We start from the raw sequence: 288,358 nt of genomic DNA on the forward strand, positions 1-288,358 counted from the left end.
AAGAGGAAAACAAGGAGGAAGCTAAGACTGCGCAACTGAGGAGACTGTCATTCAGCCCTAGGCACTGTAAGTAGGGCCTTGCTGTGGCCACTTAGCACCTGCGAACTTGAGCTGTGTCTTCACTTTGGACATTCCAGGCAAGCGCAGGTGAGCAATTTTGCTTAGCAAACAGGGCATAGCAGGGAGTTGGCTCCGGCCAGCCCTGTTGGAAGTAAGGTGCTGGCTGGCCCTTCCGTGTTGGAATTCAACTAGCAGCAGCCTCTGGAGGCCGCTTAAGGTCTCCCATCTGCTCCCGAACAAAACAAAGGCAAGGGGATTTCACCTGAGCCTTCAAGCCGCACAAGTACATGGTCATGACACTGGGCGGCAGTCATGTTATCTCTGGGCTTTAAGCTGCTCCCTCGCTGCACTTGAGAATTCCATTACCTAATGCAGCTCTCACAGCAGCTCAGTCAGGCTATCAACGCAGATGGTATTTGTGTTTCCAGCAGAGGAAATAGAGGTTAGGAAGCTAAGGGACTTGCCAGTGTCACTTAGGAGCAGGTCAGGAGTTCACGTCAGTCTCCTGTGGTTGGACCCTCTGCTTCATTGAGAGCATCCCCGGCTCTCACCTATCCCAATGACCAAGCGAGTCCAGGTAGAGAGGTGGGGGACAAGAGGGGAGGAAGCCCTAATTTATACCAGTCACCTGCATACTCCATAAAAAGGAAATCAAATACCCAAATACCCATTTCCTTTGTAAGAACATTCCTCCTCATTTAAGCCCTGCATGTGACTCAATCCCACCGGGCTTGAGCACAAAGTAAAGGCACTCATAACAGGCCACTGTCTGCTCTTCTCCTGGTGAAATTGGCCCACTTCTTCCAGCTCATGCCTCCTTCTCCAAGCACACCACACCAGGAAAACTGTTCCCCCATATTTGGGCTCTGCTGAGTCCCGGCAGAATAGCCTGAGATCACATTCCACCTATAAATCTATTGAGCTAGACTTTCCTCCTCTATTTAAGTGAGGTGAACCATGACCTTCTGACCCAAGTGGCTTTGTCTCCAGCCAACAACGAAAGAATAAAGTGGATGGAGATGTCGTTCCGGCTGGGTTTCAGGGCCCCTCAGCAGTGTTCTCAGCCTTCTTAATAGTGCAGAGTTTTAATACAGTTCCTCATGTGGTGATGACCGTAACCCCCCCAGCCATAAAACTATTTTCATTGTCACTTCATAACTATAATTTTGCAACTGTTATAAATCGTAATGTAAACATCTGTGTTTTCCAATCGTCTTAGTTGACCCTCACCACCACCATGAAAGGTTGTTTGATTCCCCAGAACGGGTTGTGATCCACAGATTGAGAACTGCTGTGGGATAGCTAACTCATCTCAAGATTTGCCTGTCCTTGAATGCAGTCACACTCTATGTAGGAAAGATTAAAAAAGTGGAGTGGGGAAGAAAGGCACATTCTATCGGAAATGTTAACGTTCTTTAAAACAGTGCTTCCACCTGTGAACATTTTTACCTGCAAATCTCCCCCCTCTCTTTCCTGTCTCTCTCCCCCTCCCTTTCCCTCCCTCTCCCTCTCCTTCTCCCCCTCTCTCTCCCCCCTCCAAAAGCAGTTTGCTCTTGGGCCTTGGTCTAGGCAACTTTGGGTTATGTTAAAAAGACATCTTCACCTCATTGTGAATACGGTAGAGCACAGATTTTGTTAAGCGTTTCATTGACTACCAAGCTAAAGGAGAGAGAGTGTCCCAAATTCAATGTAGGACGATAAGAGAATAGCCTCCGGGGTCAGGCAGACCGGGTGAAAAGTCATCATCTGTGTCCCTTAATCTATGTGTCCAGGACAAGTGAGCCACTCTCCACTCATCTTCTTCCTTTTTGAAAGTGGACGTGATAGAATTACCTCCCCATTGCTTCACTGTGGGACCCTTAGCCCCAGCAGCCCCTTGTGCACAGCACCCAGAGTATTTCCTAACCTTCATTAGTTCTCACTGGAGGGTTATTCAGACTAAAAAAGCAGGAGTAGTGATGTGTGTGTGTTATCCGGGGACTGGAGAGGCAGTGGTGGGAGACTTGAGGAAAGGCTTGAGGTCGGCCTAGTTTATATAGTGAGTTTCAGCCAGCCTGGACTTCATAGCCAGGTCCTAGCTCAAAAACAAAATCCAATAGAAGTTGGGTACACCTTCTTAAAACTATATTTTAGTATTAAAAGTTTCTTTTCCAGAAAATGCAGTCTCTTGGCTAACACGTGGCAGAAGTATGGCTGAAGTGAGCGAGTGGGAGCTGCAGTTAAGTAGTGTACTTGCCAGTTTCTTTCAGAAAACCGAACACAAGGTGCCTTGTATTAGACAAAATAGGAAAAAAAAAAAGAGAGAGAGAGAGAGAGAGATTTTTTTCTTTTTTTTCATAAAAAGTGTTACCAAGTTATCTGGGCCTGACAGACAGGAGCTCATGAGTAGCTTTCCTGACTCCCATGTCATTCCATTAAACAGCTGTTCATCAAACTCTGTTCAAGGATATTTTATAATAGATCAATTTTATACACACACACACACACACACACACACACGAAAAAATATCAGTGACTCTTAGTATCCCTTCTATTGGTCAAGAGCACAGAGAACATAAGCCTTACCATCCGTAGATCATAAGAATGAAATTATTAAATGAACAGATTAAGAAGAGAACACATTGGTAGTGTGTTAAGTGGCCATTTGTAGTTTGCTCGCCCAGCTAAAGTTTAGGGGAACAAAATACAGAACACTAGCGCCACCTGCAGGCAGAAGTCCATTTGAACGAGGAGGCTGATGAGCCCTGACAAAGGGTGTTGGTATAGGTGACCCAGCCCTGTATCCTCTGGTAACATCCATGCGGCTGCATTAAGCACCTTTGCTTTGTGTCATTTCATTTTGTTTTGTTTGAGTTAGGATCTTATGAAATGCAGGCTGATGCTCCTGCCTGGAGCTCCTGATCCCCCTGCCTCCACCCCTCTGGCTGTGTAGATTGCAGGTATATGCCTCCATGCCCCTACTAAGAACTGACGTGAGGCAGGTCCAAATCAAGTTGCTCCGCGAACACAAAACACACACCAGATTTACAAGGTTTAAAGTGGAGAAAAAGCCGTAAAATGCCTTGAGTACAGCGCTCATATTGATGTCTTAAAATAATATTTGTGACTAAGGTACAGAAGGCTATTTCAGCATTATTACAAGTATTATTTTTTACCTATTTATTGTGGCTGCTAGATATGTGAAAATTCGCATACACACAAACACACACTAGATAGATAGATAGATAGATAGATAGATAGATAGATAGATAGATACATACATACATACATACATACATACATACATAGTTTTTTAATGAAGGGTTTAGCAAGATAGTTCCGCAAGTAAGTGCATTTGCCACCAAAGCCTGAGTGCTGTGTTCTATCTCTGAGACCCACGTGATAGAAGAAGAAAACTAACTCCTTCAAGTTGTCTTCCGACTACCACATGTACACACACACATATACACACTCACACAGGCACACACTCATTCACACTCACACAGGCACACACTCATTCACACTCACACAGGCACACACTCATTCACACTCACACAGGCACACACTCATTCACACTCACACAGGCACACACTCATTCACACTCACACACACACTCGCTCCTACACATACACTCTCACACAGACACACACACACACACAAATAATAGCTAAAAGACTAACTAATTGTAGAAACGTGAAAGTCAATATAAAACACACACCCCCTGTCTACTAGGCAACATTTCCCTCATCTCTACTCTTCAAAATGAGGGCCATGGACAGTGCTGGCTTCTCATTTGTTACCTGGGAGCTGGTTCGAAACACAGACTCTCAGGCCTCACCCCCCCCCCCCCACTGAGGCAGAATTTACAGGTAAGCCAAATCCTCAGGTGACCGTGTGTATATTAGGCTTGAGACTGGCTAACATAATCCAACCTCCTGGAGACTCAAGAGTGATGATTTGTCTCTGGTACCTTAGCTGATTCCCCAGTGGTCTTTGAGTACTGCATATCTAACCGCGCAATGCCTCACCAGGTGGACTCACTGACCTCTTCAAAGGACACACACACACACACACACACACACACACACGATTGCTACTGTTTCCCTGGGTTGGGGAAGGGCACTGGAAAAGGAAAAGGAAATAAAATATGTTTAGATATGTTAGAAGATAGCATGTCCTTGGGAATTTTCATAGCATACTCTGCATTTGTGCAAACTGGTCTTGGCACATACAGAATGAGCCCGTGCTTCCTCAGCCTATTAGTACAAATAACTTGCTTCAGCCAAGAAAACCCCTGGTGTGTGAGTTTAAAGTAAGGCCTGTGTGTCCTAGGCACTGAGTGAGTGAAGACCTGTAAAACCGATTCTTCCGCACTATGGGGAAAGGAGAAGGAGGGCCTTATGTGTTGAAGGACCAGGTCCTCACAATACCAATTAGCACAGACAAAACACTGAGGCAATTTTTGTCAGATGAAAACATTCATTCCGCTGATGGGTTCTATTCATCGGGAACTATGTGACCCATTACATTGCCAGAAAGTCAAGAAAGCAACTATGCCTACAATTAACACTGCTTTTATGCCCCATTTCCTGTTGCTGGGGATATTGTTAAGAGAGAAGTCAGACACTGTGTTTTATGGTAAAATACAATGTTGCATGGAAAGACCAGGTTTCACTTATAGTAATATTGGCAGATGATTTTAAGGAAGGGAAAGTGCTTGAAAATCATTTCATTCTGTAGAACTCTTTTTATCACCTTGGTTGAGCCTAATCAATTTCCAGTGTACAGTGCATATGACCTGCTGTTTCCTCTCACAAAAGATCACCTTTTTTGCATGGCAAATGGAAAATGAAGAGTTCACTTAGGAAGTGAACCTCTGTGTTATATAAATCAATTATGCCAGAGAGGATAGGAGATGCATTCGCAAAATGCTGTTTAAAATGATGTAAGGCAGCGAGGAAGGAAGGTTTAACTCCCACTCTCTTCCTTGTGATTGTTCCATTTCCTCATGTTTTAACCATTACTCATGTCATGTTTTGTCATTAACCTAAATAAAATAATGCGACTTCGATCCCATTTGCTATATAAAATAACGATAAACTAATGAAAGACGGCAGCCACATAGAATTATTAAAATAATAATAACAAAAGCAATAGACTCAAAGTTTAACTTATATGTCATTAATTTGGAGCAAACACACACTGACAGCATTTCCTCTGTTCACATCTTGGATTTCTATGGACTGATTCGCTCTTTGAGAACCCACATGTTAACACCAGGCACTGTCACAGGTGCCAGAAAACACGGTGGGAATAAAGCAGCTCTTGCCTTGCAGGAGCATTTGTTTTAGTGAGAAAAGACAAGTAGAAAGCACACAGTGATTAAGTGCAAGGTGAATCAGAATGTAAACAGACACTTGAAGAGCAAGGAGAAAAACACAGAGGAGACAGGGATGCCGTTCCGTGGGGACTTTAGGCACAGATCCAGAAACAAAGGAGGAACGCGCGAAGACGCCTTGAATGAGGGCAGCTCAGTGCCCAAGCCAGGAGCACAAAGGCCCTCTCACTTGAAGGTTGGAACGCAGACAGCCAGGGTACCAGAAGCGAAGCAGACACAAGACTAGGAGGCAGTGATGCACATATGTTGCCCTAGCACTAAGGAGACTGAGGCAAGAGGATTGCAAGTTCGAAGCCAGCCTGGGCTACTAAGCTAGACTACCTATTAAATAAATAAGAGGACTAGGAAAATATCAGAGAGGTGCCACCATGAGGATGGTTCTGAGTATGAGAAAAGCCACTGGGAGGGCTCAAAGATACATTTGTGACATCGCTGCTGCTGGGAATCATCTAGACGTTGGAAATCAAAGGGGGAGGGGCATAGCAAGTGGAGATTTTCCGTTGTGCTAATCCTAGCAGTAGACGCTGACGGACTTGAGCAAGGATGTTGGTGATGATGATGGAGAGATAATGAAATAGCAGCAAAGCCAACACATGTTTTTGAGGGTGGAACAAACGGGACTTGCAGGTAGAATGGATGATATGTTTTTAAAGCGGCGGGCAGATTTCAAGCTTTTTAAACGATCTGGCAGATGTTGAGGCCATTGTCTGGGGAAAGGAACCTGGATACACAGGGATAGGAAAAGGATCCGTTTGAGTTTAGATTTTTCTTTGAGTCCTGGGGATCAAACCTGGGCCTTCACACATGCTAGGCAAGCAATCTACCACCAAGCTACATTCCGAGCCCCAGAAGGTGTTTTAAATGTGTTAGCTCTTTTAAATTGGACAGATGATAACAGAGTTCAGAGGGAAGGTTAGGGTGAGAGTCTTCGGTACAATGTCAGTCTCTGGGACTCCACAAGATCATCAAAGGACAAGCACAGATGGGGACAAGCAGAGTTTGGGGGACTGAATTTTAGAAGAGCAGACATTGAAAATGGCTGGGCTTTGTTTAACCACCCGGATATTTACAGTTATCACTCAACTGAAATACTGTCTTTGGCCTATACGCCAAGTGCCTGCACTCCTCACTAGGCAGTTCGTGCTGGTGGGTACCAAATAAATATTTGATGGCTGAGATGCCTGAATGAGTAGCTGAGGTTCCAGGCAATGTGTGGAGTGATTACCAAAATCGAACCAGGAGCGATTGGAGGACCACACCTGGCATCTTCCTCCAGTGCCATCCATAGCTGTTCTATCTACCCCCTTTAAAGAAAGAGCTTGGGATAGGAACGGCCTGTAAGGCTCACCAGATTCTGGGCTCACTCTTTCCCAGGAGAAGCCTGGAGTTGTAGGTAAGACTGCCATGTGCGGCTGGAAAATGGACAGGGGAGTGATTAACCCCTTCAGGCCTCAACATTTTTAATTACATGGTCTTTTATGATTGGTTTCTGCCGGTTGGCATGTAATCAAGCAGGAGTCTCTTGCCTGTGCTATGTCTTGGTCCACCTTTCATGTGGCCGAACATTCCATCATATGCATGTGCTGTTTCTAAGAGCCAGCTGTGCACAGAGGCCCCTGAAGTATGTGGCTATCATGAATACTGCTGCCTCGGGCATCTGTGGCTGCGTTTTTATGGGGATGGATGTTTTCTGTTCTAGCAGGCTAATGCTTGGCAGTGCAAGTGTTAGAGCTAATTGCTTCATTGCTTAATTGTGTGAGGGAGTTTCAGTCTGTTTTTCCAGGCTCATGATGTCCCCACCAGTATGTGTGGTTTTAGACTTTCCCATATTTTGGCTAACACTGGTCTTCGTTTTGTTTTTCTTATTCTAGTCTCCTGGGGGACGATAAAGCAGCACTCCTTTAGGTTTTCTGAGCCACACCTTCAGGAACAGGCTTCTCATTTTGATAGGCCAACAACACTTACTAGTGGTGAGATTTTAAACAACTTAAATCGAGTTCTCTCTCCATTCCTCTCTGAAATAGCCATAACTAGCTCAGGTCTCAGGAGGTCCCAGTTAAGTAAGTCAGTATGTCAGACACTCACAATAGGGCCCGGTGATTAGAAAGCATAGTGTGTGTGTGTGTGTGTGTGTGTGTGTGTGTGTGTGTGTGTGTGTTAGCTATTAAGTTGCAAGCTTCTCTCTACAGGAGCTTTTCATTTCTCTCTGAGTGGTTTCCAGGTCTCAAACCACAGGCCACTGCTCCCCAGCAAGGTTCTGTTTTATCTACTCTGCTCCTATGTACTTACAGGAAAGCTGCCTCAGGGCACATGTGACAATTCCTTGCCTGAGTCATCATGGTTATCTTATCGAAATTGTATGTGTACGTGTGTGTACATGTTCATGCGTGTGTGTATGCACGTGGCGGCTATAGGTCAATGGTAGGAGTTTTCCTCAATCACTCTCCACTTTAGTTTTTATTTATTTGGTTTTTTGTTTATTTTTACAAAGTCCCCCACTGAAGCCTAAACTCATAGAGCTCGCTGATTCAGCTAGACTGGGTGACCAACAGGCCATCCCCAAAGGCAATCCTCATACAAAGCACAGTTCTCCAGTGCTGTGATCACAGCCAATACCGCAGGGCCCAGCCTTCTTACATGAATGCTAAGGATCACACTCAGGCCCTCGGGACTGCACAGCAAGCACTTTACTGACTGAGCTATATCTCCTTGGCCCCATGCTTATCATTTTTACAAAGAGCAGAACTCCTCAGAGAGCAGCCTGGGTTCCATGCCTGTTGTGTATAACCCTCTAGACTGATTCTGGCCATAGCAAAGAAAATGACTTGAAGGAATACGACAATGCATGCAAGAGAAAAAAAAAAAAAACCAGCCAAGAGACCTAGAAGGTGCAACTAGGGGAAGAATTAAGAGAAGGTCACAGTGGGACCTCAGAACATACTGAGATGCATTGTGTGAGTGTGCAGAGCAACGGCATCCATGACAGACCTAGGCCAGAGCTGAGAGCCCATGTAGCTGTAGAGCCTGTCAGGCTGCCTCCTCAGAGAAGTACCATTCTCTCCGTTAGCATCTTTCTGGTGAGGCAGGGTACCCATGAGGCCAGGCCTGGACTTTGAAAGGCAACCTACTCATAGACACCAGCAATCACAACTTCTCCATCCTACTTATGAGCCTTGTTCATTAGATAAGGCTGTCCTCACAAAGTGCCACAACTGGGTTGCTTAACCAATCGGAAACATCTGGTCTGTCCTTGGCTTGGGGCAGGGTAGCAAGAAAGTATCAGATTAAGATTATCTTTTTCTTGGCTGGACAGACGGCCAGAAGCTAAGAGCACTGGACGTTCTTGCAGAGGATCCAGGTTCAGTTCCCAGCACCCTCATGACACAGCTCACTACATCCTGGGGGATGTAATGCCTTCTTCTGATCTCCACAGGCACCACGTATGCATGTGGTACACAGATACACATGCAGGCAAAACACTCATATGCATATAATTAAAAACAAGCAAGGGGCTGGAGAGATGGCTCAGAGGTTAAGAGCACTGACTGCTCTTCCAAAGGTCATGAGTTCAATTTCCAGCAACCACATGGTGGCTCACAACCATCTCTTCTGGCCTGCAGGCAGAATGCTGTATACATAATAAATTAAAAAAAAACAAACAAGCAAATCTTTAATATATACCTTTTCTAGCTCATTTTACTATGAAATAATAAAATATATAACAGTGCGTGAGACATGGTTGTCCAACATCACAGCAATGATAAACTCTCTCTACCCTCCCTTCCCCAACACGGACTTTACTTCCTTGTAAGCATCTGACTCTTGGTGACCGCTTTCTTGCTTTGCTTTAGTCTTTTTAACTTTACATAAGTAAGCGTTTGAAGTGTGCCATGTGTGAGCGACGTGCAGCTGCAGAGCGGATTGTGTGAGCACGCCTCCCTGCGTTTACCCATTCTATTGGAAAGATGCTGGGTTCCTTCCATCTTTAAGGTCAATGGCCATTGAACATTCTTATGTGTACTTCTTGCTGGGTGTTTCTTTGTTTTTGTCTTTAAGATTCTTGTTGCTGTTTCCCAGGACTAGAGATTTTAAGCCTCACCCTGGATCTACAGATTAGGCAAGTACTCTGACACTAAGCTAGATCCCCAACTAGTGTTTGCTCCCCCTCCCCGCCCCCTCCCCCTTTCTCTCTTATTTATTGTGTGCGGTGAGTGTGTTTGCCATGGTTCCTGTATGGAGGTAAACGACCCCTGGCTGGAGTCCATTCCCTCTTCCATCATGTGAATCCCGGAAAATGGTGACTGAAATCAGCTGTCAGGCTTGGCAGCACGCACCACAACCCTCTGAGTCATCTCACTGACCCCTGGCTCTCCTGTAACTTTGTATTTTGAGGCAGTGTCTCACTGACTTGCCCATGTTGCTACTGAAACCACTCCACAGCACAAACAGGCTTAGAAATGTGTGATCCTTCTGCCTCAGCCTCTCAAGTAACGGGGACCAGAGGCTTACAGTGCCAGGCCTGGCATGTGCACACGTCTCTGCCTCACCGTGGAGTGCGCCCACTAGGATATAGAGTTTGATGTCTTCAAACATTGATAGCACTCAATGCTGACCTGTTTTCCCAAGTCGGTTGACAATTCCTTGGGTTCTGCAGTGATCAACAAAACATTTAGGCCGGGCGTGATAGCACACACCTTAAATCCCAGCACTTGGGAGGCAGAGGCAGGTAGATCGATGTGAGTTCGAGGCCAGCCTGGTCTACAAAGCAAGTCTAGGTTAGCCAAGGCTACACAGAGAAACCCTGTTTCAAAAAAAAAAAAAAAAAAAAACTAACCTGGGGATTTACTTAGCACTCAGTTCTACTGATGTACACCTGTAGTTCATCATGGTTTTGATTGGCAATGCCCTGATGGCTAATGCTACAGGTTACCTTCTCATGTGCTTATCAGTAATTTGAATAACTCTTGGCGAAGTGCCTGCTAAGTCTTTTGTCCCTTTTCCTATTGGTCTGTCATTTTAAAAAAGCATTTACAGGATATCGAATTTTTTTTCTTTTTGGATATACTTGTAGCAAATACTTTCCCCCATATTCTATGCCTATATTTTATTCTATAGTGTCTTCTCATACAGAGAATATTATAATTTTAATGATTCAGGATGTTCATATTTTCATTGATTTGATTTCTAAATCTTGAATAAATCTCTCCTGGCCATGAGAATATTCCCCTATATCACTTTCCATAAGATTTTTTTTTCAAGGCTGGGGATTAAGCCTGGGGCTTTAAGAATGCCGGACAAGCCTTCTGCTGACTTATTTTCCCAGACTACCAGTCCTAGCTCAGCAAGTGGCCCAGGCTGGCCTCTAGCTCTGCACCAGCCTGCCTACCTATGCTTCTGGAAATTTGATTTGACTTTTCACACTAGGTCTTTTCTTTGTTTCTGTTTTGTTTTTTGTTTGGTTTGGTTTCTTTATGTAGCCTAGGCTGTCCTGGACTCAATTTGTAGACCTGGTTGGCCTTGAACTCACAGCAATACACCTGCCTTCTGCCTCCCAGAGTGCTGGGATTAAAGAGGTGCACCACTACCCCTGGCTCTCATACTAGGTCTTTAATTCTCCTGGAAATTATTTTTACGAGTGACAAAAGAGAAAGAACCCATTTCTTTGTCCCATCAGCTCTATCTCTATCTCTGCCCCTAGCTCCATTTTCTGTTGAGTTTATCCTTTCTCCCCTGATGAATCATACAGTCTCAGGCATCTGTCAAGTGTTCACTTCTGTGGGGCCTAACTCTGAGTTCTCCACTTTGTCCATTTAGCCATTTCTCTGTGCTTCTGGTTCAGACTAATACAACTAACTACACTCTTTATTGGTCTTGGCATCTCAAGAAGCAAGTCTCCCAAACTCCCTTCATCTTTAAGAGTTTTCTGGCTCCACTTAGCCCTTCCTACTTCTGTATTTTAGCATCAGCTTGTTAAGTTTCGACAAACAGCTGGGGTTCGATTGTATTGGATTTATTTCATAACCCAGTTTGGAAAGAATCATCATCTCAACCATATTGCATCTTCCAATTTATAAGCTTCTAGCTTCTTTTAAATACATTTTTCTTTAATACAAGTAATATTTTATTATGGTTTTAGTGAAATTTTATTAGAGTTATTCCTAGATACATGATATTTTATGACACTATAAATTGTACCACTGAAACATCTGTTTTCTGTTTATTGCTGGGAAATAGAAAAGGCAGTATTTAAAAGTTGGTTTTTATCTTTGGCAATCCCATCGAACTCTTCTCCTAGCCCTAATAGCTCATCTGTAGGCACTGCTGCATTTTCGTTTATTAAGCCTTCATAACATCTTCAAATAACGAAAGTTTTCTGACTTTTCAGTCATCATTCCTTTTCTTTCTTTTCCTGTTTGTTAAGATGTTTTGGGGCCTTCAGTAAAACTCCAGATGAATGGATTGGAATTCATATTTTGACGGTCCAGTAGGCTGGCTGTTTTATGTTAGCAAGACACAGCTATAGAGAGGAGGGAATCTCAACTGAGAAGAGGCATCCATAAGACTGGGCTGTAGGCAACGCTGCAGAACATTTTCTTAATCAGTGACTGACTGGGGAGGGCCCAACCCAAAAATTGTGGGTGGTGCCATCATGGACTGGTGGTCCTGGGTTCTATAAAAGAAAGCTGGCTGAGCAAGCCGTGAGGAGCAAGGCAGGATGGCTTCTGCATCGCCTCCTGCTTCCAGGTTTCTGCCCTGTTTGAGTTCCTGTCTTGACTGTGTAGAGAGCCTTCAATAACAAAGGGCAATATGGAAATGTACGCCAAATGAACCCTTTACTCCCCTGGTGGCTTTAGCCACGGTGTTTCACCGCAGCGACAGTAGCCCTAACTATGACATCAAGATGACAGGATTTGCTGACAGGTTGTATTTAGGATGTGAGAGGAAGTCTGGGATGAAGGCTAAGTTCAATGTTTGCGGCCTGAGGTAACACACCGTTGGCATTAAGCATTGCTACTGGCTGCAGGGCTGGTCAGTGGCTAAACACGGCAGTGCTACTCATAAAGAAAGGCCAAGGTGTTGACCCATACTGACTAGTGATCTTCCCCGAAGATTTCTCAAGCAGAGTAGTTTTTCACTTTTGCAGTCACTCTTTTGTGACGATCTAAACATACACTTATGCTCTTAACAGACTCCATGCCTGGCTTCTTGTTCCATCACTGCCCTCTGCAGGAGGCTTCGATGATCATAGACTTCATTCTCACTAAAGTCCAACTCCAGAACTATATAGGACTTTTCCTCTGGGCTCAACCACACTCTTCCTGTTGCTGCTACACACACATGCGTGCGCGCGCGCGCGCGCGCACACACACACACACACACACACTTTCCCTAGGTCAGATACACACACACCCACTTTCCCCCAGGTTAGATGGCTATAAGAGAAGCTCCCACCCAGGAAAATCAGTCCCTACCACACACTTACAAATGAATTTTCTGGAAGATGCCATGGAAAGGTCAACTGTGTCTGTGTCCCTATTGAGTTAACCTAAGGGCAAACAAAATGAAACAAAAAATACCAAGGGAGTGTGATTACTGCAGACGGGACCATGGTCACAAAGGAGTGTGACTACTACAGACAGGATCATGGTCACAAGGGAGTGTGACTACTACAGACGGGACCATGGTCACAAGGGAGTGTGACTACTACAGACGGGACCATGGTCACAAGGGAGTGTGACTACTACAGACGGGACCATGGTCACAAGGGAGTGTGACTACTACAGACGGGACCATGGTCACAAGGGAATGTGACTACTACAGACAGGATCATGGTCACAAGGGAGTGTGACTACTATAGACGGGACCATGGTCACACAGAAAGGTTTCATTTGTACAAGCTAGATTGGCCATGTGGCCATCCTTTCTCTCCCAGCCCTGAACCCTTAAATGTCCTAGCACAAAGAATCACGATAAAAGCGGTGTTTGTTTAACTAATTTATTTATTTATACCCTTCTCTCCTACAGTACATCCTGACTGCAATCTTTCTTCCCTCCACTCCTCCCAGTTCCCTCTCACCTCCACTCTCTGTTGAAGAATTATTTAATGTTTAATATTGAATTATTGCTTTAGTGAAATCAGCGGTTACTCCTTAACCAGTTTTATACCCAAATAGCCACACAGAGAGACCAAGATCTATATAATTAGCCGATAGCCTATATAATTAGCCTAATTATGCTGCGCAATAATTACTCCATCCTAAACCTCCACGATCACATAGTTTCTTCCCATTCAGACTTCCCACATTATACTTGCTTTTAAATCATCTCCTGGGCCCAGTTCATTTCTCCTGATGTTTTCCAATCTCCGCTCGTGGCTCCACCCTCTTTCCTCCTCTCTTTCTTCCCCATTTTTTACTTGCTTTTTACTCATATCCTAGGTCCTGCTCATTCCTCCTGCTGCTCCCAGGTTTTCTCCACAGGCATTCCTCCACCTCCTTTTCCTGCCCTTTCTCCTCCCCTCACTATGTCAGGATGTCCCACCCCTATTCTCTGTTATTGCTTACTTAGCATTAGCTAGTTGCCTTTTATTGACAACCCAGCGAACAAATGGTAATATGTTTACACAAACTTGAGACAGGATATACTTAGAATAAACATCACAATGCAATGTCTACATCGATCCAGATAGAGAAATCAGCATTTGAATGAACAAGGGTAAACTGTGCACAGTCCACAAGAACATTATGCCAACAACTCCTTCTTCATTTCCCCTCAGAAAAGAGCAGGCCTTGGGACCCTCTCCTCCACTGGGGTCCATGCCTGGCTTTATTGTAATTTTTTATGCCATGTTCAGTTGATATCCCTGATGGGAAGTGGGGGTCTGCTCTTTGTTGAAAAGCTGTGTCTATGAGTTCAAAAGATTGTAGAAGTCACACTAGCCTGCCCTCCAGTTCCTTGACATTTATTTGATGCAGATGCAGCTATTCTGAGGTCAGGCTATCTGTCCCCTCTCCACTCCTTAACCATTACTCCATTTCAAAACTGTAAGATCCAAATTAGCTGAGATACCCACCCTGTACTCAGTGCCTACCTAACAGCACTCATGTTAGAATTAGCTGAGATACCCACCCTATACTCAGTGCCTACCTAACACCACTCATGCACTATTGTTTGTTAGAATTAGCATCTTAAAAGCGTCTTTTAAAATACCTGAAAAAGTTAACTTTCTATCCGTGGTAATGGAAAGGCATATATGGTTAAGACTGATAAGTTGAGAAATAGCATTTGCACCATGTGTAAGGAAGTATCAGAACACAGTGGGTGTTTAAAACCTTACTCCTAGGGGTTAAAACTAGGAGATGGGGGTCTACTGATTTCAAAGTTTTTTTTTAAGATTTTTATTGTGTTATTTTTAATTGCATATATGTGTGGGTCTCTGTGTGAGCAGATGCACGTGGCAGCCAGTGCCTGAGGAGGCCAGAGGCACTGGCTCCTCCTGGGATCAATGCTGGGAATTACACTCAGGTCCTCTGCAAGAACAGTATATGCATTTAACTGCTGAACCATCTCTCCAGCCCTTGAAATTTTTTAAGTGTTTTTCTAAGTATATGTTTTTTCACTTACCTAGCTTTTTATGTAGAATTAATGTTGTTGATTCTCTACTTTGCATGCTTAATTATATACATTCTCAGTATCCTAAGAAAACTATTCATTTGTCTATGTGGTGTGCCATTTTTTTAATCAACACACACACACACATTTATGTTTTCATAGCTGTTTGTTATCTTACTTTAAATCCAGCGTCCCTCTGCCTTTATAAATACTGTTCCGAGACAGATATGAATGGGGCACACCTCACCCTGGGCAGCTGTTAGCATAGTCACAGCTTGCTGGAGTGTGAAGATGGCTGTCAGTATGGATCTGTTTCTATGGTGAGCGTGAGTCCTGATGTTCACTCTTCTGAAATTCAAGGCTGCCTACAATTAGTGCACTGTGACCTCTTTTCATCTGAGAAATTCTATACAACCCCCAGAAAATTGTGTAGATTTAAAAGTAAGTATAAAAGGCCGGGCGTGGTGGCACACACCTTTAATCCCAGCACTCGGGAGGCAGAGGCAGGTGGATTGCTGTGAGTTCGAGGCCAGCCTCGTCTACAAAGTGAGTCCAGGATGGCCAAGACTACACAGAGAAACCCTGTCTTGAAAAAAAAAGAAAAGTTCGAGGCCAGCCTGGTCTACAAAGGGAGTCCAGGACAGCCAAGGCTATATAGAGAAACCCTGTCTCGAAAAACCAAAAAAAAAAAAAAAAAAAAAAAAGAAAGAAAGAAAGAAAGAAAAAAGATGAGCTCAAATGTGGGTATTAACAAGATAGATGTGCTTATTTATTTTTACATAAAGGACCTAACTGTAGTGGGAGAGATGGCTCAGCAGTTAAGATATGCTGTTTCTTTCATTCCCAGCGCTTTAGCATGGCAAACACGGCTCTGGCAGGCCTTGCCCTTTCCCCATTCCCTCTCCCTTGCTAAAACAAACAAACAAACAAACAAACACACAAAAAACAAACACCATTAGATTACAGTCCTAAAGCTAGCCACTGTGGTCTGGTCCCTCATCTGGCCATTCCTTCCCATGGGGCTGCCCACCAAAGTCCAGCAATCAAAAGCCCCGCCTCGGCAGTTGAAATTAAAAGGCTTATCATAACACAGGTTTTTCCTTTTCCCTTTATAAACTGCAACATCTAGGCAACATCTGTCTCTTCTCCATCCTCCAGGACAAATGTCCCTTCGCCATCTCTCTGATTCCCTCCTCCTCTGTCTCCTACCTTTGTCTCTTATTTCCTGCCATTTGTTTCCCTGAGGCAAATAAAGCTCCTCTGTGCTGAGAACTTGGCCTTGGGGTGTCTTCTGCCAACTTCTAGGTCCTTTCAGCATCTGCATGGTGTCTCACAAGCATCTGTAACACCAGTTCCAGGAGATCTGCTGTCTTCCTCTGGTATCCACTGGCAACAGGCATGTGTGTGGTTCACAGACCTATACATGCAGGCAAAACACCCAGACATATAAAATTAAATTAAAATCAGAATTAATCTTGGCTGGTTAGTTGATATTTCAGGCCATAGAGCAACATTTTTTTCCAGAGTTGATAAACAGTTTTATTTATAATTATCAATATTAAAAATTCCGCTTTGCATAAACATAGTAAAAAGTGGCAGAAGCATGCTTAGGGCCATTTAAGAATTGTTGGAAATTTTGTCCTAATCTCAAGCTGAAATTCATTTAATGCTCTTTAAAAATAAAACTCAAGCCAGTAATTTTTAAAAGCAAATATCCTAAAATAATTCAATCCAAAAATATAGGAATTTGCTGTTTACATTCTAAGGAATGACAAATATGAAAAAGTTAAATTTTTAAATGTTGCGTGTGTGTGAGTGTGTGTGTGCTAACGTATGTGCGTACACATATGAGGAGGTTGATGGCAAAGGAGGCAGCAGGCATTCGGTTCCCTTGGCGCTGGAGTCACAGGGCGCTGTGAGCTGCCCTCAGCGGGTGCTGGGAACCAAACTTTGTTCCTCTGAAAGAGCAGGGAGGGCTTCTAACTACTGAGCCAACTCTCCAGCCCCAAGGTCTTTGTTTTCCATAATTAAACCATATGCTTCCATGAGAAAAGCAGATAGCTCCCTGTATTAAAAACACTGCAATTCAGAGCGTGTGCCCGTTTCTGCAGAGCGGTGTTCTAGGCGGCATTCATTAGCACCGGGGAGGAGGCAGCACGAACAGTACAGCGCGTGCGCAGAACCAAGTGACGTCAAACCATACAACATGGGCCAGCGCTGCCAGAAACACCTCAGCGTCATGGAGCATTTGATTTTTTTTTTTTTTTTTTTAATTAATTTTTTGGCCATTGCACATTCAGAACCCTGACAAAGGCCGAGGACCCCAGTCACTCCAGCATCAGCCCTTCACAGCGGGAGTAGCTCACAGTTCAGTAGCAAAGATAAGAAGGGACACGGTGGAGGCAGGAAAGCTGAGGGCTGATAAGCGGCCACAAGGAGCCAGGGAAGAGAAGCCCTGTTCTGTGGCTGGAGAAAGCCGGCAAGTCTTCAGGACCTAGGGTCTCAGACACCGATGAGAGCATTAGCACTGCTATTACGAAGGGCCTAGGGGTCTCCATGGCCAAGGCCTGTACCAGACTGTCATGCAGGATGCCACCTGCCACCGTGTCTGCCTGTCTGCTGCTACCACTCCCTCACGCTAAACACGGAAGGAAACTGGGAGCAGCTAGACATCTGAACTCAAAGGGCTTCTTGCCTGCCCACAGTGCTACCCAGGCCGAGAACAGACCCCTCAGCTAGCTACAGATGGCAATTTTAAATATCTGTTATTTTAACAGTTTTCTCTACCATTAAATATGCCCTCCTCCTTAAACAGGAAGGGGTAAAGGCAGGCGTGGTGGCACACACCTTTAATCCCAGCACTCCGGAGGCAGAAGCAGTCGGATCTCTGTGAGTTCAAGGCCAGCCTGCCTGGTCTACAGAGTAAGTCCAGGACAGCCAGGACTAAAAGAGAACCCTGTCACAAAACAAAACAAAACAAAACAAACAAGCAAAAAGCAGGAACGTAAACAACTCAAAATAGCTTCAGGAAGTCCTTGAAACTGACCAGATTCACCAAGCCCCTCCCTGCCAGAGTAAGCCATGAGAAGCTGAGTCCTGCTCAGACAGAAGCAAGCTGGGCTGTAAGACTCTGAGAAGGGGAAAACTGCGAAGACCACTCTGAGACCAGAGCAGCTGTACGGAAGAAGCAGCCCCTTGGAAAAGGTCAGAACAGTCGAGGCGCCTGGGAAGGACGCTCTCCCACGTCTTGAGCTGCCTGCAGTGTGCTCCAGGGTCCCAGGTTTGTGAGCTGCCCACTGTGCTGGGGTGGACCTTGGTGATACAGCTGCCTGAGTCATTTTCGATCTTGTGACCCTTCACCCACATGCCTGTAAGTAACCCCAATAAAATCTCATTGGTTCACCAAACTGGACTTTGGTGGTACGAGTACTGTGGCCCATCGTGAGTTTCCTATCTGGGGTGGGTTAGGTATGGGTTATGTCTCCCTAGGGAAAGTCCTGTCACACAGCGCTACTACTGACAGCTTTCTGCGTCATAATTAGCATGCTAACAGCGGCATGGCATTCTACTGATAACATGTCAGTGGGGGGCGGGAGAGATGGCGCAAAGGCTAAGGTAAACGCCGCTCTCGCAGAGGATGAAAATTCGACCCTGTATTAGTAATAATACTTTTTGTTGCTGTGGTAAAATACAATGATCAAAAGCAAACTTATGGAAGAAAACATTTGGTTCAGGGTTCCCGGGGGAGAATGTGTATTGCCAGGGGAGGTGTGGTCGTGGGTGGCTGGGGCAGGAAGCTGTATCCTGGTTGGTTTTGTTGACACAAGCCAGAGTCATATAACTGGGAAGAGGAAGCTCAGCTCGGAGAAACCCTCTATCACATTGCCTGTAGGGCATTTTCTTGATTCATGGTTATTGATATGGGTGGGCATGGCCTGCAGGGGGACCCCCAGGGCAGGTGGTCCTGAGCTGAATATGAAAGCAGGCTGAGCAAGCCAAGAAGAGCAAGCCAGTAGGCAGCACTCCCTCATGGCTTCTGCTTTGGCTCCTGCGTCCAGCTTCCCGCCCTGAGTCCACGCCCACACTCCCTTCAGTGATGGACTATGACATGGAAATAGAAGAGAAATAACCTTTTCCTCCCCAGGTTGCTTTTAGTCGTGGCATTTTATCTCAGCAATAGAAAGCGAACTAAGACACTGAGAGACCACATCTTCAACTACAAACACAAAGCAGAAAGTGTGAGCTGGAAATGGGGCAAGTCTATGAACCCCTAAAGTCTGCCTGTAGGGACATACTTCCTCTAGTAAGGCTGAAGGTTCCATAAGCTCTCCCAAACAGCACCACCAAACCAGGGACCAAATCTGCAAATACATGAGCCTGTGAGGAGCATGTTTCATTAAAACCACCAAAAATCCCTGTAACATCAGTTCCAGAGTATCTGGCTTCTTTTGGGAACCCTGAGGATATATGTGCATATACTAAACACACACACACACACACACACACACACACACACACACACACACACACAATCTAAAAATAATAGAAACAATTTTAAGAGAAAAAATTGTGAGTGTGCCATCCTTTGACTAAACACATTGTTAGGGTCTGGAACTCGCTGAAGAAAACACCCCAGACTCAAATAGTATGCAAGCAGCAAAAAGTGTTTATTCGACAGAAAGCCAGCATGCTGGGATGACCACTTAAGACAAAATGTCACCTGCCCCCACCCACCCAGATGAGCTGGTAGGCTTCCATTAAAGGCATTCAAGGGACAAGCAACCACATGGTGGCTCATAACCATCTATCTGTGATCTGATGCCCTCTTCTGACCTGCAGGTGTACATGCAGGCAGAACACTGTATACATAATAAATAAATAAGTAAATCTTTAAAAATAAAAAAGGTATTCAGGGGAATTCCAAGGGGGCATTAGGTAATCTTTAACATGATTGGAGCATTCAAATTTAAAAAGTGCAGGCAAACTGAAAAGGTGCAGGCAACTTCAGTCAGTGGTCATGAATTAATCATAAGACAAGAGACTAGCAGTAAATCATCCTTAAGCAATGAGACTGGGAGTTAATCAATCTTAAGCAATCTAGGCCGTTTCTGATTGGCTGCCCATTTTCCGCTGTATTTCCAGTAACTGCTGAGCTCATTTCTGAGAATTGGAGACTTAAGCCTGTTCTAAGCTAACAAGAAACTGAGGCCTGTCATGGAGTTGGCTTGGCCCCTAGATCAAACTTCTTTGGGGATTTGGGGCTCCTCAGGGGTCTCAAATGGGGCCCCACAACATCAAGGCGTATTCAGGGGCGTTGCCATTTTTTCTATTGGCGATAAGGCTATGTGTGATAAAGGCTTGTATTACGGGGGCGCAGTTGGATCCCAGCTGCTTCCTCCTTTGTGAGTAGCCTTTGTACTCAGGGCCCCAATGGCCTGAAATACCACTAAGCACCTGTCAGTAGAGAACCAGGCCTTCATCCAACGTGATAGTGTTTTCCAATGGTACCAATAGCCACATCCTTGGTTTGTGGAGCTTTGTAGTAACCATCCCCTCGGACTCAGGACGGTGAGTGCATACAGGTCTTCCAAATGTCGCGTTTTCCCTTCCAGCAGCAAAGGCGGCAGACCCCTGCCAACCCTAGTTAGATACTTTGTCCATAGAGCAGAACCGCATCGTGAGCGGATGAGTGGGGAAAAAAAAAAAAAAAACAACCCGCAGAGGGCGTTACCCCATTTTTCCACTCCAAGGTCCAGAGGTAGCTGGAGCAGCTGCAGCTCACAGCCGACAAAGCCTAGATGTCCTTTACCAAGGCTCTTCCAGAGGTCAGCCCTGAATTTCCAGTTACCCGACTCCACCCCCCACCCCCAATCTGGAACACGCTGTCTCCTGGGGGAACCTTCTGGGGGACCCAGCCAAGACTCCAGCCTGGACTTCAACCAAAACTTCTCTTTACACCATTTCGCAGCAGTAATCCCTTCAGTCAAAGTTTACAGAAACTTGGGCTGGTGAGAATCTGGCCACCAGAGTTGGACTCCCACACGCCACCTGGTGAAGGAAGAGACTCAACAACCCCCAAGCTGTCTTAGGCTTCCACCCACACGTCTCGGCATAGTCCTACTCCACTAAATAAATAGGTGTATAACTTATTTATTTTTAAGACTTGTACCGTGGCACGTGTTCTTGCACGCCCCTTGCAGAATTTCAAGCTGGAGCTGCATCTAGAGTTGCCTGTGCGGGATTAGAGGCACTGAGAGAGAGATTCCAACGTGACGCGGCTGGGCACCAGCGCAGCTCGCGAACCGAGAGCCCGGGGGGCGGGGCCGCACGTCCCGCCCGGGAGCCGCGTCACCAGCACGCGCGCCGCCGTCACCAGCACGCGCGCCGCCGCGCCACCCTCCCTCCAGCCTCGGCGGCGCGCGTGCGTAGCCGGCTCCCGGGCCATGGCTGGCTGGGCGGGGGCCGAGCTCTCGGCGCTGAACCCGCTGCGCACGCTGTGGCTGGCGCTGGCCGCCGCCTTCCTGCTCGCGCTGCTGCTGCAGCTGGCGCCCGCCAGGCTGCTGCCGAGCTGCGCGCTCTTCCAGGACCTCCTCCGCTACGGGAAGACCAAACTGTCGGGCCCGCGGCGCCCGGCCGTCTGCAGGGCCTTCGACGTCCCCAAGAGGTAACCGCGGCGACCCGGCGCGCCTGCAGAGGGCAGCAGCGGGTGGCCGCCCGGAGCCGTCCCCGGAAATGACAGCGCATCCCATGGTTGGCCGGGACCTCAGGGACCCGTCCAACCTTCTTTAGCCCAAATTAGGCTTCCCATGCCCAGAACTCTATACTTGAGGTCGTGGACGTGAGGCAGGGCCTTCCTCGACTTCCCCAGTTGTCTCCCTTGTCTGTCACAGTCAGGAAAGAGGCCCAGAGGGTGTCCTCCTGGGCCTGCCCTGACATCCCTAACCTGCATCACAGCAGGTGCGCTGGCAAACTGGCGCATGATGCCCCATCCTGGAAGATTCAGTAGCCAAGTTGTGAAATACTAAAATCGTCTAGGCACGAACAGATAGAATCCGCTCGCAATATGCGAGAGCTGCTACATGTTGTTTCTCGTATTTGCCCCCACGCTGAATTCAGTAGGTAGGTGGCGAAATCAGTTAGTACTGTTCTAGACGGGTAAAGCTGTGTCTTTGAAATTCGTAATACATTTGCATTTTGACCTGAATTTGAAAGAATGTGGTGGGTTCTGATGGGTTCGTCTAGGTTATTTTCAAAGAGTGTAGACACTGCCCCACCTCCGCAGATGGCGCTGGGGCTCTCAAGGAACACTAAAAAGTGGACTGGCCCCAACTCTGCCTTGACTGTTGGGAGAGCAGTCTATCAGAGTGTGAGTGTAAGAGTGGCGACCCGTGTTGTTGTGAAGAATGAATGGTAAAGAGAAAAAGGCCTGAAAGAACGCTTACTTCTTCAGAGGCTCAGTTTTAAAAACATGAGTAAATCCTGCTATCTTATTGTAATCTAGTTTGATTGTCCTGTGTCCCTTTCTGCTATATAGCGATCTATTTTGTGACTTTTGAGAAAAGGTCCCAGTGTCCCTGGATTTCAAATGACACTTAAAAATCATTTCTGTCCTTTCAATCTCTGGATGGAGGCACCTCTGCTGTTACACTCAAGTCTGGCTCAAGTCTGTCTTTATGTAACAGCCAAGAAAGAGGTGGGCCGTGCCTGGAACACTTGGTGCTCTGGGCTTCTTGTAAATCCTACTGTGAAATAATCACAGCTCTAGAGCAGAACCTCCCATGGTGCTCAAGGGCGTTGAGTCCCTAAATATTGGGCTAAGGATGGCCCAACATATCCAGGCCAATAAGGAAAGGAAATTTTAATGTAGACACACACATACCAATAAATAAATAAAATGAGAACATTTGCATCAAAACTGACAAGGTCTTCAGAAGAACAAATGGCAACAAAAATTGTTATCTATTTTTTCTTGCCTATCCCTTTCCTTTTAAATTGCTGTCTCCCCATTTATATGAAAAGGGGGTAACTAGAGATGGGTAAAGTAACATTCTATTGCCATCTTTTCACTTCTCTCTCTTTCCCAAAGCATTTTCAATGACATTGTGCTTAATATTTTTATAATGAGAGAAAGAAAGAGGGGGGGGAAAGTGAGTTAGAGAGCCGGGTGTGGTGGCACACACCTTTAATGCCAGCACTCAGGAGGCAGAGACAGGCGGGTTGATGTGAGTTCAAGGCCAGCCTGGTCTACAGAGATAGTCTAGGACAGCCAAGGCTACATAGACAAACCCTGTCTCGAAAAACCAAAACAACAACAAAAAAAGTGAGTTAGAGCCACCATCACAGCTGAGTTGCCCACGTGTCATGTGCTGATGACTCTCAGCATTAAATGCCTTTTTTTCATTTAGTCTTCATGACAGATCTATGAGGGACATGTCATTGTCATATTTCCCACTGTGAAGGGCCTATTATTGTCATCATACCCATCCAAGTGCAAATGTATGTCCAAATTCAGGCTTATACCAGTGAGTGTGGCGGCTAGGCCTTGAGTTCTGCCTGTTGCTGTAAGATCCCAAACTCTTCTTTTTTTTTTTTTTTAAAGATTTATTTATTATATATGCAGTGCTCTGGCTGCATATACATCTGCAGGCCAGAAGAGGGCATCAGATCTCATTATAGATGGTTGTGAGCCACCATGTGGTTGCTGGGAATTGAACTCAAGACCTCTGAAAGAGTAAACAATGCTCTTAACCTCTGAGCCATCTCTCCAGCACCCCCCAAACTCTTTTTTATTTTCGTTTTGTGTGTGTGTGTGTGTGTGTGTAGCTTTGGCTGTCCTGGACTTGCTTTGTAGATCCCAAACTCTTAACATCCCACATGCCTCATTGGCAAGCTCTTGCACCGTGCAAACCCGAGTGACGTCTGAGAGATCAAAAGGTGGTGGATTTACTCCCAGAGGGCAGCACTTCGTAATATCTTGGTTAATCCAGATTTTATAGTATTTGATAATCTTAGCCAATGTGCTTATTCCTTAAATACTTCGAATAGTTTTTCCCTGGGTAAAATGTAAAGACATCCTTGGGAATGGAAACAGAAAATATGCCTGTGACTACCACACTTACCAACAGGCAGCTCTTAGCCACATTTCCCCACATATGGTAGTATTTAGGTCATTTCATTTGTAATTATTTTCTTCTAAGGAAGCAAGAATAAAAACCTAAGTCAGTTCTTAGAATCTGTTTTCTATTCCCTAGCCTGGTACCCGTTGTTTGTTTGTTTGAGTTTCGAGACTTGTTTGTTGTTTCTTTCTTTCTTTTTAAAATCAGGGCAACAGCTGCTTTTCTTGTTTTGATTCAGCCCCTGGGAAAAGTGCATAAATTAGTGACCAGGACCAAGAGTCTCATTGCTTTTGGCTTCCACGCTTCTGTTTGTAAAATTTCAAAATAGCTTCAAGTTACACGGAAACTGACCCCTGAACTGTTACCACGCAGTGGGTGAGATGCTGCCCAGTTTTCTGCCCTAGCGCCCAGGAGCATCAGCATTAGTCAGGGGCTCTGTGGGTAGGATACAGGCTACATCTTTATCTTCATCAACCTCTTGCTGGAAAGTTAGCATTTCCTTAATTATGAATGTCATCGAGGAACCGCAGGTCAATAGCAGTGTCTCCAAGTTTGTGGTAGAATATATAATGCATTAAATAATGTTGAAGACCCCTTGAAAGAGCATTGTTTCTATAACCACAAAAACATAGCAGTCATTCACCACTAGCTCTCGTTATTCAATACACAAAAAATGCATGGGTTCTTTAGGCCATAAACTTGACTTTTAATAATTGGATTGCCTAGATGTCCATGTAATTGATTTTCTTAGTATCTTCCACATATCTTATACATATGGTGACATTTTGAGAAGGGTCTAGGGACTTTGTCAAGCAGCATTCACATTTGTCCTCAGGTCCAGCCTGGGGTGAGGCAACAAGGCCCCCTCCCCCCCACACCAGAGTGTTTGGAACAAAGGATAGGAGGGCGGATGCCCAGCTGGCTTGGTGGGTAGCCTTGAGTTTGAGTCACCCGGTAAGCTGTTTACCATGTCCTTGATGCATTTAGCTTAGTTTACCAGTCTTCCAGAGGGCCTGCTGTGTACCTCTCAAACCTAGTCTAGGCTCCTTAAAGCTTATAGGGAGACAGAAAAAAATATGCAAACAAATTTCAAAGGAGGGCAGTCTTTTCCCAGGGAGCTAAGTGCTGCAGAGGAGTCCCAGCAAGGTTATTTGAGCAGCAACAAGAGTTGTGAGGAAAGACAACTGCCCTGGAGAGGATGGTGGGGAGAGAGGCTCGAGGCAGAGTCTTGTGGGCCCTGAGGTGGAGGTGGGGTGTGGTGTGGGGGGAGGGGTGGATATGGAAGCTGCTGAGGGCTTTGTGGTGAACATTGCATCACACAATGCTATTGTGTGAGAAGGACTGGGTAAGAGGCTGCTGTGTTTGTCCAGGAGAGAGATAGTGGCACTTGTGTAGATTGCAACTGTAGCATCATGGGATCTGCAAATGTCATAGGCAGGGGTGGCATTCCAGTAGCAGCACAGGCCAGGGCAGCTGGGTAGAACCGACTGAGCAGTAGTCCCCTGCCCTAGTTACCCGCAACTCCCCTGGCTTAACTCTGGGGCCAGTCCCAGCACTCAGCGCACATGTATGTGAAATAAAATTGTTTCCTGGGCTCCAAACCCCAGAGCAGTTCCAACCCTATGCAGTCCCGGCTCAGTCTGACTTTGCACCCTGCAACTTGCTTCTCCTGGACCGCCCCATTGCAGTTCAGCTTTCTTCACTAGCCCTCATCCTACAGGGAGCTTTTGCATTACCTGCTGTTTTCCCTCTCGCCTGGCCCACTGAGGCCATGGACCTGCCTTACTTCTTAAGGTGGTAATTCCACACTCCCCAACAGTCCTTGTCTTTCTTCCTCCTCCCTCCATTCAGACACAGCCCATAATAATCACCCAAGTGGTTGTTCGGATCGCTGTGTCCCTGTTCCCAGGACCTAGAAACCAGCACTTCTAGGAAGTAAGTTACGGAAGGAGGAAAAAAAGAGGAGTGTGTCTTCACCCGGAAGGCGGTGGGGATTGGAGGTGTGCATTGTGGGTCTTAGCTGGCCCTTTAAGAACAAGCAAGAGACAGGCCCTCCTGTAAGGACTAGAAAGGGTGTCCTGTAGAAAGACATTCAGACAGCACAACAAAGTGTGAGGCCGAAAAACAGTATAGTGTATTTAAACCAAAGGTGCCACAGAACAAGTAGAGCTGTGTGTAAGGCATAACCCAGCAACTCATTCGAAACGGCTGATTCACTTCCTTACGGGCTTCACAGAAACTGGCCGTGTGTGATGGGGGCCAGGGAGACAGACTCGAGCAAGCCGCGTTGGCAGGCGGGAGAACAGCAGTGTGATATGAACACCAGTCATTCTCACTGCATCCATAGCCAACTGCTGCCATCGCTGTGGCCTTGGATGAGGACCCTTAGTTTCCCATGTGCCTGCCACGTGAAGGGAGCAGACTGTGGATGAAACTTGATACTCACGCCTCTTCTCCCCATTCTCAGTCTACAACCTTTACGTCACAGCTCAATAGTCTCTGTGTCACCAAGACATGGATGTTGTATTTGGTTTTTCATTATTTTTTGTTTAGGAGTGTTTTGTCTGCGTATCCGCCTGGGCACCATGCCCATGCCTGGTGTCCTGGGAGGCTAGAAGGGGAGTGGTGCCCCTTGGGATTGGGTGATTGTGAGGGTTGTGAACCGCCATGTGATGCTGGGAATCCAACCTTGGGCCTTTGGGAGAACAGCAAGTGCTCCTCACAGCTGAGCCATCTCTCCAGCCCCTCAGATGGATGTTTTGAAACTTTGGAAAGGGATGAATAATGGTTTTCTTTTCAAATGCTTTGTTTTGGTATGCCTGTATGGATCCCCTTTATAAAAGCCTGTGTCCCCACAGGGCCCCGTGTCCTCTGTTCTCCTCTCCTGGTTGTGCCACACAGCCACCAGGGAGCCACAGATGGAGCACACCCAGCATGCACCTCTCTCAGTGCCTCTGCAGCCTTTCCCTCTGCTTGGAAAGTGTACAAGGTGACCTCACCTAATAGTGTACATTCTAAGTCCATCTGTTTCCCTGGAAAATGTTTAACTTCATGTAGAATGTTTAGATTTAGAATGTTAACTGTTAAGTGAGGTCACACAACCTCAGAAAGAAGGAAAACAAGCCGGGTGTGGTGCTGCACACCTTTAATCCCAGCACTCGGGAGGCAGAGGCAGGAGGATCACTGTGAGTTCGAGGTCAGCCTGGTCTACAAAGTGAGTCCAGGACAGCCAAGGCTAACACAGAGAAACCCTGTCTCGAAAAACAAAACAACAACAACAAAAAAGGGAAAACAAATGTTCTCTCTCACATGCAGCCTCTAGCCAATGATACATGTTTATGTAAACACACGTATACGCGGGTAGACTACAACATGAAGAAAGAAAGGAAAAAAGATGAGAGGAAGGGCTGAATATAGGACAGAGCTATGAAAGAGGACATAGAATTAATTGTTTTTCTAGTTCTAATTCTGCCATGAATGTGTTGGGGTTTTGTGGCAGATAAGTGCATAAAATATATTAAATACTGAAAAGTGTACAATCTAAGGCACAAGTCCACAGCTCCCATTCTGAACACCCCTCTAACGCGATAGAAGTATGGTGAGTTGTATAGGCCTTGGGTCTAGCTAATTTGCTGTGTGATGCTTTTATTTATTTGCAAGTTCTTTTTAAATAAAAAGTTTATAATTTTTTAAAGGAAGTGTGCATAAGTTGCATGTACTATGCAGATGTCCCTTTCAGAAAAGCCATCCCCACCACCCGTCCAGAATAGCACACTGCTCTGGTCCCTACCAGGCGCTGCTCTAGGTGCGTACAGCATTGCTGACTCCACTGAAAGGGGACTTGCATTAAGACGGAGACTGGGTCTGTTCGCATCCTTTAAGTTCAGGCTCCTAGAACTTGGCTTAACGCACTTCAAGTAGGCCGTAAGTACATAAGAAAAACCAGGAAGAGCTCCCAGCCCTTGCCTCTGTGCAGAACCTGCAAAGTATATGGTTAGAACTGTCCTTAACCTTCCGCTGCGGCTGCGGTAGTCCTCAGCCCGCACCTGGGATCAGTCTGGACAGCACAACGTAAGGATGACCTGGAACTCAGCAGAGGGCCAGAGCTGTCGTGGCATGTGGCTGCGATGCACAAGCTCATGAGAAAAGAGGCTGCTTTTCAGGTGGGAGCACAGAGGGGCTGCCAGAGGATGCCTGGAGTAGTTCGTCAGACTGTGTTTCTGGGCATGGGCATAGGCTAGAGCTATGGCTTCTTTTTTTTTTTTTTTTGGTTTTCCGAGACAGGGTTTCTCTGTGTAGCCTTGGCCATCCTGGACTCACTTTGTAGACCAGGCTGGCCTCGAACTCACAGCGATCCGCCTGCCTCTGCCTCCCAAGTGCTGGGATTAAAGGCGTGCACCACCACGCCCAGCTGAGCTATGGCTTCTTTTACAAGCATATTCTGGTGTATATTTAGTCCTCGTTGGCTCCAGGTCATCTTTGATTGTCATAGCCAAAGTGAAAAGAAGAAAAGGAATTAATTTATTATTGGTGCATGAAAGACCAGGGGAGGTCACATGATCACCTAATTGATTTGAATATAGGATTTTTCTTTCTTTCTTTTGTTTTTTTGTTTGTTTGTTTGTTCGTTCGAGACAGGGTTTCCTTGTGTAGCCTTGGCTGTCCTGGACTAACTTTGTAGAGCAGGCTGGCCTCAAACTCACAGCGATCCACCTGTCTCTGCCTCCTAAGTGCAGGGATTAAAGGCGTGTGCCACCACCACCCAGCTAGGAAAATTTTTTAATCGAACATCCCGATCTCCAAAAATACGAGCTGCTTTAACATCCAGTACTTTTGCGTGCAGACACAATGCCCCATGTGGAAAAAAGTTCACACCTACCTTCATGAGATCGGTGGTGGTCAAATGGCAGACACACTAAACAGTATCATTCGTGTGAAGTCACCTTTAGCTTATTAGGTACATAAGGTATCGGTTCCTTCAGGTTCTGTGTCGGTGTAAGAGTCCTGGTGTTTCGGAATGGAGTATGCATCTGTGGTAGGAACAGCATAGGAGAGTGGCCTTAGAAGACGCTGGGAGGGAACTGGGCGGTGGCTCAGTAGGTAAGGATGCTTGGTGTTTAAGCGTGAGCGCCTGAGTTACGGCTCCCCAGTACCTGAGTTTAAAAGGCGGCTGTCTTAGTTATGAAGAGATGTCACGACCACTGAACTCTTTTTTGTTTGTTTGTTTGGTTTGGTTTGTTTTTTTGAGACAGGATTTCTCTATGTAGCCTTGGCTGTCCTAGACTCGCTTTGTAGACCAGGCTGGCCTCGAACTCACAGCGATCTGTCTGCCTCTGCCTCCCGAGTGCTGGGATTAATGGCGTGCGCCACCACGCCCAGCTCACGGCCACTGAACTCTTATAAAGGAAGATGTTTAATTGGGGCTGGCTTACAGTTTCAGAGGTTTAGCCCATTATCGCCATGGTGGGAAACATGCAGCCTACAGGCAGGTGTGGTGCTGGAGCTGAGAGTTCTACATATGGGTCCGCGGGCAGCAAGGAGACACTATGTTTCACACATAGCTGCGTGTAGGAGGCCTCAAAGCCCAGGCTCACAGTGCCACACTTCCGCCAACAAGGCCACACCTCCTAACAGTGGCCCACTCCTTATGGGCCAAGCACTGAAACACAAGCCTGTGGGGCCATTCCTAGTCAAACCACAGCAGTGGGTGTGGCCACTTGCTGGCCTGTAAAGTGAGGGCCATGACCAGCCAGCAGAGGCAGGATGGCTAGAGCTGGCCACCACAGGGTGTCCCAGTGATCTTCATAGCACATTATGGCTTAGCAAATCAGCAGCATCTTTCGCATTAAATTAGCACCGCTAATTTCATTTCACTGGTTTTGTGCCTTTATGTTTGTTTACTTTATAAATAATTCACTGTAAAATAGCTTCGTGGTCTTAGTAGTTGGAGAAATAGAATCCCAAGGAATTGCCACCTGGCATTATTGTTGTAATCCTTTTTATACTATAAAAAATTAATTAATTAATTCCAAATTAGGAAGGTTGGATGAGAAAGATAATGGATCAGGCAGTAAAGTGCCTGCCACAGGCCTTGAGTTCGAACCCTAGAACCCACGTGAAAGCCAGACAGACACAGTCCACGCACCTGTAATCCCAGTGCTAGGAAGGCTGGGAATTACTGACCAGCTGGTTTAGCCGATGCCGTAAGCAGTTTTGAGCTGCCTGATGTGGGTACCGGAAATTGAACATGGGACTTCTGCAGCATCAGTGCATACAAACACACACACACACACACACACACACACACACGGTAATAAATTGAAATTTTTTTACAGTAAGGTGCATAAGACGGGAAATGGCTTAGCAGTTAAGAGCCTGCACTGCTGCTTCAGAGGACCAAGCTCCATGACTGTGATCCAGTTTGGGATCTAAAAGACTTTCACAGATCTCATGGTGTTAGCATGATCTACATCTGGGCAGGATGCTGCGGCTCCTTGTGAGAATTCAGGGACCACTCTTGTCACCCAGAGATGGGAGAAGGTTAACTGATCCGCCTTTCACTCCAATATAATGAGTCTCATCATTTGGAAGTACATTTTAATATATTCCCACCTGCAAAATTCAGGATCTGTTTAAACTAGAGCACTGTTTTGGGATGTGGGCCGGGTGGGGTGGAGTGGGGTGGGGAAGGGTGGGGTGGGGTGGGTGGCAGAGGAACTTAGCATCCTGCGGGGACATGCAGACATTTAGGTGGCCATTGCCTGACTCTTCCTCCTGTTACAGGTATTTTTCTCACTTCTACGTCATCTCAGTGGTGTGGAATGGCTTCCTGCTCTGGTTGCTCTCTCAATCTCTGTTCCTGGGTGCGCCTTTTCCAAACTGGCTCTGTGCTTTGCTCAGAACCCTTGGGGCAACGCCATTCAGAGGTAATTTGGCTCCCTAGCCTGTTCCTGGTTCCTGTCCACAGTCTGGCCCCTCTGCAAGGCCTGGGAAGTGGAGGGCAGACAGAGTTGGCATGGCTAATTGGTCCCAAGTCCTCAGCAAGCTGTGGCAGAGCCCACCGTCAGGCCTGTGCCGAATGCAGGACTGTGTGTTCTCCCTCTGAATTTAGTGTGTGATAATCTTATGAAGAGGGCCTCACACATGCTGGGAGGCTTTGGAAAGCCTTCAAGTTTGCATTGAAACTTTTATCATTTATGCAGATGCAGCCAGCATCACGCCTCAGGGCTCATAAAAAATTGATTTAAAAAAGATTACCTTTTGGTAAACTTTATAAAGGGTTTGGGGGCTGGAGAGATGGATCAGTGAGTAAAGGTGTTCGCCACCAGGCATGATGGTGTGACTTCCACCTGTAGGACCTGTAGTGGATGTAAACATGTTTTTGTTTTGATCCCCACATTTTGGAAGGAGAAACTGACTTCTACAAGTTGTCCTCTGGCATGTGCACGCGCGCACACACACACACACACACACACACACACACGCACATGAGTAAATAGTTAAAATTAAGCAAAAGATTTGCTCTATTGTGAATCTTCAGTTAAGTAATGAAACTGTGACTAACAGCGCATAAGGGCTCTGTAGAAGGGGTGGGGGTCCTAATGCATGCGCACCCCTTTGTTGCTTACCGTGTTTATGTGTTTGGAAGGCTAGATTTGAGGAGTTTTCATTATTTGCTTTAGCCTGTTCATAAAGAGTTAAAAACCGGGTTTTAATTTAATTAAAATACAAAGAGCAAAGCAAACCCGGTTAGGAGTCCTTAACCTTGGGGAAGCAGACAGCAGGGTAATGTGTAGAAAGGAACACTAGGAGGCGCTGGTCAAGCGCTAGTCCGTGAGCTGCGTGCCAGCAGGACATGGGAGTAGAAGTTCACAGAGAGGTGTCCTTGTGCTGCGTGGCCCGGTTACTTTACAGTATTTTAGAAATGAGCAATTCTTCATACTTCCTCCGAGAGCACTTAATGATGGGCCTGCAGGATCTTAGGACCCACTGTCACTGTAATTGTGTAATTTCTCTTTGTCCTCTTCTTTTGGCAGCTCTCGGGATGGAGTCTAAGGCCTCCCAAATGCTAGGCAAGTGCTTCACCACTCAACTCCATCTCCTTTTGTTTTTGAAGTCTGGAAAGAAATACTCGCCTGTCCGACCCCTGCCTCTGTCTCTGCCTTGGTGGGTGGGTGTGGCCCCAGGAGCCCATCAGATAGGACTGGCCCAACATCATCACGCGACTCCCTGACCGCAGCTGCTGGCAGAGACCGTGGCCCCTGAGTCCTGAGCATACAGCCCCCCCCCGCCCCGCCCCCTTGAGATGCCCAAGTGGCCTGTAGGCTCTTAAATGATAGAGTCCCGGGTGTCATTCAGCATGGCTGTCATCCAGCCTGCTGTGTCCTCAGGGCTTGAAAGAGGAAGTCACTCCTTTCCTTTCCATAGCCTCCCCAGCCCTTGACTCTGTTTCACAGCGGGTGACCTCACCACTTGGCTCGGCCTGAGGAGAGACTGACCCTGTCGCCTTCCGTGTTGCAGTGGGTGAGCAGGCGCTGTCCTCCTTCTTGGTGTTGCTGTTCCTCTGGGCCCACAGCCTGCGCCGGCTCTTCGAGTGCTTCTACGTCAGCGTCTTCTCTAACGTGGCCATTCACATCCTGCAGTACTGTTTCGGGCTCGTCTACTACGTCCTAGTTGGCCTGACTGTCCTGAGCCAAGTGCCCATGGATGACAAGAACGGTGAGTGGCCCTGATGGTGGGTTCAAAAGTCATCACGTCGGAAGGTCAATACGTTAACTAAAACCTGAGAGAGGCCAGCATAAGCAGCCATGGCAATACTAACGCACAGGCCGTTCCTGGGTGTTTAAGGATAATGAGGTAAAGGTCTGTGGGGTTGCCCTGTAGGGAGGGAGGAAGTATAGCTGAGCTCTGAGCAGGAGGCAGGAAGCTCCAAAGAGGGAGACTCTAAAGAAAGGGGTGCATCAAAGGAAGTGGCCTTACCAGAGCCCAGTTATCTGGGGGTGTGGGGAGGGAGGGGAGAGAAGTCACACTCTATGGGATTAAATCACAGACCGTGAGACAAAGGTGCTTGAGGTGAGTCTTCTATTGAAGAAGGAACCCAACCACTCCCCTGCCATTAATTCTTGGGATGGCTGCCCTCAGAACCAAGCCTTTCTTCTTGTGGGGCAGCCTGAGGGAAGAGGAGAACTGAGTGTGGTGGTAAGCCGAGATTGCCCTGTGGTTTCCAGCGCTCTTTACCCAGGAGGAGGGAAGCAAACCCTTGTGTATGAGAAGGAAGCGAAGCAGGTCCCTGCGTCATGTGGAAGCTAGGGAGCCACGTGACAGCCTCAACATGTGCAGATAATAGAGAACTCGCACCCTTTTGGGTGGCTGGAATGGCTGGTTCAGGGCTGATGTGACTTGATCTGGAAGCTTCGGGCCCAGGTCATCTGGAACCCCTCTCTCCGCGTCCTACATCATAAGCTGAGACAGCTCTGTCCTGCCAGCTCTCGGCAATTGAGCCTCCCCTCTTCTTTGAGTGCTCCTTAAAGTCTGCTCTGCTGCTGTAACACACTCCCCAAGGCTGTAAGAGTTACTGGAAAGGTAGGCTTACTGCCCAGGCAGCTCCCGCTGTGTGAATTATTTACTGCTTCCAGCTGTTCAGTCAGCATCCCTAAATCCCCCAGACTTCGTTGCGTTAGTTACCGTTCTGTTGCTGGGATACAAAGCTATGGCCAAGACTGCCCCCGCAAAGGAAGATCTTACCTGGGCTCACCGTTACAGAGTCCAAGAGTCCGTCACAGTGGGAGACGTGGTGGCAGGAAGCCCAGAGAACACATCTCAGCCATTTGTGTGACACAGAAAAGGGAACTGGAAGCTAAGGAGCCGCTTACATAGTCAGTCTCGCCTGCCTCGAGTGCCGAACTCCCAGCGCACAGCTGCACCTCCTCAGCCTCCACAAGGAGTGTCACCAACGAGAACCAGCTGGTCAGTTCCCTGAGCCTGTAGGGGCCATTTCTCATTCAAACACCACATCCGTCATTAGCCAAGCGAGTCTCTCCTCCCAGGTCTTCCCACTGTGGCAGTAGGATGCTCAGCCAGGTCCACGGCTTTTGCCCAGAGGAACTTCCCACAACTCCTTGCTTTCTCTCTGTGGCCTTCTATTGGCCTTATGTCCCTTTTCTGAACTTTCTTCTGTGGCTGAAGCCTAGCCTCTTCCTTCCATCCCATAAAGATATTCAAAAAAGGCAGCCAAGACATCCACAAAAAGACCTTTCCAAGAATTCCTTTGTGAAACTGTTTCTGTGTCACCTGCTTACCCCTCAAGAGGTCACCTGGAGTCATCCGGGCCATACAGATTGTGTTAGTTACTTTTTACTGTTGACACCAAACACAGGTGAGAAGCGGCTTAGTGGAGGGTTTAAGTGGGAAAACACCTGCCTAGCAGTGGGCCCATGTGTCTTAGCCTGGCATGGTAGGTAACCGACACCTGTAATCCCAGGGGTGTGAAGGCAAGAGGATCACTTCAGATTCAAAGCCAGCTTCGTCCATATACTGAATTCCAGCAAGACCCTATCTCAAAAAGACAACTCAGAATTCACCACCACAGGAGGAAGAGCTGCATTTGCCATCTGTAGCATTGAGCATCTGCTGGGCCTGTGTCCACTTGACTGAGTTTCTCTGTGCTCAGAACCTCAGTGATGAGGGGCACAGGCTGACCTCTCAGTATGCACACGAACAGTGTCTGTAGTTCAGAATGTGAGGTCCAGAAGAACCAGCTTTAGAACTGGACTTGCCACAGGCGAATTTGGCAGGTTCTTGGTAGCCGCTAACTGCCTGCAGGTGGTTTTCACCCGTGGGTTTCTGCAGAGTGTGATCCTTGGTGCTCTTACCTGAGTCAGCTTTTTAGGGCTTTGCCTTCACTTCAGGGCCCAGGCCTTTTCCAGTTTTCAGTGGGCAACATTTGCTTCTTCTTTTTTTTTTTTTTAACATTTGCTTCTTTAGTTAAGACAAAGAAGTCTGTCCTGCTAAATGATATTATGGATTCCGTTGGCTTTTCCAGAGCCAGTGGCTTGCTCTGAAGCCCTTCAGCAGCCTGCCTCCCCTTCTTGCTGCTACACCAAAAGGAAGGTCATGTTTGGGAACAGTACCTCAGACTAGGTTCTCTCCAGCCCAGCAAGGGCTTCATTCTGTCGCTCCTCAGTGTTTACGTTTCTTCTCTTTATGAGAGACCACTCACCCTTTACCTCAGAAAGTCTCTCTACTCTCCAGACCTAGGCAGTGCACACATGGTCCCCGCCCCCTCTTTTTCTCCTCCCCCTCCCTCTCCCTCATTTTTGTAGTCCAAGTTGGCCTCGAAGTCCTATGTACTTGGCTGGCCTTGAACCCACGATCCTCTTGCCTCAGTGTCCTAAGTACTAGGATGGCAGGCATGTAACCACCTGAGTTAGCTCAGCTTTCTGTATCCAGGAACTCTCCAGAAGGGCTCTGGGCAGCAGCTCGGGGAGATGTTTCTTTAGAGAATTTTTCCTTGTTGGGAGAAGGTGAGCAAGATGACTTAAAATGGGACCCAGTGATAGAAGTGCAAAGCAGTCTCGTCACAGCTCAGTCATTCCAGGATGGGCCGAGTTCTGGCCAGAAGCATTTGCAGGCTGTTCGAGAGGTTCCAGCACGGTCTCTGCCTGTGACCACTGGAGCTGTACAGCCTGGGAAGCTGTCCAGAGGTGGTTATGCCAGCATGACATGGCGCCTCAGCAGCCTTGGCTAACAGGACACTCCCTGTCTCCATAGTGTCTGTACTGGGGAAGAATCTCCTGATGCAAGCTCGGTGGTTCCACATCCTGGGGATGCTGATGTTCTTGTGGTCCTCTGTGCACCAGTACAAGTGCCACGTCATCCTCAGCAACCTCAGGAGAAACAAGAAAGGTGAGGTCTCTCCTGGAGCCTCTCGGATGGGTTCCAGCCCTCAGAGGTGGGCTTTCTCTCCTTCCCTTGTCAATATCAAATACTCACTGTTGACAAAACACCTTTGCAAATTGTGATCCTCTTGCTGGTAAAATGAGGCAGCAGATCTCCCAGCCAGATCTAGCTCTGACAGTCTGTGACTCCACCCTGTACCCAGCTGTGGGGACAGCACCTCACACATGCATTTGATTGGAATGTGGACCACTCATATCAGTATGGAGTCATGTTACCCCAGCTGAAGGGAAGAAACTCGGCTTCTGAGTTAGCCTGTGCTGACCTGTCATGGGGACAGTTTGCATTGTTCTTGTTTTATAGATGAGGAAGCCGAGGCACGGAGAGATTATACCCTTGTATGCTTTTGAGATAGATTGAAATCGCAGCAGAGCCCTTTGCAAATGTTTTGTTTTGTTGGTTTTTATTTTTCTTATTGCTATTGCTGTTTTGAGACAAGGTCACTCTAGTATAGCCCTGCCTGTCCTAGAACTCACTAAGTAGACCAGGCTAGCCTCAAACTCCCAGACTTTCTCCTACCTCTGCTTCCCCAGTGCTCTGCCACCTATGATCTAAGGAGTGCACCACCACACCCAGCAGGTCTTTTGTTTTGAGACATGGTCTCACTGGCTGGCCTTACAGAGGCCACCTGCCTGTGCTGGGGTTACAGCCGTGCCACACGCGTGCCTGGCTAAGGTTGGCGGATGGTAGGAATGGGACAGGATGGTGGTTTGCTACATGGGGTGTGGCCCTTGGTAGAGTTGCCGCTGTCTGGTTTCAGAAGTGGACGGGTAAACCACCATTGCTGTTCTGTTTCAGGGGTGATCATTCATTGCCAGCACAGGATCCCCTTTGGAGACTGGTTCGAATATGTGTCTTCGGCTAACTACCTGGCGGAACTGATGATCTACATCGCCATGGCTGTCACCTTTGGGTTCCACAACCTAACCTGGTGGCTGGTAGTGACCTATGTCTTCTTCAGCCAAGCCTTGTCTGCATTCTTCAACCACAAATTCTACAAAAGCACGTTTGTCTCCTACCCAAAGCATCGGAAAGCTTTCCTTCCATTTTTGTTTTAAAGCAGGCTTCGTGGTGAAGAATGCAGGCTGGGGGGCGGGGCCAGATTCTGTTCCTAGAGACACTGGTGGCAGGGACTGAGGTGCACTTTCTGCAGGAGTGTTGGCATTGCCTGTTTTCCTTCAGCACTGAGCAAGGCAGTGCTCCCGAAGAAGACACTCCCGGCAGACAGGGCTTGCGGGATCTGCTTCTGCCAAGCTTTACAGAGCCAACCAACTGCCAGCAAGTAAACGGGCGTCTCCAAAATGCCTTACAGTCACACTAACCAGGAGTGTAAACAGCTTTGCATGCACACACGTGTGCACACACATGCATGGTTGAGTGCACTCGCTCGCTCTTGTTATCTCCCTTGTACATGAAAGAAAAAGATCACCTGTGCTGGGATAGCTTTGGGAACAGTAAACTAGACCGAGTGCTTTGGGAAATCACAGGGTTTTAATAAATGTTGCCTGTCATTAAAAACAGGAACCTCTGGAAACACCATGAATGTACAGACTCATCCCAGCGGGCCCAGGGAGAAGGGAGTCAGTTGGAGTTAGTTAAATGCCTCATTTCACATTTTCTCATCAGTATCTCCAGTTCATAAACCACAGCCTCACCTGTCCTGAAAACCAGCCCAGCAGGAAGTTTGCCAACCTCTTTGATGGGATCCTCTTTTTGACATTTGTACTGAAAACGTGGAGAAATAAAGTATTTTTATACATATGCATATAGACGTGGCCTGGACTGGGGGACACTGACAGAAGCTGTCTTGCTCCAGCCTTACTCAGACTGTGTCCACATACACCTGGGTCTGTTTTGACTAGTAGAGAGAGCTCAAAATATACTAGGAATAAAGCTACCCCTCAAACCGCTTACGTTAAAGGAAATAGCCAGTTGGGTCAAAGGCAAGCGATACCATTGTCCAGGCTACTGGAAAACCTCCACATTCCTGCCGTGGGGCATCTTCTTGGCCTGGGTGTGGCTAGTTAGTCAGTGCTTGCCTAGAGTGTATGAGGCTCTGAATTCAGCTGCCGGCGCTGAGAGAAACGACTTGGGCATTCTGCTCACCAGCTGAGGTACTTGGGAATTTGTTTCATTTTGTTGAGTCAGAGTCTCAGGTAGCCCAGCCTGCCTTGAAGTCATTATGTACCAGAGGGTGATCTTGCACTTTGACCCTCCTGACTCAATCTCCCAACTGCTGGAATTGCAGGTCTGTGCACTCCAGTGCTGTGGATTGAACACATGCATCCTACACACTCTGCCTGTGTCTCCCGCCCCCAGCTTACTCAGTTAATGTGGGTGCTGTACACTCTACTGACTGAGACATTCCTAGATCCATAACTGAGCCCAAGGCCTCACAAATGCTAGGCAGAGCCTCTTGTCACTGAGCTACACCCTAAGCCTTTTAATCTAACTGTAAACACATTATGGTGGGACACTGTACCCAGTGAGAGCTCTTTTGTTGTTGTTTTTGTTGTTTGTTTTGTTTTGTTTGAGACATGGTCTCTCTATGTATCCCTGGCTGTCCTGGACCAGGCTAGCTTCAAACTCAAAAAGATCCATCCATCTCTGCCTCCCAAATGCAGGCATTAAAGGCATGTGCCACCACACCTAGCAACAGATAAAGAATCCCTGATACCTTTAATCCCAGCACTTGGGAGGCAGAGGCAGAAGCAGGCAGATCACTGTGAGTTCGAGGCCAGCCTGGTCTACAAAACGAGTCCAGGAAAAAAAAACTTTGATAGAGTGAAGGAAGGATGGCACCAAAAATCTAACATGGTGAGCTAATCCATTTTATTAGGGTTCCTTACAGGAACATAAATGACTCAAGGCAGGTGCATCACCAAGGCCTACTCCAGTATGGATGACAGCTCACAAAAGCAGGCAAGACTGCAGCACACTGCCCAGCCTGCAGGCAGCTCAGCAGGTTAGACAGTGTCCTCTCCATGTAGCCCAGCTAGTCTCTGCTTCTCCCAGGGAACGTAGCTTGTGTCCTTACACGGGACACATCCTCGCGGAGGAGGAGGGGCCTCGCGAATCTGCTCAGCAGCTCCACTGTGTTGTTTATTTCCTGAGTTTAGTGAGCTTGCCTTCGGGATGGAGTGCTCCAATTCCCCACAGAGCATCAGTTTCTTTCCCCTTCCCTTTAACATCTAGTGCGTAATGAGCTCCCCTTAAAGCAGAAGGTTCAGGCCTAGGAGGGAACTGCCATCTAGCACACAGCTTTCAAACTCCACCCTGAAGCTCCTATGTGAGCCCCTTCCTTGTGTTTTCTCTACTGTCAATTAAATCACCATTTAATCATGATTAACTGTTTGTTCTGTCGGTTCAAATAAACAAGGTTTACTACTTAGAATTTTCTGTCTTTGGGGCCAGGACTCAGGAACTATTCCAACACAGGAGATGGATGCAAATCATACAGCGATTTGTCCTAACGCCCATACAGATGACATGCGTGGTTTTAAATGAAAAGTTTAAAGGAAAGTTGTATTTTACATCAGGATGAAATTTTACACCTAAGTTCAACTGAGGATTTGGACTTAGGAGTAAAATAAGGAACATCTCCTGTGGGGTCTGGTCAGTCTATGAGAAAGCTCCAGTCTCTTGTTCCATCCCCTACTGCCCTTTGCTGTCCCTTGTACACGATCCTCTATTTCTTTCTCTTCTTCCTTGCCCAAACGTGTCACTTCTAGGTGAAGACTAGAGAATAGAGAAGTTCTCAAAAGGGCTCAGCACAGGGCGTGGCTGTAAGTCAGTTCCTAGCGTACCTGCCTAGCATGCATGAGTCTCTACGTTTGATTCCCGATACTGTATAAAACCAAGTGTGGTCACAAATGCCTGTAATCCCAGTACTTAGAAAATAGAGGCAGGAGGATCAGCAGTTACAGGTCACCCTTGGCTAGCTTGGGCTACATGAGACCCTCTCTCAGAAAAGAAAAAAGTGGACATTGGCGCATGTATGTGACTGTGTGAATGAAGTGGCATGAGTGTTGGATGGGGCCTGAGCAGCGCAGCACACCTGAGAACCATGCTGCATCTAAAGGGTTAGTGTTTGTGAAGATATCCCAAGAGGGAGAGTATCATACAGACTTACAAACCCTTCACAAGCCCCTCATGTGCAAAATTTTCACCTCCTGGGATATAATAGCAACACTGCCAAGTTAGGAAGAAATGATAACGCGCTACCTCAGAACAGCATCCTCTACCGCAGTATGCCGAAGGTAACCTGTTTTGGGTTGTAACTCATCCCGCTCACTAACATGGTCTTAAGAGTATGCCGGTGTTACTTGACTCCACAATGCTGTTGTAAGACTCTGATCTGGAGAGTCTATTCCAGAAGTGACTTGAGTGAGAAACAGAGGCCAGTTTGATGCAAATGAAAGAGGAAGTTTATTGGTCCAGCGCAGCAGGGTCCACCTGCACCCGAGGGAGAGGAGACCCCAGGTGACAAAAGCACTGAGTTTTCACACTTTTTCAAAGGCAGATTTGTAACAAGCCTATTGGCTATTTAACATGACCTTTAATTTTATTGGGTGGATCTAAAACTGTGTCTCAGCCCGGAGGTAACTGTCTTGGGGTGGGGGCAAGTGGGGTAAGTTCCAGTTTGTGCAAGCTAAAACTGTCAGCTCTGCAGGGTGGAATTTCTCAGGGGCTGTTAGGTTGGATCTCTCACTGTGTTTTGTGTTACATGTTTAATGCAATGAGCAGTCATTACTGCAATCTGTTACACGTAGAATAGACAAGCATCTCCCAAAGGGTTGTGTGTTAGAGGGTTGGCTGTAGCTGTTGACTCCTTAAGTGATGATTAAGAAAGCTGGAGAAATGACTCAGCAGTTAAGAGCACTTGTTGCTCTTCCAGAGGACCCAGTGTCAGTTTCTAGCACCAACTCGATGGCTCACAACTGTCTATAACAGTTCTGGGGCATCCAACACCCTCTTCTGAACTCCGGATACCAGGCCTGTGCCAGATGCGCAGATAGACCCACACATACATTTTTTTTTTTTTTAATTTAAGAGATGATAGGCTCATAAGTTAATACACTGATTAAATTATTAGCCAAATGGACCTTTAATGGGTGGGACCTTGTTGAAGGAAGTGGCAGTTTCTCAACTCTCTCTGCTCTAAAGTGAGCAGCTCTCCTCTGGCACCCCACACCGTGATGTTTCTGGCTTGCTGTCTTGGGACTTCTAGGAAGATGTAAAGAAGCATTTATTCACCCGATACAGAAGGTGCCATACGATTAAAAAACTTTCATCTCCATCCAGCTTGGTGAACTACTGACTCAAGGACCACTACACCACCAGGAAGTCCCTTAGGCAGCTGGAAGCTATACCACTACCCATGGCATTTGCACTATAGGAAACTCCCTGGACAATTTATAAGTAACTACCCTGTCAAAGGAGTTTGCCTTCCACAAGCAACTGTTTAGCTTTTATATAAACTTGGGGAAGGGATGGCCTTGTGAACCTCATGAGTCTGGGAAACCTCCCATGACTGGCCTCCAGGAGGGATGTCACTAGGCCTAATCGGATAAGCATCTCATGTGGGTGATTACAGTTTTGATTCAGGATGGCAGCAAGCACATCCTTCCCACAGGGTAAAGCATCACAACACCTTTACTTCTCGCTCCGCCCTTCTCTCCACCTCCCTCCGATGCTCAGTGTTCCTTGAGCCCCAGAGAGGCGATGGTAAGATGTATAATTATTTTCTTCCATTGAGGGCTCAGCATTGAACCACTCTACCACAGTAACAGTTATTCTAAGCAATGTGACCTGTTAGGAGTTTTCACAATTGCTGCCCCTACCACGGCCGTAACAGTGATCATCTGTGGCCATAAATGTAATATTTAGAAGGCTACAGACACAACACATCCATGTAACAAAACAATAGTAGTAACTCCCCCACAAGTTTTTACTTTGGCTTAAAATGTCAACCCTGGATTCCCTCTATGGAATGGTCTTAACTCTAACTGGAAAATAGTTGTTTGTGCCCAGAGAGTTGTGCCACCATCGCTCCTAGGGGCTCATCTTGCCTGGCATGCTGTGGCATTGGCATTGGACTGGCATTAACACATGGGGGCCAGTCCACCGCTGAGCAGCACCATTACTTCCCTCAGCAGTTGACAACGTATCTTTTTTTTTTTTTTTTTTTTGGGTTTTTCGAGACAGGGTTTCTCTGTGTAGCCTTGGCCATCCTAGACTCATTTTGTAGACCAGGCTGGCCTCGAACTCACAGCGATCCGCTTACCTCTGCCTCCCGAGTGCTGGGATTAAAGGCGTGCGCCACCACGCCCGGCTCGACAACGTATCTTAAAGCACTCTGAAAGCCAGCCGTCAGTGAGGAGGCTTTCATTTCAGCCCCAGGTGGATTTATCCAGAACCTTCAGACTGTGCAAGGTTTTCAGCAACAGAGACTTACTATCTAGCTCTGGCATGCAAGCCACAGCAGTGGCAATAGCCTGTGTTGTGGAGAAGTGGGTGGCCCTCAGAAGCCTCCCTCGCTAATAACTGTAGTTAAGCAGCCCACACCTGGCACTGTATCTTCGTTCCATAAGCCCACAGTATCTGGGTGGCCCCTGAGTCCCAGCAGAGAGCTTCTGTATTACATCCCTTAGCCGCTGTCCTTCCAAGTGCCTCTGCAAGTCTGTGAGACACTTACCTAGAGTTAGCACTGTAAAATGACGTCTTCTCGTGTTGAGCAGTGTTTCTGAAGGTCCGTGGTCATCTGTTCTAAGGAAGTGTGAATTGGTCTCGGAATTCAGCACCTAAGAGGATACTTACACAATGTTAGCAGGGCCCAACAAACATGGAAATATCCCATTGTGTGCATCTGTTGTTGTTTCAAAAGAGCAATATTGGGCACAGCAGCAAAGATAGGGTCATCACCCCATTTAACCCTCCGCAATCCAGTCAGTGTCCATAAGCTATCTGACTTCACAGGCTACACCTGGCCACTAGGGCCTTAGGTTGGACAGTAAGCTCTCAACTTTATAGGTTCATTTTGCCCAAATGTAACTATCCCTAGAGTTTACACACCAAGGCAAAAGCTCTCTGGTGGATGTTATGGCAAGTATGAAGCATCAAGTTGGCTGTCCTCCTGTTAACCTCCGTCACATAAAGGCTCAGCTTCTCAGGACACCACCACCATCTGGGGGCCAAGTGTTTAAATACTCGAGCCTCCAGCCCTGGCTCAAGTTGTGGTGCACACCTTTAATCCCAGCACTCCGGAGGCAAAGGCAGGCAGATCTCTGAGTCAGAGACCAGTCTGGTCTACAGAGTGAGTTTCAGGACAGCCAAGGCTACACAGAGAAACTCTGCAAAAGCAATACATAAATTAATTCATTAGTGAGTGAGCCTCCAGGGAACACTTCACATAGAAAACATAATGCACCCCAAATTATCTTCTTACAGGGAAGGATTGTGCTCAGTATACTCTCCAGGGAGGGGCACCAGTTGCCTCACCTAGGACAAGTGTGATCGTTTTCACCTGGGCCACTCTACTGTCTCCACATGCATCCACTGACACCCATAGCCCCTGTGCTTTGCAGGGTTGTGCCAGCATCCGTACCCAGGTGCTCTGAACATTAACAGGGAACTAATACATCTGCAGGTCAACTCGGTGTCTCCTGTTGCCCTGCACTTCCTGCTACAGGCAGCCTTGGCCACACTGTTACAGGAGTAGTTCTCAGCCCACAAGATCTCTTGCCTCACTGAGCAGACAGCTTAGTTACATGTCTTTTTGTATATGGGCACACGTGTGTGCATGCACGCACACAGAGGCCAGAGGAAAATCTAGGGAGCCACTCTTGAGGTGTCATCTACCTTGTTTTCTTGAGACAGAATCCCTGACCAGCCTGGAACTTACCTAGCCATGCTAGCTAGTCAGAGGGCCCTGGGTATCTGCCTTTTATTTTATTTTATTTTTTACCTCTATAGCTCTGGGATTACAGGCACACAACACCATACCCACCTTCTTCTTCTTCTTCTTCTTCTTCTTCTTCTTCTTCTTCTTCTTCTTCTTCTTCTTCTTCTTCTTCTTTTTCTTCTTCTTCTTCTTCTTCTTTTCTTCTTCTTCTTCTTCTTCTTCTTCTTCTTCTTCTTCTTCTTCTTCTTCTTCTTCTTCTTCATCTTCTTTGTCTTCTTCTTCTTCAACATGAGTTCTGGTTATCAAACTCAGATCCCTGTGCTTGTAAGGCAGACACTTTACCAACTGAACGAGCTCTCCAATCCCCCAGTGCTATATCTTATCATCAGCCCACACAACTGCTACCCCGGTAAGATGGCAAGCCTTCTCTCCCCAGGAAGGAGCTAGCTGCGCCATTCTCTCTCCCACCCCAGGAAGGAGCTAGCTGCGCCATTCTCTCTCCCACCACCAAGAGACACTTCACTGATCTTGGTTCTGTCAGTCCACGTTGGCACCAGACTTCACAGAGCTTTTCCTAAGGAGATGCAAAGAAACGTGTATCCACCAGCGAGAGGGGACTCCAATGGACAGACCAAAGGAGTAATGTTTTCCACGACTAAATGATAAGTCTCTTAGGGTCACTCACCTGAGCATAAGTGACTGAGTCAAAGGCAGCTATATCACCAGGAAGTCCCTTGGGTAGCGTATACCACAAAAGAGTCTCACTGCTAGTGCAGATGCTCATGAGAAGGGACACTGCTGAAAAGTCCTGGGTAGCATAGATGATTCACAAGAAGTCGCTGATGAGTTTGCTGGGCAGTTGTTAGGAGCCTCCTACAGCTGACTCCAGAAGTTGCTGTAACCACTTCTGTCCCTTAGGGGAGAGAGAGGTCTTACCAGTGGTTTTTTTGTTTGTTTGTTTTTTGTTTTTTTGGTTTTTTGAAACAGGGTTCTCTGTGTAGCCTTGGCTGTCCTAGACTCACTTTGTAGACCAGGCGTGGCCTCGAACTCACAGAGATCCACCTGCCTCTGCCTCCTGAGTGCTGGGATTAAAGGCGTGCGCCACCACGCCTGGCAAGGTCTTAGAAATCTTAAGCCTTGCATGAGCTCCCTGCTTCCTCCACAAGAGAACGTTAGTAGGGCTGATCTTGTGCGCTGCTCTGATTCAGGACAGCAATGGAGGAAACAGCTATGTAACACTTCCTGTAGGCCTGAAAGCCACAAAGCCAGCTCACCATGGACTGAATGCTTTGGAAAGTGTGAGTAGAAATCCTTTCTTCTCTAAGTTGGTCAGCTCAGGTGTTTGGTCACAGCGACAAAACTTGACTGTCATATCTGCCAAGAAAGCTTAACAGATATGTGTAGGCATAAGCTTATTGTGTAATTCAATACTGATTTCTGCACACACACTACACACACACACACACACACACACACACACACACCCAGTATCTGGTTGCAATCATTGTAGTCCTGTCTTGCTGTTGTGTAAATACTGCTCCCTAACTGTGCCCTGATATGCCAATGAAGCAGTTTGTAGCCAATCACTGAGCAGGAGAGAGAATAGGGCTGGACTTCCTGCCAGCCAGGGAAGGAGGAGTTAGAGGAGTTAGACTCAGTCACTGTGAGGCCCAGGAAGCATCAGGACAGAGGAGTAAGATTCAGCTGGAGCAGGGAAAACTACAGAGTGCAGGTATCTCAGGGATGTACACTGGGAGGAAACCAGATTAGTTTAGAGGGTTAAGAATAGAATAATAAGTGCCGAATTCTTGTGCTGTGAAGCTTATTATTAAACAAATATAAGAGAGTCTCAATTTTTTGTGTGTGATAGCTGGGTTAAGAGAGAAACAAACACAGTTTTATATAAAAAAAATAACCTTAGCAGATATGCATTTTAAAGATAAATATTTGCATAATTGCAGGTATCTCTAGAAATTTCAGAGGGGTCACAGGGCCCACAGAATTGGCTTAGCAGGACTCAAGGGAACTTGCATGGAGCTAGTTGTAGGTTCTCTGCACGTGTGTTATGGCTGAGTAGCTTGGTGCTCTGGTGGGAACCCTGTGGGAGCAAGGCTGTCTCTGATTGTTTTGCCAGCTTGTAGGACCCCTTTCCCACTACTGGGTTGCCTTGTCCAGCCTTGATGTGATGGGATGTGCCGGGCCTTATAGTAGCTTGTTAGGCCAGGTGAGGTTGATGTCCCTGGGAGGCCTGCTCTCCTCTGAGGGGAAGCAGAGGTGGGGGTGGATCTGGGCTGAAGAGGGGAGGTATGGGGGAAGAGGCTGGGGGAAGGGAAGGAAGGGGAAATTACAGTCGGAATGAAGGAAGAATGTATTAAATTTTATAAATTAAATATTAAAAGGGGGAAGGGAAGAAGACCTGCTTGGTTTGTGTGCAGAAAATGTCACTCAAATGCTATGGCTGGATGAACTCATTAGTATGGCATTTCCCCCATATAACATTTTTATTGATTCTCTGGGAGTTTCAGATCATACATCATGCTCCCCAATCACAGTCACTCCCCAGTTCTTCCATGCCCAACCCTCTGACTCCCCCCTGCCCCGCAAATAAAGTAAAAATAAAAATAAGGGGGGAAAAAGTCTAATTTGTGTTATCTATATGGTCCAATTCTCAGTGGCCTGCCCCTTCACTAGAAGTGTGTCCTTGCCATCGCGCACCTCGGCCAGAAGCCATCAATTGCAGAGAGCTACTACTCTTCAGCTTTCCCATCACACGCTTTAAGAGTTCTCTTCGCTGGCTTCTTGTCTAGGCTGCTACTTTGCGCGGGAACGGCGCGGGTGGGGAAGGGGGAGATGGTGATGGGGGGTGGGTGTGGAGGGGTGGGAGTGTGTAAGGGTTGTCATAGAGTCTTCCGTGTCCCTTCCTCTCAATGTGTGTCTGCAGTCATCGACACCACAGGAAAAGTAGCCTCCTTCCTGTTTCACAGCCAGTGGGCGCACAGATCATGGGGCCTCGACACGGCTTCCGGCGACAGCACAGACCACAAACACAGCCCCCTGCCATAGTAGGACTGCAGACCCAGAGAAGGCCTTTGGAGGCTGCCTGGACCACGGACATCGACATGTCTTCACGCTGCAGCACAGACATCCACATGGCCTTCGGTGGCAACACGGGCCACAAATTGGCCACAGCAGGACCGTGTACCCAGACATGGCCCTCAGCAGCAGCACGGGCCCAGACATCACCACGGGCTCAGGAAGCAGTGCAGGCCGCTCACTTCGTATGGCCCCAGGCAGCAGCACGACTTACAGACATCTCCATGGCTTCAGGCTGCCGCACAGAACTTGCACATCTGCGTGGCCCGCGGTGCTAACATGTGCCACAGATGTCAATCTGGATCCAAACAGGATGCAGCCCTCCAGGGCGTGCCCCGCCCCCCAGCTTTTATGTGAGATCTGGGGAACTAGACTCTAGGCTTCATGATTACTCGTCAAGTTCTTCAATCTATGAGCCATCTCCCCAGCGTTCAACTTGTTTTTATAATTAGTCAGCCTGAGATTTTCTAAAAAATGGACAAGACACAGTGGAGATGACACACTTGATCATTTTTTTTTTCCTCAAGCAGAAAGACTCTCCTAGGAAGCCATGTATTGGTTTGGGGCAAAGCAAAATTTAGTTATTCAAGTGAAAACTGAATTTTAAAGAGCTGGCATGGGGCCTGGGAAGACAGTTCAGTCAGAAAAGCGCTCGCCACATGAGTGTAAAGACCTGAGTGGGATTCACAGTGCCCGTGTAAGAAGCCAGGTGCACCTGCAATCCCAGGTTTGGTCCCAGGCCCCGTACGGTAGAAAGAGAAAGCTCACTTCCATAAATTGTCCTCGGATATACCCCTCTCCCAAATAAGTAAATTCAAATTTAGTTTTATTTATTGTATCTGAGTACTATAGCTGTAGAAGAGGGCATTAGATCCCATTACAGATGTTTGGGAGCCACCATGTGATTGCTGGGAATTGAACTCAAGACCTCTGGAAGAAGCACTCTTAACCACTGAGCCATCTCTCCAGTCCGCAAATTTATTTTTTTTTTAATTATTAAATGTGGTTTATATTGATATGTGAAAAGCTGTCATTGTTGAGTATTTAGACTACTAAGAACCATGTAATCATTCTGAGAAAGGAATAAAACAAAATAGTCAAAAGAAGTCTTTAGGAGCTGATCAACCTGTGATCCCACTCACATTTTTAAAAACTAGGTTCTCATAAGAGAAATGCAACATTAATGGGAGGTTGGGAGGGATCTCTCAAAAATGTTGACGTCAACTTGAAGGCTGTAACTCTAGTATTTGTTCTCCTATAAAGTAAAGCAGAAGAGGGCAGCACTCAGAGGCTCCCTGGCCCCTGGCCTCCTGCTACACCATGGTCTGCTGGCAACTAACGCTAGGCATGACCTTTTTGCTCTGTAGATTGTATTAAATGTTTGGGGTTTAAAAACAACCCACACTGGAGAAATCACATAACCCAGTAAGCAGGTTGGAATGCAGCTTGTGACTCAGTTACAAGAACAGTTTCTAGTGCAGCTCTGGCTCACTGTAAAGGACTATAAAAGTTGGTTTTTTTAATTGATCAGGATTAGGCACTGTTCCATATATCCTTCTTACCTACTTGTGGCCAAACTTTATCTCCAATTCATCTTTCTCCATTTTCATCTGAGTTTGTCTATAGGGTTTCCTTTTGTGATTTTGCTTTTATGGCTTGGAGCGCTACAAGATGGCTCAGGGTAAAGGTGCTTGCTGCCAAGCCTGATGCCCTGAGGACACACAGGGTGGAAAGATAGAACCATCTCCTGTAAGTTGTCCCTCATGCTATGTGTACACAAGTGCATGGACACGAACGAATGAATGGATGGATGAATAGATGGATGGATGAATGAATGGATGGATGGATGTAGTTTTAAAAAGAAGACATGCAAGAAACTTTAGATAGGTAACCAGAGTGTAAAGCTGTGGGAAAGACTAAGCTTTGTCACAGGTGAAAGCAGTCTTGGTGGGCTTTACCCTTGGGCACCCCATGGATACCCTGTGATAGACTGAGTGGAGCCATCCTGGGCCTGGAATTCAGGAAGCAGACGTGGGAACTCCACCTGGACTATTGTTTTTCTAATCGGCCCTCAATGGGAGAAGGAGACCACCCTTCCCACGTGACACAGGCAGGCGGGGAGGAGAGCAGCAACAGGTTCAGACCAGGCTTGAGCGCATGTGGATCAGCAAACAGGCTGGACCAGCACGCAGGCCAGAGACACCTAAGGACCTGTCCTGTGGAACGGATACTGGAAGGTTCACTCTTTTTTCCCTTTAACCTTTTTTCCCTCTTGTGTAAGCTAGTTGGGTTGTATAATAAAGCTTAATTGTTAAGAAACAGAGCCTACATAAAGCAACTGAGATGAAGAGGCAAAGAGATGGATTTTCCCTTCCCATACCCAAAAAGCTGCAATTCTGGGGTAAGATCAGAAGATACCTTCTGCTAAGAACATCCTGTGAGGTCACCCTGAAAGATGGATAATTGGAGGAAACATCAGAATCTAAGATGTTTTTCTAACTAATTAACCAATCTACTTTGCGCTTCATGACTTCGTGAGCACCTTGTTCGTAATGTTAGTTAGCAGCATCTCTGACGACCTTGTTCTAAAGTCATCGCACAGCTTTGTTCTTTCATCCTCCAGGCATGTTCTCAGTGTGTGCTAGAAGTACAAAGCACACTGAACAAGTGTTTCCTCTGCCATGGTTAGGGCTTAATGTGGGTCAGTAGTTTTCCCTCAAGGAACAGCTTCAGATTGGCAAGCGGCTAAATTTTGTTTGTGTTTTCAAGGAAGACACGAGATTATATGTGTATATATATGTATGTACGTACACACACACACACACACACACACACACACACACACATATTTCATTCCACTTCCTGGGTCGTATCCCCTGCAAGGTCTGTCATAGGATGTGATCATTTAGAAGCGGAAGTGTCTGAGGATGTGTGAGAAGGAATAATTTCGCTTGCTATACGTAATTTTTCTCATTCGTAGAATACACTCTGATTTAAGATCACAAAGGCATTTGAAGGGTGAGGGATATGGCTTAGTGGAACCCCAGAACACACAAAAAACAAGATGGGGTTGGTGTTTCCTGTGACAAGATGGAAATGAGACACGAGAATCCCCAGAAACCCACCGGCCAGCAAGCCCGGCCTACCTGGTGACAAGCAATGAGGGGACCCCTCTCACACATAGGGTGGGGGGTTTGAATATATGGGTATCTTCCTGAGAAATATGGGCTCTTGAGGATCTTGGATCTACGAAAGACTCTTCTTAGGAAACAAAAGGGGGAACTGGAAATTCATCAATGGTCACTTAGTGTAAGGAAAGCCCAGGCTGACTGATTGCTAACACTTTCAGGAAGTTTGCCGTAGGGCACTTTTGTGGAGTGGGAACAGGAAGCGCCAATGACATTCTTCCTCTTGGGTCAGATAAGCAGCTCAGATGGGTTTGTCCCTGTCTTGATCGCTTCACAGTGAAGAAACGCTAGTTCTCAAGTTTACACATTACTGATGTGAAACAAAAGGGCAGTAGTTCACATGACAAATCACATGTACTGACATCTCTAAGATGTAACACGCAAAGACCTATGGGGAAGGCTCCTGGCCCTGAGAAGGTGAACTGAAGTGGGGAAAAGGTGCAGCTTTATCAACAGTCCTGTTGCTTTGAGTTAACATCTAGAATTTGCTGGAATTACATGCAACTATGAGCCACCTGATATGGGTGCTGGCAACCAAACTGAAGTCTTCTGCAAGAGGACTATCTCTTCAACCCCAAGTGCATTATTTTTATACAAAGAACCAACTGTTTACAAAGAAGACAATTTAAAATGTTTCTTTGCAATTGCAGATACAATGGCAGAATACATAAACAGATTCTTTGAGTTACATGCAAGTCATGAGGCCACCTTCAGCTTCCTTTATGATTAACATAATTCTAAAGAAACACTTCTTCATTTTAGCAGAAATATAAAAATGGCATTGTATATATTTTAATAATTAAGATTAAATTCACACTGATATGAAATGAATTTGTATAAAGTTAAATCTGCCTAAAATTTTTTTCCAATGAGAATCAACAACTATAGAAATATTAAAATCTATGTTCGAATTAATTTATCAGAAATTGGAAGTAGGGGCTGGAATTGTCAGGTAGGGTGCTTGTCAGGCATGCATGAGGCTCTGGGTTCTATTCAAAGGAGGGAGGGAGAGAGAGAGAGAGAGAGAGAGAGAGAGAGAGGGCACGAGCACAAGCAAGCTCAGTGTTACTGTAGTCTTTAAATACTCTATCACTTGGGCCAACAGAAAGAGCCTCTTTAGAATGAAAACTTACCAAAACTGATCTTGCATTTGGCTAAGAGTGGCAAGTGTGGCATTTAGTCACATCTGCTGAAAAAAGAAATTTCATGATATGAATTTCATATCTACTGAGGATAGAAAGCATAGTTTTTGATGAAATTTCAGAAAACTGAGCTGTGGTGATTTGAATGAAAATGGCCCTTGTAGTTTTTAGGGAATGGCATTATTTGAAAGGAGTAAGATGTGTGGCCTTATTGGAGTAGGTGTGGCCTTGTTGGAGAAGTGTGCCATTGGGGGTGGGCTTTGAGGTTCCAAATGCTCAAGCCAGTCCCAGTGGCTCTCTCTTCCTGCTGTCTGCTGATCCAGATGTAGAACTCTCAGCTACTTCTCCAGCGCCATGTCGGCCTGGATGCCACCAAGCTTCCCTCCATGATGACAATGGACTGAACCTCTGAACTGTAAGCCGGCCCCAATTAAATGTTTTCCTTTATAAGAGTTGTCCAGGCCATGGTGTTTCTTCATAGCAATAAAACCCTCACTAAGACATGAGCCAAAAAAAAATGTACACCTAATTAAGATTATTTATAAACCATTAATTATATAAAATGATAGCATCAGAATATTATTTTGGCAAGTTTTAAGTGTATGTAGTTTCTCATTAATCAATATTTTGCCTCTTATAGTAGCTTCTTATACTGACCTTCTTTCCTGGTTTTTGAGCTGAGAGCCCATGTTTTCCTTTTGCACTAGGCTCAGCAAATTATACAGCCAGCCCTAACCTCAGACAAGGGTGTAACTGAGTTTTATCAAGTCCTAAAAGAAGACAATGCTCACTATAAATGTTGAGGGGGTGTAGGAAAAGAGCAAGAAATGCAAGACAATGCATACTCTTAAACTGTTCCACATAAAATCATGTTGTAGTGGGCAGTTCATCTATCTTAAGAGGAAAATACTAATGTACTGCTGGGAGTTATAGTAGAGAGTTAGGCATAAGAAAAATAAGTTTTTACATTTGTTCTGAGGTTGTCATCAGGGGGGGAAAAAGCATTTTTGTTGAAGTTATGGCTTTGACATAAAAACCATAAATTTATCTGGATGAAAATCCATTCAGATAAAGATCAAATCAGATACAGCAGGCCTGTTGGGTTATTCATCAATATTCTATGGTTTTTCAAGGATGCAGTCTTATTTTTTTCCAAAGAGCGTATAGATGACTGCAATGGTGTGAGCCATCTTTGTCTTGGTGTCTCTCTGGAAATGTTGACACTCAGGATTAGAAAGATGATCCATCAGTTAGGAGTGCCTGCTGCTCTATCAGAGGACCTGGCCTCCAGTCCCAGTACTCACCATCACACATAACTCCGACTCCAGGGGATTTGACACCCTCTCTGGCTCCATCGCATCAGTACACAGGGCACACAAACATACATAAAAGTGCACACAAATAAAATAAGATAAAAGACTCTAAATGGACTTTACAGTAGAGACAAAAGCACAATAAAGATGGTTTACTTTTGACAATGAGATAGCAGAGAAGAAAACTTCCAGCAGATCAGTTTGCTTCCTGTGGATCTAACATAGATGGACTGAATAGTACTTGCTTTTATGATGGTTATTGTATAAAACCAATTTTTTGTAGGAATTTATATTTACCAAAACTATTGGACATTTGTATAATTTTTAATTAATTAACTTTGCATCCCTGCTGACTTAAGACAACAAGTCAAATATGATTACATAGTGATCGAACAATGTTGTGCTGCGGCCTTTAGAGAATTGGGATAGTTTTGGCTGTTCATTGCTCCACTTCGAGATGCTCCTAGAGAGAACTGCTTGAGGGAAGGCTTTGGGGCTCTGGGCTCCTGCTGAGGTTCCAGGTTCTGGTTACTCTAGGTTCCAGCAGAAGAAATCCTGCTGATTACGCCGGGAGAATCGTTCCTCAGAACTGATATCCTTCCTTTGTTATTCTTTAATCCTCTTTTCCTATTGTTTCGGTTAGTTGGGTTATAAGGGACATACGCTCAGTTAATAAGTTCATAATAAAATATATTGGTGAAGAAAACTGAGCCTACACATCCCAATCACAGCTTTCCCTCCCTCCCCTCCTCTCAATCCCTCCCTCTCACCTCACCTCCCCAGACATCTCCCAGTCTCCCTTTCTTCTCAGAAGAGGCTCAGAAAAAGGGAGGCCTCCCATGGATAGTAACCCACCTGGGCTTATCAAGTTGTAGTAGGAATAGGTGTGTCTTCTGCGGTGGCTAGACAAGGCAGCCCAAGTTGTTCAAGGGATCGCAAAGTAGACCAGAGAGTCAGAAACAGCTCCTGCTCCAGCTCTTAGGAGTCCCACATGAAGACCCAGCTGCACCACCATTACATATGTGCAGAGGCCTAGGTCCATCCCAAGTATGTTCTCTGTTTTGTGGCGTGGGTCCATTTGGGCCCAGGTTAGTTGGCCCTATCTGTTTTCATACAGGAAGTATCCTTGACCTCTTTGGCTCCTTCAATCCTTCTTCTCCATCTTCCACAGAAACTCCATGCTCCACCTAATGTTTGGCTCTGGGTCTCTGGATCTGTTTCCATCAGTTGCTGGGTGAAGCCTCTCAGATGACAGTTATGCTAGGTGCCAGTCTGCAAGTACAGCAGAATACCGTTAATAGTGTCAGGGGTGGGCTCTCTCTTACGGCATGCATATCAAGCTAGGCCAGTCATTGGTTGGCCATTCCCTCAATGTCTGCTCCATCTTTACCCCTGTGTGTCTTGTTTGTAGGAGAAATTGTGGGTCTAAGGTTTTGTGGCTTGGTTGGTGTCCCAGTCCCTCTCTTGGAAGTCTTTTCTGGTTACAGGCGATGGCCATTGCTAGGAGTCTTAGCTAGGGTCACCCTCATAGATTCCTGGGAGTTTTCATTGTCCTAGGTTTCTAGCTAGTCTTGGATAGTGCCACCCCCACCGATTCCAGTTCTCTCTTCCCAAACTGTCTCCCTCTGTTCTCCCTTGACTTGATCCCCCCTAGTCCCCTCCCCACATCCTCTCACATCCTCCCACACCCAGTTTCCTCCTTCCACCCCACCCCACCCCCTGGTGTCTATTCTATTTCCCCTTCTCAGTGAGATCCAAACATTCCCCCTTGGGCCCTCCTTGTTACTTAGCTTTTTTTGGGTCTGTGGATTGTAGCATGGTTATCCAGTACATTATGGCTAATGACCACTTATAAGTGAGTGCATACCATGTTTGTCTTTCTGAGTTTGGGTTACCTCCCTCAGGATGATCTTTTCTAGTTCCATCCATTTACTTGCAGATTTCATGATGCAACTGTTTGTAATAGCTGAGTAATAGCCTATTGTGTAAATGTACCACATTTTCTTTATCCATTCTTTGGCTGAGAGACATCTAGGCTATTTGCAGATTCTGTCTATTACAGATAAAGCTGCTGTGAACATTGTTAAGCAAGTGTTCTTGCAGTACGGTGGAGTCTCTTTTGGGTATGTGCCCAGGGGTGGTATAGCTGGGTCTTGAGGTAGAGCAATTCCCAATTTTCTGAGAAAGCACCAGAGTGATTTCCAAGTTGGTTATACAAGTTTGCACTTCCACCAACAATGGAGGAGCGTTTCCCTTGCTCCTCAGCCTCGCCAGCGTGTGCTATTGCTTGAGTTTTTGATCTTGGCCATTCTGACAGGTATAAGATGAAATCTCATAGTCATTTTGATTTGCATTTCCCTGATGACTAAGGATGTTAACTATTTCTGTAAGTGCTTCTCAGCCACTAGAGATTACTCTGCTGAGAATCCCCTCTATAGATAGGTACCTCATTCTTTAATTGGGTTCTTTGGTTTGTTGATGTCTTGCCTCTTGAGCTCTTTCTGTATTTTGGATCTCAGTCCTCTGTCTGGTGTACAGATCGGGAAGGTCTTTTTCCGTTCTGTAAGCTGCTGCTTGGTCCTTTGGATGGTGCCCTTCACCTTACAGAAACTTTGTTTCATGAAGTCCCACTCATTAGTTGTTGATCCTAGTGTCTAAGCTGTTCGTGTTCTGTTCAGGAAGCTGTCTCCTGTGCCAATACGTTCAAGGCTATTGCCTACTTTCTCTGCTGTCAGATTTAGTGTGTCTGGTTTTATGCTCAGGTCTTTGATCCACTTGGGCTTGAGTTTTGTGCAGAGTGATAGATATGGATCTATTTGCATTCTTCTACATGCAGATATCCAGTTATACAACATTATTTGTTGAGGGTGGTTTCTTTATTCCATTGTATGATTTTGGCTTAGTTGTCGAAAATCAAGTGTCCTTAGGTGTATGGGTTTATTTCTGGGTCTTCAATTTGACTCTATTGTATTTGACTCTATTTTTGTTTTTCCATATGATGTTGAGTATTATACTTTCAAGGTCTGTAAAGAATTGTGTTGGAATTTTGATGGGAATTGCATTGAATCTGTAGATTACTTTTGGTAAGATGGCCCTTTTTTTTTTTTTTTTTTCTTTTTAACGAGACAGGGTTTCTCTGTGTAGTGTTGGCTGTTCTGGACTTGCTTTGTAGACCAGGCTGGCCTCAAACTCACAGTGATCCGCCTGTCTCTGCCTCCCGAGTGCTGGGATTAAAGGCATGTGCCATCACACCCAGCAAGATGGCCATTTTTTCTATGTTAATACTATTGATCCATGAGCATAAAACATCTTTCCATCTTCTGATATCTCCTTCAATTTCTTTCTTCAGATACTTGAAGTTCTTGTCATACAAGTTATTTCAATTGCTTGAGTAGAGTTACACCACAATACTTTATATTGTTTGTGGCTAACTGTCAAGGGTGTAGTTTCCCTACTTTCTTTCTCAACCCATAGATCATTTGTATATAGGAAGGCTACTGATTTTTTTTTTGTAGTTAATTTTGTATCCAGCCACTTTGTCAAAGGTGTTTATAGCCGGGTGTGGTGGCGCACACCTTTAATCCCAGCACTCGGGAGGCAGAGGCAGGCGGATCGCTGTGAGTTCGAGGCCAGCCTGGTCCACAGAGTGAGTGAGTCCAGGACAGCCAGGACTACACAGAGAAACCTTGACTCAAAAAAAATAAACAAACAAACAAACAAACAAACAAAAAAAAGGTGTTTATAGCTGTAGGAGTTCCTTAGTAAAATTTTTGGTGTCACTTATGTTTACTATTATATCATCTGCATATAGCAATACTTTGATGTTTTCCTTTCCAATTTGTATCCCCTTGATGTCCTTTAGTGGGCAGCCTTGTCTTGTCTCTAATTTTAGTGGAATTGCTTTAAAATTTTCTCCATTTAATTTGATGTTGGTTATTGTCTTGCTGTGTATAGCCTTTATTGTGTTTAGGTATGTGCTTTATATCCTTGACCTTGCCAAGACATTTATCATAAGGAGTGTTGGGTTTTCTTAAAGGCTTTTTCAGCAAACCAATGTTTTGTTGATGATCATGTGTTTTTTCTCTTTCAGTTTGTTTATATGGTGGGATACACTGATATATTTTTGTATGTTGAACAATCCCTGAATTTCTCGTATAAAGCCTACTTGATTATGGTGATGGTTTCAACATGTTCTTGGATTCAAGTTTGCAAGTATTTTATTGAATATGTTTGCATCAGTGTTCATGAGGAAGATTGGTATGAAAGTTTCTTTGTTGAATCTTTGTGTGGTTTAGGTGTCCGGGTGACTGGGGCCTCATAGAATGAGCTTGGTAATGTTTCTCCTACTTCTATTTTGTGGAATAATTTGAGGAATATTGGTATTAGCTTTTCTTAGAAAGTCTAGTAGAAATTTCCTCTAAAATCATCTGGCCCTGGGCGCTTTTTTTTTTTTTTTTTTGGTTGTTGTTGTGAGACTTTTAGTGGATGCTTCTATTTCCTTAGGGGTTATAGGCTTATTTAGATTGTTATGTGATTTTGATTTAACTTTGGTAAGTGGTATATATCAAGAGATCCATCTATTTTGTTTAGATTCTCCAATTTTGTGGAGTACAGGTTTTTGAAGTAAGACTTAATGAATCTTTGGATTTCCTTGGTGTCATGTCTCTGCCTTTTTGTTAGCCTGGCTAAGGGTTTGTCTATCTTGTTGGTTGTCTCAAACAATCAACTTTCGGTTTCATTGATTCTAAGTATTGTTTTCTTTGTTTCTATTTTTTGTTTCATCCCAGAGTTTATTCCTGCCATCTATTCCTCTTGGATGTGTTCCCTTGTTTTTGTTCTACAGCAGGTGTGGTTTTAAGTCGCTAGTATGAGATCGCGCTCATTTCTTTATGAAAGCACTTAGTGCTATGAACTTTTCTTCTGAGCACCACTTTCATTGTGTCCTATTAGATTGGGTATGCTGTGCCTTAATTCTCACTGAATTCTAGAAAGTCTTTAATTTCCTTTTTTATTTCTTCCTTGACCCAGTAGTCATTGAGTGGAGAGTTGTTCAATTTCCATGAGTTTGCAGGCTTTCTGTTTTTGTTGAAGTCCAGCATTAATCCATGGTGGTCTGATAAGATATAGGGGGCTATTTCAAATTTCTTGTATTTCTTGAGACTTGCTTTGTATCCAAGTATATGGTCAATTTTGGAGAGAGTTCTGTGAGTTGCTGAGAAGGTATGTTCTTTTGTGTTTGGTTGAAATGTTCTGTAGGCCCATTTGATTCATAACATCTGTTAGTTTCATTATTTCTCTGTTTCTGTCTGGATGTCCTCTGTCCATTGGTCAGAGTGGGGTGTTGAAGTCTCCCATTATTACGGTTTCGGGTTTGATGTGTGATTTAAGCTTTAGTAATGATTCTTTTAAGAATGTGAGTGCCCTTGCATTTGGGGCATAGATAATCAGAATTGAGATGTCATCTTGGTAGATTTTCCTTTCGACAAGTATGAAGTGTCCTTCCCCATGTCTTTTGATTAATTTTGATTGAAAGTCTATTTTATTGGATATTAGAATGGCAGTTTACCACTGTTTTATGTGCTTATAGGGGGAGTTGTCAGGCAAGGGCTTGGAGCAGGTGAGGGCTTACCTGATGTTCCCTGGTGCTGACAAGCCTGGGGGTGGGGGTGGGAAGCAGGCAGAGTTCTGGGGCAGGAAATGGAGTGCTGGATGTAGGGTGCAGTTTACTGCTGTTGAGGGTGCTTTCAGGGGAGTTGGTGAGCAGGGGCTTGGACGGGGGAGGAGCTTACTGATGTCCCTGGGTCTGGCAGGCCTCTGGAAAAGCAGGCCGACTTGGCGGCAGGAAGTCAACTGAGCTTATTTTATCACCACAATTTTTAATGAAATTACAGATTCCTGAACAATATAAAATTGGTGTTGGTGCCCCCCGCGTGGGCCTATTTTAGTCCTTTGTCTGGTACTTAGACTGCGCAAACTGACTCAGGAAGCGTTCGAGCATGTGCAGTGTTACAACAACAGATGTCATCCACAAAGCTTTTACATTAGGGAAGACAATTGCAACACATACAAGAAACAGGCAATGTCTGCCTGCTTGCAGATCTGTGACAAAGCAGCTCTGACCCTGGCTCCAATTTCAGGGTGTTTCAAAGTCAACTTTGCAAGACAGCTGAGAATTGCATAGAAGTCACATTCCTCTGTGGAGTGGGGCAGTGTGTATGCATGACTGGTAATTACAGGCTGAAAAGGCCATGGCTTTTTGTGGGCCCCAGATAATTATCTCCTCCTTCCTTCTACCAATCATTAGACAGCAACGGAAGTTTGGCTTTTACAAAGAAAAGAATTTAGAGCAGGGTCACAGAGAAAGGTTTTTTTGTTGTTGTTGTTGTTGTTTTTTAGATGGTCCCCCATCCATCGGCAGAGTGCTTAGAAATCAAGAACAAACTAACAAAATCCAAACAGAATCAGGGCTGCCTATTTGAGAGCAGACACAGAAAGGGCGTGGGACTTGTCTCATCACTGTGGAGCTCCTGTTCGGGTGTATGAGAGTCCTGGTATATCCTAGCCTATCAGGGGCTAACCTGCTTGGTCAACCAGGTCGAAAACAATTACACACAGGCAGGATGCAAGTCCAACGCAGCCCACAGATGACAGACACTGTTTTACCACAGTGTTTTTTACATTTTGAATTGGGGCTGTAGAGATGGTTGCATGGTTAAGAGACGTGAATTTGGTTGCCAGCACCCACATCCGGCAGTTCACAAGCGCCTATCACTCCCCTTGCAGGGGATCTGATGTGCACCTCTAGCCTCCATAGGCGTGTGCACACACATGGTGCACACACACTCAGGCACACAGATGAGCATAAAATGACTAAACAAATCTCTTTAAAAATTCACAAATTAAACATTTGAACTATTGTGATGATGAATATTTTCTGTCAACCAGGCTTGTTGTTATTGTTGTTTAAACAGGAAACCAGCTTGCTTAAAATATTTTATAGATGTAATTAACATCTGCAGTCAGTGGACTACAACTGAAGGAGACTGTCTTCAGAGGATGGGTTCAAATGGATGACATCATCAAATTGGTTGACTGTCTTGAGAGCAAAATATGAGGTCTTTTTGGAAAAGGAATTCTCCTTCAGGATGGTAATAGAAAAGTCCTGTTTTACTTTCCAGCCTTAAAAAGTTCAGATTTGTTCTAGGTCTACTGTTGTGGAGAATCCTGACTGACACTGTTATTTTGTTATTTCTGGCCACAGTAGGTTTACTCCCTTAGTTTCTATATTAAAAGCTCCTGGCAGAAAGACTACATTTCCCAGCTTCCCTTGCAGCTAACAGTTAGTTTAATATCTAGCCAATAAGACTTAAGCAGATGCTTGTGGAAGCTTCATAAAATGTGCCTGAGGGCTCCCTTGTGTCCCCCTTTACTAGTCAGACATGCATCTTGCAGCCTGAGATTTAGGAGCTAGAGTCCAGGGGACATACGGAGTCATGAAGGTAAGTGCCACACCTCAAGAATGACAGCACAAAGCTAGAACAAACCTTGATCTTTGATCTCCATGGGTCCACTGAATGGTTCTAAGCCACCTTTACCGAAGGAGACCTTTCTAACTGATGCTAATGCTGCTTGGGATTTTATGTTAGGGCTATGTACATGCAGTTCTAGTCTGGTACAATTGCCAGCTTTTTAAACATGGAAATTTTACATGAGAATATGGATCTCTGACTTGTCCCCGGAACATATGGAATGTTTGATAAAGTTGAGGTTGTGTTCCCTATTTATAGCAATCAATCATCACAGAACACGAAAACGTGCATCGGATGGGGCTGAGGGGCCTACCGAGTCTATTCCCTTCCTTTGAGTTCCTGGAAGTGAGACAAAAGTATGTTCTAAAAATAGGAACAGGGAAAAAAAAGGAACAGCAAGCTCAAAGGTCCTGAAGTGGACGCACGTTGGACTGGGCATGGTCCACGAGGACGGAAAAGGTGCAGATGAGCTCATGCAAGGAGGCAGACATTACATAATCTTTCCTCCAGAGGCAGGGACTTTGCTCTTTATTCTAAGCGTATTTAGATGTCATTAGAGGATTTTTCTGTGTGTGTGTGTGTGTGTGTGTGTATGTGTGTGTGTGTGTGTGTGTGTGTGTGTGATGTGGATGAGTCCATGTGTGAGGGTGTGCACTTGTGAAGGTCAAAGGGCAACCTCAGCTGTTCCTTACCTTCCACTTTGTTAGAGAGACAGATGTTTGCTGTTGCTTGTTACTGTGACTCCAAGCTAGATGGCCTGTAACTTCTGAGAGATTCTTCTGTCTTTGCCTCCCATGTCACCGTAGGAGGGCTAAGAGGACAGACCCGGGCTGTGCCCTACCTCTACACTGATTCTAGGGGATCCAAACTCAGGTCATGTTACCAATCACATTTACCAGCTGATCCAACTCCCTAGTCTTTGTTAGAGAGTTTTAAGCAGGTGAAGGAAATGACTTCATCTTTAAAACTCATTCTGGCTCCTCGTTCGACTGCAGAGTTGCAAGAGCTAGGTGTGGTAGCACATACCTGTGATCTTCCCTTGAGAAGGAAAGCAGGCAGATTAGGAGGTTGAGGCCAGCCTGGGCTACATGCAACCCTGTCTCAAAGACAAACCAAAACAGGCAAACAAAACTGCAAAACAACAACAACAACAGCAAAAACAGATGCAAGGACACCAGTTAAGAAGATACTTAACAGTGCCATGAGAAATGTCACCTGATTTTGAAAATGAGATTTAGGATCTGTTCTAGAGGTGTAGACAGCCAGATTTGCTGGCAGATGGGATGTGGGGTTCGGGGACGGGAGAGGTCCTCAGACACATGGCTGCTGGTTGGGCTCACTCATAGTGAAGGCTGAAGGAGAGGAACAGATTTTGACGGGCAAGCAGAAGTGCCCTAAGCTCACACTTCGTGTGAAATGTCTGTGAAACATCCTGAGAGACGACGAGCGTAAGTGAGTGAGCACGGAGCATCCTTTAGCAATCTTCCTGAGAGCTCACCCTACGTTCTTAGGCAGAACCCCAGGAAATTCCATGAATTACTTTGGAATTATACTTAATGCATGAAACGTTTCTAAAGTTATACTCAGTCTCGCTGATGTTTCTCTGGACCAACTACGATCTGCCAACCAACCATCTACTCCGTTCCAGATCTCCACTTCAAGGGCTCAGCATGGCCACCAGGCTTTATCTCTCACAGTAGGTATGTGTGAAAGAGCTGAGGTCAGGCATCTTGCAAAATTGCTATTTGTTATCCACCTAGCCTTCAACTTGTCATGTGCCTCTCTGTTTTTAATTTGGGGTGCTCTCCAGCTGACTTGTGTGACACTTCTAGTTTCTGCTTCCCCTCTCTGCTTTCGCGTCTTCTCTAACCAGTCTTTATTCCACGGAGTGTTTACAGAAGTAAGCAAGCAAAAGGACTTTTAGCTCATTTTTGGGCTGATTCAGGGTTGCGGGTGCAGTGCTCTTTTCCTTACTTCCAGAAATTTCAGCATGAAAACAAGGCATCAGACAGGTAGGAGGCCAGGTTAGAGGGAGTGGCTAGTGTTTTTTTTTTTTTTTTTTTACTACATCTATTTGTGTGTGAGTGTGTGGGTGGGAGGGCAGAGAACAATTTTAGGGGAAGTTAGTTTTTTCCTTTCACTATGTGGATTCTGGAGACCTTTACTGTGACGGATATACATATACATATACGTGTGTGTGTGTGTGTGTGTGTGTGTGTGTGTGTGTGTGTGTGTGTGTGTGTAATATATATTAGGTGTGGAGGCCAGATGGCCTGGAGTGATAAAGGCCTCCAGATTTAAGAGTTTTGCTCATTCAGTAGAAGACAGCCTTGGGTCTGACCCAGCAGAAACCATCTTTCCCTGCAGGCTGCAACTCCAAAGAGGAGCAACACAGTGGGAGGAGTCCAGTGTGCCCAGTTTTCCTGCCCCAGTTAGTCCTACATCAGCAGAGATGCAGATCAGGAGGTGAGGAAATAGCTCTTCCCATGGAGCCTAAGGTGGAGGGAGGCCATCCTCTTGGCAGGTGATGGAGACACTCGCAGTGGATGGATTGGCTGGTGCTATGATTGGATTCTAACAAATGCGTTTCCAGTAAGTAGGGCACCCATGGCAAAATTCTGTCACCTATTAGTTGTGGGACTCGGGGATAGTTCCTTGTTCTAAATCTTCTCATTTGTGAAAACATTAAAAGGAGGTCAGTACCTAAGTCAGGCCTGTTCTGGCTGGGTCAGAATAAACAGCTGATAAGGATTTGCTACCCACAGAATAACAATAGTGCCCCAGTCTCTTTTTAGACAGCGTGCTAGGTGCTGGGCTACACAATTAGAGGTCTAACCTCAGCAGATGGCAGCCTTGAGGGCCTGTTAAGAGGTGTGCTATACAGCTTGGATCTTGAGTGTTGCCCAAAGATCCATGTGCCAAAGGCTTAGTCAGCCTGTTAATGTTGGGAGGGGCTAGTGACTTTAAGAGCTAGAGCCTACACAGAGGTGTCCTGTGACTGGGGGTTTGGAGGTAGGGCATGCTCTCAAAAGGAGTAGTATGGGAAGAGTCTTTCTGTTATCGAATGTCTTCCTTAATATATTTCTTCAGTGTCTTCAAATTTTCATTGTAGAGGTCTTTTATTTCCTTGGTTCGGTGTACTCCTAGGGGTGTATGTGTGTGTGTGTGTGTGTGTGTGTGTGTGTGTGTGTGTGTGTCTATCATCAGTGGGATTGTTTCCCTGATTTCTTTTTCAATATGTTTTTGAAATATATATAAAAAGGCTACTGACGGATGTGCAGTTTGTATCCTGCCACCAAACAGAGACACTCTGAGGTCCACCCCCGCCTCCCAAATGTGTTTCTCTCTCTTGCCTCATTGCTCTAAGACTTCAAGCACTATGTTGACTAGGAGTGGAGAAAGTGGACAGCCTTGTCTTGTGTTGATTTTCACTGGCATGCTCTGAGCTGTTCTCAATAGCATGATACTGGCGACCAGTTTGTCACGTGTGTGTGGCTACTGGCATGTTGTCTCTGCCTCAGTGGATGGCTTTATAACCATGTGCACATAGGCAGCACTAGTTGGACTCAGTGGATTTTATGTAAGAAGAAACAAGAAAGAACATGAAGTTGGGAGGTAGAGGGAGTGGGAGTAGAAGAATGGACAGGGACATTATTAAGATACATTGTATACATTTATAAAATAAACAGAGTAGTTTTTAAAAAGAGATAGAAGAGCCTAGCCTCAGGTCGCCAGACAACAGGACCAACTAGTCATGGTCTGAAATGTCCAAAACTGTGAACAAACATAAACTGCTCCTTTAAAAACCGTCTCCATGTTTGTTACACTAATGGGGAACAAACAAACACGGTATAGGAGTAAAAATCACCTTAGAAGGCCTGGCGAGGAGTGGCCGAGGAATAGAGTCTCTGCTTAGGGCCTGGTCCTAGGCGTCGTCTCCATCCCCCACAGTGCACACACTGCACTGCCCATGCAGTAGTCTTTCTTGCTGTAAGGTGCCTGCTAGTGACTATGTATCAACGAGACCACATCTAAGCAGGACAATTCCAGAAAGCTTGGAATTACTAGGTCTCCTATACCCTTAGTGATGATGGGTCAAGGAAACAGCTTCAGTTGTTCATCAATAAAGGATGTCAGAAGGGCTGGGGATGTAGCTGAGTGGTGGGGCACTTGCCTGGGAGGCACAACATTCACCCCCCCTCTCCACCCCCCCCACCCTCCACCCCATCCCCACACGTCAAAAATAAATGAAAAAGAAATGTTAACCTTTTCTTTTTCTTTTTGGTTTTGTTTTGATTTTGTTTTTGTTTTCAACAGTAGTCACTATTAAGGACTAGAAGGATAGCTGGGCGTGGTGGCGCTCGCCATTCATCCCAGCACTCGGGAGGCAGAGGCAGGCAGATCGCTGTGAGTTCGAGGCCAGCCTGGTCTACAAAGTAAGTAATGGTTCTGAGTCCTCCAGGAGTTAAAGGTTAAATCTATCTTTGATTTGGAGGAAAGCACAGGCTCAGGAGATGTAGCTGTGTGTGTGTGTGTGGGGGGGGAACAAATAGCTACTCACTTTGGAATCTGACACCTGGAGCTCACCTGGCAGAGCCCATGTGAGGCCAGGGAGCTAGCTAGGCAACACCAACACTGAGGGGCTGAGGAAATCCCCTTCTCCTCAGGGTCTGCCCCTGTAACCCTGCCCTCTGGGAACAAAGCTTCCCAGCCCCTTGTCTGACTGTCTTACTCTAGAGCCATTGGGACTTAGCAATCAGCATCTCATCACCCGGGCAGCTTCAGCCCATGAGCCTGTTTGCTCTATCTATTCGGGGTAACTACAATCTAGCCATAAGCCCATCTTCTGAGACAGTCACAGCCTGGGGGAGGCTAACTCTAGAAAACAAAACAAAAACAAACAAACAAAATCCTAGAGAAAAAACCAAAACCAAAACCAAACCAAACCAAAAACCAAAACCAAACCAAACCAAAACAACAACAACAAAAGCCAAACCTAGCCCCTAGCAGGGTTCAAGGACCTGTGGCACTTAACCCTTCCGCCTCCATCTATTGGGGGACTCCTTTTATTCCGTCCACTTGGCCCTCCACGTCTCCTTTGCAGGTCCTTTTGAGCAAGGCAAATCTTTGCAGAAAAAGGAGGCAGCTGAAGGAGCCTGGACTTCTGTTCTCTTACACTGGATTACCGGGGCTCAGAACTTTTGCATTCCAGGAATAAACTTGGAGGTGCAACAGCTGCACTCCAGACTATGTGTGGAGGCATCCTAGTCACCTCACCATACCAGTACCACCGGTCAGCTATGGCTTGAAGGGCCAAGTGGTGCATTCTGTAAGGAACAAAGTTGGGAAGGCTAAGGAGAGGCAACCAGAATGGCTGGTGGAAATAGGGGTAGGATTAGAATAGTGCCTGGCACGTGGTTAGCACTGTGTTGTGTATGTGTGTGTGTTTGTGTAACTCGGGTAATTACGTAGCTTAGCTTTTCTTTAAAAACAAATGCAGTCATATTCTAGAGCCTAAACAACTATTCTTGCCTGTCTTCTAGTCTTGCCTGCCCAAGACCTCCATCCCACAAAAGTCCTAACCACTCAACTACAAAAGCCAAACCTTTTCAGGATCTCCCATAGGGTAAGGCATTCTGATCCAGGGCAGTATTAGATATTTTTGGTTGGCGGCTATTCAACAATGTTTTAAAATAAAGCTTAGACGGTTTCATCTTTTACTTCTGAATACTACTTCTGAGCCTTCAAAAGCCAGCATATGGACCACCGAAGAATATTCAGTGCAGGTGGCACTGGGACTTGGATGAGGGTGGGTGGACCGCCACTTTAAGGTGTGACAGTTCCTGCCAGAAAAGTGCCACGTAAGTAGCGGGGCTGCGACTCACTTGACATTTAATAGAAGTTGAGGTGGGGCGGCTTTGGGTTTAACTGCCTAAGGCTCTTGAGGGAAATGCTAGTGCAAGCCTCGCAGCCTGGCTGCCGCAGGGCCAAGAGGCCAGGGGGTGTCCGGTGGGGCCCGGAGGGATGCGGGGAGCGTCAATCACATAGTGCCCGCTACCTGCCCCGTGCGTCGGGTCCAATGGGAGGAGAGCGCGAGCAGCACCTCAACCTGCCGGAAACGTCATGACGCCGAGGCTGACGTCGGGCCAATGGGAAGCCGTCCTGGCCAGGGGGCGGGGTCGAAGGAGTTGGGCCGCGGAGGCAGTTGGAGGAGAGTGTAGGTTCTTGCTGCCCGGTAGCTGCGGAGTGGCTGCAGCCGGTCTGTCCCGGTCGCCGCGTCCCGCGTGGTGCAAGCTGTCCGCTGAGCCTGGGCGAGGCCCAACGGACGCGCCTCCCTGCACGCCGGGCTCCACGCTTCCCTTCGCTCGCACTTCCTCCTGCCGCGGCGCGGTGCCGGCTGGGCGGGCGGGCGGGCAGGATGGCGGCCGCGGCCCGGGGGGACGGCCGGGCGCGGACGCGACGGCTGCTCCTGGTCCTGCTGCTTCCGCTGCTCTGGGCCCCGACCGGGGTCCGCGCCGGCCCGGAGGAAGACCTGAGCCACCAGAACCAGGAGCCTCCAGCGCCCGCCCAGCAGCTGCAGCCGCAGCCCGCGGCGGTGCAGGGCCTGGAGCCGGCCCGGGCGGAGGTGAGGGCGGCGGCTGGAGGGGATGGGGCGGGCGGAGGCAGCGGTGCGGGCCGCCGGGTACCAGGCTCGGGCGCTGGCGGCGCCGCCCTCTTTCCGAGGCGGCTGGGGGGAGGGGAACCGGACCCTGCAAGCCTCGCTAGGAGGAGGGTGACTGACTGCTTTCCCAGGCGCGGCCTGGCCTCGCCTGCCTGTTTGTATGGGGGGGAAGGGAAAGCGAGAGCTCCAGCCGGGGGTCCCCAGAGGTCCTCTAGATCCCCGGTACTGACAGGCTTGCCCTGGATTCTGCGTCCTGCAGATGAGATATGCCATACTGGAAAGACTGGAACGACTCATCCCAAGTAGAAAGTTTTTAGCACAGGGCAGCTGGGAGGCTGGCGTCTCGACTCATCATCACCTTGGCCTTGTTGAAGCAACCCATCCAGAGATGCTTACCCGAATTCAGCTTGGCACACCCTGTGGTTCTTTGCCAAATACAGTGTCTAGAGATTATGCATCAGCACCTCCCTTTTTTAAAACGTGCTTTGGCTTGAAGGAAGTGTGGCCCTTAAGAACACAGAGACTTGTGTCTGATGGTAGACTGTTTGGAGTGGGGGATTCTAATAGTTCATCTCTAAGCAAACCAGAATCTTGTAGTTGACCTTTTAATCTCTGTCTGTAGAATTTCTCTTTTCTGTCCTACTTAATTCAGACTTGCCTTCTCTCCTTCAAATTTTGACCTCTGCATTCTGGAGTCTTAGTTTCTGTTAGCCCGGCCCATTTGGGCATTCAGTTTACCACCACCATCCCTGTCTGCGCCGCCAACTTCTCCTAAGCATCGAACTCTGCATTCCTCCCAGAAATCTTAAGAGAGTGGCTCTGTTGTGACTTCAGTCATAAGCCCGAAGGCTATTCATGTTTCCCTCACCATCCCGTTCCAGCCGAACTCCAGGGCTTTTAGGGACCCAGCACTCCCTCGCTGTCTCTGAGACCTGACATGTGCTCTCTTGCCAGTCTCTCCTAAACAAAGACCTTACAACAGGACTCAAGCTTGAAGCCTGCGAGTCAGAGCCAGCAGAAATCTCTGGAACTTTTCCCAAGATGTGCTTGTTAGAAGAGTCAACGGGCGTTTTCGTTTCTTCACGGTTCACGTTCCCGTATTTCATTTTTTTTTCTGTGCAGTACCCAAAGATGGTAATTTGTGTGATTCTAAGTTTGGTTTTACACAACAAGTACTTTCTAAGAATCACCTGTGCAGAATATAGTAATGGTCTTGAGAAAAAAGGAAAAAAAAATTCTCCTTACTGGAAGTACCCAAGAAGTTAAATAAATAGCCACCTGTTAGGAGATCTAGTTATTGTGAAGTTAAGATGGGGTGAGCTGATTGCAGCCTCACTTCAGCCCTTTGGCAGGCTGAGCAGGCGACATTTCCTGGTTGTGGATAGGGCAGCCTAGGTGTGAGAAGAGGAGTGCTTTAAAGCCCATGGGCAGAACCTGATTCTTAGGAGAACCAGAGCTGGAAGCCAGGTTGCTGCCTCTCAGCTTGCCAGGTGCTCTTAGCAGTCTTGCATTCTGCTAGAGCCCAAGCCATTTGTTTTGTTCTAATGGGTTTTAGTGGATGATGGATAACACTGGAAAAAACATCTCGACCTCCCTCCCCTGCTTTTGAGGGACTATTGCTTTATCCCTTTCCACACTCTTGCTTCTGACTTGATCCCTAAAACCTGTGTACATAGTCTGTCCGCCTGTCTGTCTGCTCTTCATTGTGTTAATGTCTTGAGAGCTTATTCTTTGCACCTTATTCTTTGCTGTCTCTTTCCTAAGACCTTGTGTGGCATTTGCTAAGTAATTTTCTATGAGAAAAATATAAAACTTTACATTTCACTTCCTGTCAGGTTTTAAATACGTTTATGGAAAGACAATGCACTCAGGCAGGAAAACACTTTTTTAATAGTATATATCCAGCTGTCTTACCTGCTAAAGGATTTACTAGGTGCAGTTAAGAAAAACTCAAGTTTTTCATCTACCTGTGATTTTCTTCATTAATGGATTGGTTTTAGCATAGAAAATTACAACTGATTATATAGTTGTTAATTCTGGGGCTCTTGTAAAGTTTACAACACACATGCACACACTTGGGGGGAGATCAGAAGTGTTTGAATTTAAGAGTAATAAATGCCTCGTGATAGCAGTGGAAATCAGGTGGCAGGTGTAGAAGTGGGAGTCAGTAAGGAAGCCAGGCTCCAGTTGTTGGGCACAGAGGCATTGGGTGGAGGGCTCCCCTGCCCACTCTGCCTCCTTAGGTCAGTAGCATCGCTGCCATTCCCATGACTGCTTGGCAAGGTCGGCCTGATCTGTCCCCACTCTATACATCTGCCTCTGAACAGGCTCTGAAATGCCGAGTCATTAAGCGGCTGGCACTTACTTACTGCAGCATCAGAAGTTTACTTTAAAGCAGTCACCACTATGAGCGAAACAGCCCTAGATACAAGAGCGCAGTTTATGAATGTATACCTTTTTAGGCATTTCATGGAGGTTGTAGTCATGTTACAACTTTTAAGACAGAAATAGTGGCAAGCACAGCTGTAGTTATTACAGTCCTTTTTAGAATGCTGGAGAAAAATCTAACCACTTTAAGTAAAGGTCACAGTGGTAGAGATTATGTGTTGGCTTCATTTAAGTGGTCTATGGGCATTTGGGTTGGAGGGAAGTCTCTGACACTGTTTTTGTTGTTTTGTTTTAATATTTTCATATTTTTGGTGGTTCTTTCCCATTAGGAATTGATGATTTACACATAATAGCAAAGCATTGTCTCAATTATATTTTTGTGTAACTTTTTGCTGTGGCTCAAATATTTCTTATAGTACTCAAGTACATTGAGAATGTTTTTCTTCCGTGTTTCTTTTTTTTTTTTTTTTTTTTTTTTTTTTTTTTTTTTTTTTTTTGAGACAGGGTTTCTCTGTGTAGTCTTGGCTGTTCTGGACTCCCTTTTTAGACCAGGCTGGCCTCGAACTCACAGCGATCCGCCTGCCTCTGCCTCCCGAGTGCTGGGATTAAAGGCGTGCGTCACCACGCCCGGCTCTTCCATGTTTCTTAAATTGTTTAATAAAAGTATCTCTCACTTCCACGCAGTGACATCAATGGTCACTGTACAGGTTAGCACTCAGATAAGCAAGGATTCGGATTTGTTGAGTATCTAGGTTTCACCTGACTTTGCAGCTGTATGCAGTGGTTGTTTTAAAAGGATGGAATATTTAAATTTAACCTTTTGAGGCCACTATATGGAGAGCAGACTAGGAAAACAAAGGGGGGAAATCTGACTTCATTGGTAGGCTTTCGAGTGGATGAGACTATACAAACAAGTTGTTGTATCTTACTGGGTTCAGTGAGGTGGCTGAACTTCCAAACAGGGCTCTCTGTGTGTTGAACAGTTTTTGTCTTTATAATCTGGTTAAAAAGAAGGCCAGTGGTGACACACAGTTGTCCAGCCCTTGGGAGGCTGAGGCAGGAGCAGAGGAGTCCCTTTGAACATAGAGTCATAAGTCTGTTTTATGCTACAGATAGTGACCTTAGTTTGGCCTTGTTTTTGTTTTCCTATTTCTTTCCGGGGCAGAGTATAGATCCTATATTTTCTGACATTGAGGGAAGTATACTGACTGCAGAGCACTGTTGTAGACATACAGAAGCCCGTTATCTGGTCCTGCTCCGGTTCTAGTTTTCACTCTACTTGTTGCTATTCTTTTACTTATTTATTGCGAGAACACTCCATAGGATCCATCATTTTTCTATTTTCATAAAATGGTTAAATGACATTTAAGCTGCATTCTTTCTGCATGTTCTCCGACACACAGATCTCATCCTTTTCATGGCTGTAATTGGTGCTTTTAGCTGTGAAGACTCAGGGGGCCTCTGTATGACCTGCTACTTTTGGAACTCCGTGTCATCAGAAGAACTCGCTCAGAAAAATCAGTAAAACTAAGTAGTTAATATCCTTCAAATATATAAATACACAGTAGAATGGTAATGCTCATAAAACAAAGTTGCTGAATGTTACCAGAAATAAGTTTTATGAGCTGGGCATGGTGGTACACACCTTCAATCCCAGCTCTCAGGGAGGCAAGGGCAGGCAGTTTCTCTGAGTTTGGTCTACAAGGCAAGTCTAGGACAGCCAAGGCTACACAGAGAAACCCTGTCTCGAAAAAAAAAACAAAACATAAATAAATAAATAAATAAGGAAATTTCATGGAAAGTAATTGTTAAGTATATAATAGGAGTCAAATGTAATACTAGTTACAAATAAAATACTATTTTAGGTCTACAAAATCACCCAGAAAGAGCTAAGTTTGTAATAAAATGGCTTTATGAGGTCATGGTGGCACACACCCATGAGTTTTAGGTTAGATGGGGCTCTGTTGGTACTTCGAGCTCTATTACAGACCCAGCTCCGCTCCAGGAGGTACTCCTGACCCAGTCTCTCATCATTGTTATCTTTTAAAACTGGCTTTGTCTGCAGGGCCATTGTTTCAAATCACATGACTTTTTCTTCTGTTTTGTCTTTTTTTGCACATTTTCGTATTTTCTGGAAAGACCTGTTCTGACTTTGTCAGTATTGTTGAGCCTTAGCTAGTCCTAAGTGTTGTCCCACAGCCTGTCATCTCAACATGGTGCCACCTCTTGCTTAATAACTTCTTATTGAGTGATACATAAATTTTGAGGGGGATGGAATCAGTCTTTTGGTGGTAAGCTATAGATTTTGTTTCAAAGCAAGCATCCTTCCTTGTTTCATCATGAATAAAAGAATTCATTAAGTCATGTTTTTGTTAATTAAACTGTATGATTAGAATGAGAATTTTGTCTTTGTCATTATCGCTTGAGGATAATGGTGTGGTGGGTGACACACACTATGAACTCAGCATGTGGGAAGTTACAATAGGAGACTTGAAGTTGAGTGCATCCCATGTTGTAAGACTCCGTCTCCAGGGATCAGAGTTTCCTAAATGAGGGTATTATATGCAGGAGTGTTAGTGTGTGTGTGTGTGTGTGTGTGTGTGTGTGTGTGTGTGTGAGAGAGAGAGAGAGAGAGAGAGAGAGAGAGAGAGAGAGTGCGAGAGCGCGCGCGAGCACCTGTTGTTGGTCCTGCCTTTCCACCGTGTTTGGCACAGGGCTCTTGTTTGTGCTGTGTGTGCCATGCGGGATGTCCTGCAAGCTCCTGGGGATTCCCCGCCTGCCTGTCCGTCCTTCTGTCTTGCTGGAGGAGCTCTGAGGTTCTAGGCCGATGCTGCCCTACCTGGGTTTGCATGCTCCTGGCGTCTAAGCTCAAGTTCCCCTTGTTTTTGGCAGACTATGTACTGAGCCATCTCCCCAGCCCTCTGCTCAGACGTTTGTTTGTTTATTTGTTTAACTGTAGGCTGCTGATCCTGTTGTCAGGATGCAGTTTGTGTTTTCTGTTAGCACACCCACGCAGTGCTGTTTTGGAATACTGTGAGGAACACCGCAGTGTCCACGTCGTCTTGTCTGTGGTGTGATTGAGTAGTGAAGTGCCAGAGCTGAAGCTGCTCTCCCCTCCCTCCCAGCAGATGTCCTGTGGGTCTCCATGACGGCTTCTGGCTTTGTTCCCTGTAGGACCATAGTGTTGTAGACTGACGCCAGGGTTTAGGGTTAGAGGGTGTTCTACCAGCCAGCCACACCCTCAGCCCTCCCCACGCTCTGCTCTCCTCTGAACCTCCAGCTCCATCTTCCTTTGATTCTTTTATTCTCTCCCTTCCGCTGGCTCCTTTAGTTCCTCTTACACAGTTTATCTTATTTTGAGAAAAGAAGAACAAATAATGAGGGACCTTTATTAGCACTGTCTGCCCCATTAGTTTCTGCTCTGCAGCTTAAACACCACTTCTACTGGAGGGTTAGCTGTCAGCTAGTCTTTGCTTTAATCTTTTATTACCTGAATTCCCTCCTTGCTCTTCTGTCCATTTAAGACTTATTTATATGCCAGTGGTGGCGCATGCCTTTAATCCCAGCACTTGGGAGGCAGAGGCAGGCGGATCGCTCTGAGTTGGAGGCCAGCCTGGTCTACAAAGCGAGTCCAGGACAGCCAAGGCTACACAGAGAGACCCTGTCTCTCCAGCACCCCACATCCATCATTTTGAAGCACACTTGTAACCTAGCCAAGTTTTAAGTTTTTTCCCAAGACAGGATTTTTCTGTATAGCCTTGGCTGTCCTGGAATTGCTTTGTAGACCAGGTTGGCCTCAAACTCAGGGATCTGCCTGTCTCTGCCTACCTGGGTGCTTGGATTACAGGTTTCTCTTTTAAAAAGATGTTTTGCAAGGATTTGACAGTTGTCGAGACTGGCCTGGCAAGCAGCTTATCTAGAGATAGGTTAGCCGACAGGCAAGACAATGGCATGTCTCTCAGGCGTGGCCCCAGCAAGCTTTGTCGGAAAGCCTTGGTCTCGTGGCCTTTTAAATGATTGGATATGCTGCACACATTATCCCAGGTAATCTGTTACTTAAAGCAGCACCTGAAAATTGCCTATGTTGCCATACCATACTTAGTGTGCCCAGCTGGGGAGCCCAGAGCCCAGCTAAGGACATCGTAAAACTGACCATGACATGAGCTTTTGAGCTGGACATGAGGAAACCAAAACAGTGGCAATTGGACTACTGAGGGAGAGAGGTATAGCTGCTGCAGGTCAGTTTCCCTGGAGCGGAAACCAGCTTGACTAAGCCAAGCCAAGGCTCGTAGAGCATGGCATGCACGCAGAATGGTCGTCTGTTAGATTCTACAAAGTAACACCCTATGCGTATTTGAGCCCAGAGCATACAGCTAATACTAAGGGGTGAACTTCTGAAAATGTTCTTGTTCTTTAGACTTCAGTGCTAAGGCCGCCCAACCCCAGGGATGTGTAAGGAAGCATATGGCTGTGATTTTACTTTGAACACTAAGGAAACAGCCTTTGTTAGGACAGCAAGGGAAAGCACAGGAGTGAAAAGCTTCTGTTGGATTGCACATAGTGGGTCAAGCATGAAGTCCCAGGTGCCTGAGGGACGAGCTGAGGATTTGGGAAATGAGTTTTGTACTTCCAATATTGTGATTTGGCATGCAGATCTGCAGGTTACTATATCAATATGCTAAGACATCTGTAGGTGGGATGCCTCCTCCTTTTGTGGAATACACAGCAGCATTCCCTTTCAAGTGCTAAAATGTAGCCACTTCCTAGGACCCATTGACTTTTGGTTTTTTTGTTTTTCCCCTCTTTCTGTCATGTGCACATTCTTTTCTCTGGTTAGTTTCACCATTACTGTTAGTCAGCTCACCATTTGGTAGGCCCAGTAGCAGACACTCTGCCTCTGCCCTGATTGTTATTCACAGTGCCGCAGCCATGTCTAGCTTACATTCAGAATCTTTATAGGGGCTTTCCTCTTGCCTCTGAGTTAGGTTATCATTATCAAGTACACTTTTCATTGGGGGTGCAGTTTTTCAGACCGCAAGCATTCCATCCAGTGGTTTACTCTCTTGAGACAAACAAGCTTTATTCTTTCTCCTTGTTTGTCAGGACCAGGCAGAGGACATGGCGTTGCGCTGTATTTTCTGGTTACCCGATCTAGGAGTGTAGTCCTGGATCCTATGGGTCTTGAGAAAGAATCTCACACCCCATATTCCACTTGTTGGTCCGAGGTTACGGGTATGAGCTCCCTGGCCTTTGAGTGCAGAGCAAGGACTTGCTCTTGCCTGCTGGAGCATCAGGTGAGCTTGACAGTCTGTGGAAGGGGCTAGAGCGATGGCTCAGCTGTTAAGATACTGCTCTTGTGAGGGACTCAATCTTGGTTCCAAGTACCCACGTAGGGTGGCTCACAGCCACTTACAATTTTAGTTCCAAGGAATCCAACACCCTCTCATGGGTTCTGTGGGTACCTGCCCTCAGAAGTGCATGTGTGCATGCACACATGGTTAAAAATAAAATTTCAGAGAGATTTTTGAAGTGATGCATACAAACTATCTTTACCTGGGTGCATGATGGCAAAAATCTAGAAGGTCCAGAAGGCTGTGTGGCGAGAAGCATCACTTGCAGACCAGATCACCCCCAGTAGGCTGGTGCTGTAAGTAAGGCTCCTTTGGCACAGAGCCATGCTATTTCATAAAGTATTTGACAGCTGCTTTGAAATTGTAGCAGCAGAGTTGTAATTACCACAGGAGCTGTATGCCCGCAGAGCTGGAAAGGACTTGGTTCTTTAAGGAAAGTGTCTCACCCACCCTGTTCTGCTCTCCTTCTGGAAATGCGCGCTGCTTCTTAGATCTGGGCGCATTCAGAATCGTGTACACAACTCCCTCTCCCATACACAGAGAACACGTCTTTCATCTAAAGCATCTTAATGGATTTTCAATATTAGCATTTGTAGAACAGTTTTATTCTTGTATTTGCATGACTTTAACATTTTTAGATTACATTTATTTATCTGTGTGTGTTTGTGGGCACCTGTGTGCCATAGCACACATGTGGAGATCAGTGGACAACTTGTGGAAGTCAGTTCTCCTGCCACCGTGAGTGTCCCAGGGATGGAGCGCAGGTTGGTAGGTTTGAACGTAAGTGCCTTTACTGCTGAGGTACCTTGCCAGCCAGTATATTTTATATGGATTTCATCAGATTCCTACTGGCCAGACACTTAGCTGCTTTGTCCTTTCTTACCAGCATTTCATTGACACACGTTTCTGCTATAGAAATGGCAGCTCTCCAGTGTTCTGTCCTCACTTTTGCTATTCTCACCTTCTGTGACACATCGTCAGAGTATGCATGCGGCTGGATTTCAGGGACCAGGGGTGAAAAGGGCCGGAGGCCAGATGAGCCGTGCTTCAGATGTTGTCTTTGAGCTGGGTTAGAGCGGTTTGGACGAATGGGGCAGAGGGAAGAGTACTGCGAAGGGAAGTCTGACTGACCGAGGCTGTGCCACAGAGGCCGGAGGAGCTCTCAAGCTGCACTGCACGTCACTGAGCCACCAAAGAGAAGTCAGCATATAACACACCGCTTTAAAGGTGGTACGAAAAGTGTTAGAATACTTCATGGCAATTAAAAAAATAGTGCTTATAAGTTAGTGTTGGCCTAAATTACTTTCTCAAATAATTTTGCCTGGTTTTGTTTTCTTTTTTTTTTTTTTTTTTTTTTTTTTTTTTTTTTTTTAAAGATTTATTATTTATTATTATGTATACAGAGCTCTGCCTGCATGTATACCTGCAGGCCAGAGGAGGGTATCAGATCACATTATAGATGGCTGTGAGCCACCATGTGGTTGCTGGGAATTGAACTCATGACCTCTAGAAGAACAGTCAGTGCTCTTAACCGCTGAGCCATCTCTCCAGCCCCTGGTTTTGTTTTCTTAAATGGGAAACTTAAACCAGAAAATATAAATGTATATACGAGGCAGTTTTTTAGCTTGGGGTGTCTTACATTAAGTGCTGCCCTGCTGGCTGCTGGAGAAAGCAGGTCCATCGTGGGAACTGTGTGAGGAGATGTGATCAGATCATTGAAGTTGAATAGAAACAGCTGAGGGTGTTCATGCTGTATTCTCGGCATAACATCTCTTTAAGCTCAGCAGGGATGTGACATGGAGTAGTTTGTGTCAGGAAGGCCTCTGCGCTGGTCCTGTTGTGTGTTGGAGGACCTGAGTGCTGCTGGATACTGAAAGGCACTATCCTGAGGGCTTGGTTCACCTGAAACTCCGAGCAGTTCAGGGCCATGCCTGCCTCAGCTGGCAGATGATTGAGTCGGGCCATATTGGTAAGGCTTTGGGTGGTGAACCCCAGGCAGTTTGATTCCAGAGCTGTGGATTTAGCCAGGATTTAGTCAGGAAGGCTGACCAGACCAGGAATCCAGGCCTTCCATGCTGAGCAGTAGATAAGTGCTAACAAGCCTGTCTTCTGACCCAGGTAATAATTTCATTTTTTAAAATTGAGAATTTCACACAGGAGTATACTGTATCTGCATAATTTCTACCTCTCCCTCTATCCTTCTGGCTCCACTAGTGTCCCATCTCAAATTCATACATTATTGTGTATATTTTATGTGTATGTGTGTGTACCTCTCTGCATATTTGTATGTATACACACACACACAAAATTAAGTAAATGAAAGAAAAAGAATGTAACAAAGTAAAACAAACACAATCCTTCAAATTCTCAAAATTTTCCATAAAGAAGACAAGTAAACTACATCTATAGCTCTTCCCAGTTATTAAGCCAGTCCTGGTTAGCCAAAAATGAAGTGTCAGGATATTGTGAAGATGGAGATTTTTAAAATCAAGTATCATAATTGTCCCATTTGGGGCTGGGCTACCCACAGTCACTTACTCTTTATATTCTGACCAGTTCAGGTATCTGTAGTGGCCTGTCTGCTGGAAAAAACTTCTTTGATGAGCTTTTCGTCCATTACAGACTGACACCACTAACTGGACACAGTAGGTTGTGTGTGTGTGTGTGTGTGTGTGTGTGTGTGTGTGTGTGTACATGCAAATGTGCAGAGAGGTCAGAAGCTTGGAGGAGTTGGTTCTTTCTGTCCAGCATGAGTCTTGGTAATCAGGTTTGGCAGCAAGCACCTTTACTTGCTAAAGCATCTGCTGGACTTGCCCATAAGAATATTTTCATTGACTTATGTGTGTGTGTGAATGTATGTCCCATGCATGTCTGTGGAAGCCAGGAGAGGGTGTCTAATCCCTTAGAGTTGGAGCTACAGGTGGTTTTGAGATGCCTTAGAATGCTGAGGACCAAATGAATCTCTCGAAGAGCACTGAGCCGTCTCCCCAGCCCCTCCCTTCATTGTATTCTTCAGGCAAACTCGATTCTTTATTTCATACAAGATCAGACTAACTAATCTGTCCAAGGACTTAAGGCTTAAAAAAACCAGGGAAATATAAAGTGTTTATTTATACTGTGATTTGAAATGCAAACTTTTCTCTTTCTGAGCTTTGGAACTAAGTGATCTTAAGTACCATGTATTTACTCCTGAAATTTTCTTGGACTTCAGATCTCGAAATTTTGAGAAGTCTTTTCACATAAATACTTTAGCTATGTGTGGTGGCTGATGCTTAATGCTCATAGGCTATTGGACCAGCTAGAAGCTCGTTTTAAAGGAATATTAGCATACATAGAACTAACGTGATGATGGAGAAAGAACATTTAAAGTGGTACCTGCTTCATTAAGAGCTGGCTACCAGTACTGCAGAGAATTTAGCTCAGAGGTCTAATAGTCTGGGCAGTTCTTACAGTTCTGTTGTACCCTGTAGTATTTGAGTCAAGTTTATGTCACGTGTAAAAGAATAATATACACATGCAAAATATGAAGATTGACATGTGGCATAGGCAGAGCTGCATAACCCCTAGCTACATATGGCATAGACAGAGCTGCATGACCCCTAGCTACTGAGACCTAGACCCCCTGACCTTCAAGTTCCAGCCAGTGAGCTTTCCTAGGAATGAGCCAGGAACTAAGTAGCTTAGATTTCACAGCTCACATCTATCTTGGCTACATAAAATCTCTGCTGTGCAATCTAACTTTATGCTTTTTTCTCTTCACCTCCCCCTTTTCCCTCCCACCCTTCTGTCTCCTTTTGTACTGTTTGTAGTCTCTTTACATTGTGAACAGTGGGGTTACCTCTACTACCTTGCCAATCCCGATTTGTGAATCTCACCATTTCTGATGCTCTTCAGAGCGCAGGGTCTTCGTAAAGGGCAGGGCGTCAGAACTTCGCATCCAGCTTTGGGGCAGGCCATTTAAGTTTTGTCTACTTTTCATGTGAATATCCACCAAGACTGCTTTGCCTTTTTACCAGATGACTTTGCAGGATATTTTTAGAGTTCGTCATAGGAGCGTCTGCATATCCAGCTATATTAAACTTTGTCTTAGCTAGTGCCACCGCTCTCTGTGGCCTCTTGAGAGCTGCCTGGGTTCCTACTTGGTCCTTTACAGTGTCAGTGTCTTGTCAGCTTCATGTCAGGGAATGTTTAAAAACAGACCCGAGTCTCCCACCCAAATGACTGATGGCATTTAGAATTATAAAGCAGTAAACCACTGGAATGACCACCACCAATAACAACTACTACTACTTTTTTCATTACAATAAAAGAATATCAATTAAATGACTTAAAATATCATTTGATCTTTTAATTTTCAGAAAGGACTTACAGCAGCTGCCCCAGTTCATACCAACAGAGAAGATGCAGCTACCCAAACGAACCTGGGATTTATCCATGCATTTGTTGCTGCCATATCAGTCATCATAGTGTCGGAACTCGGCGACAAGACATTTTTCATAGCTGCCATCATGGCCATGCGCTATAACCGCCTGACGGTGCTGGCCGGGGCCATGCTTGCCCTGGCCTTGATGACGTGCCTGTCAGGTAAGGGTGCTTTCCCAGGGAGCAGGGGCTGGAGGGAACGCACGTGTGGGGGTGAGTCCTTCACCCAGCCACACTGGTAGCAACAGATGGCTTCAGTGTACACACTATCATTTATTCACTGGTGGATTTGATCCTTGTTATTATTTATTGTTTCGATAAGTTCATTCTGTGTATATGAGTGTTTTGCCTTCATGTGCATGGTGTGTGCCTGCTACCTGCGGAGTTCAGGAAGAGGGTGTTAGATGGAAGTGAACCTTCATGGAGGGGTGGGCAACTGAATCCGGGTTTCTGTAAGAGCAACAAGCACTCGGCCATCTTAATTTCTTAATTTTATAGTTCAGTTTTTTTGTTTTTGTTTTTGTTTTCTCTTCAGTCCAGATAAGCTTATTTATATTTGCAGTTTTAGAAATGGGATTCAAGAGGCCACAGCAAATTGCATGTTTTCTTCCTGAAGGCCACTGGGTGGCAGCACTGAGAAGCAGCTAAGCTTTTTCTTACCCTGCTTATGTGGAATGAAGTGTTCTTTAGCCTTCTTGTTTGTGTTACTGTTTGGCTTACTGGCTTGTAGGCTCTAATTGTAAGGTGTTGGACCACAAAAAAGTCAGTTTAATACTCAAGTAACTGAGCCCTCGTTAGCTGCTACATCAGCGCTACCCCAAGTGTGTCAGAACAGGCTGTCCCCTTTGAGCCACAGCTGGGTTTGAGACTGACTTCCCATGCCAGACCCTGCTAAGTGAATTAACTGAGCCCTGACCTTTAGCTTCTCCTCTCTGCACATAACAGTTTCCTACGTACCTCATGGTTTCTGTTCTGTAGTGATGAGATAGTTTATCTGGAGGGCTTTGGCATTTATCTCTACCATAATGAAAGTAATTTGATAAAATGCAAAACAAGGTCTATTTCTGACTCTGCTGCCTTTATGCTTAATTAAAGCTTGTGCTTTTATAGACACGAGTACTTCAGATATTTAGTGTAATTTGAATACTATTCACAATTTGAAAATTAGTGTAAGTATTAACATTTTATAGTCACAGCTAATTTTCTCTTCAGAAGTAATATGTCACAGAAGAGGGGGTTAAAGATTGGAAGAGCCCGAGGTCAGAGAGGACCAGAGTGAAGCAGTCTTGTGGACGTGAGGAGCACTGCACTCACGAGCGCACAGCAGCTGTGCCTGTCAGCAGTGCTGGAGAAAACCAGGGCGCGGCTTATGATCTCCATCCCAAACTCAGGAGCTGTGGACAGCTGACGGCTTCTTGGGGAGGGAGCCTCCCCTCCCAGCCCCCTGTTTTTTTTTTTTTTAAAGAGTGTGGCCTCTGGTAGGTCATCCATTTTCCCAGTGGAGGGCTGTGTGCCCAGGAGTATATGGTCTTATGTGCTCTCTAACTTAAAAAAAGGAAGATAGGAAGCAGGGCGTGTAGAGGGTGGGATGGACCTGAGAGCCGTCACGACGACATGAGCTCCCTTGGAATATGTGCTTTATATAAGGATACGCATTTTTATTCATGTCATATGTTTTTTAAGAAGTAATACTGATTACAGGAAATAGATTTGAAACTGGTGCTCCCACTTGGGACGTGCCCTCTGAACACTGTCAGGAGTGTGCTGCTGGTGCTGGCCGCGTCATTACTGCAGCTCCGTCAGTTCTCACAGCGTGGTCCTTTGTCTCAGCACTGCTACATCTTCGTCCTGTCCCTCTCCCACCTCCTGCCCTCCATGATGGCCCTTTTGGGACCTAAACATCTTTTTTTGTACTTCATCTGATGTTATCTAAAATACATAGTTTTTAAAACTTAAATTTAAAGAGTTGCAAAGATCTCATTTCTGATATGTTGCATAAAGCAAAAACAGAGAATTTTAAACGACTCCCAGTGCAGGGCTGGAGAGGAGCTCAAGGGGGAAGAGCACGTGCTGTATAAACATGAGGACCTGGGCTTTCATTCCCAGCACCCACATGGAGAGCCGGGCTTAGCCCCAGCACTGTGGCGTGCAGACAGTGCTCACTGGACAACTGGAACTGTCGAGCTTCAGGCTCAGTGAGAGGCGTGGTGTGTTCTTGTGGCTGCCATGTGCACAGACCTTCATACTCACATATATACGCACTAAAAATACAAGAGCATTACAATGTAAAATCTGAGGCTGGAGAGAGAGTTTAGCAGTTAATAGCACTTGCTGCCCTTGCAGAGACCCAGGTTTGGCTCCCAGCACCCACATGGTGACGCCCAGCCATCCCTAGCTCCAGGTCAGGGCGGCTGCTAGGTATCCTCGTCTGATTTCCTCAAGAGTCAGGCATGCATGCAGACAGAACACTCACACCCATTAGACGTTAGATAGATAGATAGATAGATAGACAGACAGACAGACAGACAGACAGATAAATATAGATAGACAGATAAATGGATGGATGGATAGATGGACGGATGGATGGACGGACAGACAGATGGATAGATAGATGGACAGACAGACAGATAGATAGAGAAAATAAAATCTACCCAGTGGAATCTTAGATACCATTAGCTTCATATGTGCTGTCACTGTCGTTCCTTTGATGAGGAAACACGTAACGTCGACAGTTGGAAGTCTGGAAACTGGATCTTCTGTTCTTCTGTACTGTTGCCTCGTCGAGCTCTACTCCATTAACTGCTTGAACGCTTTGTGTAGCTCATACTAATTTATCTTCCTCTAAGAAAAATATGCATATGATGCTGGATTTTAAAAGTTGTTGAAGGTTCTCTAAACACTTAAATTTATAGATTGAATTATTATGGTTATTATTAGTATATAGTTAATGTAAATACATCACAAATTTAATCATATTTTAAAGTAGGAACTTGAACCCATTGGTTTGTGGATGGATACTTATTGCTAAAATGAACTAAGATACATCACATTGATTTTTTTTTTTTTTTAAGTTTTTTGATGGCTGAGAAATTGTTTTTCACATAAATATAGGAAAAAGTAAGTAAATAGTAAGGAATTTTTGTTACAGTGTGTTACTCAGTTCAGAACACCTGAAATGTTACAAATCATCTGATAAAAAAAAATCACCTTGATTGATTTATGAAGTGGTAGCTAGCTCTGTAATGTTTTTTGTGTTACTTTTGTTAACCATCAAGTACATCAAATAAAGTTTTCCTGAAATGTATCAAATTACTGTTTTTGTACATGGTACTTTTTTATACAGAACTTTTAAGTACCTTGATCATTACATTTAGCAGTAGTGGAGAAAGCTGAATTATTCACTTGAGCGAACTGTTGCCACTGAAGTGTTTGAGTGCCAGTAAAGGTTGGTTGGTTTGTTTAGTATTTATTTTTTGACTTTTTGAGCCGGGGTTGCTCTGTGTGGCTCTGGCTGTCCTGGAACTCCTGCTGGGATTAAAGGCATGTGCCACCACACCCACTCAGCTTAGAGTATTTTTTTAAAAAAAGGAAACAAAGGGAGGGAGAAAAGCCAGGCATACCAAACACCATAGGGGTCTGCTCCCAGTGCGATGGCAGTCAGCAGAGGGGAGCACTGCATGGTCCCCCTGCCCAGGCTCCACTGCTGCAGCTCCAGCCGCCGGCAGCCAGCTGTGTGTAACAGGCTTAGATGGAACACTCCAGGGAAACAGTTCCTGAGTTTACACCACATGACCTTAGTATGGTGAAATCACCCTCATTTCATGTCTCCTGGACACACATTGTCCTTGTCTGGCTGGGCCCACTTATGTGCCACACCGTTGGTGCCTGCCTTGATCTTGGGATCTCTGGCAGGCTAAGGCTTGTGTGTTTGAGAACCCATTGTTACACTTACACTGCCTCTAGAAGACAAGGCCAGTGATGCAGACATGTGGGTCCATCAGGCAGGAGCCTAGCGCACGGGCTAGTGTTGTGGGGCTGTGCGTGTGGGCCGCAGGGCAGCCGTGCAGGAGGGCTGCTGCGAGTCTCCATCCTGAGTTGTGTGTGGTTGCGAGGGTGTTGTGTCTGAAGAGAGAAGAGTGCAGTTGGGAGATTTCAAAAGCTTTTCTATGTTTTACTGCAACACTTAATATTTTTTAAAGGAAACCGTTTTCTTTTCTTTTTCTATCTTGTATGTGTATATACACAGTGCATGTGTGGAGGTCAGAGGACAGTGTTTCTTGGTCTTTGCCTTCCACCTGAGTCAGGGTCTTGTGTTTAACTGTGTATGTGAGCCTACCTGACCCATGAACTTCTGGATTCTTCTGCCTCTGGCTCTCATTCTCTCTTGCCCCATATGAGCACTAAGATTATAGGCGTGTGCAGCTATGTCTAGCTTTATGAGTTAATTTGAACTCAGATCCTCATGCTTGCACAGTAAATACTTTACCTGTTTTAAAAAATAATCTACTTATTTATCTATACACAGGTTTTCCATGTGTAGCCTCGGAGTTCTGGACTCACTCTGTAGACCTGGCTGGCCTCAAGCTCAGAGATCCACCTGCCTCTGCATCCCAGCTGCTGGGATTGCAGGCGTGCTCCACAGCGCGGCAAGCTTCATCCATTCATCTGCGCCATCGCCCCAGACTCTTATGGAAGTAATTATAAATCCGTAAGCGGTACAGATAGACTATAGGGAGTAAAATGAGCACCGCGCACCCTTCCCGCTCACATGCACCTGCTGATACCTTCTCCACTGCTTTAGCATTTGGGTCCAATCTGTGTGAAAAATTGGAGGATGTTTATTTTTGTCTCTCTAGGTAAATAACGTGTACTTATACACTATGGTTTATATGTATAGGTATAGACAGATAGATAGGAGTACTTTAATCTGGCATACATTTCCTTTTTGTTCTTTGTAGCACCTGTTTCCACCTGTACAGTGTCAGGCAAGATTGCATATTTGACTTAGTTGTTCTTTTTTAAAGTCTGGTCCTTCCTCTTTTTGTGTGGAATATGTCCACGTGGCTAAACGTAACTCAGCATATTCTTGGCTAGAAGCAGCAAGGTGTCCTGTCTTCAGAGGAGTGTCCCATAGAAGCACGTGACATCCATTCCCACCCTCGTTGTAGCTGGGCTTACCCAATGCAGGATTTTCTTATGTCGTCTTCTCTTGCAGCTAACATCCAGCCTATGAGGCGACACTGAAACACAGCACATACCTTGCTCTTCACCAAAATTTCTCCAGAGATTTAGTGTAGTTCTTGCATATTTTCCCTTGATGCTTTCAAAATGCTAACTTCCTGGTTCTGGCATCTGCTCCAGACACGACTGACCTCTGGCCTTGTAGACTCCTTCCTCCTGGTCTTATGCTCATGTGCGTTCCCCAGCTGTTTGCTGACTACATTGTCCACACTGGCCTGTGGGATCCTGTCCAGCTGCCTGCCTTGTCCTTGCAGCAGGTCCCTGCTCTTCCTCAGCTTCTATTACACCCCATGGTTACTCTGCCTCAAAAGCTCCTGAAGTGCTTTTTGTTACTGGCATGTCTGAAGATAGAAAGCACGTGCCAGATTGGTGTGTCTACACACACCTATAAGGAATCTTTAGTATTATAAGATATACTAACTTTACATAGTAAAAAAGAGCAGTGTGATTTATGCTATAAGAGAAACTTGTCATGATTCTTCACCTTTTAAAGGTCTTTGACAAAGCCAGGCACAGTGGCATACGCCTGTAATCTCAGGACCTGGGGAGGCAGAGGCAGCCAGATCACTGTTAGTTTGAGGCCAGCCCGGTTTACAAAGCAAATCTAGGACAGCCAAGGCTACACAGAGAAACCTTGTCTCAAAAAAAAAACAAAACAAACAAACAAATCTTTGACAATATGGAGGAGTATGGCTTCTAGTTCATAAAATCTGGAAATTCTAAGAGGTCATCACTGTCAGCCTAACTCTCAAATACAGTGCCTCACACAGATGCAAGGGAAGCAGGGCTGGGGAAGCAGTCAGCATCTTAAGAAATGTCTCTGCCACCATAATGAAGCCAGGCCTGCCCTGGAAAGCCAGTGGGCTTTGGCATTCTAAAGGTTTGGCTGTGGAAAGAAAGAAGCCCAAGTATTCCAGGTCCTTACGTATTCAGTGTCTCATATGAATGGGCCAGTTTTCCTTCAACAGTGTCAATTAGTTGTTCTTGATTTCACTGCTTCTGTGGTCTGCTGTAAAGACACTGTTAACACTACGGCGTTTCCTTACAGTTCTGTTCGGCTATGCCACCACAGTCATCCCCAGGGTGTACACATACTATGTTTCAACTGCGCTCTTTGCCATTTTTGGCATTAGAATGCTTCGGGAAGGGTTGAAGATGAGCCCAGACGAGGGGCAGGAGGAGCTGGAAGAAGTTCAAGCAGAGCTAAAGAAGAAGGATGAGGAAGTAAGTTGTTGCTGGTGCATGCCAACGGCGACACAACTCACAGCACGGTTCGCGGGGGGCACACTGTGTGGGGTGGGGCAGCTTAGTGAGTTTCTACTCTTACTCTAGCTTGGCTCTGATTCTGGCTTACTCTGAATGTGGGGGGAGGGCAATGTTTACCAAATACAGTCAGCGCTTCAGGCTGAAGGCAAGTGCCTGAATCACGGGACTGTTAGTCCCACGTTTCTGAAGCATCCGCATATTGTTTGGTTTTGTTGAGGAATGGGAAAACTGACACTGTGTGAGGCTGGTGGCTAAAGGGCAGTTGGAGGATGGAGACTTGTACTTCTTTTGCAGAGTATACCAGATAAAGTAACCTTATGCTGTTTTGATACGCTTCCTGGGGTTAATGGTAGTTTTTATCTGTTTCAGTTCCAACGAACCAAACTCTTAAATGGACCGGATGTTGAAGCTGGTACAGGCACAACGATACCTCAGAAAAAGTGGTTACATTTTATTTCACCCATTTTTGTTCAAGCTCTTACATTAACGTTCTTGGCCGAATGGGGAGATCGCTCTCAACTCACTACCATTGTTCTGGCAGCTAGAGAGGTGAGTAGAATTTGATGCTTCTGGATCAAGGCCACTGTTTGACATTGCTCTATACCAGTGGACAGTCAGGGGCTACAGGGTGACAACCCTTGCTAAAGGTTTGACACTTTCTCTTCATTTTATGACCTGATAGTAGCCTAAGTTTTTTTTTTTTTTTTTAAATGTCTCTAGTTCTGGAACCCAAATTTAACTATTCTTTTTGTCTTGTCCTTCTACTGTGTTTTGCCAAAATAAAGCTGTGGCTGGTGCCTTTGTTGCTCAGCTTCCTTCTCATGACTTCTCTGTGTGCCTGTTGGGGATATAAATTAGTATATCACATGCCTTTAACCCAGCACTGGGGAGCCCTGGAAATGATGATGATCTTGAATTCAGGGTCAGCCTCGGATAGGTACTAAGACTAACATTAAAACAAACAAATTTTGGCCGGGCATGGTGGCGCACGCCTTTAATCCCAGCACTCGGGAGGCAGAGGCAGGCGGATCGCTGTGAGTTCGAGGCCAGCCTGGTCTACAAAGTGAGTCCAGGATGGCCAAGGCTACACAGAGAAACCCTGTCTCGAAAAACAAAAAACAAACAAACAAACAAAAACAAAATTTAAAAAACAGCAAAATTTGTATAACGGGGGTAGGGGGTGGGGGTGGGGGGAATTTACTCACTCACTGAATTTCTGAGCAGCTCTTTGATTACTCCTTTTTCAACATCACTTTAATGGCTCAGAGAAAATTTCCAAGTTCCTTTATCTGCTGAGTCCTCTCACTGACCTAAGGAGAGTTACTTTTAAAATGCAGAGAGAACAAATAGGCTCTGAGGATATCAGAACGCTCACAGGGCTCATCTTGCAGCTGTTCCATACCTTGGTTTTGTAGAACATTTCTGTGCCACCTCAGCGCTAGAGTGCTGACTGCCGCAGCCTGAGGTGGAAGTCACCTCCATCCCTTGCTGAACAGATAGGAAGCTGAGATGCAGAGAGCTGGGGTGCCTGGAGTAGGGACAAGCTTTTCGTCTGTGTCTGGAACCTATTTGGGGGACTGGGAGGGGGTGGTTAACTGTCATCTCCTGCATGGTCTTGATCTAATTCTGTATCACTTACACTATTGCACACCGAGACATTTACATCCTTGGAGATGTCTGTCACAAAGGATCAAGTTCCTTAACGTAGTCCTACAACTTAAAATACAAAGTATTTCAGGCCAGGGCTGAGATCATAGGGAAAGATTTTATCAGAGAACCCTAAAAATGCTTTAGAGTTTAAAAAAAAAAGGAACTCCCCATTTGATTCTCATAAAACAAACTTTAAAAATTCTCCTTAATGGCTACATCCTGTCTTCATTTCTAGTCTTCCATCAGCTATTAGTATTCCAGAATTGAGCCTTAAAATGAGGTTGTGGTGGAAGAGGTTCTGCCAGGGTCAGCGGGAGGCCCTGCCTGGCAGTTCCCACTGTAGATTCCCAGCTGCAGGAGGAGAGCAGTGCACGGGGCTGCTCAGCACTCGGTGTTAGCGCCCTTCTGTCACCTACCCTGAGCAGTGCTAAAGCTCTCTCTGCAGCTGTCTGCTTTTGCTCCTTTAACCTTATTCTTTGTATGGACCATGCTGTTTTGCTTTTGAAGGTTCCATTAATACAGGTTAACAGCATCTCTTTTCAGTCTTTGTTAAAAATCACTTTATTTAACCCACTGATTTTCTTTTCTCTAGTACCACTTTATTTTCAGGTGAATACAGGACCACAGTCTCTGGTACATGCTCAGGCTCAGACTGTATATACGCTGCCTTTTCATAGCAGCTGGCTGCAGCTCTGCTGCCCAGCTTTCTTCACCCCAACCAACCACCCTCCTTTATAACATAAATCTTTGCCTTTCATTTTCTGCATTATTCCCTCCATGGTGTCTTTGGGGAGGATGAAACCCCTGTATTCCATTCTTACCTTCCAAAGTTCAGAGAGCATTCATTATTGTGGTTGGTTGAGAGGACAGACCTACCGTCCGATTGCTGACCTCACAGGGTAGGACTGTTGATCTGTTATCAACTGGCACTCTTATGTTGACTAGATTAGGGTAGAAGACCCAACTTATGAGTAGGGAGGAGCCATTCCTGGTCTAGGACCTTCAGCTGTACAGCAGTGAGCTGAACATAAGCATTCCTCACTGATTGCTTCCTGACTGGATGCAAGCGACCAGCTGCCGCAAACTCCTGCCTTCATGGCTCAGCTGCGTGATGAGCTAAAGTAAACCCACACCCTTAAGTTGCCTTTTCCAGTTTATCACAGCACCAAGAAAAATAAGACATCAGGGATGTTCACTAGTGCTCACTGAGCGTTGTTGAGGCCAACTGCTGCTCTTGGTTCTGTTGATTACATCATGGTTGACTTGTCTGTACTTTCTCCTATGAATGCTCTCTGGAGTGATGTTATTCACCATCAAATCTGACCTTTTCTAAAGGCAATTTTCTTTCTGTACTTTAGGCTAGTCAGAAACTTGCTTCATCTAACCAAAGCTAGCCTTGAATTTCAGGCACTCCTCCTGCCTAGGCTGTGCTGCGCCTGGCTTTCAAGTGAATACACGTCACTTCTAATTAGCTACCACCTGTACGTAATTCACTCCTCTGCTCCTTTTAAAAGAAAGTATGTATGAGTCTGTATATACCATGTGTATGTGTGTGCTTGCAGAAGCCAGAAGAAGGTATTGAATTCCCTAGAAACAGTTACAGGTAGTGATGAGCCATCTGACATGGGTGCTGGAAAAGAATTCTGATCCTCAAGATGACAAGTACTCGTCAGCATTGAATGGTCCCCCGTCTTTATCACGTCAGCCTTACCGTGTCTGTGCAGCAGCTGTTGGGTGTTAGACCTGCTTTCATAGCATCCCTCGCCTTCCCATTCATCTGCCTTTCTCTTGCCATCGTCTCCTACCTGGATCCCGGCAGCACTATTTCTGACCAGGGTTCATTTCTCCTTGGTCTTACTCCCATCTATTTAATTGTCCCCATTAGCCTTTAGAAGCTGAAATCCATTCGTGTTAAAACCAGCAAGTATCTCAAAACAAAGGCTAATTCAGAGTTCCTAAGGGTTTCTTGTAGCTAGACGCAGAATCTTGGCCTCTGGCACAGTTACGTGGCAATGTACAACCCCACAACCCCCTCCCTGACATACTCTGTAAGAGGCCTTCAGGACGCCTTGACTCTCTGTAGAAACCCTCCAATGCTCTGTTGTTCTTCCTCCACAAAAGGTATGTGTGGTTCTTACCTCGTCTTCTGGGTTTCTAGAAACCCTTCCAGTGTATTCTGGTATTATTTATTCCTTTCCTTAAGCTAAAAGTGCAAGGGTTAAGGTTAATCTCAGGAAGCACAAGGATACCGTTCCATGTAGGAGTTAGACATTCAGGCCATCTAGCCTTGTACTGCCCAGATTTCTTGAAGCAGCCATTTTGTGTTTCATGATTTTCAGAAGTGCTTCTAGTGTTTTGTGGTTCAGAACCCATATCCAGTTCTATTCAATACTGACCTTTTTTTGAGTTAACAAATTAACACTTGTTCCATCTACTCCCAGGATCCCTATGGTGTAGCAGTGGGTGGAACAGTGGGACACTGCTTATGCACTGGATTGGCAGTAATTGGAGGAAGGATGATAGCACAAAAGATCTCTGTCAGAACTGGTAAGATCTCACTCTTTCAATTAAAATGCACACATCATCTGGTCTGTGCTTGAAAATCAGAGCAATAAAGAGTGCAAGCTCTGGTCATCTCTTCCAGAGGCCATGTGGGCTCTGTGCTTCCCACCCAAGCCTGGGCGTCCATTACGCCTTCTGCACACTGACCTCTTTCCCCAGGTGAACACATTACATGGCCAAATTTGTTTTCTGAACCATCAAAAAAACTTCATGGAAGACTTGAACATTTTCAACACTGAATGGGAACTGGGCTCTGAGCTTGTGGGCATCGACGGTCAGGCTTGGCAGCAGCACTTTCACGTCCTATGCCGTCTCACTTCACTCTATACACACATGCGTGTTTAAAAAGCTGGGTGTGGTGGTGCTCACCTTTAATCCCAGCACTCGGGAGGCAGAGGCAGGTGGATCTGTGTGAGTTCCAGGCCAGCCTCATCTGAAATAGAGTTCCAGGACAGCCAGGGCTATTACACAGAGAAAACCTGTCCCCCCCCCCCCCCACCTCAAAAGACGAGTTACTACAGTCCACTGCTGCTTACCAACACTTAGTTTAACTTAACTCTACGCAGTGCCCGCACTGCCATTGTTTTCAAGAGCAGTTAGCAAGATTGGAAAAATAGGGAAACTTGGTTTTGCTTGTAGAGTGTCACAGTGGAAGAAATGTTGCCTCACTCATATTCTCTCTTTTTTTTTCCAGTGACAATCATAGGAGGCATCGTATTTTTGGCGTTTGCATTTTCTGCTCTATTTATAAGTCCAGATTCTGGTTTTTAAAAAGCTGTTCATCTGTATTCAGCCTAAGATATGCAACTCTTTTCTCTCTGTACATAGTGTACGTTACAACTAAAAGTAATGGAAAATACTGTATTTTGTAGCATTGTTTGACACATTTAATTATTATGTCCAAAAGAGGTAATCATTGATTTGATTTGTAAAATTTTTTAAAAAGAAAATCTTTAAAAAGAAAGACTTCTAAGTGTGGGTTTTCTCTAGCCTGATTATGTTGACACTTCAGCCTCCACTTCTGTTTGAGATGTGTGTCCATAGCAGTGGGACTGACCATTTGAGTTTTCTTGTAGCATGACCCCTTTATAAATACATTTTCTCCTTGGTTACTGGGGTGTTTATATGTATACCTTAAACATTTCCTTGGGGGAAAAGAATGAATTATTTCTACTTTTAAAAACGTACTTCTGAGCCGGTCCAGTAATCAGTAGTTTTATCTTGTCTTTTGGGAATTAGGATTAAAGAGAAATAAGATATTGTTGTATCAATTACAAACAATAAGAGCTGTTGGCTAGGTCCATTCTCCCTCTTATATATTTTTTTAATTGGGTAGGACACCCAATATAAAAATAGTCAATATTTGACAACATGGACTTACCAAATTAAAAGAGAATACTATGAATGTATTCATATTTTTTCTATATTGAATAAACAGTGTAACAGATACAATTGCAATAAAAGTGGTATGGCTAGTACTTGTTTTCCTTGTGTGATACAAAATACTTTGTAATTTACCAAAGCAGTAGTATTTTCTATTATTTATTATTACACTGTTATTTCCTACATGAAGGAACTAATACATGAAGTTTCGTGCAGAGCACAGAGTCATCTTTTATGCCAAGGCTGTTTCCTCTGATCACAGCAACCTCAGTGTATTGTGACCATACAGTGTACCCAGACAGCAAAGGCTGTTTTCTCTCAACCTATGTTCTAGCATAACATGGTAGCACTGCCATTAATTATTAGATGTGAAGACTGGTTCCTCTATAGAAATGTCCTGGCCAGTTTACTGAGTGATGACAAGTGTACACAGTGGAATCTAACTTGAAGAGATTGTGAAGAATCCAGTTAGTCTTGTAATGCTCTTGTGGAAACTGTTGAAGTTTACATTTTAGTTAGATCTTCCAAGTATTACTAGGCAGTAGCAAGTATTGATGAAGTTCTTCTGCAAGCTTTTAAGTTTTCCAACTCCATAAGAAATGTAGTGTTAGAAGGCAGAAAAACAATTTCCATGAGGTAGCACAAAACACTTTGAAAAATTCTAAGCCATGCCCCCACACTGTACCTTGTAAACTGGTTAGACACGCTGTAACTAGAAAGCAGCTGGCAGCCTCGGAACCTGATGAACCTCACAGTTTGGGCAGCCTCCCTCCAGCACTGGGTGAGGATGTGGGGACTAAGCAGAACTGTTTGAGGAAGCATTCTTGTAGCCGCAGGACACTTAGAGAAAGTGGAAATTAAAACATAAGCTACAAGGTAAATACTTCCAACACAATTAGGCCCCACTGTTGAAGAAAGAAAGAAAGAAATGTCACTGATGGATAGATTTTAAAACATTTAATAGTCTTTCTATAAATCCAAGTGTGACTCTTATACATTTTGTGCCACATAAAGCAGGTGATACTGAGAGGCAGCACTGAGGTATTCTTTATTTTTAAAATCGAAGGAAACAAAGTCTGGATCTAATTATTTTTACATTTATTAAAAAAAGAAAAAAGAAAAAGAAAACAAAACAGAAAAAAAAAAAAAAAACCCAATACTGCTACTGCTTGGCTCTTTTGTAGTTTTGGGCTCTGAATACATTACAAGAGTCTAAGGAAAAGAGCATTATGATAGCATGAAGATTTTATGTTAAAGCTGTGCACATCCTACAGCAAGAGACCTGAGTGAAGGCATGCTGGTAACACATCATCTCTCAAAAGGATAATTGGGCTCAATTAAAATGGCAATATCGCACTGAATAGAAGAGTCCACATTTTATTCAATGTATTTCCAAATGTAGCTTATGGACACTAGGGAACCTAATGTAGCACCATTGAAACCATTCCTTACCCATCATGTTTCTGATCCTGGCAAAAGGGTAATAATACCTGAAAGAATGCCAGTTTCATTTTTATGATTTGAAATTATTTCAATTAAATGTTTGCTTGGGGAGAGGGAGCATTATCTGAAGATCAGGAGCCATATGCATCTCTCCCTGTGGATCTGGAAGGGATGAGCTCCATTCTTGTTTTTATTTAAACCCAGAACCAAGCAGTAAGGACAACAATGTCGAGAAGAGCAACAGCAAGAACACAGGAGAATCTGGTGCATGTCTGTTCGATTACTAACTGATTTAACAAAGTTTACAAAGATAAAACATACATGTGTATGTGTGCGTGTGCATGTTTTCCGCTAACTGGCTTTAACATAGCACTAATCTGTCTTTGGGTTTCAATCTTTACACAGGGTGACTATGAAAGTGCTATACTGGAGCCTTCCCTAACTTTAAGCCACAGTAAATTAGATTTCAAAATAATTATTCTGGCTGACACATCTATTGCTTAATAAGAGGCTTTTTGAAGGCAGTATCTTTGCCTGAAGGATGACATCAACTTAACAGCTTTTTCTATATTTCAGCCTTGTGGTACTCTCAATAAACGTGAGCCAGTACAGTCCAACTCAAACAAAATATTTGAATGTCATTTCTTAAAGTGATGTCACAGTTTGTTTTCTCATATTTAAAACCATACATCTAAAAATGGTTTATTTTCAATTTACCCCTCAGAGTTAAATACCTTTTAAGTAATTAAATCCAATTGTGCCTGACAGTGTTTAAATCACTGTTCTCCACGGGATCCCCGTGTGTGCTAGACACTGCCTACGGGGAGCCCACAGCTACAGTGAGTACTAATGGAGGACCCTGTCTCAGTTCGTGGGAGCAGGAAGGCCCCGCACACAGCTAGGCTTCCCGTGTTCGAGCACCACTTGATTGGACAGTGCTGGCTACGGAGGATCTAAAGATAGCCAACGTTTCCAAGAGTTTTCAGTGTGCATGCATTGTCCAACTGTATGTAAGGACTTAAGTATATGCATAGGATGACGACGGCCACTAAAAGATAGCATTTTGCTAGCATGTCCCCAAGTGGGCACAAACAGAGATAACATGTGCCCTTGGTTCTGTCATACTGGCCTTTGACTGTGTTGGAGAAATAACTGTATAAAAAGAAATGCCCATGAAACAGAAGGCAACAAGTGACACTAAGAAAGGGTGCAGTGCCGTGAAGCAGGGCTGGACTGAGTTAGCGCTCTACAGTGTTTTCCTAAAGGGAGTTCAGAGCAGGAGGGAAGTGCAGGGAGGTCCGATGAACCCTCCATCCTGATGTTCAGTTCTTGTCAGTGGAGAGTCACTGCAGGGCAGGGTAGCGACTGCCCCGTGAGCCAGTTCTCCAAGGACAAGATAATGAAGTAATAATTTAACCACAGGAGACCAAATCACTAAGTAGGTAATGCAGAGATACAAATAAATACACAGCCATTTTATTTAAGAAACCCAGAGAACTGCTTTGGAACAAGTGTTTCTCCCAGCCACTGCTAAGTCCTATAAAATACTATTGTGATTGTCGCTTAGTTCAGCACCTCAGTGTTTGCTGGTGGTGTTGATAGGATCTTAATAGTTTCCACAAACTATATACAGCTACAAACTATTTCAGTTAGGGATCTTCCTGGGAAAACCCAGGCAGCATAGAAAATATTGTTAAGTACTCTAATCTTTCAAAGTAGCATTTCAGAAAAACAAGGAATGTAGTGTAGGATAAAAAATATGCAAAACAGTCACATGGAAAAAAAGAATTTTAATTTTTAAATATATAAGTTTGCTTAATTTCTGGTGAGCTGTTCAACACTGTTTTAAATATCCTGAATTAGTAACGATACCAACAATTTACCTCCAGTGTTTCCACAGGAGACATTAATATAAGACCAAATTATAGTTTTCTTCAACCAAAGCAGTCTTTCTCAGTCCTTTTTGTGCAAAAATATTACAAGAGCAACTCAAATGGGAACGCTGAAATGACATGCCAACATTTCAGGGCACATTTAAAACACTCAATAATTCTTGAAATTACTGTATCCTAAAATATTACTACCAATCGTTTCTAGATTAGTTCTGTATATCTACTCAGACAGATGCATATTCCTAGACCTCTGAAAATAAACAGGCTCATTGGTCTCTTTTGGTGTCCACACAATAGGCAAGATAGGTTTACAATAGTGTTTAAATCAAACTACACACCTACAATCTCCTGACTCCACCACATTCAAAACAAGTCAGTTTATTTGGCTACCTTGAAATCACTCCCACAAACCTGCTACGGTTCACTGGATCTAAACATTTCTCAGAAATGTGTCATTTATAATCTCACCTAAGTGATGATTAGGGGATCCTTTAAAAATGGTTAATGCCTAAGATACAAACTTTATCTAAATGAATAGTTGCAATAAAGTGCTTATTACCTTTCAAAATGATGCTTTAGACTGTGGTATGTTGTTCTAAGTGTGTGCTAGTCCTCCCGTAAAGGATCCCCAGGCGTGAGAGTCTGATCTCACCTGTCTCAGAAAGCAGCAGCACTATCTTTTGGTAGGTAGGCTGACGATAGGCACGTTACCCATGCGGATGAGGCTGTACTAGGGCTAGGGCAAAAGGGGAGGGGGTTAGAAAAGTGGGCGGCGTGTGGAGGGCTCCTACTACACTCACAGTTATATACAAATATATTAAATATGCTATAAAAATAGTCAACTCTTTTCCTTTGCATTTACTTCAGAAGGTCCTCTTAGAAGAGTGTTCATTCATCCAGACACACCTAAAAGGTCTTTTTCTCCAATTACTACGAAAATGGCAGATGCCTTTGTGCTGTTTCTTCACCACTGAAAAGTTCCAGTCAGTTTACTCCTGGCTGTATGCCCTCAGCAATATTAATATCCAGTGTTTATACCTCCCAATGTGGACTCTGGTGCTTAGAACAGGACCACAGGTACTGGAGAGGTGATAGGCTTGAATGAGCTTTACACAAATGTATACCAACAAACCTTAAATCACTAAAGAAACAGAAAAAAAGAAGTACTAAAAATGCTATCTGCATTCCACTTAAAAAATTGCCTCAATAAAGTGGAAACATTTTAAACACAGTAATACCCAAGTGAAAATACTCTACCTGTGTAGACTACTTTAAGGGTCCTTTCTAAGGCTTGAACAAGGCTCATCTCCCTCACATGATGCCCGTATACTGGACTGCTTCAGTGCTCCAAACTAACTTCAAGAAGACTGCTTTAAGGCAACGACCAACTACACATAGAACTCAAAACACTAGTTTGCACAGAGTTTTCTATCACAGACTATTCAAAAGCATTGGCATCCTTTTGTTACTAGTACATACCTAAGCCATGTCTAGTGACAGAAGAGCACAGCACTCTAAGGCTACCCTCAGTTTAGGACAGAGCTTGGGGAAGAGCCTTAGTGCTCATTTGCAGGCGACCTCACCTACCACATGTGCTGTCCTCCCATAGTTTCTACTCTAAGGAGAAAAGAGGAGTCCTGCAGTGGCCAGGCTCTGGTTTGGCGCCAGCCTCCAGAGCAGCGCTGTGCTTACTGCGCTCATCCTGTGTGGTCAGCAACCTGAGTCACCCATCAGAGGCAGTCCAGACAAGGTACCTGCAGGGCAACTACAACCTATGTGACCTTCACCCTAACAATTTCTTAACTAAAAAACACTGTCCAGAATCAAACTTTTTAAAGGAAAACGAATCCCCATGAAGTAGAGCAGGGGATACTAAGGATTCTAAGAAGCTGGGAAGTGTTTTCTATTTGGTATCTTTCCATGATTTAGATTTGGGGTTTCAGTCAACAACTTTGGCTACAGAAATGAAGGCCAAGCAACACATGAACCTTCATCAGAATGCTGAAGTCTTGTAGGGAGCAGACAGGGACAGTTTGCCATCCAAAGAAACCAAGACGTAAGGAGCTAAGAGGCAGCGAGTGCTGACAAGTGCTGCCCAGCATGACTCTCCATATGGACAGCAAAGTTGGCAGCTGGGAGTTCTTTTATCAACTGCTACTTTCAAGGAGGAAGATGAACTGTGAGGAGTAACAGGAATTACATAATTAGTGCGTTGTATCCCGTTAGCTAAATTCTTATTACTAGGTATTGCCAAAAAATAAAGGAGGCACAACTCAGATGACATGGAATGGCGTAAGATCAGGAAGGCAATTTGGAAGGGGACAAAAGCAATGTGGGTGCTCCATTTCACCATGTGTGTACAAGTTTGCTATACATGTATTCTCACAACTATTCCTGGTATTCGTGGGAATGTCAGCTAGAACTCTGTGATATGTTAGTTACTGACTGGTATCTAGCCACACTTCTTTTGCAGAAGGGTAGGTACCAATTTTCTTTGGTTGTTTTCTTTTTCACCACTAACTTTCTAACTTAACTGCAGTCAGGTAAACAGGAAAACAAAGACACACTGAAGGATGAGAGCAATGCTGAGGACAGAGACCCGAGCAAGTCCTGAGTCCCCTGAGCTCTTATCTAGCAATTCTGCATTAGGTTATTTTCACTGTTGAAAACCTTTACTTGGCAACCTCACACCTGTTACACACTTTTTTCTAAGGTCAATTCTAGTCTGTCTCACTTGTCCTCCCTTTTCTTGGTAATGTTTATATTCTACTTACCTTTTGTTCTATAACTGCAAATTTCATTATTAGTACCATAAAGTCTTCAAAATGCTTTTTAAAATGTATATAATTCTGTTGGAGTTTATGACCTGTAGAGTATGCTATTGCCAAATGAAATCTTAATTCATGTTTAGAAAGCATGTGAGTTACAACATTCTAGTGTTGCGATGAAGGTTAAAGACAGTTTGTACCCTTTCTCTGATCAAGTATTTACTGGTAATTCTTAAAGGACTACTTAGCTTTAAAGGAAGATACTAATTTTGAAACAATTTTGGGGTTACATGAACAACTATGATACTGCTAGGGCAGTCCAGGAGACACAGCAGTCTTCATGGGAACGTGAGAATGACACTGAGACCCACATGCTGCTAAAAATGTACTAAGGTTTCAAAACTGCTACTGAAACCAGACAATGAGTTCAAGATGGTGAGTTATCACCTGATTAAAATCAAGGCACTATGGGTTTTCCCCCCCTCAAATAACCCTGAATCATTTCTGACTAAAAGAAGCATTGAAATTTTTAAGGATAATAAAAAGATTCCAACAAACCCTAAAAGTTAAAATTCCCACCATTGAGAATGTTAAAAAGTGCCTAAAATGTTTTGTGTGCAAATTTTACTCTTATAACTGAAACATTCTTGAAATCACTTTCAGGCTTGTTGAAAACCATTTACATAAATATTCCAACTATGAAATATATCAAAATATGTGATCAAACTCTCAAGCAACCATCTAAAATAAAGCAGTGCAATTCTATTTTCAAACATAATTGAAAAATAATGAAATAAGGGATATTTCTGAATAAATGGAAATGTAGCAATAATTAAACCTGAAAGCACTCCATTCCCAGCAGCACGCTGACCCTCACTAACAAACTGTGACATCATAGCAAAAGCACGAACAGAAGACTGGCACCATGGGAAAAGTGGCCAGAACACTGCTGTGTTGTAAACAAAATAAAAACAAGAGGCTGCTATCAGTTTGTACATGGTGTCAAAATCTAATGAAATGTACTCGTTCCTGTGAGGGACAGACAATGCTTTCATGCCACATACACCAAGTTTGTTTTCTCTCCTTCATCCAGACATACACACATCTATATAGAATCTGTACACAGAGATCTCAAACTTGCGCAAAATTCTGAAATTAAGGGCCATTCCATCATTATCTGAACAAGGCGAGGAGTTCGGGACGAGGACTACTAACTACTGGACTATCTTCATGGCATCTAAGCAAACCCTGGCAGTGGTGCGTCCTCTGTAACATCTGATACCAGGCACAGAACACCAACACTGTTAGTGCTTTTCTGGTTCCGTGAAGGTCATGATTGATAGTTGAGCTTGTTAGCATTTGGCAATATACTCTTTCTCCATCAAAAAATATCTGGTCAAAGAAACTGTCAAAATTGGCTGTGTCCCTCTAATCATCTCCCGCTGGCTGGTATTTAATGTACATCTGTAGCACAGGGCAGCATTTCCCTACCGACTAATCCAGGAACTGGAACACTCAGACTACTCTCACGAAACTGCTGAACTTCAAACCGTATGTCATCCGAGCATCTCCTTCTGGCCATCGCCTTCCTCTGTAGTGCCAGAGAGGACGCGTGTGTGCTACTGTGGCTGGACCTTGGAGGGGTCCGTGAGGCTGTCAGTCCTGTGCCGACCAGGCTGGTGCTGCTGGTGCTGTGAAGGGGGGAAGGTGCTCTGTTGCAGTGGAAAGGCAGCGGAGAGGATGAGCTGTGTGGACGGGTTCCCATGCAGCAACCTAGACGTCTAAAAACACAGAGGATTATGCACCACGGCCTCATGCCTTCGCCCTGTCAGTTCACCCTGTCCACCATCCAGAGCGACAACAACGTTTCTCATCTTATATGCTAATCTAAAAACTATTCTCGGAAAACAGAAGCCTTGCCCTCTTTCTGAAAGCATAACAAAATACAATTTTTCAAAGGAAATCTTGCTGAGAATTTCATGGTGTAAAACACAATTTGTCTGGAGACAAACCACATATTTTTACTCTATTTCCTACAGTACCAAATTTTCAGCAGTAAAACTGGAACAAGCTGTGTCTATAATATATGAACAGTCTCTGGTTAGACAATGCACACAGACCTGCTTGTTGGTAAAGAATCAAATCAGGGTTGAGAAAATAGCTTTGTCCTTGTAATCCCAGTATAGGTGAAGTGAAGATAGGGTCCTTGCCGTTCACTGGCCTGCCAGCCTCACCTAGTAAGTGAACCCCAGGTCCCATGAGACCCTGTTTCAAAACAAAACAAAATAAAACAACCCCCCAAAAACAAGGTAGACTGAGGAACACCATCTGGGATTGACTACTGGCCTCCATACATTTGCACTTGCACACACACGTGTATGGGTACCCTATGTGCCCCCTGCCCCCACCACACAATAAGCACAGGCCTCAAGTGCTAGCTTGAGCTGTTCTACCTGCAGACGTGTGACTCAGCTGTCCACTTCTCCCAGCCTCAGCCTTTTCATTTAGCAAAAGTGACTACTATACTGAGTTTGTACAAACATTAAAGAAAAAGGAGGGCACAGCTGGAGGCTGCAGTTCTGTGTGGCTGTATGAGGTAATAGAATAAAGCAACAAAAACAAGGCGCCACCCCCATCCCCAATGATTTGCCATCACTAGTCCACACTGTGATTTCACTTGCCACATCTGATTATAAGTCTTACTTTTATGAGTCTGTTTCTTTCACATTTTAACTTCTGCCTGTTTGCTACTCTGTAATTCTGATACACAAAGAGGGACTAGCTGAGAGAATGGAAAAATTTTCAAGTAAAGTACACACTTGCTGCAACACTTCTGAACTTAACTGAGGCTAAAGTGGGTGACTGACATTTGCAACTATGTATAGAGAAAACATGCATACAAACACAGGGAGCCTTACACCTTAAGATAAGAAAACCTGTCATGGACTTTTACAATTTTTCTTCTTGATTTGTTACTAGAACAAGTCATTGTTTTCAAGTTTTTAAAAAAAAATATTTTTATTCTATGTGCATTGGTCTAAGGGGGTCAGATCCCTTGGAACTGGAGTTACAGACAGTTGTGAGCTGCCATGTGGGGGCTGGGAATTGAACCCGGGTCCTTTGAGAGAGCAGACAGTGCTCTTAACCACTGAGCCACCTCTCCAGCCCCCCAAGTTTTTAATTTCTTTAAAGATTTATTTATGTATGTATATGAGTGTTCTATTTGAATGTATGCCTTCATGACAGAAGAGGATATCAGATCCCATTATAGATGGTTGTGAGCCATCATGTAGTTGCTGGGAATTGAACTCAGGACTTTTGGAGGAGCAACTAGTAGTCTTTACCACTGAGCCATCTCTCTTGCCCTAGAACAAGTCACTGTAAGACAAAGGGGATTTATAGCATTTGCTTCCCTGATTTATGACACAAATACATTTTCAAAGAGGTCCATTAGAAAAGCCAAAGTATGTATTTACTACCTATATAAATACATTTATAAAAAGCATTACCTAACTAATGATGGCTCTTTGGGGGATGCATGTCTGTGCTGGGGACAAGGAAGAAGAGAATGTCCACTGTATTAAGAGCAATTTTTAAACACTTATCTACTGTGTTTGTATGTGCACAGGCCAGGGTTCACATATGGAGGACCGGGAACAACCTGCAGGATTTAGTTCTCTCCTCCCACCGGGTGGGGTCTGCAGACTGATCTCAGGATGTCAGGCTTGGCAGAGAACACCTTCACTGACTTAAGCATCTCCCTGGCCCCAGATGTCCACTCTTTAAGAGCCTGTCCTCTTTGATAGATTTAGAACTGAGACCTTAAGGCAAATCACATCTTTTAAAACTCTGTCTAATTGTCATAGAATTGTAGCTATATATACCAATATTTATTATATTCACCTAAGTAATAGTCTAAGACTGGTTTTATTATTTGTAATAACAGCTAACCCAGTTATTAATTGTAAAAGTTCAGACTTAAGCCCTATGAATCCTGTGGGTATGGCTTGGTCATATTTCTGTAATGAGGCTGGTTCAGAATTCCTCACTGTCAAAATAAGAATCCATCTAGCTCAGATGGACTCGAGTGGAGAAACCACCAGATTCACCAACTCTCAGTCTGGAAACCAGTTCTGTTGGTTCTTTGCTGAAGATCCCTACCCTGAGGATCTTCTGGATCCTATGGAGAGGCAGACTCTATGATTTATCTACATGAGATCTGTGTGGGTTTTGTCACTAATGTCCTATTACATTTGCCAATATCATGGTTATCAATGACAGCTAGCTTTTTACTTCTCAGTACATTTAGCAGTTTACATGCTTTTTTTTAAAAAGGCATAAAGTATGAGCTATTATTACCTCCAAGGTACCACTGAGGTTTGACATGTGTATGTGGTGCAGCAATGACCAGTTGGGGGCACCCTGACTTTAGAGCCTGAGCTCTAATGATAACCACACTGCTCCTACATGGTAGCTCTCCTCTGACGTTAACATTTAACAAGAAAACTCTGACAAGCTGGCATGGTGGTGGGCGCCTGTAATGCAGAGGCAAGAGCATCTGTGGGTTCCAGGCCGGGCAACAACACCAGGTAACAAAACAAAAGCACAATCTGAGAAAACGTAGTGTGATGAGTCAGGTAACTCCTGGGCTGAGGAGGAGATGCTTCGTTATGCTCCTACCCAATGAAGAGCATGGTTTGATGGTATTATCTAAGAAAGAAGAAATGGGGCTTTTTATTATATTTTGGAAATATTGGCCTGGGAGAGGAAGTAGGTAACCATGGGCAGGAAGAAGGCCTCCTACTCTACCTAGAAGTGCAGAGAACTAAGTGTGGCTAGGCGAGACTTTTAAAAACTTTCCAAGACTGAAGAAGAAAAGATGAACCAGCCAATCACAATGTTTTCATTTTTATGGATATCTAAATCCTACAATAAGCTTTTAAAGGTGTTCCAGATCCACTAAAAAACCATTCATTTAACATCTTATCTGCTTATAAAACAGCCAAGGCAGCTTCCTCAAGGGGAGTTACCTGTAAGAACTGCTGTGGAGGTTGGGTCATCTGAGCCTGAGATGGTTGCTGAACTGAAGGAAGCTGCTGTTCCTGGGAACCCTGCTGCTGCTGCTGCTGCTGCTGCTGCTGCTGCTGCTGCTGCTGCTGTTGCTGCTGCTGCTGTTGAGTTACCGACAATGTCTGTGCCTGCTGCTGTTGTGTGGCAAAGGTAGGATAGGCAGTCACCACCTGGCCCATGAGCATGGTACTTGGTACCATGACGGCCCCACAAGCTACAGGAGCAGTTACTAATTTGGTCACAAGTTGCTGACCTTGAGAAAATCTGTGAGAGAAAACAAAATGGAGTCAAAAGGATGATGCATAACTCAGTCAGCTGAATATTTATCTCAGATAATAACCAATGAAATGGTTCATTTATTCTATAAAAGCCTATGTTCCTAGTTTCTGTTTTCAGAGGATCTCCTTGAAGGCTAGAGGTATAGCTTAGTGGTAGGGTGTTTGCACCGCAGATTGGAAACAATCTCCAGCACCAAAAATAATTTTAATTTTGGCAACCCAAGTACCCACTGACAGAATGGCTAAGCAAAGTGCTATGCACATTTGGCCTTAAAAAGGATCTGATGTGTGAAATACAGATGAAGCCTGAGAAAATTAAGGGAAACAAACTTGTTAGGAAAAAACAAATACCGGGTAATAAATTGATATGATGTACCTTCAGGCAGTCAAGGTTATATAAACAGGAAAGAGAACGGAAGTTGCCAAAAGCAACAGGCAGGAAAGTTAGACACTGTCTAAAGAGTTTGAATTTGGAAAGGTGAAAAGTGTCCTGAAGATGGTTGGGGTGACTGTTGATGTCATGTGGATCAGACACGTGAATGTTGTCTCAAGGCCACTGAACAGCACACTTTAGGTGGTTAACATGGAAATTTTTGTTATATAAAATTTATCAATTGAAAAATTTAAGTTTGTAAAAATGAACTTTTTATAAAACAGCAAAGTACATAGGAGTTAAATATGGTGAACACGGCTCATTTATTACACTAGCACATAATTTGTGAGCAAATTAAAACTACCACAAAATAATGCTTTATAATTTTACATCTATAAGAAAATTTATACTCAAGGAAAAATGACATTTTTAAGGATAAGTTGAAGTGACATTTATCAACCCAGCATATTACTTCCTCTGTGAGAATTTACTGATTTTTCTTCTCTGCCTTTTCCTTTCAACTTTGGTGACAGAATTACTTGTGTGTGCCTTTCCTGTGAGATGAAGTTCAGTCCTAACACTGAACGCAAGGGGATAGACATGGCTAAACAGACACACACACACAGAGACACACACACAGAGACACACACACACACACACACACAGAGAGAGAGAGAGAGAGAGAGAGAGAGAGAGAGAGAGAGAGAGAGAGAGAGAGAGAGAGAGAATATTGCCCAAATGATTTAAAGTTCAAATACTAAGTCTGGTACAGATATGTACTTTGTTATTAACACAGTCCACATGTCATAAACAGTTACCACTTATTTATTATTCCTGCAGTGCCGAGGACTGAACAGCGAGCTGCTTGCACTCTACCACTGAGTCACACTCATCTCTAGTCCATTAAAAAATGGATGCTGAATTTATGGCAGATCTTAAAATTTAAATTTTGTAGTACATACTTCAGGACCAAATGCTTGGGTGCAAAAGAAAAGAAACAAAATAATAAAAAATTTCTACATAAATCAAGTTCAAAGAAATAACAATTGCAGTTTGCTTAGTCAGAGATGTGCTAAGTGCCAGTTTCTCTGCAACAGTAAATAAAGCCCCATGGCACAGCAATAAGCGCATAAACAACACTCTAACCATCTCTGGCACAAACGCATTCTTTAATGTCTACTGGCTTACCGTACACGGACACACAGCTAGCACTCTGCTCTAACAGCTCTCTGAGCCCTCGGGCCATGTTTCTTTATAATATAGGCCGACAAGCTCTTCTGCACAACTTTTCCTGACCACACTTTTCATCTGCTTTCTCCTACCCATAAAACTCATTTGCTCCCCTATAAAGTCCAGCAGATATTTATCATGCCTAATATTCGTGAGCTGGTTATCCTTTTATTTTTATTAATCTAGCACTCCCTGCGGGGGGGAAAAAGCCTTTAAATTTCCTTTGAAATTGTCCATTCCCTCCCCCCAAAAGATATTTACAAATGGCTGATAGACTACATCCTCCAAAATTCATGTCAGCATTCTAGTTTAGTGTCTTTCTTCCTCGACTTTAAACTCATCTTCTGGCTGGGACGGCACATGATAGCAGTGTGTAGTAGGCCTAGCATACAGAAGGCTCTGGGTCCAACCATCAGCAATGAAAACAAAACAAACTCAAATAAAAATCAACCCTCGGAGAGCATTCCTTCGGCACATTCTTAACTTTCCTAAACTATAACTGCTATGCTATGGTTGGATTTTTAAGCTGAGGAAGATGAGCTCCAAGGAACAACAGGTCTCTGCTCTCGCTGCCTATAAAACCTTGCAGCTTCCTTGGTCTGAATATTATCTTAAAAAAAAAATCATATTGTTCAATAAAAAAGCAAAATATGTAAGCAAGCATCATACTTGTAGTGAAGGAAGTAAAAACATAAAACTATTTCATATCAGTATTTAAGACCACAGAGACACTGTAATTAAAACCAGATCCCTGTGAACTGTATTTATCCAGCTAGTCACACTTCTCACTCAAGACACAGTGGCCTGCTGGTCTTCAATGGTTGCATTAATTTAGGCATTTAAGCTTTGAAGCCACATTAGCCATCTCCTCTGCTGTGCACTTGGTCAAACTATTAAAAAACCACACTTTTCTCACCTGACACTTAGGGAAATAAAGGAAGATACTAATACATATTTAACAACTTTTGAGTAGAAAGATGAGCTATGCTACTGTTACTCTTTTAGCACCTTTATGAAGAAGACCTGAGGAGTACTTACTGAGCCTGTTAAAGCCTGTGTGACAGCTACCACTATCTGACAGCGCAGCCAAAGCCCTGTGTCACAGTATGCTACAGCGTGGTTCTCTATCTGACAGCCTAGTTTCAGATGAAAAATAAAATTTGATGTTATTCTGTAAAGTCTTTATAATAGATATGGTATTTATTTGAAATTTTAAAAAACGGCTATAGTAAGCATCAAACTAAAATTGTATGGTAAAAAAAAGAAAATTACTGGTTTTGGGAAAAAAGACAATACTAAGGCCTAAACTGAGTGAGGGCCCTGCCCATGCTAGGCAAGTTCTCTATTCCTGGGTTAGCTAATTAGCCCATGTATATTTATTTTTATGATTTTTACTGTGTTTGCCGCATGCATGCAGGCATGGAGGAGACCAGAAGAGGTCATGAGCCCCCATGCAGCTGGAGTTAAGGTGGCTGTGACCTGCTGGGGATGGGTGCTGGGAACCACACTCATCTTTCTGGAAGAGTAGCAAGTCCTCTCGAATGCTGAGACATTTCCAGACCATAGAGGTTTTTTTCAGTCAATCAATTTACAACTCTGAAAATAATGAATGACATATGACAACTACCTTATCTGTCTGTCCTGAGTGAACGTGGTTACTGTGGCACTCTGGGTACTGTTCTGTGGCATACTAGATGGAATCTGGACCATGCTCCCAGCAGCAGGCTGAGAAATCACCATTGTGTTGTACAGTGGCGCTGTGAGAGTGCTTGGCGTCTGATTGGGAAGAGATGTTTGCTGGCTGTGTCCACTCATTACATTCTGTTGACTCTGCTAGAAAGGAAGATTTTACAGACATTACCTAACAATTATAGAATGCTTATACTATTCGCCATTTAACAATGGTGACAGAGCAGCAAAGGACTGGCAAAATATAATTACTCTAGGAGAAACCTAGACTGACTTGTAGTAACCGACAGTCTGGATTCTTCAATGGAAGGTAAGCTGGCACTTTACAAGAACAGCAGTTGTCTGTTAAAAGCAAGTCAGTGATGGTCACACCCTTGTCTGTTTTTCAAATAAAGTAACAGATATACACTAATTAACTGCCAGAAGTCTACAGAACCATTAAACTACTCCTGCTTCCCCAGCTGCCCATACATAAAGTCTGCAAGATATAAGAACCTGGTATAATTATTAAGCTAGGTCCTTAAACAAATCACAAAATGATTAAATATTAAAAATATTTAACAGTACCATTTTCTACAAAATATTTTAATGAACACTATGAATATTTTACACTCTAAATTTTATTAAAATTTAAAAGCTAGTGCAACAAAGCTTTTTTAAATAGATAGTTTAGTGAATTACCTGAGTTGAAGTACTCTGTAAAGTCTGTTGTTGCATCATGTGCTGGTTGGTGCTGATATGTCCAGGGTTCATCCCACTTTGGATCTGGTTAGCGGGGACAACTTGGCCTTGCATATTTACAGGTGTAAGTTGATGGATATTAGAATTTCCAGAGGAAAGTTGAACAGAACCAAAATTCAATCCAGGGTTTGATTGTTGCAAAAACATCTTTGAAAATAAAGATGGCATTTCAATGAACTTCTTTGGCAGCAGAAGGCTCAGCAGGCACAAGTGCTCGAGTGCCTGCGCCACAAGCCTGACAGCCCGAGTCGGTCCCTTCAGTCCATGGTGGAAGGAAAGACCAGACTCCAAAGAGGTATCTTTTGACCTCCAGACATACTCTGTGGCACATATATGCTCTCATACACACAGACACACACACACAGAGACATAGACACACACATACACACACAGACACACACTGATTTCTAGTTACGTATTTCTGGGGGTGCTGGGAATCAAACTTAGGGCCTCAAACATTTTAGGGTAAACTCTGTACCAGTGAGCTACATTCCCAGCTTAAATAAGCTTTATAGGTTTAAAAAAAAAAAAAAAAAAGACCAAGGAGAACACTAAAAGAAATCAAGCAGAATATAGTTAATAGTCAAATAATCAGTCGTGAGGACATTTTGTGTGAAAAATGATTATAGCAATAATAACAATATAGTATGAGGCTACACATTCTTTCACTCACACACAACAACTGTGTTACTCAGAGCTCCTCACAGGATGCTGCTGACAGCCTGGGACCATCCATCACCAAAGTCTGACTGTATACAGAAGTAGTGTTCTCCTAGTTTCATAGCAAACCTCAGTCCCCCAGACTGTCCTGTTAGCTTAGTAATAAGTATCTTAGTCAGGTAATAGGAGTCATATTTATTGGTATTTTATTTAAACTATTATAAACTCTCTACCTCAAAGGTTCTATAATATATAGCTATTATGGATTTGAACTTACTAGAATTTAGAGATTATTAGTTTAAAAAATAACGACGCTGACAGAAATGACCTGAGGGATGATGTTTACTGAACTGGGAAAAATATCCTCCTTGCATCTGACTCTTCATGAAAACCATGTGAATGAGGTTCTCTGTGCTCAGACAGAATAACTGACCTGCAGCCCTTGACCATGGACCATCTGAAGTTGTTCTTGAATTTTCCTTAGTTCTTCTTGTTGCCGATGAATATTTGCCTCGATCATCCGTGTCCGCTGCTCCAGTTGGTCTTTTAGATGCTGCATGGCTCCTAACTGAGCTGAAAACTGAAACTGAAGCAGCACATGTAAAGAAAGTATAGCATATTTTAGAATTCCCTGGTTCCTAATAGCTGTGCAATGTGAAAAGTAAGCAGTGCCATGAGTCAAGAACGTTAGCTACCAAGCTCCCGTCTGTACTCTGCTTTGTGGAGCTGGACCTCAGCATCAGTCTCTTTCCTATAGACCCACAGGAGCCTGCGGCAAATGCCACTGAAGGAAGCTGCAAAGGAAGGCGCTTGTCTTTTGGGTGCTGGTGTTGGTCCTTCTCTTCTGTCAGGTGCCAGTGGGTAGCTTCCCCTGAATTTCATCCAGAAAGCTTCAGTATGTCAGCAGACGCGTCCCGTCTTCCAGCCCCTCGGTCAACCTCTCTACCCAATGACTAAGTCCATATAAGCCCCTGTGGTGCAGGGTGAAGCGTTTAGGGGGCTGCATCAGTGTGTCCCTCCCCACTGCTCTCCCCTGACTGTTAGTGGTGGTTCTCGTGTCTCCTCCCCCTCCCTCCTCCTCTTCTTCTTTTTCCTCCTCCTCCTCTTCTTCTTTTAAAGTTACAATTTACTACCTGGAAAGAGGCACATGCCACAGAATGTGTGTGCCAGTGGTCCAACTGACAACTTGGAAGAGTCAGTTTTCTCTTTTGGGGTACAGAACTCAGGCTGCCAGGCTTGACAGCAGGGGCCTTTCCTTACCCACTTCTCCATCTGGCTTGCCCTCCTATTATTATTTTTTTTTAGAGATTCTTCTTTTACTTACTAGCTAACACATTTTTACATTACTCCTGCTTGAATTCCAGCATGCTTTTGATTTATCTTGAATGATGACAAGAACAAGCTACAGTCAGATGATGTGAGTGCTTCCAAGTGTGGCGGTACAAACCTTTAAATCTTAACATTTGGAAGGCAGAGGCAGATAAGTCCCTATGAGGTTAAAACCAAAATGTTCTAGGCCAGCCAGAGCTATGCTGTGATTCCTCACCTTCAAAAAATAAAAATAAAATAAAGCAAAGCAGGAAGGAAGGAAGAAAGAAAGGGAGGGAGGGAGGGAAAAGAAGAGGGAAAGGACAACCTGAGCTCATACTGTAGCTCAACAACTTAGTACAACAAGCTCTTCAGTTGCTCACTTCACGTCTACATTTTACCATATGAGAATGTACCCCGCACCTGGATGAATCCATAGCAAATTCTGTCATCTCTAGAGTCCCCTCTGTGTGTACATCAGCAGAATTATCCAAAGTTAGGCAGGAGGATCACAAGTTCAAGACCTACCTGGGATACAGAGTGAGTTCGAGGTTAGCCTGGGCAACACTGTAAGGCCCTGTCTTAAAATAAAAAGTGAAAAGAAAGGGCTCGAGGGCTCAGATATAGAGAGCATCTGTCTAGAATGGTCAGGCTCCCAAGTTCGGTTCCCAGTGCTCTCCTTCCTCCCACATTTCAGTCACACATCTTTGTGACAAATAACCAATATTTCATTCTAATGCTATTTAAAAATATATATAATATTTTTCAACTGACCAGTTTAAACCATAGTGTTTTAAAGGCTAAGGAATTCTAAGAAATTATGAATGTGTGCACACATGAATGAAAATGGTCACTCTACATTCAAGGTTTTCAATCTTCTGGTTTCTATGTGCAATTAATAAGCAATTAATCAGACACACCCGATGACTCACTACTCATTTAATTATTTCCATGAATATTGTATACTATATAATACCAGAGCATTTCACTTTATGGGAAATCTATCTTCAAAGTTTCCTGCAGTGAACTGCAGCTAAAAGTAAGAAATATCCATCTTACCCTTTCTTATTTTATCTCCAAAAAAGATGAGTTTGTGCTAAAGACACTGAAGACTACTTTTCTTTATTTTCTTGAAAGGATATATATATAAAGATCTTGGCTGGACTAGAACTCTCGTTCATAACACCAGGTTGGTTTCAAACTTCTGGTAATCCTCCTGCCTCGGCCTCCCAGGTATTGCACCATTAGGCCTGACTTCTGCATGAAACACTGACTTTGAAGATGGCAATGACAAACTATACTATGTATTAAATTCTGCTGGGCTTGAGAAACATTACAAATTTAGTACTTCAACTTCTTTTTTAACATGCTTTTTTAACATGTTATATAGTCATACATATTTTTATTGTAACTAAGTTACTTTTTTCCTACAGGTAAATATCATGTTGTCACATTGAAAGCATTTCTACTAAATACAAACCAAAAAATAGAAGCAAGCACAGAATACAAGATAACAGGAACAAACGGCAAAACACTTAGTTTTACTTAGTGAATGAAAACATGAGACCAAATGCTTAGTAGTATTTTTGACATAGTATATATTACTTATATATTTCATGAAAACACCTCTATAAAGATGTTAACAATGATTAACTGATAACCTGAAATTAAAGAACAAACAAAATTAAAAGTGTATCTTTCAATTCTTCAAAATAAATAAGATCTGAAGATTCAATTTAATATTTAATAATATAGTACTGTTGGGCTGGAGAGATGGCTCAGTGGTTAAGAGCACCACCTGCTCTTCTAGAGGTCCTGAGTTCAATTCCCAGCAACCACATGGTGGCTCACACCATCTATAATGTGACCTGATGCCCTCTTCTGCAGATAAAGCACTCATATACAATAAAGAAATTTTTAAAAATTAAAAAAAAATATATAGTACTGTTATAGAGCTCATAACAGGATTTAGTGCCAAATAAAATAGTCAGAAGATTACCCACTGTGTTTATTACTATTCAGTAGAGTTCTCAATGCTTCTGAATTGTTGGATGAGCTATAAATCAGAAGAAGCTACTCAGTAGTGCACTGGGGACTCCTTTTCTCTTGCTTATTGCAGCACTCATGCCTCCTCTGCACTCAGGCCATCTCACTTTTCTAATCATCTTTCCTTTTGTTGTTTGTTGTTTTCCTTTTCTTTCTTTTGAGTCACTGTACTCATGTAGTTCAGGCTGGCTGTAAATTCACTATGTAGCTAAGGATAAACTTGAACTCCTTTTTTTTCCTACTTCCATCCCCCACATTAGGATGCAGGCATGTACCACCACACTTGGCTTCTTCCACTTATTTAAGCTGCATTAAGGAACCGAGTCATACGTGTAAACTAAATAAACATGGCATTTAGTTTTATGTTATTCCTTCTAGATCAAGCAGCTTGTTAATACAGACATCACAAATATTGTCAGCATCTCTGATACATATAACTCAATACATACACAGAACTCAATAAATATCTCATATGCAAATAAATGAATTAATATGTAAATATAATCACTCAAGTCTTCCAATATCCATAGGAAGAACAAAATGAACTAAGCATATTTCATGTTTAAGATTATCATACTTGTAGACTGTTGCTATATGTAAGATGCTAAGCACCGTGAGCACTAAGATTCTCTGTTGTATAATACCATCATGAATCTTCTAAGATACATGTGCCCGTGATGCTGTCTAGTGAAAGTCCAGTGATACCCCAAAACACTGTAAATAACAAAAATGTCCCTACATATTGTAAATACTTTTAATTAATATTCACTACATTTATAACTATATATATTTATATATACATATGTATAAAACTGCTTTAGCTTAAATGCAATTATCATTTGTAAATGCTCAACCAAAACAAACAAAAATACCTGTGACATGCCTTGTGGAATTGGTAAATTTGTAGCTTGAGACATCACTGGCTGTGTTAATGATGGACCAACAGACTGGGAATTTATGGACTAGAAGCAAAACAGAAAATGAAAATGAAGTGATGCCCATATTCACCTGAGTTCTTCCACCACAACCAATACAGTGTGCACACCGCTCAGGGACAGCCTTGTCCTTTGTTGAGTATGAAGTATGTTGCCCCTTCTACTCTTTTAACTTTTCTGTGGCGCACAGCACAGGCCCTTGGATGTGCACTCCACTGAAAGGTGAGTGGACTGAACTGAAGGCAACTGAAACTGTATTAAGACTGTATTAGGGGGCTGGAGAGATGGCTCAGAGGTTAAGAGCACTGACTGCTCTTCCAGAGGTCCTGAGTTCAATTCCCAACAACCACATAGTGGCTCACAGCCATCTATAATGTGATCTGATGCCCTCTTCTGGCCTGCAGGTGTACATGTAGGCAGAGCACTGTATACATAATAATAAATAAATATTAAAAAAAAAAAAAAGACTGTATTAGAACTTTTTCACAATTAAAAACAGAAACCTAGCGGTTTACCTGAAATATGGGAAAGATTTTGAGTGTTCTTTATCAGCAAAAATTCTGATCCTTAAAGAAAGTGTATTTGGACATCTGTGACCACCTCAGTGAACTCCTGAAGGGCTATGAGGTTAAGTCAAGAGCTCACCTGACTGCTGAAGGATGACCTCCGCTGTGCCATCTTCTCATGAGCTGGCAACTGCTGTCTGGGAGGAGTGCTAGTATCAGTAGGGATCTTTGTCGGAGTTGCTGAAGTTAGTCAACAGAGAACCGAATTAATACCTATGTCAGTTTTGAATGGTAATCTCAAAATATACTCAATGAATAGAAACAGCTGCTAGTTTCCTGTTATTAGATAAAAGTGAAAACCATGCCTATAAGATTAATTTTAATTTCTTCCTTTTTTAAGAACAAAGAAAACATGCAAAATAGAAAAACTTTAACAATAGTTCCTCCCATCACGCTCAACACCCTGAAAAAGCAGGCTTCAGTCTCCCTGCAGATATAAACATCCACGCACACTGAGCCCTTCCATCAAATAACACAGTATTCACTGAGCATGTAGGCACATCCTTCTGTGAAACTCAAATCCACTCCACATTACTTCCAATACTTAGCATAATGCATACTTGAGAACACTGCTGTAGTATTGCTTAGAAAATAACGCCAAGGAAAGAAGCCTGCACATACTCATTGCAGGCACAATGGAGGAAGTGTTTTCTACCATATGCTGTAGATGCAGAGCACTCACTATAATTTAAAATCAGTTATGCAAGTCTTCATAAAGCGAAGACTAGGGCTGGACTCTAGCCATTGAAGTAACGGCTCAGTGGCTGATAGCATTTGCTATTGCAGAAGACCAGGGCTCTGTTCTCTTCACCCATGTGGTGGGTGGCTGGAAACCACCCAAACTCCAGACTCAGGGATCTGATAGCCTCATTTGACTTGCAGGGAGACCAGGCATAACAGTGATACATGCAGACTAAGCACTCATACAGCCTTAATTATTTGCCTTTATAACAAAATACAATAGTTTTTCTCTTGTTATAACTTGAAAGTTAAGTGGAACATCACCACCTACATATTATTACTTGATGGCCTTAACTCTTTTCTAAAGACAAATAATTTGCTTCTTACTGAAAGCCTCTACTTCAAAACTAAAAACACTAGAATTGAAAGACACACTTGACAAAAGTCCTGATGTCAGCAACACAAATAATTTAGAATAAAAGTTTGAAGCACGCTTGTTTTCAGGTGAAAGCACCTACAGGAAGGGTCTGAGACTGCTGTGTGAGATGACTTTCTTGAGCTTCTAGAGGAGGCAGAAGGAGTTGGGCTGTGCTCAAACCTTTCCAGGGCTTCCTTGAGACTGACTGTATTTATACGATTGTCAGATCCAGAATCTTGGCTCTAAGGAGACAAGAGAAAAAGAAATGTTTTCTTATTGCTCAAAGCAGAGGTCCTAAGACAGTTTTATCAGGGGCTGGAGAGACAGCTAGTGTACAAAAGCACTTGCCATGTAAGCATGGGGACCTGAACTTGAATACCCAGAGCCCACCTAATGCTGGGCACAGCAGAACTCCTCGGTGATGCCAGCACTCTTGTGGTAAGATGGACAGGGACGGGTGAGAGTCCCAAAGTACAAGGCACAACTAGACTGGTGTGCACAGCAAAAATCAAGAGACTGTTTAACATAAGGCACTGTGAGAAATGACATTCTGTTCTCACACACACAAAATGAAAATTTAAAAAATCAAATCACATGTAGTTTTTGTTTAAAATAAGTTTAAAAGTGTGCATATGTGTATGTGTGTGTACGTGCGCGTGTGCTAAGTAAGAAAAAAAATCTCATTTTAATACTGTTAAAGTTTGGCTTCATTCTCTATTTAGAAAAATAGCAGGACTTAGATTAGACAGCTGTATTATGTTAAAAAATTAACTAAAAATGGGCCGAAGATATAATGATATTATGACCTAAAACTGTAAAATCCTTTAAGAAAACATAATGAAATAGATTTACCAGTAAATTGGAACTCACAAAATTAAAAAACCTGTATGCATCAAGAAACACCACCAACAGAATAAAAATAATTCACAAGAGAGGAGGTATTTATACATAATTATCTGATCAGTACTTAATATCTAGAATATAGAACTCCTTAGAATTCAGCAATGACAACTCATTTATTAAAAACAGAAACAGAACACATCATGTGTGATGAGATACACTTGTGTTTGTTGTTCAGACAAGGTCTCACACTACAGGCCACAAACCTGTGGCAATCTTCCTGCCTCAGTTTCCTAAAAACTAAGATTACAGGAGTGAGCAACTGTACCTAGCTGGTATGCACCTTTAAACAGCATTTTCAAAGGCTAATAAGAGATCATCTGATCTCAGCTGGGCAACAGCAAGATGCCCTGTCCAAAAACAAACAAAATTCCCAAACAAAAGGAGACCATCTTGGACATGGTGCACAGCCCTGTAGTTGAAATACTTGGGATGGAGAGGCAGGACGATCAGAAGTCCCAAACCCTCCTTGGCTACATACATAACCAGTCCACGGCCAGCCTGGGCTGTATAAGACCCTCCTTCCAAAACATAAACCAAAACAAAACACCCAGACCAACCAAACACACAGAAGCCAAAAACAACCACCACCGCCACCACCACCACCAACAACAACAACAAAAACCCAAAGACAAACCAACAAACAAAATAGATAATTGAATGAATAGATAAAGAAAAAAGGGGGGACATACATACTTCTCCAGAGAGGACGTAAAACAATCACCAGATAAATTGCTCAAACTTACTCATCAGTGAAATACACATCAAAACCAATCATGCTCTCTCATGTCTTATTAGAAAGACGAGAATCCAAAAGCCCAAGCCAGACACTTGGTGGATCTCTGTGAGTTTGAGGCTAGCCTAATCTATATAGTGGGTTCCTGGCCAGTCAGGGCTACACCCACACACACACACGCACGCGCGCACACACACACTCACACACACCCTGGCCAGTCAGGGCTACACACACACACACACCTACTACCTTAACACAAAAGCGTCTCCAAACCCCACCATATGGTAAAGCTGTGAAGAAGCCTGGGCTCTTACAGCTTGGTGGTGAGACGGTAAAAACGGTATGGCCTCTATGAAAAATGGTACAGTAGTTTCACTCAAATTTCAACAAAGAGCTACCTACCATATGATCCAGTATTCTACGTCTCAGTATACACCCAAGAAAAGCAGCAGGGATTCTGACAGGTATCTGTACCCCTACCTATAATCACAGTATTATGACAAATAAAAGGTGAAGGCAACCTAGGATTCCACTGACTAATAAGAGGATACACACATGATGGAATACCACCCAGCCCCAAAACAAAGGGAAATCTGATACATGCTGCAACATAAATGAACCCTGAGAACATCAGACCAAATAAAATTAGCCAGTTACAAAGGGACGAATACTGTGAGTCTACTTATATAAGGTGCTCCAAGTAGCCAAATTAAAAATAGAAAACCACAGTTGAAAAGAGTTGGAAGGGGGCTGGAGAGGTGGCTCAGTGTAAGAGCACAGGATGCCCTTCCAGAGGTACTGAGTTCGGTTCCTAGCAACCACATGGTGGGTCACAACCATCTATAAAGGGATCTGACAGCCTGCCTCTTCTGTGCATATAGACTCTATATGCAGATACAGCAGCTCATATACCTCAAATAAAGTTAAAAAAAAAAAAAAAAAAGAAGAAGAAGAAGGGAGGGAACGGGTGGAAAGCTATGTAACAACCACAGGGTTTATGGTCAGTAAGATGAAAAGGTTCTATGCATGAATGGTGGTGACAACTGTACTTATTAACAGTGGGAATATTAGAATGCTCAAGTGTGCCTTTAAAATCACTTAAGCCGGGCGTGGTGGCACACGCCTTTAAGAGAGGCAGAGGCAGGCGGATCGCTGTGAGTTCGAGGCCAGCCTGGTCTACAAAGTGAGTCCGGGACAGTCAAGGCTACACAGAGAAACCCTGTCTCAAAAAACCATAAAAATAAAATAAAATAAAATAAAATCACTTAAATAACAAAGAGAAGATGATGCTTTACTTTACATACAAAGTACCGTAAAGTCTTTGGAATTCAGCATTCACTCTGAATCTTCCATTCTGACCACTGGGGTTTTGCTATGTGGATGGACTACCCACTGCCCTATCCTCTTATCTTCCCACGACCTTGTTCCTAACCTTAGCTAGTCCTTCTGTCACCGCCTTGTCATGGCGAACACTGCAGCACGTAGAAGCAGCGCAGACTAAAAGGCCAACTTACACCATGCCTCCTGTCCCGGGAGCGCACAGGCTCAAAGGTCTGTGGAAACAACTGCAGGGGGCCTAGGATGGTCACTAACTTCAAGTGTATGCTCAACTCTAGTCAGCAGAAGGGCCAAAGTGTACTAAAGGCTTATTTTCTTATTCTTAAGAATTATCCCAAGCCTTTCCCACTGTTCATAAATCTGTCTCTCTCTCTTAACCAACAGCCTTGCCCTATGCAGATAAGAACACTTATCTCACCAGCACCAAAAGCAGAAACACTAGCAGATATTCCATTTGTACTAGTGCTTCCTTCCCCAACCACACTGAAAACAGAGCCAGTGTCCCCCTACAGCCCTTCTACACGCAGGGGTGAACAGGGAACAAGTGCACATCCTCATTTCAGAGCGTACATAAATGCCAATATGTGTAAATGCCAACTATTTGATCTCAAAGTTGGTGGGATGGAGGGCATGTCACCTAACGCCTTTCCTCTTCCTTTGTTACTTGCAGCTCTTCCCAGCTTGCAAGTGAGTCCACTTCTCACTGCTTCCCAGCCTCTCAGCGCGTCTACCCATCTTCAACGTCCATAAGAAGTGACTCTGCGCTTTCTACCTTAGCTCTTCCTAGTTCTTTACTCATCTGCTCTAAACACCAGACCTCACCAGCTTCCTATAGGTCCCATCAGAAGTGGGAGTTTCCTGCCTTCTTAAGACGCTGGGACCACAGCTCCATAGGATAAAGAAGCCTTTCTATTAACTCGGCCACACTTTCCTGCCTTCCATCCTTAAGCTCAGGGGTGTGGAATGCTCATGCTATGTCACATGGTTTCCTGTGGTCGTGTATTAGTCTTGTGGTGACACTCTAACTTCTGGCTCAGTGTTCCTCCCTAAATTAGTAATCCCACTCACCTCTGCTCAAGCCCAGGACCATGAGTTCTTTTCCTTGGTGTCCCCGTCAAAACCCCCACTAGCCTTCAGCCACTAATCCCTGGTCATACCTCACAGCCAGTGACCTCAGTCCAGCAGCCTCATTTTTGATCAAAACCTGCCACATTTCCTACTCATGCCCATCAGCACCCTAACTCCAACAATCTCCTGCCTAATTAAGTTTTATTTAGCAAGACCTTCAATTCCTTTTTAGAAGCAAATGAAATTTTAAAATGGTAAATTCAAAATAAAAATTATAAATTGCAATAAAATATCTCTCACAAATTATTAGGAAATGAGATATTTTAAAAAGAGACTGTAAGAAACATACTTTGTCAGCAGCTGCCTCAGGAAGAGACTCTTCAATGCCAAGTTCTCGCCGTCTTTCAGCCCTAACTTCTGCATAACTACAAATGAAAGAATCAAATTTTAATATGTTGCCATTTATCCAAAATACTGCAAAGATGCAACCAATTGGCGTTTGTTATGTATCTCACTTGACCATCTGTAATTCTGTACACTATTCTATGTGCTAAGCAAACCTAATACCTATTTGCAGTGTACTGCCTAAATTCAATCTGTATGCTGTAGGGACCTACAGGTGGTCTGTAGGAGCAAAGCATGCAAACTAAGAGGCACTAAGTACAGGAAGGATGCTGGCACCGCTGCCCTGGCTTTTGCTTTGTGTGCAGTACACTGGCACTTGAACGCTGGTACAGCTTTTGCTACATAACGCAATACTACCTTTATCATATTCCTACCTCCTAAGTTAAGCTTAACATTAAAAAATATTAAGTATTAAACTGGGAAAAGATCACTACCTTTCACTAACAAATCATATACAAAACTATATTTGGCTATTATTACACCTTAAAATTTTTCTAAAAGAGTTATTACCTTACTACAGTGTGAGTGCAAACAATGAACTCTGGCCTTGAATTCCACTGATGGTAAGTGATATAATAATGAGTTTGAAGCCAAATCCACTGCTGTCCTTTGGTCAGGAACCTATAATAACATGATTTGCCTTTTCCATACTGCATTACTAAAAAGAAAAGAAACAAGTATTTTTTTTCCTTTGATCTGTACTTAACTATGAAGAATCTAGAATTTAAAAACAAAAGTCATTTACATTTAACTCTTTATATGGACATAATTACTTTCTAGCTTTCAGAAATATGTATCAACTATAAAGATTTTTTTTTTAAAGATTGAAGGTTCTCCCACATAACAAGAAGTCCTAGATCCCAAGGCTACCATCAGTTACTGTGGATCTTACACATTTTCATTCACAATAAATTCCATACACTGAAAGACTCATAATGTTAACTTGTACTTGACTAGATGTATAACTTAGGAAACAGCAGTTACTAATCATACTGTTTTTCCCAAAGGTACTGTCACATATGATATGTCTGAAGTATTTAATTTTAAAGCTTTAACAAACTAAAATCAGAATAATATCATGGTTTGAAATAATTGTTAAGTAAAATTTCCCAAACTAGTTAATATGTTAGGTTCTAAACTCTTTTAACTGATGTTAAAGAAAAATTGGGTTTTGTGATTAAATTGATTTGGGAAAATTTATTTAATTCTTTAATATACTACTAAGATTTTCCTTTTTATCTAAAAACAAGGTCAAGTATAAACTTGTCCCTTCTGTATATATTAATAAAAATAGTTCTAAATCTCTCTCTCTCTCTCTCTCTCTCTCTCTCTCTCTCTCTCTCTCTCTCTCTCTCTCTCGCACAATAGAGTGTCTACTTGTGTGTTTTAAAATAGTTCTCAGTGGAAAGAGTAAGATCTACTTACAGTGCTCATGACATTTTGCCAGATTTTCTAGGTCATCCACATGATAGTAATCATAGCCTGATGTTCCCAACACTTCAAATGGCAAATAGCCTATTATAGGTGGTGCCCTAAATTATATTATGATAATAAAAAAAAAATCAGTATTACAACTTTTCCAAAAGTGATACTACAGCCAGAAACTAATTTGGGGAGTGGGTTTTTTTTTCAAAAATAGATAATGAATTTCAAAATCCTGATTAGACAATTTGTACCTGAAAGTCCATACAATGTAAAAGTCATGTTACCTGTGATCTAGAAATAGAAACTTCCATTCTAAACTGTGTCTAGACGTAAACTCTTCATTGGGTTCTTCAACAGTACACATTTCCTATAAACAAATTAACAAGTATAATTTAGAAGTAATTTTCTGTGTCCTTGAAAATATTAAATGTTGTTAATATAAGTCATTAAAGAACTTTCATCTAGACAAACTTTAATACATTTTAGTTTTTAAACACAAGTTTAAAATACTTAACTTAGTATTTTACTAATATTAAACATAAGTGTGACAGGCTGGAGATACAAAGTGCTAGTCTAGAGTTTGCAAAGCCCTCAGTTTGATCCCTAACAATTTTTACAATCATTTGAGACAACAGATAAAATACAGCAACTAACAGATGCCAGCCTCAGGTCAATTGTTAAAGTCTAGTGCATTCTCACTCACTCACACCCCTAAGATCCTACTTCTTAATCTGGATCTTTCTTCTGATTTATATTTCTCATTTCTCAGTGTCTAGAAATGGCCAGAGACAGCCAACTGCTTTACTCTTCATATACAATTCACAATTTTCCATCTTATCAATAGTCTCACTTCTGTACAGTGACAGAGTCTAGAATCAACACACTGTTCCATAATCTAAATGGCCAAACTGTGTTTTCTTTTAATAAAGATTTGCTTTTATTTAGGTATACATGTGTGTGTCTCTCTGCGTGTATGTCACATGTACACCTGTGAAGGACAGATGAGGGCACTGGATCTGAGAACCAAACTGTAGTTCTAAGAGTAGTGCTCTGAACCACTGAGCCATCTCTCCAGCTCCTAAGTACTTACAATTTTACCTTGTAGGTATTTTAAAGTCCACTCCCTCTCACTTGCCTTCTGTGACCCTCCATGACGCACCTCACTGCAACAGCATCTCATAAGTCTCCCCATCCTTCAATCTGTCTTCTATTTGGAGGTCAGCCGTTACCATTACCTTAGTCATGCTCAAATGTGAGTATATAATTTCTCTGCGTAAAATTCGCCTATGGTTTCTTACAGTGAACTCTCTCTATGGAGAAAAACCACAGACAGAAGGAATTTCCTGCCTGACCTCTGCTTACTTTTCTGATATGAGTTCTAATACACTGACTATTCCTCCCTTCACATACATGAAACCTAGCTTCTGTTGTACAAAGGAACGTTGGACCGTCTTCCTCTGCATCCTGACATGATCTTCTGTAACAGTTAAAAACTGGGGCTTTGAAAGAAAAATAGCTACAATCAGGTCACATTTATTAGACGAGACTTCGGCAGGTAACTTCCCCACACCTGAGTTTCCTCCAATATAAAATACTATGATGGCATTTGTCTCCAAGTGTAAGAATTAAATGAGACACAGCATGCACCTGCCCTCCAGCTAACAGGCAGAGCTAGTCTAGCTGAAGACCTTCTGTACCTCAGTATTTCATATTATATTATATTATATTATATCATATCATATCATATCATATCATATTGTATTGTATTATATTATATTATATTGTATTGTATTGTATTGTATTATATTATATTATATTATATTATATTGTATTGTATTGTATTGTATTGTATTGTATTGTATTGTATTGTATTGTATTATATTGTATTATAGCGTCACTCTGGCTTCTTTCCTGTCTCTAAGCACTGAAATATTACACTTTTCTACATGCCTTCACCTGCTTATGGGATGCAAGAAATAAAAATGGATAATTTAAAATTCAAAGAGCAGGGATTGGAGTGACAGCTCAGCAGTTAAGGACGCTGGCTGCTCAGAGGACTCTCATTCAACTTTCAGCACTGACATGGTAACTCACAACTGTATGTAACTCCAGTTTCAGGGCATTCGATGCCCTCTGTGGCCTCCCTGGGCACCAGGCATGCACGTGGTACACAATCATATATGCAGACAAAACACCCATATACATTTGAAAAATTAATTTTAAAAAAAATCAAAAAGCAAATTATATCCAATAAAACCATTCTTTTAAAAATGTCTAGATTTTTATTTTTCTGGACTTTCTTCTTTAAGGATCATAGTGAATGACACACACTAAGTTCTGTACAAAAGCAAGGAAATGGTAACACACTACCATGGGACACCTGCAAAGAAACACTACAAAGGAGTTACATACTTAATGAGTGCTTATATCCTTCACTGTGGTAAGATAAAAGACTCATTCATGCCTAATGAAGAACTCACTGGCCACTACTACTTCAATGTTGGTAGAAGTTCAGCCTTCTGAAGACAACAAAAATCTCACAAGAACTCTCATATTATGAAATAATATGCATATTAATTGCACTAGAGCAACTAAAATCAGAAACATACCTTGATGAACTGAGGTGTAGCTAGCCTGACAGTAGCTACAAAACAAACTCTATCTTCATAAGAAGGCCTATGTGTGCGCTGTATAGTTCCTTCAAAGCCATTGTGCACTGAAGTGGACACTAAAACAGCAAGGAGACATGCATCATTGGTTAAGCTGGTAACAGACAGTCGTTCCTGATATTTAAGTGTCTAAAAGCTTGGAAAAATAAAAAGAGCTAGTTAAAATACATAAACTTACCACTGTTTAATGATTTAAAATTTCCTATAAATCTCACATATTCATAGGTGGATGGCTCCTTGGGGTCTATTGTTCCTCGAAGCATGTGACAACAGAATTCTAACTGATTTTTTGCTGAAATAAGTGATAAAAAGTTGGGTAAGTGCACAGTCATTTTCTCCATCACAAGTGTTGCATGGCACTTACGTGCCTGCAGGAGAGGACTGCAGCCAGCACAGGTGACAGCTAATCCTCTGCTCTCCCCCGGGACTTTTCAATCAATGTCACAAAAACATTTTGTTCTCCATTTAAAGCTAACGGCCTCCCTTTCTTTTTTGTTACTGTCACTTTTTGGTAGGGTCTCATCCAGCAACACACTCTAGAATTTGTAATCCCTTGCTTCAGGCTCAGGCTTAGTGTTTCTCCCTTTACCTTAGAGAGTCTCTCTCATCTTCTCTAAGGCCAGGCCATGCACTTGCTATTTATCCCTTAGCAACTGCAAGTTTTCTTTGGTCCCTGACTTCCTACAGTTTTACATCTAATCCGGTCTCCCGTGATTTCAACAGTGTTTTTCATGCTAACCTATTTGTAAACTCAGAGAACTCACTCCATTTTCAACGGGCTCTGGTTCCATGGACTCACTTCTCTAACTTCCTCAAGAGCAGTAATCCTTCCAAATATTCCTGACACTCATACTGTCAGCCTCAGGCGGATGTCCTCATTCCTTCCGGCCTGTCTGAAAACTTGCTCTTGCACATTCCCAGCATGAGCTTGCCTTCCTACGTTACTGTACTCTGCTGGCTGGCTGACACTAGACACTTACACAGAGACTTTTTGGGCTTAACCCTTTAAAACCCTTTCTACACTCACTGATGCTGGGTGGCTCCTTAACTCCTATAGCCTTCTCACCCACTAGACATTTACGCATGACAGTCTCGTATCCCAAGTGTGACGCCCTTTCTTCTTTTCCTCACTACATTACACTTATGGTCTTCCGAATCTGGCTTTATCACGAACTCAACAGGTCCAAATTCTATTTATTATTTTTTCAAAACCTTTTCAGATTTAGTCATACTGGATCTACCAACCTCTCAGTCATGGTTTTCCTCCACCCTTACTTCTTTTGTGAATTATACATTTCCCCTTTTTCGTCCCTAGTGTGGTTTGTTTGTTTGTTTCTTTCTTTTTCAAAATTCTCTACCTTGATTTTTCCCCTTCCAACTACAAACCACCCAAATGGTCTTCACTGGTTCTCTTATTGTGTAAAGAATAAACATTAAGCAGTACAGGATAAATACTAAGTCCTTGATAACCCTGCCTCAGCTCCTGCACAAACATCCCATTGTTTGTACCAGCTTCATCATCATTACAGCTAAAACAGCCTGCTAATAGTCTAGGCCAAGCAGCTTCCCTTTTAACTCACTGGCTTTTCCTTCCTGAGGAGGGAACTCTGCTGTGCACCAACTCTTTCAGAGGCCTTCAGCAAGCCACTGAGCTAAGACAGCTCTGATCTTGAAAGCAGGAGGTCTATCTTCTGAGCAGAGCGCTTTTTATACAGTTTTCTGAGCAGCTCTGCTCCTCTGAAGGCCCCTGAAACCAGCTCCTGCTCCTTGTCCTGTTGGCATCTCCAAACGCCACCGTTCTACCTCTCCTTTCTCTATGCATTTCCCTCAACTAACACCATTTATTCTGTGGCATCAAATAACTGCTTAAAGCCACATAATTGATTTCTATATTAAGTCCAGCCCAAATCTTTCTTCTAAGTACCAGATCAGAATGGTCTAAGGACTAACGTAATGCAAATCCGACTATAAACAATTATATACAAGCTCCCAGTCAGTTTCCACTTCCAATCCCTTCTGATAGAATACCCATTCTTAACATGGCTACACATACACACATGTGTATGTACACAAGTTCATGCATCTAAAGAAACAAATGGAAGGAATCGTTTAAGTTGATTAAAAACTAATAGCTAATGGTCACACAAATAGAATGATATACTAAGTTTAGATGCCCACACATTTCTTTTGTTTGTTTTGTAGTTTGGGGGTACTGAGCTCAGGATCATGTGCATTCTAAGCAAGCACTTCACCACTGAGTTATATCCCTTCATCAACAATTCTTGCTTTTCCTCAGGGCAACTATATGGTTTGGACATGCACTGTCTGCACAAAGGGCCGCAGGTGCTCAAGGGCTACCGCGGGAGGCTCTAGAAACGGTAGGAGGAGGGCAGCCTGGAGGAAGCAGGCCCCGGCAGGGCTCTTCTCTCCTTTCTCTGTTTTCCCAGCTGTCATGCTGTGAGCATCTGTGCTCCACCAAGTTCTCCCCAGCATGTTAGACATGCTAAACAATGAATTCAAAGAAATATGTCCCCTGTCACAGTGGCTGGTATGTAAGAGTCCGAGTGAAGGGAACCAGCACACCAAGAGTGAAAGCAGTGAGAGTTCCACTCAATCTACAGAAACGCCTCACTACACCAAAATATCCTGTGCTACTTGATGGCAGGGACTAGCAAAGAGTAGTTCATTAAATATAGCAAGATTTCATTTAAAAATTAAAAACATGTGACCAATTTCCATCTTTATATACTACAGTTTTGTGGCATAATTGTGATCAATTACAACAAGATGAGACTTCACTGTACACTGGAATAGATCTGGTATTTTTTTATTTGTGTATATACCTCTATCTTTTAAAAGCACTTAAGAGAGTTCATAAAACGCAGCTACTTGACTTTAGTTAAGCATGTCATGGTCTTCATAAGCTTACAGAGGTAAAGGAGGGAATCTGCTGAGGAGGACCTACTTACATTTTAAGTACTCGGGGGTTAATGAGTCACTTTCCAGCAGATGAGTAGAGAGTATCTTATAAACCTCTGAATGTTCTCCCTCTGGGATAAAATTAAATATACTTTGATCCACAAGATCAGACTGAAAAATAAAAAAGTAAAAAATTATCTAACAGCACTTTGAGAGGCATTTATCTCTAACACATCTAATAGCTATTAAATAACAAAGCACATATGAATAATCTCCAATTATATATAAAAACCAATAATGTCAAGCTATAAACTCCGTATTTAAAACAAAAAACAAGAAACAACTGACACTGAGAAGACTAACGTACCAGAATCATCAGATCCATGATTGACGTGGTCCTGAGCGGCAGCTACACTATTCAAAAACCTTAGTTTCACCAACTTGAACTGAACCGAGAAATTTGAGAGAATTATTGGTTCTAAGACAAATGCCTGCACTTTACTTAAGCACCTATTAAATGGGATGTCATCATGAGTATACAGAAACAGTGACAAGCTAAATGAAAAGGAGGTCTGACACTACTATACTGCCATAGTCTAGCATGTCCTTTCACTGTTATTTTGCCTTTTCTGGCATTTATTCTTTATCGCATTGCCAAAAGCCTTGTCTAAAATGGACAGCCAGCATTCTAATTCTTTCTTGCTAATATGCAACTTTATTTTATTTATTTATTATTTTGTATACAGTGCTCTGCCTGCATGTACACCTGCAGGCCAGAAGAGGGCATCCAATCCCATTACAGATGGTTGTGAGCCACCATATGGTTGCTGGGAATTGAACTCAGGACCTCTGGAAGAACAGTCAAGTGTTCTTAACCTCTGAGCCATCTCTCCAGCCCATAATATGCAACTTTAATTATTATCCAATAACCAAACAGCAGTCTGACAAATGCCAGGAAAGCTACAACAGGTGATGGCTGTGGACTCAAGGATGAGTATGACAGCTCCTCTCGTTAAGTACCAATGATAAAGAAACCTCGGCAACTTCACCTTTCCTACGGAGTCCAGCCCATCTTATTGGATTTCTTACTTCCCAAACTATTCTAATTCTAGAAATAGCTATTGATAGCTCAAGGACCCATAGGAAGTAGAAGTAGATAAAGCTGTGATTGCAAAGCAGTTGCACTTTCATTTTGTTTATATTTTATACACCCATAAAGACTGTACCTATCAGCTCCACTGCATAAAAGAAAAATTTTTAAAAAGCAAATCATGGGAGAAAGGGTGATTTACCACTCCCCATAGATGTACATGACTTCTGGCTTATCTCTAGAGATCAAAGTCTTCTATATTCGATGAAGTGCAATAGCTTTGGTGAACTCCACATCTTTATCTCACATTTTTCAAAGAACAATTCAAACTACTTCCATCAAGAAAGCATGCCTGGTACTAGAACCCTAGCCGAGTATTCCTAGCTAGTGAGGCCATGGCTCTTACAGAAGAACCTCCTTCAGCCCCGTTACTAGACCAGCATAATTCCTAACTGCACCCTAAACGTTATCCTTATATACCCAGAAATGTGTAGCTCTCACTCCTCACCAAAAAAAAGTGTCTCTTTACAGCAGCAGACAGAGACCACTGCAGAAAACGACGGTGACGTGCAGAGAACGACCCACTGTGGTGAGCCGACCTGAGTGGACACGCCTACAGCACAGTCCCGACACCTAAGGCTCAGGAACCATCTCAGTAGAAGGGACTGAAAGACTAAGAACCAGAGTCTGTGTGAAATTGTATCTCCTAGAAATGACAAGAAAGCTACATCAATGACACCTCAACATTACGGCTGCCTGCACAAGACCTGTACAATGACACCACCAACAGAGATGCTAATATGAAAGGGGGAAATCCCAAAGAACCTACCTCAAACAATGAACTATAAGCTACCAACGGCTACTAGAGAGTGAGAACTAGTCTTTCACAGGGGTGAGCCCATTGGCTGGTATTCAATACCAAACAGCTAGCCCTAAAACCATATACACACAAGCAACATCAAGGTGAATTGTCAAGTTGTATTTATATGTGTGTGTATGTCCATGTGTGCAACAATAATAAAGAAAAAGAAGTCATCAGTGTGAGATGGGATGACTGGGGACATGGAGGGATTCAAAGGAGAAAGAGGAGGCAGAAATGATGTATTTATCTTTTAAGTAAAAGTTTTAAAAAATTTTAAAAATCACTTCCTTCAAAACAGTATACTGTTAACACCTAAAACCACAAATACAAATCAATTCCTTTAGAACTCATAGCTCATACTTATGTCCAAAAGGGGCATTTGTTCTTTTACTGTCTATATCTTGTTGCCCACAATGAACAAAAAGGTCCTATCTTTCATCCCTTTTTATTCTTCCCTGCCAATCAAGGCACATTAAACTCTGTGCCTTACATACAACAGTCAGAAAATGATTTGGCACCAAGCATTTATTTGATAATAGCTTAAGAGGTAACCACACTAAAACCACATCTGTATTTTAATGAGGAGTTCTTCTGGAACTGAAAAACTACTAAAAGAATAATGGAAATGTGAGGCATGAATAGCAAGATGCTAGAAAACTGCCTTTCACTGACAACGTATAAAATGTACGCACTGATCAGAAGGCACAGAGTAGTCTTGATAAAAAAGATGAATTTGAAATAAAAACGAAGTGTTAACTGATAATTAGTTTTGTTTGTTCTTAACCAATAACTTTTCCTAGTATTATTTACTGCGTCAGCTGCTTCCTACTCAGAGGTAAGACTATAATTAAGTGCCGAGAGGAGTACCACAGGCAGCACTTCCCCACCGCCTCACGCACAGCTGCCAACGTCCCATCAACCACTATTCTTCGTGCTCCCTTAATCACTTGAGACTTAAGTTGCCATCAAGCTCTGACACAGCAAGTACCCACATCATGTACACTTAGTACACACATGCACCACACCCAATTCGTTACCAAGTACAACGCAAACGAAGAAAAGAAAATGCAAGCTCTCTGGATTCTTTCACCCCCTCAATTATTTTCGTGAGAAAGAGATACCTGCTGCCTTTCTCTGTAAATCTAAAAATGGTTCTAAAATATAAAATTGGAAAAAAAAAACCACGAGGCAATCGAAAAGTGAGGTTTGTATTGAGGGATTATTATTAAAGATCAAATACTTGGTATCAATTAGCCCTGTCGGGTTGTCCATTTCAAACTGTGATTAAACTATTCCACACAAAAAGATCCACCAGCTGTGGATCAGAGATAGTTCATGGGTTAGGAGCACTGGCTATTCCTCTAGAAGATCCAGGTTCAATTCCCAGCACCCACATGGCAGCTCACAACTACCTATAACTCAAGTGCCGGGGGATCTGATGCCCTCTTCTTAAATTAGGAAGTGTTTTTAAAGTTCTATTTATTATTTAGTTAACGGGTATGTGCGTGCACATAAGTATACATATGAGCGCTATGTGCACTTCCAGATCCTGGAACTGTGAGCTGCTTGACACAAACGCTGGGAACCCTGGGTCCTCTGCAAGAGCAGCAAGTGCTCTTAAGTAGCCATCTCTCAAGGCCCCTGGGAACATTTTAAAAGGAGTCATTAAGATAGCCAACTACTTAATTCATTTTTATTCACTCATTAAATAATTACGGAGTGGTTCTAAAACACCAGCCAGTATTCTTATGAATAAAGAGATAAGAATTCCTGGCTTTAGCATTGTACAACTATACTAACTGTAAAACAAAACAAAACAACAAAAATAATGTGGTTAAAAGCATAGTAACTACCCTCATTTTCCATTAGTCCTATCTTAATCTTACAGAAGGATTAATTACTTGGGTTTTCTTGTTCTCTTGTTATAGTGCATTTTACTGTTGCTGTGACTGAAGAGCTGCGGAGGGGACACAGGGCTATGTGCATGCTAGGCAAGCGCTCTACCAATTAAGCTCCAGCCCAGGCTCCAGTCCCCACTTCCCCACTGGATCTCATCTTCTCTCCGCACATGCCAATGAGCTTATGTGTTACTGCAGTCTCGGGCTTCACTGTCCAATCATTCTTTAGATTTGGGCTTTATCTGAACTTTTCAGAAGACGAAAGTCCATAAAGTCAAGCCACTTCTAGAAACTGGTACTTGGGGCTAAAGAGATGTCTCAACAGTTACTGCTTACTGCACTTACTGCTGCTCTTCCAGAGTCCAGATCTGAGTTCAGTTCCCAGCACCCACATCAGGCAGCTCACAACCACTGTAACTCCAGCTCCAGGGATCCGACACCCTCTTCTGCCTCTGTGGCACCCACAGGCCAATGGTATATAAGCACAAAGACATACATACACATCAATCAAAGTTAATAAAAATTAAAAAGAAGTGAATACCATGTTTACTAACTGCCTTTCAGTAAAAAATTGTCCTTGTACGAAGTGCAGAGCCCATTCTTCATATAAGGTACTGAGTAGCCCAGAAACCAGAGGAAAAGAAATGTTTTGTTTTTTAAATATTTTAAAATATTAAAAAAATTTTTTAAAGAAATCTTTACAGAATGGTTTGCTTTGCACTGTTGTAAATTTTCAAACAATAAAAAATTCAAGAGTAATTTTAAAATATTACAATTTTTGTATCACAAGCCCATCTTATAAAACACATTATATAAAAATTTCAAATACATTTCAAAAACCTTTAATTGCAGGTAGCATTTAACCTAGTGTTCAATATAGAATGAATATTCAATAACACAGGTTGAGTAAAAAAGCAAACACAATTAAGGTATTCATCATGCCAATCAAAATTATTCAATGTACTTCTAATTCTTCTCTTCTTTCCCCCAGTTTCTGGAGAAGCAGGAAAGCCCTTAGTGAGTGAAACCCTAGTCAATGTGTATTTTGACACGGACACAACCTATAGGGGACTCCAGGAGCAACTAGGCCACAGGGAATTGGCAAATCTGCTATTCTCAAAAGGGATGGCAAAGCTTTCCTATGGAGTCTGAGTGTTTATAAAGGATCGATCCATGTGTACAAAAACTAGCACCGTCAGCTCCCTCGTCCTGACCCTCTACAGCCTGAGGCTGAGGTTCTACAGATTTAGCTGACCACTCCCACTGCACTGTTCCCGAGGTTCCAAGTCATAGAGGTAGAGTAGCAGAGCCCCACAGGATCCCGTATTCACTGCACATGTTTGTGTCTCCTCTTTCTTTAGTAACACACTGCTGCTCCTAGTCAGGGCTCCAGCACATGCTAAATACCACTGCACTACATCTCCAGCCCAGCGCTCCTTTTGTTGACCTGTTTTAGAATGCAATGTCCATTATTACACTACCAGTCCAGCGCACGCTGCACATAGTGCTACATCTACTATTTTTAGTCTTTGTAAGTCACTCTTTTGAGAAAATTATTTATGGGTTCTCCTAACAGCAATAAGTATCTCAGCAAACATCTGGTTAGGAGGTTTCATTGCTGTTGTTTTGGTATTTTGGCACGATGCTTTCATCACACTAAAAAGAAACACTGCAAAACTAGCACTGGGATGCAAGGGGAGAAGAGCAGAGGCTAAAGCGCTGGGTGCTATGGCTGAGGCCTAGGGCGGCTTGAGAGAAGGGCAATGCTAACACAAAGACACACCTGGAGCCTGTATTCCAACTCTTCAACCACTGCTCATATCACCCTCAATGTCTGCTTCCTACTATTTCTAATATTTAACATAGACATTAAGTAAGAGATTACAGGATTTCCATACTTACTGGTAAATGTTCAAGTAATGAAGTTACACTCTCAGACACATATATTATACTTCCATCTGTCATGATCGCTAAAAAAAAACCATCAAGAGCCTGAAATTAAACATAATGATCAGTTAAGCGTAACAAAAAAGCATTTTATTTAAGTGTCATTAAGCTAAATGACAAAAGACTTATTGTTAAACTATTTGAGTATAATCAAAATGGCAGCTATTTTGCTTTCAGTACCTTAATATACTAATTTTGTGCATCTTTAGATGTTTCAGAGGGGAAAAATTACTCTGGCTACCTATGAAGCTGGTTTCTAAAGGTAAGACATCATGTTCTGCCTTTACAGCTGCACATACGTCCTGTATGACACACTCTCTACAGCTTACCTGGAGACGCTCCAACACAGACAAGCGTGACCTTGAAGGGTAGAAACAGAACGGGAGGAACAGAGTGCTGGCCTAAGAAGAAATGGAGCCCTAGCCTGAGCTGAGGCTGAACCATGTGAGGCCCAAACTCTTGGTACAGCTATCGGTTTCTGTATGCCAAGGGAAGCGTTACGTTTATGTAGGCTGTGTTCCAATACTAGAGGTCTGGAAGAAATATATAAAACAGAGAACTGAATCAAGAAAACCTGCCTTGGGATAATCAGAAAAGTAAGGATATTGAATGAAATTAGTAGCAATAAGAAAAGAGGATTAACCATGTGCTAAGAAATACAAACACCTTCAGGAGAGATGTTAGAGAAAACTACAGAGGATGCCATGTGCTTTCATTTGGTAACCACAGGCACAGGAGTGACAGCTCAAGAGCTGAACCCTCCAATCAACAAGCCAAAGGGAAGCTCGGAAGATCTACTGAAATAGGAACACGAAGAGTAAGAAAAGAGCCAGAGAAATGACAAAGGCAGGAAAAGCTGTGGAAGAGAGCTTGGCAGGGAAGAGGGATGGTACGGTGGCACCAGATAGGACAAGAAACAAGAAAATGAGCAAATTTGGTGATTTTCAAAGAGCGATGCCAACAGGAAGGCAGGTCAGTGACAATGAACTCAGAATGTGTGGACAGGGAGGGGCTAGCATAACTCCTTCCTCACCTGACAGGAAAACAAGGCAGGAACAAGAGTTACTTTAAAGGGCTCATGTACCAAAAGAACACAGTGAAAATAAAAAAAACTACAGCAAAGATGACAAGGGCTTAAGGAGAAAGATCACATGGGGAAGTAATTTATTTCGGTAAGTAGCTCTCTCAAAGGGTCACCACTGCTGCTAAGAACTGTGTGTGTCGCAGTCATCCTTGTGCTTGGGCACAGATGAACGCACAGTGCAAATGAAAAGACTGACACCTGCAGGAGAGGAACAGGAGGGAAAGCAACCACTCCAAGCTGGGCTTTATTTCTGTTGTTTTGGTGTATGTCTGTATGTGAGGGGGAGGGGGAGAGGGTGCTCTTGAAACAGGCTCTGTATCTCACACTGGCCTTGAAATCAGGCGAGCCACCATGCCCAGCTCCAATTTATTACTATTACAGCTGTTTACAGGGCTAGGGAGTAACTGCAGGGCCTCAAACCTGCAAACAGGCTAATGTCTTGTTACAAAGTTATATCCCTAGTCTCTAACTGTTGAATGTATAGTGAAAGTTAGCAATCCCCACCTAGTCTCTCCTATTAAGGGAGACATAGGGTTCAAGAGAATACTTATTTTAAATAGCTGTTTACTTTCTAGAACGAATCAAACAAATCTGTTTTTAGATAATCAGGGGTTTGAAACTTGTAATTTAAGTCAACTCTTCCAGTATAATCCCCATTATGATTTAATCAGTAATTATTTGGTTGCTACTGTTAAGAGTCACACTGGTGTACAGGAAGGGGAAAAATAACTATGCTTTCTCATGTGGACACTGTCAATTTTTAAAGCAAATACTTTTTCACTGTGATGGTGTATCCTTGCTGCTAACTCACCGCTAGGAGCCACAGGGCATCTCTCTTCTCTGAAGACAGTGACTGAAATGGAAACGAAAACGCTGTAGTATTTAGCCCCACGTCTAGAGGAAAAGCCTGCTCCTTCCTCTTGTATAGAAAAGCATCAACAGCTTGCAAGCCAGGAAGTCTTCAAGTAGAGGAACAGAACTTCCTTGAGAAGGGTGAGTAGAGAAACGTGGCAGAGCAGACTCCGCGCCACGATGGACAGCTGTGAATTGTCCCTGCCTTCCTACTGTGTGCATAAAGGAAACTGTTCGTTTCTTTGAACACCCTGTCTTTCTCCTTGGTAACAGTGATTATTTAGTCTGTGCGGAGTAGAAGGTCAGTTCTAGAGAAGGGGGCAGAAGCTCACTGCGGATCTTTAGTAAAGATGAGGCTGACATGGAGTGTGAGCCCTTTGTCCTGCAGACTGTGAGGAAGCCGTCAGCTGCCAAGGGGAAGGAAGCATGTAACCAGAGGTGACTTAAACAAGATGACTGCTGTCCTGCCATGCGTACTCCCAGTGCTCCAGCACATTACTCCTCAGACAATAGAGATAAGAGTGCAAGAGGGCACAGTTGCGCTGCAAGGACAGAGGGAGGCAACACAAGTGAAGATTAAGACCTCACCTCTAGCTATGACATTAGTTAGCTTTTTGAGGTAAACAAGCTTGGACTTCTCTGCGATAGTCAGTAACGAACAAGATGAGCTAAATAATCTAAGCTCCTGTAACAACAGCACTAACATACTAAGTAGATGGTCTAAGCTCTCGTCCCAGCCATGCTAACATATTAAGATAAAGCCTGCATGAGAAATGTAGCTGAAAACTGTCCAGGGCCTGCTTCCTCATCTACCATCTAACCAACATGACTACCTAAGAATAACACAACTACATCACAGTCCTGCCAGGCAGTGTCTAACTTGATCCCCATGCCCCCAAATACCCAGAGTATTTTATGAACAAATCCAGTTCTAAGCTATGATTACAATTTTCATATTCAATCAGAAAACAGCAAAGACTTGAAGCATGTAAAATCATATGTGTGCAAACATTTGGATTAAGGATATAAAATATGTACCTATATACATATCTTTCATCTTGGCCTATTACTGTTAAAAAATACATTTACTTAGTACATACAAAAACTTTAAAATATTTGGACTACCAAGATAGCCCAATGGGTAAAGTGCTTGCTGCCACGCCAGGCAGCTTGACCTCAATCTTCAGAACCCACACGGTGAAAGGAGAAAACCAACCCCACAAGTTGTCCTCTGCCCTCCACACATGTGCTGGGGCAAGAAATTAAAAACATTCTTTATATATCAAAAGTAAACATTGTTCAGTTATGTGAACTTAAAAATCTGAGAACATTCATCAAAGAATTAACTTCCATTTCAAACTCTGATTATACTTTCTGTTCTTATAATGCATCACCAGAAGTTTTGGTTTCCCTTTCTTTAATATATATCTGTGTATACATGTAATACATGGACCTTGGCAATTAATACAAAAGCTTCCTATTAGAAAAAAAACCTGAAGATAACAGTTTCCTATTTAACCTAGTAGTAAAACAGGAGCATGAACAATATAAATAAAATACATATTTTTAATCTGCAAGAAACATCTGATGTCAATGAAGAAAGGTAAGTAGTTTATAATGAACACAGAAAATCTTACTGAATGAACAATTGTACTGGGATTATAAAATAAAGATGAATTTTCTTTCTTATTATAGAGACTGGCTTGTGTGTATCCTTTCACAAACAATACATTTAAAGAGATACTTGTACACAATGTCAAACTTCTTTTAAGAGGAAAAAAAACCTAGCGAGATTACGACTGTTCCTTAAGTTGTATATCAACTGTACATTGACTTAATGAGCTAGTTGCTCACTTCAGAGCTAGTGCATGAAATGGTGGCTGGGACACGGCATCCTTGCAATACAGTGCAGGAGAGCCACTGCCTAGACTATGGGACACGGGCAAGCTTTCTGACTCTGCCCCTGGATTTCCCTTTCTCAAACATCTTCTTAAAGAGGTTATGAGAATTCCATGAGCTAACAGGAAAAAAGTATTTATCCTTCAGTCTTAAAGCGTAAGTTTAAATGCTTACATATATCTAGACTCTTAACAAATTTTAATAATTTCAAATGAACATACAAACAAAATTCACTAATTGTTACACCCCAGAATATAAACAAATAAACAAAAAGCACTCTTCTGATGAAAATGTCTTATCTTGCTTCAGACCCTGGTAAATGTAAACATCCATCTATACATACATGATACAGATATATTCTTTACCTAACAGTTTCACTTCTTATACCTACGCATTTCTCCACATGCTGCCCAGGCTACCCACAACACCCCTGGCCTGCCCCAAACCACTCTCCCTTACCCTCTTCAGTACCAGGATTAGTACATTTACAATTTTTTAAAAATCATTGTTATCTACAAAGCAAAGCACCTGTTTGCTATTGTAAGTTTTTGTGAAAACTGATACTGAATTCTGACTAGTTTCTGTACAATAAATGGTAACTACCCAGGAAAAGACAAAAAAGTAAAAAAGTACAGCCAAAAGTTTGCTGGGAGATGTTACATTCCACATACAAGCAAAAACTGCTCTGACTTATTTTAAAAGCAATTCTGTCACAGAAGAACATCGCTCACTTCCTTTTAAAAGTTTCTACTTACGGAATAATTACCTTTCAATACATATTTTCATTTCAAAACACCATCGATTGCTACCATCTGTATGCATCTTAGGCAGCTGTCCAGTAGGGTGCTGCTAAACACTAAACGCTGTGTCCTACAAATTTTATACTGAAACCTAACTTCCTATTTTCCTGTACTGGGGGAAGGTGGGTAGGAGGTGATTATGTGAGGAAGCCTCCAAAATGAAATTAGTGTCCCCATAAGAGTTCCTGAGAGCCCAGACACAGAAGAAGACCATCTCTAAACTAGACTCAAGCACTCTCACTGCATACCAAGCCCACTGGGGCCTCCTTGCTGGGCTCTCGGCCTCCAGCATTATGAAAAGTATCTGTAGTTCACAAGCTCTACAATCCATGCTATTATTACACAGTAGCTCGGCTGGAGTAGAGCAGGCACAACTCATCACAGGGTTTGATGTGATAACACGTGCTATGCTCTGTTAAGAGGGTAGTGGCGGTCTCAGGCTGAAGACTCAGCAACCATGTTTCTGAATTATATGAAAGCACCTCAAATTTTCAAGTAACAAAAATAGAAAAACTTGGTATTATTGTACCACATGGTATTAGCTGCTTACAATACTCTGATCAATTGTAATCACACACAAACAGAGCTTATTACATTAGACTGAATTAAGACTTATTAATAACACTGCTAAAACTATACTAAAATTAACCACTGTTAAAATTTTAGAAAAATAAACTTTCAAAAATTAAATCTGGACATACCTCTAACATTAATTGTGTAAACTCTTCATTACTAAGGAATGTAGGTTTCCAGTCCTGTCGAATTTCACTAGCATCTGACTGTGCAGTGATTTCTGTGAACAGATTGATACATTAGTGGCATACTCCAACCACCAGGAAAGCACAAAACCCTACAAAGCCGCCTCTTCTTCCTACTCAGTGACAACCAGGTTCTGAAAATATGAAATGTTATCTTCTAAAACTTGGCCTGGGTAATAACAATTTCTTTGGCGTTTTTGTTGCGGGAAGAAGGGAGGGCTTTGATATATTCTATGGTTGTTGATAGGCCTAAGTCGGCTTTTAGCTTGACATAATTAGCAAATAAAAACAAGCAGTTTACAACAAGATATTCCAAACCTTTAGAAGAAACCTTTTACTTTGCCTTGCCATTCAAATAGTACTATCTGGAGTACAGATAAAAAAAAAAAATAAAAAAAAAAATCAGCTCAGTCCACGGGAGGACCAAGAGAGCCAATTAACCAGGGTCTTGAGGGGGGACAACTGTAGAGACTGGAGCTCCTATCAGGGACCATGCATGGACTGGACCTGGGCCCCCTGCACAGATGTAGCAGCTCAGCTGTCACGTGGGTACCCTAGTGAGGGAAGGAGGGGTGGCTGATGTTTGGAATCTGCTATCTGTTTTTTTGTAGCTTTCCCCTGGTGAGGCTGCCTCGCTGGGCCACAGAGGAAGGGGATGGCCTCAGTCCTGATGGGGCTTGCTATGCTGGGGTGGGTGTGGGATTCCCCTTCTCTGGGGAGTAGGGGAGTGGGGATGAGGAAAACAGGAGGGAAGGTGAACCAGGGTGAGAGGGAGGGGGAGCGGAAGGGAGGGAGAGAGAGAGAGAGAGAGAGAGAGAGAGAGAGGGAGGGAGGGAGGGAGGGAGAGAGAGAGAGAGAGAGAGCGCGCGTGCGAGCGAGAGCGCGCGCGCGCGCGCGCGCACACGAGAACTCAAATGAAAGTTGCCAATGGGGACAGCAAGTCTGTTTTCAACAAAAAAGGCCCCTTTTTTTGTCAGGCAAAAAGAGTCCTCCCAATTTTAGCTCCTTTATGTTAGTTAATCCAGAAGACTAAATTAAGATTTGGGGCAGAAACGTCTCAGTAATATCATTTGTAGTGACTTTGGTCAGTGTCTTCTTTCTTAACGTTCTTAATGATATGGAGCTTGCCAAAGCCTCAAGGGTCACATTAGAATTTCATTTTACTACAGCAAATAGATTTAGTTATAAGAATGTTATCATGAACAGTGACATCTGAACTCTTTGCTTAACAATTTTTTTCTTTTCTTTTAAAAACAAGGTCTTACTATGTATCTCAAGCTGCCTTCAAACTTATGGTCCTCCTGCCTCAGCTTCTAAGGGCTAGGATTAGAGATGAGCACCACCACACCTCAACACTGGTTTTCCATTTTAAATGTAGACACATAAAACCACCAGACAAGTTAAAGATCAGTATGGCAGGCTGGACTCTACTACTTTGCAGTGAAAAGTTTGGATTACACCATTTTAATGTTTTGTTACCAGAAGTTAAATGTATCATATTTACATACCAAATCTAGTATCTTAAAACATATTACAACAGGTAACTAAAAAAGTATAGATAGTAATTCTGTGAAATGCAGTTATGCTCTTCAAATTGCTGTCAATTATATATAAAGTTATATGTACAAATTCACTAATATTTAGTTAATATAGGTTTATTTAAAAGTTTCTCTGGAATTTACCACAAATTTCATTTTTTTGTGACAAATATACATTCAATTTTGGGGCCAAAACCTAGTTAATGCCAAAATTAATATTCTATTGCCAGGTGGTGGAAATGTATGCATTTCATCTTATTTCATTCAAGGATCACTTACTGAGCTCCTACAATGTTTAAGGAACTGATTTCATTGACCATGCTATGTAAATAAGGGAGCTCGAGACAGTGAGGACACTAGCTATAAAGACGCTCACTGTAAGTGGCCGACACACTTACACAAGAATCAGCAGACGAGAACGTGGGATGTGTGACATGATGCTAACGTAAATGAAAACACTCCCAAAGCATTTTCCTGTTTAGCTCAGGGAATATAATCAAATGGTGTAAAAATACAAAAAGCCTGTTTAGGAGAAACTGACTTGACAAAATGAGTATCATTTTAGAGGAACTGAGTTTGGAGACATGGAAAGTGGTATTTCTAAGTTAACTAGAAACACAAGGATGAAAATTTTGCATCTGAAAATAAAGATCCATTAGTAGCTTCATACAGGTACACAGCAGCTATAGTTATACAAGGAGTTGTCCACAGGAAAGAGGGCTGAGAAGGTAAGAACACAGAGAGAAGTCCCAAGAACCATCCCATTTAGAGAGCAGAAAAGGGAAGAGGAGACTGCCAGACAGGAAGGGGAAGAGGAGACTGCCAGACAGGAAGGGGAAGAGGAGACTGCCAGACAGGAAGGGGAAGAGGAGACTGCCAGACGGAGAGGGGAAGAGGAGACTGCCCAAGCAGAAGGAAAGGGCAGAGGAGACTGCCAGACAGGAAGGGGGGACGCGGAGAACTGCCAGACAGGAAGGGGAAGAGGAGACTGCCAGACAGGAAGGGGAAGAGGAGACTGCCAGACAGGAAGGGGAAGAGGAGACTGCCAGACAGGAAGTGGGAGAGGAGACTGCAGACTGCCAGACAGGAAGGGGAAGAGGAGACTGCCAGACAGGAAGGGGAAGAGGAGACTGCCAGACAGGAAGGGGAAGAGGAGACTGCCAGACAGGAAGGGGAAGAGGAGACTGCCAGACAGGAAGGGGAAGAGGAGACTGCCAGACAGGAAGGGGAAGAGGAGACTGTCAGACAGGAAGGGGAAGAGGAGACTGCCAGACAGGAAGGGGAAGAGGAGACTGTCAGACAGGAAGGGGAAGCAGCAACAGACTATGGAAGCCAGGGGAAAAGAAGGCCAGTAGAGGGCAGATCATGGCCACCAGTTCTAACTCTAGAGTGAAGAAGAAGAAAAGGCTTCTTCTGTACTGGGGATGGGTGGGTAATATCAGTAATGAAATTAATGAAAACATTTCAGAGTAGTGGCGCACAGAGCAGTCTAGCAGTGAATTACAAGGGGCGGTGAGGAGAGCCGGACTAGAGGCAGCAGTTAGCACCTGCCTCCCTAAGACCTGCACTTCACTTCATCTGAAAGGCGCACATCCCTTTCTAGTTCTTCCAGCTTAGTCTCTCCCCTACCAGGCGTAGTGGCTCACCCTTTAATCTCAGTACTTAGGAGCAGAGGCAGGAGGATCGCTATGAGTTTGAGGCTAGCCTGGTCTACAAAGTGAGTCTAGGACAGGTAAGGTTACACAGAGAGACCCTGTCTCGAAAAACCAAAAACAAAAAAAGTTTCTTTTGTGACTTATTTAGTCAGGGTTAGTTTCTTCAATTAACAAATCTTTTTAGGTGTAGTGCTTATTTCTAGATATATACTGAAATGAGCTTTTAAATTAACCTGGAACAACCTTACATGACCCGACTCTGAAATGTACCTACAGCCTCCCACACACGGTGCTCAGCTACAGACACACGTTCCTGCTGCTCTGCATTTGCACGGTATCTCCTTTGTGTAAAACACTGTCTCATTTACTTGTCCTAAAAGACTCAGGATAAAAAGAAATTTACCTATTTGTACACCTTAAAACATTATTTCCTTTATGATAAAAGATCAGGATAAAATGTGCTCTCAAGCTTACAGTTTACAAACACAGTTTATTTGTATTTTAATTGTGTTTACACATTCATCTACCCTGGCTTAAGCTGAGAGCCAAGAAAGTTGTCCTAACTTCATAAGAACACAAATACAGGACCCACTAAATGTTTGTTGAATGAAAGAAGAAAACACACTAGGGATTTTTTTCCCTATCTTAACCATTATATAAATCATTATGTTTTGAGGGGGAGGCTCACTTTACAAAGTCAGTACTTTACCTTTATGTTTTCGTAAAAAGTCAATGCTCTTCTGCAGAACAGTGGACTTGTCCATCTTCCTCGCGTTACCAGGCAGCATAGAGCCCAGCTCCTTAATGAGAACATTGAACTGATCTCTACGCTTCTTTTCTGACTTGTTTCTAGACACTCTATAAAAAAATAAAATACATAGTTTTAAAAGAATCCATTTAATTACACAAATAGTTTCATACAGTGTTTAATTTGGAAATGATATAATTTATTTAAGCTTACTTTTCAAAAGGTCAGAAGATAATTTGTAACCTGCATACTGACAGTCTAAGCTTTTCTACTTCACCACTGTGTCTAGTACATGGAGGTCTTATACATTTATTTACTGTTTTCTACTTCACAGCACTACCTTTTTGCTTTGTCCTTGTCATCTTCTTCCACCAATCCATCAAAAATACTACTGTCATCTCTACAGAAGAAAACAAGTGAAAGCACTAAGTAAGAGGAACACATAAGCATCACCACCAACAAAACAACAGGCATACTGACTCAGACTGACCTGCTCCTTAGGTGAGCAAATAAACGCAGGCTCAGGAAGCATTAGCTTATTTTCTAATACGGTTTAATTACAGTTAGTTATATTTTAATTTCACATGTGAGTTTTAAAGGCAGTTGTACTCAGCTAAACAAGACTTTATTTAATTTAAATCTTATTTCAAATTTTTATAACTACTGAAAAATCTATCTATAGCCAGTATGAAATTATGTCACTGTATTAAACTACTCACTTGGAATTACATTAACCATTACTCTAAAAGTGAATTTTAAGAACATACCTGTCAACAATTGAGCTCATTTTACTACAGCTTATGGTAAACAACATAACACATTATGTTTTCGTCTTGTGGTAGACATTTGTACTTCTCCTTGGGAGAAATGAAAAAAGAAAGAGTTATTAGTTTTCTAAAACACTTCTACAAAGTTATCTTGAGAATATTACAGGTTATTCTGAAGACTTCAAATGAAGCTGGTACATTATTTTCAAGCAAATATCCTTGGATGGCAAATATTTTGGGCCTTTTCCCTCTAAAAGTAATATAGAAAAACTCATTCATGTATTTCTATAGAGTAATACAATGTCATTTTTAATATTCAGCATATACTTTGCTATATAACTATAAGCTGGGCCACATTAACACAATCTAATAAATATTGATAAGAGTCTATTTTCTGCTAAACAACATGGTAGTCCAAAGCTCAGATGAAAAGGCAAAAATCTGATTTTCTTGATACATACCACTTACCAAATTTAAATCAAGCAAACAATTTAAATAATTCTATAACCCCTAAGGAAATATATGGGCACTGACTCTGACATGAACTCTGTGCCCCCTATTTGACCACTTCCCCTTGGTGGGGAGGCCTCGTGGCACTCAGAGGAAAGAGAAGCAGGCTGTCTGGATGAGACCTGATAGGTTATGATCATATGGTGGGGGAGGAGGTCACCTTTTGTCACAGGCCTAGGGGAGGGGAATAGGGTGAAAGAGAGAGGGAGGGGGAACAGGAAGATACAAGTGAGGGGATAACAATCAGGATGTAATCCGAATAATAAAACTTAATAAAAAATAAAAATAAAATTTAAAATTAAATTAAATTTTAAAAAAGAAAGAAACAGAAGCAATCATCAAGTGTCCCAACCAAAATAAGCCCAGGGCCAAATGGTTTTAGTGAAGAATTCTACCAGACTTTCAAAGAAGAGCTAATACCAATACTCTTTAAATTATTCCACAAAATAGAGATAGGGGAACACTGCCAAAATCATTTTATGAGGCCACAGTCACCCTGACACCTAAACCACACAAAGACTCAACCAAGAAAGAGATTTGCCCACCAGTCTCCTTTATTAACATTGATGCAAATATACTCAATAAAATGCTCATAAACCAAATCCAAGAACACATCAAAAACATAATCCACCATGATCAAATAGGCTTCATCCCAGGGATGCAGGGATAGCTCAACATGCAAAAAAATCCATCAATATAATCCACCATATAAACAAACTGAAAGAAAAATACATGATCATCTCATTAGATGCTAAAAATGCCTTTGATGAAATCCAACATCCCTTTAAAAGTCCTATCAGGGACATGGATATCAGGACCAGGGATATAAGGCCTATACCTAAACACAATAAAGGCAATCTACAGGAAGCCGATAGCCAACATCAAATTAAACAGAGAGAAACTTAAAACAATTTCACTAACATCAGGGACAAAACAAGGCTGCTTACTCTCCCTGTGTCTATTCAATACAGTACCTGAAGTTCTAGCTAGAGCAATAAGACAATTAAAGGAGATCAAGGGAATACAAAGTGAAAAGAAAGAAGGCAAAGTGTTGCTAATTGCAGAAAATAATATACATATGTGACACCAAAAATTCTACCAGGGAACTCCTACAGCTGATAAACACCTTCAGAAAAGTGGCTAGATACAAACTTAACTCAAAAAATCAATAGCCTTCCTATATACAAATGATATATGGGCTGAGAAAGAAATTAGGGAAACAACACCCTTCACAATAGCCACAAATAATATAAAAGGTCTCAGTGTAACTCTAACCAAGCAAATGAAAAATCTGTATGAAAAGAAATCCAAGTCTTTGAAGAAAGAAGTTGAAGAAGATACCAAAAGATGGAAAGACCACCCATGTTCATGGATTGGTAGGATTAATATAGTAATAATAGCCATCCTATAAAAGTAATCTACAGGTTCAATGTAATTCCCATCAAAATTCCAACACAGTTCTTTACATACTTTAGAAAAACAACTCTCAACTTCATACAGAAAACCAAACAACCCAGAATAGCTGAAACAATCCTGTACTGTAAAAGAGCTTCTCAAGGTATCACCATCCCTGATTTCAAGCTACACTACAGAGTAATAGTAATAAAAAAAAAATGCACAGAATTGGCATAAGAAACAGACAGATTGATCAATAGAAATAAGCTAAAGATTCAGAAGTAAATCCATACAGCTATGGACACCTGTTGACAAAGAATCCAAAACCATACAATAAAAAAAAAGAAAAGAAAGAAAAGAAAGAAAGCATTTTCAATCAACAGTGCTGGGCTAACTGGATGTCCGTATGCAGAAGAACACAAATAGGCCCGTGTCTATCACCCTGCACAAAATCCACGTCCAAAGACCTCAACATAACACCAAATATACTCAATCTAATAGACGAGAAAGTGGGGAATAGACTTGAACACATTGACACAGGAGACAACTTCCTGAACAGAATAACAACAGCTCAGGCACTGACATCAATATATAACAAATAGGACCCCATGAAACTGAAAAGCTTCTGTGTGGCAAAAGGCACTGTCCATAGAAAAAAAATGGCAGTCTACAGATTGGGAAAAGATCTTCATCAACCCTACATCTGACACAGAGCTGATAACCAAAATATATAAAGAACTTAAGAAACTAGACACCAACAGACTAAATAACCCAACTAAAAAAATGGGGCACAGAAGGGGAAATAAAATAGATATCTGAAGAAGATGGAGGGAGGGATGTGGGTGGGAGGGGGGTGGGGAGGGGAACAGAGATGTGGAGTAGATCAGGTGTGGGGAAGGGGGAAAGAGGGAGGGGAAGGACTAGGAGAGAAGATAGAAATCAGTGAGGGGGCCATCTCTGGAATGGGGGAGGCTCCAGGGAGGCTATGGCAGGTGACCCTAGCAGCAGGGGCTATGGAGCGTGAAGCTGCCACCTCCTGTACTCAGGTGAAACTTCCAGTGGAGGGAGGAGGACTCCATTTCACCCATAAAACCTTAAACCCAAAATGTGTCCTGCCTACAACTATGAACTCTTAACACCCGTCAGAGTGGCTAAGATCACAACTTAAGTGACAGTACATGTTGGCAAGGATGTGGAGAAAAGGGAACACTCCTCCATTGCTGGTAGGAGTGCAAACTTGTACAACCACTTTGGAAATCAATTTGGCGGTTTCTTAGAAACTTGGGAATAGTTTTAGCCCAAGATTCAGTTATACAGTTCCTGGGCATATCCCCAAAAGAGGCTCCACCATATAACAAGGACATTTGCTCAGTTTTGTTCATAGCAGCTTCACTCGTGTAATAGCCAGAACTCGGAAACAACCTAGATATCGCTTGACTGAAGAAAGGATAAAGAGAACGTGGTACATTTATATGGTGGACTATTACTCAGCTATTAAAAACAATAACATCATAAAGATTATCCTGAGTGAGATGACCCGGAGCCAGAAAGATAAGCATGGTATGTTCTAATTTATAAATGGATATTAGCCATGAAACACAGGATAACCATGCTATAATACACAGACCCAAAGAAGCTAAGTAACAAGGAGGCCCAAGGGAGCACACTTGAATCTCTCCGAGATGGGAAATATAACAGACATCAGGAGGTGGAGGGAGGGAGGAAACTGGATAGGGGAGGAGGTGGGAGGGGGAACAGGATGGACCAAGGGGCAGGGGTAGTAGGGAGAGAGAAAACTGGAATGGAGGGGCAGTCTCCAGGATAAGCTAGAAACCTAGGATGATGGAAACCCCCAGGAATCTATGAGAGCGACCCTAGCTAAGACTCCTAGCAATGAGGGCTATGGAATCTGAAATGGCCATCTCCTGTTACCAGGAAAGACATCCAAGGGAAAGACTGGGACACCAACCCAGGCACAAAGCCTTACACCCACAATTTCTCCTGCCAACAATACATTCAGGGTAAAGATGAAGCAGAAACTGAGGGGGTGTCCAACCAACGACTGGCCTGGCTTGAGACCTATGCCATGAAAGACAGCCCATCCCTGACCCTACTGATATTCTGCTATACTTACAGACAGGCACCTAGCATAACAGTCATCTGAGAGGCTTCACCCAGCAACTGATGGAAACACATGCACAGACTCACAGCCAAACATTAGGCAGAGCTTAGGGAACTCTATGGAAGACAGGGAGGAAGGACTGAAGGAGCCAGAGGGGTCCAGGACACCACAAGAAAACACACAGAACTGACGAACCATGGGGTCCACACAGATTGAACCACCAAACAGAAAGCACGCATGGAACAGACCTAGGCCCCCTGCACATGTGGGACTCCTGACGTGTGGCGCAGGAGCTGTACCTGACTCTTGCCTGCCTCGGGATCCCTTTCCCCTAGCTGAGCTGCCTGGCTAACCACAACAGGAGAAGCAGCACCTAGTCCTCCCACAGCTTAATATACCAAGGTGGGTTAATATCCAGGCTTCCTCTTTTCTGAGGAGAAATGGAGACCATGAGAAGGTGGGAGGTGAAATGAGAGGGAGGGACTTGGAAGAGAAGGGGGATGTAAAATAAATTAATTAATTAAAAAGAAAGAAAGTCTGTAACGAACAAGGAGACAGATATCTGAAAAACTATAAACTATACAATGAAGGCTATACTGTGCAGTGGCATCATCTAGAACAGAAAAAATCAAGTGTGTCTGTGAGAGTTACAAGGGGGAAGCCTGAAGCAAGGAGTCTTGAAACAGAAGAAGATGACTGAAATCATGGTGCAGAGGCAGGAAGCACCCTCCCCATCAGAGGAGGGCCGCTCTCCTGGCTGACTCAGGGCCCACACTTGCCTAAGAATGCTCACTGATCTATGACTATGAGGTCTGAGCAGCAATGTGCTAGATAACACAGAGACAGAGGCTGAGAGGATTCTAAGCAGCAGAGGAACAGTAACTGCACAGGCCATGAAATAGAGCAACACTCCATCTGAGAAAATCAAGGGCTTATTTTCTTCATAGGCATGTTATAGTTTAGGGTTTTAATTTTTAGCACATAAAGGGACCACAGGAATGTCAAAGAGAAGGCAAATCAAGCAGAGAAAATAAATGTCATAAAATGTTTCATACCATTTCTACACTTAAGTAATTAAAATGTACTGCTTTCTGAGTCATAAGCCTAAAATTCCTTCACAAAGCAATTTTACCAAGCTATGAGTTAAATACTGAATAACAAATGACCTTATTTATAAACAACCTAAGTTTTGAGGTTTAAGAAGTTTTATATTGTTTCCTATATTTAGAATTTAGAAAATAATATACATTAACATGCAACTCTATTGCTAAAAGTATTTTATCAGGAGATTCTAAGAAACTCTATCACTATTTTCATATGTACCTTCCTAAGAGCAGGAGAAACTAGCCCTTGAAAATGACACTGCATTGCCTATGTACTTAGGCTAACAAAATGGGTCTTGGGATTAAGAATTCTTATGAGATAATGACAAAAACAATATCATGACAGACCACCGTGACTAAGTGCCTGGGTTAATATCGTAACAGGGAACACACAGTTCCATAACCTTCAAGTTTACCTAACTCAACCTTTTAGATGAGGAGAAAGAGCAATGGTGATACAGATGTTGGTTCTATCACTAGAGTAAAAACAGTGGGAAAGGTACCAGGGCCTAAAGCTGTGCCTTACGTGTCACCATCATGCTTAACTGTCCAAAAGAAGAACGGATAAACAAAGGGTGGGGGATAAATCTATCTAGGAAGACACCGCTGACGATGTGTAAAATGAATGACTCAAAGTGGCTCAGGACTGACTATTAAGCTATTTTCTACCATCAACAATAATTTTCAAAAAAAAATTGCTGCTTAGCTCATGACTCCACTCAGAGCCATGCATGCAACTTATGACTACACTTGGCCACAGGGCAGCTCGAGACCTTTATTCCTCTTTTCCAGCCGATTGGTAGATTTTTGGAAGAAAAAGGTGTAGGTCTAAATTTCTCCAGGGCAAAACTTTTCAAGAGTGTCAAACTAACAATATGGTAATAGAGACACACACAAAATACCCAATAACACAGGTTTTCAATCCAAAATGATAAGCTGTGTCCCACTTGCTCATCAGAAAGGCTCCATTTTAGACATTACACCTTGTCCCTCTCCAAGCTCAAGAGAAATTCTAAGTATATACCCTACTCATATGGAATAAAGTTTATTTATTTTTATAAAGTATTAATATTAATAGGCCAGAGTGATAGGCAGTGTGCCTTTAAAGGGATCAGCTGCAATTACTTAAAGGCACAGCTCACCAGTTCACCAAAATGCGAAAGGATCAAGGTAAGCTAGGAATTAAATGTTCCTTTACATAAGCCACTTGAACTCCAAGTCACAGACTTAGCAGGTGAGCCTATATCACATTACTATGCTATGATGACAGGGTAGTGAGGCACAAGCACTGGTGTGTAAACACTACTCTAAAACCAGCATTAAATGCAAACTTACCAGAGAATGGGCAGACAGTATTAAACCAAGAAATTCTATGAACAGTTTAGATATGGCAAGAACAGAAGTAGCTCTTCTTCAACTTCAGCACACATCCTTCACATAAGAAGGATTCCGTGTTAAAATCAATTGTGCAGTGTGTTATTAATGGCATCATACTACTGTCTTTTTAAATCCTAATTGCTGTCGCCCATCACGGGCTTTCTTTTCCAACTGCTGATCAATACATTGGCACAGCTCATCAATTAGTACTTCTTGGCTTTAAAAGACCAATAAAATAAAATAAAACCCACTTCTCTTGGCCCACCAAACCTTCTCTAGCTACTGCCAAGTTTTCCTTCTTTCCCCAGGAAAACTACAATATCCTTACTGCCACTCTTTTATTTTAAGGTTTAGTTTTCCGCATGTAAGAGCACGTATGAAGTTTACAGTCAAATGGTTTGAGGAACCTTACCATAAATCAGAGCCCTTCATGCTCTGACTCACTGCCCACTCCCAGTAACAAACTCTGCTACTGTGAACATTTTTGGTTACTTTTGATTCTTTTGTTTTCAGATACAGTGCCTAGATAGTTATAATTTACTATGTATTTATTAATGTATTTAAATTAGCCTTTTTGGATCTCAAAAAACATCTAGATTTTTAGGCATATTTTAGTTAACTCTACTAAGAGAATGTCATTGTTTTGGGGGAGCAGGGGGATTTTTAAAAATAGCTTTTTAAAAATTTATTTAAATAATTTATTCAGATTACATCTCAATTGTCATCCCCTCACTTGTATCTTCTTGTTCCCTCCTCCCTCCCTCTTTCACCCTATTCCCCTCCCCTAGGCCTGTGACAGAAGGGGACCTCCTCCCCCACCATATGACCACAACCTATCAGGTCTCATCCAGACAGCCTGCCTCCCCTTCCCCTGAGAGCCACCAGGCCTCCCCACCAAAGGGAAGTGGTCAAATAGGGGGCACCAGAGTTCATGTTAGAGTCAGTCTCTGCTCTCCACACAACTGTGGAGAGTGCATCGTCCATTTCTAGGTTCACTGCATCCATTGTCCTTGGCTGGTGCAGTAGTTTGGGCAGATCCCCCTCCCCCACCCAGATCTGCCAGCATTGATGGTCTTCAAGCAGGGGGATTTTTAAACCTTCAATTAATTCATTCATTTTTATGTGCATGGGCCTTCTGCCTTGTATGTTTGTGCACCACGTAAGTTAAGTGCCCACAAGGCCAAAGAGAGCACAAAATCTCTTGGGACTGGGGTTACAGGTCAAGCCATCAGCCAATGCTGAGTACTGAATCTGGATTCTCTGGAAGAGCAGCCAATGATCTAACTTGCTTTCCTGGCTGTTTTTTTTTGTTTGCTTGTTTTTGTTTTTTGTTTTTTGTTTTTTTTTTTGTTACTTAAACGGGAGCTACAGTTATCTAGGAAGAAGGAACCATAATTGAGAAAATGCTACTATTAGATTGGTCTGTATGTAAGTGTATGGGTGTACTTTCTTAATTAATGTGGAATGGCCCAGCCGATGCCACCCGTGGGCAGGCAGCCCTGGAGTGTGTAAGAAAGCAGTCAGAGGAAGCCATGAGGAGCAAACCAGTAAGCAGCATCCCTCCACAGCCTCTGCATCAGCTCCTGCCCTCAGGCTCCTGTCTTGATTTCCCTCAGTGAGTGGCTTAAGAGTTCTATGCTGAAATAAATCCTTTCCTGTCCAAGTTGCTTTTGGTCATGTTTTTAATCACAGCAATACATACCCAAGGCAATTGCTAAGCAATCTTTCCAACCCTGAGGATGTGTTTTCTTTTTCTTTTTTACATTATAAACACTCACCCCTCCCAACTTTCCAATACTAAAATTCTAAGTTTTTATAACTGTAAATGCAATTCAAAGTTAAGCCTCAGCCTTTTATCATATTACATTTGACTTCCCAGAGCTAGTAGCTATGGCAGTTTGAAAAAGAATGTCTGCCACAAGCACACGTGTTTGAATATTTGGTCCCCAGTTAGTACAAACATTTGAGAAGATGAGGAGGTGTGGCCTTGGAGGAGGGTGTGTCATAGGAGTCAAGATTTGTGTCTTAAAGAGCTTCCTGCCATGCCCAGTGTGCTGTCTCCTGCTGTGGTTTGAGATATGAGCTCTCAGGTATTCTTGCAGCCATTATGGACTCCAATTCTCCTGAATTATAAACCCAGTAAAACACTGTAACAAGTTACCTTGGTCACGTGTTTTACCACAGCATGAGAAAAGCAACTGATAGCTGTTCTTTTCTCTGTAGTTAACCTAGTTTTGTACATACTTTGTACATACTACAAACTCATAAATATCTAAATGTACCTTCTGTACCTTCTTATACACGACACATCCTACCACTTTCCAGTGATCTCCCCTAGAACCCTCTAATCTTTTCCCATGATGCCTATTTGTTATTTACACCCGCAAACAGTACTGTCATCTTGGGACTGGGTTCACGACCACCTGATGATTCCCTAGGTCCCTAGTTAAGCTGCATATCTTGGGTATTTTGTCAGGGTGACTAAAAGCTGACTAACATATCATGACTTCATCGTTTTTATTTACTTGATTTTTGCTTGCCAAAAGAGAATTATCAAAAGTTCAGCACCTCTTATTATTAATCCTTTGTATGTGACTGACTTCTTTCACCATGGCAGCAATCTCTCTGTTCTAAAACTTAATGGTAATGTATCCTATTTTCCATTTATTTTTCTAGCTGTATCAGTCATTCTGGAGGCTATAATGTATGCTCTCTCATTCAAGCAAGGTTTCTTAAATCATTCACTATTTATTGTTTTCCTCCTTTGTTTCCCTGACTAAAAATTTTATTATCTGAATATGGAGGATACTAGACAGTTTTATCTAATTTTTACTTTTCTCTCTACTTTCAACACATTACTTTTATTTTCAACCCTTCCATTTAGCTCTTACTTATTTTATACTTGCTAAAGAACAGTAAGACGTGAATATCAGGAGCAATTGCAGAAGTCTTTGCCACTTTCTGGGGGGTTCTTTTCCCCACCCTTTATCCCCATCAGCTCACCCCTAACACTAGACAGCAGAGAAGCAAGCATAGCGGGGAGAAAGCACTTAGGAAAATCCCTGAATCTAATTTCTTTCCTTTTGTTCTTTGACCACAGCTACTTGCAAACTGCAACCAATCTCCCTAAACAACCAGCAACCACCTACCTCTCTTCTAGGGGCCCTAGCATTTATAGGGCCCCAAATCATAGCTGCTGCAGAAAATCTGAAGCAGCCCCGTATCCCCATACCTGGGATTAAAACAAAACCATATTCTTGTATTTCTGTGTTTCTAAGATTGTCACTACAGTTTCAGAGTCAGAAAAAAAATCTCTTCAGTATATTTGCAACAAATTACTGTTTTAGTACCACCATCACTTTCATTTCCAGATATAAAAAGTTGGCCTCAATTCATGACAATTTCAGAGGCTCTCTGATGACAGAAGTTTCTCAGACCTCCCACTGCTAGCTTAAGAAACTTACTAGACTTTCTTCTGCTTTTCAAGGTGCAAAAGTTTGTTGCTATTATTTTTTCTCCTATTCTTTCTGTCTCCTTTTCTCCTTTCTGTCCTTGTGAAGAAGTTATATTATTTGCAAAACTTATTTTTTATTTAGCTGTGACTGGTTAATCTTGGTCAACCTTCCTAATACTGTAACACTTTAATACAGTCCCTTACATGTGATGATCCCCACCCATAAAATTATTTCAATACTACCCTTAATTGTAATTTTGCTTCTGTTATGAATCATTATGTAAATATCTGATATGGAGGATGGTCTTAGGCGACCCCTGTAATTGGCTGAGAGCATCTGACCTAAAAGATTAATGACACAAACCTTTGGAGTACCTACAGGGTAGTGCCAGAGTCACATGTATCCTAAGGGCTCTGACATAATGAACAGATTAGTCCTTTGCTGGACACATATATTAAGGTATTATTGGAAGATGGTAAAAGTTAGACAGTGAGGCCTAGTGACAGAAGCAGGTCACTGGTAGCCAGATCCTAGGCTGTGTCTTGTCCTGGCTTCTTCCTGTATCTTGTTCCTTCCTCTGCTTCCTGTTCCTGCTAATGATCAACCTCACAATGAGCCCAGAAACCCAAAAGCAAATAACCATGGTCTACTAAAACCAGAATCCAAAATGGTCGTCGAGAAGTCTGTCTTTAGGAAGCTTGTGTGAGGCACTCCATCAGTCACGAGGGAGCTAATACACTGGCTATAGGGGATTTCAGGAATGAGACCCAGCCACGGTGTTTGCCCTCTGAGCCTAAGTGTCCTCCTCCTCTCTCATCACTCTTAAGTTTGCACTCATAAACTCCACTAAGACTGCTCATTTCTAACCACGAATACTGCCCTGCTATGCAAGGCCTGCTTTCCTGATTCTCTAGATGATTCCTTGGTGCATGTGATGTACGTGACCACTTCTGTACTGATGTAATGGTCTCCTTTCTTGACAACATATTCCAGCTTATCTACTCATTTTAGTGACCACTGCTTCTCCTATAATAAATCTTAGTCTGTACTAGGGATGAATACATGTCCTAGGTAAATGACTACAAACTTTTAAGCACTTCTTTAAGCCAACAACTCCTAAATCTATTGTCTTAGTCCAGATTTCCAACTGCAGAGCCTTAAATACAGACTGCCTTATCACATGGCCCAGGCTAGCCTCAAGTTTTGGATCCTCCATCTCTGCCTCCCCAAAAGGCATCTGGACCATAATACCCTTTTCACATATCCATAGTCTGTATGGGGTATGTAGTATATGTATGTTAGACATACACACATGTACGTACAGGTATGTGCATGTGTGTAAACCAGAGATTGACAATCGATGTCTTCTTCTATTTTTCTCCATCTATCTTTTTGAAACAGAAGCCCTGACTGCACCTGAAGCTCACCAATTTAGCTAATCAGGCCAGGGAGTTCTGGGGACCCATCTGCCTCTGCCCCTTAGTGCTGGGATTATAGGCTCACAATGCCACAATCTCTTTTTCTTGCAGGAGCTAGGGATGTGAACTCAGGCTGGTCCTTATGTTTACAATAGCAAGCACTGCCCAGTGAGCCATCTCTCCAGCCACTGTATTCTACAGGTTTTCAAGGTATCCAAAATACAATACAGTTTAATCAGAGCACCTGACTTTCTTCTAGCCATCTGTTTTACTCTGCGTTTTCTTTTGCAAGCTGATCTTCATGAATGCTGTGTACTGCACAGGACACACTCCAGCCACTTTATACTCTGCTCTTCAAAGTTCCCAGTCATTTCTGTGTCAGCGCAGCTTCTTTTCTCTTTCAGAGGCACACATGGCTTAGGGCCATCAGAGGCACACATGGCTCAGGGCCATCAGAGGCACACATGGCTTAGGGCCATCAGAGGCACACATGGCTTAGGGCCATCAGAGGCACACATGGCTCAGGGCCATCAGAGGCACACATGGCTTAGGGCCATCAGAGGCACACATGGCTTAGGGCCATCAGAGGCACACATGGCTTAGGGCCATCAGAGGCACACATGCTTAGGGCCATCAGAGGCACACATGGCTTAGGGCCATCAGAGGCACACATGGCTTAGGGCCATCAGAGGCACACATGGCTTAGGGCCATCAGAGGCATACATGGCTTAGGGCCAGTCATTTCACTTCAACAAATGACTTTTTCAGCACGGCCTTCTCCAATCACTTTAGGAAAGCCATCATTGATCTCTGGTATCTATTTTAATTCTCTTGGCAATACTGACACTTGGTTTATTGCTTGCCTTCCTTGAAAATGTAATCTTCATGAGACAGGGATCATCGTGCAGTCATTTATTGAAGTAATGCATAAACTATAACTTCCGAATGGCAAATGTTCTGAGTTGGGATTAACATAGAAGAAAACTTTTTAAGTAATGCTTTCTTCAAATAAGTATGCCAATTTCTAAGTTCTTTTACATATTTTTTCTCTGGGAAAAATCAGTTCAATGGAGCATTATGGGATGCCTTTACCTTTTTCACCTTTTAGATCTTTAGAACGGAATCTCCAAAAGCCACGGGTTCAAGGCCTTCCTCTGTAGAACTGACCATCGGAACTCTGTTTAAACAAAGCAGAAATGTTAAATTTATCCAACTTACATACAATTATCATGAAAACATTTTAATAAATTCTTAAACATAGTAAAATTTAGAACTTTGTTACAAAAATGTACAATAAAATTTAAATTCTAAAAAAAAGTTTTAAAACTACAAACGAGGTCAGAGACCTAGGAGAAAACCAAATACTACTGTTCTACAATAGGAATGTGGCCATAAAATGATTACTAGTAGCATTCTGCTATGCTCACTGATCAGCGTTTGCTTAGTCATCATCACAGAAGCTTCCCCTACAGTAGATGAGAACAAATACAGAGACCCACAGGTGGGCAATGTGAAGAGACAGACCTTGGAACACTCAGTCCTAAGTGTAATGTCTCCATGAATCCGGGGGAGAGGAGGTACAAAGAGTGTAAGGACCAAAGGGGATAAAGAGCACCAAGGAAACAAAGCCTTTCAAACGCAGGCCTGATGCACAGACGACCTCATAGAGACTGTGGTAGCACACACAGGGCCTGTACAAGTCTGAACCAGGTGGGGTCCCAGAGATGAGAGGAAAAGTGGAAACAAGCCTCACCAATCCCAGAAGCTATGTCCAATCAAAAACCACTTGCAAATGAAAAAAAAAAAAAAAATCAGTTCTATCCAGTGGAGTCCGGGTATATAAGCCACTCTTTAAGGGTAGGCCCAAAGCCCAGCGGAGGATGGCCAACAGAGAATGACCTCATGGCAGTTTGAAGGTTCTCTGTCTCGTAAGGTTTAATAAGATATATATTTTTTAAACTAAGAGTCTTTTGAAAATATATTATGGCTTCTAGTTTTGGTGTTTTTAAGAGATTCTTATCTGCATCTTCGTGTGTATTTGTGTTTTTTCTTTGGCTATTTATCTTCTGTTTGTTTTATCTTTTTTTTTTTTAATCTTTCTTTACTCTTAATTTATTATTATTGTTTAGATGCCTGTTTGCAAAAGGGTGTGGATTCTGACGGGAAGGAAGGCGGGGGGGATCCTGGTGGAGCTGGAGGGGGGGATCCTGGTGGAGCTGAGGGGGGGATCCTGGTGGAGCTGAGGGGGGAACCCTGGTGGAGCTGAGGGGGGATCCTGGTGGAGCTGAGGGGGGGTCCTGGTGGAGCTGAGGGGGGGGATCCTGGTAGAGCTGAGGGGGCATCCTGGTGGAGCTGAGGGGGGGACCCTGGTGGAGCTGACGGGGGACCCTGGTGGAGCTGGGAGGGACCCTGGTGGAGCTGAGGGGGGGACCCTGGTGGAGCTGAGGGGGGGACCCTGGTGGAGCTGAGGGGGGATCCTGGTAGAGCTGAGGGGGGATCCTGGTAGAGCTGAGGGGGGGACCCTGGTGGAGCTGAGGGGGGGATCCTGGTGGAGCTGAAGGGGGGGATCCTGGTGGAGCTGAGGGGGGATCCTGGTGGAGCTGAGGGGGAAATCCTGGTGGAGCTGAGGGGGAAATCCTGGTAGAGCTGAGGGGGGGGATCCTGGTGGAGCTGGGGGGGGATCCTGGTGGAGCTGGGTGGGGGATCCTGGTGGAGCTGAGGGGGGGATCCTGGTGGAGCTGAGGGGGGATCCTGGTGGAGCTGAGGGGGAAATCCTGGTGGAGCTGAGGGGGGGGGATCCTGGTGGAGCTGAGGGGAGGTCCTGGTGAAGCTGAGGGGGGATCCTGGTGGAGCTGAGGGGGGGGATCCTGGTGGAGCTGAGGGGGGATCCTGGTGGAGCTGAGGGACAGGAATCAGAATCAGAATGTATTAGATGAAAAAAAATATTTTTTTTTGTTTTTGAGTTTTTTTATTTTTTGAAAAATCTATTTTTAATAAAAGGAGAAAAAAGAACACAGAAAACATAAACAAGATAAATCACTTTTAATTCTCTATGGAAACTGAACTACAAGTATTTTTAAAAACGATAGAAGTATTCTAATGAACATGCAATGTAAATGTAAGGGATGACATCAGTAACATAAAGTAGAAGAGTAAATGGCTCGAGTTTCTGCATGCAATTCAAGTTTTCAGCTTAAAGAGATGGTTACATTTTATGCAATACCCATTGCAACAACAAATATTTCTACAGATGCACAGAAAACAGTAAAAGCACAATAATGTAAAAAGAAAATAAATGCAGAGGAACCCAGCAAGGAAAGAGGAAGATGAGCGCTAGTGAGCTGGAAAGCAGGAAGTTATAGCAATGTAAAGGATTACGTCCTCAAGTGAAATAAGTAAGATCCAACCCTACAGCATCTGTAAGACTCACTTGACACTTAGAAGTACACAGGCTAGAAGTGAAAGGGCAGAGCGAGAGACCTTCCTCATAGGTCAGGGAGCAAACAAGGAAGGCGCTCATGTAACCATACTTAAACTACACAATAGACTTTAAGTAAAAAAGTGTCATGAGGTGAGGACACACACACACACACACACACACCCCATGTCACTCAAAAGCTACAATTACAAATATATACTCGCACCAACAAAGCATCCAGATCTAACAAGCAGAGTAAAGGGAGGTAAAACAATGGACAATGAAACAAAAATAAAAGCAGACTTGCATTACAGACCAAACATATATAACAATATTTCATGCAACAGCCACAGAATGTACACTCTTCTCAAGTGCGCTGAGAAAATCTGTAGAACAGGTCATATGTTAGATCATAAAACAAGCTTTCACAAGTCTAAGTCTGAAGTATGCTTTCTCACCACAATAGAATAAAAACAGATTCACAAACATGCAGACTTAACAGCACACTATTACAAAGCCAGAGGGCTGAAGACTAAATCAAGAAGGAACTACCTAACATTCTGAGGCACAAAACCCATCAACATGCATGGACACAGCCGTTACAGAGCAGCACTGAAGCCATGCATGGACACAGCCGTTACAGAGCAGCACTGAAGCCATGCATGGACACAGCCGTTACAGAGCAGCACTGAAGCCATGCATGGACACAGCCGTTACAGAGCAGCACTGAAGCCATGCATGGACACAGCCGTTACAGAGCAGCACTGAAGCCATGCATGGACACAGCCGTTACAGAGCAGCACTGAAGCCATGCATGGACACAGCCGTTACAGAGCAGCACTGAAGCCATGCATAAACACAGCCGTTACAGAGCAGCACTGAAGCCATGCATAAACACAGCCGTTACAGAGCAGCACTGAAGCCATGCATGACACAGCCGTTACAGAGCAGCACTGAAGCCATGCATAAACACAGCCGTTACAGAGCAGCACTGAAGCCATGCATGGACACAGCCGTTACAGAGCAGCACTGAAGCCATGCATGGACACAGCCGTTACAGAGCAGCACTGAAGCCATGCATAAACACAGCCGTTACAGAGCAGCACTGAAGCCATGCATAAACACAGCCGTTACAGAGCAGCACTGAAGCCATGCATGGACACAGCCGTTACAGAGCAGCACTGAAGTGCCCTCAGTGAAACTACACACCCAGGCGCAGCCCTGTGACAAGCACTCGCCTCGATACACTCACAGCCTTGGGTCCAACATCAAACTCTGAAAAATGAAAAGTAAGAAACCTCAAAGAACTAGAAAGAAAAGCAACCAAGTGCACAGTCTGCAGAGGGAAGGGAATAAAGAACAGCATAAGACCCAAACCATACAAACAGACAGAATACGCCTTCAATTTTATAATGTAGATTCAGAGAAATCAAATGAGAACTAGACAATCCAACTGAAGTCACAGAAACAGGACTGTACGACATTATAATGACAGATGAGACAAACAAAAACTGCATAAACTCCCACAAATGCACAACCTGTCAAGACTTAAACATGAGTAAAATCTGAATAGATAAATATACTGACCCAATAATCAAACACTTCTCACAAAGAAAAGCAAAGAACCAAACTGGTTTCATTGATTCTATCAAACCTTGAAGAGTGAACGTCTTTTCTCCTCAAACTCTTCCAAAGAACTTAAAGAGAATGTTACAAAGTGAGCCTACAAAGCTAGTATGATCCTAACAAAAATCTACAGGGAAACAGTAAGGAAAACTAAGGAGTCTAATATGGCTGTGCCATGATGGCTAACCCTGACGGTCAACTTGAGGGGATGCAGACTCACCTAGGAGGTAAGTCTGGGTATCCCTGGAAGGAATCTTGAGATCTGGTTGACTGCCAAGACCTACCCTGGTGTGAGCAGCACCACTCCCTGGGCTGGGGTACAGGACTGCACACAAAGAAGAAAGGTAGGTGAGCAAAAGTGCGTTCCTCCCCTCTCCCCGCTGCCTGTGCATGCGGTGCGACCAGCTGCCTCAAGCTCCAGATGACTGGTGTGCTTCCTCACTAAGCACTGTATTAAGATACAACCACAGCCAGGAATTTGCTCGTCTTAAAGGAAAACTGAAAAACACAATAAAATAAATTTTAAAAAAGGAAAACTATGGTTCAGTGGGTACAGTACTTGCCTATCAAGCATGAAGCCCTGGTTTAATGACACGCCAAGTAATCCAGGCACGATAATGCAAGTCTGTAATCCTAGCACTCAGGAAGTGAAGGCAGGAGGATTCCAAGTTCAAAAGTCATCCTCCCTCAGCTATATAGCACTTTCAAGGTTAGCCTGGGCTGTAACAGACTCTGACTTTTAAAAGTGTGTGTGTGTGTGCGTGTGTGTGCGCGCGCACACGTGTGCATGTGTGGGTGTGCGCGTGTGCGTGCATGTGTGCGTGCATAGCTTGAGACACATAAATAGTTTGAAAATATACAGATCTTTTGATCCACTAAAATCATTTTTGGAAATAAGCAAACAGAGGCATCCTAAGTTTTATAACCATTGCAATACTACTTAAAGTAAAACTAGAAAAAAATTTATGTCCAATTATATTTATATTGGCATCAAAATATAAAAGCAAAGTTACAGCACTGATGGCTTCTGGGATAGTTTATAAATATGATTTTCACATTTTCTCCAGTACATTCTAAAATTTCCTCCATAAACATGTATTCTTCTTATAATCAGAAAACTGAAGTTTCTTTTTATCCTTTTATAAATCAGGTGTCTAATACTACACGTAAGAAGGAAGATAAAAATAAATATTATTTATTCCAAAAAACAAAAACAAGCAAAAATTAGTTTTCTATCTGCCATTCACATTGTTTAAAGGGGGAGACAGTTTTTTAACTTAATTTAATTATTGCTAATTATCAAAGAACTCAAAAACTTAAGTTAAAGACCAAAACTATAAACTTCCTATAATAATTTATAGATTAAAGCTGTAATTTTTTCTAACAGCCTACTGATTCACTGGCCTACTTTAGAATTCAGTTTGTTAAATTTAGTACCACAATCCTTGCTTATTTGTACAAACGTAGATCAAAAATAGTGCTAAAACTGGTATGATATGAAACTCAAGCATTACTCTTTTAAAATATTTATTAAGTTATAAATTCCACAGCCCCCCTCCTCTCCTCTCAATCCCTTCCTTATCCCCCCCCCCAGTCACCACTCTTTCTTCTTGGAGATGGAGGCCTCCCGTGGGTATCAACCCAACATAGCCTATGCTGGGTAGAAGCAGGCGCATCTCCTATGGAGGCTGGACAAAGCTCTCCACTTAGAGGAGAGGGAGCCAAAGGCAGGCCACTGAGTCAGAGACAGACCCCACTCCTGTGTTAGGGGTCTCACAGGCCACTGAGTCAGAGACAGACCCTGCTCCTGTGTTAGGGGTCTCACAGGCCACTGAGTCAGAGACAGACCCCGCTCCTGTGTTAGGGGTCTCACAGGCCACTGAGTCAGAGACAGACCCCGCTCCTGTGTTAGGGGTCTCACAGGCCACTGAGTCAGAGACAGACCCCGCTCCTGTGTTAGGGGTCTCACAGGCCACTGAGTCAGAGACAGACCCTGCATGAATCAAGTGCTGTAGTGACTTAATGACACTACAACTCTAACTTATCGACTGTTGAAGAATGAATACTTTCTGAAGCATTATTAAACAAAACAAAAACTAGTAGCAAGTTCTCTTAGCAAAACATAAGACCATTTCAAAAATTCAATTAATAGATTCCTACAAATATCATCTAAACTGTTGGCATAGTGCCCAAATAAATACAAGATCCTATTTTCTCTTCTATAAAACTACTTCATTGTTATACCTTGTTTAAAGTATGACATAATTCCTAAATGCACACTAAAAATGATGTGATGTGATTTCAAAGTATGAAACAGACATGCAAACATAACTAAGCCACAGACTGTGTAAAAGAGTCCATTAACTTAGAAAGCCCAATGTGTGTAGATCTCTTAGATGGGTCCCCAAAAGTGAAAGAGAAAATTGTACCAATTAAAAAATATAGCCTTTCATTAGTGCCACAAATCTTTAGTGGGTCTGTCAGGAAATCTGAATTTGTAGCAATATTACCAAGATTTAGAGCTTGTTCATGAGAGACTCAGACAAGTATAAGGCTGTGTGTGTGTGTGTGTGTGTGTGTGTGTGCGCGCGCGCGCGCTCAATATATGTATTTGCTCAAAATACATTATATACATGTATGAAAATGGCCTTATGTAACTGTGTAAGAAAAGAAACACATACACACACATATCTCTATGTTGCTAGTAAAAATTAAAGAGGCACCACACCATTTATCATTTTCACACAGCTGCTAAAACAAATTAACACAGACTTAACTTAATAATAAATTTATATTCCAATATATATTTATGCCTATCCCTTCAATGAACTATACTTAAAATATCACCCAAAGTATAAATAAAGCCTTTTTTTAAGACTTGACTAGTCCTTGAATTTTTTGCGGTATAATTACTTCATTAAAAAGATAGTTGTGATGGAAACAGATACAGAGACCCACAGCCAAACACACTAGGCAGAATTTGGGGAATCCTGTGGAAGAGGGGAGGAAGGATTCTAGGAGCTACAGTGGCCAAGGACAGCACAAGAAAACCCACACAACCAGCTACCCTGGGCTTCTAGGGGCTCACAGTGACTCAACCGCCAACCAGGGTGCCTACTTGGGACTGGTACCAACTAGGCCCTCTGCCCATAGGTCACAGCTTGGGAGCATGCGCTGTCTCTAACTCTGGTGTCTGCCTTTGGGACCCTTTCCCCGTACTGCACTGCTTCACCTAGCCTTAATAGGAGAGGAGATGTCTAGTCCTACTGTAAAGTGATATGCCATGGCTCATCAACATCCAGGAGAGGCCTGACCTTTTTTGAAGAGAAGTAGTGGCTGGGGGTGGCAAGGAAGAAGGGGAGGGGAGGGACTGGGAGAAGAGATGGAAATGGCAGTAGGGTTATAACACAAATAAATATTTATTTATTTTTAAAAAGACAGTTGTTTCTAATTATTAAAACTTAGGTTAATTGTCAATCACTTTTGTACAACCAAATAGGCCAAGCAAGTTTACACACATCTGACTAACTCAAATAAACATTCTGAAACACAGATTATTTAGAAAACAAAGGCCATAAATATCCTCTTCATAAAATAATTACTACTTAGTTGTACTTAAGACAAAATTAATACTCATTAAGATATAAGATTTACAATCTGACTTACAGATTACATATATATCTCCTAACTTTCTTTCAAATGTTTCAAATGAAATATACAAAGGTAGACTTAGTCTCTCAGATGACTATTATTTCAATCAGCTGACTGATTACTTTGTCTTTAGTCAAAGTGAGAAAGTAAGAGACAATGGCATGTCAAGGCTACCTCTGTCTGTAGTGTGCCAAAGCATATCACTGTGCAGGCACTAAAAAGCAACTGTGTGAGGACCATGCAGACGTGCAGACAGCACACTGCTCCACCAGCAGAAAGCCGTGGAGGACTTCAGCTCTTAGCGTGAATCGATGCTAGAAAGCAGACCTTGATGCAGGGGACGGAGCAGATGTCCACTGATTTATCTTCAAGTTCTTACTCTTTCCTGTCATCTCCATTGCGCTCAACCCATACAGTCAACCCATACAGTAAATTTGTACTTCATATATTACATTTGCAGTCCTGAAATTCTATTTGGATCATATTCTAATTTTCATGAAATTTTAAAACATTTGATGCAAACTTTAAACCCTACTTTCCACTCACACTCGCTTTGCTTTAACTCAGGGCTTGTTTAAGGTCTTTCTTGTAATTCTATTTTCCGGCTCTTCTCATGGTTTCCTTAAGAAGAGTCACAATTTCCTTTTGCTTTGTATATCAAGAAAATCTGCACTGTATTCTAGACACTCCGAATACTGCCACGCAACAATTTTAAGGTCCCCTGGGGAATACAGCTTTAAGTTTAGATCGCAGGCTCTAAGTAGCCTTGTGTGGATGGTGGTCCCCATGCCAGTTCCATTTTCAAAGCTTCTGCTTTACTGTTTAGGGCCACCAACTCCATCCCTACCTTGAGCTGTGGTGCATCTTGTAGGTCACTTCTCTGGGCTCTGCTTTTGGGGATCTGTTCTGAACTCAAGTAGCTTGAATGTGCTTAAACCTTGTGGGTTTAGAGACACAAACAGAGCTGCCTTCTCTTAGGATTTCTGAACCCTGCTTGCTCCGGATTCCAGGGAGCTTTTATACTTCTTTAGGCCATAGACATTTTTTTCTTCAGCATTAGGAATGTTTATGCCACCATGGCAAAGAAACTGTAACTCCAAGTGTTTCAGGGTAGGCAGGAAAAACAGAGGAAAGCCCCCTCTGTGTCCTCACTGTGTCCTCATTATCCGTGCTGCGTCCCTCCACACACCACTATTCAGCTTTGATTTCCTCCCTGCCCGACTCCTAGGATTCTCATGCTTGGTTTTTGCCTCCTAACCAGAGTTCTTGACGCCTGTCAGTGAGAAAGGTTTATGTATTCTGCTTTAGCCATTGTATTTTATGCATTTCACAATTAATTTTTACATAGCATCTTCAGAGTCACTGATCATTAAGTCCACTAGGCCTGTCATTTCCCAGTATTTAATAGCTGTAATTCCTTTAAAAATAAAATTTCCCTCTTAATTGATGATTATATTCATTTTAATCCCGGGATATAATCTATATAGAGGATGAACAAATGTTGTTTTGTTTTGTTTTGTTTTTAACTTTCACTTGCCAATCATTTTCAGAATCTGGAACAATTTCCCTTCACTAAAAATCCTGGACATTGTTTTTAAATACTATAAAATAAGATTTTATAACTTGAACTGTTGAGGAATCTATGTAGACAAGTTCTCTTATAAAATAAGGTTTGGTGGAGAGTTAGAGAAAATTCAGAAAACTTAAATGAATATATACATATTTGCCTATCAAGAAGTAGCTCTTCATGTGTATGTGGTATACACTAAAGTTTTACAATGAAATAGCTTCTATGTTTCTTAGATGCTAATTCTTAGAAAAGCAGTTCACCTCGCCTTTTAAAGCTTTCAGAAAATACTGTTATATCTTTAACTATACCAATAAGTCCAGTCAGTGAATTGACAGTGCTCTATAATGAGATTTTTAAAAACTTTATTTTCATAAAAATACTATTATAGTTTAACACAAGCACTTCAAATCCTCCAAAGCAACCCCTTGAAGAAGTTGGCAATACTGTGATTGTGCCTACCTGACAGACATGAGACTCTAACCGTCTTCTCTTTCATTCAACTAACACTCCATCCAATCATGTGCCAAGTCATTGCTCATCGTGAGAGACCAAGCAGTGGTGACCAAAGCATGCACCGTGGGTACTGTAGCCAACCTCAACACCTGGTGCCACACACAAAACAATTACCGTGTTTTCTGTTTCTCACAAGGGAACTGGATTGGAGGGATGAGTGTGCCCACTGTTGCTGTCAAGTGTCCCAGAGGAACAACAGAGGCCAACACTAAAACCCTGGTCTTCCTTCCTAACGGCGTAAAACTGCCTGCGTCTACAAGCAACTAATGCAGAGTCACCTGACTACTCTGTAAGGGACAGTCCAGAGGAGTCCTAAAGTCTCTGCTGTCACTTGAAAGCAGCCACATAGAGTTCACACAAAACAAGAGTGGCTACATCTTAGTCAAATCAACACTGAAATCTGAATCTCATCTTTTTATGTGTCATACTTAGGATTCTTAGAGGTTTTTTTTTTTTTAAAGCAAACATGGCTCTTAGCTTATGTATCACAGAGAAATGGATAGCCAGCATGCTGAACCTGGCAGTGTGCAGACCTCTGACGTAAACTGAAGCTGCAGCAGGTAACTGGTTTACCTCACAAAGGAAAGCCATTACATGTACAATGTTAAGGCAATCTTAGAGCATGACAACTGCTCATCTCTAAGTCTAAAACCTGACAAGTAATTCTTATTCTACTACTACACAGTCATTTGCAAATAAACCCCTTTGTCACTGGAAATTGAAAGCTATACCTTTCATTTTTGAGAGGGAATTGGGAAATTGTTAGAAATTGATAAAAAAAAATTGATTATAAAAACACTTGGATTTCAATTTCTTTTTATTGTCATAGTGTGTATGCAATGGTTCCTAAGGCTCATGTATTAAGGCTTAGTCCCAGTGAGTGGAGCTATTGACAGGCTAGCTTCATGAGGACGCTAACCTCACCAGTAAGTCCACAGCTAATGGGCTATGCGAGGAGATGGGACTGCTGAGAGCACACAGGTCACTGGGAGTGTGCCTTTGAAAGCCATGTCCTCCAGACCTCTCACTGTCTGTTATGAAGTTAGCCACCTTCTCCACACAAGCCTGACACCAAGGTGCTCTGCTTCCCACAGATCTGTAGAAACACAACAAGCTGACCATCAACTAAAAGCTCTGAAAACTCTAAGCCAAATAAAACTTTCCTCCTTTAAAAATTAGTATCAGTTTGTTACAGCAACTGGGAGCTGATACTACACACTCCCTATAAACATAAACATAAGCAATTATAATGATTTTTAAATAAAAGCTACAAAGAAAAGTAACAGACCATGACCCAAATATGTTTATAATTCCCTGGTCACTGCTTACCAAGACACTGAAATGCCATCATATTACAATTTTAAAAAAAAATGAGAAAGAGTATGCCTCTGAACTCAGAGAAGACTGAAGGCATCAAGTGAAACTCATCAAGTTCAACGACTGGTCTAGAAGGAATGCAGAGTTTCCCACAGGCGTGTATCTTACACTGTGACAAAATCAGCCTCTGGGGGTTACCCCAAAGTGAAAACTAGCGAGCAGTTGCTAACCAAACCCCAAGTATAGCACCAAGTCCACTATTACTATTTTCAATTACATTTGTAGGGGTACTCCTATCTGTCAGAAATAGAGAATGTGGCAATGAATATCCCAGATCTTATCAGTATCTAGATTTCGGTGTAGGGAAACTTCAAATGGATTAAAGCTTGAAGGGCCATCACAGTGTAGAAAGAAAGCAAGACAGCAGTACAAATGAAGAATACAAAGTATCCTTGAGAAAGGCATTCAATGTGCACACGGAGATGAACTAAAACTCAGTAAAGGAAAATATGGTTTTGTCCAGAGAGGAACAGTACATTCAAAAGCCAGTCATCAGTGCACCCGCGTGCGCGCGCGCGCACACACACACACACACACACACACACGAGGGATGGGAGAGAAAATAAAGTGAAAAGTGAGGTAAATAGAAGAAAACAGAATACGAAGCAAATGCCCTCAGTCACATGGAGCTTAAAAGCCAAAGTTTCCTGCCCCCGCTCTCAACTACAGTACACTAGCTATGCACTGGGACGGAGGCTCTGAGCAGAGTCCCTGAGAGGAATTTCAGGGAGATTCTACCTTGGCTGACTAGAGGACTGCCCTGGATGAATAGCTAGCCTTGCTGCAAATGGGTAAGCCCATCAGGGGCTCATCATGCAGAAGATGGGGGAGGGGAGTGCCACATTTCTAACTACTAAATCGTAACTACCAAGGACTATGTTCCAAGCACTGTTTTAGTAGGTTTACACATTAATTCATCCTTTATAGCATCCCTGTGTGGTGTCTATTAAGTACTATTTTAATGACTATATACACACACAAATAATTTTTTAAGACTACACAGAAAGCAAATAAAAATTACATCATTTACAAATACCTTAAAACACCAAATACTTAGTTATAATTAGTAAAATATGAGACTTCTATATTAAAAGTTTATTACCTTCTAAATTCATTTTTTATTTCTATACGTATATTTTGCCTGCATATATATGAATCACATGTATGCAGTGCCCACGGAGACCAGAGAGGGTGCCATATACCCTGGAACTGAAGTTAAAAATCCACCATGGCCACACTGGGAACCTAACCTGGGTCTTCTAAAAGATAAATAAGTGCTAGGAACCACTGAGCCATCTTTCCGGCCCCGTATTTTAAAAATTTTACAAAATATATGTAAAGAAAAAAGATCTGAGTAGAATGCAATCCTATCCAAATGCCAATTAAGATTTTTTTTTTTTTTTTTTTTTTTTTTTTTTTTTTTTTTTTTTTTTTTTTTTTTTTTTAGATAGGCATAGGATGATCCAAACCTTAAATGGAAAGGTACAGAATAGCTAAATTCAGTTTTGGAAAAAAAAAAAAAAGTATCAGGAGTTGCTCCAACTTGATTTCAAGATTATGTTACTGCAGTAATCAAGACTGTGTGGGATTACCAGAGGGACAGATACAGTAAGCAAACAGATTAAGCCTAACACAAAAGCAGGCAAAAGTACTCGGGGCTGGGGGGAAGCAGCCTACTGGAGAAAGGATAACCTTTCAACAATTATACTAAGGCAAATTTGATATAAAATGCTAGGCAAATAAAGGACACCTGATCAAGAGACCCCTGGCCTGATCTTCAAACTTAATACAAAAAACTCAAAATACATCTACATTTAAAAGTGTGTTGTGTGTGTGTGGGGGGGGGGGGGTTGGGGGGGGTAAGGCATGCACATGCAGCAAGGAGAACCGCCACTGGAGCTGCACAGGGGGTTCCAAGCCACTCAGAGTAAGAGCTGGGAACTGAACTCTAGTCACCTAATCATCTGGAAGAGCAAAGAGTTCACCACTGAACCATCTCTCCAGCCCCCGGATAGGTCACGCATTGAAGTTCAGACCACTGATCTACAAAAGGGAAAATCACAGGGACCTAGAACTTGGCTCAGTTCTTTAACATGACTTCAAATACACGACCCACAAGCAAACAAAAACTAGTAAATTAGGCTTTATCAAAACTGAACGCTTTTGTTCCACAAAATACTGTTAGGAGTATGCAGGAAAGTGCCTGTAGCAGTCTGGAAGGCAGAGGCAGGTAGGTCTCTGTGAGCTCCAGGTCTAAGTGGACTACAAAGGGAGTCCACTACAGAACCAAGAACAAAGGAAAGGGGGAAAGAGTATGGAGGAAAAGCTACGGACTTGGGAAAATCACTTATCTAAAAAGGATTCATATGCAGGATATATTAAGAACTCTCAAAATCATTTAGAAAGTGGATAAAAGAGATAAACAGAAGAAGATAATGAAATAAGCATATGAAAAACATATGCTAAGGCAATCATTAGGGGAGTGCAAATTAAAGACTACCTGGAGACAAAGATAACAGTGTACCTTTATACCAGTTAAGGAGACTAAGACAAGAGAATTTCAAGTTTTAAAGCCAGCCTGGGAAATCTGGCGAGGTCTCAAAATTAAAGAGGGCCGTCCTTGCATATGACAAGGGCCTGGGTTTAATCCCCAAAACCAAAGGAAAAAGCAAGAAAGCGCCTGCCTGCCAACAAAAGCTACCATCACCACACACCTATTAGAAATGCAAAAATACGTAACAGTGACAATACCAAATGTAATGGAAGTTTTGGGTTCTTTGTAAACTTAGCTATGTGATATAAATATGTTTTGTTTTAATCCCAAGTGTGAGATTTTAGTTTGGGCTTTAGTATGTCCACAGCTGATAACAGCCTCATGTGGGTGTGGTCTTTGCCAGCTGGGGAAGGGGTGACTTCAGGGTGGTTACACTAATCTATACATTTGGTAAACTATAATTAGAATAGAAGCATACAGTAAACCAATGACAATTTTTTGAACTTTATATCATACTATGGCTATGTAAGATGTCAACAATAAGGAAACCAGGTAAGGGATTCAATGGCTCTTTCCAACATTTTATGAATTCACAATAACATCCAAATAAAATGTTTAAAAATATATGTGTAAGAATATAGAGATTTTTTCAAAATTCTTTTGGGGGGCATTAAACAAGATTGTTTAATATAAAATTTAAAAGGCAGATACTAAAATGATGTAAGCCTCTAGGGAAAGCTCAAGGCTTCTTTTACTCTCTCCCTGTTCTACATAAAGCATAAGATAGTTATCCCCAGGTAGACTGGTTTGAAAGCATGGATCAACATTCAAAATACTTAAAGTGGCTCCTTAGGCATTAATGTTCTACATGGACACTAAGAGGGGAAACTGAAACAAACCTTATGAAGAACAGTTTATCAATATCCTAACAAAAGGTGTCTTTACTTTTGGCCCAGCAACACAGAGTCACAATCAGACTGCTAAATGAAATAAAATGCCATCTAGTAACGGTAAGGGCTTATTTCCTGAGTTCAAGGAAGGGTGTTTTCCTAAACACAAATACATGTTTGTATATGTGAGTACTAGGGTCATACCATTAAACATAACTCTTGCCATAGACTGCGATCAAAGAAGTCTGGAAGCTAGTTTCAACGTTAAAAGAGGAAACCTGCGGCACAGGCACCATGCTGGTAACATGTGAAAGACAAGGAAGGCAGACAACAGTGAAGAGGTAAGAGCATGTCACTAAGTTATGGGGTAGCCTGAGGGAGAGATCTTTGTGGTGGTAATAGACTAGTTTTTTCACATCGACTGCAGGATAGTTACACAAACCTATACCATGATAGAGCCATGAGAAAAGGTGAGCTGTTTTGGACAAATGTGGGAATAAAGAAAGGGATAGAATTTCTCATACCAGTGTCAAGAAAGAGAAAAAAATACCAAAGTTTTTCTTTATGGGTTTTTAAGAGTTCTAAATATTTCTTTTGAGTCTTTCCTCATAACATGCTTAAGTTGGTCTGCAGGAAGCAGACACGGTGCACATTTATAATCCCAGCACCTGGGAGGCTAAGCCACAACAATAACAAGTTCAAGGCCAGCCAAAACAGCAGACAAGTAAGAGGAAAGGCTGCTGTACTCTGTTTCAGACTTCAAAGACTTATACCAGTACTATGATCTAAACAGATCCCCACAAAATTCTATGTGGAAATTTAATCCCCAATGTGACAGTATTACAATGTGGGCCTTTGGGAAGTGAGCCATGAAATGGGATTACTATCCTTTTAAGAAGTGCTAAAGGAGCCTGGGCCCCCCTTTTCTTTATGTGGATAGAAGCTAAGAGGTAACCATCTTTGAAGCAGAAAACAAGGCCTCAACAGACACTGACTCTGCTAACACACTGGTCTTGGACATGCCAGACATCTGTAAACTACTAAGATGATGATGATGATGATGATGATGATGATGATGATGCTTCTTCTTCTTCTTCTTCATCATCATCATTTTGCTACGGCTAAAGAGACTACAATAAAGAGCTGGGCTGTGGGGATGGCTCAATGAGTAATTTGCTAGCCCCACAAGTATAAGGACCTGAGTTTGAATCCCCAGAGCCACATCCAGTTGAGTGCAATAGCATACCTGCGCTTTGAATCCCAGTGCTCCTATTGCCAAATGGGAGATGGAGACAAGAGAATCTCTGGAAGCTCAAGGGCCAGCTGGCCTGCAGCAAACAAGACAGAGGGCAAGGACCAACAGCCGCAGTTCTTGTCTGACCTCCACATGTGTGCCATAGCACATGTACAACTCCACACATGCATTACATAACACACACACACACACACACACAGAGAGAGAGAGAGAGAGAGAGAGAGAGAGAGAGAGAGAGAGAGAGAGAGAGCGAGCTCAGAGAACCAGCTCCAGTGCTCTTGAAAGACACTGAGGCCCTGGTCATAATAAGTAACCTCATATCGATGAACTGCCCTTTTTCCAGGTTTTTGTTCAGCTCAACATTTTAAAAAACATTCCCACACCTGATTCTCTAGTTTCTCCTCATATTATTTAAGTCTTACAAATCATTTTGCAAGTCAGATGGGTCTTGCCAGAAGAGGACTTGCAAATCTCTTAGGCTCCGCAAAGCTCCTGATTATAGCTGTTAGGCATAACACAATGAGAAGCAAACGGGAAGAGATCTTGAGCGCAGACCCCTTCTTGATTGGGGCCCCAGCAGTCACTAGCCGATAGCCTGGATGCTAGCCTCTGCCCAAGCAAAGGAAATGCTTCTCTAGGCTGGACAAAGGCTTCAGCAAGAACTGCAGGTTCCAAATTCTTAGGTCATAACTCTCTCCTCATTACAGCCCCAGCAGACACAGGAGGACAAACACTTAGTCTCCTCTCCAGTCTGTTACAATAATAAACAGAGTCAGGGCCAGCGTCCCAGCACTAACTTTCTGAAGCCAATTGGACAAATGTCTTCTGTAAAACTGTTCCGGAAGCCCTCTGACTTTGATGAGTAAATCTTTAAGTGGCAACTGACTAACTTAAGTCTAATTGTTTTCAAAGTCATACTTATCAAAAGCAACCAATATAAATCTTAAATGTAAAATGTGTGTGTGTGTGTGTGTGTGTATGTATGTATGTATGTATGTATGTATATATTTGTGTGTACATAGTCTTTTTTTCTTACAAAAAGCACTAGAAATTCTAAACAAAAGGAAACAATCCAGAATATTGGGAGAGGACTCTGGGGGAGGAGCTGGAGGATGGAAATGGGGATTAAGTGAAAGTAACTGTGTTCAGCTTTTAGAGTTAACTTAGCAATGTCTGAAAGCTTTCATTCTTAAGAAATAAAAATAAAAATAAAATAAAATAAGATAAAAATAAACTGGATTTAAGTGTTATCAACTTGGTCAAAAACAAAAGGTAGAAACTGAGGTGGAGAAGGAAAAGTGGTAAGATGGAGAACTGCAAAGAAGTCCTGCTACTTCCTCTTATGAAATAGAGGACTTAAAATATAATGTCTAAGAAATGTTGAGTATGTCCTTATTGCATAGGCATCACTCAAAGAATGAAAAAGATTGTTACATGGCAGATGGTGACAACAGGAACAGAGAATGACAGCATATGAGATGAAGTCTCAGCCTTCTTAGTAGGTATAGACATAATTCAAAATTATTAAATTAAGAAGTGAAAGAGGACTACAACAAGGCCCAATGCCATTTCACTTCACTTCTAAGAATTATCTACCAGTTCTCCACAAATTTTCAAAACCCTGAAGAGAGACAGACACTTAAAAATTCATTCTAGAAAATCAAAATTACCCTATTAAAACCAAAGGCATTAAAAAACCTGACAAGCCAATAAATTTATTATTAATCAAAAATTAATATGGATAATTACTTATATATAAAATTATTATCAAATATATCCTATGGCCAGGTACTATTTTAGTAATAGGCAATGGTGGTGCACTCCTTTCATCCCAGCACTTGGGAGGCAGAAGCTGGCGGATCTCTGTGAGTTCAAGGCCAGCCTGGTCTACAGAATGAGTTCCAGGACACCCAGAGCTATTACACAGAGAAATCCTGTCTCAAAAAACAAAAACACAAACAACAACAACAACAACAAGCCCTATGACTGGCACCTCAGTTTAGTTTTATAGCTACAGTAAGCACTCTAGTAACATCTTTAGGAAAGAATCTCAAGAAAAACAGAAAGGACCTAAAGACCAACCAGTGGCCTCTGACATACAAGTAGCAGGTGGTGAGAGCAAGAGGCAAGCCCTCGTACCCATCAAGTATGACGCCGTTTCAATTATGCTTCATTGGACTCCTCAAGTATTAAACCATAATCATTCAAGTGACAGTTTCAGTGCTGCTAATCACAGATATAACTTGGACTAAATTTCAAACAAATACTGTTAGGCTTTTAGACCGTGTACTAATCCTTAGAGACACAAGCAAGCAACAAAGCATCAAGGGTTTATTGAAAAAACAAGTTTGTAATATGTAACAAGCTAAATAAGTACTAAATTTCTGTACCTTCAGTAAGCATTCTGTGCTTGATTTAAGAATAAGATCTTTAGTCTGTACAATGACTAATTTTACTTTCCAAGGTAGTATACCCCAAATTCCAAATAGGAGATCAAAGCAAACCAGAGCTCAGGAATTGCAGACCAGCTTGGGAAACATAGTAAGACTTGCCTCAAAAATTAACAAAAACTGAGCTGAAAAGATTGAATAAGTGTTTTCTACAAGGGCATCAGGACCTGAGTTAAATCTCTAGAAACCACATAAAAAGCCAGGCATGGAGGCACACACTTCTAACTCTACAGCTGCGGAAGCAGGAGGATCCCTGGGACTGATGGCTCCCCGGCTAGCCAAACCAGGGAGTTCCAGGCACCCCAAAAAGCAAAGTAGCAAGAAAAGCTTCTTGCTGTAGTTGGTAATTAACACAGAAACCCATGCTGAATGATGAGCAGCCCATGAGACTGCCAACACTCAGTCCTGAGTGCAATGTCTTTATCAAGCCCCTCCCCCCTCGGTGCTCAATGAGCTATGGGGAAGAGAAGGCAGAAAGACTTTAAGGGCCAGAGACATGGATGACTCCATGGAAACAGTATGTTCCAGATGCAATAGGACTGACAAGCATATGAACTTATCCAGACTGGCAGCAGCACACATAAGACTTGCACCAGGTGTAAGCCACATGGGGTGCCAGCGTTGAGAGCAATGTGGTGGCAGGGTCCTACCCCTACCCAAGAATCTATCTGCAGTAGATATCCACAGGGAAATCCGTTTTCTCAGATGGAGTCTCGCTGGGTGTATCAACAACACTTCAGGGCGAGCCCCATGATCTTTTGTTTGTTTATTCTGCGGGGTTACTGTATTTTATGTTCTGTTTTTGAAAGAAGAAAAAAGTAACATAAAGTTGGGTGAGTAGAGTTGGGAAGGATCTAAAAGGAACTATGAGGGAATATGGTCAAAATATAGTGCATGACGAGTTTCAGTTAGAACACACAGGAAAAGGAGCAAGGGGGCAAGTAAGTGAGGCAGACGCTCAGGGTCAGCCTTTGGGTTCAGCACGCACACCCTCAACACACCAAGCAGACATTTCTCAAAAGAAGCTGTAAGAGAGCTAAGGGCGTGGCTCGATGATAGAGCACTCACCTCTTATGTATGGGCTCTAGGTTCAATCTGCAGGCAGACAAGCAAGCGCGCGCGCACACACACACACACACACACACACACACACACGGTCAAGGAGGAGAGAGAGGAGAAAAAAGTAGCAAAGCCACACGAATGATCAAGTGCACAGGAATAATGCTCTACATCACTACTCACTAGGGAATGCAAATCAAAACCACAGTGAAATAGCTCCTAACTCTATCACAAAATGTTTTAATGTTTAAAAAGTATCAAAAAAGAAAGTAACAAGTGCTGTCAGGAACTCTCATATACTGTTGGTAGGAATGTAAATTAATATAGCCATTATAGAAAACAGCATGAATGTTCCTCAGCAACATTAACAACAATCCACCAACTCCACAATTGTATATAAAGGAACTGTAACCAGTATGCCCAAGAGAAACCGACATCTATGCTCATTATATGTGTGTGTGTGTGTACATTATATATGCATTATATGTACATAAGGTATATACACATTACATACACATTATCAATATATATAGTGTATATATACGTATGCTCCATATTAACCAATAAAATGAAAATAATTATGTCCACCAGCAGGCAGATTTTTACAAGGAAGGGGGTATGCACGTATGATAGACTACTTCTCAGCCATAACAAAAGAATTCATCTGTTGCAACACAGGTGGTCCTGGGTGTAGCAGGCACAGAAAGGCACGTACTACATGATTTCACACATACATGAACTCTTCAAGAGCTGATCTCATAGTTCAGACTACAAGAGTAGTTACCAAAGGCTGGGGTCAGCTGAGGAGACAATGACTGAAGAGACGCTGATTTACAGGGCATCAATTTACAGTGCAGACAGGAAGAAGCTCTGGGGTACTCCCGGACAGTATTCATCACTACAGACAGCAATTCCAAAAGCTACAAGAAAGATTTATCAAGCTTCCACCATAAAAAAAAGTTAAGAATTGAAGGCACGATATGTACACTTTGATAGAAGTACCATGTAATAAACACATATATTGAACACCGCACAGCACCCTCTTATTATGTACAACTTTGAGGTTTCTCCATCGACTCTGAGCTACAAAAAATAAGGACTCAGCTGATTCAGTCTTCAATTTGCTTCTTCATCCCTATGCCAAGGGCGCTCGATCTCAGTGAACATCTGAATGTGGCTAATAAGAGAAATGCTGAGTGCTAAATGTTACTTTAAACTTACACACACCACTAACAGCTACCACATTAACACAGACAAGTGCATATTATTACCACTTTTAGAATACACTGGAGCTTTATTATCTAGTATGATGGCCAATTTTTAATATTTTCCCACAAATTCTGAAAATAACTATAACAATCTCTCTTTTCAAAGCAGAGTTAAAACTACCCACCCAATTATGATTATAAATGGTATATTTAGCTACTATATATAGCTTTGCTTTTTGTTCATCTGTTACAGTGTCATCTGATAGAAGTCCATGAAAATCTTCTACTAAAATTCCTAAAAACTTCTTTGCCTCTTGTGTAGTAATGCTTTCTCATTTTTGTTTATTAACTGTAAATTTAAACTTCATAATCCTGAAGTAGAATCATAGTAACAGAATGGTGTAACCGTGAAAAGTTTTTTAAATCAATCTTTTCCTCATATTTTATATAAAAATTAAATTAAGTCAGACTTAAATATAAAAACAAGACCCTTAAAACTTCTGTGGCAAACATGAGATAAAATAGTTCTTAGCTAAGATATCAAAATAAATAAATAAATAAATAAATAAATAAATGAAAGAAAGAAAGTAAAAACCATGAAGCATAAAAGAAATTGCCGGGCACAGTGGTGGCTTTTAATCCTGGCACTTGGAAGACAGAGAGAAGCAGGTCTCAGTGACTCTGAGGCCAGCCTGGCCTACTTATTTAGCAAGTGTCAGGCCAGTCAGACCCTGTCTCAAAACAAACAAACAAACAAACAAACACAACAACAACAACGAGAGGGAGAGGGGGGGGAGAAAAAAGAAAGAGAAAGGGAAAGAGAAGGAAAACAAGTATCATCATAGTTAAACTCTCTTCAAGAACGCCAATAAACATAAAAAGGCAAGCAAATTATTGGTCAACCTCAATAATAAGCAAATTACCAATTTTTTAAGTGCACAAAGATCTGGGCATACACTTCACAAAGGAAAAATACACCAATGACACAGTTGAAGATACATTTAATATCATTAATTATAGAATGCAAATGAAAGTCATAACAAGACTCCTAATCACACACATGCATTAAAATGGCTAAAATGCGAATATCCTGGCATTACTGAGTGTAGGCCACCAAAAACCTGAAGCACATGAAACTGCCAAGGAGTAGAGCAAGGACTGTAGAGCCGCACACCCACTGTAGAAAACAATGCGTCAGGATCTCATGTAGCCTGGTACTGCGAAGCCTGGCAATACCAGGTGTTTGCTCAAGTGAAGCCAAAGTTTGTATGATAGTCCCATCCTAGAAGCAACCCAAGGTCTATTAACCCAAAACTGGATAAACAAGTTATGTGCATACCCCACACAACCTAACAACACAGCATAAAGAGAGGTGAGCTACTGTCATGAGAGTGCTGTGACAGGCAGGCCTGCAAGACAGACTGCACAGGCTCCACATCTGCATCACAGAAAAGGGAAACATGCAAACAGAAAATAAACCAGTGGCTGCCAGAGAACAGAAAACTTGAATGTGAAGAGAATGTTGTTTCTTGGTATTGGACATAACTCTATTTGTATACGTTTATTACAACTTGACCTGTATACTTAAATCAGTAACTTTTAAGACATAAATTACACTTCTAAAAACAATGCTTTTTAAAAGTATTAAAGCTAAAATCTAAATATTAATATCTAAGCACCAAGTAGTATAAAATTATTTCCCCAAATCAAAAATTCTAGGCATTTTTATAAGTAACAGGAAGATACTCATGTCTAAGTACAAAAGGGAGCTTGCAGTAGACCACTTCTTTCGGAGAACTAGAAAAAGCAACTGAATTCTACAAACTGTATTCCCAGGACAGCAGAGGACAAGACTCCGGAGGAGGGTGAGGTCCTTTGAAGGTTTTCATCTCTCAGACTTATTCTTAACTAGGGTATTTTCCAATCTAGACGCAGACCAGAGGCTAAGCTTCAGCCTGGTCTATGCAGAACATTGTTGAAGAACAAGAGAAGCCAGGAGAGCACTTTGGGTGTTCATGGCCGGCTAAAGTAACAAACCTTTTGTCAGCCTGCAGGACTTCAGAGCTCCTAGCTTTCATCTCCAGCACGGTACTCACTAGGTGTGTGACCTGCACAGGGGCCAGGAGTCGGTGTGTACCTGCAACTCATCTTCTCAGGAGGCTAAGGCTGAGGGATCACAACTCCAACAGCAACCTAGCAAGAGCCTGCCTCTTAGCCTCCCCTTAGCTTAAGATGCTTTGCTCCCAATTCCACCTGCCTACATGAAAAGGTGAGCATTCTGTTATGGTCTGGATATGATGTGCCTACCAAAAGGCTGCAGTGTTGAAGGCATGGTCCCTAGCTAGTGGATCCAACCACAGAGAGGTGAACAGGATAGCAGAGCTTTGGCCAAATCAATCGATTAATCAATCCACTGTCAGATTCCTAATTTGATGGCATTATTGGAAGAAACTTTCAGAGGTCCCTGGAGAGGACAATGATCTGTTCAGACTTCTGTCTCTGCTGTCCTCGCTGAGTCCCCTGTCCTATGACGCCCTCTCCCACCAAGTTCTGTCTCACCTCAGAACCTACACCATGGAGCCAGCCAAGCACTGACTAAGGCTCCAAAACTACAAGATCAAGTAAGTAAGTCCTTCCTCAAGTTGTTTCCTTCAGATACTTTGTCACAGCAATGACAAAGATAGCATGCTCTCTGGCAGAAAATACCAGCTCTGACATTCACCCCAAAATATTAAGGCATAAATAAAACAATAAACCAATTTCATGTAACTGGTATTTACAGAACACTGTACCCAACAATATTCTTTTCAAATTCATATAAGACATTTACCAAGATCATATTTGGAGCTATAAAACAAATCTCAATAAAGTTAAAATCTCACCACATTGGAATTAGATTAACAGAAATATCTCTGGGAAAAACAACAACAACAAATATTTGGAAACTAACAAACTTGGCAATAATCCCAGATCTAAGAGATATCAGAAGCCAGACACAGTTGTTTGTCTACTGTCCCAGATACTCCAAAGAGTGACAAAAAGGATCCCCTCAGCCAGGGATTAGAGGCTAACCTGAAAAGCAACAGAATTCCAGCGCTCTAAAATAGAAAAATCTAGAAGTAAACCTTTCAAACAGTCAGAATTTTTAGTATGCTTACAAGGAGAAAGCAAATAACTTCACTTCTACTCTGAGAGATTAGGGAAAGCAAATTATATCCAAAGAAAGCAAATGATAATCTGCATAGAAGAAAGAAGGTCGTTAAGACAGGTTAGAGGAAGTCAGTGAACCTGGAGGCTGGCTATGAGAAGCCCAGTAAATTAATAAATATGTAGCTAGGCTGCTAAAGAAAAAATACACAAATTACTAGATCAAGACTGATGTGGATGATATTAAACCTACAGAACAGTGGTTCTGAACCTGGGGGTCTCAACTCCTTTGGGGACCAAATGACCCTTTCACAGGGTTCATCGAAGACCACCGGAAAACACAGATATTTACATTACAGCTCGTAACAGTAGCAAATCACAGTTACATAGCAGCCATGAGACTGTCATGGTGGGGGCCACATTATGAGGACTGTACTGAAGGCTGCAGCATCAGGACGGCTGAGGTCCTCCGCTCTAGAGGCTACATGATATAGACTCACTGTCTTTTCTACAGATACTAAAAGAATAAAAATAATATTACAACCAATATTCTGCCAGTGAGTGATGTCAAGGAAACTTTTTTAAAAAGCATGGCAGAATCATATAGCCACCTGGCCAAATCTAATAGAAAAACAAAGCATAAGCACACCAGCGGAGGCCGGTTAGCAAAGCAGCTCGGCAGCCCACACACCCAGCATGTGAACGGCCCTCGCTTCCATCCTCAGCACCAAAGGTAAAACCAATCCCTAATTGATTGATGCTCATGTAATGTATTGTGAAATGTATTCCAAAGCGAAACATAAGTTTAGAGAAAAATGCACTACAAAAATCTTGGATTTACTTCATTACTGATCATTATTGTTAACTGACTATATAGACTGGCACATATTTTCAACAAAAAACAAAACCTGCTGAATTTGGTTATCAACACAAATTCAGTGTTGTTCTACTTGCATTCTACTACTTCTGCAGACTATCAAAAATTTCAAGTTTAATTCCCCTTATTCTTAAAAAATGAAAACTTACGTGTCCAACAGTGAAAGTAGTTAAGTAAATTATATGGAAAACATGGGTGAGAATAAACATGTTAATACAGTAACATGCCAAGCCTGGTGGCACACGCCTTTAATCTCTCAGCACTCAGGGAGGCAGAGGCAGGTGGATCTCTGTGAGTTCAAGGCCAGCCTACTCTACAAATCAAGTCCAGGACTACCAATGGTACACAGAGATACTCTGCCTCTCCCCTCAAAAAAAAAAAAAAAAAAAAAAAAAAAAAAAAAAAAAAATCCAGTAACACTCATTGCAGAAAAATACTGACATGAAAATAAGCTGATGCGTCACTACTAACGAAGAGAAGCACCTGCGCTGTAGTGGATGCTCCAGGTCTACACAGTCACGGGTCTGTTCGTCTGCATCAACTCCCAAATGCTTAAGCATAAGGGAGGAGCAGGTACCCAGAAGACTGACAGTGGTTTCTCTGGGTGACATGATTTTCAGTAGTATTTTAAATTCTTAATCTTCTTTGTTGTCTTTGATTTCCCATATTCCCATTTTGGGATATGCTACATTTAGAAGTGAAGGTTGAAAATGAAGAAAGTAAGTCAACTACTTCACATTAAACTGTACTTCAATACAAATGATAAATTCTTGGCCAGGCAGATAGCTTAGCCTACAGGTACAACTTTATTTGTGCTTCTCATTCCTAAGTACAAAGCCTGGGACCAGGTGTGACGGACTCTGTATTCCCAAGGCTAGAGAGGCTGGAGCAGGCGGCAGCCTGCTCTACATAGCAAGACTGTCTCAAAATCCAAACACCACCACTAATAAAAAAAGGAATCAACTTTTGCTTCTTTTCTCTTCTATTTATAATAAAAACTTAAAATTAAGTATCATATTAAATAAAAACTGTTTTAAAAGCAGAGAATTCAATGGGCACAGTAGTGTCCATCTTTGATTCCAGCACTCACGGTATAAAAATAAGTGATTTTTGTCCAAAAAATTAATTAAATATTTAAAATAGGTTTTTTGTTTTTTTTTTTTAATTAAAAAAGAATCCCTTGGGGTCTGGAGAGATGACTCACTGGTTATGAGCACTGGATGCTCTTTCAGAGGACCCAAATGTAATTGCCAACACTTACATGGCAGCTTACAGCTATCTGCAACTCCAGTCCCAGGGGCTTCTGGCCTCCTTCTGGCCTCCAGGGAACCCAAATACACACGGTGCACACACACACACATGCAGGCAAAATGTGCGTACACACAAAATAAAAAGTGTTAAGTAAATAGTCCTTTTTAAAAAAACAAAAGCAAGCCAAGAAGAGACTTGATACCCTATGAGCATATACAGGGGGAGGAGGTCCCCCTCAGTCACAGTCATAGGGGAAGGGAGTAGGGGGAAAGCAGGAGGGAGAGAGGAATGGGAGGATACAAGGGATGGGATAACAATTGAGATGTAATATGAATGAATTAATAAATAATAAAAAAGGAAAAAACAAAAAAAGCAATAATAAAAGTTCATTCTTTATCAATCGCTCTTTGTAGAATACGACAGATTAAAAATAATAAGTAGATCATTTATTCATGAATTTTACAATTTAAGTAATAACTCAGAATTAAAATTGTGAGAATAAGGTAATTTAACATTTGCAGAGTAAATCATAGAGAAAACAGAATTTCTTTATCCACTCTATTAATGAAAATTATATATATCGGGGATATTTTTTAAAATCGTTGTAAAGCAACTTATAAATGCCATTATGTAGTTAAGCCAAATAGTAAGAATTAAAATGTTCTTGCACTTGAAAGTGTTGGGACAATAGCTTTTTCAATGCTACCAACAATGTAGCGGTCAGAGAAGGAAAAAAAACGAGTGCTAGTTGTACTATCTGTAAGGAAATTATACTTCAAAAAAGAGGCCTCATGCACCTGCAAGTACTAAAATAGCCACAAAAATAGTTTTGCTATAAAATGTGGGACTTTTAAAAACAATTTGGTCTCTACAATGTTTTATTAAAAGATTCAAAGCAAATAAATAATTTACCTGACAAAGGAAGCAACATAAGGAAAGATAAGGAGAGCGAGCCCTTACTGTGGTGCTGAAGAAGAAGCCACCTTCTTTAATGATGATCAGTATTATCAACACCTGCCTAATATGTTTACAATGGGCAGCTGTAATTTGTCACTGACAAATTATACTGTTTCCTATTTCTAACAACGCTGAAATCAATGCATAATTTATAATAAATAAAGCAGCAAGAGGTTCCATCCAGTGGAAAAGCTTAAATATGCAATTTACACAGCTAAAGAGCATTCGTCTCAGGGGTGCCTGCCATCAGGTTGCAGTTGGCTTCTTACATGAAGAAGTGAGCAAAGCTTTATGGTTCTTCTGACCGGTCCTTTCTTAACGAGCTATAGAAGCTGAAATACCTAGTCACCCTCGTGGACCTATACTTGACACCCTACAATTTGGGCCTTTGAGAATCTATATAAAAATGTTAAAATTTTAAGCCTCTATGCTGAGTTCACATCAGTTTGACCTCCCTCCAAACTGCAAATACCTCCATATCAACTGGTCTCTCAACAGCTGGGGGGAGGGGGTGATGTCCTAAGATTTATACCACATGTTGAAACTTTGGCACATTTTAAGACATGGGGGAGTGGGAAGGGCTTACAGTAGAGGCAATACCCCAATACTCTAAAGGATCTCTACCTCCACACCAGTCTGGACTACATGATAAGACGCCCCCACCCCCCAACACATACACAAAACTATCATAAAAAGGCGGTAATTCAGTTAAGGCTAAAATGGACATCTTTATAAATTCACAGAAGAAGATGTGGACAGTTGCACACCCCATTGCTAATACATATCTCTGGAGGAAGAGGTAGAAATGTGTATCCTGTGGGTGGCACACACCTGTTATCCCAGTATCCAGGAAGCTGAGGCAGGGGATTTATCATGTGTTAAGGCCAGTTCAGACTACATCTAAGCCCCAAGGCAGCCCTGGGTTAGATACATGAGAGGTTCTATCTCAACAACAACTAACAGGGAAGACAGCCTTCGCTTACACATGTGAGTCATCTGTTAGAGAGACTGGAGAGAGCTACATGAAATTCAAGTGACAAATAAAATGCCATTTTGGACTAGACTGACTGACTATCATACACCCGCATCCAACAGAAACAGATTACCTGGCCCACAAAATAAACAAAAATAGTAATAGTAATGAAAATGCCTACAGAACTAGTTCCCATAAAATGTCTCTGTCACTAGAGGGAGTTTATGAGTAGTCCCTCCCTAAAGCTGCATCCACTCTCACAACGCCCTTTCACCCTTCACTTTTCTGCAAAGGTTAGGCTGCTGGTAGAACTAGAAAAAGCATTAATATATGTGTGCACAATCTGTTATCATAAAGATGTTTAGTTTCTTACACCTAATTCTGAGCTTTATTTTCCATAAGAAATAAACACACACACACACACACACACACACACACACACACACACACACACACACACACTCACATATTCATATACACACAGACACATACTCACAAATACACATTTATATTTCACTGGGGTTCACTCATGCCTGACTTCCTTAAAAGAAATAATAGCTTCCCACCAGAAAAGCACAGTGAGTTAAACAACTTAGTTTACTGTCATTGTAAATAGAGTGTTCAAATGTTGAGGTAGGAATCGACAAAGGAAAAAAATTATAAACTACAGTTTCTAAAAAAAATAAAAGGAAGACTATACTATCAAAGCAGCCCAACCCAATTGTAATGCCAAATGCAGCTATTATGTGTTATTAAGTCAAATAACTTTTATAGTTTTTAATTCACCTGTAACTTCTATATCGTAAAGTGTAAACAGTCATCGCATTCATCCTAAACTTTCCTCCAGTTTAGTCTTTCAAATATTAAGAGAAATACAGTTTATGAACCCATAAAACATTAAAAAAAATAAAACTATAGACAACACATAAAACCTTTCATTTTCCTTCCTTTCCCATAATTATTGGTTTTCTCGCACTATTCTAGGACTTCCTTATACAGAAAAGCAATACAAATCTTATAGTAACTACTCTCTTAACACATGAAACACCACACAATTCACAGTTCTACTTCTTGCTTTTTTCAGTTTTGTGTTATTCTTTTTTCATAGGTGATTATGGTTAGTCCTGCAAGCTAGCCAATGGCACTCCAGTCAGTAAACTACATGGCTTCTTTCCCCTAAGATTTTAAAACAAATCCGATTTGAAGTGCTCCGAGGGACGATTCGGAGACAGGCACGACTTAAGTAACATCCTATATTTCTTTTCAATAAGTTATGAAAAGGGGTGGTCTGCAATCTTTCTTCTCTAACCGCCTTTAAAATCTAAGACGACAAAGCAATCGAGTGAAATTACCTTTCCTGTGATTTCCGGGGTCGGTCCCTAGTCAAATCAACAATGCCTGTAAAAGTTTCTTCTCGTGCTTTTCTTCCACTGTAAAAGAAAACATCGGAGTTTGTGGCTGCTGTTTGTTGTCTTTAAAGCTGTAAAAAGCCTTCCTGGATGTGTGTGGTACCGCATTCTAATATCAAAGCACCCCAACTTGATCTGTCATCTGCCAGGTCAGAGGCCAAAGCTCTTCGTATTCCAGGATTCTGCTGACAACCTCGGACTTCCACCAGGGCAGAAGACACCCATAGGAATATAAACTTCGCGGCGCTACCACCGGCACCGGTAAAGCCAGGACCGACCGTGTCCAGGGCGATCAGCTCCGCAGACGGAGAAGTGCCCGGCTCGGCGCGCGGCTCAAGTCGGACGCCCGGGGCCCAGCGCAGCCCGCGGACCGAGCCCCGGAACCACGACCACTAACGGAACCAGCTCTGGGCGGCGGCGGCGGCCGCTCGGACCGCGGAACGCGGCGCGCGCCGGCCGCCGCGAGGGCGGGGGCTCGGCGGAGGAGCTGGCCGCCCCAGCGCCCCATTGGGCGCCGCTCCAAACGTGCCCGAGTGGTGACAGGAATAAAGTGGGTCACAAGGCCTAGCGGGTCCCGGGCGCGAGCGCTCCCGGCGGTCGACTCGGCCTGCCCCGCGCCCAGCCTCTAGCGCGCTGCGGCCCCGGCACCCCCGGGCCGCAGGACCCACCGCGCCCCCCTGCCCCGCAGGTAACCGGGGCGGCCGGGGGACACTCCGCTGCGGGCCCGGCAGAGTGCGACTCCAGGGAGCCCCGCGCTCTAAGCCTCGCGCGACCCCGACCACCGCCCCGCCTCCCGGCCTGGCCGCCGCCACCCCCCGGCCCTGCACGCCGCCCCCCGCGCCCGCCCGTGTCCTCACCGTGCGGCCGCCTGAGGCTCCGGCTTCCTCTCTCCCCCCCCCCACCCGGGACACGGGCCGCGGTGACTCGCGACTGCCAGGCCGCGACGACCGGGAAACGCCGGGGCTCCGGGAGCCAACAGCACCTGGGACGGCGAGTGCGCAGCCCCAACCCACCCCTCAAAATTCACCGCTACTGCCGCGCTCCTCCCCCCTCCCGGCCTTCCCCTCCTCCACGGGGCTCCGGGAGCACGCATGCGCCGCCGAGGGCAGCCGCCCGCCGCGCGTCAGGCCGGGGCCCACCCGGTAGGGCGCACTCACCGGGAGCGCGCGCGCGGCGGCGGCCAGATTTCCTTCGCGCTCTCGCCGGCCGGGGTTTCCTCTCTCCAGCCCGTAGCCGCCAGCCGAGTCCGTGATTGCGCTCCCTCCCGGCGCATGCGTCGTGGGCAAGGGCTCCGCGGCCCGCCGGGCTCTCGCCCCTCCCCTCGCGGCCCGCCTTCCCCGGCGCGTCCCCGCGCGCATGCGACTTTCCCCCGTTAGGCAGCCCCGCGAGCCGCGCCGCGTCTGGGGATCCGGGGTGTCCGAGGAAACCCCGCTCCTGCAAGCCGGCGGGAGCTTGCTCTGCGGCCGCACGGGGAAGCAGGGATGCCCCGGGGTCCCCTTCCCAGCGCGGGCCCGGAGGCGGGGCCTAGCGGAGGGTGCGGCCGCCGGCAGCGGTTTGGGCGGCTCGCGGTTCCCCGGGATGCGGCGTTCGCATTCTGTGGGAGCCGGCGGCCGGAGGGGTGCCTCTGTCCCTGGAAAAGCAAAGAGCTTGGTCTATGCCAAGTTATGCTTCTCCAACCAGACGCTTGGCTTCCTCTCCCGGAGCTGCGTGGACTGCCGAGGACTCGGTTTTCCGGCTCCTAGGGACGCCCTAGGTTGGCTGCTCCCCGGAGATGGGCATGGAAGATCCAAGTGACCTCAGCTGCAGCGGGGAAGGGCAAAAAGGTTTTTGTGTTTGCTCCTTTTATGAAAGGGCACTGTAAGAGATGAGTATGGCTCTAGGGATGTCTCAGAACACTGGTTTCTTGGCACCCGTATTACTGGGAAGGAAACCTTTAGAGAGCCCTAAATCCTAGCAATTTCTCTAAAAATCAATTTGGACATGAAACAGAAGGCAATAAATAAATTTGTACTCTTTAGCTCCAAAATCCTCTCTCCAAGGTAATGTCCACCTACCTCAGCAAGAATTAAATTCATGGTGTATATTGAGAATAAAAGATTTTCAAAACTAGGCAACTTAACTGGGTTCTCCCAGCAATGTGAACCTTGAGTGAGGAGAATTCAGATTCCCAGCTAATCTGGGCTACATAGGCATACTCTGTCAGACGAACTTTTCCTTGGTGGATTCTTTGTTCATTTCCCCATCGAAAGGCTGTTAATGCAAGTTTCTGTTGTTCGAATTCATCTACTCTGATTCATTTCCTTTGAAGAACTTACCTATTACCCACTCTGTCCCTGAGGTCCAGGCCGGGCACTATGAAGGAGGAAACCTTGTTTGAGTTCTCTCGCCCAGGCCAGCAGTAATGGCTAGAGGACTGGAAAAGAAAAAAAAAAAAAAGCCTTTTCTTGTGACTGGTGAAAAATGAAGCATCACGAAGGAAAAACAAGAAACAAGCAGATTCAAAGATGGAAATGTAGCCTAGATGCTTGAGCCCTGAAATCAATGTGGGCTAGATTCCTCTGGAAATTTCAGTTAAAGTAATCAATAAATTCCTGAATGTGTTTGTTTTATTGCTTAAACCAATGAGAGCATTTCTGCTACCTACAAGTTAGCGTCTTGATTACAGGTAGGTAGTAGAAAAAAAGTAAGGTTAATGCTGGTGAGGGCTGGAGAGATGGCTCAGAGGTTAAGAACACCAGATGCCTCTGTCTCCCGAGTACTGTGATTAAAGGCGTGTGTTTGAGGCCAGCCTGGTCTACAAAGCGAGTCAGAGACAGCCAAGGCTACCCAGAGAAACCCTGTCTCGAAAACCAAAACAACAACAAAGACCCCCACCAGTTGTTCTTTTAGAATACCTAAGTTCAATTCCCACCGTCCACATGGCAGCTCAAAACTGTTTGCAACTCCAGGTCCATGGCATCCAATCCCTCACAAATGCAGGCAAAATACCAATGTACATTAAATAAAAAATTACTTTTAAAAATGCTGGTGAAATAGGTTGCAGCCAGACAAGAGAGTTTGAGCACTTTTCCTAGGTTGACTGTTTAGGTTTTATGCTAAAAAACAGTCCCTTTACATATAATACATATATATATATATACACATATATATGTATATATACACACACATATATCTTCAAAATGACCTTTGCCCCTTTTAATGGTTTCATTGTCCTCATAGTCACCTCTGGCTCCTCCCTCTCTCACATTCTGTGTTTAATTATTTACCAAGACCTGTTGATAATCCCTTGATTTTCTGCTCAGTCCTCTGTCACTGTTTGAATATTTCCCACGGTTCAGTTTACAACTTTTCCCCCATATTCTCTCTGGGGGAGGGGGGGGGGATTTTTTTTCTCCAAAAGTTTAACATTGTGTTCCCATCAAACAAAAGTTTTGCAATTTAATAAATGCTAAATCTAGGTTCCCAGTTCTAAATCACCACCTTAAAGGCCACGTGTGTTCATTATATGTTCTGAAACTCCCCTGTGCCTTGCTGTCACTTAAACTGAGTGTTTCCGCTTCTCTTTCCAGCTGACTTCCCCATCAAGTTACTCCTCTGTAAAATGTGGATAATAGTCTCAGCTCATAGGACAACTGAGAGGCAACTATATATTAACGCTGCCTGCTATATAAATCCTATGTCAAGTACTGGCCACTTTAAATTTTTATTAAAATGTAATTATATCCTTTTCCTCCCTCCAATCCTTCCCATGCACCTCCCTTGCTCTCTCTCAATTCATGGCCTGTATTTCTGTGTGTGTGTGTGTGTGTGTCTGTGTTCCTAAATATATAAATACAGTTTGTGTAATGACACCTGCATGTACATGATTTCAGAGCTGACCACTTGATACTGGGTAACCACTGTAGGAGCTCTTCTCTGGGGAGGTCTGGTTTTCCCGGTTTTAGCATTCTTTAGTTGCCTGTGGTTCTTCATCAAGGGTCGAGGCCCCATGAGATTTGCTCTTTCTGTGTTAGCACATCTACTGGTGTCTTCCTTTTCCAGATCTTGTTTAGGCAGCCATATTATTGGGGCTTCATGGGGGTAGCTTCTCTGCCACTTCTAGGAGACGCAATCTCACAGCAAACGCCCTGTCCCTCTGGTCTTCCAATTGTTCTGCCTCTTGGTCCACTATGATCCAAGAGCCTTACATACAGGAGCTGCCTTGTGGATGTGACGCTTGGGGCTGAGCAGCACACAGTCGCTTGCCTCCGCATTTTGATATGGTTTTCTGTAATGGTCTCCATTTGAGGAAGGGTAGGACCTATACGTCTCTGTGGTATAGGGATTAATAGTTAGAATGTAGTTAGGACTTGCTGGATTAGTAATGTGGCAGTTGTAGGTTCTCCTTTAAGATTCGTGACATCACCAGCATCAGGTAGCTGGCTACATTTCCTGTACTAGTCATGATTTCCTTCTTCAGAGGGCCTTACGTGCAGTTAAGGAGCTACGGAGTTGTTGGGATTCAGCAAGTGTATGTGTGCCACTATTGCACTCTTAGGGATATTGTTTAGCCACTTTTAAAAATCAGTGTCTTCCCATGATTTCAGCTGTCTTCTTTGTTCAGAAACTTTCCCTAGCTCCATATGTCCCACGAATCACAAAGTCACGTCTGCTCTTTCATAATTTCATTCACATCTGTCAGTAACATTCCTAGCTTCATCAAATTTTAGGTGAGTTGGAAGCTTCAGGCTGCAAAATATTACTGTTAAGGTTTTTAAATTTTCATGGCTTTATTACTCAGATTCTTTGTAGTCCTTTTAAAAGGGAGAGAATTTCAGTAATGTTTATGGTACTATGAAACTCATAGTCAAAAGTATAGGCTTAAAATGTTACTAATTTCCCTAAGCTGAGGGACACTGAGAGTCAAGTAATTTCCCTGAGCTCCAGAGCATTACCTGTAGGATACAAAAATAAGGACTGGAGAACTGTGGCTTGGAGTGAGGAGAATGGCAGGTGCCCGTCTTTACAGCCTGTCACCGGAGCCCGAGGAATGGCTACATTGCTCGGGCATTTGGACAGCAGCTTAGCTTCCAGCTCTCTTTCAGTTTTCATACACATATGTCCAATCACCAAGTTGATGTGTCAAGTATGCCCCATAAAACAAGACATTGTGAGTGGTTAAGAGTGGTACACACTTGTAATCCTAGCACTGGGGAGGCTGAGGCACAAGGATGATGAGTTCAAGGTCAGCTTAGGCTGCCTAGTAAGGCCCTGTCTTTAAAAAAGAAAAAGGTGTGTGTGTGTGTGTGTGTGTGTGTGTGTGTGTGTGTGTGTGTGTGTGTTCCTTCTAAAGCTCCTATTTTCAGTTCATCCAAATGCTTAATTATGGCCACAATACCCTATGTGATCTGCCCCTTGCCTGCCCTCTGGCCTCATAGCTTACCATTTGCTCCTATGACATTCCAGAATCATCTCTTCACTTCCTTGCTAATTGATGCCCACTTCAGGCTTTGACAGAGGCGCTGCTGGAGCCCTTGCCTGGATGCCCCTGTAGCTACTCTTAAGCTTCTTCTACTTTCTAGTGTCAAAGACCTTGGCACAGTAGCTAAGTACTCCTGTGTCGCCTACACAGTGCCCACAGCTCCTCTATTTACTGCTTCCCCCATATTACGTTCTAATTGCATGTGTGTTTGTTTACTGTTGAGTGTCTTGCTTTAACCATCTCCCCTATTCCAGAGGATACACCTCAAGAGGGAAAGGCCCCGTGTTTTTTTTTAATGGGGAGCAGAGGCAGCTGCCTTTATTGAGGGGTATGGGCTGGCTGGCTTTACTCAAAGGCCACACACTTGATCTTGAAGTCGCCATCTGCCGCCAGATAGTTGATGGCCTCCATGTTGAGATGGTTGGGGAACGTGAACTCATGGCCATCTGGCAGCTTGATGGTCAGGTCAGCCTGGTCAAAGGTGACGCACACCTCCACGATGCTTCCAGGCTGGAAAGGGAAGGCAGGCTCCCGGTGTTCGGTCCCCCAGGCTCCACCATCCTTGCTGTTGCACACAATGGTGTTGGAGTCCCCATGGGCGCTGAAGCGGGGGTTGAAGTGTAGGCACAGGTTGTTGCTGTCCTTCCCCAGGTTCAGCACAAAGCTCTTGGCTTCGGGGGCCACCTCGCCCCGAACTCGGAGACACTCCCCAGGTTTGAGCTTCAGGTTCCTGGCGACCAGATCACAGGCCATGACTGAAGTCAAGAGAAGATTTCGATGACCTTCTGAACCAGTTGTCTGAAGACTCCACCCGAGACAGGCGACCCCCGTGTTTTATGTACTGTTTGCTTACAGCATTTATTTCAATACCTGAGGTGAATAAGTGATTGACTCAGTGAATGAGATTTGAGGTAAAACATGTTAGAAAGACTTTAATATCCCCAAGTATGATTGCAGGCAGATTGCCAAGAAGCTTTAGAAATGTATATAAAAGTATAAACAAGAGATAAACTGGAATTCACTGGGGAAGGCCATGTACTAGTATTGTTGTCCTAACAGTATTTGAGAATTCATAAAAATGTAGAATGCTATTATAGGTTTTAAAAAAACCTATCTGTTTAAGAACATGTGACTATAATCAAGTTACCACCTGTATAAGAATTGTGTCACTGTAAATAGATAAATCTGCTACCTGTGTAGGAGTGTGTAACATTAGAACAGACGTTACTGTCCAGAAGAAGATGTAACGCTGATTGAGAAAGCCGCCGCCTGTGTAATATGTGAAACATTGTAACGAGGACATTAGCGCATCGAGCATCTCATAAATAACTACCCATATTTGATGTCAGAAACCTCTTCCTCAAGTGTGTGTGTGTGTGTGTGTGTGTGTGTGTGTGTGTGTGTGTGTATGTGCGGGCACACGCATGCATGTGCATGCATGTGGGCATGCACTAAGGATCAGAGTACTCTGCCCCTGAACTACATCTTCAGCTATTGGCTCTTTTAAAAACAAGTCTCAATATGTAGTCCAGGCTGACCTCGAACTAGTGTTCCACCTCTCCATCCCTGAAGCCATGTCCTGTGAGTGCCGTCATTTTCTTTCCTCCCCCTTTGCCCCTCGTCATTCCATGTTAAGTGGCTAAGGCTTCAGCAGCATCACCTAGAGAAACTGAAGGCACCTCTGAACTTCAGAGTTTAAAGGGAGATTGTGATCTCATCCCTCTGCAGAGTTATCAGTATCACCCAGTACTGACCAAAAAGGAGGACAGAGACTTGAAGAGAAGCTGCTGCCCAAGGGGTGGGGGCTGAACTAAATCAAAGTGCACTGTCCCACCATGTGACATGGGGACGCTGTGATGTTTCTCATGATTTCACTGGCTGAAAGTACTGTCGGGGCTTGAACCATCTGACTCAGAGAAAGGAAACTCTTAACAGCAAGACTAGGCATCTTTGTGGGGAGTAGGGGGACTAAGAGGTCAGCAGAGACGGGCTAAAGCTGACCTGTATCCATGTTGAGCAAGGGACTGTGCCACGGGAGGCCGACACAGGCTCCAGGAGAACCCAGCACGCCTCATTAAAGAAAAGGACTTGGATGTGATACGGATTTTAGGCAATCTAAATGCATTTCTTTTCTCCAAATTCTCACCACCATGGGGATAGACCCAGGAGGGGAAGAGAAAGAACAGGGCAGAAGCACAACCCCATTTGAGGCTAGCCTTGGCTACACAGCTAGACCCTGTCTTAAAGCCGCAGCTCCCCTCTTTAGAGTTCTTTGCATTCCCTTCTGACTTGCAACTGAAACTGGAGTTTCAACTTGGGTAGATTTAACAACCAGCGTGGGGAGAGGTTAACACACTCAAGCCTTAAGGGATTTGCTGCATGGTGCTCCTGGAATTCTAATGCATATGCCAATCACCCAGGCATGGCAGCGAAGAGAGAGTTAATCCAGTTAGTTTGGATAGAGCCAGAGATCATGCACTCCTAACAAGTAACAAGTTTCCTGGAAATGCCCATCACACTAGGAGCAACTTACATACGACACTGAAAGTAGAGAAAGAGGTTTCAACAGCACACAGTTGTCAGGGATAGTTAAAAATACTAGAGTGAAATAGAAAGTGTCCACTTTTATAAGACACAATTGGTATTGGCAACTAAAAACTGTCAAATCGTTCAATATAGTGAAAATGTTAGTTTCAATTTTCTCACAGACTGACAAAAATATATATCCTACTGCAATGACAAGTGTATTTATGAATAGTAGAGGCCTGCGATCACAAGCATGAGTCTTTGTTAGAAGAATGCGTGTGCTCTTGAGAAGAGCCAGGTTAGAATCATGCACAGCCATCCTGTTCTTACATAACTGCGATTGCACCATTTCTACAGATGCTGTCTTCAGAACTGTCTTTGAGGATAAACCCTGACTGCTGTCTTTTGGTGGATCAGAGTTAAGAAGATAGAGTAAGGAAGAGGGAGAGGGGAGGAGGAGAGGGAAAGGGAGAGGGGGAGATGAGAGATGCTGGAGAGATGGCTCAGTGGTTAAGATCACTAGCTGCTCTTCCAGAGGACTTGGGTTCATTTTCAGCACCATCATGGCAACTCGCAGCTGTCTTAAGTCCAGTTGCAGGGGATTAGATCCACTCTTCTGGACTCCCAGAGCACCAGGCACTGGGGATGTGCAGAGTAACATGCGGGCAAAACACTCATACACATGAAATAAATAAATTAACATTTAAAATTAAAGGAGAAGACTACATTGTGAAGATGTTTTACACTTGCGTTCACTTGGAGGGGAAACTAATGCTCGTGTTTACATGCATTAGATAACACAAGTGCTATATTGTGACATAAAAACCTTAGTCCAGATCCTCAGCACCCATGTCAAGGCCAGGTGTGGCATTGCATGCCTGTAGTGCCAGCACTGGGAAGCGGAATGCAGGGACCGATGACAGGGTCCGGGACAAGGGTTCCTTGCTCAGCCAGTCCAGCTTTGCTATGAGGGGTTCTTTCTCAGAAATTAAGATGGAGGGCAGTTAAGGAAGACACCCTAAGTCAACCTCTGACCTCCACATGCACATTCACAGGCACGCACACCTATATACACATAGGTGCACACATACAAAATGTATTAACTTTATGAAGTCATATTTATTTCCTTCCATGGGCCTTTCAGGAAGTAATTAGGCTACACAGAGGACTTTAAGCATTTGTTGGTTTTGTCCAACATGAGTCAGAAAAAAGTCACAGAAAAATAAGGAGTAAAAGTTCATATTTGCAATAGACAATATTCTTAAATACCTGGAAAGTTTCAATTGACATGTAGGCTATAGTTCTTTCATATAATTAAAGTTATACATTTTACCTTATTATAAAGTCAATAGGAAATAAAGCATTCAGTTCATATACTTGAAAGCTATTTATTAACTAGTTCTACTTGGCATCATTATCGCTGTTGGAGCTATCACTGTCATAAATAGAAATGTTTCTAATTGAAGACACCATCATATCTGCAATGCCTTTTTTGGGGTTTTCTTCCAAGTCAGTCTGTATTGCGCCAACTTCTGATAGTTTCCATTCAAGTTCTATAATAGAGAAAACCCATCATTAAACTGAATAAAAATGGAGATGAATTTCTCATCTACACGAAATCGAAGCTGACTTTGATACAATTAGCGTGTAATTGTGGCAGTTGAGATGGCTCACTGGGTGAAGGTGCTTGCCAGCAAGTCTGACAAACAGCCTGAGATTGATCCTTGAGACCCTCATGTGAAGGGAGAAAACTGACTTCTAAAATTTATCCTCTGACTACATGTACAGTCATGCCAACCCACACACACACACACACACACACACACACACACACGCATACACGTACACACACACATGCATATGCACACACACACCAGATAAATATTTAAAAATGTGAAATAGAAGATACATTTAAACTGAATGACAAAGTATTATACTATCAGAGTTACATTGGGTAAGGTTATCCATTAGTAGGGAGAATCGTTAACATTCATCTTAAAGTGACTGAAAATAGGACTGTAGAGATGGCTCAGTAGTTAAGAGCCCTCGCTACTCTTCCAGAGGTTCTGAGTTCAGTTCCCAGAAACCATATGGTGGCTCACAGCCGTCTGTAATGGAATCTGATTGCTTCTTCTGGTGTCCATGAAAACACAGCATTCATATACATAAAATAAATAATAAACCTTTTTTTTTTTTTAAAGTGACTGAAAACAAGAAGGTCAAAGGTGTACACCATAAAGTTAATAAGCCACAGGTGGTGGTGAGTCAATGTGATGGTGGGTCATGCTGTAATCCCAGCATCTAAAAAGCGGAAACAGGAGGATTGCCACAAGTTCCAACCCCCTCGCATAAAAAGAAGAAAAGAAAGAGAAAGAGAAGAAAGAAAAAGTGGAATAAGCTTAAGGAAAAGTAAAACTAGGGGATATAATAAAGGAGTATGGTAAGAATAGGAAAGCAAAAGCAATGGAGATGGCATCAGAATCTAAACTGCGTTTTTGGAGTAATTAGCAACTGGGTGCTGGCAGGAATGCTTACGAGATAAAGGAGAGATCAGGCCACAAACAATTTACATGGCTTGTGACCAAACTGACAAGATAGCATCATTGCCTGGGCATCAGATGGGCAAACACAAAACAAAAATCTTGGCAAAACCAAGATCGAGTACAGGAGAGAATAACTAACTGATTCACAAAGATTAAAACTCAATATTTAAGAATCCGGAGGCCTGTTGGGAAGACACACATACCAACAAACCTGAAAAAATAAGACTTAATGGAAGAATTTTTTTGGAAAAAATATAAATGCCAAACTAGATCAATGGACAATAAAAAATAATAAAGTTGATGTCTCTAAATGTCCTATCCCTGCAAATCTATCATTCTGTTATACTTATTAACTAAATTCTGTATAAGCAGAATGTTGTGGGGAAAATGTGATATATTTTAAACAAAATAGGAACAGTCACTAGAACATCACTTATTTTAAAAATAAAAGATTTATTTTTATTTCATGTGCATTGGTGTTTTTCCTGCATGTATGTCTGTGAAGGTGCCCAGTCTCACAGAATTGGAGCTACAGACAGTTGTGAGCTGCCATTTAGGTCCTGGGAATTGAACCTGGGTCCTCTGGAAGAGCAGCTAGTTCTCTTAACTGCTGAGCCATCCCCCCCCACTAGGATTTCACTATAGCAGCTAATCTATAAATATTCTAATAAATACATGATTTTCATAGACTTGATTATAGATAGTTACATTACTATGACGCTATGACAAGAAGAACACAGTAGAGATCTCAGAAATAAATTTAAGCAGATAAAAGTTACAGCAGAAACAGAAAACACTTCATTCCATGCACCAGGATGGCTATTTCTGGAAACAAAAACTAGCCCGTGTTGATAGGATCAGGGAGAACTTAAGAGCTTTGTGTACTGACTGCGGAGCAGAGTATAATGTGGCACAGCTAGTATGGAAAACTGTGGCAATTTCTTTTAAAAAAAAAAAAAAAAGTAGAATGACTGTATGATCTGGAAATTGCAGTTCTGGGTATTGGCAGAAGGATGGAGGCAGGAACTGCAAGCGGTGTCTGTCCACTCATTTTCACAGTAGCAGCACTCCTTATAGGAGAGACCTGACTGCGCATCTGTGGATGAATGTGCCGGCCTCCAAAGGGAGGGGATGCCAGGCAGGCCGCACATGCCTGTACTTCTACTATTAGGGAGGCTGAAGCAGAAGGCGTACAAGGTCAAGGCCAGTTTGCGCAAGATCCCATCTCAAAAAGAAATGTGTAGAATAAGTCAAGAAAAACAAGACTGTGAAAGTTCACATTATACATATTTTGCAGATTAAAAATAAATTTTAAAACAGTAGGAAATGAAATTTCAGTAAATGGCATTGGAGCAACAGAGTAAAATTAAAATTAAACCCATCCTTTTTAATACTTCATTACAATGTTATTTAAGACCTAAGCTAAATATAAAACTATTATAAGAATATATAAGTGAGCCAGGTGGTGGTGGCACACACCTTTAATTCCAGCACTCGGGAGGCAGAGGCAGGGGGTTCGCTGTGAGTTCAAGGCCAGCCTGGTCTATAAAGGGAGTCCAGGACAGTCAAGGCTACACAGAGAAACCCTGTCTCGAAAACAAACAAACAAACAAACAAAGAATATATAAGTGATACATTTTTCCACGTTGAAAAATGTATACCTATATAATGGTTTTTAAAAGCAAAGATAAGTACAATATAAAAAGGTAAATAAATTTGACTATGGCAATATAACATTTGCCTGACAATTAAAATAAAGCTAGAACTCGGTATGCACACCTAAAACCTCAGCTATTTGAGAAGCAGAGGAAATATTGTTTATGCCTAAGAATCTGAAGCCAGTGTCTCTATCAAAGATAAAGAAAATGTTGGCCTGAAAGTGGTAGAGAGCTTGACCTCAACCACATATACCCCAGAAAAAAAATCTGAAGCGGTAAGCTACTGAGAACCTGTGAATGGTGCCATAGAGCAGTGGGTGGAACTTCATACACTTCTGCAACTCAACTGAAAAATGGACGAAGCAAATAGAAGAGACCAAATGACCAACATCTACCAAAGACTGCTTAACCCCACTGGCACCCCAGGTTTAAATAGTGACAGGATGTTTTGTAGCAATGGCATTACAGCTCAGAGGTAGAGCTCTTGTCTACTATGCGCAAGGCTCTGGGTTCGATCCTCAGTGCTGCCAAAACCAAAAAGGTAACACTGTACATCCATCCATGTTGGGGGATGATGGTCTGATGTATTTTGATTAATAAAAAGCCATCGTACAGGGGCAGGGCAAAGGAGATAGATTGGGCTAGGAGAGAGAGGAATCCTGGGAAGAAGAAAAAAGGCTGGCCATGAGGAAGAAGGAGACCTGAGGAGAGGAGAGGAAGGCCGCCATGGGTTAGCAGGAGGAGAAGCACATGGCCGGTGTGGATGGAGAATCCAGCCCAGATGAAGGTCATTAGCAAGTATTTGGGATTATGGGTGGGAGGTAGCTTGATAGAAGTTATTAGAAGCAGATGGCATGGGATTGAGGCAGGGACCCCATGCCTGCCCCACTATGGGAGGTAATTTAGAGGATTGCTATCTGGCCCTCCCCAGGTTAACTAAGGCTATCTTAAAATATAACAAGTGTCTGTGTCTTGATTGATTGCTAGCTGGGCCTACTGATAATACAGATAATTTAAAAACAATAAGTGGCATCCAACATGGTAGGCATGTCTCCACACTCTTAAAAATCATATTTTGTCATAGTCTAAAAAGAATCACCTTGACAAAATCACACCAGCATAACAATTCTAAGACCTGATAGAGATATGGGTAAGTGAGAACTCTCATCCAGGGCTGATGAGAGGAGAAATCAATGCTATCATTGGTAGAACCTTAGCTCACATTTCCAGTACTGTCCATTACGTCTGCAGTCAGGGGAGAGCAGTGGGTACATACGTGCTCAGCTGGGCTCTCCACTCATACACCGCAGCACCCGCTGCCTAGGGAATGGCAGCATCCACAGTAGATGGGCCTTCCACCTCAACAGAATAATAGTAATCCCCTCAGAGACATGTGCACCTCTCAGCTGATTCCAGCTTTTATCAAGTTGACAATTGACACCATCGCAGACACTCCCCTAGTGGCGCTAAAAAGTTTAAAACCCAAAGAGAGATTTTTCACAGTTGGGCACGAGGGTGGTCACAGAAGACTTGTCATTAAAAAACTGCAATCAGCTCACATTCTCTCAGAGAGTGACAAACACATAAATTAAGATGTATTTAATGAGAGAAAGATAAGATTTAAAGTTATTAAATAAGATATGAAAGGAAGAGTTTGAAAAACTATTGTTGAACTTAAAAAGAAGAAAAATTCTAGAATGATATACTATCATTTACTGAATAGTCAAATTTATAATGCCATCATTCGCAACATTCCTATGTGTGTATATATATGTGTGTGAGCGTGTGTGCTAAAATACATATATGTATATTCACATATACAATATGGCTAGAGTATAAGAAAATGACTCAGTCCCTAAAACAGAAATATAGGATAACCATATGGCCTAGCAATATAATTCTGAGTATGTTACCCAAGTCATTGGACAGATGGTCCATACATCCATGTTTGAACAGCATTATAACAGCCAAAAGGTAAGAGCAATGCAAGTATCCATTGATGAAGGACGTATACCTGCCATGTGGCCTATGGAGACATTGGTCAGTGCTAAAATAGGGAAACCATGGCACTTTCTGAAGGGATGCACCTTGAAGGCATCATGTTAAATAATAGCAGGCACAAAGGAGGAAAAACCTAGTATTATCCTTTTTGTATGTGTCTAAAATCATCAGCTTCATAAAGACAGAACGTAGATTGGTGGTTTCCAGGGGTGGGAGAAAGGGTTCCTGTTTAATGGGTCTAGAGTTTCATTACACAAGGTGATAACAGCTGTGGAGATGGATGAAACTTACAGCAACACAATGTGAACATTGGTGTCAGTGACTGGTGGAACCAACGTGATGATGATAAAGAAAAGATTTCTGCTTCATAAAATAGGATAAAACAGTATCCAGGTGTGGAGGAGTCAAAGGGATGACTTTAGGAGTGAAAATCATTTTTTTTTTTTAAGTAAAGAATATAAAATCCTGTGCTGTGTGCTCTAGAAAGGAAAATAATAGAAGACCGGTTTTCCATGCCTGTCCCAAAGATGAAGATCCCTAGGGAATTAGCCATCAACAAACAGTGTACCCTGTGAGTGGGTGAAACAGTGAACCCACAGGCCAGTAAGTCCACAGAGACGGGGAAGTCTTAATCAGTCCAGGAGTACATGGTAGGAGAAATGGAAAGGAGACGAGCCTTAGGAGTAGTGTTTGGACCAGGAGAACGAAGGTGGGGAATTTAGATCAAACGAGGGAGTGGGAGCACGGAGGTCTGTCTGGTCTGCAGGGACAGCCCAGCCTGGCTGAAGCTGACCTTACACAGAACTGAGGAGCAGCTGCAGAGGTGGACTGGATTCTAAACTAGGTGACTGACATTTTAAAGGGATTTTAGACAGACATCATTAAGAATTTTAAGCACAAAGTATTACTATAAGCCTGACAACAGCAAAGCTCATCTGGAGGGATTTAAACATGGAATTGAACGGGGGCTGGGGAAATGACTGGAGCACAGAACCCCAGCACCCACATGGCAGATCATGAGGGCCTGTAACTCCGGTTCCAGGCAATGCAACACCTGTTTCTGGCTTCCGAGGGCACTGGGCATGCACAGGGACACAGGGACACAAACACACACAGGCAAACATTCATAAACACTAAACTAACTTTTAAAATCTTAAAAGGAGAAGAAAAACTAGGGGGAAACTTTGTTTCAAAGAAAGAAACTTTCATACTTGTTCATTTAGAGAAGTTTCCACTTGTTAGTTTTGTAAACATTTAAAAAATAACATCATTACCTTCCAGCTTGAGACTTGTCCCTCCACACTCTATAATTCCGATGAATTTGCCTTCTATCTGGCCATTTTTATAAACAAAAATTGTTGGTAAACAGTTGTCATGGTAGTGTTGAATACAGCTGTTCACGAAGGCTTTAACAAATTTAGTTTCTGGAAACTTTCTTGCTAGGACACTAAGATGCTGATTAACCAACAAGCACATGGGGACACTAAAAGAGAAATGCACACGGTAATACTTCAACCAATATTTGCTCCTCTTAGCCTTGTAAAATTAGTGAAACCTCTCTATTGCAACAATAGATCTTCCCTTTCTATATTAAAGCATATTCGCACTCTATGCTGCAACTTTTAGCAAAGACGGACTGTGTTAGCATCCTCTGGGTTTTATTGGAAATAGCACTATTGCCTGGGAAGGATGCTGGTGCAATGAGAAACTGCTACCTAATTTACGTAAACTATGTTCCACTTAACATCACTTTAAGCTAGTTCCTGTATGAAAGGCCATAGGACACCATGGAAAAACAGGGCATGTCTAGGAGTCTGTGACAGTCCTGAGTTGAAATAAAGGGATCCAATTCTTGTGTCACTCAACTTCATTTCATGGGTGCTCATATACGGAGTTTCTTATCTCAGACATTTTTGTTGTTTGGTTTTGTTTTTCTGTTTTTGTTTTTCTTTTTATGAGACAGGGTTTCTCTGTGTAAGCTTGGCTGTCCTGGACTCTCTTTGTAGACCAGGCTGGCCTTGAACTCACAGTGATCCACCTGCCTCTGCCTCCCGAGTGCTGGGATTACAGGTGTGAGCCACCACGCCCACCATGTGCGCCTTCTTTGACGTTCTTGACCCTAACAAATTTCGCACACAGTCTTCCGCATCCTGGATGCCAGTGTCCAGGATTACTCCTCATCTAACAGTTAAAACTGACTGAGAGCAGGAGCCCAGCTTTCAGTTCTTCCTACCCCACCCACCCTTCAGCCCACCCCTTCGCTCCTGCTCTGTCGCTCGGAGCTTTAGCAGGTGAGCCCAGGGCCACTCACTCCCATCTTCTTCCACAGTCTTTGGTTTTAGTCCACTTCTCTCTCCTGTATTTTCACTTTCTCTTCTTCAAAGACTTTTTCCATTTCATGTAAATATATTAAAGTTCATAAATCTTAGGCTTTTTTAAAAAAAGCAAACCCCTTATAATGGCACACCCCTTTCTAATGACCACAGTCTTTCCTGTAGTCACAATTAAGATGAAAAGGCACAGGAAAAGAGAGTCCTGAAAAACCAACAACAAAAACCAGCCTCTTGTGTTTCGGTTGGCTCTGTTCTTAGGATGCTCTCTCATTCTTTAGTTTCCGTGATACCACGTTCTACTAACTTCCTTTTAATCTCTCTGACTTCCCTCTTCTGTCTCCCAGTTAAATGTAAATTTTTTTGGGGGGTGCTGTTTTTGTTTTTCTTTTATTCTTTTCTTTTCTTTTTATTTTATTTTATTTATTTATTTATTTATTTTTGAGACCAGGTTTCCCTGTGTAGCCTTGGCATTCCTGGACTCACTCTGTAGAACAGGCTGGGCTCGAACTCAGCAATCTGACTATCTCTGCCTCCTGGGTGCTGGGATTGAAGGCATGGGCCACCAGGCCTGGCTATAAATGTTTCTTAAAATAGCTAATAGATTTCATTTCCCCTTCTCACCCAAACCCATGCCCAAATTGAAAGAAAAAATAAACTGATATTTTTTTTTTCAGTATTTCTTAAATTGGCTCAGACCAAAAATCTCTCTAGGTGTCTACTCAGTAATGGAGTCACATCAACTCCCTCCTCTTCCATGGCTCTCCACCTTGTCTCCTTGCCCACTGCTTTACTAGTTCCTTAGCTGAGCTCCACTGTTACCAGAAATCTGTTAGTAAATTTCTTAGCCGTGTCCACCCTTGGTCCCACTTCAAAGGAAGCACAGCACAGCCCGAGACTGCACACTTTGACTGAACGTCAGAGCCTTCAGTGGTTCTCCTCCCTGGCGTGGCATCAACTCTGAACTAGTTGGTGCAGCTTCAGAAGGTCTTCCATGATTTGGATACTGCCTCACACAGTTCCACACTGTATGACCTGACACCCCAAACGCTGGAAGCTTTGTGACGCTTCTGACTTCTGTACTTCCGCTCACATTCTGCTCACATCGTACAGCCTAGGACACTGCGTTCAGGCCTGTCTACCTTTCCAACCTAACAAACTTTTTTTCCCTTTTCTAATACGAACACCAAAGATGAGAACTTGCTGTGAAGTTATTTCCTCGAGGTTTAAACATTTGCCCTTGGAAGGAAGCCAGGACAGGGAAGAGGTGGGGAGGACTTGGGGAGACAGATGGGATACAGGGGCATGAGACCATAAGACTCAGGAAGCTAAGGAAACTTAAGAAGTCAGAAACTAGAAATTTACACACTATCGAGAGCTCACAGGTGCAAGATTCACACGCCTACACGGTTGGTAGGGCGCTTACCTAACACGCATGAAGTCTTGGGTTTGATCTCCAGCACATCATAAAGCACACATGATGGTGCACACTAATCTCGGAATTCGTGGGAGTGGAAGGAGGAGTGGGAGTTCAAGGCCATCCTTGGCTGAGTTAGAAGTCAGTTCAGTGGGGCAGGGGTCGGGGTGGCAGGGGTGGGGGGGGTAGATATAGGAGGTTTTAATTACCAGTGATAATTTTTCTTACAAATGTGGCATTCTTCAGATAAGAAATGAAAATATTTCAGCATACTTAACTTAATCCCTAAAGATAAAAATTCTATATTATATTCACGTGTAATGCGTGTATCTTTTCTTAAATAGTCCTCGTGTAGGCATCCTAGGCCCTAAGGCTGGGAGCGTTTTTAGAGCATCACGACACCAACATTCCAGCAATTGTGGTAATTACCTCGATCTGTATAGGTGGATTACAACCCACAAGTCTTTTTCTGCATTTGTGACTTCATTCACATACTGATTTCCGGAGATTTCTCTCAATTCCCCAAATTTCTGTTTCTTCTTAAGTGCTTTCCATTCCTGGAGCCGCTTTTCTCTAATTAAAACAAAAATGCTACGTAAGTATCATAGTCTCTTGTCTTTGTGTATTTATTCTCTCTCTCCCTCTCTCCGTGTGTGTGTGTGTGTGTGTGTGTGTGTGTGTGTGTGTCTGTCTGTCTGTCTGTCTGTCTGTCTGTGAGTTTGTGTGTTCTGGGTGTTTGCATGGGCCTGAGGAGGACAAAAGGCCTCTGGTTCCTTGGGTACTGGAGTTACATGCAGTTATGAACAATCTGATGGGGCTTCTAGGAACTAAACCCAGGTCCTCTGCAAGATCAGCGAGCACTCTTAACAGCTGAACCGAAGTGTATATTCTTATAGGTCAATCAATATCCAATAATAACTTAGAGTAACCAACGTGATGCCCATACACAACACTGAGAATTACCTAATAACCACTAAAGAGCTTATAAAGCTATTTCTCTTTTTGTATGAAAATTGGTACTATTGTATATATAGCAACTATTGACTTTGAAATTATTTTTACTTAAGACTAGGTGTTGTGTAACAATTTCCTCTGAGATTGAAACATTTTTCCCTGCAGTGAAACTCCTTAAGCAGGAAAGGGGGAAAAAAACCCTCAAGAACCACTTCAGGAAGTCCCTGAAATAGACCAGACGCCCTAGGCCCTGCCTGCTAGAGTAAGCTATAAAGGCAGCAAGACTCTCAGATCAGACCAGCTGCCTGGAAGAAACAAAAACAAGTTAGGCTACCTGGAAGAGGCTTATATCAACTGCTCAACATTTGAAAGGTGACTCTCCAACCCACTGAGCTGCCTGAAGGCTGTGCACTTTGATCCAGGTTTCCCCGACCTGCTTTGTGAGCTATCACCAAGGATGGGGTAGGCCTTGGTTATGCAATTCTCTTTTGAGGCATTTGTGTTCCTTTAATTAACCCCAATAAAATGCATTGGTTCACCAAACTGGACATTGGTATCCATACTTCGTTCTCTTGTGGGTTCTCTATCTGGGGTGAGTAGATGCGTTTGTTCCCTCTCTCCAGGAAAATTTTTTTCATGCAATAATACCTACTGTTTAGGTATTTGGTTTTTAAGTATTGGGCCAGCAAATTATTTTTTCTTTCCTTTTTTTTTTCCTTCTTCTTTTTTTTTTTTTAAAACAAAATTATTATTTATTTATTTTATTGCATAAGTATTTTGCCTGCATGTATGCCTGTGCACTGCATTCATGTCTGGTAAGGCCACAAGAGGGTATCAGACACCCCAGAACTGGAATTTCAAATGGTTGTAACCATCAGGTCGGTGCTAGGAACTGAACTTGAAGCCCTCTGGCAGAACAGCCAGGGCTCGCAACCTCTGAGCCCTCCACTCCTCTGCAAATTCTTCTGTTAAAAAAAAAAAACCAAACAAAACAAAAAACAAACAAACGAATAACAACAGTGCCCTTTATCAGGGAATACTCTGAGCAATAGCACTATTGCTGAGTGCTTGCCGCATTGCCAGGCACCACTTTAAGTACATTAGCTAATTTAGTCCTTGCAAAAAAGTGATAATGAAGTCAGTATTGTCATTATCCCCAGTTATATGCCTATAAAAACGGCAAGCTGCTATGCAGCCCAAAGCCTCTGCGGCCATCTAGAATTGTCTGTCATTAAGATAAATGCATTCCAGGCAGAGGCAGCAGAGCTTTAAATGTCTGGTCCAGCACTTCATAGTAGCATGAACTTGGGCGACTTATTTAACTTCCCTAATTTCCATGTTCCCTATTTCTTTGTGACATTAAACCACTAATACCTGGCCACAGGGATCGCTGAGGATTAAGTGGCCCAACAGGTAATCTTCACTGGCAACCTGACCACATTAGGAGCCGCCTCTACATAGGCTGGGAGGGGGCAGCATTTCCAGAAGGTTCGGTTAAGGAGGGGACATCAACCCTGAGTGGCTGGCGCTGTTCCATTGGCTGGGGTTCTGGGCTGCCTTAAAAGGACTTGAGCTGAGCTTCAGTGATCGTCTCTACCTCCCCACCAAGATGGACACTGCTGTTAATGAGCCAAAATAAGCCTTTTTTTTTTTTTTTCCTTAGGCGGCATTTGTCAGGTATATTACCACAGCAGTAAGAAACGTGATGCATTAGTTTTTCAGCAAGGTGTGTGGCACGAAGGAGAATTCGGTAAACTTTTATTCATTATTTATTCACCTATATAGAATGTTAAACCTTGGTTAGTAACTCAAATTTGCACACGTTGATGATTAAGCCATGCTTAAATTTATTAAGAAACCTCAAGTAGTTTACAACACACCTGAAAGTTCCTGTACGGAAGTTTTCTAGGGTGAGTGGAGTGTGATTTATCCTGTGCTCCTCTCCCTTTAAAGGGTCCCTGGTTGCTTTTTTTTTTTTTTTTTAATTTAATGAATTTATTCAGATTACATCTCTATTGTTATCCCAGTTACTTCTTAACTGGCCCTTTTAACATTTCTTAGCCCTCAGAACTGCTTGACTCTATGACCTTCGAGGTTGGTTGCCTCTTGGACTTCTGGGAACAGGAGGGGACATTAAAAAGCCAGCAGGGACTGACCGAGATGGAATAGAGTAAGAAGAGAAGGCAGTGGGTGCAGAGCTGGGCTAGCGGAGTGGGAAGAGCAGTTGCAGAGCACACTGTGAGGAGACAGCTGAGACAGGGCAGGCCATGCTGGGCGGACGGGCTAGGGCAGTTGTTACAGTGTGGAGCTGCTCGTACTGGGAGAAGGGACTGTGTCAAGCAGACTGATATGGAACTGAAGGTAGGAACGGCTGGGAGGAATGGTTAAAGAGGCTGGTCTAGAAGCTAGGACCGTTGGAAAAGAAATTAGATTCAGGGATCTCTCCCGCCCCCCCTTTTTTGTTGTTTCTCTTCTATCTTGTGTTAGGAGGTGAAACCAGGGTGGGGCGGGGTATAAAGGATGAGAAAAAGAAGAAGCCCCAAAGTAGCAAAGAACAGCTACAGGCACTTGCTTGTGTGTCTCTATATTTAACTCCATCTTTTTATAATCTGTATTATTTTACAACTCGTCACGTTTTACCATATGTATATATGTGTGCATGCATGCAGGCCCAACTGGGTGTGCATATATATGCCACTGCACCCGTGTGGAGATCAGAGAGCATCTTGCAGGAGTTGCTTCTCTCCTTCCAGCATGTGAGTTCCAAGGAACAAAATTGGGTTACGGGGCTTGGCAGCAAGCACCTCTACCCAGTGAGCCATTTCACTGCCCTCATTTTCTGCGTTCTTGATGATCTGGCATCTAGAACTTTGCTAATCCTTTAGGGAATACTCATTGCAGAACTAGCTGGTTGTGAGAACGAGCAAACACTTGCCAGACAACACATTCTTCACACGCAAGCCAGCCAGCTCTGAAAGCACACCCTCAGTGGCTCTTTATTCTCCCTCTTCCTCTTCCTCTCCTCCTGTCCCCCTCTCCTGACCCTCTCTCCCACTCCTCCTCTCTCCCTCTTCCCCCTCTCCCTCCCCCTTCATTGCTATCCCCTTCTCTCTCTCTCTCTCTCTCTCTCTCTCTCTCTCTCTCTCTCTCTCTCTGGTGTCAAAACCCTGGGCTCAGGTAATCCTCCCATTTTAGCCTCCCAACTGTTTGAGACTTTGGGCATGCACCACCATGCCTGGTTTCAATCACCTCCCCACTCCCTGCTGTTTTTTTTTTGTTTTGTTTTGTTTTTTTGTTTTAATGCGGCTCCCTGCCCTAGTCATCCCAGAACCTGCTACCAGATGACTAACAGACCTCGCCCAGAGCCCACCTACATAATTCAAGCAGCCAATCACAAGCCTGCTTCCCTCTGCCTTGCCAGTCCTTTCCCACAGAACCCACTACAAAGTCCCCTTGCTGCATTTGATTCTCAATCTGTTCAGGTATGACCCCTCTATGGACCCATGTGCCACGGTGCACCCCTGACCACACTTGTGTTTAAAAAGCAAACAAAAACTCTTGCTCATGCTTCAGAACTCACTGGCCTCACTTCCCAGGTCAGAAGCATGCCAGATGAAAACTCACTTTTCCGTAACGATGGAGCCCGGAGCAGAACACAATGAGCCCCAAAGAGAATAATGATGCAGAGCTAGGATGCTGTGAGGCACCTTCTTATTGATGCAACCATCACCTTCTCCTCCCCCCTCACTTCCCTTGCCTTCTCACTGGAAAGGTTAGGACATGGGCGTCAGTCCTGCCATCAGAAAGACTGCTCAGTGGCCTGCATTTTTCACTTAACGATCAAATCAACTATGGTTCGCACACACAGACAGAAAGCCCTTTAGCTCTTTTAAGCACAAAGGAACTCAATCTGGGAAATTAAGCGCTTTGCAAACTTGCTGAAAAGGCGGAAGGAGTAGGCTCTAGGCTGGGCAACCAGGAATGACTCCCAGAACAACACGGCAAAACTGGTCTGCCAAGGCTTTCTTTGCCGCAATCCAGAAACTGGGGAATCTAGATTCCAATTGTTGGCCCAGATATCAAATTACTCTAAGACTCAGAGAGGCACAATGACAATTTGCTGGCACGCGGAGCCAGGCTCCCTAGCAACAATCTCAGGGGGAGAAACTGCTGCCAGAGCAATGGCTCCAGAATTATGACGTAAATTCTAGGTTGAGACCACTTCAATGGATGCTTTAGACTTTTTCCCCTTTATTTTCCCCACTGCTTTCTCCATTTAATTTAGCGCTGAACTCAAATATCCTGTGGGTGTGTTAGCAGAAGCTGAAACACATTTGGCATCCTTGCTGCAGGACACTCTTCTAGCTCCTGTGCTACTGTCACACGCATCAAGAGAAAAAGGAACATATGTCAAAGAGGACAGTTTAGGATAATTGTCAAAAAATATACTATAGATATGTTAATTGCCACATTTATACTTTTCTTCTTCCTTGTAGCTACAGGAGCATCTGGCTTAATTCACTTGTTGCTTTATAGCTGGTTACCTACCCAGTGGTATTTTTGTCTCTAATTTCTTCTTTTCTTTTTCTTTTTGGTTTTCTGAGACAGGGTTTCTGTGTGTAGCCTTAGCTGTCGTCCACTCACTCTGTAGACCAGGTTGGCCTCAAACTCATAAGAAATCCAGCTGCCTCTGCCTCTCAAGTGCTGGGATTAAAGGTGTGTGCCACCAAAGTCCAGCATTTTTTAATCTCTAATTTCTTGACTAAGATATTTGTCATTTCTTTATCGTACCCTGAGGCTTGGTTAGGACCTAAGTATCGTTATAGATTAATCTTCTGTGGCTTGCAGCAAGACTACGCTTCCTTGTAAGACTAGACTAGATTGTAACCAACGAGAAAGGAGTGTGAATGCTATGTCTCTCTCTGGTACTTAGTCCTCTATTACAATAAATTGTATTGGTTCAGCCTAGGAAGCCAATAACTGACACAGAGTCTGAAACATACTTTAAAGCTGCCCACACTACACTGGGAAGAAGCTAAACTGATTCTAATCTACTCCTAAACTAACATAAACTACTCTAAACCTCATAACATACATATATCCCAAGCACTTGCCAATCTGATCCTCAGACACTTCTTCCTCCTTCCCCATCAACTGTCAACCCTCTTCTTTCTCCCTCTCAACTGTCAATACTTGGCTCTGCCCCTCTCTAGGAAGTCCCACCTTCCACTTCCTGTCCTTCTGCCCAGCGGATTGGCTAAACAGCACTTTATTGACAGTTGTTATATCCACTCAAGACATTCCTCTACAATTCCCCTTTTTATTTTAATAATAAAAAACTTTTACCTATACATTTATATCATTACACCTATATACAATATATATACACAAGAACCACAAAACAATCATTATATTCATGTTATACTCATAACGTTTTGCTGTCTTCAACCCCATCAGAGACTTGAGAAGGAATAAAGTTAATTAACTGAGTAAATAGAAAGTGCAGCTTAGCAACTTCCAAAATGAAGAAAATGGCAGAGACACATTCCCTGCCTGAATAGTCACCCAAAACTTTCTAACATGTTGGAGCATCATCTTTAGCCTTCTGGTCCAGTATGTCTGACAGACACATTTGTGAAGCAGGGACTATTGAGGACTTGCTTAACCTGTCTTGGCAGAGTTTGACTGTCAACTCTGTCCATTTCAGGCAGAATTCTGTCTGTGGCAGAAAACAAGGACATTTTTGCCCATTGGCTGGTTTGCCACATCTGAATTTATCTCCATAAGGAGGTTCCCCGATGCTCATTACCTTCTTTGAGGCAGGCTGGGTGTTGCCAGGAGTCAACCTGTCTCATTTTCAAAGAATCCTCAAAACAATAAAAATTTCTTTAAATGCCATAATCTATAGGTCTCTGAGGTTTTCTAAGACTTTATCTAAATATTTTACCTTACCCATCTATTGAACCTAGGATGTATATTCTTGTGATAAAATTGAATAGTAAAATTAATTAAAAATAAACTTATTTTACATCAATATATAATATTCTATACCACTGTTAAAAAATAGCAGTGTGAGTAACAATTAAGGCCTTAAGTTGATAAGTAGACTAAAAAATCTACCTTTAATCCTATCATCCCCATATATTTCTCAGAGAAAAATCCATGAGTCCAGTCTCATTCTCTCTCTGAATAAGACCAATAATAATATAACCAACTCCCAATGAAAATAAATATCCATAGCCCAAAACCTTACCCAACCCCTCCTAAAGGGAAATGGGACGGCGTTCTCTTTTTAAGGCTTCTTCTGGCTGATTTGGGACAAATAATACCTATGTAGGGGCCCAAATAAAATTGGGAAAATGGTTAAACAAGCTAGAGATAGCATTTGTGGTCCCCTCTCTAAATGTTGAGAAATTCAGGCTTAATAAAAGTCCTGTGTGGGACAGTCTGAAATGCTGGACCAATTGGAATCAGGAGCTTTCTTCAAAGCTCTCCTGGGAGCTGCTCTGTTCTGATGACAAACAGCAACTGAAGCACGTGTGGATGGGACACGAGGCATGCGGGATGTCAGCTTCTCAGCCTGCTGCATCCTGTTGGGTCTGGTCCAACATCAGTGTCTGGTACTTTTGTTCTGAAGTTATATAACTTCTCACAAGCATTACACAGTTCTAAAACTATAAATGCATGAGGTGTGCAGGATGCACAGAACAATCGAGGCTGGTTCTGTATTTTGAATTCATGTATGTATAGACTGACTTAAGTTAACAGTCTCCCTTTCATTCAGGTCTGTTTTATTTTGACCTCTTTCAAAGAGGAAGTATAATATTACCATTACCAAAGAACATACAATCATTAGTTAATTGAAATCAAAACAAGATTGTATAGTTCTAAATGTCATTTTCTAGGCTCTGTGGTGCCTGATGTATAGGCTAGGCTGCTAACTGTATCCTGTTTTAGAGACAAGCTGGTTGCCCTGAGCAAAAGAAGAGGCATTAAGCCTTAAATAAACTTATGCATACCCTAGGCATCTTGTACCTAGGTTTTTACCTTTATTGAAGGTGTTTTTGTCTTATTCCTTCTCTCCATTGGGAATGGATGCTTCCACCTTTTAAACTGTATATAATCTCCCATTTTAGAGTTTATGCATAACGTAGGCATCTTGTACCTGGGTTTTCACACTTATATAAACTTTCATTTTAGAGTTTATGCATACCCTAGGCATCTCATACCTGGGTTTTCACACTTACATAAACTCCCATTTTAGAGTTTATCCATACCCTAGGTGTCTTCTACCTAGATTTTTACATTTGTTGCATGTGTTTTTGTCTCGCTCCTTTTCTCCATAGAGGGTGGACACTTCCACCTTTTAAACTAAATGTCCTTCTCTAGGCTCTATGGCACCTGATGGATAGGTTGGGCTGCTACCTGTCTCCCAATAAAATGTATCCCATTTTAGAGACAAGCTGGTTGCCCTGAGCAAAAGAAAAGGCATTAAGGTTACCATTTTAAGTATATGAATTTTAGCCTTTGAGTTTTTGGGACCTAACCAGGCTGATGTGTACTTTGTCCTCTGTAATTCCTCAGTGTCTCTTTGCATCTGGTGTGACTGCCACCTGTCCCCCCTGAAAGTAGCTCATGTTTAGAGGGATAAACCAGCTGTCCAGAGCAGTGACACCTCAACTCAACATACAAAAGGTTTTCAACATTGGAGGCATGTAGTTTTACATGTCTGTTAGGGAAAATTTTGTTGGTTTAAATCCTAGGCTGTTTTTGCAAGTAACTTATCAGCAGGGGTGGGGCCGCACCCTGTGGAGACCAGGCTGGTCTAGAACTCACAGAAATCCACCTGTCTTTTTCTCCATTGTGTTAAGATTAAGGATGTGTCTCACCACCACCCTGCACAAATATTTCATCTTAATTCCAGTCAAAATCTACAAAAATCTCAAGAGTTAACAACAACAACAAAAAAGTCTCGGGTCAGTCGCATCAATTTAGGCCTCAGTAAGTGAAGCCATGTCCACCATTCTTTAGAATTTAGTTATTGCAAATTCTCATAGGTGGACCCTTTCCAGAGAGAGCTGACAAATACCTTGCAGCTAATAAGTTCTGAATTTCAGCCACTATCAACTCTATGGAAAAAGTTTGGTACTTTCTTCCCTTCTCACTGTTGGTAACTTGGCCTGGCATCTCCCAGCTTTCTGCCTTTCTCTCTTAACAACAAAACCAAGAAAAGGCCAAAAAGGATCCAGGAGCCTTCTGCCATAGTGAGTTGGAGAGGAACCATTGCAATCTACTGCCCCGCGCCCCCCCCCCCCAACACACCAAACTATAACAAAGTATCCTTTTAAAAGGCTGTGGATACACTAAACACTATGAGCACCAATTTGTTACAATAAATTGTATCGGTTAGGCCTAGGAAGGCAATAACTGACACAGAGTCTGAAACACACTTTAAAGCTGCCAGCACTATGCCAGACAGCAGAGTCTAAACAGACTCTAATCTACTCATAAAGTAATATAAACTACTCTAAACCTCATAACATACATATATCCCAAGCATTTGCCAATCTGATCCTCAGATGCTTCTTCCTCCTTCCCTGTCAACTCTCTTCTTTCTCCCTTTCAATTGTCAATACTTGGTTCTGCCCCCTCTCCAGGAAGTCCCGCCTTCTACTTCCTGTCCTTCTGCCCAGCTGACTGGCCAAACAGCATTTTATTGATAGTTGTTACACCACCCAGACATTCCTCCACAGTCCTCAGGTGTCCTGTGCATCTTCCACACAGATCCCTGACTCACACAGAACACACTCCAGAATTCTAAAGTTATACAGCCCTAGTGAAAAGTGCCCAGGCCACAGTCAGTGCCTAGGAAAGAGCTGCTTAAGAAAGTTGTAACAGATGGATCAAAAAGTTAAGGAACTTCCCAGCACTCCTTTATTCACTTAGGAGGAAGAGGCAGGTGGATCACTGAGTTCAAGGTCAGCCTGGTCTACAAAAGGAGTTCCAGGACAGCCAGGGCTACATGGGCAAACCCTGTCTTGAAAAACCAAACCAAACCAAACCAAACCAAAAAAGTTAATAAATCACCACCACAGTACAATTGAAAGCATTTTAAAAAGAATTTTATTTGTTTACATTTATATATGAGTGTTCTAGCTGCACATGCACCTGCCTGCCAGAGACAGTATCAGATTAGGCACCAGATTCCAGAGTGGATGGCTGTGAGCTACCATGTGGGTGCTGGGAATTGAACTCAGGACCTCTGGAAGAGCAGACAGTGCTCTAACCCACTGAGCCATCTCTCCAGCTCCCTTGAAAACATTTTAAAATGACTTTCATTTTATTTATGTGTATGGGTATTCTGCCTACATGTATATCTGTGTACCACTGTGTGCCTGGTGCCCATGGAAGACAGAAGAAGGCATCAGATCCCTTGAAACTGGAGATGGCGATGAGCCTCCATGTGCATGCTATAAAACCAGGCTCTGGAAGATCACCCAGTATTCTAAACCACTGAGCCTCCTCTCCAGTCCCAATTAACTTTTTGATCACCACAAATAAATCCTGTATCCACTATGATCACCTCCTATTTGTTCATTTCAGTATCTTGTATCTAATAATTTTCTTTCTATTTATAGAGCCTTTTTCTGACTTGGTTCTTTCTCTTATGAGATTTTTCAAAGTTCATCTATTTGGTAGTTATTATTGCTACCATGCCCAAGGCAACTGATTAGAGGAAGAGTTTATTTGGGCCTACGGTTGGGAGGGTTAAGAGTCCATCATGGTGGGAAGTGTGCTGGCATGGAGGCATAGCAGCCAGGGGCCAGAGCAGGAAGCTGAGCGATCACCCCCTCACCTGCAAGCACCAAGGCAGAGAGAGCAAACTGGAAGCAGGGCAAGGCCATGGACTCTCCTCGGCCACCCCCCCCACATCCCCCTCCACCCCCACCCCCACCCCTCCCCCCCCTAGCCCCCCCAACCCAGTGACATAGTTCTCCACCGAGGCTGCATTACTTCCCCATATAGCATCATTAAACAGAGACCAAATGTCCAAATATCTGAGCCCTTGAGAAAAAAAATTCTGCATGTTTCATATTACAAGTGCTGCAGGTAACAGCCCTCCAGAGAATTCAAGAAAATTTACTAAGATGGAAAACACGATGAAGGGTGTCACAAACTCAAGCAACCAAAAGAAAGACTCAGAAAATCAAAAGGTAGGACTGTTGCTATTATTGATCCAGAAGCAGATTTAAAAGACAAATGAGGAAGAAAGAACACAGCCTAAGGGGCCTGCGGGCCACCGTCCAGCACGTCAGGGTACTACTGTGGAAGTCCCTGAAGGCAGCAGACACAGAGAAAACACTCAGAACATTTTCAGAATTACTGGCTGATTGATCCCCAAATGTGATTAAAGACACAAGTTTAAAATCCAATACATTAGATACATTTCAAGCAGGAGAAACCCAAAGATGCCCATGTGGTGGCTCTGCAGAGTCACACTGTCACAGCAAAGGCAGAATCGTGTGAAAACAGCAAGAGAAAAACAAGTTATGGCATCATGTAGATTCTCAATAAGACTATCGGCCAGTTTCTCATGTAAAATGCCACAGCAAGACAATACTGTACCTATATATCTCTATGGCTTTTATGTCTTCTTCGTCAAATTCATCTTCAGCTTCTTTGAGCTGTGCAAGTGTCATCTTTTCATATGGTTTCACTAAAACATAAATTTTAGGTAATCAAATTGTCCAAACATTATTTTTACTTTATAATTAACATTTAGAAAACCAATGAAATAAACAAAAAACCAAAACCCACAACCGTAACAGCTTAGGGGATGGAGATCAACAGACTCTTTAACAAACCTGCAATAACCAGCCAAAACATGCTTGCATATTACATAAGCTGTAATTAATATTAGCATTTTTTGATCCCCGCAAAGTTCACAGAACTGACAGGAAACTTTCGAGAGTAGATGGGAAAATCAATTAGATCCCGCAACTTTAGGTTTCCCCCCCCAATCCTGGAACTATTAAATAAGATACTATTCAGCCCAGGTAGTGGTGGCGCACGCCTTTAGTCCCAGCACTCGGGAGGCAGAGGCAGGCGGATTTCTATGAGTTCAAGGCCAGCCTGGTCTACAGAGAGAGTTTCAGGATAGCCAAGGCTACACAGAGAAACCTTGTCTCAGAAAACCAAGCCCCCCGCAAAAGGTAATCTCGAAGTGGAGCGAAACTGTAGAAGAATATCTACATATTCTTATGTGGGTCTTGTAGTGGATATAAACATGTTTTTGTTTTGATTCTAAATGTGGGATGTGAAACAGACTTGTGTGAGGATGTGCCATGTTTACCCACTGGAAACAGACTTGTGAAAGTACACCTGGTGTTTGTCCACTAGAAGAGGAACTGCCTGTTATGGGGGCATGGTCTTTGCCAGCTGATAAACATTGTAGCACACAATCTGAGAGGATATATATGCCCCAAACCAGAGTCTTGGCTTTTTGGTTTTGGCATGGTTTGGCTGTTTATCGCTCCACTTCGAGATACTCCTAGAAAGAAATGCTCCAGAAAACTCTTTGAGGCTCTGAGTTCCAGTTGCTGTGGTTGCAGTCAATTTTTTGCTAAATTGCTGGTTTGCTATTTAATCAGTCTGCTGGAACCCTGGCAATGTACAGTGTGATTGCTCCAAGTAACTGACTCTAAAAGGCTCTACTTCCGGCCCCATTAGCCTCTTTTCTCTCCTATCTAGGGTAGGTGCTTTAGAATGGAGGTATAGGTATTAAAGAACCCCAAGCAAAGTAGGTTTGTAAAAGTTCAAAGCCTACACCAAATGCTCAGCCCTAAGAACATACATACAGGTAAGTAATATTATAGAGACTGAACAAGCTATGTTAAGAATATATGTGTATAGACATATATGCATGCATAACAATATGCTTTTAAAAAGAGGCCATAAATTTGAAAGAGAGCAGATGGTGAGGTTCTCATCCTGTGAGACCTTACCCAGGGATCCTGGTTTTAAAGAGACCTTTGTGGACTCCGGCACTTCCTAGGAATGGTGTTTCAGAAAAGCTGCTGTTGGGCCAGGATCCACACTCTGAATATTTAGTCAGTTGAGGCATCCCCGTGGCAAAAGAAACTTTTGTGATGGTGTACTTGTTAAGAGTCCTTCCTGTGTGTGAACAACACACACATAACACACAGGTGCTTTGGCACTCTGGTGCTGAAATGAACCAAGCATTCAATGTCATGGCTGCAGCTGAGCAGCTGGAACCCAGAACCTTGATGTGTTCTCTGGAGTGTTTATTTCTAGGAGCATCTCGAAGCAGAGCAATGAACAGCCAATTGACAGGAAGTGATGCCAAAAACAAAAAGCCTAGCTTCAGAGAAAATATATATATTTACACACACACACACACACACACACACACACACACATCCAGAGCCTGTACTAGGATGTTTATCAGCGGGCAAAGACCATGTTCTTTTCTAGTAGACAAACACCACATGTCCTCTCACAAGTCTGTTTCCAGTGGAAAAACACTGCACACCCTCACACCCCACACTTGGGATCAGAACAAAAAATGTTTAGAACCACTGCAAGGCCTTATAGTTTATGTTAGCTGACATGTGCCTTTCAACATACAAATCAGCCATTTGAGGTGGCAGTCTCCTAACTTTGAGAAGATCATCAGTGTTTATAGTAAATGGTGTCTAATTCCCTCTCCTCCGTTCACGGAACACATCTTGCTCCCTCCATTGCACTGCCCCCTTCAGGCAGCCACCAACCGCACGCCGTACCCATTGCCTCCTCCTGTAAGCGTAACGCCATCTCTTCTATTTCATCTTTCGGTTCTTCTTTTGGAGGAAGAATACCAAAATCTCTTAAAATTTCATTCCATTCTGTATCTTCATTTGGATCCTACACAAAAAGAAAGAGGCCATTAGCCTAGTTGGGCGCTGTGAACTGTGCTGATAAAACTGACGGGAGGCGGCGCGTCCACATACACAAAGCTGTTCCCGGACTCTACAGCCGAGGCTTGGAGAACAGACCTACTTCTCCCAACAAGAATGGGACTGCACGCTTGGCTTAGCAGGACGCGTCAATCCTCAGCATTACCGGGGCTGGCCAGATGGCTTATCTGGTAAAGGCTCTGGTCACACCAGCCTGGTGACCTGAGTCAGGATCCAGATTCTGTGGAATAGTGTCTTTTAACAATTCTAGAAAACTTCTCTCCAAATATTCCTCAACCTCTTTGTAGTATTTCCCTATTCCTATTTTATTGACATTAAAAAAAAAAAACCTCATTCATAGATATTTTGAATTTTCACATGCTCTACTTGTTTTTTTTTTTTTTATGAGTTTTGTTCTTTTAGTGCAAAAATGTTTTATTTCAATGTCAAAAACAATATGTTTTTCTGACATGCTAGAAATTATTTATTAACTAGCAGCTTAAAATGTCAGAAACTATGGCTAGAGAGACAGCTTAGTATCTAAGAGCACTGTTGCTCTTGCAGAGGACCTAGGTTAGGTTTCCAGCACTCACATGGTGGCTCACAATCATCCCTATTCCAATTGTAAGAGATCCAACATCATCTACTGACCTCCGAGGGCCCTGGCATGCACATGGTGCAGATGTTGGCATGTCTGCTGTGCTAGTCAGGCCTCTGTTGCTCTGGGAAACATGACAATTGCTCGCAACTTGGGAAAGAAAGGGTTTATTTCAGCTTACAGATTACAGTCCTATGTGAACTGGGACTTAGTGACTCTGCAGTGTGTGCATTTCTTTTTCTCCTTGGCTTATTGAATTTTACGTTTAAAGCTTTTCAGACACTAAAAATGTAGAAAATGACGGACATCAAAGTCCTATCATCTTTTGTCAATTTCATAGTTTTTGAGGAAAATAATGACCTTGAACAATGGCTTTGCCCACAATATACATATCACTGTCTCTCTAGGAGCAGACACTTTGAAGTAATATTTGATGGGCATTAGTGCCCTGTTTTCAATGACTACGGTATTGGGGTTTGTGACAGAAGAGTGGCAAGCCAGCATCTTGGTGGCATGCAGGCTTCAACCCAGAGGGGTACAACCTGGCTAGAGCTGTGGGCCTGAGCAGTGTGCAAAAGTGACTTTATTTTTTGGCTTCAATGTTTATTTATTTATTATTTGTGTATTGTGCATACGTGTGTACCTGTATGGATCTATGTGCATCATATGCATGCAGTGTCCACAGAGGCAGAAAGCGTTAGATTCCCTGAAGTCACACGTGGCCGTGAGCATCCTGATATGTGTGCTGAGAAACAAACCAGGTTCTGTGGAAGAGCTGTAAGTGTTCTTAACCACTGGGCCATCTCTCCAGCCCCTTATTATTATTATTTTATTTCTTAACTGAAAATAGCCTTTTTTCATACAATATATTCTGATCATTATTTCCTCTCCCTCAAATCCTCCCAGATTCTTCCAACCCATCCAACTTTAGAAAACAGGCAGAAACAAAACCAGAATAATAAAAAAAGGGAAAAACATGATAAACACAAACACAGAGACACATACACAAAACAAAATCCATAATAACACAAAGTCAAGAACCATAATATATAAGCAAAAGGGCAATAGCTTTTTTTTAAGCCCCAAAACAGCAGTATGAAAGAAAATCATCTCTAAACATTCCACTGAGTTTGCTTGGCGTTTGCCCTCTACAGCTGGGCATGGGTCTGCCCTTAAGTGTGTCTTACATACCATTGAGAAAACTAATTTTTTCTTTGCAAGTAGCTGTCAACTAGAAATAGCTTCTTGCTTAGGGATGCGCCTGCCCACTTGCTCTTCCCCTTCTCAGTGCTGGGAGCCCTTCTGGTTGGACCTGTGTAGGGCTGCCACATTGCGAGATCACATGTGCATCAGTCCTGCTGCATCTGGAAGATGCTGTTCCCTTGGTATCTTCCATCCTCTCTGGCTTCTATAATCTTTCTGTCATCTTTTCCCAGAGCTCTAAAGGAAGGGATTTGATGAAGACATCCCTGTAAAAGTAGCTTTTACTTGCCTGATTTAATTGTTGTCTTGGAAGCTTATTGCTAACTTAGGCCCAGCCCTGGAAGCTTCTAGCATCTGTACAATCTAATCTAGGCCTACAATTCTTTCAGCCTCTGAGACTTACTGCTGAATTAGTTCATCCTTTCTAGTTCTTGCTAGCTGGTTCAACTCAGCTGTTCTGGCTCAAACTCCTCTCCACCTGACTGATTCAATCTGGTTTCTCTCAGCTTCTGACTGAATTGCTCTGCTTGACTGAATAACTCTAGCAATCTGTTCTAATCTTCTGGCTCCTTCTCATTCTCTGGCTCACTTTGTCTTCACCTGTGGCTAGCTTGTTCTCACTTCAACCTCTCTCTGTAAAACTCTCCTGGTAAACAAAACAAAACAAAACAAAACAAAAACTCTCTCTGAATTCCATGGATGAAACTGCCACAAACTCACCTCCACTGCACAGCACTGCCTCAAAACCCATTGACTCAACCGAACTGTCTGAACAGAACTGAAAAGCATTTAGAGATCTGCCTGCATCTGTCTCCTGAGTGCTAAGCTTAAAGGCATGTACCACCACACCTAGGCCTACGTTCTGCTAACTTGCTGTATACCAGGCTGGCCTTGAACTCAGAGATCTGCTTGCCTCTGTCTCCTGAGATGAAAGCTGTATCTGTATTCCAGCAGGATCACACAGACCTCGAAGGTCCTTGGATGTGATCTCTGGCCAGAGCAGCCATGGTCTGAATTAAAATTCCTTTACACATCCCATTTGTGAGTGTGTGTTCCAACGTCTCTCTCTCCCTGCACACTGTCTAGCTGTGGGTCTCTATTTACTTTTTCCATCTACTGAAGAAGGAAGTTTCTCTGATGGTGGCTGAGCAAGACACTGATCTATGAGTGTAGCAGAATGTTGTTAGGAATCATTTTATTGATATGTTCCTTTGGCAGAATAGTACTTTGTTTTCCCCTAAGCCCATGGCCTATCTAGTTTCAGGGTTTTGGCAACTTTTTTTTTTTTTTTTTTTAACATATGAAGTCCCACTCTGTCACCTAAGCTGGCTTCCAAGCACCATGCCCAAATATCAACTGTTTTTTACCTTGTAAAAAATACATAATATGAGGATGACCATTTTAGGCCTTTATAGACCTATGGTACAGCAGAAAGAAGAACAGCCACATCGTGTGCCTCGCCGCACCATCCTCGCAGGCTTTCCAACTTGCCTGTGCCTTCTGAGACTACCCTTGAGATTCCACATATTTTTGTTTTTGTTTTTGGGTTTTTGGGTTTTTCGAGACAGGGTTCCTCTGTGTAGCCTTGCCTGTCCTGGACTCACTTTGTAGACCAGGCTGGCCTCGAACTCACAGAGATCCACCTGCCTCTGCCTCCCGGAGTGTCAGGATTACAGGCGTGTGCCACTGTGCCTGGCTTCAATGCTTGCAAAACTAATGCTAGAATTTGACCAAAACCAAACCAAACCAACCAAAAAAGTACCACCAAAAAACAAAACAAACAAAAACCCAAACCACTGAATCTATAGATTGCTGTCAATAGTTTTGAGTTTTGACATTAGTGATATAACAAGGATCCTTGTAATTGGATTCCTCAAGAAGATAACATGTTAGGAATGAAAAGGGGGCACCCGAGAGCCCAGGAGAAAGACACCTCCTGGGAGAACAACCATGGTGACTCAGACACATCATAGGATCTAATGTGGATACATATTTCCCAGCTTTTTTTTTTTTTTAAAGATTTTATTTATTGTGTATACAGTGCTCTGCCTGCATGTGCACCTGAAGGCCAGAAGAGGGCATCAGATCTCATTATAGATGGTTGTGAGCCATCATGTGGTTGCTGGGAATTGAACTCAGGACCTTTGGAAGAACAGCCAGTGCTCTTAACCTCTGAGCCATCTCTCCAGCCCCTATTTCGCAGCCTTTATCTCGACTGTAGCATTGCTATGGGCTGGGCCGAGGTGGATTGTGAATCTATATCACTTCAGTTTTACTTCAAGTTATTAATAAACTCATTAGCCCCATTAAACTGATGTTATACCTTTTCTCTTAATGGAGGCAAGCATTCGTCTTCAAATCCACGCCTCACAGGCAGGTAACAGTCAGTGTGCCCATCCACACATGTGGGGTGTTTTCACTGTTTATGTCTTGTTGCCAGAGTTGCTTTATAGTTTTGTTCACATAAGTCTTCTGCCTCATTAGCTTATTCCTTTATATTCTGTTCTTTCTGGTATTATGATAAACGGGCATTTTTTTATTGTAAGTATGCAGAAGTGTCTTTGTTAAAATTTTCTGGTCTTCCTTCAAGTGCTTCCTGTAGGCATTTTTGGAGTACAGTAAGCACAACTGGCCCGCAGCGGGCTTCTGTGCACTCCAACACTGGAACCCCCTCAAGTCACTGCTCACGGCCTTGTGACTGTGCAGCCTGTTCTTCATGCGCTCTATACCTTTGGCTGCGTTCCGTTTGCTCTCTTTGAAGTTTTATTGGTGAGAATTCAGGAAGATCGTTGTAAATCCACAGGAAAGCTGCCACGAGCCAAGGCCACCTGAGGGGCAGGTTTGATCCCTGACCACTAAGCTCCAGGGCAAACTCCCTTGACTCCCCCCACCCCCCCGCCCCCTGTGCCGTTCTGCTTCGCCCTCCGGTTGTGTCCCGTCCTTGGGTACATCAGAGCCTTCAGTTCTCACTCACTGTGCAAATGGTACCCAAAACCAAAATGCAAATGTGAAAAAGCTTTTATGCTTACAAAACAGGTAGGGGTGGGGGTGAGGACAAACTTCTGGGCCACAGCACAGTAAAACAGAAATTTGCTAAGATGTATGTCACAGTGAGAAAATCTCAAAGGGTGGTCCGAAACCCAAGTTCACGACTATCTTCACTGAAACAAAGAAGTCAGGGAGGCGAATTCTGGGGTGAGGCGAGGAAGTAGGAGGAGCTTATTCACACCTGCCTAAGTTGGCACCCTCTTTACAGATAACACCCCATCATCATGACTTCAAGTCAGCTTTCTGGTACACACACACACACACACAGAGATTAATATATCATAGGTACCCCTTCAAAAGAATGATTTCTTGGTGTTCAGAGTTTCTCATGTGTCACCAGCTTAAAATAATTCTTATTCTGGAGAGGTTTGGGGTGACAGTGTCTGGTCTCCTGCCTATTCTAAGGTCCCAAGCACCTTAAAATTCTACTGGTTTCCATTTCCCACTTATTTTGATGTAATTTTTTTTCTTTCTATCATGTCACCTCCGACACTTTTAGGGGCTCCCTTTGATTCTCTTAGAAGACTTTCTAGAAGCTTCTCCTATAATTCCTAGTCTAGCCATTTTTATTTTTATTCAGTATATTAACCTGGCCAAGTGTCATCAGTGTGTGTGTGTGTGTGTGTGTGTGTGTGTGTTTGTGTTTATTGTATGTGCCATGACATACATGTGGAAGAGAGAGGGCATTCTCTTTACCTGGGTCCCAGGGATCAAACTCAGGCCACAAGGCTTGCACCACTGGAGCCAAGTAGCAGGCACCTTTACCCACTGAACCACTGCACCAGCCCCCAGCACTATCTCTTAAGAAGTCTTTATGCATTTCACACTCACCTGGCACATTCTTTCCTTCAGCATCGCTAAACTTCTTAAAAGAGATGACGGAAAAGAATTAGATGATAGCCAAGTCTACCCTTCACAAGAGCCCATCTTGGCTGTTGCATCTGATACTGTGTTGTTAATGTAAAGGAATGGCCCTCATGCATTGGACTGAACTTGACTTGGGTATGTCTTGATAAAGCAGTCTTCAAGAAAGTCATGATAATATGTTATAGATTTATTCAAACTTCTCAATAGCTCTTATTTAACTTTTTTGTTCTATTTTGTGTTTTTGTTTTTTCTGAGACATTATTTCTCTGTGTAACTTTGGCTGTCCTGGACTTGCTTTGTAGATCAGGCTGACCTCGCACTCACAGTGATCCACCTGCCTCTGCCTTCCTGAGTGCTGGGATTACAGGTGTGTGCCATCTCGTCCAGCCAACGTGACTGAATATAACAGTGGTTGACTGTGCCCTTCCCTTGGCTTTAAGAGTTATTCATGAAATGTTATTTAACAGAAATAGGGACTATAATCTATCTTCACGAATGGGCAATAGTATTTTTTTTCCATGCTGCAGTTATCTTTATTAGTCTCTCATATATGCTCTTATAGAACAGGCCCATGTTTAAAACATTAAGAAGTGGCTGTTGAATAAATTAACAAAAAATGATAATAAGGGCAAAGAGGTGAATTACACTGTTGCTTCTTGTTGGTTTCACTTCAGCAGAATTCCTGAAAAGCAAATGCAAACCAGGACAGACTGCACTGCCAAGCTAACCATACAAATGTACTTGCTAACAACCGTCTAATGGGAAAGAACTCGATTACATGTGAATTGTGCTTAAAATAGCTTAATAAATTGTATGGTCTACACAGCCACTCAAAGTATGTAAACCACCCAAACCCAAAGCACTTCAGTAGGGAGCAAGGAAAAGAAAACTATTTATTATGTCAGAAAGTGAGGATTTTACTCTGAGAAAAGGAAGAAGGGAGGGAGTAAGGGAGGGAGGGAGAATGGGATGGAGAGACCAGGGGAGGAGATATGGAAACTTCATGATAAAGAACACACAGGCCTGGAGAGATGGCTCAGTGGTTCAGAGCACTGGCTGCTCTTGAGAGAATCTGGGTTCAATTCCCAGAACCCATATGCTGACTCACAACCATCTGTAACTCTAGTTCCAGAGGATCCAACACCCTCTTCAAAACTATATGGGCATCTCGTGGTGCACAGACATACATGCAAGCAAAACACTCATATAAGTAAAATAATGTTTAAAAGCCAAAGAACTCATGAATAAAAATCACCCTGAGAAATTACCCAGACCAAATCTTCAAATGTATGGCTGTAATTTAACTTTTAAAAATTTTTTAAATGGTTTAATTGTGTGTGTGTGTGTGTGTGTGTGTGTGTGTGTGTGTGTGAGAGAGAGAGAGAGAGAGAGAGAGAGAGAGAGAGAGAGAGAGAGAGAGAGAGAGAAACCTGCAGGAGTTGCTTCTCACTTTTCATCATATAGGTCCCGTGGGTCAAACTCAGGTTATCAGGCATGGCTGCAAGCACCTTAACCCACTGAGCCATCATCTCACAGGCCAATGGACACCCTCCTTCACCTCCTTTTCAAAGGATGTAAATGAGAGTTAAATTGAATCCACTTGGGCCAATACCACTTCTTTCTTAATTCAAAAATAGTACAGCAATTGAATTTCCAGGAACCAGGGGTAAAAGGCAATCCTGAACAACTGACTTTCTCCTCCAGTCTCACATGAGACTCGTGACCGTAGAAAAACGGCAGTCCCTCAAAACTAGACGGAGATGCACAAAAGGGCATTTACCAGTAACAAATGTTAGAACCGAACCCTGTGAACGGCACATACCACACCATTAACCCCCCACCATCCCGACCCTCACCTGCATGGTGTTCTCTTGTGCCCCTCACTAGGGGTCAAGGCCCCAAACTTCCTCCAGGTTGGCAGAGGGAGCCAGCCAGCTCCGGCTAGCGATTTCTAACGCTCTAGGGGGCGGGCCAAGGGCAAACAGGGCGTCCTGCGCATGTGCAACGGTAGCTCAGTTGCCAGGCAACACAGAGGCCTAGTTCCTGGATATGTTGGTCCAGGAGCATCTGACTGGAGCAGTGTCTTGTCTGTTGGTCACGTGGTGGTCTATCGCTATCTGTTCTGTTGCTGTCTATTCCATCCCGCCCCCCCCCCCCCCCCGCGGCCCCCTCCCTCCATGTCTAAGCCTACTTGGCAAGGTGGAATCCAATATTAATAGAGAAAAAAAAAAAATCAATTCCCTGGGTGGCGAGCACATCAGAGGAGTTCTTAACCTGGGCCCATTGTCTGTTTGGGGATAGATAGATTCTAATTAATTAATTAATCAGTTGACTAATTATTATGGTTTGGTTTTTCGAGACAGGGTTTTTTCTGTGTAGTCCTGACTGCTGGAACTGACTCTAGACCAGGCTGATCTTGAACTCAAAGAGATCCGCCTTACTTCTGCCTCCTGGGATTACGAGACTTTAAGCTTCAGAATATCCACCACACACCGGTGATCCCACCCCTCAGGTGGGGGAGGAAGAAGCGTATGAGTGGAGGGTCAGCCTGGGCTACCTAAATGAGAACCTGTCTCAGAAACAAAACCAAAATGAAACAAAACTCACCAGAGGAAAGGACCGCGCTCCCTTTAGGAGCTCTGGCTTAAATAAGAGACCTAGACAGTTGGGTTTCTCTGTGTTTAAGCTAAGGAGAGGATTTTACTAGGACATATTTACTAGGAACACGGGGAAACTACCACGTAAGCGGTTGTGCACACGGTCCCAGAGATACACAGGAAAGGATAGACAAACCAAGGGGGACAATGTCCTTAGCGACACAGTTGTGAACTTGGGTTCAGCAATGGAGCCACTCACCTGCAGTGATCAGTCAGTACCTGAGACAGATTCTACACGTCAAGCGTCCTACGGTGTGAGGGTGTGACGCACCGGTAAGTGAAAACATCACCGTCTTTGTAACCGTGTCTGCTTCTCGCCCTGCCTCACGTTTATGTGAAGAGTCTTAAAATACACAAGCGATTCTTGTCTTCCTGGGTTTTTATGGGACCCTGTTGTCTAATATTCAACGTTTCTTATTTTGACAAAAGAAGGTAATGGGAGGGGACAAAATATTGCACGGGTTTTTTTCTCACATAAAGAATTTGTAAAAAAAAAAAAAAAGAATTTGTATTGATATACAAATCATATACATGACATGAATATAATCTGTCTTCTGGTTATATGACGTGAAACCAGAAGACCGATTATTTGGCAGGGCGAAGGATGCCAAAAGGGGTACCTGTGACAGTGGGGGCTAAATATGACCAAGAACAATTATAAATATGTGTGAAAACACCACAAGCTATGATGTATATTAACTAAGGAATTAATTTTTCCATTTAAGTTACTAGGAGCACTGTGTACAGACAGCTAATCCTGCCCTATGCGTTTATGGCTTTAGAACAGGAGACCCTTGCTGTTCTAAGGCTCTTCCTGCCAAGGCAACTCACGTTTAAAGCAGGAGTCTGATTTTTTTTTTCTCTCAGCTTCTTCCCAATTTATGTCCTCCCCAGGGTTTGGTAGGAAGAGTAATTCAAGAACTTTCTTCTTAAGATATTATTTCAATTCCTCAAGGATGGTGATCACTAACTCCTGGCAGGGTTATTTTCTTCCTGGTAATGAGCAAGGTGGGCTGTTTTCACTAGTTGTGAGGTGAAACAATTACAGGTAAGCCAGCTATTGCAAATTGCCAGGCAACGTCTTCTGATATGTGTGCAGCAATCTGAAATCTATTTTGTAATATATAAATCATAACTTGCTTGCTGGACCATTGAACGAGTCATAGATCGTGTTGGTATTCTCTGACAGCTAGTACTCTGTTTTGTTGTTTCATTTGTGTTTTTAGACAGAGCCCTGCTACATAGCCCAGGCCAGCCTTGAACTTGCCTTGCTTCTGTCTCAGCCTCCCAATACTAAGATCACAGACATGTACCATCATGACAGTCTGCATTCTGGTACTTATAGGAGCTGATAGTTTCACCGCTGACATAACTCAAATTGGCTAAACTGAAGTAGTTCACCCAACTCTCTAGGAATGACGTTAGTAAATGCTCAAAAAGTAAGTGCTCCAATGCTATGCAGAGCTGTGGACACCTGGGCAGCATCTTCAGGTCCAGCGCTGCTCTGTGCACAGTTGACCATTGTAATAATACATAAAAGATTTTAAGGTGCTGTTTTATTTTCAACAAATTAAACATTTATGATCTCAGCCGCCACAGAGACTGTCACAGCACAGGGGTTTGCAACAGAATACATTTAGGAGGGAGGGATCATTTTTGAGAACAAAATGTGAGTACATTTTATATCCCATAGCAGTGTTTTCAACGTAAGATAAGTGGACATCCTGGAGAAAGAAAAAATAATAATTAGGTTCACATCTATGTAAGACTATGAATAAATACACATAGTTTATTATACAGCTACTTGTATGACTATTTTTGTTGTAGCATGGTAACATTGCCAGGTGGGATATTTCCCAAATGTCCTTTAGCCTCTGCTCTCTCTATTTTACCATTTGTCATTTAATCACTCTCTGATGAGACAGTTATTCTACAGGTTATATTACTTAATAGTATAAAAGTAGTTTGCTACCAGCACCTAAGAGGCAGAGGCAGGCAGATCTCTGTGAGTTCGAGGCCAGCCTGGTCTACAGAGGGCTACACAGAGAAACCCTGTCTTGAACCCCTAACCCCAATGTAGTTTACTAAAGCTCATCAATACCAATAAGAATTATCAGTATTTAAAGATTTTCCTTCTTCCACCACAGACCTGGCTCATCCGTAACTTCATGGAGGAGGCCCAAGCACTGGTGAGTGCTGCTGTGACTTACTGCAAGCCTCAGTTGGCCACACTTTGGTTCTTTACCAAGATTAAGCTGGTTCCCCCAACTCCTGCTGAGCTCCTTGCAAAGTGCAGATAGGAGGCAGGGAAATCCTGGGAGCCATGCTGAATGCCTCGGTGGCACTGAAGTGTCCATGTAATTTTCTATCTGAGGTCATTAGGGAATGTGGCACCATTGCCTACGATGTTTGAAGACTGATCTCTTATATCTGGTTTTGTTCAAGAGCTTACTTGAATGTTCTTGGATCACAAGATGAGACTGATATCTGAATAAAATATGAGGTATTAAAAAGTGCTATGTGCCATTACATCACCCAGATTTTACACTTATTTTCTTAAAAAATATGTTATCAGGATAAAGTAAGACCTTAGGTAACCAGATGACAAAATCAAGGGGGAAGTGACTGTTGAACTATTCGATTAGCAAAGTAAATAAAATCCTGATCAAAACAGGTGGAATGGAATAGATCGTAAAGCTTTATTTTCTAAACTTTGGAGAGAAGTTCATACTAAACAGATCAATTCCACTTCTTTGTGGTGATTTTTACTTCTCTAATTGTTTTAATGTCGGTCTTTTCATTTCTATTTTTGTGTATTTATAACTTTTGTCTTTTTTCTAGAATAACTTTTATTTTTTCAAATGCCCAGATTTCTTGTTTGCTTTAAGAAATGTCTGCTTTACTTTTTTTTAAGTTTTTGAATAACATATATGTGTGAGCATGTGGTATGTGGGTGCCTGTGGAGACGAGAAGAGGGCGTGGGATCCCCCAGGAGCTAGTGTTGATCACAGGTAGCTGGGAGCTGTCAACTTGTGAGGCAGAATGAGATTCAGGTCCTCTGCATGGACAGCAAGCACTCAACCTCGGAGCTACCTCTCCAGCACTGCCCCCACCTGCCACTTTTTGAGACAGGGTTTCATGTAGCTCCACCCGGCCTGAGATTGGCTATATAGCTTTGTGCGTGCGAGGCCACCACTCCACCAGTTGAGCTGGATTCTCTATTTATAAAGAGTATTTGAGCATGCGCTATTCAGAACACAGACGCGCATGCCAGTGAATCTTGGCCCACTCCAGTGGACACTGACTAACAGAGCAAGGATGAAATTCCTGACATACCATGATGTGCTCAGTAAGTGATGATGGGGTTGTTATCTACAAAGTCACTTTGGGGTGACTGCTTTTGTGCCACAGACCAGGGAATACTAGGATCAAAGCAAATCTAGGCCTAAAGTACCAGCACTTGCCATTTCCTAAAACCTGCATTGCCCTACAATTGTGGCTACTTCTCTATAATGTTAGGACACACATGCAGTTGAATACTAGATATATATTTGAGCATAGTTTAGTTTGTGACCAACAGAAACTTCCAAGTTGATTTCAGTTTTGAAACACATGCTGTTTCATAGTTACTTACTGGTCTATTTTTTGAGCACGTGCCATGTTAAACAAAACCTGTTGACCTCTTCCCATTGCGTGGCTGCAAAATAATAAATTAGAAAAAAAAAATTGTTGTTAACTACTGATGTGAGGTTAGCGCCATAAGAAGAAGCCTAGTGATATAAAGGAGTGTACATCGATGTACATCGAGGTCACCTGACGGGCGAGTGTTCCCTTGATGTACATCGAGGTCACCTGACTGGCTTTGGGCAGAACAGAAATGGGCTCATTGGACCCCACAGCTGCAGCTTCTGACTTACTAAGGCTGAGGTGGAACCTGGAAATGTGTATTTCTACCGAGTTATGAGGTACCACTAAAGCTGCTAGGATCACGACAAGTTAGGAACCTACTCGATTTGGTTGCTAGGGAACCAACATTTGATAACAACTGTTCTCAAGTTTCCTTGTGGTATGAACCAAAGTTAACGTTCTGAAATCATGGCAGCTCTGTTTTGTAGATTCCTGCTATCAATCTACTGCTGCACCAGTCTGGCCCACTCTCCAACTTGCTGACCTAAATCCTACCACAGCAATGCCACCTGGGACTTCAGCAAAAAACTGAACATTTTCGGCTAAATGTTTCATTCAATATGTCCTGTCTAATCATCAATATTCACACAGAAAGTCATCTCTGTGCTATCTCCACTCTACAGCTAAAGTGTTTGCCTCAAATCTCATCTAGACGTAAGTTATAAAGGATGCGGTTGGTTTTGTACAAACACCACGTCATTTAATATAAAGAGCCTGAGTATCCTCAGCTTTGGTTTTGTTTGTTTTTATTTTAAAATGTCAGGTTGTAAGTACTAGGGTGTAGAAGCTGAACTCTATCTTTATTCTTTTAAAATATTGTATTTTACCTTAAGTTATATATGCGTGTGTGTTGGCATATGCATATGAGCGCAGATGCCCACAAAGGCTAGAAGAAAGTTCCAGATCCCCTGTGACTGCCTGACACAAGTGCTCAGAACTGAACTCTGGGCCTTGGTAAGAGCAGCTCTTAGCTCTTATCCTTTGCTCCATCTATTGGTCCCTCGCCTAACACCTACTAGAAGTTCAGTAAATATTTGCTGAATACATTTATTAAATGTGCAACTTTCTGGCTATGGGTTTAAGAAAGTAAATATTACAAAAAAAAACATAGCTGTTCAGAACCACATTTCATACACAATCCAAAGTGATAAATGCAGTCACAGAACTGTAGCTTTTATTATCACTGAATTTTCTATTTTAAGAATTTGGCAGCATAGCCACAACACTTAATAACAGACTCCTTGGACTTAAGAAATAGCTCTAAAAATTGGTTCCCAACACACACGATATCATGAGATTAATCTGTGAGTAGATGATGTCATTGGAGTAGTTAACACGGAAGTTGTGGAAGGGAAACCAGAGATGTTGTGGTTAAAACAATAGCATGGCGGCAGAAGTGACGTCAGCGTGAGACATCTGATGTGACAAGTCTGTGAGTGCACTGCATGGCGGCAGAAGTGACGTCAGCGTGAGACATCTGATGTGACAAGTCTGTGAGTGCACTGCATGGCGGCAGAAGCGACGTCAGCGTGAGACATCTGATGTGACAAGTCTGTGAGTGCACTGCAAACCGTCATTAAAACTTGAGTCCATCTGGGCAGTGGTGGTGTGGTGGCGCATGCCTTTAATCCTAGCACTCGGGAGGCAGAGGCAGGCAGATCTCTGTGAGTTCGAGGCCAGCCTGGTCTACAAAATGAGTCCAGGACAGCCAAGGCGGCAGAGAGAAACCCTGTTTCAAAAACCAAACAAAAAACCAAACAAACCTTGAGTCGATCCAGTGAACATATATGGGAAATACTTTGTCAATTTACACATTTATTGGTAATAAGACACTATATATACATACCCTGAATAGAAAGTATCCCCTACTTTTACCAGCAAAAGGGCTCTGGAACTCTTCCTGGAAGAAATGAGGATGACAGAACAAATGAAGCAACACTGAACAAACGCAAATCTTTAAGAGTGTAGCGAAGCTCAGAATCACTTTCCACTGTTGCTCCTCAACAGAAGGCACCAAAGCCTTGCGTAGAGGATTCGTGTCAGTAGGGAATTGCTATGTCTACCCCTGCATCGTTTCAATGGCTACCAGTGTCCCCGGAATGACGTCCTTAGAAACATCTTCTGCATCATTATTATGGAGTCTTTCCTTGGGAGTCTCGTCAGGTGTGCGCATATTGATCAGGAAATAGAAAGAATATCTAGCACACTATATTTAGAAGTCTCTTTTGCACTGGAGGCAGAGGCAGGTGGGTCGCTGTGAGTTCGAGACCAGCCTGGTCTACAAAGCGAGTCCAAGACAGCCATGGCTACACAGAGAAACCCTGTCCGGAAAAAAACAAACAAACAAACAAACAAGTCTCTTTTGACATTTTGGTAGAATAAAATAATCTCTTTTAAAATAAATGCTGGATGTGGTCACGTATGAACAGGGGAAATGTAAGCTGGTCTCGCTGTTAAGGCAAGAATATAACACTTCTACACAGAAACTGAGGGACAACTTTGGCAAATGTATGTTCAGTCAATGCCTTGAAAGATATTTTCCTGATATTATTGCATGTGCAGAGCATTAGGAACTTGTACATATAACAAGTATATTGTGTAGTGTTACTTAAGATTATCACTCTGAACTTCACGGAAAGAGTATTCAACATTTTATTGTTTCCATAGAATTGGCTTGTAGCTTCCTGTTTGCATTAATAATTTGTGGCGATCACTATTTTTATCAGTCAAGACTGTTTTCAAATTTTCCATTACTATAGTCATAGATGCCCCTGGCATCTATTTAAATTCATAAATCCCTGATTTATAAAAAAAATAGCTCTCTAATTCTCAGTATTTGTACTTAATTCTTATTTTTACTATACCCATCAAATTACTTAAGATTGAAACACTGGTATTTAAAATGTATACACAGAAACCGTATGTTTAGGTCCTTGTCTAAAAACAGTTCCTGTGTATATTCAAGAGGAAAAAAAAGTACACAATAAAATTAAAATATACTAATTACTTATAGCACTCAAATGCAAAACCAAAACAAAAGTTTTCAGTATGTTGCCATAAGAGACAGAGTTGTCAATAACTGAAAGGGTTTGGAAAAGAGAGATGAAAAGAAATGTATCTAGCAAACAAAATCCAAAATATTTGAATACACTACCATCCATATTTTTCTTTAAGAACTAAGTTATTTCACTAGAAAACTATATTTTAAAATCAGGTGACGTTGGCCAGCACGGTCAACGTTCTATTGTAATTGCGTTTTCAGTCATCTCTTAACAGTCTTTGCTCTCAGGGTTTCCTAAGGACTTACTTTGTGGAGAAAATGTCTTCAGTGTTTACCTTCACTTGGCAGCAACTGCTCACACACCAGGCCTCACACTTTTACATAGTTGTCTGCAGCTACAGTACACTCCCTCAAGACGGAAAATGGAAACTATGTTCTAAGTTGTCCATAATATTACCTCATGTGTCGGTTACCTGGCCTTTTACAAGTCCCTTCTCCCGCTGGAGGGGACACGGGCTCCCATTGTCTCAATCCCGGCTAAGCATGCGGCCAACCTGGGTGCTCCCTCAAGCTAGGGGATCTGCCGGGAAAGCTCCTCCCTGCCCAGGAGGCCTTCCTCCTGACCGGTGCTCCCCACAGAGCCTTCCTCAGCTAGCCTCCAGAAGGCTGAAGAAAACTCAGCCCAGATTCTCAGCCCAGCCTCCCGGAGAGAGGAACCCACAAAGACCAAACACCTAGAAGGTCCCTTTCTTAAACATGAACACATTTTCTCAGTGAGAGTGTCACGGGAGGGGTGTAGAACCCCGGTTTTCTTCAGCGTCCAGAACGCAAGCTAGAAAGGGCCAGAACATAGAGAGAGAGAAAGATTGCAGTACGCCTTTCTTCACGCTAACCAAGTATGTGATGGTTGGGATGTGCCCTAAAGACTGCGCGCTCGGTCAGCAGCCTATGGTGCTATCGGGAGGGAGAAGAAAGAAATGACTTTACTGCGTGCATTTGCTTGAAGAGAGTGAGGACACCAGCCTGTCTCTTTCTCCCCTCCCCTGCCTTCCTGGTCACCACAGAGTGAGACACGTTGTTCAACTGAACATTCCTCATTATAATTCTCCCCCTTACCACAGATATAATAAACTAATGAGGCTTATCAATGAAACCTCTTACACATTGAACGCGAAGCCATTTTTCCTCTGGCACACGCCATTGTGACTGACAGCTAACGCCGAGTGTGAAGGGGAGGGGTTCACCCTGAAGAAAGGGATCTTACAGAGGGCCACAGCTGCAGTTAGCGGAAGGGGGCTGCCCCAGAGCGGCAAAGCCAGCATGCAGTTTGTGTTACATACGTCCACTTTGAATCTCTTCATTCTTCTCTCATGCAGTTGAGGAACGAGCTGCAGCAACGGATGCACGACAGACGACTAAGAGGGCATGAACACACACGATGAGCATGAGGGCTCCTCAGCATTGGGCAGTAAGATGGCGGGCTCCCTGCTGCCTGCCTGCCTGTGTGCCTGCCTGTGTGCCTGCCTGCCTGCCTGCCTGTATGCCTGCCTGCCTGCCTGCCTGCCTGCCTGTCTGCCTGCCTGCCTGCCTGCCTGTCTGCCTGCCTGCCTGCCTGCCTGCCTATCTTTTTTTTAACCCACTATTCTCACCCCAAACCAAAGTGGGGGGGGGGGGGAAATTAATGACATTATCTAAGACAGTCCACTGAAAGCCCTTTAAAGAACTGCCCTAAATAAACTAAGACGTGGGATAGCTCACTAGTGGTACAGTAGGCTGCATGTCAATTATTTGAGGAAACACTTTGCTGAGGGCGTCGGATCTGTTTCAGCCACACCAGGTGCATCCTCAGGCTGCCCACGTAGGGCAGGAAGCCATCTGTCACCTTCTACACTTACTCAAAATGCTTTGGTCCAGATGAAGGCAACTCGCTAGGATCAGCTTTCCCTTAAGAACATCGATGTCTCTGGGTGCTTACAGCCCTCGCGCCTGGAAACCGCCCTCAAAAGTTAAATATTTAAAAGGGAACGAGACCAATACAACAGGGGACACCAAGATGATAATGTGCTGTTGATAGCGGAAAAGGTGACGAACGAGGATACGCTTTCTAAAAGCAAAAAGACGTTACGTGGAAGAAAACAAAAGCATACCCGAGACACACAGGCACCCGGTACAGCTGCACTTTCTTAAGGTCTGGGTCAGGTCAAGTCTCCTCACTGATATTACATTCATTTAACAAATGGATAACTTTCAGCCTAGATAATGGTTATCTGCTCGTGAATGCAACTTGTGTTTGGCATGTAGTTAATCTAACTTAAAACTTTCATCTGTTCCCATGTAAAAGTATCCCACGAGGTACACATTTGAAGTAGAATTTAAGATTACCTTTCCACGCACATGTTTAGAATACGCTGTCCCATTCAGAACTGTCCACAGTAGTGGATCCCATGCTTAAAGAGAGCAAACTCAGGGCCTAGTTTATGCTAGGCAAGGATGCTATCAGGATGCTACAGCCCTAGCCAGGTTGTGTTTTTTAATTCCATGCAATAATGAAATTAAAGTGAAATAACAAAAACAAACAAATCAAAACTACCACTGAGACCACATGAGTTTGATGTGAATTAAGCCTAGGCCGCTCATTTCTGATTATTCTGATATAACCTTTCACAACAAACATGTCTCCAATGATAATGAACAAAACTAGAAGACGATATGACCAGTTAGACACTGATACTTGCCTTTGGAAATAATTATTTTTTAAAAAAATGTCTTCGGATGCAAATATCTTGTATTACTATCACCCGAAACGATTTGTTTTTACTTATTTGTTCTTAGACTTTGTTGTCATTGAATACAAATTGATGAAGAAGGGATTTCTTTCTTAAATGTTTTTTTTTATTTATTACAATATTTTTAGCATTTAGAGTTAGGTTTGACAATATTAGGTAATAAATAATTGTAGATGAGTGAATGCAAAACACATGCAGTCATTGGCGTGTAAGGTATACAATAAGCATTGATTCTCATTTATTTATTCATATATAAACTTAGTTTTATTCTCCCTTGTGGTACTGAAAAATGAAACTGAGCTACACATAATTTTTTAGAGTTAAAAATCTGAGTTTTGGCCTTATTGTATGCTAGCTCATTTTTTAATAACCATTTTTTCTTAAATACACACTAGTGACTACTTACCACAACATTGGAATTTCCAGACTTCTGTGTCTTTGAATAATGAAATAAGAACTGTTAAAACAGAAAGCAGCGAGTTATCCATAAAAGACATGTGGCTTTCCTTATTCTTCTTAGTGTATATGTATTTAGGAAAATCACCTTACCCTCTTAGAATTATCTTTTTCATTTTGTTCCTAGTGAAGAGATATATGTCATTATAATATACATTATAAAACTTTGTTACATACTTTGAAATGTATCATAAATTATGTAAAAAGTCAAAATATGACAGAAATGTTGTATTCCAAATATAGGTCTAAAACTGACTAAGCATCTTTTGCTCAAAAGCAAATGGAAAACTGATTAAATATTATTTATAAAAAGTGGATAGTGATCTTTCCTATGAAATTTTTTATAAGAAAAAAAGCTGGAAGTATCCTTAGCAGTGGTGGGATGAGAAAATAGTCACATAACAGAGTATCCAGAGAAAACAATTAAACAGACCAAATCAACATATTTTTAATTGTCAGCCAGGCATGGTGATGCATGCCTTTCATCCCAGCACTTGGGAGGCAGAGGCAGGTGGATCGCTGTGATTTCAAGGCCAGCCTGGTCTACAAAGTGAGTCTAGGACACCAAGGCTACACAGAGAAACCACATCTCAAAAAACAAACAAAAAATTAATTGTCATCACTAAGTAAGATCATGAATTATTTTTTCTGCTGTAAGTTTTCCTCTATGTTTTTGTCTCTACAATGTCTGTGCGTTTTAGGAGTCATACCATTTTCTTTTTATTTTTTGTCTCATTTGCTCTTAGCACCAAAGGAAGGTGATAGATATTACCGTCATTTCTTTTATCTTAATTAGGAAAAAAACTACATTTTGGGGGGAGCATCACCAGTAGAAAGAATAATTTGCCACTGAATATGAAGTTTTGGAAAACATCCAAGCCTTCAAACTGTCAACGTTTCCTTTCTTGAGTTACTGCCTGTGGAAGGTTTGGTGGCTGGAGTTGACCAATAACAGGTGAACTTTGAGATGCTGATAAAATGCATCATTTAGAACTCAAGGCTTTCTGCCTTTAATAAGGGAGTTTAAAAATTCCTCCAAGCAAGACACAGGCTAGAAAGAACCCGAGGTTTTAATCAAATGCAATTTCCACCTGTCTTTGCCAGAAGAAAACTCTTTCCCAGAAGAATCAAATCATTCAAATCAGAAACCAGGGCACAGATGCAAACAGAACTTTCAAGCTGACACTGACAATGCCGTTGGCTGCTTTTCTCTTCCTTCCTAGTTTGTTTGGTTGGTTTTCCCAGTGCTGGGGTAAAAGCTGAGGCTTGACACACGCCAGCCAAGTGCTCTCCCCAGCTGCATTTCCCCCTTTTTAATGTCCTACACTACAGCAAAGCATCGTGCCCTAAGAACAGACCATAAACAATTTAGCAACTTAGTTTTATTGTTATCTCCAGTTGTAGGCATGGGTAAGGAAAGTAAAGACAGTATGGGTATACCCTACGTTTCTTCCACCAGACCACATTTTATGCTTGAAGGAGACATGTGATTTGAGTATGAACTTTACCAATATTATCCTAACACATCAAGTATCAGAGAAACTGAAATATTTGTATCTTATCCTGAGTCATCGTGTCTTCTAGCTTCTGATGACATGCTTCCTAAATTGGGCATATTTTCTTTGAGGAGGAGAAGCTTCAAGTCATTTGTTTATTTGTTTGTTTGGTTGCCTACAGGACTTTAGCCTTACCTGGGGCTTCCGGAAAATCTCCATCACCACTCGGCAAAGCTCCCTCAGGGCAAGAGATGCCTAAAGCAAACAAGAAGACACGTGGGCTACGCTTCACTTTGCACCATATCTGCACAGAGGGTGAAATTTCAGATGCTGGAAGCACAAAGCTATCCCAATGGACACTGCAAAGAAGTCTTGCTGTGGTCCACTGAAACTCTGCAGGAGTCTCTTGATTTCTCTCATACCAATGCTAAAATATCCTAGGGCCAGGGTGATGGCTCTGCAGCTGAGAAAGCCTGCTGGGTAGCAAGAGGAGCTGAGTTCACATGTCTAGAACCTACATCAAGGTTTTGCACAGCGTTGCATAGTGTCCAGCATTAGTCAGGTGTCAGGTAGATGCTGGGAATTTGCTGGCCAGTCAGTCTAGACGCAATGGCAAACTTCACGTTCTGTGAGAGTCTCATCTCAAAAAAAAAAAAAAACAAAAAAACCAAAAAAAAAAAACCAAAAAACAAACAAAAAAACCCAACAAAGTGGAGAGAGATGGAGAGAGAAAGATGCCCGATGCTGTCCACTAGTTTCTGCTTGGGTGTATGTGGGCATGTGTTCCTATGTACACAGAACACACACACACACACACACACACACACACACACACACACACACGAGCACACATACAGTAAACAAACAAGTTCTTTTTTCCCCCCTTGCAGCAGCTATGCAGCAATTGAGGCTCTCACTGTGGTCCAGCTACATAGTTCTCAACACTTACTGAGACATAATGGAACTCTATGACTAAGGCACCCTGGGCGGTGCCAACGAGGGATTAGTCTTGCCTGCTTGCAGTGAAGTGCGTGTGCGTGCCAAAGCTGTGAGCCTCACCGAACAGTACTCATTACTGGCTAATTTGAAAAGCCTCCAATTGCTCCCAGACAATGAGGACTGAGGGACAGGAAGCCGTGCATGGTGCACCTAGCCAAGTACCACCTTTCCAGGTCGCTGACTGCACACCCCGGGATCAGGTTTGTCAAAGCATCAGAGCACAGAATTAGGGCAGGAATCCTGTGGTTGGCAGCCAGCTGGGCGTGGTAAGGAGTGGCGCAAATGGACAAGCAAGGGCAAACCCTGCTTTGCACAGGACCTAGCATAGTCGGCCTAGGAACCATTGATTCCTTAAGAAGTTTGTTTCTGAAGCAATGGAAAGCTGGAACAGTGAGAGGAGAGGCCGTGTAACTAGGGGTTAAAGTACGGGCTGTGCGGGTCAACAGCCTGAAACCAGACAGGCTGCAAGGGTCCCCACTTCTACTCCACACTGCGCTTCCGCAGGCTGGTTACTTAATCTCTCTAAACTTTAGTTTCTTTAGCCAGAAATCAGGGGTGATGTCACTGCAGGAAGTTCCTGAAAGGATTAAAGGCAGAAAAAGCTCTTTGGTTTAATTCACCACTGCAGGTACGCCTTAGCCGAGAAGCTGTGAGGAAGACGGCTCAGTGCGCGTGCGGTCAGTATTCTCTCACCCAGTGCACCTAATATGGCTGCTTGCGGTCAGAAACACGGCTGGAGTCACGGTGCGGCGCCCCTCACATCCTTCCTCCCCACCGAGGTCTGTTTTCATCTCTTTCCACCCACCTGTTTGCTTTCCCAGGCCACTTGTTGGGATTATATCAATACTACAATTGACTGTGCACACGGTGTTTCAATGCATTACAAAATACTTTCCTGTACACAATTTGCATTCTGTTCTTAAAACACATGGGCCAGGCACATAGGACAAGAATCACTGTTCTTCTGCATAGAGGAAATTAGGTCCTACCAGGTTGTCACTTCTCCAGTACTTTATGGGATTGTAGTTGACAGTGTGGACTGGGAGCCAGGCTCCTTGGTGGACTCAGCAATGCCTGCTGAACCTATAGTTGAAAGTTGCCTATTTTTCCGTTGTTTTATGGTGCTCCAGTGTCTCATACGTGATTTCCAGGTTATTCTACCAGTGAGGCGCAGCCCTCAACCATTAAGAGCTGAATGAAGTACAGAGTCTGATAAGTCCTTCCTGACTGGTCCCCTTCAGGTCACTCTATGGAAATCTGGTAATAAAAAAATATCCCTAAAGTTCCTTTTTCAAACAGCCCATATAGAAATGCAGCAAAACCCAAAGTAACAAAAAGAAGCTATTTAGCTATGGCCCATGTCAAAGATGCATCTCAACTGAAGAAGACTATATTTATACATGTAGGTTGTTTCTGCTTGGGAAACCGTGTCTACGCTGGATGGGTTTGGCAATAGCACTGGAAACATTTCAAAGTAAATGCATTTTTCTCTAGCTCTGCTGTGTAAGAAGCCATTGTTCTCAACAATTCCTTAAGGAATGACTTCTAAATCCACAGTACCCACTGGATATGTTTTTTTTTTTTTTTTTTTCACGTATTTAACAGGAAGACTTACATGCTAATACCCCAGATCATTCACCTGACAATGCTTCTTGTGGTTTGAACAGGTCTACCAGAGATTCACGTTTGAAAACGTGGGCCCCAGTTTGTGGCACTTTTGGGGGGAGTCTGTGGCACCTTTGGGCGGTGGAGTTTTTATTGGAGGAGGTGGGTCACTGTGGATGGGCCTTGAGGCTCTTTAGTCTGGACCCACTTCCTGTCCTTGTCCGTTTCCTGTGTACTGACACAACATGACCAGCCAGCCCCCTGCTCTGCCACCGTGTTTTCCCTGCCGTGATGGGCTGTACTCTCCAGAACCGTGAGCAAAACAAAACAAAACAAAACAAAAACAACAACAACAAAAAACCCTTCCCACACTTAAGTTGCTTCTGTTGGGCTCTTTTTTATCACAGCAGTGAGAAAGTAACTAAAGAGGAAATTGGGGTTGAAAGTATGAATTTTAGACATTGTTGAAAGATCTTGCTTCCCTCCTCCCTAAGCCCCAGCAAACCCCTCTAACTTCCAGCAGGAGAACCTCTGCACCCAGGAAATGACAGAACCCAAGGTTGCCTCTCCATTCCTGCCTGGATCACCGTGTGGAAGACCACAGGAACAGTCATTTGGTCTTGGCCAGAGGGTGTGGATGAGGCATATTAGTTTCTGTCCAGGATCCTGGAGATGCTGACTAAGAAAGTGAAATCAGTAGGGTGAGCTCTGGGTCCTTGAACTCAGACCTACAGGTGAAACAGCACGGAACTGCGGAAAGGGAACACACTTATTTCCTGTTTCTCCTTTCTCCAGGTTGAGGAGCTAGCCGAGCACCTCCTCCTCCTCCTCCTCTCTCCCCTTATGGGAAAAGAAGTGAACTTCCTCCTGGCTATCAGGAAGCAGGAAACTGAGCATGCGCAGTTCAGCCCTTTGTCGAATGTGCTAGCATGCTGGTCAGCTGTACTCACGTGGTGCCTGCTTCAACTCTGGAGGGAGATCCTGTGCCACTGCCTAAGCCCTTCTAGAAAGCTTGATTCTGGTGCTAAGACACATGCTACTAGATCTAAAACAATATCCAAATTAGCTTTTTTAGTGATTGGGTATAGTACTTCTAAAACAAGATTTGATTTTGAAACTAGCATTTTAATAGTTCACAATTCCCCAAAGAAATTTATTTTACTCAATGGTGAAAGACTAGCCTTTTATGGGATGACCTCACAGCACTGACATTACCTGAAGATTAACTAATGCCGTAGCATCTAATATGTGATAAGTCTTTTAGTGAGTTCAAACAAGCTTACAGGGAGAAATGGAGATCTTTAAGCACAGGGAAATATGTACATCATCCTGAAATACCTCTAGATACATTACCTGAGGCTGGGAATCCATTGGCAGGAAGGAGGAGCAAGCTGCATTAATCTGTAGAGGGCAAAGACATGAGTTACACCCTAGAAATGGAAGAGAAAGCAGACATAATGGAACCACTATATAATGACTATAGACAGCAGCCAAGGAGCCACGGCAGCCTTGAACATAAGAGCAGAGAGCAGGCGACTCTAAAACCTTATAAGAAAGTCCCAGGTGTCGGGCATGGTAGAATATGCCCATTAGCCCCTGTCTGAGGCAGGGGGGGATTGTTCTAAGTCCAGGTTGGACTGCACAGTAGATTCAAGGCTGTGATGCACAGTGAAACCCTGTAGAAGGGAAAGGAAGGAAGAGAAAAGGGGACAAGGGAAAGAAGGAGGGAGGAGTGTCAAAGAATGGAGGAAGAGAAAGAAAGTTCCAGAACTGGGATTTGTCCAAGACTCATTCACAGCCATTGGAATACATGTCCCCATTAATAGCCAGTAACGGCCATCAGAGTGCACAGAGGTTCCTCAAACACTGATGTAAAGGTTAGAGGCCTGAAGTCACTCGATCTGAGAAGACTGAGAACATGACCCACCCCTCCCCCCAAGCCTCAAATTAAAGGAGTGCCATTGGTTGCTATACAGCTCCTTATTAGACATGACTCTGCTGCCACCTCAGTTAGCCTGATAACTGAATGGCACACAGCATATAGGACAAGTCTTAGGACAACATAAGTCATAGATCTCCATCTGCTAGTGAACGCTTACTCAATTATGGTTAGCTATGGGTTCTTCTAACAAAGAGACAATGTTAGAGGTTTTACACTATAGTACACAGAGGCCAATAATCCCAGCACTTGGGAGCCTGAGGCAGGAGGATCACAAGTTCTAGACCAGCCGGGACTCCTTAGTGAGAGTGTCATAAACAAACAATAAAATACAAGCAGAGATTTGTAAGAATCATAAAAAAGTTCTGCTGGGAAGTCAAGCCCTAAGCTGGGTGTCTACAGGGTTTATGGCATATACACTTCTTTGGTGGTGGCCTTTCAAAATGAGACCAGGAAAAATTAATAGCACTCATGTCTGTGTGTCTGGAGTAGTTTCGGTTAAATCCTCTTTATGGCATTAGCACCTTAGAGCCCCATCCAGTGTCAGAATTCTTTATTGGGCTACTTAACTGAAATTGTATTCTCACGCTAGACTGAGGGGGGAGTTGTGGGTCTCAACAATTACTTCTTAAGCTTCTTGTTGCTTCCAACTTGACAGCATCCTTACATATAGGATTCTTTAGCTTAGAGGACAGCAAGGGCCTGAGCTAGAGCAGAAAAGCATGACCTTGGCACCTGTCGCCATCGGCTCATGGGACCTGTCATCTCTGTGTATCACTAGTATATTCACACACGCACCCGTGCGTGCGCACAGACACACACACACATACACGTGCGCGCGCGCACACACACACACACACACACACACACACAGAGAGAGAGAGAGAGAGAGAGAGAGAGAGAGAGAGAGAGAGAGAGAGAAGCTTTATGAGTCAAGAGTTATATTGTATTTAACTCGATCAGAATCAATGTTAAATAAAAGTTCTTGAATTGAATTGGATTTTTGGGAAAAAAATGTAAAAAGAGCCGTTAACTGAAGCTTAAAATGACAAGATGACTCCCTCTGATGCCATGAATGTTAACTGGTACATAGCACCATTGTCTCCAAATACACGGTCTTTGCTTTGGTAGGCTGGGAGGAAATGGCTTCTACTGAACTGTTCATGGTACAGAGAGACCTGAAGCCATTGACCGGCCAAGGACACTGTTCAGCTAATACTGACATTACAATTGTATGCCAACACACATGGCTAGCTTGTCAACTTCTTCTTTCCCTATAGAAGAAGGACAATGTTTTCATATTGACTCTCCTTCCTACAGAACAAGCTGTCCATATATCTGAGGTGGCTCGTGTCAAGGAACGGGAGCCTTGTCCCTTTGCTACCCGATCAGCATGTCCAGCTCCTTAAATTAAAAAAAAACAAAAAACAAAAAAACTAGACATTTCACAGAGCTAATGAACCCAATTAGGAGATTGTTGTAAAGCTTCTGGGCTTTATTCTCTTTCCATGGACGGGGACAGTGGCCCCACTCACTCCCTTGCCATTTCTGTAAACATTTGCTGCCTTTCCTCAGCCGATGGCTCCAATGATTTCTAGGGCCACTAACGGCCGTTCAGAGCTCTGCATGGTCTGCTGGTGAATCTGCAATGGACAGGCCTCTGCACATGGCTGGGAAAGTATGTGTTTCCGATGTCTCGGCCTCTCTAGCAGAAAAAAAAAAAAAAGCTGTCTTCTGTCTTCTTTGCAGATCACCTACTGCTCACTGTTGTTGTTAGGGTTTTGTTTTGTTGGAGGGTGGGTAGAGGTACAGGGTCTTACTGTACAGACCAAGCTGGTTTTGAAATTGCCTTTTGAATACTGGTATGACAATTATATGCTTTCGTTCTTGGCTAGCATGTTAACTTCTTTAAATATCACTTCCTATAAAAGAACAATGTTTGCATAACGTCTCCTTCCTAGCATTACAACCTAAAATATTTTTAAAGCTATTCACAGAAAGAGATCATTTCAAGCTAAAACAAAATTTCCATATTGTACATTAGTATGAATTATTTCAATTATTCACCTTGCTTTATGTTTTCCCCATGATCTTTAATGATCTACTGAAGCAGAGATGCTTTTTGACAGATTTCATGAATCTTTGTACTCTTGAAGAATGTTTGGTACTTGGTACTTACCATTTATTTGATTTTTTTCCCCTTATGTACTTTGTTGTGGTGTGTGTATGGCCTAGACACAAAGAGTGTTCTCACCTTGAAGCACGCCACGACCCCATTAGCCTTGTTTGTAATATTCCTCTTTATTATCAGCACTCCATCCCCTTATAGACAACTGGTTTTTTTGCTTTGTTTTGTTTTGTTGTTTTTTTGAGACAGGGTTTCTCTGTGTAGCCTTGACTGTCCTGGACTCACTTTGTAGACCAGGCTGGCCTCGAACTCACAGTGATCCGCCTGCCTCTGCCTCCTGAGTGCTGGGATTAAAGGCGTGCGCCACCATACAACTCTTCTAATGTATTTGATGTGCACCTTTCATTTGTATATGTTCTTGTAAAATCTGTTTTGTCTGCATGCATGCATGGGACCTCCTTAAGACCTTTAGTTTATTTTCCACTTAACATGCTGGTTAGAGATCTATTTGTGGTGCTAAGTGTACAGGTAACATGTGGCTTCTACCCCCTGCACAGCCTTCTAGACTGTGTATGATGACATATTGCCTACCCACTTTCCAGTGATGGACACACTGTGGGGTCCCACTTAATTCTTTCCACTATAAACAGAGCCACAGCCAGTCTCACAGCCACAGTCAGTCTCACAGCCGCAGCCAGTCTCACAGCCGCAGCCAGTCTCACAGCCGCAGCCAGTCTCACAGCCACAGCCAGTCTCACAGCCGCAGCCAGTCTCATAGCCGCAGCCAGTCTCACAGCCACAGCCAGTCTCACAGCCACAGTCAGTCTCACAGCCGCAGCCAGTCTCACAGCCGCAGCCAGTCTCACAGCCACAGCCAGTCTCACAGCCAGTCAGTCTCACAGCCACAGCCAGTCTCACAGCCACAGTCAGTCTCACAGCCACAGCCAGTCTCACAGCCGCAGCCAGTCTCACAGCCACAGCCAGTCTCACAGCCAGTCAGTCTCACAGCCGCAGCCAGTCTCACAGCTGCAGCCAGTCTCACAGCCACAGCCAGTCTCACAGCCACAGCCAGTCTCACAGGCGCAGCCAGTCTCACAGCCACAGTCAGTCTCACAGCCGCAGCCAGTCTCACAGCTGCAGCCAGTCTCACAGCCACAGCCAGTCTCACAGCCGCAGTCAGTCTCACAGCTGCAGCCAGTCTCACAGCCGCAGCCAGTCTCACAGCCACAGCCAGTCTCACAGCCGCAGCCAGTCTCACAGCCGCAGCCAGTCTCACAGCCGCAGCCAGTCTCATAGCCACAGTCAGTCTCACAGCCGCAGTCAGTCTCACAGCCGCAGCCAGTCTCACAGCCGCAGCCAGTCTCACAGCTGCAGCCAGTCTCACAGCCACAGCCAGTCTCACAGCCGCAGCCAGTCTCACAGCCGCAGCCAGTCTCACAGCCGCAGCCAGTCTCACAGCCGCAGCCAGTCTCACAGCCGCAGCCAGTCTCACAGCCGCAGCCAGTCTCACAGCTGCAGCCAGTCTCAGATACAGCTCTTCTGTCCTCTGCCTGGGAAAAACTCTCTGGGACTCTGTTCCCAGGAGAGGAGATTGCGGGGACATTTGAAGTTTTGTTTGAGAAGTTTTCCCTGATCCTCACTCACAAAGGTGCATCTCTCCTATTCCTCTATGATTTACCTATTATATTTGGGTCTTTAATTCCCCTCATACTGCCTTTGTATAGAGTGTTGAATTTATGTCTCTGGATACAGTGAGTCAGTTTCAACCTGTTCTTTTCCTTCTTGCAGTGCTGCTCATGTGTGTGTCTATTCTGCCTGGAGGTCTGGTTTCCCCAACCACTATCCCACAACACCCGCCCCCCACCCCGACACACACAGACACACACACACACACACACACACACACACACACACACACACACACACACAACCAGGCTTTTAGAAACTGATGTAGCTGGGTACATAATCCAGGAGTCCAGCACTTGTTTAACATGCTTAGTCCTCTGAGTGGAATCCCCAACACTGTAACAAAAAAATAAGCAAACAGAACAGGAAGAAAGAAAAACTGAGGAGTGTAGAATGCAAATGTGTCTGTTTTAGGTGTGAACTGTGAAGCATCTGCAAAGGCGTGGAAAAGGGAAAGCGGGGTGAGAAGGAATTCAAGAGTGGATCATCACCATGACTGTTTGTTTGGGGATGTCTGGAAGACACCAGTGTCAGCCATAACGAGGGAGTTAAGGGAACAAAAGTAATTTCCCACCCCCACCCTTCCTGCAGCATCTGAGCTCTGCTCGCCATGGTAGTGGTGGTGGTGGTGGTGGGTGGCGGGAGCTCTTGGTTGCCGCAGAAGCTTGCAGTAAGACACTAACTGACTCCCTGGAATGGCGGCTCTCCAAGCTCTAGTTTCTATTCCATGCTTCATGCCTTTATTTTTGAGTCATTATCTGACCTTTCAAACTATAAAATACTATGGTTTTATAGCAGTCCTTTTAAGCAGGAGCAGATGGTTCTCACCTTTAAGCTCCTTGTATTTAAAATGTCCTGAGGATTTGTAGATAGTTAGTTTCTCATGTCAATGTTAGGTTCATTTTATATGTTCCTCTTTAAAAAAAAGAAAAAGAAAAAGAAATGGAACTGTCCTAAATAAAACCACACTGGTTTTATGTACTTTGCTTTGATTCATTTGGTATTAATTTGGTATTTATTTTTTAACAGATTTAATGAATTATTCTGAATCCTGTAGGTAAAGTGCTTGCCATGCACAGAGGAGGACCTGAGCTGGATTCCCAACACTCACATAAAAGAACACCATGCTTGAAACCAGCACTGGGGAAGCAGAGACGGGAGGTGCTGGGAGGATAACCAAGCATCCAATCCAGCCTTGTTTGTGAACCCCAGATCCCTGTGAGACACACACACACATACACACACACACATACACCATACATACACTCACACACAGACAGTTCCTAAGGAACAACACACACATACACACACACAGCATACACTCACACACAGCCAGCTCCTAAGAACAACACACATACATACACTCACACACACACACACACACACACATACACACACACACACGCAATTGCTCCATTGAAAGAAAGATGTCTCTCCATCCAGGCACACGGTCATCTTTTTTCTTTCTTTCTTTCTTTCTTTCTTTCTTTCTTTCTTTCTTTCTTTCTTTCTTTCTTTCTTAGTTTTTGTTTTTTGAGACAGAGTTCCTCTGTGTAGACTTGGCTGTCCTGGACTCACTTTGTAGACCAGGTTGGCCTCGAACTCACAGCAATCCATCTGCCTCTGCCTCCCGAGTGCAGGGATTAAAGGCGTGCTCCACCACCATGGCTGGCACATGGTCATCTTTTATTATCACTTACTTTTCCCCCCATAAACCTACAGTACATTTACTATTTATCACTTTTTATTGTCATTGCGGATGATACACAGTTGTCTCTCAGTACCTGGAGGGATTGGCTTCCGCACTCCCTGAGATACTAAAATCCATAGGCGCTCATGTTCCTTAAACAAAGCAGCGTAATACTTGAGTATAACCCACATCCTCCTGTATCCTTTAAATCATCTCTGAACTATTTGTAATATTAATGCAGTGTGAGTGCTAGGTAGATGGCCTTTATCTTGTACCATTTAGGACATAACAACTGAAAGGGCCTGTATACACTTAGAAAAGATACAGTTTTTCACCGCTAAATATTTTCAACCCATAGCTGGTTGAATCTGCAGATGTAAAACTAACTCACGGGTTCCGAAAGCCAATTATATTTTAAACTATATCATTATGTTACATTCTTTTAGTGAAAAGAAATGCTAATGATTCTTACAGATTGGTACTATACCCCCAAATATTGTGAACTCTTATATTGGTTCCAACATTTCAACAGCAAGAAACTTAATTACTGCAATTCTTCACCATCACGGAGAACAGGAGAAGAAAGATCACCGCTCCTCGCAAATGAACTCTGTGGAAGTATTTGATTAAGCTTGAAATCGAACATTAACAAAACTCTTAGCGAGACAGAAAAAGAACTCCCTCAGCTAGGTTACGGGCAGATGTGTGAACTGTAGAATAGTTTTCTATTGCAGAGAAACTTACGACACATTGACTGTGTAAGGCAGAACACAGGCTTTGGCCAATGACACAAGAAAGAAATTCAAACTTCAGGGCCTTTTAAAATGTGACATTTTCATAATGCACATATAGTGTGTTCCGATCAAAGCCACTGCATTCCCTCCTCTCCCTCTGTCTCCCTACACTTCCCCTCCCAACCTCATGTGCTCTTTGTAAAATATCTGTGTCCACTCAGCGCTGCCGGGATGTGCAAAGGTGCAAACCCATCTTCTGGAGCGCAGGCAGCCTTGCACAGTTTATACTTTTAGGGTTTTATAACAAAGGCACAATGTTCTCTGCAGTCTCAGCTATAGCCTACAAATTTTGATTTGTAATGTTTTGTCATTAAATTCTAAGTGTAATTTCCCTTTTGTTCTAGGGCTATTTGCCAAAAATGCTACTTATTTCCCAAGCAAATGGGATGTTTAAGTCATGAATTTGTTATTTTCTTATTGTATTGCATTATGATTAGAAAAATCTTACTGGGTCTTTTCTAATTTATGAGCCAGCCCTTCCTTCCTAACCTAACACATTCCAGGGTTTGTTTGTTTGTGTTTGGTTTGGTTTGTTTAGTTTGGGTTGTTTGTTTGTTTTTTCAAGACAGAGTTTCTCTGTGTAATATAACCCTGGTTGTCCTGGACTTGCTTTGTAGACCAGGCTGAACTTGAACTCACAGAGATCCTCCTGCTTTTCCCTCCCAAGTGCTAGGACCAAAGGTGTGCGCCACCATGCCTGGCTTCACATTTTTTTAAATTCTCATTTTTCCTATGATTTGCTACTGGTTGTTAGACTTGTAGAATTTGAGGCTGACTCGTTGGTGTGTTAGTAATGATGGCTACACCTTTTTGTCCATCTTTTATAAGTACATAGATGGTTACTTGTCTGTTTTAATAGCTTGCTTATTTGAGTTTTGTCTCATTAGCTACTCAGACTATAACCCCAGTTTTCTTTCAGTTCATGTTTGCTTTATATGTCGTTTCCATCCCTCCATACTTAAATCCCTCCCCATGTTTTCTGTGATTCTTGTGTGTGTGGAAAATGAAAGGGGTACACTAGGGATTCGACTAGGGCCTCACACACGCTAGGCAAGTATTCAACCACTGAGCTGCATCTTCAGCCCTTGGGTGTGACTTCTAGTAGATAATTATTCCTAGGTCCTTAACAACTAGAGCACAAATCCAATTTGAGAATCCATGTCTTTAAGGGGTATGTTTCAGTGCCTTCACATTTATTATAATTATCCTATTTTTAAAGCTTGTTTCTGCCTTCTAATTTTATCATTTCCTTTTATCTTTCCTTCTTTCTTTTAGCATTTCCTGAGATAGGATACACACACACACACACACACACACACACACACACACACACACACACATGTATAAATCTATATATCAGGCTGACCTTAAATTCATTATGTACCTCAGTTTAGTCTCAAACTTGCAGATCGTGTGTCAGCCTCCTAAGTGCTAGAATTATAGGTGTGTCTCACCGTATCTTGCTCTTTTATTTCAATAAAACACTCTTAACTACTATGACGTCACAATGTTGGTACACAGTTTCTCCAAAAGTTCAATTACACTACCTCACTTTATCATAATAATTTCAAAGAGTGAACTTCTTCAAGAATAATTTTTTACCTCACTCCACATTTGTAGTTCTTGTTCTGGCTGTAATCTTTGGGGTGATATTGGCACACCTAAAAAGAAAGTTTTGAAAACGAGTTAATGTTATTATATTATATTTATATTTCAAATTAATTATTTTATGCAAGTCCTTTTTTGCTTCTAGCTGCCATTTTTTTTGCTACAAATTATTACCAAGCTAATTCAACTAGATATGTCAACATTTGACCTTACATAAAAAGCCACAATTATCAAAGAATGGATTACCTATCTTTACATAAAAATGTATATATCTGGATGCTCATAGTAGCTTTATCCAACTTCTTTGAGAGGGGAATCAATCCAAAAGTACATGCAAAGCTGTGATAAGCACTTCACGTATATTATATCCGTAATCCTCACACCAAACGTCCCACACCGGCATTGTTGTGGTTGTTGTTGATGTTATTCCTAATTTGTTACAAGAAAACAAGCAAGGGAGTTTGCCTAAGGCCAAGTAAATAGGTAGCAAGAAGCATGGGATCAGTTTTGTTTTGGAGATAGGACCACTTTATCTCCCAAGCTACCCACAAGTCACAGTCCTCCTGCCTCAGTTTCCTGAGTGCTGGAATTAGAGGCGTATACCTCTATGCTTGGCTTGGATGCAGACTGCCATACATTTCTGGCTGCCTAGAGACTCTGATAAGCTCTAGCTCTGTTAATTCTACTACTCTGTACTCAGTATTGCCCAGCAGTTCTAGCAGGCTTTTATGATTATTTAAGTTATAGTAACAGTCACAATGAACTGCATTTGCTGTGTTGTTGATCTGATTCTGGGGTGTGTGTGTGTGTGTGTGTGTATGTGTGTGTGTGTGTATGTGTGTGTGTGTATGCACATGTGTGCATGCACTGGGGCTCGAATGAAGGGCCATGCACATTCTAGACCTTTCACTAACAATGCCACAACTTCCTGGGGGCAGTGAGTTTTAGAAACAACTTAGAAGCATCATATAAAGAGTTGGTTAGGTTCAGAACCTGGTGGAACCCCTTTTTTATGAACCCCGCCTTCATGGGAAAGTCCTTCACAGTCTTCAATGGTAAATTGCTCGCCATACCACAAACATGCAGGTCAGGCCACAGTTGCCCGTGAGTCAGAGTCTCAGCTCTTTCTGCCTGTGGGAACTGATTAACCTGTGGTTTCAAATCTTCATATAAAGTACCAAGTGAGACGTATTTATCTTAATTTTATATGTTTGATTATTTGTCTGCATGCATATATGTGCACTACGCACATGTCTTGTGCCAGGGAATGCCAGAAGAGAGCATCAGATCCCACGGAAGTGGAGTTACAGACAATTGCAAGATTCCATGTAGATGCTTGGGAACAGAACTCGGGTCCTCTGCACAAGCAACACATGCTTTTAGCCACTAAGGCATCTCTTCAACAGCTGCATATCTGTTTAAAGAGTGCAGTTTTACATCCCTAGCCCTTACCCACCCCAGGACAAAGTGACATTTTCCAACTCCACTGTCCTGCATTAGGGTTAGACCTCCACACCAAGAGCACTGGGAGTTTGGCTCCTTGCAAGCCCCAAGCTCCCATGAGCCACTTAGAAATTGCCATGTGCTTGGCTGTCCTAACCACTTATGACAAAAAGGAGGAGTGGGGGATGCTTTGTGGCCCTTCTGCAAAACACAGAAGCTCCGTCTCAGGGACCTAAACCAAAATGTCTTCTAGAGCTGCTAGAAATGAGCTAATACCATCTGACTGAACATAAACATTGCTTTTCTCTCCCTCTCTGACTGTTTGTTAGAATGGCCCTCTTAAGCCACTTGGTGTGTTAGTACGGTTTCTGCTGGGTAAGCTGTAAAGAAAGGAGGTGTAGTTAGTTCACAGTTTTGGAGACTGCATGTCTAAGCGTCAGCCTTTGCTGAGGGCCTGGGGTGGATAGAGAACCTGCTAGAATGATTGTGTAATGACAGAGAAAGCCAGAGGGCAGGGAGGAGCCAATCTGAATCTTATAATGACCCACTCTCCCTGGAACCAGAATCCCAAGGGAACTCCTTTAATCTCTTCTCAGGGCAGTGTCCCCAGTCTCCTACTGAATGTCCCACTAACCCCACTTCTCAAAGGTTCATTGTCTCCCAGTGTTACCACACTGAGAACCAACATTTCCAAACACGAGCTTAGGAGGTGTGCCCAACCCATGTCACCTTGGATGTGGGCTTCACACACAGTTGCAGAAACTGGCACTTGCACTGTTCTCCATATCTTCCAAAAACAATTCCTCTCTTTTCTTCTACACCATGAAAATGGCAGCCTTTGCTCATTTTTATTGAGGTATTTGTTTCTGCTTAAACACCATGTAAGACAACAGGTCCCAATTATTCTAAAGGTAGCACCGATGCTGGCCTTGCAAACGCTTCCTTGCAGAGTTAGCATGTGAGAGACAGCTACTGCTAACCAAATACCAAGAACCAGCCAATGAACCAGAGGCCTGGGTAGAAAAAGGGCACGCATTAAGTTAGCCCTGGCCATTTGATCTCTTCATCGGAACAGGCGTAACCAAGTGATGGGCAGACCCACCAAGGATGTGCCTCTTTGTGAGAAATTCCCCTCTCCCAATATGTTCTCAGAGTAAACTGTTTCCACTCAGGAAGTCTGCCTGGCCTCTGTTATCTCACCATCTTGTGTACCTTGTGTACCAATAGCCTTTTTCCTTTTTGATAAAGACGCCACACTTGTTGACGCTTTCTTCCGGTTTTATTACATGTCTTTTGTCCTTTTAGATAATATCTAGTTACATCTATGTACTCATTGCTCTGGTTAGATGACCTCGCACTTCTGCTTGGGGATGCCATGCATGTCCCTGCCCCCCTTTCTCCCCCCATGTTTAGGAGCTTGGGGACTAATGAATACTGCAGTGGCTACTCAATCTCCCACCCCACTACATTTTTAAAGAAATGATTTTTTTTTTTAATGTCTGAGAGAGAATGAAAGACAAAAAGAAAGGCAGCCAGGGACCTTCCTGAGAGTGAGGGAAGCCTTGTGCTTACATAATAGCGAAGGTATATTTATGATGTGATAGGTCAGCCAGCCGATTTGCTCTTTTGAAAATAAAACTGAAGGCTCATCTATTTTGTTTAGGACCCTGATGTCTGCTCAGTTCTCCAGGACAGGCATTTCCCACAGCTACAGAAGCCACTGCAAACACACTGCATGCAGCATGTGAGGAAAGCATAGCTTTCCCCCCAACAAAATAACATTTTTTTTCTTTTCTTCTTAAAAAATGTTTGCATATACATTTATATTATTACACCTATATAAAATAAACTACATACAGCAAGAAGAACCACAGAACATTCAGGAATTACATTCCTCCTGTTACATTCATAGTGTTTTGACTGTTTGTATTTGGCATCCTTGAAGAAAACATTTCCCTATCTCGGTGAGTCTAAAATTCTGAATGTAACTCAATCTCTGTCATATCTCATCTACGTCAACTTAAAACATCTATCTAGACCTAAAAACATCTTAACCCCCTAAACAACTAGGCTTAATTGTGACACTCAACTCTTTGGTCTTCAACCCCATCAGAGACTTGAGAAGGAGTAAAGTTAATTACCTGAGTAAACAGGAAGTACGGGTTAGCAGCTTCCAAATTTAATTTTTAAAAAACGACAGAGACAGTTTGCTGCCAAGTTATTATTTAAAACTATAGCTATCAGGGCTGGTTCCACAGCTCAGAGCACTGTGTGTTCTTCCAAAGAGCCTAGGTTCAATTCCCAGAAAATGCATGGTAGCCCAATACCATCTGTAACACTAGTCCCAGGGGATGCCACACCCTCTTCTGGCCTCCTAGGACACCAGCACACATGCATTGCACAAGCATACATGCAGACAAAACACTTATATATGTAAAGTAAATAAACACAAACACAACTAGACGATGAGCATCTAGCTTCAGGTAGTTGATGTGCTATCGTCAGGCTGTTTGTCTCTTTGCAACATATTAAATAAACCATTCTTTCTTAAAAAAAGAAAAGAAAGAAAACAAAACCATGATTATCTTCTTCCTTAAGAAGATAAATAAAAATCATCATTCTAATATTTCCAATAAAATATTTAAAAGAGAAAATTCTAATTTAGCTTGCATAAGTAAGTCATGGTGAATCACTAATGCTATCATGTCATTGCCACCTTGCTATCTGGTTTTTCTTTCTTTCAGAGAATAACTTGTGGATCCTGGGGTATCAAATGCAGGTTTTTGTTTTTGTTTGTTTGTTTTTTGGTTTTTTGAGACAGGTTTTCTCTGTGTAGCCTTGGCTGTCCTGGACTCTATTTGTAGACCAGGCTGGCCTCGAACTCACAGAGATCTGTCTGCCTCTGTCTCCCCAGTGCTGGATTTAAAGGTGTGCTCCAGCATACCCAGCCTCGAACTCGGGTCTTCACGCTTGGCAGCAAACACCTTTATCTGATGAGCTATCTCACAGTCCCTGTCACTTTGCTTTCCAAATGTGGGAGCCTGTACTCCCGCAATGTCTCAGGAACAAAGGTCAAAATAACGAAGTGAAGGCCATAAAAGGAAAAGACCGTTCGTCTCTGGCCATCTCTGACAGGGCTAGGTTCCAGAAGCACTCTGCAGCTGTGCTGACCTGGGCCTGCCTGGAGTATCCATGCTTGTATCAAGGCAGCATTTGGAATTTGAAGGACTCTCAGAATGCAAGAACGAATGACAGTCCCCAGGTTACCCGGTAAGTAAAGGTTCATTCTTTCCAGACTCAAGCAACACATTTTACTCTGCCACTCATCTGGAATTTCAGACCTCCCTCGCTGATCTTGTTTTTCCTGTGTTTCCTGGGAGCCAAGCTCGGGGAAATCCTTGTTGTTATCAGATCCCACCTGCCCACATGCCCATCACTGAAAATCAGGATAAGCCTTGCAACTTTCTGTGCTGAGATCTCCCTAATCCTGAAAACCTGTGGACCCGGTCTCTCCTCCACTTGGTAACTCAATAGCTCCCAGGATGCGCAGCGCTTCACAACTTTTACCTTCCCTTGGCAAGGGGAGCAACAGACTTCTGTTTCAACTACCAGTCCCTCCAGTAACTGCGATGAAAGACAAAAGTGGTTTTTTTTAAGCTCCCCGCTTTGAAATCTGCAGTGCATCCTGCACCTTCCCAAGCTGGCTGCGCCTGTAGTCTTGGGCCAGAGCATGACTTCAGTGGAAAGTGAGCTCTAGAAACCCAGAGAAGAGGCAAGGAAGGTAACGGAGAGAAATCGGTGCAGCAGCAGACTGAGGGGCTCCTGAAGCAAATAGCGTCTTACCTCTGCAGGCGTCCGCACAGCAGGCGAGCAGCAGCAACAGTGACAAGAGAGGAGATGCAGACGTCGCGGCCACTTGTTCTGCGGACAGCCCTGGGCGGCGACCCGCTGCTCGCAGCATCTCCTCACCTCCAAGAGGCTCTGGACTGGGGACCAGAGACCCTGCGTTGTGCCGTTGTTCTGGCTGTCCTTCAGCGTCTCCCTGGCGCGCCTCTTACCAAGCTCACCCACCAAAGTGACCATCTGCGCGCGCCACCAACTTTTAAATCTGGCGCACACGTGGGTTGGGCTGGCGTGGTCTCCGCGCGTGACCTCGCCGCCCCTGGCTCCCTGGCGTCACCGGACCTACTGCCGCCCCCGCCGAACAAACGCTCCCTGGCTGGGTGTCTGACTCAGGGCACCACGCAGTTAGTTGGCTCTAAGAATGGAGAGTGGAATTAAACCTTGGCGGTCCACTCCCACCTGTGAAAGACCTTGGGTGGGAGCCGAAAGGGGTCAGCCTCCAGAGCCTGGGATCAAAGTGGTCAAGTTGGCGGAGGTGGCAACACCATCCTCTGTGTCTGCCCGGGATGCCACAGTATATCTAGCCCGTTTGTGCAGGTCTCCTGACCTGCCCCCAATCCTCTCGCTGTTGAAGCGCTTCCCTAGTTGAGCTCCTGTTTGGTGCACAATGCCCAGGGCATCAGAGTGATGATGCTACTTCCACCACGATTTGGTGAGGAGAATGCCATCCAAACCCCAGCAAAGTCTGAAACAATTCCTGGAGATTCATTTGTCAGTTTAAAAAGGTGAAGAGAAAAGGGCAGAGCTTGGGAGCAATTGTAGGGGTGTAGAAGGTGCCGTTGTCGGCGGGGGACACCCAAGGATAAGGTGGCCTTTCAGCCCTAAGATGCTCTTTGTTTCTAAATTTCCTGCATAATCTTACTTCCGCTATCCCCATACTCCAGGAACCAGCCTCTTAACAGGACGCTGAGAAATACAATTCTAATTTCCTTCTGCAGAAAAAAAGAGCAACTGATTATATTTGACCTCTTTTTGAAAGGTGAGGAGCTCCGAGGAGAGGCAGGAAGGAAGCACACTGCTGTTTTTATAAAGGAGCATTTTGGGGTCATGTAGTCCCAGACGTTCTCATGGGACTTTATTTAATATTCATGACATATCTGCAGTGAAAAATTCCTTTAAAAACGATTGTAAAGTACAGAGTGAGCAATCTAGTCAAAACTTAGCCTGGAAAGAAGCGTGGGTGTTCTACTCGGCCCTTAGGATTCTGCCTAAGCCAGGAGTTTCCTGGAGTCTGGCGTGAACGTGCAGCCCGCTATAAGCAAGACAGTTTCTTTGAAAAAGTCACCAGTTAGTAGGAGGACTTTTCCCTAAAGCACCCCCCCCCCACCATACCCAATAGCTGTGCAGTTCGAGGTAGAACGGGGCTGTGTTATTGGAAATACAGAGAGAAGTAGGAACGAGACCCTGATGATCAGATTTTTTTTTTTTTAATTAGCTACTATTTTTAAGTTAGTTATATACAAGAAACACACAAGCAAGGCAAGATTAGAAGGGGTTGGTGGGTGAGAATATATTTGATTGAAGATTTCTTGTGTTTTGATTTACTCCGAAAGTAGTAACAAATGGATTATTTCAAGTGATTCAATGAATCTAAGTGACCTAAGGATGGGGCAGGGGATGGGAGACAGGGAAGTTGTGGCCATGTCTCTCAGAGGTCTCTGGGAGATCCCAGGTCTCCGCAGCCAGTGGTATGTGGGTTACCCACGACGAGCCAATGCTGTCTCCTATCAGGGCCAGGAACGTCCAAGAGCCCTCCTGCTCTGGGTGTTCCCAAGTGCGCCCCTGGGGCACATGTGTGAGGGTTTGCTGACGTGTAAATCTAGGAATGGAATTATTAGGTCAAAGGGGACGGTCTATCTAAGCCATATCATAAATAGTTTTTCAAATAGTTATGCTGATTTACACTCCCAGCAGCCGTGAGTGACGTTTCCATGGCTGCTAGCCCACGTGAAAACCTCTGCCAGCCAGGTGGCTGTGGCATTTCACTGTAGAGGTACTTCGTAGTTCCTAGCTTATTAATGAGACTGACTGTGTTTTTGTAAGTATATTGGCCACTATTGTTTCTTTTTTCAATGAACATCCATTGATCTCTTTTGCATATCCCTTCTCTTGGTTAGTTTGTTTATGTTTTTATTGATTTGCATAGAGACCTCAAGCATTGTGGAACCTTTTATTGATTAAAATACAACAGACATTTCCTATTTGCTGCTCCTTTACTGCCTTCATATGAGTTTATATTTCTGAAGATTTGCTTAAGGAAACAGACTCTCAGGCCACATTGTATTGCGACGTGGATAATTAAGACAAGGTAGATGGGCGAGGAGAGGCAGGTTTTTCTATTTCCTAGGCTTTACTTCCCCAGGAGCAAAGATTAGGGAGTAGATGACTAAATGGAAGAAGATTGCATGCATCCTTCTTTGTTCCAATACAAACAAACAAACAAACAAACGAAACCCCTAACCCCTAGATCTGGATTATATCTCAATTTCTAACAAAGAAAGGAGTCTGGCTGAAATATGATAACAGGTATTTGCAATTTAGTGAGAACTAAATGGGCCTATTTTTTTAAAATACAAAGTCCAAATGTTGATGTATATTATTTCTGTCTTCATCTGCTCTTCTAACTCTGTAGAGATCAGCTTCTTCCCTTCCAATGTCAAGTCTTGGGAGGATGTTTGCATGAACTATTCTGTCCTGGAAGTCACCCCAGAGAAAGACTTTCCAGAGGACTAGCAGAGCCGTTATTCTATACAATGAAGACACCACCTCAAACAAGACTGCCCTCCAGCACCCACAGATCAGCTGGAGACTGAGCACACAGGACAGCAGAAGGCGAAGGGGAAGAGCAGGCAAAGAGCAGGGGGCGGAGCTAAATGCCTGCCGGTCAGCACTGGGGAAGCTAAGGCAGAAGAGCTCAGACCTGAGCCTACATTGTGTAGCCAGAAACATGTGTCTCAGGGAACAGTAAACCAGAGCGAAACACAACGAGGTAAGCACAAGTATAAGAAAGGGAGGCATGCAAGCCAAGTAGGTCACTGCTATTTAAGAATTCCTGTGGTAGGATAGTTAATGTTGGGGAGCCAGCAGGGCACAGAACTGTGGGAAATATCACGTCTTTTGCAATTGGGAAACTTTGCTTCCTTTTTGTAATTGCTGTTAATATTCACTTTAAGCATTTTTCCCCAGAAATAATAAGCCATGCTATTCAAAGTCCTTCCCCATAGAGTGATCTTCAGCTTCATCAGGTGTATGCAGTAACCGTACCGGAGAGTGATGGCAAGTGAAAGGTCCACGGGAGAGTCCAAGGCTACCCTAGCTGCTGTTCTGCATAAGAAACTGGCTTGGGGACTCTTGAAGTGAGCTGGCCTTTGTGGGTAGGTGTCTAGTTACTGAGCTCCCTATGTAAAGGTCAGAGCAGGTTGAGACACAGCAGCATGAGGTTATCTCAAAGGCATGAAGGTATCACTAATCTCAGCTGGTGGAAGACTGCGGCAGGAGGATCAGAATTTCAAAACTAGATTACGCTACATAGGCAGCTTGAGGCTGGCCTGGAAGAAGGAAGGAAGGGAGGGAAGGAAGAAGGGAGGGAGGGAGGGAGGAAGGAAGGAAGGAAGGGAAGGAGTGAGGAAGGGAGGAACGGAGCGAGGAAGAAAGGGAAGGAAGAAGGGAGGGAGGGAGGGAGGAAGGAAGGGAAGGAGTGAGGGAGGGAGGAAGGGAAGGAGGGAGGGAGTGAGGAAGGAAGGGAGGGAGGGAAGAAGGAACAGGAGGAAGGAAGGGAGGGAGGGAGGGAAGAAGGAAGAGAGGGAGGGAGGGACGAAGGAAGAAAATAAGGACTTTTTAAAAAAAAGAGCAAAAGCAGTGGTTGTTGCTGGTTAACTGATGCCCATGAGGCTAGGTTTCCTCATGGTAGGTGTCCTGAGGCTAAAGCCATTACAGGAGGCAGCAGTGTGTTGCTAATTTGAAATGCCACATGAAGACATATTCCAATCTGCTGACAGCAGCATCTTTTCTTTGTTCCTTAAATTGCAATCAGAATATTAATACACTCCAATAAAAGGTTTATTAGAGTTTCCTGATACATTGGTGAATCATATCCGGACAAAGCTGGCAGGTAAACAGATAGTCATAGGTTTATGAGGTTTTATAACAATGGAACCTAAACTAGGGGTGGTGGCGCACGCCTTTAATCCCCGCACTTGGGAGGCAGAGGCAGGTGGATCGCTGTGAGTTCGAGGCCAGCCTGGTCTACAAAATAAGTTCAGGACAGCCAAGGCTAATACAGAGAAACTCTGCCTCAAAAAAACAAAAACAAAAACAAAATAACCTATAAAAATACAAGGACAAATAGAATAATTTTGTTATTTATACATCGTACATTAAGAATCATTTTAAATGGCTAGAATGATTTTTAATCCATCTAAAATAAATGAAAATATTTTTATGTTTCCTAAAAATGCCTATTATTTATGAAAATACATGAAGCCCTTATATGAACCTGTCCAGATCAAAATTGAGTTATGTTTAGCCAAAAGCAATTGAAAAGAGAGAAAATGGGTATAATTTGACATCTTTAAAATGTTAAACTAATCAAGAGACCTGGAATGAATTTCTAAATATAAAAACAAGTGACATGTTAGTGGATGTCATAAAAGGGGGTCACTACTCATTTAATTTCAAGTGTTTCCCTTTTAGCTCTGCTTTTTAAAATGGACTACAGAGACCCAGATGCTGTAACCTGTCCTCTCTCTCTCTCTCTCTCTCTCTCTCGTGTGTGTGTGTGTGTGTGTGTGTGTGTGTGCGCGCGCGCTCTAAGTTAAGTAATAGTTGATAATATTTTAAGATGTTTTTGTTCTAATAAAAATAAGATTAGCAAATTTTGAGTAGTTTAAGTCTTTGTTCGTCTATAATCAAATTCTTTTTGTCAAAAAGATATCTGAGCATATCTATAATCCCACAACTTTGAAGGTTAAGGCAGGAAATCACCAATTCAAGGCCAGCTTGGGCTGTGTACTAAACCTGATCCTAGCCTGGGCCTTTTGCTATTTTTACCTAATACGGTGATTTCTGGTGGATGCTAATTTCAGTGTTACTGGACCTCAACCCTAATTTAAAAGTCTGGGTATAAAAAGCCAGGTCTGCCTGGTCTACATGGTTATTCCAGGAACTTCAGAGGACATAAAATTTTTTTTTCCAAGACAGGGTTTCTCTATGTAGCCTTAGCTGTCCTGTACTCCCTTTAGAGACTAGGCTGGATTTGAACTCACAAAGATCCTACTGCCTCTGCCTCCTGAGTTCTGGGATTACAGGCATGCACCACCACACCCCCTCTAAAACAAAAACTTTTAAAGGGTAGGGATGTAACTTAGTGGAAAGGCACCCAGCAAGTGAGGTCCTCAGCTTCTTCTTCTTCTTCTTCTTTTTTTTAATATTTATTTATTACATATACAGTGCTCTGCCTGCAGGTACATCTGCAGGCCAGAGGAGGGCATCAGATCACATTATAGAAGGTTGTGAGCCACCATGTGGTTGCTGGGAATTGAACTCAGGACCTCTGGAAGAGCAGTCAGTGCTCTTAACCGCTGAGCCATCTCTCCAGCCCCCTCTGCTTCTTAATTCCTGCCCATCCCCTTAAAATAATGAAAGAGAAAAGAAAAACACACAAAACCACTTACTTCTTAGAGGACACTGAAAACATAGGTGAGACCATCACTTCTTTAACCAGGCGGGTTTCCAGGCAGGCATCCTGTACATGACATTTGTACACTCAGCTACTGGTTCAATAGCCCCTTGTAGAATTGCTCCTCTTCAAAATCAACTTGAACTGCTTTCTCTCACCTTTTTTTTCTCCTGTATTTTTATTCTCTCTTTAATAATAAAAATCAGGAAGTCTGCTCCTACCACCTAGCCCTTCCTGACACAGCAGTATCATTCTATTAGTTGGCTTTCAAGGCTGTGATAAAGACCATGACCAAAGGCGGCCTGGGAAGGAAAGAGTCAATCACAGCTGATCACTGAGGGATGCAGAGAGCCTGGAGGGTGCTGCTTACTGGCTTGCTCTCCACGGCCCACTCACATTGTTTTGTTCAGACATCCCAGGACCACTGACCAAGGATGACACCACTCACAGTGGGCTCTTCACTTCAGTCATGAATTTGGAAGATGCCTTGACATGCATGCCTTAATTTTACGGAAATATTTTCTCAGTCGAGGGGGCAGTCCCTCTTCCCCAATTACCTTAGCTTGAGTCAAGTTGCCCAAAACTAACCAACACAGCTTCTCACAGAGATCTTCAGAGAATGGTATCAACAGAGGATGGGAAAAGCATTCTAGTTGGATGACAGATTGCCCTCTGGGCGACATCCTCCTCCCCCCCCTCCCCCCGCCAACCTCCCGATAGCAAATGGTGCTTTCCTTCCACTCTGCATTTCCTAGCTTCCCTGAGTTGCTTTCTTTCTTCTCCCAAGGTCTTATTACCACATGGTACTTGATGACATGTAGGCATGCATGCGTGTACATAATGCATATAGTGTGTGTGTGTGTGTGTCTGTATGTGTGTGTGTGTGTCTGTGTGTGTATCGCTGTCTTCTTCCAGGAGAATGAAAGTTCTGGTTCTGGGAGTTAGAGCTGTTAGTCTATATTTGCTTTCCTCCTGCTTCTCTCAAGCTCTGGTAGAGTTAAAGCTTGGTGCGTGGTACATAGTGCATGCTGTGTAAATGAACAATGGAAACTGCTGGACTTATGACATGTTTATTTACATTTTATGCAGCCTTCAAGAACACATACACACACACATACGTACACACACACACACACACACACACACACACACACACACACACACATGCACGCACGCACCCTGCCATAGAAATGTGATACTTCCTTACACTGTGTGGGCATGAGAAGCAAGCCATTGCCCGGCGTCTTCCGGGGCTCCCCTGTGTTCTAGTCCATCTGGAGACTTGGACTTGATAGAGGAAAGTGTTACTAATCATATATAGTGGGAATTATTGGAGGCAGCCACTGTTCTGGTTTTTTTTTTTTTTTTTTGCAGGACTATGGTGAAGCTGGGTCTTCCCTGGGTACAGCACAAATAATGACAGTGATGACCACATGGAGGAAGCTTTCCTGTAGCAATGAGAGACAGAATTCGGGGGGGGGGGACAAAGGGAAAGAGAGGAGAGGAAAAGGAGTGGGTAAGGGTGGAAGGGGAGGGGAGGGGAGAGCATGAGGTAGAGAGAAGCGAGGAGGGAGGGAGAGTAGAGGAAGGCAGGGGAGAGAAGGATGCTCTGGCCAGTCCTGAAGCTAAACCAATCTTCTGACATTTGGCTTTCGATAAAGAAAAATTGCCATTCTGGACTGGGGATGTAGTTTGGTTGGTGGAGAGCCTACCTAGCATGCACAAAGCCATCCCCGGCACCACATAAGCTAGACATGGCTGGTGGCAAACCTGTAATCTAAGCACTCAGGAGGCAAAGGCAGGAGAACCAGGGGTTCCCAGTCATCCTCAGCTATAGATAGAAAGTCATCCTTGGCTGTATAAACAAGCTCTAGTACAGTTTGGGCTCCCTACAGCCCTGTCTCATCTGAAGACCTCAACAGCGACGCTCAGTACATACCTGGTAATGTTGGCGATGCTGCTGATAAACAAATGGAAGAGACCGATTTGAAAACAGCTCATTTCGCTCCCCTTTGAATTGTCTTACGATGAGCAGTGGGGTGGAGCGTGGGAGAGAGACTTTGTTTTCTTCCATGACTCTAAGTCCTGCACCATCAGAAAGAGGGTAATGATCACAGTTGTCTGTAAGCAGACCGGGCTCCCAATGAGCGCAGCACCCGAGCTGTAAGAAACTGATTGACGGAGGATTGATCGAGACAAAGTTATATCATCTTGCCTGGGCCCTGACTCTAACTCAACTCATCCTCCTGTTTAAACATCTCCAGTAGCTGAAACCACAGGAACACAGCACTGTGCCTGGCTTAATGCTGCTTCCTTTTTCTTTGTGGTGCTGAGGTTGGATCCAGGGTCTCCCTAGTGCTACCATTTAGTTATTTCTGCATCATCTTATTTACTTTTTTTTTTTTTTTTTTAAAGACTGAGACTCACTGTGTATACCTCCAACCTCAGCTTCCTGAGCACTGGGGTTATTGTGATGTGCCAACACACCTGACAGTTTTATATATAAAAATTAGATGCAGTTCACTTAGTTTTCCCCAATTGCCTTAGTTAGGGTTTAATGTTACTATGATGAAACACCACGAACAAAAGCAACTTGTGGAGGAAATGGTTTGTTTCAGTCCGCATAACTGTTCATCATCAAAAGGAGTGAGGGCAGGAACTCAAACAGGGCAGGAACCTGGAGGCTGGAGCTGGTGCAGAGGCTGTGGAGGGATGCTGCTTACTGGCCTGCTCATCGTAGCTTGTTCAGCCTGCTTCCTAATAAAACCAGGACCACCAGCCCTGGAATAGCACCACCCACAATGGGCTGGGCCCTCCTCCGTCAATCACTAATTAAGAAAATGTCCTACAGCTGGATCTTACAGAGACATTTTCTCAAATGAGGTTCCCATTTTCAGATAACTCTAGCATGTGTCAACTTAACATAAAACTAGCCAGGACATCAGTGAAACATCTTTTTTTGTTTGTTTGTTTTATTGTTGAGAGAAAATCTAAAATAGACGTAACAATATCAAAACCAGGAAATAGGTATGTTAGTACGAATCATATAGCATATTCAGATGTTAAATGTACACAGATGCTGTGTGTGCACCTGTGTGCAGCTTCATTGTCGTCATGTGTGTAGATGTACACAGATGCTGTGTGTGCACCTGTGTGCAGCTTCATTGTCGTCATGTGTGTAGATGTACACAGATGCTGTGTGTGCACCTGTGTGCAGCTTCATTGTCGTCATGTGTGTAGATGTACACGGATGCTGTGTGTGCACCTGTGTGCAGCTTCATTGTCGTCATGTGTGTAGATGTACACAGATGCTGTGTGCACCTGTGTTCAGCTTTCATTTTCATCATGTGTGTACATTCTTATAACCACTTTCTCTCCTAATATGTGAGTATATTCACCCATTCAAAGTAGACATTTCAAGGCGTTTTAGTGAATTTACAAGTGTGACCCCGTCACCACAATCTTGGTGTGGAATAGCTGCATTATCCCGAAGGGAACTGGCCACACTCACATTCTGGGGAAAGAGAAACCCATTCTCACTCCCAACCCAGGCAAATTGTTATCTATTTTTCATCTCCATGAATTTGCCTTTTCTGAATATTTTATACAAATTAAACTGTACAGTACATATTTTTAAAATCGGGCTTCCCTTTACATTTCATGACATCTTTATGGCTTCTTTATGTGTGGCATTGATCTAGATGTCACTCCTTCTTACGGCTCAGCCGTGAGTTTATCATCTGCATAGCCCGTAGTTTGCTTATCCACTCATCTGTTCATGAGCACTTTAGTTGGTCTTTTTTAGTGACTGTAGATGACACTTCTATGAACATTTGTATGTAAAACTTGGAGCATATGTTTTCGCTTTTCCTGGATGGATGAGTAGAAAAAGCAATTACTGGGACATAAGGTAAATTTATGTGGCACTTTAGAAGGCACTGTCACTCCATTTTCCAAAGCAGCTACGCCGTTTTACACTCCTGCCAGCAATGCATGAGGGTTCTGATCTTTCCATTCCTTCCTAGCATTTGTTATTGCGTTTTTTAGTCACAGCCATTCTAATGAGTACGTATGGAATGCTCTTCAGATCCATCTACGTTGTGTATGCATTAGCATTCATTCTTACGTATTTTCATTATTATTCTATTGTATGAATGTACCACTTAAACATTTTTTTCTATACATGAGCACTTGAGTGCCTTTCCATTGGGGACCATTATAAAAGACACATTATAAATATTATTGCATATATATATATATATGATATTTGGGGCTAATTTTTGGAAGTGAAATTGCTAGATGGCAGTAGATTCACACTTGGTGTTGTGAGAAGCTGAAAAGTCATTGTTGTCTTATAGTTTCTGCAGAAAGGCACAGGAGTTCTAGGTGCCTATATACTTAAGAACTTTTGGTATTTATCTTTTTTATTTTACAATCTTCTAATATTATGCTTTTTAGAAAATAGCAATAGGCCTGTGCTTTTTCTATGTGCCCTCATTATTTAGAAATGATGCTAAGCTTTGTAGAGGTTAAATCCAGTGGAGGACTAGATTAGAGGCTGAGTTAAATGAAACTAGGCCACGAGAGGATGGTTGTGTAGTTAACGGATGTATGCCCAGGGGCATACATTCAACCTTTCTCTTTAATTCTATGTTTGAAATATTCATAATAAATAACAGTTGACAGTGCACAGACATAATTTTAAGAAGGAACCAAGTAAACTGTTAAGCCAGCCTTAATGTTCCACTGTGGGACATGTTTAATCTCAAATAACTGCCTCAGAACAAAAGTACGAATTAATGCTTTATAGAGCACACAATTTATCCTGCAAACCAGCCTTGTCAGGGAGAATATTGTTGGTACATTCAGTAATGTCATGTGATCTGATGATTTATATTTTTAGAGGGAGGTCCGAAAAGGGAGCAAATGCTGTCATTTAGAGATTTTTAAAAATCTGACTAATGATAAAGACATCAGCTCCTGGGAGAGCAACTGCAGCAGATGTTTCCTTTTTCTTTAGGAGGATGTAAGGAAGTAAAGAAATACGTGCGAGTCCTCCATAGCTTTCCCTACCTGGATGTTTTGGTATCCCAGGAGTGTGGAACATTTCTTAAGTGCATCGTCATCAACCACTATCATCAATCATCAGTCTCTTAAGGAGAGTCACTTGTGCCAGGCCTCAGATAAGGAGACAGTTTCCTGGGCGATGAGCTTGTAGTCTATTTTTGTTTTAATTTAGTAATATTAGTGGTATGTCACTTGCCGAACTTTAGCATTCTCATCTATGATTGTTGCTCATCTAACGCAGGGTAATCAGAACACTGGCTCGGCCAGTCACCTACGACAGCAGACCACCCTCGTTCTGATGAGGCCAGAGCTTAGCTCATTCTAAATGTCATTTCTAAAAATGCGCTCGCCTCATCGCCCGGAGGCGGGAAGGCCCCTGTTGCCTGCCCGTGGCTTCCGCTGCTGATTTCAGTTCCAAGTGCGCTAAGTCCCCGTTCGAAGCTCACAAAGACATCAAGTGGATAATATCAGATTGACTGATGATCTCATTCCGCCGTTGCCTCCTTTGTGGGGATGTGACTCTCGAGAGTCCTTCCAATTCTGTAAGTCGTAGATAGAACTGAAGCGCTCCCTCGGACGTTGTTAGTTGTGAAGTCTTAAAATTCATTTTTTTAAAAATCCACTTTTGAATCTTATACACCCAAAAAGGGACAGGCTCCAGGCATTTTGAGTTCTTTAACTTCATGTCAATCAACTCAAGATTTCTGAACTGCTCTTAACTATTGGACTGTAAGAGAGTGTGATAAAAGTACATGGCTCCAGACAGTCCCCAAGTCCTATATCGCCCCAAAGTGAAGGACTCTTAAGCATCAGAAAATTGTTCTCGGGTGAATTATATTAAAAACTGGATCATGGAACAGCCATTTCTACGTGTCTGTCTCTACAGGAACACATATACTTTGAAAGGGAAATTTTAGTTTATAAGTTTATCTTATGAGTGAACTCTCTGCACGTTTATGTATTTTAAATGTCTCTGCTTCAGCAAGCATCATGCGAAAATATTTACTATATCTCTTCGGTCCCCTAGATTAGAGCTAGGCCAAGACTCCTCATATTTCATTTGTATATTTGGATATGTCATACTCAAGGCAAGACTAAGTGTGCAAATCTACAAAGTTTGGGTTTCAAGATTATGGTATTTGAGATAAGAAAACAAACTGGTCATGATCATTTTTTATTCGAATTGTTCTCAGAGCGGTAGTTTTTAAACATGAGCACAGCCATTCAGATGATGCCCATTCCTTGAGAGTCACAGCAGGTTAGCAAATGGACGAAACAAATGGCCTCTCAGAAACGATTCCCTCAGCTGGGGAGGGCAGTTAGTCTTCAGGTAAGCCCTGCCCTATGTGACCCGAGCCTGAGTTATACAATCACAATAGTAAGAAAGTTCACAAACCTGCATCTGCAATTTTGAAATCAGAAAAGCTCTTACTTAGCTTTCATAACTCATCAGGCAGTGAAATTTGACGTGACCTGAATTCTGGAGGCAGCACATAGCCTGAAATGTAAAGACTATTCATGGCTTCTGCTTATGCCAGTTCCTGTGAATTTTTATATAATGGCTGTGTAAATATTAACATGTCCATTACGGATTTCTTCCCTAGACCAAACAATGGTTGTTGTTACATTGTTAATGTGTGATATTGATTATAGGATATGTGTGTGTGTGTGTGTGTGTGTGTGTGTGTGTGTGTGTGTGTGTGTAAATTCTGAATTCTGAAACACACTTGACATAGAGCTTTAAACAAAAACTTACAGACCCAAAGAAGATGAATTTTATTTAATTATTTATTTACTTTTGTTTTTTTGAGACAGGGTTTCTCTGTGTAGCCTTGGCTGTCCTGGACTCACTTTGTAGACCAGGCTGGCCTTGAACTCACAGCGATCCGCCTGCCTTTGCTTCCCGAGTGCCGGGATTAAAGGCGTGCGCCACCACTGCCTGGCAAGAAGATGAATTTTAATAAAAACAATAATGAGGAGCTAGAGATACCTCAGTGGTTATAACACTTGGTGTTCTTCAAGAGGATTGTGGTTCTGCTCCCAGCACCCACATGGCTGCTCACAGCCATCTCTAACTCCAACTCCAGAGCATCCAGAACTCTCCACTGTCCAGAACAGAAGGTTTACCTGTGATGCATAGACATGTGCAGACAAAGCACTAATACACATACATTTAAAGATGGAAAAGACCAATAATCATGGCAAGACTGGTATTCTACAGTTTGATCTCATCCATATGATTTCAGCATAGTTTAAAAATTATCTTACTAGTAAACAAAGGTAGTGCACCATCTGAGCTCAGGGATGGCTGGAGGCAAGGGTACCAAGGCTAAAGGGAAACTGGGTGGGGCAAGTGTGTTGCCCTTGGAGTTAATGCTAGCTGGTCCCTGAAAAGTATGAAGTGGCCAGAAATGAGGAAGTGGGAAAAAAAGAACTTATTTCAAAATCTCAAACACAGTACAGAGATGGATAAACCATTCTATATTATTTGAGTATTCACATCGGACTTGAAATATAATGGCTAAAAACTGGACCATTTAAAACCTACACACCAATACAAGCAAGTATTATGAGACGGCGAGAAACCTGGAGTCTGCGCAGTGTGTCTGCAGCCCCCAAGAAGCCCCATCATTGGTGTGGTTCTATGTGAGCATTAGCGCAGTCTGTATTCAAGACCCTGAGGGCTCTGGCCATGCCTCCGGGCTCCAGAAAAGAAGTTTCCATTGTACTTCCTTGAAACCCACAAACTATGTTATCTTATTATCAAACAATATTGTCATTGGATCAATAACTAGGCAGTGGATAAATATAAATTACATTTAAATTCGGTTTAAATAAAAACATGTCCATTTAAACGTTCACCCCATGCGCAGATATAAACATATGGTGGTATTAGATTTACACCAGAGCTGTGGAAAAATCACATGTATTAGTATAGAAAAGAAGTTGGAAGGTTTGCCATTATCATTTTCTTGCGAGGAAATCTCAAGAAGTAGCATGCCAATTGGTAACCGGAAATGGGTGCACAGCATTTTCTACGCGACACGCAGTTACTTCTTGACTCTATACAGTAGAATGGTATAACAGTCACAGAGTCAAGTGGCTGGAGAAACAAAATTGCCTTCTGAGGTTGTTTGGAGAGGTAGCTGAGAACTGTGTGAAGGCCCTTCTATGGATTTTAACTTTCCCACGAGTGAGTGACTCAGCCTAGCCATCTGGTAGACCTCTCCATCGAAGGCCATGTAGTGAGAGAAACCAAGCTTATTCTACCCATTAAGTTGGGGGTGTAGTAGCATATTCATATGTATGTTTTGTATATATATATATCTATCATATATGCATACATGTATTCACATAGTGAAAAAAAGACAAAGCATTCAGCTCCCAGCAAAGGAATGCTGTTGAGTACTTTGAGGGTGAAGCCTTCACAATGGAGGCATGTTGCTGGGTTTATCTGCCATTAGTCAGACAAGTGTACTTAGATTGTACAGAAAATGTCCAGTTTCACTGAAGGACCTATTGGAGAGAAGCCACTTACCCAGTCATCTGCTTCTGGGTTGTGGGTCAAAGACAGAAGACGAAGGGAGGATAGCTCCCTTCTGTTCAGAAGAAGAAATAAAGCACTTTGACCTGTATTTGCAGTAACAACAACAACAACAACAATAAATGTAAAAAAAATTATCTTACTGCATTTGCTGTCATAACATGAACACTTCCTAATTTGTCTGGATATTTTTGCCCTGATTATTTAAAGAGAGGGAGTGAAAAACCAAGCCCTTTAGTTAATTGTACACCTGACCAAACTTTTACCTTCCTTACTAGGATATTAATTTAAACTAGAATTTAAATAACACGTGTGTGTGTGTGTGTGTGTGTGTGTGTGTGTGTGTGTGTGTGTGTGTGTGTGAGAGAGAGAGAGAGAGAGAGAGAGAGAGAGAGAGAGAGAGAGAAAGAGAGAGAGAGAGAGAGAGAGAGAGAGAGAGAGAGAGAGAGACAGAGAGAGAGAGAGACAGAGAGACAGAGACACACAGAGACAGATACAGAGAGACAGGGAGACAGAGACACAGGGAGACAGAGACACAGAGATTTTCCTGGGTTTTGGCTTTTCAAGACAGGGTCTCTCTGTGTAGCCTTGGCTGTCCTGGACTCACTTTGTAGACCAGGCTGCCCTCAATCCACCTGCCTCTGCCTCCTGAGTGCTGGGATTACAGGCATGTGCTACCATGCCTGGCTCTCTTAAGTTTTCCTTAATGTAGATTACAAAGGATAACATAAATGTTGTTTAGTTGTATTAACATAAGTTACATTATATTATTTAAGGGGCTGGTGACCAGTGTTTTCAAACAGGATTCTAGATTATTAAGAAAAAGATAGTGTTAATAATTCTTATAAAAGCATAAAATGTATTTCTTTGTCCTAAAAAGTGTAGATGATCAATTGTATACAATCCATCAAGCTTTTTTTTTCACTTGCCTGACAATTAAAAAAATTTGAATACAATTTAAATGTAATATTAACTGCTTTCTAAATAAGTATTCAACTGTATTCTGCTCCAAAGCAGTTAATGTGGGCAGTGTATTTCTTCTAGTAATTATGATCTACCAAATAATGATTTTCATTCTGTCATCTATGATTCCTGTGCCCTAGGACCAACAGAGCAAGGCAGTTTGATTGTTACTAAAAAGCCAATATACTGCGTGCTGCTCCCACGAAAGGCTCTGGGTGCTCACTTTCTCTAGGATCAACTCCCCTCTGCTCTGGTGCACACTTTCCCAGTCTTGGTGCAGACCCAGGGCAAAGGGAATCTAGAATAGATGAAGAGAATAAATACTGTACATAGCCTTGGGACTGTGCGGATTTTTAACATCTACCATTAAACTGTTTTGAGTTGAGCCTTTCTTAGAAGTTGTGGTCTTCTGTCATCTTGATGCCTCTAGACCGGACTTAATATAGGGCACCAGTACATCTGCTGGAGCACAGGATGGTTGCACTGGGCTCAGACTCACACCCGCCCTGCTCATATTTTATTACTGAGGATTACAATGGCAACCAGCTTTACACAGGTGTAACCAGACAACACCTTACCCAGACTCTGCCAAGGACTTCCTGCTCCCTGCTGTTGAGATTTCTGGATGCTTCATTGGGAAACACCCAGCTGGATACAATCTAAATGCTCTAAGCTTAAGTGGTCATTAGAATTCTGAAAAAAAAAAAAAATAATCCTAGGTAACAGGGCGGTAGAGATGATGGATGGATAAAATGGTCCCGCCTGCCAGAAGACAGTTCTGAAACACTGTGTGGCTCTTTAGAACCTTCCAGGAGATTCCAGCTTCAGGCATCCATTGTGATGATGAATGTGATAACATGCTTGCCCTTCTTCTTCTGATCACATCCTGAATAAACTGCTTCATGGAGAGAGCCGGGTTAGCCTTGCCTGTCATGTATGTTGTAAGGAGCTCCTACAGTTTACCCTTAGGGTTTGTGATTTCTGAGAAGGACCCACAGTGCAGGGGTTCAGCCAAGTCCTGAGTGAATGTGCGGTGTTGACACGGGACACAGCTGCGTCAAGAACCCTGATGCCGCAGGCTGGTTGGAGAGGCCAAGCCTTCCCTGGGTGAGGCTCAGAGGGCTGGCACAGCCTTCCTCTGGTCCTTGTGTGGATGTGGAAAGTTTCTGAAGAAAATGTCTACCACAGCTTGCTCCTCCGAATGCTTACAGCCTGAAGCCTGCTCTTACTGAGGGTCGCTGAGCCTGCCTCTTATTACCCATATTGTTATTACAGCTGTAGCTAACAGTTCTGAGTCCTTGTCTATCTGCACAGAACACACACCATCACCACCTACATGTTCAGCTACATGCAAAAATCCCACCTTCCTGTTCAACTGTATATAAATAAACACATTAAAGTTCTGGGGTTCTGTGGCTTCTCCACCTGCCAGACCACCTTCCACCTTATCTCTGTCCCCCCCCCCCGTGTGTGTGTGTGTGTGTGTGTGTGTGTGTGTGTGTGTGCCTGTGATTTTTTCATTCCCTCCTTCCCTTAATCAGGTCTCCAGGACTCACACATCATAGAACTCCAAAGGGCTACCATTTTCACAACCATTGCTTATCATAGAGAGAGGATAGGTATTAAAATCAGCAAATAGAAGAGGTGCACGGGGCTCGGGATCTATCATCTGAATTATTTGATAGTTAAGTCCCTCCTTAGAATACCTTTGTTCCTACCAGAATAGTTACCCCTCCGGCTACCAGTGACTACAGGTGAATACCGAGCAATTCAGTAATGTCCCAAGTCAGGTATAGGAGATCTTAGCTAAAGTCACCCTCTCCCCTTTGTGTATGCTCTGCTTAGAGAGAGCATTCTAGAATAGCTACAGTGCTGCTGAGCACCAGCTATGGCGGCCTCGGCCTTGTTCCGGGAAGGTCAAATAAGTTAACTCTTTTATATGCTTCCTTTGCGAGATGGCTACATAAAATACTGTTTTAAAATGGCATCTCACTAATGCAACAGGATGTTGCTGCCTTTGTGCAGATGAGGGCCATGGGAGGTAAAGGGTTGCATGAGTTGCACACATCAAATACTGCAAATAGTATGACGCTCCTAGATACGTGTTAGTTGCCGTTGCCACCCATGTAGTGAGTGGTGAGGCTGGGATGCACATAGAGGCATTTTCCCACTTATATGAACTGAAACGGAAGCCTTTTTTCTCTTTCTAGAGAGGGAGTCTTCTTGTGTACCCTCCAGAACTCAGAATTGTCTTTCTTGGGCTCCCTACACACTTGGATTGCAAGCCTGAGCCACCATGGCCAATTCAGAGAACAACTGTTAAGTCCAGTGCAGCTACCCGAGATATACCGGGGAGCGAGGCTTTCTAGTCTAACGCCCTGACCGGGCTGATCTTTACTTAAGAATCTTTGTTCTTGGTAGCCTGCTATGAACAAAGATTCTATACCCTACGAGCATATAAAGGGGGAGGAAGTCCCCCTGTCACAGTCATAGGGGAGGGGAGTAAGGGGAAAATGGGAGGGAGGGAGGAATGGGAGGATACAAGGGATGGGATAACCACTGAGATGTAATATGAATAAATTAATAAAAAAATTAAAAAAAAAAAACCAACCAAACAAACAAAAAGAATCTTTGTTCTGATGTCTCCCTGTCTGCTGCTGGACAAGGCCGTGTTTCCTTCGGATGACTCTGAGGCTTTGTGCCCTCTTACCCGAGCCACATCTTCCCACTCCTCCTCAACCATGTCGGTACTCACAGATATCTACCCGTCCTTGAGCCTCCGTGCCTCCATGCTCTTGTTTTTGAAATGATTTTTCTCGGTCTCCCTATCTAATGTTTTCTCATCAATAGAACTCCCCCAAGCCCCTCCTCCACCCCACTCTCACCTGGCAGAGCTGCCGGCTCACCTCATACACTTGCGGAAAGTTTCTCCCACTTCCACTGTGGCCCTGACAGTGGGCCATTGCGTTAAAGCCTCGTGATACGAATGCTGACTTCCACTATCAGACTGCTCGCTGCCATGCAAGCCATGTTGATGTGGAAAACAGTCTCAGATGAGTACCATGGAGCCTATGTTCATAATAGCTAAATATCTTGATTGGCATTAATGCTACTTGAGGGTCTCCTCTTCTCCACTATCTCACACCTTGGTCTGAGTCCCTCACAAGTAGATTCCAAGATAAGGATTTAAAGAGAAAGGAAGCGAGGAGGGGGGCGGAGTTGTAGGGCAGGCAGCTGGGAACCTGAGCAAAGGGTTTAGCATACTCTGAGAGTCAGTGCGGAGGAGAGGTTGTCGGACATGTGGATGGATGCTCTGTCATTTTGGGTTGAAGATTCTCAGGGATAGTAATCTCTCTCTCCCTTCCTTCCTTCTACCTGTCACTTCACATCTGCACAAAGCTCATGTCCATGGAATGTTCTCAGGGGAAGAGTGTGTGGAGCACAGTGCAGGAGCCGGAGGGAGTATGTGAGTGAAAGTGACTCCAGCACCTGTTGCTGTGAGGATCCTCCCAGCATTGTGACAGAGGAAAAGGGAGGAGAGGCCTGAGGCAGCTTCAAGTGTCCTCACCCCAATTCCTTAGTCTCAAGTTTCATCTCCAGAGCTAAAGAATGGAGGTGGCCATGAGCCATGATAGAAAGGCAGGGGAAATTATGGGGGCCTGGGAAGGAAAAGGGGCCTTCACCCAGGAGTCTGGTTAAAACCTACGACCAGCCAAGAAACAAGAATTCCAACACAGTTAATACTTGCTGGGGGCCTTTCTCCCTCAGCAGCCATAAGCCTAGTTTTCTAGGAATCTCGCTAGCAACCCCCTTTCATAGTAAAAGGACATGTCCAATCCCCACTGCCTAACCCCAGTTTTACTTTATCAGATTGCAATTCCATCAAAAGCATATCTGGAGCCACTGTATAATCTCATCTATGAAGAGAGAGGAGAGAGAGAGAGAGAGAGAGAGAGAGAGAGAGAGAGAGAGAGAGAGAGAGAGAGAGAGAGAGAGAGAGGGCCAAAGTTTCTTAGCCATGTTTTGAGTTGTAGCCTTAGAGCCATCGAAATGGAACATACAATACTAAGACAGTTAACTTGCGATTCTCCCTTGAGGAGCGTGTACCTGCACAGCGTGACTCTCCTTGAGACGCCCACGGACCTGCCTTATTCTTCTCCTGATCACGATTCTCTCTATCTTTAATAAAAACTCAACTCTTTTGCATACTGGCTACTCCTGAAATTCATTTTGTGTCAAAACCCTGAGTCCTGAGTTTGCCTGTATTATGGTCTCTGAAAGGCTGTTAAGGGTGACAGTGTGGAGTTGTGTCTCTGTCCCCTCACTACTGGTGGTCAGCAACTGTAGGTAGTGTGAGATTGAGCAAATGGATAAAAGTCAAAATAAGTAGCTGTTGTGTTTGCATGATAGATGAGATTATAGGTTCAGGCAATGGATGAATACTTCTATTAGTCCCTTATCCCTACTATGAATCAAGAGACGTTTTAACAAAGTGAAATGAACAGCTACAGCAAATGCAGAGCAGGGCCTGCGGTCTCAGACGTCAGCTGGCTGAGCACAATGACATTGACAGATCTAGTTAATAAGGGAGGCAGCATATGAGATTTGGAAGATACACCCCAAAGAGAAAAATTGTATTAAAAGCCTGAGTGGCCATCTGACCTGACTGTGCTTACTGTCTCAAGGCCTCTTCTGGGTCATTGTAAGGGACTTTTATGGAGAACAAACCAATATAAGCCAAACACAAATGGCCAGGGCCTTGATGATAGCTTGTGGGGACACTTCTGTGTTATGTCTTTGATTTCTCCAGCAGTTACCTCAGTGAGGAAAACGAAAGCTTTAAAAATACCACCTTGCACAGAGCTTATTCATTGAGCCTACCACCAGCAAGCTACCTCTGAGCACAAAATAGGTAGAGAAAGTAGAAAAGAACAGATTTGACTGGGAAAAAAAAATCTACCTAACACATATATAAAATGTATTAAAGTTTTAAAAGAGATTTTTAAAGGGCTCTGGATCAAAGCTGGTGTGGTGGTGCACACCTTCCAATCGCAGCACTAGGGAGGCAGAGGCAGGCAGGTCACTGTGAGTTGGAGTCCAAACTCACTCCAAAGAGAGTTCAGGACAGCCAGTACTACAAGAGAAATTCTGTCTCAAAGAAACAAAAGAGGAAGGGGAGGGGTGGCTCTGGACCAAAATGAGGAAGAGAGAATTTATTTAAACAGTATTCATCTCCCTGTTTTCTTCTCTTTGGTGGTGAGGGAACAAACTCAGGGTCTGGTCCTTAACTTTCTAAGTGGGATTATTGCAGTGTAAGAGGCAGCCTACATGAAAAGGCAGGAATGCAGGTACAGCCACGGAACACTGTCCAGGGAGAAGCCTCTGACACTATAGGAAACCAGTGCCCTCCCTGAATTGTCACATCCCACTTGTTGGATGGGACAGTTAGCTCCCGGAGGTGTCCCTCCACACCCATCCCCTCCTTTGGCTCCACATCCATCACCTTCCTTGGTTCTGGGGGTGACTACAAAGAGCCACCTACAGCTTTATTTCCATATAAGCTTTAAAACACCTTGAAACCGGGTAGTGTGTACTGGAGGGGAGACGTGACCATGTCTGTCTTAGAACTAAGTCCTAGAAAGTCAAGTTCTCGGGTCACAGAATTTGCTTTGGGAGTGTTGAAGAGTCTATGAGGCCTTTCTTATCTGCAAAACCAGCCAAGCAATCCCCACCCTACTGGCCCCTGAACCTACATTAGCAGCACATGTGTAAACCCTATTCCAAAGAAAACTTTCTCAAAGTTCACAGATGAAGTGGGCCGGCTAGACTGTGAGTGATAGCAAGGCACTTTGTTCTTAAACTTCAGTCTGTAAAATAGGAATAATGGTAATATCCGGTCCTCCTGGAAGCAGAACTTATGTCCACAAGTAAATATTGTCCTCCAAAATCACATCAAGAATCCATATAAGTCTGAAGAAAAATCACCTTTAAAAACACTAAACAAACAAACAAACTCAACTTTGGGGGTGCCCCTCAGAGTCACTTGATGAGTGGCAAATTTGTTAAAGCCACGTAGTCCGTAGCACACAGGGGGCTTGCTGAACCATGGGAATATTTGTTGAGGGTCTCATCACTAGGCAATTTTGTCATGGTGACACAAATCTCAGTTGTATACCCTTCTGCAGAGACCTGGGCTAGATGATCGGAGTATGGGCTAGCCTGTGCTCCTCTAGCTAGGAAGAACAAAACAATGTGAGATTAAACTAGACACAAGACAACATAACGTGAGTGAAATTTGGGAAAGGCAACTTAGCAGGCTACTGCTATGGTAGCACATACACACTGTGTGACAATAGATTTCTTTTCTCAGCAATTTGACAGTTTTCAATCTGAAGTAAGAGGCACTGTACAGTAAGTACATAAAGCAGTGTTGTGTTAACCCTTAGTGCCAAGTATTGCACACCATGTGCAATGTAACGCGTTGCTGTGCTTTAAGGAAACAGGCAGGCCATGGGTTTATTTACAAAAACACCCCACTAACATATGGGTAATATGTTAGACTTTGCAACAGCTAAACTGTCGCTAGACAAATGGAATTTTCAGTTCTGTACAAAAGAGGAGACCATTGTCACCTATTTACCTGCACTGACTAAAATATGACTATGCAGTGCATTTTGTACTTGTCACAGCAGCCAGGACCGACTGAGGCCCACGCATCAGATCATCATCTCCTGGAGAGCAGAACGGCTCCCCACTCTGACTTAGGCAAAGAAGGGGCTCAGAGCGGAGGCCTGCTGAGCTAAGGCATGACTTGAAGACCTGAAAAGAGCAGATGTTTTGCAAATTGACTTCTAAAATATTTCTTAGACATTTACCACCTACACACACACACACGCACGCACGCACGCACGCACGCACGCACTCACGCACGCACACACACACACACACACACACACGCACGCACGCACGCACGCACGCACGCACTCACGCACGCACACACACACACACACACACACCCCAAAACAACAACAAAAACCCTAAAACAAAACAAAACAAAACCAAAAACAGCTTTTTACCATCGGGACTGGGGTTGGGACTTGATCTTCCTTCCTGTGGAAGTGTTCATCATCCTGCCCATTACGTCATTCAGACATTCCTTCAGAAAGACGAGGACACCCATGGATAAAAGGCCAGTTCAGGACACGGACTTTGAACTCCACTGTATTGAGGCGTTGCAGAGTAGCTCCGGCACTGTGGGTGATGCCCAGGGCAGGGCAGGCAAAGGTCCCTTGAGAATCACTCCTTTGCTTTGCCATGGCAAATGCCTGCCAGTCTACCCCACAGATGCTCCATCACGTCAGTAATAAACACTGTGCTGAATAGGAGTGGTCGCTTTCTTCTTTTCACCATCTAACATTTTATGAAACATTCTTTTCCATTATGTGGTGTTCATAGGGAAAAAGATAGATTCCTCTATTTCCTTGATGTCGAATATTTCTTGTTGATCATATTTATTTGGGGTTCTTAAATTTTTCTCCTTTGTGGCTCAGGGGAGAAGTGCACTTGATGCCAAGATAGAAAATCCAGCTTAGTAAATCCCAGGACCCACATAGTGAAAGGAGATAATTAACTCCACAAGTTGCCCTCTGACCTCCACAGGTACAGTGGGGAGAGCATGCACACACACACACACACACACACACACACACACACACACACACACACACACACCACTAAATAAATAAATATAATTTAAATGTGTTAAATTAGAACATTTCTCCCTTTTTGTTAAAATAATCAAAATGAAAATTGGGAGCAACATAAAACCAAAACTTAAGAACTGTCAGCCACAAGGCAAGAAATTGTTTTTGATTAGTTAAAAGGTGGAATTAGGGAAAGACATGAGTCTGTGCTATATAACACTTTAGTTCATTAATGTCTAAACAAAGCATGTCTTCTCTGCTTTATTTAACTTGACTCAATTCCTTTCACCAATTTTCAGTGTGATCCTAACAGTTCACCCCTGAAAGCCATCCATTCCTTAGGCTGGAATATTGACAAGCAGGTGGAACTGCGCGATAAGTTATGAGGTACAATAAATGTTTAGTATCACATAAAGTATGAAAAGAAAGCGGAGTGATTGCTCTTGCCTTACAGTGGAGCATAGCTCAGGGTGGGGGACAAGTGACAAGAAGAATTTCAGGCAGGAGAAAGTGAGAGAGAGAGAGTGAGAGGGAGAGAGAGAGAGAGAGAGAGAGAGAGAGAGAGAGAGAGAGAGAGAGAGAGAGAGAGGAGGTTTAAGATGAGGCCAGGATGTGCTGGGACAATGGACAATCTGTCTGGGGGAACATGCAGGGGCAGGGCTGGACAGACCCACTCATGCAAGGCAGTAGGGCCTGGCTTACTATGCAGAGACAGAAGGGTTCTATCTGGAAGGGACAAAGAGAAGCCACTGAGGTTTTTCAAGTGGGCAGCTCTCAGGGTAAGATCCGTTTTAGAAGGATAGCTCTAATGCAGTGCAGGGAGCTGGGTGGAGAAGCGAGTGGAAACTCAGGCACTGTGCACAATCAGGACTGACTCAGGCTGTGGGCGTGGAGAGGAGGAGGAAGACCTGAGGGAGGGTTCAACGGAGATGGTGGCGAGTTAATGGGAAGCGGGGACAGCACAGTGTAAGCACTTATCTACCCATGCAATTACCTCAGCTTGTCCCTTATTCTGGGAGTGCACACCCCGAGAAACTGCACACACAAGTGGATCCCACTTGCCTGCAGTAATTTTTCAGATTACTCTTTGTCTTAGACTAGTGTAGAATTTGTTTTGAGCAAAACAGTTGCAAGGTTCAATTTGACTTCGAGCTACATCCTAAACCATTTGGTTAGGAAAGATATCATTCAGTCACATTGTTCTTTTAAAATAAGATACTGTTTTTTTAAATTGATATATAACTGTTGTATGCATTGACAAGGACATGTGTACCTCAAGACCCAGCAATACCACTCCTGGGCATATACCCAAAAGATGTTCCACCATACCACACAGACACCTGCTCAGCAATGTTGATAGCAGCTTTATTCATAATAGCCAGAACCTGGAAACAATCTAGATATCCCTCCACTGAAGAATGGATAAAGAACATGTGGTACATTTACATGATGGGATACTACTCAGCGAAAGAGATCTTGATATTTGCAGGCAAATGGATGGAACTAGAAAAGATCATCCTGATTGAGGTAGCCCAGACCTAGAAAGACATGCATGGTATGTACTCACTTACAAGTGGACATTAGCCACAGGATAGCCATGCTACAATCCACAGACCCAAAGAAGCCAAGGAGGGCACAAGGGAGGATGCTTGAATCTCACTCAGAAGGAGAAATGAAACAGACATCTGAGGTAGATAGAGGGAGGAAATTGGTTGGGAAAGGATGTGTGTGTGTGTGTGGGGGGGGGTAATGGAGGTGGGGATCAGGGGTGGGGGGAACCAAGAGAGATGTTAGAAATCTGTCTGGGGGCATCTCTGGGGCAGGGTAGGCTCCATTGAGTCTATGGGGGTGACCCTAACTGAGACTCTGAGCAGCAAGGGTTAAGGAGCCTGATGTCACCACCTCCTATAGCCAGGTGGGACTTCCAGTGGAGGGAGCGGGACACCAACTCACCCATAAAACCTTCAGCCCCAAATTTGTCTTGCCTACAAGAAGTGTTGGGGTAAAGAAGGACATGTGTGTGGTGTGTATGTCGTGGCCAGTCAGGGGGTGCACGCTTTTGAATTACTACCTATGTTTTAGGAGCATTCAGTAATGCTTGTCTATTGACTGGAGGTCTCCTGAGCCACTTGTCTAATTTTTACTAGTTTAGGTCTCTGAAAAGTGTTCTGTGCTAAATTGGGATCACGCTTCTCCATAGAACTGAATTGCCTAAGTGATACGTCTCCATCATCTATTAATAGCAATTATAATACAAGTGCACGCTAGCGTCTCATACCTCCAGGTTTCTCTGGAGTTGAAATATATCTTTAGCCCATCTATGAGCAGCATCAAATTCTAATTCTATCCTTGACACTATTTAGGAAGAAAACGTTAATTTTATATCTCCAATCTTCTTAGGTAGATATTCTAAGCTCTAACATTTTTAAGACCATTTATTTATTTACAGGGGAGCACGTGCACACCACAGCACCTATGTGGAGGTTCAGGGTGACCTGAGGGAGTGGTCACACCCTGAGGCCAGTGGTCACACCCTGAGGCCAGTGGTCACACCTATGTGGCCAGGCTTGGCAGCAAGGGCTTTTAGCTGATCCTCTGGCATTAAAATTTTAAAAATTAAGGTATGGCCATAATCTTTCAATATTATATTTTCTCTATACCTAAAAATCTTCTTATAGTGTCCAAGAAAGGCATCAAGTTCTATAGAGCTGAGTGTGGGCTATGATGTGAAGATAAAAGGTGATTATTTTGGCCTCGTGTTTCAAGTGTGTGCTCTATGACTGGGCTAAGGGGTTATTTGTCATTTTTAGTGGCTGTCAATTGCCTCCCAAGATTTTCTTTTGTCTCACACGTGTCCCCTTCTGGAGAACACTAGAAATGTAGGAAATGTCCCCAAAGACAGAAATATTCTGGAACAAATTTCTTTAGCCAATTCTGTTGTCATGGCCCTTCACTGAGCAGGAAGCTGACGTCCTGAAACCTTCTATCACCATTCATGCCATAAGTTTTCATTTATGGACAAAGGAAAAGCTTGAGACCCTTCAAACTGAGCTCACCCCACCATGGATGAAGCCCACACGGGTTTCTTCTATTTTAAAAAGGAGTTAGAGATGCAGTCCTGTGCTTTGGGTTAACCACACACCTGATTTAGTATCCCCATGGAAACAAACCTCTGGCCTGTCTGTGAGGTAGTTTCTAGAATGGGTAATAAAAGCTGGGGAGACATGACCTAAATGTGGGTGGTGCCATTCCTTGAGACTGGGTCCTGGACTGAATACAAAGGAGAAGCTCAGATGAGCCCCAGGATTCATTGCTCTCTCCTTCCTGACTGCAGACACCATGTGACCTCACGCCATGTGTCTCAGACTTCTATCACATGACTTCCACACTATGACACTTTTGAACTGTGAGCCAAAATAAACCTTTCTTTGCAGAGGTTGTTTTTGTCAACTTTTTGTTGCAGCAGCGAGAAGGTACCTGCCCTGCCCAAGTCAGTTTTATTCTTAGAGACTTTTTTTTTTTTTTTTTTTTTGCACAGTAGAAACTGAGAGCTTACCATCATTGTACTAAAATACCTGCGACAATCCAACTTCAAAGAGAGAGGTTTTATTTTTGGCTCACAGTTTTAGAGTTTGAGCCCGTTGCTTTGGGCCTCTGGTAAGGGCAGATCATGGCAGAAATGCATATGGCACAAAACCATTCATTTCTTCAATAGGAGGAAACAAAAGAGAACATGTGGAAGAGGCCAGATTTCCACAAGCACTTCAACCGTATTCTTTCAATGACCTAATGGTCTCTCTTACAGGATCTACCACCTCTCGCTGGCACCACCCTGGAGTCTGAACCTTTAATATGAGTCTGTTTCCTCATCTCTAGAATTATAGACATCTTGCCCTGTCTTCTATACAAGGTTGCTGGGAAACCCAAGTGGTACATTGTCCCTAAATGTTCCTTTATCCACACAAATAACTGCCATTTAACTCACTATCATCACCTGTGGGTGTGACTATTTCTACATATGACAGGTAACTGGTACCACTGACAAACTTTTCAGAGACTATGTCAGACACTGTACCTTATGACCTCGCTGTGACATGAGTTACTATAGCGCAGAGCTGACCGTGAGCCTTTCTAAGAAATGACATTTAATGACTGGCGCCTTCTGTGGAATTGCTAGTAGGTCACTGATGCTATGCTGTGGTCTCATTCCAGCACACTGCATCCCTTTTCTAGACAGGATTCCAAGGCCATTTCTTTGCAATTAGCTAATTGGTTAAGGAAATGAATTTACTCCTGCAGACCAATTAATACTCATTATAGCTATAATGAAAACCAAGCTGATGTCAAACCTAAGGCCATTTTCTGGACTAGATGTTGAGTCATCAGCCTAGGGACAAGGAATATTGGTCACCTCATTGTTTGTGGGGAAGGCTGGGCACTCAGTCATTTCACTATGGACTGAACAAACTGAGAAATAATGACGTATGGAGGTAAAGAGAATGTGACCATTGGATTAGAGATATGAGCTTTCCACAGAGAAAAGCTTGAGTTGCCATGGACCTGGGACCTCCAGTATAGACCCCACGAGATGCTGTGGACACTTACAACACAGAAGAGGAGGCAGGGACTCAGGGTACCTGTGGGTCAGTTTCTTCTTAAAGAGGTTGTTTGGTGGGTCAGTGGATGTACCACAGCTAAAACCAAGGGTATTTTAGGGTTTTTTTCCCTTCCTAAATTTACATTTAAACAACAACAAAACAGTGAAGCAAAAACAGGAATGAGAGAGGCCTCCTGATTTATTGACATTACACTCAGAAAAGCTGAGAGCAGGAGATTTTAGTTGACAACAAATTTTAGTGTGAACCAGTCAGTGCCACTGGGATTCTAGTACAGTGTCTAGATCATAGAATATTCTGGAGGCTCATAATCAGGAACCACTCATTCCATTAACTCCAGGAACCAGGGTTATCAGGAAGATTGACAGCTGAGCAGGGCAAGAAGGGTGTGAACTTGAAAAGCCTCCAGTGAAGGAGGAAGACATTGGTTTCCATGCAGTTTCAGAAGGAAGACATAGTAGAGACTGATGGGAGAGCGCTGTGTTCAGGCAGTTTTAAACCAATAGAAGAAAGAACATTTGAACACACAGACCACACATGTATATATACACACACACCATGTATACACATGCCCCACATGTGTACACACACGCCACACACATGTATACACAAACACCATGTATATACACACACACCACATGTGTATACACACACACACACACACACACACACACACACACACACACACACACGGAAAAGCTGAGGGCTGAGGTAAATGGGACACACATTTGGTCATTTTACTTCCTGTCTAGAATTGCTGAATGGCTCCACAGTGAGTCCCTGGTGTGCATAGGGCTCCTTTCCACTTCTTCAGAGCTCCCATTCTGTGCCTGGCCCTGACACTTCTCTCCATCAATCCTTTGCTCACCCTGAAGCTCTGTTTTCCATCCTCTGAGAAAGACTTCTGCTCACAAGGACGGGGGTAACTTGCACCTTGTCTCCACACGCGGTGCTCCGCCTTAGCTCTTACTAGAATCGGCCCCTTGCCTTTCCACTTGTTGGTTTTTACCATGGAGACATATATATATATATATATATATGCATCCAAGTACTACATATAATGAAAGCTACCGTTGCAGCCCACTTTCAAGTGTTCTACTCAGTAACTTTGAATCCATCCGCACACTGTGCAGCCGCCACCTCTATCCATCTCCAGACTGTACTCTCATCTTGCACCAACTGCCTGTGTTCGTTTGACAGGAACACCCCATCCTGTTGTTCCTAAGCCTCCACAACCACATTCCATTTATTCTGTAAAGTTGACCACTCCAGATGATTCTCCTTAACCCATGGAGTGAGGTAAGGGAGTGTGTTTTTACTCTCAATATCCAGAGCCTAGTGCAAGGTCCAGCACATAGTAAGAATTCAATACAGATCTGCTGAAGAAAGGACAGGAAAGGGCAGCGGTTAGGACTACCTGGGACCCTGGACATGCGAAGGTTTAAGCAGAGGATATGAAGGAGCATCTCAGAGGCCAAAGGTTGAACACACGCCTGCATTAGGTAGGAAGACTGAGCTACAGCAGCTCTTTAGTATTTGAGAAAATACTAGTTACTATATACTGAGCCAGGCTTTCCTGTTATAGAAAAGGGACCTTTAAATTCTAACATTTGACAATTAAGAGAAATTCCTTTACCATCATTAACCCCCCCCCCCCCGAAAAGTGAGAAATAGTGAGGCTGTGCCATACTCTGGACCAAGTCTCCACACCAAAGTCATCTCTAACTTCATTGAGTGTTTACCCTGAGCATTAGTTTCACTTTGAGAAGCTATCGCTATAACGATCAGAGAATGGGAGAGGGAGAATTAAATTATTATCCTGTGAAAAACAACAGGAAACACCCAGGGGAGGTGACTCAGGTTAGCACTGCTTAGGGACCTTTAAGCAACACAAGGAAAGCCTGGCTCGCACTGAATTCTTCCAAAGTATTCAAATATGTAAGGAAAAGATGAGCAAAGCATCCAAACCCCTCTTTCTGGACGTTGTCATTCAAAAGTTTTTATTTAAAATCAATAGTGTCTCAACTTTCAACTTTAATAATCAAGCTTTGTGTATGTGATGAAAGAGTGGAGTCAGGCTTGTAAGTCTGTAGGTTGGGGAGAGATAGAAAGAGCTGTGAAGGAACAGGGTGGTCGACCATGAAGGATTTCGTCAGTACTGATGCTAGGTTAAAAAAAAAAAAAAAAGACAAAACGAACCTTTGCTGCATTTTTATTTGCTTTCTGTTTTTCTTTTATTGCTTTATGGCTGACCTATATAGAGTTATTTGAGAGACTCAATCTATCATTAAATAATGCATTTCTGCTATTGTGTACCTTGCAACATCCTGCCTAGAGATGGCCAATGAGATGCCGTTTGCAGATGGTATCAAGGTTTATGGCTTCTGACCTTGGGCCGTTTGGTTTGAAGTCCACCTTTGCAGTCATACCTACATCATAGAACACATGGATTGACTGCTACCCTGTACTTTATCAAGAACTTTGTGCACAGGGAGAATTTTTTTTTTTTATGTATTATTGTTTAAAAATACTGCCCGTAACTATTTCTCAAGAAGGAGAGCAGTCAGGAACACAGAGTGATAGACTGAAGATGCAGTTGGAAGGGCAAATAGTGGAATGAGATTTTGGAGCAGACAGAAGCAGATGAGCAAATTCTCCCATTTGTCTGAAAAGTCACATTGGGACTCAGCTCCAGAATGCTGCTAAAAAAAAAAAAAAAAACCTAACTTGAAAGCAATTCAAATTTGTAATTTATTTACTGTTTGTGTTTGTTCTTCTTCTTATGCATAAAATCTGTTGCTTGTTTTATTTATTGATTTATTTTGTGTGTATTTGTGTGTGTACGTGTGCGTGTACATGCGTGCATGTGTCACAGAGCATGTGTAGGTCCCAGACAACTTGCAGAAGTTGCTTTTCTCCTTCTACTATGTGGGGCCTGGGGACTGAAATTAGGTCATCAGGCTTGGCTGCAGGTCCCTTTTTCGGCTGAGCCAACTCGCTGGCTCCACATTTGTTTTTCTTACTAAAACAATATAGTGAAATAATTAAGGGGATCTTGTTTCACTCTCAGAATGCAGCGACTAAAGAGTGAAATGTGGGTTACCTCACATGTGCAGAACCAGGACTTGCTCAAGGATCTGCTGAAGGCGAGGATGGGTCATCTTCATCATTAGCTTCATTACATTTGGAGTTACCATGGAAACACATCTCTGGACACATCTATAAGGGTGTTTCCTGAAAGTTTTAACTAAAAAGAGGAAAGAACTTTTCTTAACGTGACTGGTACCAGACAGTGAGCTGGGGTCCCAGAAGGAATAAAAATGAGACATTAAACACCCCTTTGGCTTTCTCTGTTCCTGACACTGGAAACAATGTGACCGGGATTGGTAACAAAATCACAAAGAAGGAAAGTTCAGCCCATCTCTAATGTGTCCATTTGTACTTTAAAAAGTGCGGGTGTGGTGCCCCACACCTTTAATAACAGCACTTGGGAGGCAGAGGCAGGCAGATCGCTGTGAGTTCGAGGACAGCCTGGTTTACAAAGTGAGTCTAGGACAGCCAAGGCTACACAGAGAAACCCTGACTCGAAAAAAAAAAATTACCACCAACAGTGTCTACTTAACTCGTCTTAAGATGCTGTATGCAGACTAAGTGGCTTCTGCTTTATGTGTCATCTTCACACAAGTACAACGCTAGGTGCTGCTGGGAATTGTAGTCTAAGTACCTAGGTTTTCCACAAAGGGGACTCTGTTTGAATGCAGTTACCAGATAGATATTACCAGGGATGTGTATTCTATTTAAATTTCACATGAAGAGCTTTTAGTGTGCATAATTTTATTTAGAATTAAAATTCAACTAAGCACCGAGTGTGGTGGTGGTGCACACCTTTAATCCCAGCACTTGGGAGGTACAGACAGGCAGATCGCTGTGAGTTCGAGGCCAGCCTGGTCTACAAAGCGAGTCCAGGACATCCAAGGATACACAGAGAGAATGTCTCGAAAAAAACAAACAATTCAATTAAGCATTTAAAAATAGCATACTGTTGCAAAAATATTTTTGAAAACATAGAAATACAAAAAGAAGAAAAACTTAAAGACAGAAAGCTGCATCATTTACAGATGGTCATTGCCAAAACTTAGTTTGTATGCTGTAAAAATGCCATATCATTTTTCTGGCAATCCCATCAGTCATAGTTTTATAGCTTACTTTATTGTTAACAGATACATTGAGAAAGTTTTCTGATATGATACGCTACTACATTAATGACTAAACCTTAAACCACTCAATGAAAAACGACGCTGTAAGCTGTCAGGCTTCCTCCAAATTTTTCAATAAGAGGAAATGACTGATTAGAACTCTGAGCAAGCTGGAGTGGCACACTTTTAGAAAGACACTAAATCAAAGCTGTCTCCTGCCCTCTGTGGAGGGAGGACTGGAGGATTTAGAAACAGCCCTCTGCTAGTGATTTCAGCCTCATTTAAGATATTTTCATGAACATGTCCTGTCCTCGTGTGCACTGTCAGGAACCGGATGTTGCACTCACCCCATGCTTGCTGCCTAATCGGGTGCTTCCAAGTGGCCTCCTCCACCGGGTAAGCACCAGCCATCTCTAAGAGCTTTCCTGCATCCAGGGCTGCCTTCTGCTAGTAATAAATGTTTGCAGAAAAAAATGCTGCCTGATCCTTCACTGGTCTAGAAAAAAGAAGATGGAGTCATTTAATGCACGAAGAAAACACAATGTAAGGCTGACCTGAAGAAGTCAGCTTTCCACGATCCACACTTGGCTCTAAGCAATCAACCTGCCTGGGTTATGAGGAAGGAGTTATTACGGGCCAGTCCCAGTCTAGGAACCAGGATGGCGACTGTGAGTGACTTCTCGGGTCCTTGTAGTTCCAGAGTTCTCCCAGCTCATATATTAAAAGAGTCTGTGGAGGAACCAAGGTGAGTTTCTTTTAGAAATTATGAAGCCATACACAGTTTACATATTGAGTCGTAGGTGGCATGGACTGTGGCTCTGTTAATGGCTCCTCAGTAGGACACAACACTTTAATCTGGAGCTTTCTCTTCTGCTCTTCCAGGTCTATGTTTCTGAGAGATTCTGCACACGCTTGTGTTACACGTTGGTCTGTGTGAGCTGGGGACACAGCTGTGAACTTAGGGATAATCACTTTCTCATATTGGACACAGCACATGGCTTTTGTGAGAATCACCCAGAGACCCTCAAGGCAGAAAGGGCATGGTATTACCAGACTCACAGGAAGATGATGAGGCTTGTCCACTCTTTCTGCCAAGCCCTAAAATTACAGGAGAAGACAACTCATTAAGCGACAAAGGCAACTGTTCATCAAGTAAAGACCAGACCAGAAAAGTCAAATCAGAAATGTCGATTTGGGACTGGTGAAATGGTTCAGCGAATAAAGGTGCTTGCTGCCAAGCCTGATGACTTGAGTTCAATCCCTGGAACCAGCCCACACAAGCTGTCCTCTGATCTCCACATTCATTTGTACACACACCATACACACGCGCACACACACACACACACACACACACACACACACACACACACACACAAATAAATGTGACAAAAATGAAATGTGGATTTTTGTAATGGGCCTAAACTTGGTTCTTCAGAAGTGAAATCAAATGAGAATATAAACTGTTACTGTACTCTAGCAACCCTGTAAAACATGCATACGTACACACACACACACACACACACACACACACACACACACACACACGTACACACAGAGATGGGCCAGACCACAAGTAGAACATCCTTTACTATATTCAAGCAGAGGGATCTGTTTTTATTAAAATGATGAAGATTGTTCTAATGGCGAAAGTAAATGGTTATTGTTTGGGGGAGACGTCGTGAGCTACCTAGCACATACAGGCCAGAGAAGTTCTTGCTTGGGGTGAAGAATTTATTCCTATTTTATTAATCCCCAATATGAATGAATCTTTTACCTCAAACATGATGTATTCATATTCTCTCCCCACACATACCAGGTTCTTACTATATAGCCCTCACTAAACTAGAACTCGCTTTGTAGACTAGACTGGTCTTGAATTTGTAGTGATCCTCCTGCCTCAGCCTCCCTACACTGGACCACCATGGCCTTGCACCCCTAACGTTCCTGTATCAAATGTTGGTAGAGGGGGAAATGGAGTTGTTCCAAGGCCATATGCATGAGATTTCAAAACAATTCAATACGTCTGCTATGTCTAGTTATTAGTTTAAATATTGTGGGTTTTTTAGGCCTTAAATTCTATCTTTAAAATATTTATTATGAGCAAATATAAGTTGTACCAAAAGAAAAATTTATAATTATCATCTCTTCCATGTAAAATGTCCCCACGTGGTAATAGACAGGTTCACATGTCTGAATTTGTTCTGTTGGTTTATTCTACCTGAGCCTATGAAGTACTTTTAAGTTTCTGGACTTCACTCCAGCTTACTTGTGTCCATATTTGTGTGTTTTGAATTGTCATGGCAAAATATTAATATCAATGTAAGTGGGGGGTTGGGGTCTGGAGACAGATAGCTCAGTGGTGGGGTGACTGCTTAGCGTGCACAGACAAAGGATGGGAAGGGGAGGAGAGGAGAGGGGGCAGGAGAAGAAGGAAAGGGGAGGGGGGAGGGGAGAGGAGGGGAGGGGAGGGGAGAGGAGGGGAGGGGGGAGGGGAGAGGAGGGGAGGGAACAGAAAGTAAAAAATGAAGTTGGATTTGGGTCCTTGCTCTGCAGTTTAGAACGTAAGAGAGCTAGGGCCAAATGCTCCATTTCGTGCAGCCAGTCGTATTGTTGTTATTGTTAAGCTAGTAAGATGAGGATAGTGATTAGCTCATGGGGTCACTGTGAGGATCCAATAGGGAATTGTGTTTCCCAGAGCCCCGGGGTGGTTTCCCTTCGTCTGCTGCCTGTATGGGAGACTCCCTCTTCTGTGTGAAGCAGCACAGACACCCTCAACTTGGGAATTGATAGTTGCCTAGTCTCTGGAAGTACATGCAGAACTTTGGATGACGGTTTTAATCACCTATATGCGACTAAAATGAAACGCTACATATATTAGAGTCCAACAGCAGGCCGTGGGAAAACCACACCTTCACCCAGAGACCACCAGGAGGAGAGTCATGCTAACCTCATCACAACGTGAGGCAATATGAGCTTTATTTCTCATTCTTTATCAGAGCCTCATCCATCGGTAAGGAGCACGGTGACAGCATGCTGAGGCCACACTCAACTTCCTCACTTCCTTGGCGACAACCTGAAGTCCTAGGGAAAGGTCTTTCTCCATTGTGAAGTCTGTGAGAATGAGAGCCAGTCACTGAACATCATTGCCAAGGGTCTTCTCAGTGCACAGGCCGGGGGGGGGGGGGGGGAGCGGGGGGGGAGGGGGGGAAGGGAGGGGCAATCAGGAAATTTTTAGAACAGAGGATGAAGGGGTAAAGAAATCCCAGGTTGCTTTGCAAGGCACAATTTGTGCTTTGAACAGATCTAATTGCACTGAGGAGCTCAATGGTCTATTTTGTAACGAGTTGAATTCACGTAAGGAAGACCTGACGTGTTTTTCAGATTTACCGTGTGCTGAGCCTTGCAGGGGTGGATTCTCATATGGTGCTCAAGCACTGCTAGGAAGTGGATACTTTCATCTTGTAGATGAGGTAATGCAAGCTCCTACAGACGGCGTTCCCTGGAGTGGGCTGTAGAACCAGGCAGGGATGATATGAAGGAGGAACACCTGCTTAGGAGTCTCTACATCTAATGTCCCGATACTTTTATTACCACTAAGATGGCAGCGGGAAGGAAATGGGGAGAGAAATCTTCATGAAATAGACCCAATTTGAAGCAAATTTTTATATTAGCTCGGGTTTGGAAGATGGTGATATTAGCATTTTATTAACAAAACCGAAGGCAGCTGCAACTAAATGTTAATGAAGCCTCTCCTTATGAGACAAGGAGGGGGCATAAGGAAGCAGAAGGCAAATGGATGCGTTGAGGAAAGAGAGTCTTCGCCTCTCCTATTTAAAAGACCCAGCTTAATAACCTGAACACATTGTATTCCTGTCCCGTTACGCAATGCTTTACAATTTGCCATTTTAGCTATATTGTTATTTTTACTTACACATTACATTTTGCAGTAGTAGATATTGAACCCAGGGCCTAGGTGACTGCTCTGCCAATGGGCTATGCCCCCAGATCTAGCATTTTACATTTAGAAGGCAATATTACAGGCAAGAACCAGTACTGGGTTGGAAGATCTGGGTTTGAGTTTTAGCTTCAGAGTTGCTGTGAGATCGTCTCATGAAGGCACATTGAGTTGGGTAGAATTCTAGATACCCATCCAGCCTGATTCAGCCATCCACTGACCTACCCTCCTCACTGCCATCTGCTCACCCGGCCACTTATGCAACACTTAGCTCAATGCAAATTCACTGAGCCTCAGCCAAGCTGTGCCTTGAGTTATGTCACAGTTAACATGGACTCTGTTGCTGAGGAGTCCATGGCACAGGGAGAGAGGCGGCAGGAGAACAATCCAGTAAGAGATGGGGGTGGGGGGGAGGAAGGCGCTTTGCTGCAATGCTAGTGGTTGCAGGGCTCAGGAAGGAGAAGCCATGGAGACTCAGAGGGGAGTGAGTAACACACAGACACCCCCTAGACACAACGGCCAAGAGGTAAGGTGTGTATCACGGAAGGAGTGACACTTGGGCTAAGTCTTGGTAAAGAATAAGGGATTCAGAAGCGAGGGTGGGATGTGTGTCCTGATCAGCGCAAAGCACTTCCACACCTGGGTGATGCAGTGTTGGAAAGCCACGGTGTGTGGCCGGTGTTGTCTGAAACCCAGAGGCAGAGCAGAGGCAGAGTTTGGCCCTGCCCGGGACGGTCTATTTCACTTTGTAGGCCGTAAAAAGACTGTAAGAGCCTGAGGGCCAGGATGTCTGCTGTAAGGTTGTGTCTTCTACGTATGGCAGGGAATCTGCACCCAAGAAATCTCAGCAGCGTGGCTGCCTAAACAAGACCTGAACAGTGACAACCTCAGCGGATAGGGAAACTCTTAGAAGGCCCATCACCAGAGGAAGAGTTCAGGCAACTAACGGCTGCTGAGAGGAGGAGGATCAGCCTCCTCCAGGGATGAGCCTCTGATAGGCGCTCAATCCCAAAGGCTCAGCCTT

At 43.2% G+C, this 288,358-nt stretch overlaps 5 protein-coding genes and 1 long non-coding RNA gene across 8 annotated transcripts; 2 read left to right on the forward strand and 4 right to left on the reverse strand.

Annotated features, from left to right (window-relative positions):
* The first annotated feature begins 21,488 nt into the window (after positions 1 to 21,488).
* Positions 21,489 to 37,404, forward strand: Srd5a3 (steroid 5 alpha-reductase 3). Its single transcript, XM_051170579.1, has 5 exons — positions 21,489 to 21,713; positions 30,949 to 31,091; positions 32,686 to 32,883; positions 35,935 to 36,069; positions 36,919 to 37,404. The coding sequence occupies exons 1-5, from the start codon at positions 21,493 to 21,495 to the stop codon at positions 37,176 to 37,178; spliced, it is 957 nt and encodes a 318-aa protein (XP_051026536.1). The 5' UTR covers positions 21,489 to 21,492; the 3' UTR covers positions 37,179 to 37,404.
* A 29,300-nt stretch (positions 37,405 to 66,704) lies between these two features.
* On the forward strand, positions 66,705 to 91,307 carry Tmem165 (transmembrane protein 165). Its single transcript, XM_051170514.1, has 6 exons — positions 66,705 to 66,913; positions 79,047 to 79,272; positions 85,400 to 85,575; positions 85,987 to 86,166; positions 89,709 to 89,814; positions 90,524 to 91,307. The coding sequence occupies exons 1-6, from the start codon at positions 66,707 to 66,709 to the stop codon at positions 90,598 to 90,600; spliced, it is 972 nt and encodes a 323-aa protein (XP_051026471.1). The 5' UTR covers positions 66,705 to 66,706; the 3' UTR covers positions 90,601 to 91,307.
* Positions 91,308 to 97,308: 6,001 nt separating this feature from the next.
* Positions 97,309 to 183,489, reverse strand: Clock (clock circadian regulator). Of its 3 annotated transcripts, none has more exons than XM_051170509.1 (23): positions 183,331 to 183,489; positions 182,117 to 182,194; positions 153,141 to 153,225; positions 140,669 to 140,758; positions 140,242 to 140,301; positions 139,863 to 140,011; positions 135,904 to 135,995; positions 130,523 to 130,612; positions 124,821 to 124,941; positions 122,030 to 122,143; positions 121,792 to 121,910; positions 119,467 to 119,549; positions 119,183 to 119,289; positions 118,268 to 118,415; positions 117,702 to 117,777; positions 113,411 to 113,552; positions 112,291 to 112,391; positions 111,583 to 111,672; positions 107,790 to 107,942; positions 106,637 to 106,843; positions 105,894 to 106,096; positions 102,346 to 102,649; positions 97,309 to 99,096 (listed from the first exon to the last, which is right to left on the reverse strand). In XM_051170509.1, exons 4-23 carry the CDS (start codon positions 140,713 to 140,715, stop codon positions 98,935 to 98,937), a joined length of 2,568 nt encoding a protein of 855 aa, XP_051026466.1. In that variant the 5' UTR covers positions 140,716 to 140,758; positions 153,141 to 153,225; positions 182,117 to 182,194; positions 183,331 to 183,489; the 3' UTR covers positions 97,309 to 98,934. The 3 variants fall into 3 exon arrangements, with proteins under 3 accessions (XP_051026466.1, XP_051026465.1, XP_051026467.1); XM_051170508.1 differs by having other exon boundaries at positions 105,894 to 106,099; positions 183,331 to 183,488; XM_051170510.1 differs by lacking the exon at positions 135,904 to 135,995 and having other exon boundaries at positions 105,894 to 106,099.
* A 4,430-nt stretch (positions 183,490 to 187,919) lies between these two features.
* On the reverse strand, positions 187,920 to 188,419 carry LOC127210760 (galectin-1-like). The gene has a single exon (XM_051170511.1). It carries the CDS (start codon positions 188,385 to 188,387, stop codon positions 187,980 to 187,982), a length of 408 nt encoding a protein of 135 aa, XP_051026468.1. The 5' UTR covers positions 188,388 to 188,419; the 3' UTR covers positions 187,920 to 187,979.
* A 3,142-nt stretch (positions 188,420 to 191,561) lies between these two features.
* Positions 191,562 to 213,987, reverse strand: Pdcl2 (phosducin like 2). Its single transcript, XM_051170513.1, has 5 exons — positions 213,867 to 213,987; positions 211,690 to 211,780; positions 200,539 to 200,682; positions 197,637 to 197,845; positions 191,562 to 191,713 (listed from the first exon to the last, which is right to left on the reverse strand). The coding sequence occupies exons 1-5, from the start codon at positions 213,895 to 213,897 to the stop codon at positions 191,562 to 191,564; spliced, it is 627 nt and encodes a 208-aa protein (XP_051026470.1). The 5' UTR covers positions 213,898 to 213,987.
* A 12,038-nt stretch (positions 213,988 to 226,025) lies between these two features.
* On the reverse strand, positions 226,026 to 232,324 carry LOC127210763 (uncharacterized). Its single transcript, XR_007833337.1, has 4 exons — positions 232,273 to 232,324; positions 230,421 to 230,495; positions 227,926 to 227,979; positions 226,026 to 226,089 (listed from the first exon to the last, which is right to left on the reverse strand). It is a non-coding gene; the product is annotated as an uncharacterized LOC127210763 (long non-coding RNA).
* Positions 232,325 to 288,358: the final 56,034 nt, after the last annotated feature.

The sequence above is a fragment of the Acomys russatus genome, chromosome 28 (genome assembly GCF_903995435.1).
Source record: "Acomys russatus chromosome 28, mAcoRus1.1, whole genome shotgun sequence".
NCBI lineage: Eukaryota > Metazoa > Chordata > Mammalia > Rodentia > Muridae > Acomys > Acomys russatus.

What these genes read in the sequence shown, in the direction of transcription:
- Srd5a3 (XM_051170579.1), top strand. Translation starts at nt 21,493, where the DNA reads ATGGCTGGCTGGGCGGGGGCCGAGCTCTCGGCGCTGAACCCGCTGCGC. An exon ending in TGGGGCAACGCCATTCAGAG is followed by an intron (nt 31,092 to 32,685) that starts GTAATTTGGCTC and finishes TCCGTGTTGCAG; the next exon opens with TGGGTGAGCAGGCGCTGTCC. An exon ending in CCTCAGGAGAAACAAGAAAG is followed by an intron (nt 36,070 to 36,918) that starts GTGAGGTCTCTC and finishes GTTCTGTTTCAG; the next exon opens with GGGTGATCATTCATTGCCAG.
- Tmem165 (XM_051170514.1), top strand. Translation starts at nt 66,707, where the DNA reads ATGGCGGCCGCGGCCCGGGGGGACGGCCGGGCGCGGACGCGACGGCTG. An exon ending in TGGAGCCGGCCCGGGCGGAG is followed by an intron (nt 66,914 to 79,046) that starts GTGAGGGCGGCG and finishes TTTAATTTTCAG; the next exon opens with AAAGGACTTACAGCAGCTGC. An exon ending in AAAGATCTCTGTCAGAACTG is followed by an intron (nt 89,815 to 90,523) that starts GTAAGATCTCAC and finishes TTTTTTTTCCAG; the next exon opens with TGACAATCATAGGAGGCATC.
- Clock (XM_051170508.1), bottom strand. Translation starts at nt 140,715, where the DNA reads ATGTTGTTTACCATAAGCTGTAGTAAAATGAGCTCAATTGTTGACAG. An exon ending in TTTCTATTTCTAGATCACAG is followed by an intron (nt 119,290 to 119,466) that starts GTAACATGACTT and finishes AATATAATTTAG; the next exon opens with GGCACCACCTATAATAGGCT. An exon ending in AGCAGTCTCAGACCCTTCCT is followed by an intron (nt 112,392 to 113,410) that starts GTAGGTGCTTTC and finishes GACTAACTTCAG; the next exon opens with CAACTCCGACAAAGATCCCT.
- LOC127210760 (XM_051170511.1), bottom strand. Translation starts at nt 188,387, where the DNA reads ATGGCCTGTGATCTGGTCGCCAGGAACCTGAAGCTCAAACCTGGGGAG.
- Pdcl2 (XM_051170513.1), bottom strand. Translation starts at nt 213,897, where the DNA reads ATGGCGTTACGCTTACAGGAGGAGGCAATGG. An exon ending in AAAGCCATAGAGATATATAG is followed by an intron (nt 200,683 to 211,689) that starts GTACAGTATTGT and finishes TGTTTTAATTAG; the next exon opens with AGAAAAGCGGCTCCAGGAAT. An exon ending in ATCCACCTATACAGATCGAG is followed by an intron (nt 197,846 to 200,538) that starts GTAATTACCACA and finishes TTTCTCTTTTAG; the next exon opens with TGTCCCCATGTGCTTGTTGG.